Source organism: Falco peregrinus, chromosome 1, assembly GCF_023634155.1.
Source record: "Falco peregrinus isolate bFalPer1 chromosome 1, bFalPer1.pri, whole genome shotgun sequence".
Lineage (NCBI taxonomy): Eukaryota > Metazoa > Chordata > Aves > Falconiformes > Falconidae > Falco > Falco peregrinus.
In genome coordinates this window covers 50,679,416-50,942,711 of record NC_073721.1, presented here as the reverse complement: position 1 = coordinate 50,942,711, position 263,296 = coordinate 50,679,416, and the positions used below count along the sequence as shown (strand labels likewise).

The 263,296-nt window shown below is 45.1% G+C and overlaps 2 protein-coding genes across 10 annotated transcripts; one reads left to right on the top strand and one right to left on the bottom strand.

The window, feature by feature from the left end:
• Positions 1 to 8,842: 8,842 nt before the first annotated feature.
• Positions 8,843 to 59,168, top strand: TTLL11 (tubulin tyrosine ligase like 11). Of its 2 annotated transcripts, XM_055814113.1 has the most exons (9): positions 8,843 to 9,303; positions 16,130 to 16,226; positions 17,999 to 18,132; positions 25,613 to 26,188; positions 26,780 to 26,875; positions 27,420 to 27,538; positions 51,487 to 51,744; positions 54,153 to 54,259; positions 57,794 to 59,168. In XM_055814113.1, the coding sequence occupies exons 1-9, from the start codon at positions 8,947 to 8,949 to the stop codon at positions 58,081 to 58,083; spliced, it is 2,034 nt and encodes a 677-aa protein (XP_055670088.1). In that variant the 5' UTR covers positions 8,843 to 8,946; the 3' UTR covers positions 58,084 to 59,168. The 2 variants fall into 2 exon arrangements, with proteins under 2 accessions (XP_055670088.1, XP_055670094.1); XM_055814119.1 differs by lacking the exons at positions 8,843 to 9,303; positions 16,130 to 16,226; positions 17,999 to 18,132; ... (1 more) ...; positions 26,780 to 26,875; positions 27,420 to 27,538 and adding exons at positions 38,942 to 39,200; positions 39,633 to 39,732.
• A 16,485-nt stretch (positions 59,169 to 75,653) lies between these two features.
• Positions 75,654 to 242,969, bottom strand: DAB2IP (DAB2 interacting protein). 8 transcript variants are annotated; one of them, XM_055801316.1, is made up of 17 exons: positions 242,590 to 242,969; positions 219,943 to 220,046; positions 196,525 to 196,643; positions 123,277 to 123,430; positions 116,295 to 116,393; positions 113,515 to 114,069; positions 102,598 to 102,742; positions 100,146 to 100,290; positions 95,790 to 96,026; positions 94,065 to 94,266; positions 93,280 to 93,458; positions 90,802 to 91,675; positions 87,814 to 87,966; positions 83,916 to 84,118; positions 82,795 to 82,882; positions 81,138 to 81,208; positions 75,654 to 79,782 (listed from the first exon to the last, which is right to left on the bottom strand). In XM_055801316.1, exons 1-17 carry the CDS (start codon positions 242,729 to 242,731, stop codon positions 79,773 to 79,775), a joined length of 3,480 nt encoding a protein of 1,159 aa, XP_055657291.1. In that variant the 5' UTR covers positions 242,732 to 242,969; the 3' UTR covers positions 75,654 to 79,772. The 8 variants fall into 8 exon arrangements, with proteins under 8 accessions (XP_055657291.1, XP_055657283.1, XP_055657278.1 ...); XM_055801308.1 differs by having other exon boundaries at positions 75,654 to 81,208; positions 90,802 to 91,609; XM_055801303.1 differs by having other exon boundaries at positions 75,654 to 81,208; positions 242,590 to 242,968.
• Positions 242,970 to 263,296: the final 20,327 nt, after the last annotated feature.

Sequence of the window (263,296 nt, the reverse complement as noted above, 5' to 3'; positions counted from 1 at the left end):
TGAGGCACCGGCGGCGCCCGGCACAAGGCGGGGCCGGCCCGGCCTGGCGGTCCGTTTTCGCACGGAGGAGCGGTAACACCGTGTCGTGACCCCCGCGGGCACGGGACCGCCAGGCCCCTGCTCTGGCTGTGGCTGTGGCTGTGTGGCCAGGAGGCGTCCCCGGTGGCGTGGCCGGGCTCGCCAGCGGCAGCTCCCCGCGGCCCGGCTCCCCGGTGCGGTCGCGTCTGAACCGAGTGGCTTTTTTGGGCGGTGTAAGTGACGCCGTGTCACGGCAGCAGCGCCCTAGCCGTTTCCCTGTTAGAACTGCTAACAAGGCGGTGTGCACAGTGACCTGGGATCTCACTGCAGCTCCGGCGCGAGGGTGGTCCACAAAAACCATTGTGTCTGAGCAGCGTTAGCGTGATGTACAGCTCTGCTAGTCATTAGCCCGTGACCTCTGTCAGGAGCCTGTCACACAGCTGATGCCCACTGACCGACTCAGCACCCTGTCAGGGCTTTTGGCCCCCTGTGTGCTCAGGGTGTCCTTTTCTCCCAGGTGAGCCCCTGTGGACGCCACTCCGGGATGCCCGACGTGCCTGAGCGTGCCGATGTTCTCAGCAGGCACTGGCACGGGGAAGGGGTGAGGTACACGCACGGCTGCAATGGCAAGGCCCAGTGCTTGTCTTCCAACTGTTCGTACAGCCATGCTCTTTGCTGTTTACAGGAGTGATCAGAAATGTGAATTGTGTAGAATCCAAGGGGTAGAGGTTTATGTGTGCTCCAAGTGATCTCATCTGGGTTCCCTCCAATAATTTTTGAGTGATCAATTGTGATTTTTTGTGATACAGATAATTCCGCAGCTGGATTTTTGAACGTTGTTGGACAGGACCCTTTATGTGACTTTCACATCAGCAAGGCAAAATTTTGGCCACAGGTGGACAGTGCACAACTCCCTGTCTCCATCTCAGGAGCGTAATCGTCCTGAGTTTCTTGGCATCTCTGAGTACTTGTAAGTCAGTGGGAGATGGGCAAGAGCCAAAAATCCAGAAACATGTAATTAAGAGAGGGAGAAAAAATCCCAGAGAATTAATATTGGTTCACTGACTGCGACCCTACATGTTCAAGTATTTTGTGGTATTAGCAGCTCATTCTGGCACTTACGCTGGGATGGGTTCTGTGGTCAGCCTCCTGTCTTTGCCAAGTTTTTCTGTTTCCAGGCAGGCTTCCTTTTTTTTCTTCCAAGTTATAACTTTGCATTACCTTCCTATTTAAATATTCACATATTTATGCTAATCCCTCTTTTATACAGCGTAACTCAAAATGGGCTTTGTTTCAGGTATGTAAATCCACCTATTTGTTTCTGTCCAATATGCTGCTCTAGATACACATCTCACCTGCACATTCATCCGTTTAGTTCTTTGTTGGGGATCTTTTGTGTGGTCTTTATGCTGTTTTTTCGTGTGTACTTAGAACATTTCATGGCACCTTTTACCTTGTACGAATCTCTATTTAAAAAATATCTGTTGACCTGAATTAATAACCTAGATTTTGTGTGCAAATGTCCTTGGACTGATTGAGCAAGATTCAGGCTTCTGGTTCTCCTAAGCCCAAAGAGGAGGAGATGCCACCCAGTCAGCCTATGCTTGTGCTTCCTTTGATGCTAATGCCAGCAAAGCTCAACTAGTAAGGGAAAAAACCCTAACACAGCCACTACTGGTGAGTCTCTGCATCGATTCTGCAATACTGCATTTTAACTGAGGCATGCATGAACCTGTCATTGTGCTGGGCTGCTGACAATTTCTCCTCATTACCCTCCTGTTGCCACAAGAGCATTCCTATATAAGTGGGAGCATCTGGACTTCGCTTGGGATAGTTACATTTTTAAATCTGATAGAAAGAACAGGATGAAATAACAAGAATGGTCTCTTTATTTCTGTTCTGGTGCTCTCCAGTATCCCGCAGCTTATAAAATCCTTTGGGTAGGGGGCAAGAAACATCTCATGGGAACCCTGAGAAAAATAAGGCATCTGTGATTTAATAAAGCTTGCAGTGCCAGACTCTGTTAGATCACAATTGAATGGAGGTGTTTAATATTCCATGTTCATTAACTTCTGTGAACTTTTCATAGGGCTTAGCTCTTCTAAGGCTAATGGTTTGGATCTGTGTTTGAGAATTGAGTTTGAGGGCTGCTAAACTTAAAAAGCTGTTAACTTTCTAGGCTGTTTTTTGGGCAAATAAAATTCTTTGACTCCATTGAAGGTAAGAAAGCTATATGCCTTTTCTTCTGGATAATAAAACTGCGCAAATATGTGGAATTAAACAGTTACACAGTGCATCGTCATGGATTTAGTATAAACAAACCCCTACTAGCATTACTCCTTCTTGACGTGAACAGTTAGCCAAACTTCATAGTGGGTGTTTGCATCAGATGGAGGTACTGAGCTAGTTATTCCTTTGATGTGCAAAGCACATAGAAAGTCCCATTTCTCTGAACACAGTAGGAGTGAAGCACCAAAGACAGCTTCTTGGCTCAGAGCTTCAAGTGTTTTTGCAGAGAACAGGTTTGTATCAGCTTTCTTTTTCAGGCAGAGGCAGCAAGATTTCTTTCCTTCCCTTTCTGTCACAGGGATGCACATTTCTGTCTGCACTGACATTTACTCTGCATGTAAATCCCTCTTCCTATATAGCTTCGGTTTTTGAAGGGACCTCAAATGTGGTGTACATCAGGTAGTGGGTATTACGTGCAGGGTGTTCTTTAATTGTTTTGTCAGTTGTTTGCAGGGAAGGTATAGCTGTTGCTCCTGCCTGATCCTGTCAGGTGTCTTCCAAACCAACTTTCACAACTCAAGAGTCACAGAGGCAATGCACGCTTCTCAAAGGAGAACTGGTCTTGATGCTAAGAATTTTTCCTCCCTTTTGCTAACCATTTTAAGCACTTATTTCTGCACAGCAGAGCTGCAAAGATTTTAAATGATAAAGATGCGACGTATCAAAAACAACCAGACAGACATCCAGTAATGGCAGACAAAACCTCCGTTACAGGAAATCACTTCCAAATCATACTTGTAAGATCTGAGAGGTCTGTGCATGTTTACTGTCTTAGCAGATCTGGTTTTGTTGTGCAACTTTATCAACAATATTAATACTAATTTGTGCTGGTGCAATTTTTAGGGTGAAGTTTCCAGTGTACTATCATGCCAGCAGTACCACTGCAGTGTGCCAGTGGACATCCCTTTGAGATTTAGCGGCTGAATTCACTTGCCATTCTTCAGGAGATGTGCATTTTCTTGAAAGCAGAACATTTCTGTATACATTTAATAAAGTGGCAGAATGAAGCAAAGTATGCCTAATTCATAGTTACTCAGAAACAGCAGTTACTCCTGTAAAGTTTCAACAGTTAAGACCAAAGAGACTTAACTGACTTACTGATGGCTTTATAGGACAGAGGGATGAATACAGGTGAATCATATAGGGTATGCATCAAAGCAATAAATCCTTTCTCTAATTTCAATGACTTTGAATTTTATCTCAGTTATATAGAATAGTTGTTTAAGAGTTTGGGAGGTTTTTTTAATGCATGATACTAACAACCAGCTTCTGTCCCCTCCTCCTACAGAACTGGATGAGCTGATGTGGAGGAAGGGGAGGACAGCATGTTAGTGGAGGCAGAAAATTGTATATTGCAGTTGGATTTCCAGAATTTCAGACATATTCTGCTTCCCTTACAATTGCTTTCTTCACTCAGGGAAGCAAAATTAAACAGTATTACTACAAAGCAAAATGTTGCCTTTTCTTGATATCTTAAGACAGTCAGTGTTATGACACTGACTTAGTGGGGAACAGTGTGTCAGGAGTTTTCCACAACTTCATGAAACTGTCATACAAAGTTGCTGTAAGGTCAGAAGGTTATGTGTGTGTCTGTGTCCCCGTTCTAGCAAGCTGTGCTCTCCCCTAGTGAAAAAAAGATCTGGTAGCAAAGGGAGGTAAAGATTTATATTCCCCACTATGTAACTGCCCAACCTTCGTTTAAATGATCTTGAGCCTCTATTTAACAGAAAAAATGGGGAGAAATCAGAAGCCCTAAACATTGCCAAATCTGAACTTTTCTGTGTAGGTAAACTATCAAAATACAGATGGATAAAGTAGTTCAGAAATGTGTTTTGACCTGCAGTTCCTCTTGTTTGCTTCACATCAGGTAACTATCACTCAAGATCATGAGGTGATAAACTAATATCTTAGTTTAACCAGGTAAGCCTGGGGGCATCAAGCATGTCCTATAAATGCTGCTGTATGATGACATACAGAGGCAAGAATAGATAAATTAGGTACTGTTCACGGAAATTGTGTGATGTTGCTCTCTGTTGTATTGAGGATTTGACGAAAACAGAAAACTCCCAAGCAAAAGCTTTAAGTGAGTCTCTGAAGCTGCCACATGACGTGAACTCGGACGTGCCATGTGGAACTGTCATTGTTTCAGACCCCTCAGCCTCATATGTGTCCTCTGAAAGTACAGGGTCTGCTTGGTTGGATGATTAGACTGTTGCTTAAGAAGAAATGGAAGCTTCATGTCTTGAAGGCTCAGCTTAGCATTGTGGCCAGGCAATCTGCCCATTAGAATTGCAAGCCTCTTTCATGCATGGCCAGTTCCAAAGTTCTGTGCAGCAGGATTTAGGAATGAAAAATGTCATCTACAATTATGCATATTTTCATCATCTTCTATCATGCAAATCCCCTCACCCCAAGTGTGCAGCAAATGTTTTGTTTGCATATGTAGGTCAACTACAAATCTTCAGTGGTCTAACATAAACATTGGAAGCATAGGTTGATGTATACCGATTTAAACCCAGTCTGAAGCATACCACCACCACTGACATTTTCCAAGTGCAGTCTCTTTACTAGATATGTTTTCTTCTGATTTTTCATTTTATAAAGCATTGCTTGCTTATTGATTTGTGAAGGTACAACTGACAGAAGATGCTATCATTGAAAAGGAATTATTAACTTCAGACATGGATGGATAGTTCTTAATGAGTAACTTTTTTTTTATTATAATAGCTTCAGGAATGAGTTCTTTCTCAAAATGGTACATTAAAGTATTTCAGGAAATAATTGTTATTTTGCCATGCTACTTAGTGTTTTCCTTGTCTTGGCTATCTTTAAAAAAGAAAAATATAGAAAAGAATACATTTGTTGTCTTTATGATGCTAGGTAAAAGAAAATTTGATGCAGACTCAGTAACCAAAAAGCTTACTAGAAGAAATTAAATTTATTATTTAAGAAAAATGTTACTTATTTAACCCATCAGCTTGATGTGTTTGCACATCTAACTCATGGATTCTGTATACCACAAGTTGGCAGTACAGTTCACCTCAGTATGAGTTACTTGGATCAGCACGGTATCATGATGTGAAACTCTCACTGTTCAGTTCACTGTCTGGGAAAGTGTAATTCTTAGAATTAGGTTTTCAGTGAGAATATCCCTGCAAATACATGCAGAGCACCTGTTAGCACAGTTCAGGGAAACAAGCTGATCTCTGGAGTGATACGCCGTATGTTATGCATCAGTGGTCTGCATCTGTAAAATTGCTTTATTAACAGACTGATCCTTGGATCTGACAGTTACCTAGGCACATCATGGGAAGGTGTGTATTTGCACACACAAACGTCAGGTTAACCATGTCATGGTATAAGGACCCAGTAACTTACAATTTAGGATAAATGAGAGTGAACTTGTTGGCTTAAGAGATGTACATATCTGTATAAATACGGTACCATCAAACAGTATCCTTCCCCATTCCCATAAAATTAGACTAGCAACTCTGTTATGTTTGATATCCTGATTTTAACTGATGAAAGTACAGGGGCATTACATTAGCAGTCAGATCAGGGCTCTTACAAGGCCAAAATACTGCGGTTGAAATTGAAACATCTCTTGAAGGTATGTGATACTGTACCGGTAAATGTACATGTATAACAATACTCTTCCAAATTCCCTCCTGTGTAAGAAAACACACTTTGTTCTGTCCTGCCTACAAATACCATCACCACTGTGACCCTGGAAGATGATTCAGAAAAAAAAATTAATCGATATTTTTCCCAGCACTTAACAGATGTACAGTTCTCCTAGATAGAATACACATTCTTTTGCACTTAATGTCACAAGATAGTAACAATTTGATCTTATCAACAATTCCCTCTGAGCAAGGGTCTGGGGAAATAAGCTTGTGTTTGAGAACACACAGTAACTTTACATTTGCCCTCTTCACAGGGGACAGATGATCTGAAGTTTTGTATTTCTCTCCTGCTGCTAGATCCAGTTTGCAGTATTCAGTGGGATACACTCTCCTTCTGCATTACCTTGCTACCTTATTACTACTCAACCTATACTTTACTTCTCTACCTTGCAGTACCTGAACACCATGCACAGCCTGACTTCATGCTGAACACTACAGACCATCTCTGTTTATCTCAACATGAAATGAAGGTTTTATCCTTACAATACAGTATAAACCAGGTATCTGATATATTAGTTTCTCTGGTAGAGAAACAACTAGTATATTATTAGCCTGTAAGAAATGTGGATATATCATAATTAGATATAAAAATATTTTCCCTTTGCAATCATTTTGTTTGGTATTTCCCGTGCTCCAAAGCCTGTTAGTGCCATGGCCCATCTTAACTATTTCATTACTTCAGCACTGCTGACAACAGATCGTACTTGCTGGAATTACAGACCCGTCTGAGATCCTGCTGGCACAGGGGAATGCTCCCAAGTTTTTAATAAAAGAATTGTCACAGCTATACCAAAAAAAAAAAAAAAAAAGGTACATCACTTAATAGCTTAATAAATCACTTAATAAAAACCACCAAGAGCAAACTACATGACCTCAGCTTTCCTGGTCACTTCACATTGTAAGACACAGCACTGTAATTAATTAATTAATTAATTTTGTTTCTTCATTGTCCACAAAAGTATATGGCAGAAGATAGGGGATGCACTGAAAAAATATTTGTAGTGTTAGGATTGCAGGTGAAGCTCTAGTTTGCTGTTGAAATAAGACAGTATCTTGGTGATTAAACTTTCTTCTTCCTAAACAACTGCTGACTTCCGGAAAAGGGTCCACACGTGTGGGACCACAGTTACGGGCACATTGTGTCTCATGTCTTGGTTTCTATAAAACACCAGGGAGCATGTGAGGTGAGAATGAAAGATTAATCCAGATGTTCCTGAAACCTGATCTAGCAGGGTGAAAGATACATTCGTATCTCCTCCTGGTCTGAGGAGTTCCACAGTCTGGCACTTAATCTTGATGTAACCTTTTAATTTTAACATGCAGCTAACTGGAAGTCCCAAATGTTGCTGCATTCATTTAAATTTTGCTTTCATTCCAATGTTTTCTTCCGATGTCCCGTTTCAGTCCTGCTCTACGCCAGGCGCACGACCCTAGTGACAGCTCCTTCACACAGAATTCTGATTATCCCTGCCTTCCCCCGCCCCTTCCCCCGCCCCTTCCCCCGCCCCTTCCCCCGCCCCTTCCCCCGCCCCTCCCCCCGCCCCTCCCCCCGCCCCTTCCCCCGCCCCTTCCCCCGCCCCTTCCCCCGCCCGCCCGGCCGCATTTCCCAGGGCGCAGCGCCACCGCGCTGCCGCCGCTTCCCCACCCCGCTCCGCGGGCCTGCCCTGCAGGTAGCGCCCCCTCGCTCACATGTGCGCCAATTTTAACTGATACCGATGCGAGAAAATACAGTGAGAAACCTAAAACTCTACCGGCAGGAGCTGCACAGATAACAGGAACCATCACCAGGCACGCAGGGGACTCACTGCCTGGAGAGAAGGTCTGGGGCTTGGCCCGCTCAGCACTTCAGAAGGGACAGTTAGTACAGATGTTGGTGAGCTCCACAAGAACGTAAATCAGTACCCTTCTGACAAGGACGTGCTAATTGCTAAAAGAAAAACTACTGAAGTGATAAGACTCAAGGACACTAGGATAAAATAATTGTGGTAGTGTGAGATCATGTCCTACTCAAATGGCCCCCCCGAAGAGAGTGAATCCCCTGCTCTGGGAGCATGCCCAGTTAATTAATGAACTGTACCTTTAAATTGAAGGAAAAAAGTAACCAGTAATTAGTAGGTGTAGACTTTGGGCAGAACTAACCAACTTCACTGTATAAATACGTACTGTGAGTACAACTCGGTGTGCAAGATAGGAGCCATCCCCCTTGCACCTGGCACCGCAACAAACATGTCTGCTTTTTAACTTATTGAGTTTAATTCCACACATCAATACTGGGAGGGATTCAGCTATCTGCATTGTAAAGCAGTTTTTGTATTTTCTTGCTGTGCGTTTGACTCACTGCGCGCCCATTCCCCGCGGCTTTTGATTATAAATAATTCAATAAAATACAGAAACCAATCAAAGCATACAGCAGACACCAGTCCAGGGCACTAAGCCGGTCATGACTGGACGAGGGTGAGGAAACTCAAGCGACGCCGGTCCGAAGCAGAGCAGCAAGGTTTTGTCCCGGCTTAACGGCGGCAGGACCCCCACCTCACAGGAAAATCACCCCGCCACACGAAAAAAAATGGATTTAATTTCTAAACCGCGCGGGCAGGGGCAGCGGTAGCGAAGTCAGCGGCCCTCAGGCGCGGCAAGAGCCGCACGCCCGCCCCTAGGCGGACACCGCCACCCCCGGCGGCGACTTCCCGCCCAGCGCCGCCCGCTTCCAAGATGGCCGCCGCGCCCCACCCCGAGCCTGTTCCGAAATGGCCTCCCCGGAAGTAGGCCGGCGGCCCTGCCCGCTCCCAAAATGGCCGAGGCGGCCGCAGCGCGTCATTACCGGCGGGGCGGAGCGAGGCGTGTCACCGCCTCACGGCGATTGGCCCCTCGCGCGGCCCGTCCGCCAGCTCCGCTCTCATGGCAACGGGCGGGGAGCGGGGGTGGCGGTCGGGCCGAGGCAGCGCGCCGCGGGATGGAGCCGGCCGGGGCCCCGCCGCAGGGCTGCGGCCCTGCCCGGGAGGCGGAGGAGCCCCCGGGGTCCCCGGCCCTCCCCCCTGAGGAGCTGCAGGGCGACCAGCCAGCCAGGCAGTCCCCGGGGGAAGAGGCGCTGCCCGCCGCGGCCGGCCGGGAGCGGGGCTGCCGAGGGGCCGGCCCGCAGGGCCCGCCGGGGCGGGCGGCGCGGGGCAGGGGGCGGCGGGCGCCGGGCCGGCGCGGCGGGGAGGAAGGGGTCCGGGCCGCCCGGCGGCCCCGCGTCACGGTGGACAGCTCCAAGGCCAAGACCTCGCTGGAGGCGCTGAAGATCAGCCTGCGGCAGCTGCGCTGGAGGGAGGTGAGCGTCCGCCCGGCCCGCGGGAGGCTGCCGGGGCCGCCCTCCCCTTCCCCGCCTGCCCCTGGCTGCGGCAGGGCCCCGGCCCTGCCCTCCGCTCCGCCCGCGGCGCTGCCGCCGGGGCAGCCCACCCCCCGGTGCCGTGGGCTCTGCCGCGGCCAGGCGCCTCTGCTCCTCCTCCGCCTCCCCGGCCGGGCAGGAGCAGGCTGCTGGGGCCCGGCTGGTGTCACCCCGGCCCGGGGCTTCTCTAATTCACTGTCACCTCTGGAGGCTGATGTGATTCATGATCAAGATTGCCATCGCCAGTTATGCAAGCCAAAATGGGGGTAGTCGGATGTTACGGTTTAAAGCTTGAACTGATCATTGGAAAGGGCTAGAAAGAAACCTGCCCCTCTGCATAAATGTTTGGCGTGTTGTGTCCCTTTCCGTTTCTTTCCTTTCACCCTTCCCGCACAATGCGCGTACAGAAATCAGGCTCGTGAGCGTGGAGGGAAAGGTATAACCTGCCAGATCAGCTGGCTAATCCGTGGCAAAGACTCCGCATCGCGGATTATCCTGGAGACGTGTCAAAGAGCACTGCATATGAATGAAATATTAAACCTCCTAATAACGCATACATAACAGGCTTTAGCCTTCTAAATTATTGTATGTAGAGAAGACAGGCTTTTTTTCCCCCCCCCTACAGCTTGAGTCATGTGTTCTTTTTGTGATGTGTGGATTCAGCGTCTGCCTGTCAGTGGCGAGCTGGGGTGATGACAGTACAGGAGCTGGCACAAAACTGATGCTTTTGAACTCCTTATTTAAAACTCTGAAGAGATTTCTAATGTATATCTTACTATAGATGCTAAATCATACTCAAATTGTAAAGATTTTATTTCCATAATAACTTTATAAATGGCTTTATAGAAGTTGAGATGGCTTGTAGGAGCCTTTTGAGGAGCTACTGTAAGAAAAAGGGTACTTGTAATCCATTTAGAAGAGGGAAGCTGGAGGGGACATAAACTGGAAGGATAAAACCTGAGGATGAGTTGTTTCTTCGTGTGCAGAACTAGGGTGCAGCTGCGTCATCTGGGCACCTGCTCCACTTAACAAAGCTGCCTCTGGGATGCCTGCTCACAAGATACAAATATTTCTGTGTACCTGAGGCTTTTTTAATGAAATTAAATGTCTTGGGGTAGACAGTCTGTGTTGTGCCTAACCTCAGAGTTAAATGCCACAAATTTATTTTCTGGAGGGTTGAGTGGCAGTAAATATTACCTAAGTTTATTTGTAATGTCCTAAATACTAGTACCACAAAGACATAGATGCTTCTCGCCAGGTAGAGTAATGCTTTCTCATTCTCTGTTTTCGTAAAATTTTATTTCAAGATTTTTGTTACTTAAATCCAGTGGGAGAATATAAAAATCTCGTTGCACAAATGCTCCAGTTCTCAACTCCTGGTCTTAGAGCAAAGTAGTAAGGAGACAGCGGAGGCGTGACATTAAAACCTGTTACGCTTACCTCTTTTAGCCCTCAGTGTACCTGTGGAGTGTCTGTCAGCAGCCTTGCTCCATGTTCTGCTCTGTGGCATACAGAGCAAGGGGGACTTCACACATAATTTCTTCTTACTTATTGTCAAGTTTTACGTTCAGAGTGCCTGGTACCATTCCAGTGAGTGTTTCTGAATTACTGATTTAAGTTAGCCTCACAAGTTATGTTGGTAATGAGCCATACTTAGTGGTTAATTTTGTCTTTTCTGTTTCCTGAGGTTTTACTGTTTTGCATATCTGTCTTGCACTTGGTATTCTGTCCTACAAATTGATTTGTTTCATGTGCTCTTGTTCCTCTTTTGAGTATCTGCACTGTATTAACCAGCATTCTCCTTCCTGCTCTGCGTCCCCCAACAGCAATTGCTTTTACTTCATCTTTTTTAGTTTACTGTCTCCCTCAATATCCCGTCTCCTCCATCCATTAGCTTGGTCAATATTTTTTCATTTAGTCTGTTGCTTCCTCTTCTGGCCACTTCATACTCTTAATAAAGAGACCTAATAAGGAATTTTGCAATGCTAGACTGTACCATCTAGGTGGCCAGCAATTCATTCCCTGTAAACAAGTCACTGTAATGTATTGCTGTATATTTTTCAGCTTATAAATAGGTTAATAAGTATGAACGTGATATTTCTCAAGGAAGTGTTTTGTTTTTTTCTTTATTTCCCTCCTACCTACCCACCCCGCCCCAAAGGTGGGAAGAGTAATGAAAGGGGAACTGATATTAGCTATGATTCTTAACCAGTAGTTTTTATATTGTGGAAAGTGTGAGGGTAAAAGTCTTCTAGGATGGGAGCAAGGCAGACTGTTGACTTCAGGCTAGCAGACTTTGAGTAGACACAGGGAATCAGTAGGCAAAATCTCATCTAGATTTGAAGAGGAAAATAACATTAAGAAGAGAAATCAAAGGAAAACTCTTTTATTCAAGTTACATATAATTTTGAAAGCTCTCCCTTTCAAATGTTTAGAAAAATAGCACTGAAGTATTTGTTCAAACAGCTATCGTTGGTGCCGGAGAGCCTTGGAAATAGTTGCACTGTTCCAGCAGTACCAGCAGAGGGGACACATGATGTCTCTTGCAGGATCCATAAAAATAATTTGAAAAAAATCTTAAAGTGGTAATGAGATGCACATATTGTTAATACTGATGTTTCAGGGACTGGTATTGTACTTGTCATCCCTTGTATAATACTTTTCAAGGTGATTGTGTCTTGGGGTTTGATGTAGTATATTTGATCCTCCTTCTGCCTCACTGTTTTTTTCCCCATTGCTGCTTTTGCTTTGTTTCTGTTTTTCTCTGTGTTTGCTGCTGGTTGTGTTGGCTTGAACGTTTTGTGGGGCAGGAGACATTATGCTAGGCTTTTTAAAGCGAGCTCCTTTTTATTGATAACTTTTTCTGTCTAATGGATACCATCATTACAGTGTCATACAGGCTTTTGGTTGGTGGGGGGGTTTTTTTGGGTTTTTGTTTGTTTGTTTGTTTTAAGTTGTATGTTCTGGAATCTCCTTGCAGTAGTTACGCTGACTTGCTGGAAGAGCTTTGTTTGAGTAATAGTATGTTCCCTGATAATTTGTAGAAGTATGACATAACACACCATGTGAGTACAGAATTGTCCACATGGTAGTAGTTCATTTTAGTAAACTAACATATGGTAAATGCCATTACAAGACACAAAAAAAAAAAAACAAACCAAAAAAATCCCAATACTCTAAACATGGCTAATATTGATCAACAGTTTGTTCTATGGCACTGATACATGAGGAAGAGGTGAAAGTCTGAGAGAGCATGATTTGACTGTTGAGATTCTGTTATCAAAAGCAAAACACAGTAAAAAAAGTTGGGTTTTTTTCCAGCTGTAGGAATTTTGAGTAAATTAAATTATCAACCATGATAGTTTTGCCTGGGCAACGTGCAGGGGAGGACCTTTTAAAAAGCATTGCAGAATTTTAATGTGCATGCCAGTGAAGCAATTACTCCCATCACTAGATTGGACTATCTGATTTGGTGTGTCAGATTCTTTAAATGAACATGATATGCCAAATGAAATAATAGGCACAAATTGAGCTTGCATCCTGAGTTTATTCATCACTTAATGAATTATTTCTTCGGCTAGCTTTCAATTACTAGGAAAATGGAAGAAGCAGATGTCTTGGGCATCAAATATCCCAGCGTTAAGCGTTTCATTTGTCTCGCTGTTCAGTAGCTGCATGGAAGTGTAGAAATAGTTTGAAATTTTATGCTGGGAAAACCTGACTAGAAGACAAGTCATTTAACTTGTCATTAAACATGATGGAACAGACTGATGTGACCCATGAGACAATTTAAATTATTGGCTTCTAATCAAAAGGTAGAAATGACCTGTCAGACAAATCTGACTGTGATTAATTGTGTCAAAGTTGTGGAAACAATTCTGTTCTCATTGTGGCTCCTTGTTTATTTGTTCTGACAAGTGTCGCTCAAATCTAGATGAAAAAGATTTAAAATAAATTGTTTGAAGAGTTAGTGAATTGATTGCAACCTGCAAGTTGTTTGCAGTGACTGATCCGAGGACCAGGCTGAGTTTTTCTGTACAGGATGGGCCTGCTGTAGCAAGGATGGCCCCATGTTTATGGCCTCCATTCCCCGTGGCTGCGAGCATCTTGGCTTTGGCACAGGTTAGTGCAGATCTGGGGTTATTGCAGCTGACACAAGGTAGCTGAAGACAGAAGTTGTTACGAGAACAGCAGGCTGCTTCAATTGTCCAGCTTTCTCCTTTTAGTTAGTCCCCTGCAGCAGGAGCTGGGGAGGTGGCAGAAAGGCCTCTTTTATCACCATTAAGATTAATCTATATCTGCCTGGCGCTGCCAGAGGGAGCCAAAAAATCGAACTTGTTTGTTCCTTTCCAAACACTATTCTTATGTAAAAGTATATTGCAGATGGTAAAGAATCCTTCCCAGCTCATTCAGGAGGTGCATTTGATCCCGTTGTTGGATAAATCCAAATAATCTTGATTTGTCAGGAGCAGGGAAGTAGCTATGCTATCTTAGTCGGTGATGCAGGGGTGCAGTGCTTCCATTTTCCAGTCCAGAGCTGCTCACTTTTCATCTGTTGTGAAATGATTTCTGCACAGTGTTTGTAAAGTGCTTTGATATCCTCTGTAGATGAAAGGTGTTATATAAATGCAAATTTCATTCCTTTCATTTCAGTTTCATTTAATAAATAAATAAATTGTTCAGGTTTTAGTGGGGAGGGCACTCTGAGACCTAATGCTGCATCTGTATTCTGGATGTACCTGTGGAGAGAGGTTAAGGCCACTGATTGTCTTTCAGAGCCTAACAGAATTAATTTTCACTTGTACAGAAACAGATTTTGCAGGCTGAATAATAATGAAATAAGTGAAGAATCCACTGGCTCTGTTAAATTGGGTATCTCATCCCTATGAGTAAGGAAACAGAGGAAGGATGCATTGCTCAATTAGCATTTTAAATTAATTTTTCAAGGCTATTTACTGAGGAAACTGAAATTTTAATTAGAGTAGCAAATAAAGTAATTCACTCAAAAGCTTTATGAGACTTTTCTGTCATATTGAAAAAAATCCAATGCTTAAAGAAATGTTTTAAAGCAAGAAAATTTACATTTCGAGTAAAGAACAAGTGGTTTCTGCAAAATACTGTGGTTCTTTCAATAAGTGAATAGTATGGAAGTTGCTGTGTAATGAGGGTGGTAGATATTTAATACAAATGTGTCCTAAAAATGCTGTGGTCAGAAATACAGCATATTTATTTGAAAAAGATGTAGCCTAATAATAGAAGAGATTCCTGTGTATATATTCTGTGTGGTATTTAAATGGTATCTACATGGAGTTGCAGATATAATGGGGGTTTTGATTGCTAAATGGGACTGTGTCTAAGAGAACAAGTGTGAAAAAGAAGAGTATCCTTTTTTACACACACACACAAAAATATTTATTATAACATGGATTACAAATGTTTGGGTTTTAACTTAGTAATTTTTTTTTTTTTTTAATCTTTGGATACTGCTAATTCATGGGGCTTTTGGTCTTATTGCTGGTAGCTTCTTGGTTTTTCAAACCCACTTTACCACTACTAGAACCTGCTGCTATCAGTAATTGGCAGTGCTGTTTCAGAGCTCTTCAGACTGCTTAAAAAAAGGTTGATCTTTTTGCTAATAGAAAAAAAAACCTATACAGTTTTCCAATTATGGTGAAACCTTGTGTGAATGGGAGAAGAGGCTGGAATACTTAACACTGTTGAAATAATTGCATTCGTTATTAATAGCTTAAATATATATGCTCAACAAATGATTAATTGAATTGCGAGGTTTTCTGTTAATTGCAGGCTATTAGTACCAGAAAGGAATTAATACTGTATAAACTAATACATATAACTGAATATGCATAAATGAATAATACAGTTATTTCACTTAAATATCTTGCTTTGAATATCCATTTTAAATTTATTGCAGCTTAGACACCAATGTAAATCAGCTTGCTCAGAAAGTGCTTTGCAGTTACAACCTACTATTAATTTACAATGATGTTACTAACTATATGTATTTCCTGAAATGAGTTACTAGCAGAAATGTTTCGTGCTGATGGGAAACTGGGAGCACATGGAGATGCCACGTGGTTGGGGGTGAAGGGCCACCACGGGTATGGGTGCAATCTGGGAGAAGTCTGTGGGTTACCAAGCTGCAGAGAGGGAGTGTAAATATAGGGCATAGGACTTTGCATTAAATGGTGATCTTTTTAAGACTAGGAGTCGATTTAGTAACTGCCAGTAATGACAATTCCTCCATGACTCTAGTGGTTTTTTTTTTTTCCCGTGATGGTTGATTTTCATCCCTGAAACGGGGGAGAAAAAAAACCCAACCCAATGCAAAACACTGTCACACTTTGTTTACTTCCCAGCTGTAACACTTGCTATTGCTGTGCCTTCATGTGCCGGAATTAAGTGCTGCTTAATGAAATTTTATTCCCTGTAATAGTATTTTAAATGACAAATGAGTCATGCCTTAATTGTGGTTGATAACAAGCTTAGAGTTTCTCAGTACAGATCATGTCTCTCAGTTATTTGTTTTTAGTTTTAGAAACCTTTCCTGGTTTGTTAACATCTTGAGCTTTAGAGTCTTGAACTGATCAAAATATTCTTAGTTTTGCAACCAAAATATAGAGCATATTTTCTTTTGACAGTCAGAAGACTGTTCCTGAATGGTTTATGCTTAACATGAGCATTTAGAAAAGTAAGGAATGAATGGGTATTGCCAGATTGCTTCAAAACTTGTCTCTTGTCTCTTTTCCAGTTTCCTTTTGGCAGACGCTTGCCGTGCGATATCTATTGGCATGGGGTATCATTTCATGATAATAATATATTCTCAGGTCAAGTCAACAAGTTTCCAGGTATGTTACTTCTGTTTAGAGTTTAAACAACTGCTTTAAAAACATGATGATTTTAACTGTTTCTGTGTTTTACTGTTTTTTAATGTGAATTATCTGCCTAATCAGCTGCTAGCATTTTTAGCATATTACTGTTTCTGGTAGGTGGCTTCTGCTTAGGGGGTAAGAATATCAGAATGGGTGTCTTGAACAGTATCTGAAATGAAATTTGTTTCGGAGAGAAAGTGGTTTTGGTGAAGAAAATGCTTCGTATGTATGACTTAAGGAAAAATAAAGAGTGTTAGGCTACAATTTAAGTGACGTATGCAATTCTTGTTGGTCATCTAGCACTGATAACAGCGCTGTATCTTTGGATTTGGTTTTGATTCAAAGTGGCAAGAGTCTGTTTTGTTTCGTACTCTGGCCTATCTCAGGGAGAAGCTTGAAGCAGAGTTCCTCAAATGGATTTTTTTAATATTGAAGAGTTCACGTCAGTCCTCATCTTATGATGACTCTTCTACTTTTTTAAGCTCCCTTTTTTCTCATTTAATCCCTGTTGAGATCTCTCTAAATAAGACCTAAGAGCTTAGGTATTGACTTACCAAAGCCCTTTACTTCAGTTTTATTGCTGCTGTTAGTATGCTGTGAGAAGAACCCTCAGATATTGAACTTTATGCTTTGTTTACCCTGACTTTCTCCTGTCTGGAGGAAATTCACGTTCAGGTATTGGATGGTGTAGTTTTCTGGTGGTTTAAATCTGTGCCAGGTGAACATGGTAAGCAAGTGGCCCGCGTGGTAGTCAAAAACAGAGTCCTTCAGAACTAGACCTGGCTTCCAGGAACATCGTGCTAACTTGATGCTGGGTTTTACTATATTTTTTCTTTTCCAAAAGAGATCTGGATGCTTTTCTTAGTCACTTGTGAGAGGATTCAAAGAATCTGAAAGGGTTGGTCTGCAAGAAGACTTAAAACTTTTCCATAAAAATAGCTTTTTAATCTCATTCCCAATGGAAACAAGACTCAGCAATTGTGTGTGTGTTGCCCATTATGTCCTCCTTGTACCTTTGGAATCTTCTGGCCAAAATCAACCACACTCAATAAAGATCTGCAGTCTCAGACTGCTGTGTTCCCGTAGGTTTTGTGGAAACTTGCTGACCTTGTAGGGAAGAAGCCCACAGATGATGTTCTCACTGAGAAAGAAGCTGCAGCATGAACCTTGTAAGCTGTAATATCTGAAAGCGTACAAACAACTCAACAGTAACTCTGACTGCCTCAGCCCTTGCGAAAAACTTCTGCCAGAGCTCACACAGATCTGCGTGTGGCTTGGTCCAGGCATGAGATTCAAAGCTGCAGGAAAGCAGCTAAGTTTGTCTGCTCACAAAATAACTTATTCTTTCTGATGTAGTTACTTAAATGAATGCAAAGTAAACATGAAGTGGTTGATTATATTTAAAGGAAATTTTTATCTGTCCTGGAATGATAGCAGGCTAGGGCAATAATTTTGGATTACGGTAAAGGCAGTAGTCACTATTTGATGAAAGCTTTCCCTCTATTATTCTGAGCTGTATTTTTCCTAATTATTTTTTTAATATGATACAGTAATACATACAATATGAAATAGGGCAGGAGAATGCTACAAATACTTTGTCAGATCTTAAAAATTTTGAAAGGTTTTCAGCTTTATTGAAAGCAAAGTGCCTTACTAGTAGGGTGAGCAATAATATCACAATTTACTTCTAGGATGAACTACAGTGCAGGTTTTTCATGACTTCTAGACACTCTCTATTCTTTTCCTAGGCATGACAGAGATGGTACGAAAAATTACACTGAGTCGGGCAGTGCGAACAATGCAAGATCTGTTTCCTCTTGAATATAATTTCTATCCTCGATCCTGGATTCTGCCAGAAGAATTTCCCCTCTTTGTGGCTGAGGTAGATTACTTTTACTCTCAGAACAGTATAACTTGTTGGATATTGTTGCCATTTGTTAGTTATTTGTTGTTATTTGTTGTTAGTTCTTAGTCTTTCATACCTACCAGATTATTTAAAATCACACTTGGGTGCTTTAGATTACATGTTTTTCAATTTGCCTGAGATCAGACATAGTCTGGATGAACTGCTTTTGTTTGTTATGTTCTAGAGTAAACTTAAAAGCAATAATGCTTCTCTGCAATGCCAGGAGAGATGTCTGAAAATTAAACATGGTAGAATCATAAGCCCTTTCCTTCCATATTCCACTGAGTTTAAAAGGGCTGAGGAGGTTCCAGTACAGTGTGTGCAGCGTGGTACTTCACCATGTTCACTCTCACTGAAGTCTTTTTAGTCCGTTTGGCCTGTTCTATCCAAATCCTTCAAAAGAGCATTTTGGACTGTGCATCATTAGGTATACTCGCATCTCCCTGAATAATTGTTTGTTTGAATCTCTTGTCAGACTGTTGCTTTGTTTAAATATTCAGAATGTAATAAAATGCCATTCTTTTTCAGCTTTATTTTTTTCCAAAAAAGTGATGCTGTGTGTTGGCGTTTGGTTCTGTTATTACAAATATATTTTTTTTTAAATATTGTATGTATTTGTTTTAACCCTGTCTGACTCGCCCAGTGCCTTTTTGTATTCTCCAGTATCCTCTGCTTGGAAAAGTGAGAGAAAAAGGTATGGACTTTAATAGACTTCTATATTGTGTGTCACTTTTTAGATAATTGCCATATCCACAATCCAATTAAATTCATGAACATCTTCTAATATATACTCTTCAAGTGCCCTGGGTCACTGCCATGGCACTGCTAGTTAACAGCAAAAATGAATAAAATCCCAACAGTACTTTAGCCTTATTGCTTTAGATGTAAGACCAATTTGTAAAAGGAGTATAAGTTATCCGATCAATTTAGCAGTGACAGGTAGATAAGTGAAAATAACTTGGAAGTGAACTTTCAAAATGGTGCACTGGGGCCCCAGCAATGACTGTTTTGGGAATTGTGCCTGTCTTGGTTACAAGGCACTGAACTGAGAGCGCGTAGCCGTGTGGTCCGTACAGCAGGTTAAACGCACGGACCCGCACGCTGTCAGCAGGTGGCACTGCAAATAAATACTTTTCTCTGGTTGAGCAGTTACTGGAGTGAAAATGATTCGGTTTTTGTTCCAAGAATAACAGATGTCCGGTAGCATGCTCCTAGGAGTTTCCTTTGCATATGTTCTTCCATCTGTGTTTGAGAAAAGCATAGTTCTTGTTATCAAACATTATATTTTATGTTGTAAGAGTTTATGTTCTACTTAACACAAGTTTGTAATGTAACCCCTCCAAAACAAGAAAAAATACAAAACAAAAAATTCCAAATCCGCTGTGAACTATAAATGGTTCAGAACACTTTCATTTGCAGTTTCATGAGCTCTCAGTAGGGCCTCTCCAGTCTTTCCTGTTATTTGTTTATATATGGTTTTGTTTGCTTTAGAACCAAGGTATCCTAATGCTGCTAAAAATGCCAGTGCTCAGAGACTGAATTTTCAGGTTATTAATAAATGAGTACAATACAGCGTTGGCAGTGCCTGCATGTTAGACATACCTGTATAGGACCGGGCATATACTTGAATATGAGTGCCATCTGTACATTTACCTGAGCAAAAGATGACCATCGTTTTAACCATCTCTCTCTGGCACTTCTGGAATTAAAGCTGTATTGTCATGGGCTGCAGCTACTAAGCACGTAGCTCTAGATCTGTCATGCTGAAACTCATGTTGCTGCACCTCTACTGGTACTAGTATTCAAGTCCTTTAGGGCACAGTTAACTACCACAAGTCAGATTCTGTGTCTGTGTAGGTATAGGTTAGACATGAGAAGATGGTGCTGTTTGTAGTGTAAGATTTTGTCACACAGAGCTGGACTAAGAAGTGAACACCTAAGAGGTTTTATTTGTGATAGAAATGACTACTGAAAGAAGAAACTCCTTGAGAATTTAAATCTCATGGCTACCTGCTGAAGCACTGTAACGTTTCAAAACACTTTTCTCAAGTATCCTTATTTTGCCTCACTTCTGTAGACATGATCAAGAACTTTTGTCATACCTTTGTATCAATAACTACATCAAATGCTGTCAGCTTTTCCCAGTTTCCCCTATACCTAAATCCAGGTAGAAGACACTACAGCTAATCCAATGTTAATCTTCTGTCCTTTAAAAGCCAGTAATTGATGAGAAAGCTGCACTCTTGAATTTGTTGTGGATGAGCTTCATATTGGGAAATACCAACAAAATGGTAGTTCCCTTAGTGTCATTTGTATTGAAATGAAACAGTGATAGGTATTTCTAACAAAGGCTTAAAAGTTCATTTTACTAAGTAAATAATACTTAACTATTTTCAGTATTCACCTTTGGGGTTTTTTTTATCTCCTAAACCATTTTGTATTAACATGTCACTGTAACAGATGATAAATTGCAGACAAGCAAATTTCTCAGGTGCTACAGTAATCACCCCTTCACTAACAGAGAAGAATCTGTTGGAATCTATGTGCTAAGAATTTATTTCTAATAGAAAATTCCAATTTCTGAAAAGTAACTAGCTTGGGATTCAAACCAGGACCTTGATTGTTCTCATACTGCCTTCTTTGTGTCATCTGTGAGGATGATGAATAGGCCTAGTATGATTAATTTTTAATAAGAATCTAATTTGGACAGTCTAATTTTCAGCGCAGCATTTTTTTTGTGGTTTAATCAGGTTTTTAGCTTTTGGATACCTCTTAGGCATAGACATGAATGTTCTAGTCTTTGTGCTGTCAAATCTTATAGCCCATAAAATGTAACACTCAATTCATTCAGCCTGTGCTCCCTCATGAAGGGCAAACCTGTAAATGGATCAGATTTTCCTACCCTTAGACGTCGTACTCTCCTCTTGCTGTTGACTGTAAACAGTTAACATGTTTTTAAAGATAACTTCTTTCTGTCAAGCGAAGTACACAGAAATATCTCATTTTGTGTGAACTAATTTTCCTACATGACTGAATTGTCTGAGTCTGGACAAGCCTCCTCATAATGAGAATGTGAAAGAATATAGTTGAGGGGATTGTGGAGAATTTGAAGACTGCTGTCAGGAATTTCCTTGAAGATCAAGAAACCATCTGTTTTCTTCAAGACAGTCAATCTGCTGCAAAACAAACTGGCTCAGGATTACTATTCCCCCGTTCCCCACCCTCCTGTCTTCATCTGTCATGTGTAAGTTTTGATGGACTAGAAGGCCTGAATAATATCCAGGCCTTCTAGTCCATCAAAAAAAGGACTAGAAAATGATGGAGAATATAACTTCCTTTGCAGCTAAATGGAAGGAGTTAACTATGAGATCTATGAGACCAATGATTGTTAAAATGCAGTACTTCAAAAGCAGGTTGCTGTTGCTTCTTTAACAATAGTCCTTGGAAGGCGTTATCTTTTTTGAAAAAGTGCTGCTGTAGCAGAGCAGAAGGAGCCCGAGGCATGAACGACAGAAATGGGAATGGGAGGCAGGTGATGCCCTGGCTGGTGTCATAGAGGGTCTTTGTTACTTTCTGCACTAGTAGACCATGATGGGCACTTCGTATGCACAACTAGAGTCATAGCAGGATATGTTTGGTCATGGAGGTTTGATAACTAAGTGCCTTTCTGGGATGCTGACTTTAGCAATGGTGAACCAGAGAAGCTCCTTTAGTATGCAGAGTAATGTCATGTCAGGGGAAGATTATTCTTTAGCGATAAAAAGACTAGGGCATAAATCCTGATTTTCCTTCTTTGCATATGTAGGCCTGCTGATCTACTTGGACCTATTTATGCATGTGCTGTTTATGTAAGCCTGATCTCTGTTGTGGCATTTTATCCCTCAAGGTGACCTCTTTGTAAGAAGGATCTTTCATTGAGTTAGTATGACATTTGTCTGTGAGAGAAATCCTGGTCTCAATAATTACTCTTGAATTTCTGCTGTAGTTAGAAGGAAGGCTTTTAGCGGTGTGGTTCTCAATGAGCTACATAACTGGATGGGATGGAGCCAGAAGTCCTTCAGGCCTTGGGAACATCGCCGCTAGCAGAGCTGTGCCTTACATGCGGGTCAGCAGCCTGATGTAGGCACAGGGGTGCTCTCTAGAAGTCACGATGATCTGACCGGTGCTCAGCCTGCTCCAGTGTGCTCATTTTTTCTCTTTCATTCTGCAGTGCCAGGGGTGATGGTGGCAATTGATTGGTTTTTCTTTGTTAGCTTGTGTCCTGAGGCTTCTTAAAGTCAATCTCTGGTTGTTGCTGGTGAGCCGCAGGGCTGCGTAAAACCAGATCACAGACTTCGTTTAGCATGTGTCTGGCTGAATGGAGAGAATAGCAGCTGCAGGTCTGGTGCGGTACAACGTGTATGCAAGAAAAGTATGATCTGTACTGTGACATCCCTCTGTTTTGACAAGAGATTTTAAGTGCTTTACTCTTCTGAATCCCCTCAGTAGCTGATAAAGGTGTTAGCCTACATTCTGTGTTTTCTTTAGCTGCATTCTCTGTTAGGAGTCCCTGTGCCAGTGCCGTTAGGAATTTCATGAGCTACAGTCATGGTTATATTCTTTCCTTTCTACATGTTGTAAAACATGCCATATTTTATGAATTTTAAAAAATTATTCTAAGATAACTCTAAATCCTTCCTGACTTTCTTTCTTAATTTCACTACTTATAATTGGGGCAGCCAAATCTCTGCAGTTCTTATTTTTGCTATATAAGTAGTAAATAAACTAAAATTTATTTAGGCAGGAGGAGATATGCATGTACATGAAAGATATTCAGCAGATGTGTCAGGCCCTTATGGTGACCTAGTTACTGTCTTCCTGGTTTTTTTGTGTCCTCAAATAAAATGCATTGAAGCTTGCAAACTTAAGGTTTGCTTCTTGGGAATGTGAGTTTTGTAGACAATTTAGATTGTGTAATTGCTCTTTTATCTGATGTAAAAAGATTCCTTAATATATTTGGTTTGGGTGGTGGGGGTTTTTTTTGAGAGAGTTTTGAGTGATTATATGCAGTTTACAAAAGTGCACATTTGAATCCAGTGATTAGTTCTTGGTGCCATGTTTAATTCTGACTCACTGTATCCAGTTGGGAATGACATTAGTCTCCAAACATTCCCTGCTAAATGAATGTGTCAGTTTAACATGTTCAAAGGCCAAAACAACCTTATTACGATAATCATGTTTTGGACTACCAACTATTAACAGGCTGTTACAGGTGTGTTTGTTTAATTTTCTCACAGATAAAATAACTGATTCTTTTGGAAAGAAAAATGGGCATTTCTTTTTTTTTTTTTTTTTATAATTCTTTATGTACCTCCTATTAGTTTGTTAAAACCAAAATCTCCAAAGATGTTTATCGTTGCTTCCAAGAAGCTAGTTTCTATAAAAGGCTGTTGTCTCTTACAGTGCCAAGCCCTGTTTATGCTCCAGAAATCAAGCTGCTGATGTTGGTGTGTAGAAACAATGGTGGGATTGAGCAAAAAGTTCAGATTCAATTGCCTTTTGAATTTGAGACATTTGGATCTAGATCAGAGTTTTAGAACTTTCTTCCTTTTTATTCTTCTCACTTTCTGAGTGAGGATGCAGACACCTCTCTCTAGTATTATAATTCCCTATAATTTACTTTTGTGTTTCATCTTACTAAGGCCACATCTAGGATTCTGTAGGACAGCTACATACTTCCCCATCACTGTTACAATTTCTGTTTGTGGTAAACCACTTCCCTTGCATGCCCCAAGAATTAAGGGCACGATGTGGAAAAAAACCTCAAGGTATGGCTATAATGGCTTATAATGTACTCGGGGATATCTACAAAGCAGTGAGAGAACTGGATACACAAGTATCGAGGCTCATGCTGCTGTAAACAATGCAGAAATAGGTCATACAGTCCTCCAGTGACAGTCTTACAAAGTATTAAATTTGCTGTAACAAACAGAGATCTTTCGTGGCAAGGCACTATAAACAATGGATAGAAACTGATACTGAAAGGTACTGGTTTGCTAATTGTTCCTCTTTCCCCTGCCCCTCTCTTGCTCTTTCTGTGTCTTGATGATCTTTATACATATCCTCACAGTGTATTAGGTGTGAAAATGTTTTACCTGCTAGTTCCTTTCTAGTGGGGGCCATCTCCCACCATCCCGTGCATAGTAAGTTCAATTGTCAGTATGTGTCTTTGGAAAAAACGTTTTCCAGAATTATTCTATTGATCTAATTTGTTAGCAGTAAAGAGTATTTGATACAACTTTTTAAGAAATCTGCAAACATTTCTCTGTAAAAGAGGTGAAATGTATCTTGTCTAGTGGCTTTTCTAAGCGTTTTGCATATTAAAATGCATTATGCTGTGTAGATGCTGGTGCTGGCTGTTCGTGAGCTCGTACGCTAGAGTGCACCGTATTTCATGCTGAACCAGCACAGCAGTGGTGAACATCTGAACACATGCACTGTCTTGAGGAAATGACAGGCCAGGTGTGGAGTGCTTTGTAGATTCATCCAAAAGTTTAGATTTGGTACTAGACACCTCATGTTCTCTGCCGATTTTCTTGCCTTTCTTGATTTTACACTAGGTACATCTAAAGAAAGTATTTGAATTGTCATGAACAGATCTTCCTTAAACAAATCAAAGCCACTGAGAAGAGTTACTGAAATCGTGATCAAATTTTCTTTCTTGTATTGGATAGAGAAGTTGTAATTGCATGTCAGGCTTGAAGGGAATTCTGGTATAATTTAGAAAACCCTTCATTTTGGAAAACTGGTAGGTAACAACTTCAGCATAAACACTGTGCTTTGCTTAGTAAATTAGTGGTATTTGCTTAATATCTATACATGTTCTAAGTTTTTGTACATTTGGTTCAACATTCCCTAGTTTTACTAACACTGGGTATCTGATTGTGAAAAATACTCAGTGGTGGAAAAAGGTATTATCAGTGCCAGATTTTTACTTTATCTTTTCTTCTTCCCATACTGTTCTGTCTGCATTCATATCTCAATAAATAAGGTGCCTTTCCTTGGGTTAATGATTATCTTTGTCATTTTAGTCATTCAAAATGCAGCATGAAAGTTTAACTTTGCGGTTTCATATATATTGTTGACTAATGAAATGGAGCTCATGAGATATACAGCATTTCATTTTGTAAATTGGTACATAACATTGAAAAGAAGAACTTGAAATTGTTTATACAATGGTTTGTTAAATAAAATGACCTTTTGCCTGCACTAGTAATTCCCTACTCATGCTTTTTTGTTGTCTTTGTGCTTTTCGGCACTGTTTATCTTTTACCTTTTTTGCACAGTGTTTACTACTATAGTGATCATGTTATTTTTATGTATTTTTGTTAATGAATGCAGTTCGTTGATTTTCACAGTATCAGCTAGTCTTCTCCCCTCCATTTAGTGTCTTTCAGTGTAGTTCTTTTCCTTCTAGGTCCGTATGATGAAAGACAGCGATCCATCCTGGAAGCCCACTTTTATTGTAAAACCTGATGGAGGGTGCCAGGGGGATGGTATCTACCTCATTAAAGACCCAAGTGACATCAGACTGACGGGAAGCATCCAGAGCCGGCCAGCTGTGGTCCAGGAATATATTTGCAAACCACTGCTTGTTGACAAACTGAAATTTGATATTCGACTTTATGTCTTACTGAAATCTTTAGAACCCTTAGAGATTTATATAGCCAAAGATGGACTTTCTAGATTTTGTACAGAGCCCTATCAAGAACCCAGTCTAAAAAATTTGCACCAGGTTTTCATGCACTTAACCAATTATTCACTAAATATCCATAGTGGTAATTTCATCCATTCTGATAATGTGAACACTGGCAGCAAGAGGACTTTTTCAAGCATTCTGTGCAGACTGTCTTCCAGAGGAGCTGATGTCAAAAAGCTGTGGTCAGATATAATATCACTGGTGATTAAAACCATTATTGCACTGACACCAGAACTGAAGGTTTACTATCAGTCTGACATACCAGCAGGAAAGCCTGGGCCAACTTGCTTCCAGGTAGGCTGGAATTTCTGCCAGAAATGCAGTTATTTCTATGCGTGGGTTAATTTTCTGAGTGTTCAATTAATTTTCTAAAAGCTTTCTCTAGTTATGTTGCTGAACACTGGTTGGGTATAGTGCACAGACTGAATAGCATTGTGTGAGATAAGGGCTTAGGTTCTCCTCACGCAAGTTTTGCCCTACAAATCTCAGTCTCCTGACCTAACAGCCATAAGCATATACGGGGAATTTTCAATGGGTATCAGTCATTAGTAGCAGTATTCGTTCCATCTTCTGGGTGTTGTAACTATGAAGCTTTGCAGCTTCCTAATGCAGCTATGATGATGGCAGTTTTAAGAGCCACTTGTCATAGGTGCTAAGATTCCACGTTGACAGATGCAGCATTTAGAGATAGGGATGGTGTGAAATTAGCCATCAGTATTGAAGACAAACAGTTTCAGTAATTACTCAACAATATAGCGTGTTGCTCAGTTATTTCTCTTTTGTCCCTCAAATGTTTCTTCCTCCTGAATGTTGATGTATGGATGACCATTGCGTTCTCTAGGACACAGAGTAGAACTGCAGTAACACATTGCTTGTTTTGCACAGATTTTAGGGTTTGACATTCTCCTAATGAAAAACTTGAAGCCCATGTTACTAGAAGTAAATGCAAACCCCAGCATGAGAATAGAACATGAGCAGGAGGTAAGACCTCTCAACACGATAGTGATACTGGAATAAAATTGTTTAGGTTTCGTTTTCTGGTCCTTTTCCTTGTTTGAAAGATGAATGCTGTCTGATAATATGAAACCTCCATGGTTCTCTGTAATTTTCTGCTTTGAAATCGTTGCTAATCTTATAAAGTGGAAATATGATTTATTGGAATTGTGAAAGCTCTCCATCATCTTTGTCATAAATACATTTATTCATCATCCCCTGCAGTTGAGTTAATTGTGTTTGGGGGTTTGCTAATATTTTTTTTTTCATGTTTGTATATATAATATAAAGATAACATTGGCAACAATCTTTTTTTTTTTTTTTTAATATTTCAATTTACTAGAGAAACTTGCCAAAAATCGCTGTAATACCTCAACATTTTCAGTTTTGTATTTGTGTATCCTTTAGGAAGTATTTTGTAATCTATCATCGTGTATCTAAAACACGTATGACATGGATGAAGTTTGTGCAAATGTGGAATAAATAATCCTTAGTTCTATACTGAGTAATTGTATCCCTTTGTAATTTAAAGCTTTCTCCTGGAGTATTTGAAAATGTCCCAAGCCCTGTTGATGAAGAAGTGAAAGTGGCTGTTATCAGAGACACTCTTCGTCTAGTGGACCCTCAGAAAAAAAAGAGAAAAGATACCCAGTAAGTGTGTTCACTGTCTGTTTTTTGCATCAGTGCCTTGCAAAGTGTAAAGTATTTTTTTCCTGTTACGTTGGTTTATCCAGGACAATGAGTTCCCAACTGTCTGTGTAACTCCTTTTGCATCTACAAGTGTTAACTGTTTCAGAAAAGCTTTTAGGATATTTATTGGTGGCATGGCACAAAAAGAGTACCTGGATTTGTAAATCTGCCAGAGGAAGGTCAGGGAAAAAAACCCCATTTTATTGTACGTTCTGTTTAGTAGCAGCAAGTCCCCCAAGTGTGGTATTCTCACAGCTCGGCACTGAGAGTTTCACATGCTGCTTTCCTACAGGGTTGGTGGAAGTGTGGAGGGAGCCATGCAAGTGCTCTAGCTCAAGGAATTGAAGGAGTCCACAAACTGACAGTAAATTAGGCTTTTTCAGTTCCCCTGGAACATCCTACCTTTGATTCAGAACTGGTACAAACAATTTAGTAGCCCAGATTTATTTATTTGTACTTTTACTTGAGGACTTTTTTATTTTTAATTCAGAACAGTCATGAGATGTAATTTGTGTGTTAATCTGCTTGAAAGACACAAATTACTCTGCATGAATTGCCCCATTGGAGCTGAAAAGTATGAATACTGTATTTAGAAATTGCTTCCTTGATCTGTGATAATAAACATAGTTAAATCTATGAAATCTAGAAATGAGAGGAACTGCCTGAAGCAGCTTGCACAGAAATGCTTGTTGCAGGCAGGCTGAGAGAAATAGTATCTTCTTTTTTGATGAAAGACCTTGTTTTAAGCAGTTCCTTGGAGACATGAAAGGGAGATTTTTTTTTTTTTATTTATTTATTTTCCCTGTCCCTAGAAAGTCTTGCTCATAGGCTTGCCTCCATACTAGAATATCTATCTTGTTCTTCTCTTGGCACTTAGTGGCAACCTTAAATACGTTATTCATGTTCTATAATGATCTCAAGTACAGATCTGCTGTCCGTTTGTAGACAGTCCCATGAACAAGACATGACTGATAATATTTACAAGTTCCGTATTATTCAATATTATTATAAGATCAGACTTTTTTCAGAGGCAGTGGCACACATAAAGGTTGCTGTGGCCAGTATACAGAACATTTTTCAAAGCAATCTATACTGCGTGTTGCCTGTACTTAACCTTCACCCTTAAGATTACTTCAGTGCATGGAGCTGAAAAAAGATAATTTTTTAACCTGTAATTATGTAACTAGTCATGTCTTTTTTTTTTTTTTCTGTGTGCTGAAGTTATGTCAGGCATTCATTAACTACATATTAGATATGGAAAAAAGGCAAATGGTGATTACACATAAATTCTTGGAGAATGCCAGTATGTGGAATGCTCATTCAACTGAGGATTCTTCTCTGGTACATTTTGAGTACTAAATAATTTATAACAGGATTAGTTGGTGGTGAGATAAACTATTGGCTCTTTACAGCAGGAATTCTTGCTGTGATGCAGCTTTTTTTCCAGGATAATCTGGTTAACAGAGCATCTTTCTGATGAGTATCTACATTTCTTCACCATAAGTCAATCCTGTTTCTTGCTGCAAAGAGCACTATTCTGATAACTTTTTGTGTGGATATACGGGAACTCTTGTGTGACAAGTGCCTGCCTGTTCAGCTGAGATTAACCCCTTCTACTTCCAGGTACTTTTTATTGAACTGGGGATGTTGCATGGAACTTCTTGAGGGAGACATGATATTACTGTCAGCTTCAAGTAAAGGACCTCATTGTGATCACCTATGGAGATTTACACCAAAGCAAAAGCATTTGAGGGAGGAACTGAGCACCAGTTGCTTTTGCCACCCCTTTCCCTAGCAAAGGTTTTGCAATGCTTTCACCTTGTGTCCTGGCTCTCGCTCATTTCAGTGCGTTTCAACCAGTTCTAACATGTGCTCCTGTGTTCCTTCTCCAAACACTCCTACCAGTAACCACAGAGAAATGGCATCATTCCTGTTTGCAGGACAAAGATTATCACTAAATAATTGACTGGAGATAGAAAACTGACAGTTTACCTATCCATTGTTACACTTTTGCTAGTCTAATTGTGCTTGGCGGCAGGGCAAGCAAAATTTGGCCTATTAATGTAAAAAAACCCGAAACAACTGGAAGAGTTCCTATTCTGACAGCTAACCAGCAGCAAACATTGCAGACTCTAGTTTTGATGTTAATGAAGTAATGGACACAAAGTTTTGATGATATATATAACGCTGAGTTTGAACACACAGGGGGAATGCTGAGAAGTCTGAGCAGCATCTCGGGTAAATATTCTGCTATGGAGATGGATTTGATTTCCCTCTATCTCCCAGATTAAAATAAATGAAGCATATAAACAAAAGTGAGTTTTAGAAGTCATCCTGAAGTACTTCATTATCAGGAAAGATAAATAGTTCAGAGATTTTTTTTTTTAGTTTATTTTTTTCTCATCTTTATGGAGTTTTGATTTTTTTTCTCCTTCATGTGACATAATGCTGAAATAAAAGTTGAATAAGATCAGTTTATTGTGCCATACATATCTCTTAATTTTTCCAAGACAATTCCAGTCCTTACATGCACCGATCACTAGTAATTATCTTGCCACTGCCAATAAGTAGTCATTGAAACTCTGCAGTGACACAAGTCCAAGTGAACGTACTTAAATATACTTAATGGCTGTTGTTCCACAGTATAATGATCTTTTCTTGGTTTTCAGAATTTGTCCTGGCCATTTACATACTGAGGTGTGTAGTTAATAATTTGTGCACATAACATGTTTAAACAGAAACTTCAAATTCATGCAAAGGTTTATTTTTTTTAATAGAGGAAATACCTTGTTTTGTAGAGATGAGGGAAGCCTGTGTTATTCTGTGGTGCAAAAAACATAGGGAATTAAAACAGAATAAAAAGTGACACAGCCACATATGAGGCTTTTGGGAAGGATGAGCAGGGTGGGTACTGCACAGCACCGGCTTTGCCCCGCTGGACAAATCCTGTATACCTCGGATGTACACAGAAGACCTATTCTGGATGTCAGGATCCTGATAGCGGTAGGTATCCCTATAAAGGTTAACGTCCTGCTTTGCTGCATTAATTTAATTGTTGCTTCCAAATCCTCTGCCTTAGTGCAATTGTAGCCAAAGTCAGATGACAGCAGTTTCCAAATAACTATTAATAGAGAGATTTAGAGCCCTGTACTGCTTTGCAGGCTGGAGATGTATGTCAATGGGTCAGAGCCTCCCAAGAGGAGAATCTGAAAGTGACTCTGCTGGTTACTTTGTTAGACTGTTTTCAAGCCATTCTGTAACCCAGAGGGTGAGTGGTGTCTGGCTTTGCCTGATCAAGTACAGTCTCGGTAGCCCTTTCTGAAATTAAAGGCGGCAGCTAATCAAGTAAATGTTGTGTGTTTTTGTTTACTTTTTTTTTTTAAAATCAGCTAAAGTGCACTGTTATAAAAAGAGGGTTTCTGATTTATGTAGAACCTTTTTTGCCCTGGCTTTGGTTCCTAGACTAGTCCTATTTTCTGTAGGCATCCTTAATTTGGAACTCATTTCGCATATCATTGAGAAATTAAAACATTTAATGAAATAAAATGTAAGTTACTAACTCTTTGCTTCTGTTTGTGTGGCAGTACTGTTTCGTGGATTTTAAGGCTTCAGTAGATCATTGCAATTATCCAGGCATGATGACATGCTGGAACAAACACAATTATTCGTGGCTGAATTGTTTTCCTGGAAAGATGGGATTTTAAACTCCTCTGTCAATCTGTTAAATATTATCAAAGTTTACTTTCTTCTAGCGTTACTACAGAGTGAATTCAGGGGGGTAGTGATGGCCAGTAATCTTAATCTCTGTTCTGAACATCTGTTACTGCTAATTCTGGAATTATTGTGGTGGTTTTTCCATCTAACATTCTTTCAGCCACGGTAGCTCTTTTGACTTGAATTTGTGATCTAGTGAAGACCTTCACTACCAATTTAACCAGCTGGTCACTGTGTCATCAGGAGGTAGCGTTCCTCCTTGAGTGAGAAATATAATGTTAAAAAAGAAAAAGAGGGGGAATGGATGTAGTTTCTTTTTAAGATATTCAAAGCATTGTGTATAATAGGGGTGGTGCGTGTCCCTTCATAGGATGACGGTGTGCATTTTTATCCAAGCCTGTAATTGCCAAATTTTCTAACCATGTTGCCTACACCTGACTTGAAGAGCGATGTACTTGTCACGTAGTAGTAATATAGGATAAGGGGCTGAACTGTGCTTAATAATGTTTCTACAAAGAAACTTGTATAAAGCTTGTATAGTGTTAAATTTGCTCTGGATTTACTTCTTGCGGCAGAGGGTACTGTTCACAGCCTGCTGAAGGTGGGACAAGACTTCAGCTAAAGGAAATTTGTACTATTAAGTGAATGGTCTAATAACACCGAACAGCATTTAAAGTAAATCAACGTTACTTGTGTAAACAGCAGTGTTTAATTAAGATAATCACTGATGCAAATCATTGTTGATGTTATGCCTCCAACAGATGATGTGTTTTACAAGGCTTCACAAACTTTTTTTTTTGCCTAGTTTTGAATCCTTATAGTAGGAAAAGGTTTTAGTTTCAGTGTTTGTTTAGTTATTAGCAATTTATTCTTCTTAAAATTGCATTAGATTTGAGGAGCAAAAGAGTCTCAGTCTTGTGTGCAAATACTATATTATTCACTGGATCTATAATCTATAACTAGATGTTAGATTTAAACTATTTGACTGGTGGTGTAATTGCAAGCTGTGAGTATCGTTTGGAGTGGGTCTGTTCTAAATGTCATGGGAAGATCATTTATATCATCTCATCAATGCTAATGGCCTGCTTTCCTGTCCTGTCAAAAATATGTGTTCTAGTTTACTAATGCTTATTATTGCTGGATTAATTAGCAACTTCTTTATATTTTTGTTGCTGTTTTTTATTCTTTATCCCAGTATGTCCTCTTGCATTTACATGCCTAGTTTCTTACATACTTCAAGACAGAAAATCAGCATTTTGTTCTTTTGACAAAGAAAGCATAGTAGTGTGACATGCTTGTCATTAGAAATATGAGTTGCTCATGGAATAAAATCTGCTTTTGACTTGCTGAAGATGGTGAAGGTGCAGCCTCCTAAGTAATGTAATTACTTTTATTCAGCACTGAAATAGCCATTGACAGAAGAAAGAATTGAAATGCTTTGGAAATGAAATGTAATTTAATCTGTGGCTGTTACAAAACCAATCAATTCATTGTGCCCACAAAAATGAGTGCTTTTGTTTTATTACCTCGTATGGTATTGCTGTTGCATTCCTGGTTTTCCTTTTCTTGGGTGATACTCTCTGTACATGCCACTTCTTTGTGTTAGAAATTGAAAAATAGTGTTTGTCTATTTGAGTTCAGTCTTGAAACTTAGTTGTGATGTTCTGAGTATTTTTTTGTTCTTTCTAAAATATGTCAGGTACAGATCTCTGGATTCTCTAGCAAATGTCTCATTGCTCTAGCAAATGTCAAATATGATTAACTAATTTTCTGAGCAGGAAGAACCCCAATGTGGTATCTCTCAAATTTTTGCAAGATCAGCATGCAAACACTGGCTAATGTCACTCTCTTCAGAGAGCACCCTGTAAATATTAATGTATGTCAGTTTGACTTTTTATCTCTAAGTGTTATGTAGTTAGCAAGAAATTCTGCACAGAACAAGATAGGTAACTTTTTCTACTGTGCGAATTACACATCTTTCTCACTTTAAGATTTCTTTCTCTGATGCAGGGTAAAATTAATAGTTTCTAAGTGGAGAATGTGATCTGTATTAAATGAAAATGTGAATTAATTTCTGGATATTCTACTTATGTATTTTCTGCCTTAAATGTAACTTACGTTGAAGTGGCAACTTCTTCAGGAGATGTCTCCTGCTGTGCTAGCAACCCATGTGTCTAACTGTGCCTACTAACCTGCAAGAGGAATGTGGGTCTTTACTTAAACAGGCTTTTCAGTAATGCTTCTCTTTTGTACGTTTCAAAGACATTTTCCAAATCGTAATGCTATTTTGAATTTCTTGATATTGAGGAGCAATTTTGTACTTCCTTAAAGAAGGAAAACCAAGTCAGGGAATCAGCTGTGGAGCTGTATTCCATTTATTTTCCAGGTATTTCTTATTCATTTTGGTAACCTCCCCTGATGGTTGTCATGTTTAATGGACATATGAAAATATACTGTGCAAAGATGTCGAGAGTATGATTATCCTAGATTTTGATGATGATAAAGTCATACTTGCCATTGATTACTGTGTTTATCTCGCTGTATTTATGCTAAGCTTATGATTGTGTGATGGAGTGGTTTAAGAGGGTCAGAAACTCAGTGTGCAAACATATGGAAATACTGAATGGGAGAATACTGGCATTGCAGCTATCCCTGATCAGGAAATAATGACTGTTCCTTGGTCTTGTTCTATCTTAGTTTCTGCTTCTGTGAGTAAGTGTGTTATGTTCCACAAGAATTAATAACTCAGGGTTGTCAGCGCCTTTTGTGTAATATATGGTGAGTTTAGCACTTATAAAAATAAGCACCTAATACACCTAGCTATGGTAGTATCACTATTCTGGTTTCCGTTTGCTAATTGACTTGATGAGCTGACTGCTAGAGCTTTAGGCTGATTCCTGTATCCCTTTGTGATCACTTGGAAGTCTGGTCAGGTTTTCAGCTATTCAAATGCTTCTCAGGCACCACCTCTTCATTCCAAGCCTTATTTCTGCCCGAGAGTGTATGAACTCATATGTGTGGCTTTCTTGAGATTGATCTTTCTACTGTGATTCACTTTGGAGGCTGACACAATTTTTTTCTCCATCAGTCAAAATGACCCAACATTCATATTGAGGATCATTCTGCCAAAGCCCTTTGAAAGTACATTGAATTAGACCCTTTCTCTTTCCTAGAGGGCTTTTTGGTTTATTCCTTCATCAGGCAATCTGCCAGCTTCAGTATCAATTCTTGTCTGTTACGTTAGCCCATGCGGCTTTTGATGAGTTAGACATGTGAGGGAGACTTTAAATGTGATGTTTGTCAATGTTACTTCAGTTTAGATTACTGAAACATTAACTTTGTTTTTCTGTAGTTGGAGAGTATTTATTTCTACTGCTATTTCTCACTCTGCTCAAGAAGAACTAGCCTCAACTACTCTGGGTTTTGTAAAGCAAATGTTACAGGTGCCTTGGTCTTTGCTCTCTGTTCTTGCTTTTCCAATTGTTTAGCTGCTTCATCCTTAAGAGCTTTTAACCTTTCTCCTGTCGATTATGGCAGATTGTGTTGGAAATTCTGCAGACTACAATGTGAGACATCCCCCCACAAAGGGAAGGGAAGGAGCTGGTAATGTTTGATTCACAGAATAGTTCTCCATTGGTTTTAAGAGCCACTTAGAGGAAAGTGCCACAAGAGTGTTTACTACAACAGAAAATACAATACTGAGTGCAGAACAGGGGCAAATAATTTGAATGTGCTGTGGCAGCAGTCCTCACATAGAAGAGAAAATAAAATCTGCTGATAGAAATAAGGTCAGATCTTTTAGTTTGTAAGTGGCTCTATTTCACATGTAATCTGAAATGTTTTAATTGACTAAAAATGTGTAAATGCATGAGCAATAATAACTTTTCTTCAAAAATGGCTAAACCCATATCCCTAGCATAGATACAGTAGGAATTCAGTAATTCACATAGATGTTTTTCTCTATCAAACCATTAGAGGAAAAGTTAAGTCTTGTGGAAATAACTCTGGCATAGGGCATAAAAGATGCAGTTTCCATTTCCAATTCAGCCAGTTTACTCAGTGACCTTTAGACAAACCATTTTCCTTCTGCTACCATTTTCATTGTGTGAAAAGAGGATGGTGCCTTGCTTCTCCCATGCATTGCCAGTCTTTCTGAATTAATAATGTTCAGGATATGACCTATTATTATGCTTTGTAGTATACGAGGCCAGTTTATGTATTGTTACGTAACAATATTACAGAAGAGCTTCGGTTTTCTTCTCTGGAAGACTCTAGGTCTGATTCTATACTTTTCAGTAAATACCCCTGGTGGTTACTAAGGTTTCCAAAGCATTCTTCACCTCTTGCCAGCCTGATTGTCATTAGTGATCTCTTCATCTTTTACTTTCACCCATACAGACTGCATAGAGTGCATTTTCTATGCAGTATCATAACTTGGTGCATGGTGTGCTATTTGAATATTCAGGATATTAGGATTTTGAAAAGAGGTTTTCTCAATGTCATTCTTTCATGATGTTATTTTCATCTTCTCATTTTTACAGTCCTTTGTAATAAAATGGAGAATTTCTAGAATATCATTGGAATGCACACAAACCAGCACTAAACCCCATGCTTGACAACAGATTAATTTATGATTGTTCCCATTTTAACCTTCACCACTGAAGAAACTGCTGTTAGTCTAGGTTTGCAGGTTGGTCTGCCTTTGCTCATATATTGTAATCTAAGCACTAACGTCTTGAATGTAAAGACTGTATTTTAACTTCCACATAAAGAGTGAATTCGGTCTTAGTTTGAATGTCTTGAAATGACCCCATATTGAGGGACAGCTGGAAGTGCTTAGAATGTACTAAGCAAACAAGATGATGACAGGCCCAGTTCCTTTAAAAATTTTAAGGGACAAGAACTGATATGGGTTGCATAATTTTGAAAGGCTTCATTTTCAGCACTGTGAAATTAATTGGTCCAAAACCATAGCATGCTTTTGCAGTAATTGGTGTGCTGCAGTGCCCCTAGCTCCAGTGTGAAGTCTGGTTTTATGTTATCAAATGGCGAATGGAGACGGGTTTGTCCAATTAGACTTGAATCAGAGTGGTATGAGATGCAGCTAATCTAATTACATTTTTATTGACATCGCTTTTCTTTCTTTTTGCTCTCTAAAATTTCTAGTGAGCAGCAGAGGAAGGACTGGAAATCAGCTGAGGAATGTGACCTGTCAAGAGTGTTTCCATAAAATCTGAACTTTCCAAACATTCTAATATATCATAATGAGCTATAGCAATTACATCTTACTCACACAGTATTACATTTTAAGTTGATCATTAAGAAGCCTTTGCGCTTTTTTTTTTCCTTATGATGATTCTTAAATGAAAAGAAAACACTGAGAAAAGGAAGGTTTTATCAGAATATGTCACTTTCCTCTAGTCTTTGTACTGCAGCCACAGAATTTGCTGTGATCTTCAAGGTTTGCCCTAAAAGAAGGGAGGTCAGGCATAAAGTTAGGTGGCTGCTTTGTCTCCTTCCAAATGGCATAAAAATGAACGTGGAGCAGTGGGTCTAAATATGTTTTTGAATTTAGTTATTTGATTAGAGATTATAAGTGAGTCTGAATGGTAATAGAGTCTGGCTTAAGGCACGCTCTGTTTTGCATCCCTCGTAACCTGCAGTTAATGGCTGGGGCAAGAGGAGTCCCATGGACTTCACTGAGCCAGAATAAAAAGCCCAACAGCAAGGCGGCTGCTCAAGCCTTGTTCCGTAACTGACAGCATACGTGTTGGAGCTCCTTTGGTGTGAGCTCCTGCTTTGACTGAATTCTGATGAAGTAAGCTTCTCTTGTATTGTTTTGTTCTGTTGTGGTGGGATTTTCTTTGTTTGGTTGGGTTTTTTTTTTTTAAACATAAACTCGGCAATACTTCAAAGCATCCCTGGGAGCTTTGTTGCGCACAGATGTTTGCTGTATCCAGCCATTGCTGCTGGCAAACTTCTGCTTAAAGCAGTGAAAATTAAGATTAAGCATGGTCAGAAATTTGCTCAGGTTACATTGGATAAGATATAAAACAAACAGGAATTTTGATCTAACTCATCAAGTGCTTAAGTGTACACTTAAGTGTTTTGTAGAGTTAGCTCTCTGTACCTTTGAGAGAGTGAAATTACTGTACTTGTTGAGGTTGCTCACCTTTTTCTTTTACCTCAGAGATAAACTGGCTTGCAGAAATAACGTGGTAGAGAAGTCAGTGTTTTTAAGTGTTTTTTCCACTGTTCAGGGCTTCTCATGTGTAGCCTTCAGAGCTGACATCTCTTCAGCCTGAGGTTAGTGTTTTTCTGTTGAACAAGAGCTTAATTTCCAACTAATTTTCGGTACTTGGCTCAGGTTGTTTTGGGCTTCTCTGCCTCAGTGATCTAGGCATCCATCCAGCTCTGAAAGTGCAATACATTTTGTCAGAGAGTGTTAATCCATACTCACTCTTTAAGTTGAAAAACTGTCATGTAGTAAAAGCTAAACAAATATATTTGTGTATAGTGAATCCACTGATTAGAGTACCAGGGCAGAGGAGGACACGGTTTAGTGTGCTGTCTAACTGGAAAACAGGCTGTTCGGAAATGCTTTGCGTGAAGAAGTAACTTTCTGATTATAAAATTGATTTAATTGAAGTTAATTTGTTCTTCATGTAGGGAAAGAAAGTTTATTCTGTCTTCTCTTCTACAGTTGCAGTCTCCTTCCTTCCTGTGCTAGACTGCCTTAGTCGCAGCCTGTCTAGTGCAAAGAGGAGGAAAATGAGCAGTTGTTTCCTTTGTTAAGGAAACTACTTAATTTTTTTCAAGTATGTTTTTAAGAGAATACTACATCTTCTTTGGATTTGCTATAATTTCCTCTTTAGTTTTCAATACAGGAAAGCTCTTATGGTTTGAAGTTAAAACCGCTTTTTTTTTCTTCTTTGTGTTAAAAGTACGGTGCTGAGACAACATCTGTGTGCCTTCTCTGGCCAAGTGGGTTCACTGAATTTGCATGTTCATACAGGCAAGGTGATCAGTTGTTAGGCTTGAGTGCAGATTGTTTTTTTCCTGATGCTTCAATATGTTAATAATTTGAGCTGATTTTTTGCTATCAGCAAAATTTTCACCTCTGCTTACCCTGCAGCTTGCTAACATACTCTGGGGTTTGGGTGGTATCTTGACTTACTGCAGGAGCCCTGATCCAGCTGCACCCCTCGGTATAGAGCTTTTTCATGGCTTTTGTGTAAGGCACAGTTTCCATTACTAACCTGCAGTTAAACACTTCTTGAATAAAATTGGTTTTCAGAATATTAGCTTAATTGGCTTGTCTAAAATGAAGGATAAATGTTTATTTAATTTGACATTTTTTCCTTTTTACCTTTTGCAATGTATGTTTGTGCCGTACAGAAGCAACTCTGCTTTTAAATTATTTCTTCCGGTTGGTCTATAAGGTCAACTCCAGTAACTTCTAATTTTATGTATTCTTTCTGATAAATTACTTCCCAACAGATAGTTTTCAAGAAATAAGCGCACAAGTGTTTACTGTAAATTATAGTGTAATATAGTGTGTATTTGGGTGTGTAAGTCTGTTACCCATAAATGTATTTGTATATAGTATAAAAATGTCTTACTTCTTACCTGTCTCCTTGCCATCTTCACAATATATATGTTTGTGTAGCTAAAACTATGACCAACTGTGATAGTTTTGATTGCATGAAATCCGTGGGGTGAGCCTTGAATACTTTTACTTGGTTTCCAGTTATATCTTTTAAGTTCTTCATGCAACTGCTGAGTTGCAATATGTACTTTATGTTCCCTCCAGAAGAGCACGGCCCATGAACAAACGGATTTAAAAAAACAAGATTTCATGCAACCTAGAAGATGTTATAACAAATCGATCAGCCAAGGGCATGCTAAGGTACATCACCTTACCAATAAAAGAAACAAGTAATTTCTGTGGAGTAGGGCTCCTGGGCCACGTAACAGTCAGTGTTTTATTAAGGTAACAGTAAAATGGAATAAATGAATGCATACACATGGATTATAACCCTGAACACCAGTGGAAAGTTCTTACGTGCAAATACCTCCTAAGAATTATTTATTTGCAATGTATGTGGATGTTGAGGTTAAGAATGGGAGGACTCATAGCAAATAGTTGTCAGTCTTGGTGCAGTAATGAATTATAGAGCGGATTTAATGATCTAATTACTGCATGTCATTATAAGAAATAACACAGTTCATTTATGTATTTTTCACTTGGTGCAAACTGTTAATTCTCTGTACTGTAACACAGAAGCCCAAGTTTGGTACTGTTAGTTTGAACAAAAACCACTCCATTTTTTTTTGACAGACTGAAGTAACTGATAGTACTTCTCATTGACTGCAAAGTGTGTCTCGGCTGGCAGGTTTCGCTAATTTGGATGCATGGTTTGGAGAGAGCGCTTGAAAAGGTCAGCTCAATTCTAACATAAATTGGAATTTTAATGGAAGTAAATTTTTTCTGTATGATTTTTAGGTATTTCTAAATATTAAAAATGCGACAGTATTTTTTGAATGAGGTTGTTACATTCTTTTCAGTTTGAAGAGTTTATTTTGAAAAAGCCCCCTTGCTTTTACAAGGTTTTGAGTAAACCTGTTAAGATGCTTGGAGGGAGATAAAGGATCCTGTTTTTTATTGCAAATTTAATTTTGCTGGTTTTCACATGCAGTCATTAGGTTTTTTTTTTTCAACTGAAGTTGCTGATACCTTAATTGCTTTAGAATAAAATAAAGAACTTCTAGGTTTTTCTTCACCCAAATAACCTCTGAAGTGGAATATCAAATGTGATGTAGGGTCTTTTTCCTTCCCAAGAAAATACCAAAACCAGAGGGATTACAGACTCTGTACAAGTATGTTCTGTAAAAGGCAAGGTGCATGGTAATCCTTGGAGAATAACCAGATGGAGAAGCAAAATCAACCTCAGGGATCACAGAAGTAGAAGGCAGGGAGACCTGAATAAGATAGAGATTCCCTGAGCTAAAACTTGAGAGAATAGGAAAATGTGAGACTTCCCTGTTCAGTAGACATTTATGTGTGGATGCTCAGCTTGAAATTGTTCCTTATGTTGCGTGGCTAGAAGGTGCTGGAGTTCAAATGCAGGGTCCTAATTTGCGAAAGCAAACTTCACTGCGCTCTGTTGGGACGTGCTTAAGTACGTTCACTGTTCCATGCTTTGTATGTTGGTTGGTATGGTGCTTCATTACACGTGTGTTCACTGTTCTACATCTGGAGCCTTGCTTTAAGTGAGCATCGTGTCTGTGCTGCCTTTTCCCCAGTCGCCAGGGCATCATCTGTGCCAGGATGGTCCCAGTCGGTGGCTGTGCAACCAGTATGTCAGAGACCAGAGCCATGAAATGGGTCCAGCTTGTACTGCTAAATATGTTCAAAGTGTTAAACTTCTTTACTGGAGAGAAAATTTTATAATTTATACTAAAAATGAAATTGATATGTAAACAATAAGATTTTTGAGGGTATTTTTACTATAACAAGGGGGTTTTAGGCCTGGGGAGATGATAGCAATTCATGTCAGGCATTCTTACACCTGATACAGTATTGGAGTTTAAATACTACTGCACTCCTTGAACATGTTTCCAGTGTTACTGGTTAACGTGTAGCTGCTGGTTGTTCCAGGGAGACTTTATTTGGGCAGGTGTGGGTGCTATCTTATCCCTGTTCAGAAAGTTTTACGTTAAACACTCAGACCCGCAGGGTGGTCCTCCCTCTGTTCTGTGGCGCTTTGAACTTCTTTAGACTTTTCCAGTGACAGTATTGATGACCTGCTCTGTAATACTGTCTGGCAGCTGCTTTCCTGTCTGGAAAAGCACCATGTTAAAATAACATGGATACACATAGCAGCTGGAAATAAAAATTTTCTTGTTTGTTTGCTTTTTTCCCTTCTGCAGGAATTCTGTGATTTGTTGAGACAAAGTTGAAAATGATCTTTTTCTGGCAAGATGTTTGCTTTTCAAGACTTCCCCCCCCACCCCGTTATAACTATAGGGTAAATACAAGCATTTATTTTGCTAGCATTTGGTCTTGAATAGACATGAGTAAGAAGTGAAGGAAGGAGGTTATTTCTCTGATTTTTTTGCAGGAGCTTTATTCTCATTAGCTTCAGGCCATCAGAAAGTTACGTGTTCTCAGCCACTGCACATAATGAGTATGAATATTAGATCATAACTGTATATGAGAACTGTTTGCTTATTCCCCTGTTTATGCTCACATAATAATGGCAAAACAGGTTTTTAAGGGACAGCAAGATTAAGTGCTTGGGTTTTTGACTTGACTTAAGTGCAGGCACTGAGCAGAAAAATAACATTTTCCCTCTTACAGATATCCTTCAGGTGTCAGTTCTGCAGGATCCTGGTTTTATTACATCAATCACAAGCAGCTTAAGGCTTCCAAAAACATAGTCACAGACAGATGTTGAGCCTGTCTGGGGATTAGAAATATCCTCTTCCATTAAGTATAAATTAACTTAATCACCAGGTATGAAAGATAAGCAGCATAAACATCATTCCCCGAAGCTTTCATTAAAATTCTATTTAAAACTAGGCTCGTACTTTCTATGACTTGATCCCCCTTCAAAGAGATTATATCTGCTGTAAATTTTTACAGTGACAGAGTGACAGAAATTAATGTATTGGGGGCAGTGATGTTCTCTATAATTTAACTTCTGCTGCTAGTCATCTTTTAGCAAGAGAGATGATTGGCTTATTTTTAAGTAATAATTGGTCTCCAGTCTCTGAAAAAATGAGAAAGCAATAAAACTGCCTAGCACCCAGTTGCCAGAAAATGAAAGCATAAAGCCATATTACTTAACAGCAGTGTAATCATCAGTGGTGTTATTTTGTGTATGTAGAATTCACCTGCTTTAATAGGAGGATTACTGCTGATAAAATGCAATTGCACTTCTGCTTTCTACTCTATTGGATGACAGGGTAAAGCTCCTTTTCTATCCTAACATAATCATGACTGCTTTCTAAGAATGATTTTCCACATGGGGAGAAATACCATGGGGTTTAGTTTTTTTTCTACTCTACTGTAAGACACTTGGTGGTCTAATTTAATGTTGGTTTCAATATATTACCAGGCTTTACAACAGGTTTGCCTTTGCAGTATCCTGTATTACTATTTTTAAGGCAGTTTTCTAATGGAACAAAGGAAGCTCTAGAGAAATAATGAGGCACGTAAGTACCTTTAAAAGCAAATAGTGAACACAAATAAATCTACTAGGAATAATAAAAGCTACCTCCACAAAAAATAAAGAATTTGGGACTATATTTAATGATCTTTGTTCTATAATAATTTTTTGCTACAGTGGAACAAACTCTTTCAATGCAGGCTTTGCATTGCTTATCCATTATTTCATTTTACTAATGCCGTATTTTCTGCAGCATTCAAATAGATAATATAGGTAATAGCATAAGCAGTCATGCTTCTGTTATGTTAAAAATAATAAATCTTTAGCTAATGCAGACTAATTTTACCATTATTCTTAAAAAGAGAAAGTTGGAAATAAAGAATCTCAATTAATAATTAGGAAATAGCTTTTTTCCTGGCACATTGCACCTGAGACCCCTCAAATGCATTTCTTCACTTTAATGGTTTAAACTATGTATTAGAGGGTGCTGTAGAAATAAAAACAGAGCTCAAGTGCAACCATTACATACAGCTGGATGTTCAGCTCAGGTGTGCAGGATCTGCGCTGTATCTCTAAAGGACGTCTCCTCTCCCTGGTGTACTGCTGTACTGATTCCAGTCATCACTGAATAAGGTGGAGTTTAACAAAACTAGATTTAATCACAGTATCACTGGTGAACACTTAGAGCATTGGATATCAGGTTTGAAACTGTTTATTGGATTGAGCTTTACTTTAAAATACAAGGGAATTAACACAGCCTTTCTGACTTTTGATTTATGTAATAGGCTTGTTGAAAACCTAAACACTTCATTTCATACATGTGTCTCCTTAAAACACCCTAAAATTAAGCACTTTCTGATCCGGAAGATACTAAGATCACAAATGCCTATATTGTCTAGAAGGATACATTTTTCAGAGGATAGTGGAACAAATCCTCGCTTATTAATGAGGGCGGGTAAGATCCGTTCCAGACTTCTGGGCTTCTCGGGTTTCTGTGAACCGGTGGTTTCTCTGTCTGGGTTCATCTTCTGAAATCCTTCCACAGCCCTGTTGTCAAGGGAGGGATGTAAATATCTTGTTCCCCATGCTCTGGTACTTTATGGATGGCCACAACTGTGTTAGCTGTTGCCCATATTGTGATTTTTTTCAATGGAATCTGAAAGCTTATTTACATTACAGGATATTTGAAGCTATTTCTGTAGCGTTCTCCACATAAGAGTGGACAACAGCTTCTTGAATGCTTTCATCTAGGAGTGAACAGACACGGCCGCATTTGTATAGGCTAAAAGTGGGAAGCTGGGCACGGTTTGCCTCTGCACCGTCTCCTGTTTCAGAAATTCCTCTGATCGATGCATGATTCAGACAGGAAAGACTCTGTACAACTCCTTTGAAAGGGAAGTATTAATCCTTGAATAATACTTGTCGATAACTGCAGTAAGCGTAGCGTTGCTTGCGTGGCTATTGGACATGTTTCCCGATACAAACTGCATTTCTTCCTAGACAAAATGTGTAGGACAGGACGTTAGCTTGTCTTGGGTTTCAAGTTTGAAGTGAAGGCTTAGTCTTTCCTGCATATGATATGAAAATGTCAGTGATATTCTCACTCATCGCTTTGTGCCCTTGACGTGGAGCAAGTCGGGACCACCACTAGGTTTCTACGTCTTGGAAAGACTCATTAGCAATGTGTTCAGGTGGCAAACTTTCGCAATCTTCCATTTTCTTTCAAAAGCTACTCAATCTTTAATGAGATGTGCTTATTTTTATAATAAGTCCACCTAATCTCAAGAGGCAGCGAGCCATCCTTCTCAGGGGACGGATGTCTGTGGAGCTTGAGTATGGCACATGGTGAGCAAATAACACTCATGGGACAGAAAATGGGAAGTCTGCAGCGAGCAGATGCTGTGTGTGAGAGGTGCTGCGGTTGTTGATGACTGACTGCAGGGACTTCGATTTAACTTTTTCAAGAATCTGCTAAATTATTTTGGTTTCGTTAAGCAAATGGCAAAGCTATGGAGTATATTTTTTAATTTAACCTTGGGTTCACCTAAAATGTGTTGGCCAACTCTCAGAAAAAAAACTTGGTATGCTCCTTTTCTTCCCCCCTTCCAGAATGAATGCAATGTTGGGCCTTGAAGGTGCAGGCAAAGTTAGACATGGTCATGTTCTCAATAAGGTTAAAATCTAAGTGAGGTGATTTAACAGCTTTATTTCTCTGAGATAAGGATTCTTTTTTCTGAGAGAGATATGGAAATTCTGATTGTTTTCAGCACTTTCTGCTTCCAGGAGACAGGACAGCTGCTGCATTTTCAAATTGTTTTTTGTATGATGTGAAGTTAGTTGTCTGCCAACAACGTGGTGATTATCAATCCTTATTCTTAATGTGATTGATTCAGCTCTTTGAAATATGGACTCTTTATTGTGGTTGCTTTGACTGCCTCAAAGCATTCTTGGAAGTGTTGAATAAACTATACGTAAGAGCAATAATGTTTCTAGCAGAATTTCAAAAATCTCTTACTCTGTGGGGTTTAATATTCTTTTGTTTTTGTGCAACTTTATTATTATTTTGAAAGGAGGAAATGCTACTGCTATTGATGTTTTTTACTTTGCCAGGGGGTGAAGAGGAGATGAATATTCAGTTTCTTCAAATGAAACTCACAAGTGGCTGGTATAAAACAAAAGATGCTGATTATTCACACAACATGCAGTTCAACTATGAAACTTCTTGCTATCGTGTACTGCAAGTACTGGAAGTCTCTGTTAATAAAATTAACTGGATTACTTCATAAAAGTAATGAATGGTTGATAATGCAGAGACACTGCTCTGGCTTTGGCTTAGTTTCCTAAACAATTTATTTCTGAGAATGAGCACAGAAACATACTTCATACCTACACAAGCCAGTAACAAACACCAATTTCTTGGGAGGTCCATATACTGTGGTGATAAATGGGTGGATAGATAGATTAGTCATGCAAAATACTCTCTGCTTTTAACTATGTTAACATAGTCCTTGCTTTGAGAATAGAGGCTCAGCTGAGGGAATAATTATAGCTTCAGAATTCAGAACCTAATATTTTCTTTTATTAGGTAAGCAGTTGTCAGCTGATACCAGAATTGCTTAATATATACTTCTAGCAATGCCCTAAATGTTAAATGTATCAAGTGAGCATTCTTAGAAATATTAATACTGCAGTTCTTACCCTGTTTTACACTGAACTTGACAGCTAAATTTTATATACAAGTATACAAAATGCTGCAAATTTTGAAGCCTTTAATTAGTAGTTGCAAATTTGTTTGTCCCTTAGCAACTTGTATTTGCATAAAGATTAAGGCCGGTCAGAATGAAAGGGATAAAACATAGATGGAGGAAACATTAATAAATTAGTAATCATGTATAAAAGATAAGTAGTCTTAGATGTCATTTCCATAAGCTTTATTAAAATTGAAATTCTTTTTTTAAAGATGCAGTTAATATTTTCTGCACAGTTGATAATTTCTAAAGAGAGATCTGTCATGAGCTGCGGAATTAGAGAAATTAATGTATTGAGGTCAGACATTAGTATGTAAATTAAGCTTTGCTTTTATTCTGTATGGCAACAGAAGCATTACCTTATATTTGACCTTTCATTCATTTAGCCTGACTCAGCTGTGTCAGTCAACACAATTAATTCAAAGGAGCAGCTTTAAAGTGTGGGGCTCAGCTTGCTTCTCCTCCCCTCGCCTGTTGGAAATCCTGTGAGAAAGGAGCTAATGGAGGGAGCCTGCGCAAATTCGCTTTCTGGACATTTGTTTAGCATTTTGGAGTTTCTCGTCCCTTCCCCACAACTCCCCTGTGGCACTTGTCCATAGACATTTTTTCAAGGTTTTCAGGGAGACTAGGGCCAAGGGTGAGAACCCTGGGTGTTGTACCCAGACTCCCAAGGTGAAGCCCTGAAAGAGACAGCGTATGTAAGAATTTCTTGGAAGGCACATTCTGGAGTAAGAAAGAACTGGATGATAAGTATGTGTAGGAGTTTTCAGCAACACTTTGAATCTGGCAGGTAACACTACAAAAATGTGTACTTCTGTATTTTCCAATTGACCGATGAGTTAATGGTAGGAATGGAGGTGAAAATCACTCTTACATTTTCATTATTGCTGGGCTTTGGGCTGTGTTGCGGCTGTGTGTAGCTGTACTGCCAGTGCTTATACCGATCTTTGATTGCATGACCCTTGGGGAGTTATGCATCCGCCTCACCCTTATGGTGTGGTGATGGCAGATGGCAGCGAAACACAAAAGAAAATGTAATGGTGCATTGCAAGTGAGTAGCATTTATCTAGTGCTAGGGCAAAAAACTGGTTGTGCACTCTTTCCTTGTAAAGATGTGCAGATCACAGTAAAACTCTGTTTTTATAGATAGAGAGCCTGGCTGTAATACCCAGCTAGGCAGTTGTTCTTAATTGCTCGTGGTGAGCCCACACTGGGATTGGGTGCATACAAGTGTGTTGAATAGATCTACAGAAAATAAACTCGTGTTGAAGTAGTGTCTGTGGAGAATTACACTCTGAATAGAGTCAGCATAAATACCTGCAGTTAAGGTGAGCGTGCAGAGTAGGCAAGTCTATGTATCAGTTCAGTTTTACAGATCTGCACAAGCTCTTGTGCAGGTTTGGTTTGGAGAGTCTGAGGTTTTAATAAAAGTGCAAAATATAACTTTCACTTTAATCCAAATTATATGATCAAATTAATTAAGCTGTAAGCATTAGGAAAGGAAACCTTGAGGGAGGGGGGGAAGATAAAGAACGAAAACAAATCATTACACTTCATAAAAGCAGTAACCTGTAAAAGCAAATATTCTCTTTTTTTACTTAATGGAAGTACAAGATTTGTCAATAAAGATTAGAATTAAGTTTACTTGTTCTGATTTAAATATTTTGTAGACTTTTCCCAATGTGTAAGTGGAAAGGAATGAGAGATGCAGTAGGATACAAAAAAGCTGGGTTTATTTTTAAAATACTTTTCTAATAAGAAATACGGTTTTAAGACCTAGTTCAGTTAGTTTGAAATGAGATGCTGGTTTTGAGGTTTTTATCCATGACCTCAAAGGCAGCTGTAGGCTTTTCTCCCTAGAAAGGAGGGGAAGAAGGAAGTTCTAAGTGGTAGTGTAGAGCCTCTGCTTTATTACATTCAGATTTTTTTTTTTTTTAACCATAATACAGGGTGGTGTCTATAAACACGATTTTCTATGACCCTAATACAACCCAAACATAGTTTAATAATTTGACATATGTCCATTCCCCCTTAAGCAGGCAGAGTGTCTTCTGTGACTCCCAGCAGTAACGTGTCCAGAGTATTTCTTTACAATTATGGGTTGGGTGTTCTCTTCATGACCATTTCACATTTCTTTTGAGGGTAGGGGTTGAAAAGCAGAAGGCTGGAAAAAACCTCTTTTAAACTACTGTACTTCCTCAGAAGTTCCAGGGACTTTTACTTCTGCAGGAAAGAGGATTTGTGAAGGAAGCCCAGGTCTGCAGCTGAAGGGTACGCTGAGAGATGCTGCTCCACAGGTCAGACCTGTCTCAGGAGTGTGGAGCAGATGGACAACGCTCCAGCGTCCCTTCTGTGGCTGGGCAGCACAGGCACCGAAAGCACTGGCGCTGTAATGAATTTCTCTGAAGCCGATCCCTTTTAACAGTCTCTTCAATGTTTTCTGTGAAAAATGAAATCTAATGAAATCTCCTCAGCTCTGCTTGCATCTTTTAAAGTAAAGCTTTATACTTTTTTTAACTGAGAATGTTACTGATGAATGAGTAATGTGCAGTTGAAAAAACTCTTGAATTTAGAATGATAAAGGGTTCAGGGCTTCCAGGCGTCATTAACACAAGAGTTGTGTTTCAAACAACACAACCTTCTCTCCTACTGAGTACAAGTTTTCACATTTGGTCAAGGTCTAGTTCAACTGGCTGAAAATTTGAATTTCTAAATTCACGAGCAGACCTTTTAAGAACAAAAATAGAAGCCTGTGCGCTTATTGTTCTTTGGCTGTACTCACTCTTTTGGCAACCCGAGGGTACTTGGTGGCAGTGAAACCACCATCCAAACTAATAATTTATTACTTTAAGCTTTACTTAACTAATGGCAAAAATAACATTATTTTTCTACTTTGCTATTTACAGCAGAGGAACATTATCAACGCACTACCTAAGATTTGTATTTATTTTTTAAAGACTTTTTAGAATATTTTATCTGAAAAATGATCACATTTATTTATAGATATTCAACATCAGTGAAGTTAAGTGTGGGTACAAAAGAAGTACTGTTATTTTCAAGTTTTGTAACAATAGTCTTAAAAAAGCAGATGCTTTGTGAATCGCAGTGTGACAGTCCCATCCAAGCAGCCAGGGCTTGGCAGTTTGGAGGACTTAAACACCAAAGACACTGAACACAAATGCTTTGTACAAAGAACTGTTGCAACACTGTGAACGTTCAAAGTTCATCTCTGTAAACTTGGAGCTGGCATGTGGTGGTTACAGTTTGGGCAGGGGCTGCAGTGGGTGGTGAGCTGCTGCCGTTTGCAGGTAACATTGGGAGGTATGAATGAGTTCAGAGCCCAGATTCAAGCAGGGTTGAAAACTTGGCCCCAAAAATGTCTTTCAGAAATTAGATTTTGCAATTTGGTTCATAGTACTGAAAACTTTTTTTGCTGTTCTTGCCTTCCCCCCCCCCCCCCCCCCCCCCCAAGGGCTCTTTGTCTTACTGTTGCCATACATTTATTTTCAACATAGCTCTTGCTAGGAGGTAAAGGTATAACTTCAAAGTATTCCATACTAAAAGGGGACACAGTGTGGCAATGGATTAATGTCTTTTAGGGAAATTTCGTAGAAAAGAGAGCCTACAAATCCCATGGGGATACTTTTTACGGATGATTGGCTGCAGGATGGCTGCAAGAGGGGTAAGGAAATCTGCCTTTTGCTAAGTCAGAAGGTACAGATTTACTGTGGATTTGACCCAACTTTTACAGTGCTGTGGGTGGATAATAACTATGTTGATTTTTGTCCTCTGCTGGAACAGAACTTTCAGAAGGATACTAAATCTGCTCAGGAACACGAAAGATCAACGTAGTAAAAACACTAATTTTTTTAGTACCTAGTGTGAATTATACTTACTCTTCATAATGGGTACTTAGGAAAATCACTGGAAAGAAAATGAAAACCTGCATGTGCTTAGTGTGTGCCAAATAATTACCGTCAGCTATTGGACTTTCTGAACTTATGAGAACAGCAATCCTTAATTTTATCTAGATCTGTCAAATGCAGAGAAAAAGTAAACATGTCATGCTGAATAAACATGTAACATTTATTTCAGAACACCATTATCTTGATCGGCTTTATTTAGGGAATTTGGCAACAATGAAGATGAAATAATGTATTTTGACAGTATGCACAGAGGATTTGAAGAAAAAATAATGGGATTGCTCAGAAGTTTGCCTTGTGAATAGTGCCAGTATGCATTTGTGTGAACCTTGTTGCTTCTGTATGTATTGTTAGAGTTCCTTCTTTGCTGATGTTCCTTACTGTATTTCTTGTACCTTACTTGTCAGGGAAGGTGAAGGCTTCTAATCATTATTGGAAAATAAGTTTAGTCTTAGATTATTACAGTCTCTCAGCATTTCCCATTAAGTATTCCATGAAATTCCATGCAAGTTATCTTTTTTCTACATACCTAATTTTGTTTGATGCTAATGGTAACTGCATGTTGGTACTATCTGATGGTTCCTTTGGTATGCGGAGGAAGTTGGCCTGTTATCTTTTGTGAGGTTGTAAAGATTTATTGAAAAGACTATGGATATTTTACAGCATCACAAGGAATCTACATTGGGGAGCACTGTTTCTGTGTTATGGGAGGGGAAAGTTGAGATGTATGGCTTTTAATGTTTAGCTGTTTGGATTAAAAAGAAATATCTGCCATTCTAGGAAAAAAAATAACTCAGTAGGGCCTGATTCTTTGAGAACCTGTTGTTACCTGAGCTGTTTTAAGTGATCTAAGGAGCATTACGGGTTAGGACAAGGAAAAGTAAGAAGGGAAGTGGGGGGGGAAAAATATTGTTCCAGATCAGGGATGCAGAAAGGAGTAACACAATCTGATGTCCATCCCGGCTTTCTGTGATGAAAGAGAAACTAAAATGTCTTTATCAATGAATGCACTATATTTTTTTTAAGCATTGTAAGGGTATCAGGGAGGTGTACCTTGTTGTCAGTGTTTCACTTTTGGAATGTTTTAGGTGAAATAAATTTAAAGGAATAGGACTTTCAGAAAATGCTGAGGAGTCATGTGGAAAATGTCTTAAACTGTCATAATTTTGAAGTTCTAAGATCACCTATCCAAAAAATATTCATTTATATAATTCGGTAGCTGGATTGATAGCCAGCTCCCTGAATTTCTGAACACTGGTAATGTTTTCCATCTGTTTCTATAGCTTGGGCAGTGCTATAGAATCTGTGGCAATTTAATACCTGTGTAGAAAACTGCTGACCCTTCCTAGGAGACAATAGCCAAAGGTCCATGTAAAAGGAGCCATGCAGGGCCAGGGTGACTGTGTGGTGGTGTGCTGAGCAGGCACCTGCTCTTACCTTGTTGAAGGAGTAACCGAAGATTTGGACAAAGGAGAAGTTTAGTATAAAAGACAAAATCTCAAAACTTACAGAAAAATAGTATGATGGTGCCCAGCTCCCAGTCCTTTCAAGGGGAGTGATGAGTTAACAGTAGTTCTCACAATTAACCTGGTAATGATGGGGCATCTCTGTCAATCATATTTATAGGTGTGACTTTTAGCATCAGAGAATGGTCTGCTTGTTATCCTTTTAACTCCTATAACGTGATTTCTGCCCTAGGGAACCTTAGTATTTGTTCTTGATTTTTTTTTTATTATTGTAAAGATCACATAAAATAATGTTTTATAATTTAAAACAACCACAAAACCTCAGAATATTGACTCTTGTAAGAATAAAGTTAATGTGAGATACCATTGTTCTATGTGCCACAGGTGTCAGACTTTGGAGCATGTCTCAGAAGCAAATGAAGAGCTGTTAGATGCTGGAGCAGCAGAGAGACCTGAATCCGATGCCCCCAGGAGTCCAGAGCCTGGCCTCCCCTCCCTTTGCCTCAAGCAAGTGTTCCCCAAGTACGCAAAGCAGTTTAACTATCTGCGGCTTGTGGACAGAGTGGCTGCGTTGTTTATCCGATTTCTTGGTGTAAAAGGGACGACAAAGTTGGGGCCGACAGGTTTCCGAACGTTTATAAGGTTAGTAAACTGAAGGTTTCTTTAGAAATTGCTTAAAGCATCATCAAAGTGTTAGAAGCTCCTGGTCCTTGGGCTAGCACTGCTGTCCCTGAGCTTATCTTAAGTTTTGTTGAATAAAAGCAGGTCCTAACAGTGGTACGCTTTTAGCTTATAGGTTTAGTAGTGCCTTCCAAAAAAACTTTTCCCCATAAGTTCCATCAGACCATTTTTATAAAAAAAGGTGTATTTTTGTCATTCCAAGCTCCCAAAACACCTGACCTCTGTGAAACTGTGTCTGGTAGGATCCTAGGGTTCTTTATTCCGCAGCAGAACAGCGATGCTTTGGGAGATACTATTTGCAGTCAACATGTCATGCTCCTAGTAAATTGTAGGAATAGTACTGTGAGAAAGTGACAGCTGAAATTGGGTCACTTCATCTGATTCTGTTGGCTGTGGGGACACAGCCATCTGCCCCAGGCCACAGGAAAGGATTTCCAAATGCCAGTTGCTGATGCACTGTGCACTAAGGATTTGCATTGTGAAATTGCAACTTGCAATGGCAAGGAACTCAATTTATTTTTTCACATACTTTTTATTTGTGAGGGGTTGTTTTTTTCATTGTTTTTTATGGATATATCTGTTCTAGTCATGGTACCAATATCTCATTTTCTGTCTTTCGTTGACAATGACAAAAGAAATAAGCAGCAGCAGATGTATTCTTAAAATACAGATCCTGTTTCTATGCAGATGCATTTTGCATTCAGGAATGAATATAAACAATTTGACTTATACAAATGACAATATATAGAAAATGACTGAAGACATCTGCTCTATCCACAGACCAGTACAGGATTGTTTCCAGTTCTGTATTTTCTATTGTTTAGTCCAGCCTGTATTTGGCACTTGACAGAGGAACACAGAATAAATGCCAGCGTTTTCTTTTAAGAATATTAAAATAAATTGCCATATCCCAATTAAATGGTGTTTGCAGTTTCTTAATGCATGTTAAATTAAACTTTTAAATACAGTCTTCTCCCCTTCCCCCTGCCCCCAGAGGATCTATACCAACTCTATGGCCCTTCTCTGAAATGCTGTCACTACTACTCATTTCAGAAATAAGGCCATGTTTTTAAGACATGAGCTGTATCACTTTTCAAGAATAAGATGGTACACAAGTGTGATTGTGTGTGTGTGTGCATGTGTGTGTCGGCAAGTGGTCGCAGAGACTATCCACTCAAATTTTGGCTACTCAAAATCTGTTCCCCTTTGATAATTTCTTCATTCTAAAACAAGAACTAAAAGGGAAATACCGAATGTGTCTCTAGTCCTTGCTTGGATGCTGCCAAAGATTTTTTTGGGATCTAGGCTAGACCTTAACTCTGTTTTAAGGGACCTCTGCTTAGACTACTGAAAATTAAGATTCTTTTCAACTATCCAGGTAGGGTATTTTTGTTGGGGTTTTATCTCCACCCCCCCACCCCCCCCCCCCCCCTCTTTTTTTTGTTTTCTTTCTTTTCTGGCTACAAATTTTGGCCAGCTCTTTGGCATGTGCACTGGTTCTAGCCAGGCTGCCAGACATCTGGAAATTCTGGACAGATGGCTAATTCTCATACACAGATCAACACTACACTGCAGGCTCAGACCACACAAGTGTCAGATTTCCTACATGTGCTTATCACCAGATGCCTGAGATACATCCCGAGATGCTGCTCTTTTCCATGCAGTGTTCAGTAACGTACAGGGTAAATCTGTTAGGCCTTCAGGCATGAAGAAGTAATTCTGTGTCTGAAAGCTTTCCTCCAACCTTTTTCAAACAGGATCAGTCAGTCAAACAAAAAAGTAGTTCTCTGTGCAAACTCATGTGGATAGTCTGTGCAGATTTGTGTTGGCTTTCACAATGTACCGTTAGAGTACAGCCTAGGAGAAGCTGTGTGTAACAGTCAAGTCATTTTTAATTGAAATATTTAGGGTTTTTTTTCTTCTTTTTCTTTTTTTTTCTGTTTTGTCACAAAATCAAAATAAACCAGTTAATCTGTAATCTCATCTGCTGCCTTTTTGTGTCTGGAGATCAATGTGACTTTGCATGTGCAGTTTGTATTTGGGTGCATGCCTCTATGCCACCAGTGTGATCTGGACAGGCAGCAGTGCTAGGTACATACAAGTTCTGCATGTGATTTTTTTTTTTTTTTTTTTTTTTTCCAGGCATGCAGGGCCTGTACCATTTCAGATACGTGCGCTTTATGAACTCCGGTTTGTTTGCTCTCTGCTGTATATGCGTTATTAGCCTAAGCATGTTACAGTGGGTGTGTACATATGACATTGCTAAACTTTTCTCCCAGTGTTCTCTCAGTTGCCCTTGCAGAATTTTCCCTAACTTGGAAGTTCAGATGTAATCAGAATTTCTTCTTCATTTTGTCTGTTTTTAACAGAAACTGCAAACTGAGCAACAGCAATTTTTCAATGGCTTCTGTAGATATCTTATATATTGATATCACAAGAAGGTGGAACAGCATGGGAATCGACCACAAAGAATCAGGTAACACTGTTTTGTAGTTCAAGACTATGGAAGCCAGGGGAGGTGGGGTTGGCCATTTTGGTAGCTGAAGCACACCTCAAATGTTCAATTAAAAAAAATGGGAACAAGGCATGTACATCTGAAGCATGTACATGTACAACAAATTCTTCTGTTTAGTTCTGTGGCAGTTTCCCTTTATCTACAGAACTGATAACTCTTAGTTTTCAGTTTATTTATTGGAACAAGTCTTCCTCAAACCCATTTTTATGCTTACAATTTTGCATTTGGAAGACTTGTTGCTATTTGCAGAGAAGCATTTAAAACTATTCCCACTGGAACCTTCAACTTAATGCAGTATTAAGAAATTACGCCCATATTAGAGTAGCTTATGTGGTTTAGCAAAACCCAACCATACCAAAAGCTGTGCAGGAGCTAGAAATAAATATGCTTAACTTCTCTTTGATTTGTGTTCCCCGGCAAGATTACTTTGGGGACAAACAAAACTACCTGTATTACTTTTCATTTCCCAGAGAGTTGTGTCATCCCCACCCCACCACCCAACAGTATGCTTCTTTTTTTCATGTTTGTTGTCTTTGTGATGGGTGAAGAAAGGACAATTGGGTTTTTTCACAAACTTCCACAGTGCTATTTAAATAGGTTCTTACTAAGGACGAGTTGCAACAAGCACCCCTTGCTGTAAATTGATTTTTCATACAGGAGCTAGGTCGAACAGCCAACCTAACCTTCAGTAGTGAATTACCTCCCCATCTGCTTGGTCACATTTTTAGATCTGAGACAGTAATCTATCAAATGGCAGAGTGCAGGGATTGTTTTCTTATTATATTGATGGCCTCAATACACCATTTAATATATAACTTAATTTCTAAAATTGCTGTTACATTTCTATATGAAATTGAGTCCATAAATTTGGCAACTTTTCCATAGCTTTTGCAAAACATTGGATAATTTCAATTGCACTAGTATTCCCATCTAAAAAAAAGAAATAGAATGTTCCTGATGACATTTTTTGGAGCCATTTATAGCAGGGAAACAGCAGCTGCAGTATTCTGAAAGGTTTTATGCCACTGTGCCTTGTGGCCATCAAGTATTGTTAAGGTTCCCCTTAAATCAGTGTGGGATGAAGAAATCCACCTCAGTGCTGCTGGTGTAAACTAGCATGCAGGTCACAGAGCTGCAGGCTGGCATTTGCCCAGAAATTGGTTCAAAATATGTTTTTATATAGAAGCTGAACATGGACATCAATGTATGTACTCCTGCATTTTTTTTTAAATGCTATAATAGCAGAAGAATCAAAAGTAGTCTCCAAGTTGAGACTGACTTTTCTATTGTTATCCCACCCCCCTAAAATATATCTGCAGTTCCCTCCTGCATAGATATCAACAATCAGTGATACACATAATTTGTGAGAGTATGATCAGGTATCATAGCAGTAGAATTGTTTTGAATATTTGATTGTGCTTCAGAAATGTTAATGAAGCTTGTATTTGTATGAAACAGGTAAGTAAGTATTATTTTGTCTTGCTTGAACTTAGGTATCCTATAATATCCTGTAGAGTCTGTGTGTACGAAGTGAGATAAGGTAAGGCAAAAGGAGAACAAGTAAAATAGACTTTTCACATGGCTGATAAAAAGAATAAATCCAGACCTAAGATTAAAAGGGAGAAAATGAATGTATAGTGTAGAAGAGATAGTATGGTTTATTATGCATGACCTCCTGTACTACTTTAGGGTCACCTTAGTTTCACAGGTATGTAAAATTTGAGTATTTGCATATACCCTTTCAGTGTGGGTGTCAAGTCATTTATGTGGTTAGCTGATAGAATTTGACTAGCAAAAATAATAGAAACGCAAGTGAATCTTCAGGCTTTCAGAAATCAAGCAACTTGTTGACAGTCTCAATGAATGAGGTGTTTCCTAGGTGTTGAAACACAAAATGTCCAATGATTTCTCTTGGCTTTGTGTTTTGCCCACTCCAGCCGTAACCAATACGGTAACTATTGCTGCTGTTGTAAACCAGCAGCTTCTAACTTTTTTGATTGTATGTTTCGCCACAGTGTCACTTATGGAGGAGAAAGTGTGTATGTTACCAAAGGTGCTTTCTTTGCCTGCAGCTCACCGTGACTGATAAAATAATTTACTGAGCTGGCAGCTGCTGCTTTCAGATAACTCAACGATTCCTTTGCAAGTTATTTTACAGCCAAGATTGTGAGCGACCCCAGCTGCAGCCTTCGTTGAGAGAAATTATACTTCAGAATCTAATTGTAATATTTTGAAAAGATGTTTTTCCTGTAGCATCAATAAGCCCACATTAAGTTAAAAACCCCAAACCTTTCAGTATCTCCTCCTAAAAGAATTTTAAGTGTATGTTTAAACTGGGAGAGCCAGTTAAAAGCACAAAGCAGCTATAACGGTTCCTTGTTGCTGGCATTCTGCAAAACCAATTGTGATCTGCCTTCTTAATTAAGAATTAAAGTAGGTATTACTTCAAGTTTTAAATACAATAATTAGTGTTAATATGCAGCCCTTCTTTCCATTGGCTGTGGTAATGTATCACTAGTGAGATGTGCTCAGACAACACCCTGAAGAGCTTGTACTGCAGCATGTGGCTTCTGCAGGGGACTTTTGTTGGTGAGGGAGCAGAGGGGGAGTTTTATTATAGCAGAGAAATTTTTTGGCACTGCACTGCTTTCCCTTCGTACACACTTCAGCTGTTTGTTTTTTCATTCAGTTGAAACAAAACTACTGTTGTAGAGTTACTGGGGATGGCTGGGAAAAAAGCCTCTTCACCTTCAAAAGGAAGGCTAAGGATTTGGACCTGGTATGGTCTTTGCAGGAGAGAAGATCAAATAAACTCACTTTTGTGATAAGGTGATACTTGGTAATGGGGTTATCTTTATAGTGCTACAGACTGAAATGACATACTATTTCAGTATTTCTACACTTGAACTTTTGTTTTAGGTCCATCTAAATAAACCAGTTCAGTTGCTGATTATAAACTTGTTTTTCTCTCCAAGGTAGATTGTTTTTCTTGAAGCTCAATATGTTACTGTGCACCTGATTTGGTTTCAGTTTAATATTTGAGGCAGCAGAAATCAAGGCTGATATTACATCAGTTTAATTGTACAATATCTTAAAATTGGTTGTTGCTGTACCGGTTTGCCTCTGGATGCCAGGCTGCTGGTCAGGCTGCTGTCTGCAAGGCCAGAAATAGCCTTGGTGATGGAGAGTATCGCCTGTCTGTAACCGGGCTGGGGCTTACCCTGTACTAAAACACTAAGTGACCTCATGTGTGTTACACACAAATAAAACCTCTTTTGGTCTTTGAAGAACAATTTCTTTTCTAAGTGAGCACTCTAGGTGGCTGCTGTTTAAGTTAAAAGATGTTAACTAAACATGATTTTATGTGTCCACACCCAGCACATACACATTTGGCCTTGCTGCCAAAAGAAACCAGATAGTGTTACGTCTAAAGAATGTAGTTTGCTAGAAAACGCTGTGCTATGGATCTCTTATAAAAGAGCCTTTTGCTTGCAGGAATGTGTTTGCAAGCCTTTGTCGAAGCTTTCTTCTGTCTGGCTCAGAAAAAATACAAGTCCCTCCCACTACACGAGCAAGTGGCGTCGCTGATCGATTTTTGTGAGTATCAGCTGGCTGCCCTGGATGAAAAGCGCCTGGTTTGTGGCTGGGGGATTGTGGAGCGCCGAAGTGCAGTAGTTCCTTGTCAGACAGATGGACTTCACCTTGCACCAGCTGCACATGCACCCCTCTTGAATCGCACGGCTGCGGCTAGTAAATTTGCAGATTGTAAAAATCATCGCTATTAATGGTGCTGATTCACCAGGACAGAATTGAGAATGAATCCCCGGGTACGTACGTATATTGCAGGAGGAAAGACAGACTCCTGAATTCCCTCAGCTGATAGTTGCAATTATTTATTTCAGCTTTTTTTAATTATTAACACTCTTCAAAAAGTCTACTGCAAGCTCCCATTCTCAAATAATGATCCTGGTGATGGCTATTTATTTACTCCTCTGTTGGACCTACAGCACACCTCAGGTGACAAATTCTGCTTTTATCCCGAGTGTATAGAGAATGACTGTGAAGATAAGGACCAAAATACAGTGGGATGATAACCAGCATCATGGGATTGGTTGTACTGGTGGAGAGTAATGCTCATATCAAAGGAATTACGCTGCTTTGTATGCACTAGATGTATCATGGAAATCTAGTAAGGAGCTGCAGCCTCCAATACCAGTTGTGGACTTCGGAAAACTAACCTGGAATTACGTTTGTGGTCAGACTTCAGGCTTTGACCCTCTTCTTTCAGTGGCTCGGACTGCACATGTTGGAATCAATACGGAGTTGGTCATTTTCTATGTACTTAAAATTTTTTTAAAGTCAGTCTTGAAACACAGTGAAATCATATTTTGGCTTCTACTTCTTTGTACAAGTCTTTGCCATGACAAGAACTGTTAATTTTTTAAAGAAACTAAAGATGTTTATCCTTTTGCTTCCACAGAACCAATAAGCTCACACTTATTCACAGAAAAAAATTACTTCATTAAGTTAAATTTGGTGAACTAAGCGGTGGTTTTGTCTTCAGGTACTAAGCACTGCTTCTGTAAAAAGTTTTACGGTGTAAAGGCCTAAGACATTATTGAAATTCCAGTGAAACCAATCCTGCCACTGGCTTTAGGCTAAACTAATTGTATTCTAGGCTTGCTTGTTTTTTGCCTTTTGTGTGTCTCTTATCCTATTTGGACTTGCAGTAACATCTAGAGTAGATTTTATTGTATTTTTTGTCTTTGCACATATTCTTAATTTTTTCCCTTAAATAACAGTATAACTTTGTACAAATGAGATCTGTATTATTTAACAGGGTATTTTGTCAAGAATGCCGGGCTGTACCGCTGGAGTTGTACTGAGCAGTCTTATTTTTCAAGAAATGAACCATGACTTCCATAATCACATTCTTTGTGTGTGTGTGTGGGGGGGGGGGGGGGGGGGGGGCGCAGCTAATCAGGACATGAGACTGGCTGAAAGGACAGGAATAACTTGGAACTTCAGGGCTGTTCAGTCAAATTCTTTTTGGTCTCATATTATTATAATAATGTGTGTCTACATCAGAGTTTGATTTTCCTCCTCTGTTCTATTCTTTAATGTAAATGAATCTGCTTATGTTCTAGTGTTCTTCATACTGTCAAAAATTTGCGAAGGAGTAAGATGGCACAGCATCTGGGTATTTAGTTTTGGATTGAAGAACATTACTGGAGCTCGATGTCAAAATGTTCCAATGGCTGGTGTATCGGAAAGGTGACCTTACAGGAATGATGCTGTCAGTGCAGAGGGGGCCCACCCATTTAATGCCGTGGACTAAATGCACACGTGGTATTGAGGGAGTTTTTACTTCAGGAGAAGTTTAGGGTTTCTTTCCTGATTTTAGTTTTAAGCAGCATGCGTTTTTCCTAAGTGGCAATCAGCAGCATGGCAATACGATGCAGAAGTCAAGCTGAGCCCACAAGAAACTACTACCTAGCATGTGTTAATAGCAGATCTGGCTGTCCCTTCTCTTCGTCTTTTTCTGCAACATCCATAGGAGTGGGAGTAGATGATCTTTTTTAGTTCAATGCCTAGACTGTTTGAAATTTTACATATTGTACATAGGACAACAATTGTAGACTAATGCCACTGCCCTCAGCCTTGTTTAAGTTTCATAAAGGTTATTGCAGTATGAAGATAAAATGCCAAACTCCAAGGTCTGGCATCTGTCAGAACAAATGAAGCCGAAAGTCTTCCCCCCCCCCCCCCCCCCCCCCCCCCTCACACTTTCATTGTAATATATTTGAAGACATTCACAAGTTGAAAAATGGTTACTTCTTGTTTTGTGACATCTGACATTTGTCTTGCGATTGGCAGTGTGTTACTAGAAAATAGCTTACAGTTTCTCTCATGTTGTGATTGATGTCCTGTAAAGACAGAGTTATAGGAGTCGGATTTGAAATGCTACAGCTGCAAATGCCTTTCCTTACAGCTTTCAAGTAGTACAATCTATGGCCCAAAATATCCAAGTTTTGCTGTTGTGTAAGTTACCCTGATATCAGTGGAATAAATTAACTATTGTATATAATGAACACTGGTAAGATCTCTCTATATTTTGGAGATCTTTATATTCTCTGGATCTATTACAGATTTTTATAGCCTGTGCATATGCAGTCTGATGCAGTATGCCCTATTTATTTCGCACTTCAAATATGAAGGGTCCCTTGTAGAATAGTGCAAATATTCAATTTTCTGCCTCTAGTAATCCAGTGTTCATGTATTTATGTAATTAGAAAATTGAATGCCATACTGTTCTCAGGGGGAGAGCGGGGATAAAACACGAGTGTACTTTAGAGACTTAATGGCGAACTCACATTTCTCTTCTCTCCCATCTAATGCAATTTCCTCTGAATGTTATTTAGCATCCAAGGCAATTTCACATAGCCCTTAAGTTACCAGTCTGTGCACACGCAAAAAAATGACCAGGCACTTTATTCAGAACAAAAATGCTAATGCACTGATAATCTGTTCATCCTGTGAGGTAGCTTTCTAGCAAAAGAAACAATACATGAAAGGTAGTAGTTGATAGTTGGTTTTTTAATAGTGCTTTTCTATATATTCTTTTTAGAGAATAACACAGCACTCCCTGTTCCATTTATGACATAGTATATGAAGATTGCATAGCGGTGAAATATTTCGCATTATCAGACGCACTGGGTCTGGTATTCCTAACCGGGTGTAAGTCATCCAAGGAAGATTTGAGGCAAGCGAGCCCGGAGTTTCAATCCGGACATCCCCATTCCCTGCAGGCTTGTATTTAGCCTGAACGTGCCCAAACTCACTTGGTGGCTCCTTGTTTGATTTTGAGTTCTTCCTCTGCATAAAGCTGTTGTAGGCTGTCACCTGAAGTTTGTCTTCTGCCTGTCTGGATTGGGCTCGTGGCACTCAATTGCCCTCTGCCCAAATGCCCAACTCACGTAATTACAGCCTTATATTTTGGGAACATTTAAGGTACACCATAGCAGACTGCTTCACTTGCCATCCCCTTGTAGCTGCTTTCTTTTAAAACACAGCTGGAGGGGGGAGGTACTCAGCTAATTACACAGTTAATGTTCAGCTGAGAGACCCAAGTCCACCTGCTTCTGTATTGGTGGTCTCAGCTGGAGCTCCCACCCCCGTCCAGGTGACTCCTGTTTACTGGCTTTATCATCAGTCTCACATTCAGCTGGTCATCAGGAGGTCAGAGCATCCTTTCTGGAGATGGGTGACGGCAGTTTAGAAACCCTTGTGATGAGGAAGGATCTCCTCCTCCTCCTCCTCCTGCCTGAGGCCCACGCAGTTCACTGAACAGGGTAGGTGTATGTCTGCGTGCTCTGGGTGCTCAAGCCGGAAGGGGCTGAAGCCTCTGTGGTGATTCTGGGGGTTGACAAGGATGTTGCAACTGCACCACTGGATGTGGGAGCCCTTGAGGGCTGCGCCATGGTTGTAGGAAGAGCTGGCACAGGAGGAGCAGCAGCCAGTTGCATGGTGCCTCAGCTCTGCACTTGCTTGCTATGGCATGAATGACTTTCACAGTCACCGTCACAGCTCCTTGTTTCTAGCCAGCACTGTGTCTGACCTTATTCTGATCTCCGTCTGATGAACGGTGACAATCTGCTTCTAAATATTACCCTGTTCCCTCTAATTTGTTTTCTTTTCCATCATGCTTTGCTGTGTTTCCACCTAATTCCACACTTTTGCTCCTTAGCTTGCCTAATAAACTGACATGGTCGGCTTGGCCAAATCCATTAGTTCAGCTTTCTGTGTTGCTGTACGACCGCTTCTGGAAGCTGTGTGCCTCCACCTTAAAGGTGAATCTATCCTGCGTCGTCCCTTTGAGGTGTCACCGTGCGTCAGCCTTTGCTGAGTCGGTGCATCAATTCAATCGTTTCAGTGTTGGTGGTTGCAGGACGAGTCTCCGCAGCTTTATGGGGTGGGTGCTGGCCCCCGGGCCTGCTAGCCCCTCTCCTCACGGGCCTGCGGATGCTGTGACTCCCACCGCAGGCTGCCTTTCATTTCCACAGCAGAAATATGTGATAAATGGCTATATGGACAGGCCCAGCCCTAGCAGGGAAATCATGTACGTCCCTGCCCGGCTTGGCTGCGGGGGAGCAGGGCCCCTGTGCCCACCGTGCTTCCAGAACCTTCCCTGAGCAGGCTGGGTGATGCAGGGGGGAGCAATGGCCGTGAGGGATGCGGTGCCAGCGGGGCCTGGCCCTCAGCGCTGGGCTCCAGGATGGTCACGGTGGAGGCCTGGGCCAAGTGGATCGTTTCCATACCCGTTACCGCCGCTGACTGTCGGCACATGGGAAGCAGATGGCAGGGACTGCCCGGGCTCAACATCGTCAGCGGCTCTGAGTGTGCTGAGGTGCTGCACAGTTCATTAGTTTGAAATGGGGAGATGAGGTTGAAATAATTGGCACATCTGTTGTGGGTTGTGCTTTTCTCCAGCTTCGATCCCCGCCATCGGCAGAGGCTGAGCCGAGCGGGGCTGGGAGCAGTGGATCTGATCCAGGGCAAATTCTTAGGGCACTTGGAGTCAGGGCCTGGCCAATATCGCTCAATCGCTATTAAATGGACCCAAATTCAGTAGTGACGTATGAATATCATTAGGAAGTACATCAGTACGGAGTCCTGGAGATAACGCCGAGGCCTGATGTGGAGGTGAAAGTGCTGGGTGCCGGTTGCTCCCCTGGCAGCTGGCACGGGCAGGGGGCTGCGGGGGCCCTGGGGATCACGGTGAGCTGAAGGAGCCAGCGATCTTCAGTGGAACACAAACACACCTTTAGAAAAGTGATTTTTAAAAAAAAAATTTTTCTTCCTCCCCTCTGCTCACCTGTTGCCCTCTGGGTTTTAATCAAAGAACTACTTCGTTTCTTTTCCTTGAAACTGGTGTTCTTGGAGCTTTTAACTTCGGCGTTTTTACCTTTGTTTTCCCTTTTATCTTTGTGCTTTTTCCTCCCTTATTGTCCTGATGGAGGGGAGCACTGAACTCTCTCACCTCCCCTCTGCTGATCCTGGGGTTGTTTTTTGTATTATTAAGAAGTTGGATCGTTGAACTCTGTGGTTCTCCTTGATGTTGTCAGTTTTGGGGAGGGCTGCTTTGCAGGGAGGCTTTGTCTGAAGAACTGGGAGCTCCCAACTCCCCGGCCGGGGAATCTGGTAGTTCAGCTCATCCTGCACCCGTGTCTCCGCTGGCTGCGCCGTGTTCCCCCTCCTTGGTAGCACGCTGTGTGCCCAGGTACCTCATGCTGCGTGTGGCTGCGGAGCAGGGCTGGAAGCCAGCCCCGACTTCGCACTACTTGATGCTGTTACCTGCAGCTTTTTGGTATGTGAGTGAATCTGCCAGCGTCTGCCGCTGTCCAAAGTTGTTGTGGCTGTTCTGATTTCTGCAGCAAACACGGGCCTCGGTATGGGTACCTTTGTATTATCTGTGGTTACAAAATTACTGTAAAAATCTTTCAATAGCAAAGGCAGCAATTAAAACAATGGCATCAAGTGCTGCATTTTAATAGCTTATATTTTTTTAGGAATAGCTGCTTTCTCTGCACTTGTGGCCATGATTATTTGCAGCACACTGCCATCCCTCCAGCAGCTTCCTTGTGTCCTGTCTTGCCAGCTTGCTGTCAGAAACAAGCCTTGTGCCCATCCCTCTGCCTTGCTCACCCGCAGCCTCGTGCCAGCCTGTTCTCCCAGCACATGTGCCAGTTTGCTGCCAGGAACAAGCTGCAGGTGAGCTGGCCAGGCCAGGAGACTCCACAGGTACTCTCCTGTGAGCTCAGCTCACGGGCGTTGGCTTTATCTTCTCTTTGTATTGGTGTTTCTGTCTTGGATCTGGTGGGACTGAGATGGCCCTTTGTATGGACTGGGATCGTTAACTGTGCAGTGCTCTGGACACTATCTCCCAGCTGTGCTGCCAGGCAAGGACTCGACTCCTCCCTATCCCTGACAAAAAGAAAGTGTGTGCCTACCCATTGACAGGCACTGGTCCCAGCAGCTTAGCCTGATGCTCCATCATGCTTTGCTGTTGTGCTAGTCACTTACTGATTTAACTATTGTGCAATACGAGATAGCTTTGTGCACAGTGGTAAACTTGTCCCGGCTCTGTTCAGGGCCAAGCTGCAGCAGCTCCAGGTACCAGGCTGTTCCTCCCAAAGATGCTGCAGTGTGCTTCTTGCTGCCCACTTGAGCAAGAACAGACTGCTCCAAGCACAAGCTGAGCTCTTGCTTTTCTTGGGTAATGACTCTGTTTATATAGCTGTCGCCTCCTTTTGGAGATGCTGACTGGCATGACTGCTAATGCGCCTCTGCCTGCAAGTGCACACAGATTCTGTAGCAAGCACTCGAGTGTGTTCAGTGATTAGAAGCCTGTCCAAAAAAATGTGACTGCTGTCACCACCTGTCTTTGTGTCTGTGTCGAGCAGTTCTGCAGCTCAATTACTGGTTTTGTTACCTGTGTCTGCTTCCAAACTTGTTTTTGTGTGTGGGAGATACTTACTCCCTTTTTCTTTTGGTGCGTAGTTTCGGGAGGAGGAATGAAAGCACTATTCTGAGTCAGATGACTTAGCAGCAGAGGCTTCCAGCAGCAGCAGACCATGGGTGTGCAGAGATGTAGGATACCCCAGCATTAGCCAGGTAGATGAACACAGCTGAGACACTTAGCCATGATTTGCTGTGGCTTTGGCTAGAGCTCTGTTCTGCAGCCATCTTTTCTCCCTGAGGTGACTATAGTAATCTAGAAGTTAAGGTATTATCTACAGGTGCTGTCATGCTAAGAGGCTGCTTTTGCTGATACCCTTTCCTGCCAGCAGGCTGTTCAGATCTGTCTGGGTGACACTAAGAGCTGCCTGTAAGGAGATGATTCTAGCAAGAAAAGACGTGGTCCCCAGGTCTAGGCTACATGGTGTGTTCTAGATAGTGCTGGTCAAATGCCCGAGGAGCTGCTTAACCATTTCTGGTGGCAGCAAGGTTGGGAACCTGAGCTCCCAGCTCCTCTTCTTGGCTCTGGGAGGGAGTCTGGTTTCTGCTCCGTGGCACAGGTTTGTTGACCTTTCATTGCAAGGTACAAAGTACACTGGAGGCCAAACCAGTGTGCAAAGGAGCCGGCTCATTCCTGCCTCTGCTGTGCTACCTCGTGAAGCACGGCACTGGGGAAACGGGACTGCTGCTGGCAGGGGTGAGCGCTGGTTGTGCACGCCTGGCACTGAGATGGGTGTACCTGGACAGCAGTGGCACACTTTAGTCTTTGGATACCACCATCATTGGCCGCTGCAGCTCGCTCCATGCATACTCCCTGCTTATGTTGTCTTGAAAGTGACAGTACGTGCTGGCGTGCGAGAGGCAAGGGGATGGCATCAGCTATTTCATTGCTTCAGGGTTCTCCAGGGGAAAAAAGCATCCTGAGGCTAACGTGCGTATGAGACGCTGCGAATCCGAACTGTTTGCAAAGAGGAAATGAGCTTGTTCAGAGCCTCAGACAGTTTCTGGCTTTCATGTTATTGGGGGGGGGCGTGTGTGTGTTGATCCCACTCACAGAAACACGCAGTGTTAGGTTTGCCCAGCTCTAAGCAGAGGAGAGAGATGTTTACTGTTCACTCATCTGATCTAGCTGTATCTCCATCTTCAGCCCACTGCTGAGATTTCTTTGTGTCATAAGTATCTCTCCCATCAGGAGCCTCATTTTTCTGTCGGTCCTTGCTGGAGCAGTGACGTTAATTCTGTGCCACAGGCACGTGGAGTAGTTGTCCTCCCCTCTGCCCACCAGTTGCACTCCCAAGAATGCAGATGCTGCACAGGAGCTATCAGAGCCTCTTGGCCCCATAAATCCTGTGCTGGTGTTTGCCCAGCACCGTTACATTTCAAGGAATTTAATTAACTTTATTTATTGCCATCTATTTTTTCTCCGTAACAAATCTGTCCAATCTTGTGTCTGCTCTTGAATTATAAGGGAGAAGGAACTGTGATCAGCTTTGACAAAATTCTTTGATGAACATGCTATCATTTGGTTATCTACAATGTCAGCTATGTGCCATCTCTCTTAATAGAGAATTGCTTTTATTTTCAAGAATGAGCTTGTTGAACACTCAGCCCTGAATTAAGGTGTTTTGTTCAGGCTTTGGAAGCCTGTAAGGGGAAATGCTGGAAAGCAGGTTTGCTGTGAGTGCCAGAGCAGTATTCCCTCCCACAGCTCCAGAACGTGGGAGGCTTCCAACCCAGCACTTGTCTTCGTATCGTCCTCCTCACTCTGCTGGGGCCCTGCAGCTTCCCAGGACCAGGAAATGTACTGTCTGTTAGATGCTGTCAACCGCTGTATTTAAGTCAGACTATCATTTCCCTTGTTCACAAAAATGTGAAAATTGGCATCAGCGTGCGGTGTTAAGGGGGGCACTATGGAGCACTGCCACTCTGCTTAAAAACAGCTTGTCCGTCCCGTCAGCAGCCTGCCTGCTCTTGGTTCAGCAGCTCGTGATGGAGACAGTCGTGTTCTTCACTGCCAGAGCTGTGCACTCTTCGGGGGACATGGTTAATCCCTGGATCATAGGAGGTTACAACAAAATGACCCTGCTCTTAGTCCAAATAAGTAACACTGACTGCAACCGAGACCTTACGAAATAACCTCTAGAGCTGGTTCCTGCTCTACACTGAGCTTCTGACTAACATCTGGGAGGGGGGACAAGCTTGAGGTTTTTATTTTAACAACAGAGGGCTATGAATAGCTGTAGTGTAAGGAAAAAAAACCTCCTGTGGGAAATTTCTGGTTTATGATGACATTGTTTGTTTTTTTCAACCAAAGACCCACAAGTCCAAGCACTAATAATCTGTTTTTCAGCATCTCTAAGACAAAATCTTAGCAAATGGAGCCAAAAGTGTGTTTTGACTCAATATTCACATGGGAAGCTGAAATCTGGGTGGGTTTTGTTAGTGATTGGCATTTTGTTAGATAGTCTAAACTCCCTTTTTTTTCCTGAAGACATTTCGTTTAACCTCCTAACAGGTACCCTCTGAGAGCTGGAGGCAAGGGCTGCAGGCCACATGCAGCAGTGCTTGTGTGGACAGGGTGCCCTGGGCAGCAGAGGCTGGCAGGGGGCCTGGGCTGTCCGCAGGCGGCGGCTGTAGACCAGGCTGCCTGTCTTGCTGGCTGTTAGAGGATGGTTTCCCTGTGCGCCTGTGCGCTGGGATGCTGCTCCCCAGGCCATGTGGTTTGTGTAGGCAGTGCTGCTCCAGGACTTGCCCCACAGCTCCTGGAGGACCTGGCTGGCCATGGAGGGGACACAGTTTCAGAGGGTCATGTTTTAGCAACTCTTGTGCAGTGTAGAAGGCAGCAGACAGCACATCTCTGCCTTGGTGAGGGTTATGAAGCTTTCTCTGTGGAGAGAGCAATTATTGCTGTGCCTGGAACGGGACCGATTCAGTTCCTTTGTGTGCTGCAGAGGTCCTGAGTAGATGAGAGATGGCATTTGGGCTCCTAAATACTGCTGAAAGCTCAGAAGTTAGGTGTCTACATCTGCCCAGCTAAGCTCAACTGCCCTCTGGTTGTTCCCCCATAAGGTGAAATTGATAAAAGTATTTATTTTTGTCTGACTGCATCAATGCTGCCTGTGAGCATCCTCCTACTTGCTTGGTTTGTTCAGGCAGGATGAGGTCCCAAGCCTCCTGCTAACCCTGCCCGAACTGCATACAGCCAAGCTCGTGCTGTTCTCAGATTATTTCTGCCTTCTTTACCTTCACTTCACCTTAAGCACACCAAGAAAAAAAAAAAATAAATCAGCACTACCCAGATAAATCCATCTGGTCTCTGTCTCAGCCTCATTTAACCTCCCGTTGAAGAGACTGTATCACATGGTATTCAGCTGAAACCCATTACCTTGCATGCCCAAGCATATCATATTGAATTACCTTCACCCATAGGCCCAGAATGTTTGCTAATAGCTAATGGCATTTTTTAAGTTTGAGGTGATTTATTTGAACGTGCTTCTATTTGGTAGTGCAGCAGGGGTCGTGCGTCGGTGTCTCAAGCAGAGCCCAGTGAGGGAATGCCAACGGGCTCTGCGGGAGGGTCAGAGAAGCTGAAGGCAGGCTGGCTTCGCACCTCCCATGCAAGGGAGTATCGAGTGCTGACTTTTCCCAGTATTCCCATTGCTCACCACTGGCCCAGACAAAGCAAGCATTAGTAACTGGGAGTGGGGTGCTTCTGGCCAGGCATAGCAGAGATCTGGGAGGACACAGCGCTCTGTGCACCCATCAGCCTGTTGTCACCATCCTCTGGGTGCCGGGGAGTGCGTGGTATGCCCATGTGCTTGGAAAATTTCCTGGGAAAGAAGCAATGCGCCAGACTGCCCCCGCACACTGTTCCCTGCCCTCTGCCTTAACTGGCTCTGTGGGAGATAATTATTTTTTGCAGTTCTGATGGCAGAAGCAAGTTAACTTGTGTCATTGCTGATTTTTGACAATTTACTGCAGGTGTAGGGTAGAACTGGTATGAAATTGCTGTAAAGGGCAGAATGAAAAGCCTATAATGGTGATGTGGTGCAATTTTCACTCTTCTTCCTCTGCCTCATCAGTGGAAGTATAAAAGCCCTTTTGCAGGTCAGGGTCAGCTGTGCTAACAAGCCGGCAGCCAGCCCTGGATGTAATCAGAGTCCAGGGTGTGAGCAGCTGTGCTGGGGACACCAGCCACAAGGATCTGAACTACCGAGAAGTTATGACAGCAGTTCAGGAACGGTAGCTCAGGCTTTTGATAACTGGATGGTTTCTTTCATGCTGCAGAAGCCCCTTCCAGCGTGACACCCAGCCAGGTGAGTGCACTCGGGCTGCTGCAGGCCAGCGTGCAAATAGCCCAAGGACAAAGCACAGGGCCAGGTGCTGCCGGCGGAATGGGGGCTGTGGCTCTGTAAACCTCCAGGCTGACTTCATATCAGCTCAGAGAGGTTTCTGTTAAAAATCAATCCATCAGCCCCTCGCTGAACTGTTTGATCCTTGTGAGGTTGGTCTGGTAGTGGCTAAGCTGCCAGCAGCACTGTGTATGTGTGCAAATACGCTGCCCGTCACTCGCTGTGCAGCGGGATGAGGAATGGTCATCTTTGTGCCCCTCCAGCTCCCTGAGGCCAAGAGCAGTATGGCAGGGGATGCGCTGCAGGTGGGTGCTGTCTGCCTGCCCGCGGAGCTGACGGCTCCTAGGGACCCCAGTGGAGAGTGGGAATGCGAGTTACGGGCACAAACCCAGCTCCCTGACTTGTAGTTTGCAGAGTCTTGAACCTCATGTTTGTCTTCTCGTTAGCCCAGGTCCCCCCAGCACAGCGCTCTCCTTGCTTGGGGGTGAGGGAGGTCCATGGCTTCCAGGAGGAAAAAAAGTGAGTGTAATAAATCAAAGTCAATCAGCTTGGGACCTCTGTTATTCAGGTTTTATTCCTTGAAGATGTGGCACAAAAATCAAATGGTCGAGGTTATTCAGTTATCACACGTACCACCAGTGGGGAAATCTGATAATGTAAAGGGCCTGCATCAGTATTATTTGTGTGAAGAGGAGCTGTGCTGCTGTCAGGTGGGAAGCGGCAGAAATCCTATAGGTGTTCAAGTCCTTCTCTCTCTTCTCCTCACCTCCTTTTTTAATAACTGAATAGCCTAATCTGATGTCTAAGATCAATAATAGCGCAGGGCACATAATGACAAACTGGAAAATGTTTTTGCCTGGGTGAAGGGAGTGCATTGCGAAACAGCCTGTGAGCAGCTTTCACCCTGGTACAGCCAGGCAGAGGTGGCACGGTAAGTGAAGCAGCGTGCAGCTGGCTCCTGCTGCACACACCTTCCTCCCCCAGTGCTGTTTATCTGCTCTTTCTCTGTTAACATTCTTAGCTGGTATTTCAGGGTAGTGTCTGGGAGCTGGCTGCGTGCTTCAGCAGCCTGCGTGCTCCTCCCGTGCTGCAGAGCTGGGGTGCTGCCCTCCGTGCGAGGTGCCGGCAGGAGGAGCTGGCCTGGAGCCCGCAGCCTTCGCCTCCCAGCCCTGAGGCAGGGTTGTTCACGTTGAAGACACGTGTTGTCCCTTCCAGCGCTCAGGGTGCTCTGACCCCTTGACATGCAAGGAGAGGTGAACCGGGCTGTGAGAGCTCTGCAGGGTCGAGGTGGACCTGGGGAAGGAAGCGCTGCCTGCGCGCGGGGGCTTTGCTGCTGGCCGTCTGTTCAGGTTGTGAGTTCTGAAGTGTAGCCCTGACTTCCAGCACAGGGGTGGTCCCTGCGGCCAGCATGGCTCTTAGGCGCTCAGTGCTGGTTATCTGCATGTTATAGTGTGGGGTGGAGCCTCTCTGTGTGTCATCCATGCTGGGGGCAACGTTCATTAACATTTGTTGTCTTCGACTGCTCAGCACGCCATGCCATGCAGCACGTGTGCATGGTGCGGCTGCAGCGGCTGCACCTTTGGGCTGACGGTAGCTGCTCCCTGGCACTTGTGTTGGCACATCTGCCAGCAGCTGAGAAGTGGGCTCCTTGGGTGGAGATTTCAGCAGCGGCAGCAAAGGCAGAGGGGGCACGCGCTTGAAGTAGCTGCAGGAAGCTGGCAGCACCAAACATGGACTCTGCAATATTTATCTGCCCAGTGCCAGGCTGCGGCCTGCCAGCGTAGGGGAGAGGAGGAGGATTAGGGAATGTTATGCATAACATTTCACACTTCTTTGCAAAGTAACGTTAATTACACCTACTACAAACTAATCTGCTGTCTGTTCTGTGCCCTGTCCCCTCCCTTCCCCAGGTACCCAAAGGGCCATGGAAGTCACTACAAGCATCCCTTGCCCCAGCAGCTGAGCGCAGCCACCTCTGAAAGGAGGAGAGCACCTGCTCTGCAGCAGGCAGCCGTGCTGAGGGAGTCCTGCTTGGCATGTCTGGGTTGAGCTGATCACGTACACTGAACCAAAGGAGAGAGATGCCCCATGCAGAAACCTTGTGCGAGTCCTCAGGCTGTGCAGGTGAGGCTGGAAGGTTAAAAGCAAGGCGAGTTTGTTGCTGGGAAGGACTGTAGCCTGTGTCCCCTGAGCGCTGCAATTGGCCACCCCGGGGGGGCTGGTTGTGATCCTCCCTGGCAGGTCCGTGTCTGCGCGGTGCTGGGCTAGTGCTTGCTGCAGTGGGCTCAGGTCAGAGCATCTGACCATCTCCATCCCGGCTTAGGCTGCAGGCCAGCAGTACTGGTCCTTTCTGTGGGATGTGGAAGAGTGTGGGCAGTCGATAGACGTGGATAAAATAAAGTTGTGAACAGCAGCAGGAGCTGAAATAGCAACATCGATAGCAGTTTCCAGATAATGATCTAATTAGCACAAACAACAAGTTTCCACTAATGACTCTTGTTCTTCCAGCCCCTTCCTTTCTGCTCCCCTGTCATTATTGACTTCTCTGGCAGGGAGCGGCTGTGCTCCCCCTGTCTCTAGGGCCAAGGCTTCAGAGGTTTATTTACTGGCTGGCTTTGAATTACTTCTCCAGAGGATGTTTGCTCTGGAGCTTGGGCTGATGTGCGTGGGATGGCTGTGCGTGGAAGGGGGAGGGAGGAAAATCAGCTGTTTGGCTTTTTTAGCTTGCTAGAGGCCTTAGGAAAGTTGTGCTCCTATTGCATGTCCCCAACTGTAAAAATAAGGATGCTGACGCTCACCCCCTGTGGTGGAGGGTGGGAGCTGACTGCTCATGAAGGGCTTGGAAAGCCGGGAGTGAGAGGTGCTTGACAGGGGCAAAGATTAGAGGTTCCTGTCAGGGAAGCAGAAACACGCCGTTTCAGTCCTTGCCCTCCCTAGCTATAAGCCTCATCTCTGCACCTCCCTGCCTCTCCCCCACTGAAATGGAAAGGTTCTTTGGTGCCATTAAGGGCCCAGCTTGACATGTGTTGACTTAATGCTGTCACTTCCTCCGTCACTGGTGGCCACTGTGCTGGCTTTTGCTTTGTCCTCAGTTGCGTGGTGGGCAGGACCCTCGCATCTGCCTGTTTCAAAGGTGCTGGAAGCCTGTGGCTTCCCTGGGTTTGAGGTTCTCCGCAGGTGGTGGCTGAGGGTATCTGTTCCTCATCTGATCTGAACAATGGCTGCTCATTCCCCGGGATGTGTGAGGTGCAGCTGGTCCCGGTCCCTCAGGAGTGCTGGCATCCTGAGAAGTGAGACTGGCGATGAAAAGCTGTGCTACAGTCTCAGGGCAAACACACTGGGTTGGGGATGAAGTGGAAACTCGTTTAGAGCTTGTTGCGGGTGGCTGGCTCTGGAGAAAGGCAGAGCTGGGGTGCTGCATGGCGGGGGCACTCCTGGGAATGCCCACACTCACCCGTGGCTTGCGGCAGCCTGGTGTGTCAGTATTAGCCCAACTTGCTGAAGTTGAAAATGGAATTAGCTTTTTCCATGGCTGTTTGTGTTTCAGTAACTTCTCAGCAGGGGTTCTGAACCTGCGCTAGTGAGATCTGAGATCAAGTTAGGATTTTTTTCTTTTGTCTTAATCCCAGGAACAGGGTGTCCCCCAGGCCCAGCCATCCATTCGCATGCAGGGAGCACCCGTCCCTGTCGCGGTGGTGGCACAACTGGGGCTGGTGAGTGAGCGGGTCTCTGGGGGAAAAAACCCACCACACTCACTCTCTCACACTCTTACAGTCCCACTCCTGAAGTATTTAACTTGTTTCTGTTCTCTGAAGGTCTTTCAAATCAGCTTTAGCCTGGCACCAAGTAACTTTGCAGTGATGCTCTGCTCTGTGTGACATCCCACTCCTACCTGCCCTGCAAATGAGGACTGGAGTCTACTCCGGTCCATAAAATCACCCATCCCAAGTGTTTGATAACCAGGAATCTATCTGTAAGGCTAGCTTAAAAATCATGACACTTAACAGTTATTTTGGATGGTTATTTTTAAGTTTGTCCTCTGCTTGTTAAGGTTTCAGGGTGTCGCTGCCAGACTTTGCCCTGCATCTGGCAAGGGCTGGGACTCCCAGCACAGGGTCAGGAGAGCTGCTGGATTCATCCCTTATTTCATGCACGCATTTTATAGAGTTCTACTCTTTCTTTGGCCAGTGAGTTTTTCCTAGGATGGCCTTGCTCAGGTGCTGCAGTGTTTGCAAAGGCCAGCCAGCCTGCACACTGGTGGGGGGGCTCAGTGTCATGTGTCCAGTTGTGGCATCTCACAGCTGCCAGTTGCTGCTGCGGCAGTCAGCTTCGCAGGGGCGAGGGAGCGGGACCACAGCTGCACCATCTCAGCCTTGTCTGGGCAAAGGCTCTGCTGCTTACTGGGTTGTGATGGAGAAAATGCTGATTGGCACCATGCGCAGCCCACAGTCTAGTGACTCTTACTTACTAAGCTTGAAACAAGCCCTGTAAGGGTGCAGTTACTAGAATGTCATTACTGCTGATGAGTCTTGGGCTAAAAGGACTCTCCAGATTAAAAAAAAAACCTCAAGCAAACACATCCGTGGTCCCCAGCCTCCCAGCCCCATTTTCCTGTTGTTGTTCTGGCTGCTGCTCTGCAATTCCGAGTCTCACTTCTCCCAGCCTTGCCCTGCTGCGGAGCGGCGCCGCTGCCTGAGCCTGCTGGGAGCGGCTGCAGCCGGGCGCCGGAGCCTCAGATGCTGGAAGCTGTCAAGTGCACAGAGATGTTCTGGGTATTTTCAGCTGAGAGTTTAGCTCTGCTCTGATGAAGCCCTAACAGCCTGCTAAAGAGGTTTTATTCAAATCAAGGTGTTCTTGACTTACCCTTCCTAGCAGCAGCTTCTGATACGCCTTATGTTTCCTGGGCTGGTTCTTTCTGCCTCTCTCAACCTTCAAAATCAACAAGGTTAAACTTGCAGGCACGAGAGCTCCCCAGCCCAGTCTGGTAACACCAAGGAGCAGAGATGGGTGGTGGAGCACGCACGACCTTCCCCAGCAGGCAGTGGGCACAGCACGTGGTGTAGGCAGTGGTGTTGCCACCGTGCCCAGTGGCAGGAGCTGGCCGAGGCTCTGGTGATCTGCAGCAAGGGCCAGTGGTTCAAACCTCCCTCGAAACACGGGTTCGGTGCCCGGGTGTGTCATGAAGAGGGGTCAGGCACTAGCGCTCAGGTAGTGCCTGGAGGATGCTTGGGGCTCTTGTAGCCATGGTGGGAAGCGCAGCAGAACGGCTGCTACCTGGGCCCTGGGGAGCCGCTGGAAGAGCAGCAGCCTGGGGACCTTCACCTTGAGGCAGGGCAGGGTGGGGTGTGAGAGCAGAACGGGCTGTGTTTGTGTTCTTGTAATGGCAGCGCTGCCTTGTGGGGCTCCTGCCCAAAAGGACCGACGCAGGTAAATGCAGGTGGTTGTGTCAGGTGCTTCAGGGTGGCCAGGAAGGGTCTGAGGGGGCAGATTTTAGCCTGGGTGGGTTTTGCCTTCCCTTGGGCAGCTGCCGGCTCCTGGCAGGACAGCAGCAGAGGGTTCTCCTGTCTGGCTTCCTGCTGGAAGCCAGCAGAGCCCAGTGACCAGCCTGGGTCCGGAGCCGCCGCCAAGCTGCTGCCTAAGCATGGGAACAGCCACAGGCGCTCTCCATATCCTGAGTCATTTTGATGCAGCCAGCCTGTCTTCTCCCTCTCCCGGAGGAGCTAATTATGGTGATGTTAATGAGGCGGAGGTGCTGATGCTGCCCAGGGTTTTAATGACTTTCCTCCAAGTTTTCTGCTACTTTTTCTGCAGTTAGAGGATGGGTGGTTGGGGACCAGTGGGGCACAGGCAGTGGCACGGCCTGGTGCAGCCCCAGCACTGCCATAGGTGGGTCGGTGTGCCCAGGCCTGCGCTGGAGAAGGCTTTCCGGGGGTGGCAGGAACAGTCTGGTGCCACAATTGCCAGCCTGCCCTCCCTGCCAGCAGTCACCAGGGTGGTGGTTTCCCTGGTGCTGAGCGAGCCCAGCCACAGTCCTCTGCCGGCCCTTGCTCCGGGGCTGCCTCAGCGCATGTGTCCCTGTTCTGCACCTTTGGTGCCAGGCAAAGCCGGGCTCTGTCGCTCGGCACGCTGGCTGGTGTCGGAGATGGAGTAGCTGTGAGCATCTCCTGCTGCCTCCTACAGCGCTGTCTCTGCTGTCACTGCTGCTGCTGCTGCAGATGCCCACATCAGGGATGGGCTCCTGGCCAAGCCTCGGGACCTGTGGGCTCCTGGAGCTGCTTGTCCCCTTAGTGCCCTGCCCCCCGCAGCTGTGCTTGATGGAAGGTGGTGGTCAGCCAGGCCCAGCTGAAATGTGACTGCAAGTAGCGTTTCAGGTGATCTGTCTGGGGAGACAGGTAAGACAAATATTTGTGCGTGCGTGTGGTCAGTGTGTGCCAGGCTGTTCTAAAAACTGGAAATGACTGAGTAGAGGTGCTGGAGCACTTACGTAAAATATCTAAATAAATCTTTAATATTTCTAATTGCAAATGTACATAAATTGCACGGCCACGTCATTTCTTTGAACACCAACAACTTTCTCTGTACATTATTACATAGTTTAAAAGGAGCTGAAGGAGATTCAGCAAACACTTCCACTTTGCTTTTTTGTTTTTAAACATACTTACAAAAAAAAGATTTTTCTTTATAAGAGGATATAAAACATAGCGACTGCTTATCAGGAACAAGTATCAGCCTAAGCAGATATACAGAGAGAGGTATATCTTAAGACACAGTGATGTATGATAAAGGAATATGTGAACATGGAGACTGCACTCTGGGGGACCGGTAGCTGATGCAGAACCACACGGCATTTACAGCAGTGTCACAGCTCAGGTGGTCTGGGAAAGTCAATGCTGAACGTGACACCCTTTTCCAAAAGGTGGTTGTTTCTGAATGTTGTGTGACACCCTCACAATTGGATTTAGTTTGTAAAGCCAATGAGCTGTGTGTTAGCCTGCTGCTGTTGTCCCCCCTCTCCCACCGCGTGTAGTTTTCCCAAGGGAAAAGGAAAAGGCAAGAGTTACCTGCGCGGGGGTGGAGCAGGGCACATGCCACATGTCTAAGCCTTGTGGCTGAGAAGTCCTTGATGAGTCAGGGGCCCACCTGGAGATGGGCAGTGTCCCTTCCCATGGCCAGTTAAGGGATCTCCTGGTGGCCACAGAGCCATACGCTGACCCCAGTACTGGCCAGGCTGGAGGCCTGGATTGCTTTGAATGCAAACCTTGGGGGGAAGGCTGACCCCGACAGCCACTGCGGGTGGGAAGGACGGAGTGCTGCATGGGAGCCCTCCCACCCACCCCAGGGACAGTGTCACAGCTGTTCCCTTCAGACTTTCTGCTCTCCAGGCAAAGGTACGTGCTACGGACGGGGCAGTGACCTTGGTGGAGCTACTGGACGCTGCTGGCCACAGGCGCTGCTGCCAGCAAGGGCTGCTCCCCTGCCCTGGGATCGCTGGGGGAAATGAGCCTCTTGCAGATCACATCTATGAGCCACAGCTTGTGGCTGTCCTGGCTGAATGTGTCAGTGAATTTTCCATCTCCCGTGACCAAAAGTTCTCTCCTTGTTCATCACAGAACAGGCCTCAGTTAAGTTTTCTATTGCATCTGGGTATGGACATTAGTAACAGGGAAAAGCCTATGAGCGCTCTAAACTTTGGAAATGATTGAGTACTTGCCGATTGCTTCCCTAGGAGAGCCCGTGATGCCTCGCTTAGGTCCAAGAAGTCCCTTCACCCTTTAGGAATATTTGTAGTAGCAGAACTTGCGTCCTGCACCCTGCAGCAACTTAAGGGGCTGGCTCCTAGGCCAGAGGATTCAGCGTGTTCTCACAGTGCAATCAGTGCTTTACAACTGCAAAAGCAGAAAACAAAACCAACCAGACTCAAATGACGATGCAGAGTGACGCAGGACTCTTTGGATGGTGGTAGGATTTGCTTAAACTGGTGCAAAAGGGGCTCGTGACTATACTGTAGTATTAGTTGGCATGGGGAAGGACTTAGGTCCCTCTGGTCTTTTGGCACTGAAGCCATAATCCCTGTCCAAAATGATGGTGTTTACAGTTCGCAGAGACCTTGGGATACTATTCAGTCTGTTTCATCCCCCTTTACACAAAGCTTTGCTCATTTTTCAGAAGCATTCACTACAGTTTAACAAAACCCCAAATCAAAACTCTTAAAACAGAATCCTTGAGGTGGGCCAACTCCAAATCTGGATCCCTGGTGTCTCTCCCTTTCCCTTCCCTCAGATCCCCACGGGAGGCAGTTGCAATCATAACCTCTGTCTGGATCCAGATTTGCTAGCTTGAGTCCACCTCTCCAAAACAGCAGTGAGATACAGCCAAATCCTGACCGAATAAGCAGCACCAGAAGTAAGTTACTATATACAACTGTTAGTGAGATAGATACGTTACAGTAAACACTGAAAACATTTACAAAAAAATATTAAGACTTGTATTAAGATAAAAATCTGAGTGTGGGTTTTTGTTTTGTTTTGTTACACTTTGACCAGTTTGCACAAGAACAGCCTCTTACTGTAGAAAGCACAAGAACGAAAAAGAAAATGGAGCTGCTCACAAAACATTACGGATAGTGGTTGCTTTGCTCTGGTGCTGCAAGCACCTCTGGGGATTGCCTCTGGTATTGCTACGCCAGGTACCAGGCCCGAGGCCACATCGGTAACCCGGCCGCGCGGGGCTCGGGCGCGCTCGCACGCTCTTGCTGGCTCCCTCGCGCTCACGCACGCACGCGCACAGGCGTGCACATGCACACACACACACGCACACACACATATACATGTACAGTTCATAAATAACAGAAACACAAACTGAAGCAACAGAACTGAACTGAGCCTGGAGCTTAAAACCTACCCTCGGACCTTCTTAGGGGAGGGTGACGTTTTGGTCCAGTTGTTGACAGTTGCAGGGGAAGGAAACGGGCCAAAAATGGGGCAGGGGGGTGGGGGTGGAATCTGTACTGTAACGAGACTTTGTCCTGATTTGAATTTCTTTTTATACTGGCTCAGGAAACTAAGCAACAACTCCAGAAGGCGTTGGCACTGGAACTTCTGAAGATTTTTTTCTTTTAAATAACTCGCTGTGGAAGGATTTAAGCGTTTCTGCAATTTCAGCAGAACAATGTGTGTTCAGTAATTTGCACGTCTGAGGTTAACCAGGAGTTTCTGACAGATCAGGGTGAGGGGGAGCAGTGCCTTGGCTTGTGGTTGAGAAGATTAAGATATGCTGTGCTTAGCTTCAGTACTAAACAATTGTTTTGTGGGTGTCTCTTTTTTCCCAGCGCTACGGAAGAGCACTGACTGCACCCAGAATTAATCCCGTGTACGAATGGAAACATGCTGCTGGTGGGACGCCTGCCCCCGCGCCCTGCTAGCGTTTCCATTCCTCTGTGTTAAGTCTCTCATGAAAAACTTCCCGTCTCTCGCAACACAAATATTTTGGAACTCAAAAACAATCAGCTCTAGACATACATCTCAGGGCAACAGCGGTTTAAAATAGTCTTTTTGCAGGGTTCTTAGAATGTGTTTGACTCTGAGACAATGGCAGATGTACGTGTACGTACCCAACGCTTCACAGTACCCTGTATATTCCTAACCTGTCTGGGTCTTTCTCCAGTTGTAAACCATGTCAGTTTTGTGAGGTTCTTCAAAGCCATCTGTGCTAGTCTCCAAAATTCAAAAGGTGACTGTACTTGTCATAAATATTTAGTTATTACTTTTCTCTGAGGAGCTCCGCTTGGGGTCTGCTGTGACTGCACCACTCTGCAGGTGTTGGCGGGGTGTGGAGACCTCAGTGCAACACGTTCGCTCCTCCAAGGACCGAGCCGCACCGGGCTTGGCCCAGGGCTTCCAGGGAACAGAAAAACGGTTAGGAAAAAAAGCATCTTTAATTTTGAGAACAATTGCGTGTGGAAGAATGCTGTTAATGAGCTTTATGGCTGTGGGGCAGCATGGCAATGCAGAGCTTACTGGCAGTGTCCTGCTCAGGCAGCCTGGGTAGTGTGAGGCTGGAGACGGTACCTAAGCTGTGCAGAGCTCAGGGAACATCCTAGTCCCTTTGACTGTACATTTACACATGGCAGGAGGAGCTAGGACAGGCGTTGAGCAGTGTATTAAACTTTAGTGGGAGGAATAGGCAGATGTCCTGTACACTGTACACTGTCATCCGTGTCTCAGAGAAATCTCTCTGGCTCTTGGTACGAGTGACCTGCTCTGAGAGTGGGAGTCATGAAGTACTAACTTAAAAAAAAACACAAACCAACAAACACACCGTGGCGGCAGGTCAGTGGCACAATCCCCCGTTAAGGAGGTGACCCCTCCGCTGAGCACAACGTGTCTGAATGTGCCGAATCTGCGTGTTTCAGCAGTTAGGAAAGTCTAATCCTGGCTTATGCCTGCACAGTGCTCCTGACAAGGGGGCTTTCGGTGGTGGCTGCTGTTCTTGTTGGTTACTCCCTTATGACCATGTTTTACATTCTTCAAGCCGGTTAATTTCCATGCAGTGCTCATTCCCAATTTAAAGAGGACAGTATTCCAGAAAATGGGATCTTTTTTTTTCTAATGCATACTGTGAAAGAAAAGAGATACAATTACCGATCTTCATGGTTCTTCAGGGCTTTTTCTTGTTTCTTTGTCTGTTTTTCTCCCCAGAAATAGTAAAAATCTCTGCACAGAGCATTCCATCCCCATAACGAACCCTCTGTCAAGCAAGAAGCTGGCCATTTCACGTAGCCCCTCGCTCCCCCTCTACCACAGCGGGCACCAGGAAATCCAGCCCCTGCACCTCATTCACAGCTCGGGAACCAAGCTCAGGCAACACTGACTTTATTTTGTGGCTGGAAGTGTGTGTGTGTGGGCCAGCGCCCCGGGGTTATTGCTTACAAAGACTCTTCCCCAATACTTGTGAGAGAGCAGAAGCTGTAGAGAGAAATCAAGTTGCCATTCACCAGGTGCCAGCTCCACCCTCCACCTGCGTGCCAGAGCCCTGGGCTTGCTGGGCTCCCCGGGCTGTCCCGGGCCCCGGAGCCCCACCAGTGCCTGCCGTGCCGTGCCGTGCCCTCCGCTGCCCCGCCACCGTGGCTCCCCACGCAGCACCCTTCTGGCACAGCACCCTTCTGGCACGGCACCCCTCTGGCTGCCACCACGCACAGTGTGCCCTGACCTTCCAGCTGCACTGCACTCCCTATATGGGCGGAGTTAATTAAACACTAATTAGCTGCGTAAATGCCCTGTGGACAGTCGCCCGCTGTAAAAGTCAGTGGCCTCACAAAAGCCACAGGAGGAAAGATGGCTGGGCTCAGCTCGGGCTTTGCTTTGGGAGAGGGCTGTGCTCCATGGGGAGTCACAGGAGGAGCGGGCCAAGCTCTGCTGCCATCCCTCGTACGGCTACATCCAGCAGCACACTTTAACTGGGCTTACTGGGCCACTGCCTGCTGCAGGCTCTGCCCAGCTCCCTTTATTTCGCTTACTGCAATGACAAGGACATTATTCCTTGCTGGGAGGGGTGAGGCGTATCCTTTGGGCAGTTTAGAAGGAAAAGGTTACTTTTGTTTAAACATTAAACACTGACTTAAATCCAACAGTGACAGCGATTCTCAAATATATGTTATTTCCTTATGCCACTCATCTCACACTCGATCTTTCCGTCCCCTCAATGTGCTGGCATTAGCATCTCCCACAGAGGCTCAGTCCAGCGCGCCGTCCGCAGTAAGGAGCTGGTTTCTCTGGGGGGAGAGAGCAGCCGTTCTTTGAAGCCGCGGCTCACACCTGCTGCTGCACGGTCTCTCTGGCCAGGCCTCCTCTCCTGCGGCAGCACCCTCCACGGGTTAACAATTACTGCTGTTTCTGAATTCTCCATTCTCTGTAATCTGCAATTTAGTTGGGTTTGTGGGGGAGATCCCATTACGTGTCTGCATGCTGTACCTCTCTTTCAGCTGAGTAAGGGCACTCATTAACCGTGCGTTGGCAGCATCCAAGGAAGCAATGCGTTTCTCCTGCGAAACAAACGGGCAGAGGGGGACAGTCAGTGCAAAGGCATGGAGACCTGTCTGCCTGTGACGCCAGGGCTTGTCCTGAGACAGCGACCCAGAGGCCTCCTGGACCAGGACCTTTCTCTCTGGCATGCTTAGGGGTGGGGTTTGTAAGTGCTACACAGCGTTTTTTGAAATCTGCTGCTATTAGCAGGCCACCAGCGTACTTTGCCTGTGCAATGTGAGGAAAATTCATTTTAGCATCCTGAAGAAAATGGAGATAACATAGTTCCTCTAATTAATTCTTCAGTTATACTGAAATTCATTGTACTGTTTGCTCTAACTGCAGCTAGAAAGATGGTAAGATTCCTTTTCTAAACCCATTTCTCCCAAGATAGTTATTCCTGTTAGCATTTAATTGATTTTGTTATTGTAAATTAATAGTTAAATGACATGTGGCCTCCCAAGATGGCTTTGATGGCAACTCTCACTGATTACAGAATCCTAAGGATGGAAGCAAGGGCTTCCGTGCTGCAGCCTGATTCTGCCACTCCTGCTCTTTCTGACACTGAACAAGTCATCCTCCTGCCTGCCATGAGCAGAAGGGAACAGAACAAACTCAGAGTGACCCAGCAGCTTGTGTGTAACTTTGAAGGTCCACGTCTGAACACATCCAACACTATTGTACAGTCTGGGATGACAAAAAGAGAACAATGCAGACTGCGCAGGGCTCACGGTAAAAGCCTCACGTGTAACGCAGGAGGCAGCAGGAGACAGGGCAGCCCGTTGAGAGCCGCTGGTGGGCTGCGCTCTGCACCCCTGTCCCTGCGAGGCTCTGCCATAGCGCAGAAGGGAACATGATTTACTAGCTTTGAACAAATTACAGAAAAACAGTGATTCTTTTTACAAAGTTACTACCGTCTCATCTCCTTTTTAATTAGCTATACAGTAAATTAGTCATGAGTAGTGACTCACAAGTGATTAATAGGGTTGTTAAGAGCAAGCCTATCACCTAGCCATGACCTGCAGGAAGGCCTAGCTGCTGAGCCAGTCTCCGCCTGGACAAATTAGAAGATTATGGGTCAGATTCTTTTCCAAGCATAGCGTTTTCCACCCATCATCTGATGCTCCTCTGCCATTGCAATCTACAGCAATAACTGAGCTTCCCACTGCTGCAAGCCACAACCTAAAGGCTGAAAAAACACGCTGGCTTTGCTCCGGCCAGGCTGTGTCTTCCTTGTATCCAGGTCCTGCAAGCATGACTGGAACATAAAGCACGAAGCAAAGCTCTGGGGACCTCAGACCGAGCCAATAAGGGTATGATCCTTCCACAAATGTGGGCACGATCCTTCCACAAACTGCCACTCCCCACATCCTCTGCGTCGCCTGCCAAGCTCCAAGGATGGAAACAGCTGTACAAACGCGGCTGCTGTGACAATAAATCACATCCTGCTGAAGACTGACTGGCTCTGTCACTGACTGCAGTTTGGTGCTGACTCACCCACGCGCACATCTCACCACCCTTGAGCTGGCACCGCTGCATGTCAGGGAGGCTGCGTGTTGTAGACTCACCCTGAAAGGGGCTGCAGCCCTTGGTGTCGGGGACTCACCTGTGCATCGATAATCTTCTGCTTGGAATCCACGGCAGCCTGCATTTCTGCATGGTCCTTCTTTAACTCCTCCTCAACTGACATCAGCCTAGGAGCCGAACAGACAAGAAAAAAAATTACGTTTGTTGGGCTCTGCTAAGCCCAGCTATTAGTCTCATATACGTCTAAATCAGCCACCCAGAGTGAATGATACAGATCATGTCCTCGTTTAGTCCTTGACACTAAGGAAGCAAAGGGGTGATGTACAGCTTTGAAGCACATAGGAAGACATGTGAAATACTGGAGAAGTGAGTTTACAGATGGACAGATGGAACTGGCCTCACCTAGCAGCCCCCATCACCCACACCAGCTCACACCATCTCCTCTGAAATTGCAGTGCTGAGGCACACACTGCGGTGCTCCCAGGACCCGCAGCTGTGTATGCCAGCACAAAGGAGACAGCCACTGGCACTACCTCTTATACACAAACCAATAATTTAGAACCAGTCTTTTTTCTGGCTCTTACTCTTCTCTAAAGATCTCCGTAGCAGGCTGTCCCAAAGCTTAAATGATACAGAACAGTGAAGGCTGACCCGTTTATGAGGGCTGACTAAAAAGCACTAAGTTGGCTTGGCGCAGACAAAGCTGAGACTAGCTGCACTGCAACAGTCTGTGTCCCCAACAAATGTAAACACTACATCCCACTGAGCAGGAGAAAGGGATTTATAGCTAGGAGTAATGGGATGGTGAGGAGAGCTTTAGCTAAACATCAGGAAAATAACATTTTGATTGTTCCATCTACTGCTCATCTGAACAGAGGAGCAAGCCTGCCAGATCCTCCAAGAACCGGGGCTGGCTGCCAGCTCTCCCCTCCTGAGGTTTTGCCTTTGTGAATCAGGAAAATGTCAGGATTTTCCTTGTCCCAGGTAACACTGATGGTGGGACCCAAAGAGTCAGGGCTTGAAATCCACCCCAGGGGCTGTAACCCAGAAGGGCAGGAAGTGGATAAATGCTGGAAAATCCACATGGGAAACCTGCCTGCACCTCCAAAGAAACCTGATTCTCCGGAGCAGGGGTCAGCTCTAACGCCAGCCAGGCTGCCTGCCTTCCTGTCATCTCCAGCATTCCCATCTCCTCTGTACCTGCTGATGATGCCCTTCATCTGGATCTCCTTATCCTCCTGCTGTCTCCGGAGCCGCTCCTCGCTCTCCTCCAGCCTGGCCTGGTACTCCAGCATCAACTTCTGCGTTGTCTCCTCCTGGCATTTGAAGCGAGTCTCATACTCCTCCAGCTTCTTGTTGGAGATGCGAAGCTTGTCCTGCAGCACCACTAGGTCCTGCTGGTACTACAGCACGCAAGGACAGACACAGGAGGAGAAAACACATGTGGCATGTTACCTAGTAGGGTTTTGCCCTTGCCAGGGTTTCCCCATAACCTGATTATACCCCTCTCCTTGCACCAGACTAGCTGCAAACCCGTATCAGATAACCCTGCTTGCCGACACCTCCTCTTCAGTCTTCTCCGCACTGCGCTAGGAGCGATGCTGCGTTCCACTGTCGGGCAGGTCACTGGCAGGTTCAGAGAATGGGTTGTTAGCAGAGTCTGGCAATTCACACGGGCAATGCAGGTTAGAGCGAGTGCATGGCAAATGCGCCTGGCATCTTCCTCACACTAAGCGCAGGGCTAAACACAGGCAGGAGAAGCTGCACTGGTGGGATTTTGGGTTTACACGTGAGCTCTTCAGTCTACAACATGGAACATGGGTGCTTTGGGCATGCTGGAAGCCAAGCATGGACTGTCAGTGCTGCCTGCCTCCTGCCAGGCTCTACAGCAGCCACAGATGTCAGGCGCTGCCATCCCGCACAAAGTGGTCACCCTCCGTCAAGGCAAGGGCAACCGGCCGGCAGGAGTGGGGGCAGGCAGCACTACCGCCTTTGGGGGCCCAGCAATTTAGACAATGCAATCAGATGTCAAAAAAGGGTTCGGTCTGAGAAGAGCTGCTGTGAAGCCAAGACCCCACAGTTGGTTCATTCAGATCAAGCTAAAAAGCAGCAGTAGCAGCAGCATCACATAAAGCAATTCAAAAATTAAGAGCTTGCTTAAAACTGGGTTCAGCTATTGCAGAAGCACAGCATTCGGGACAACTTGCTTTGCTAAAGGAAAAATCCAGCGTGTACATGTACAAACACCACCACCCCCACCACTACCCTCCCCCGGTCCTTTAATTTCAAAAAAATATCTTTGGAAATAGCCTTTTAAAAGCAATCTCAACTGGAATAACTTCAGAATAATTAACATGCAGCCGATAATTTGACAAGCTGCTTCTAAAGAGTTAGATATGGGAAAAAAGACTCACGTGAGTCATGAAGTCTATTACAAAGCCACGAATGTTATTCATGAACTGACAGAAACATGCTTAACTGCCTTGGCTTGGCTAGCTGCAGATTCCCCTTCAGCCACCGCCATCTGTATACGCACTCGAACGAAGGACCTGGTTGTGTCCAGTGTTGCTCTGAGTCCTGCTGGGCAGCCTGACTGGCAGCTCAGTCTCGGTGAGCAGGGAAGGCAGCCAGGCTGCTGCCTGTGTACCCGTCACCTGGACCCCAGCCCACGTAAACCCACCTTGCTTCCCTAATATCACTCCAACTGACTGCTGACAGCAAAAGTAACTGTTAATTCCCAAGGACTGAAAATTTATGATGCCGATGGTCTTTCCTGAGTTGCCAAAGTATTTGAGCCACGGCTGGCAGACGGGCAGGACCTGCAAAATCCTTCTGCCTGGGCAGGGACAGGCACAACAGATCATGCTGTTTTTCCTTTAGCAAAGCCTTTACTGCGGCACTGAAACGACACAGTTTGCACATGTAACCTGGAGCAATGAGGGAACACAAACGCCCACACAGTTGCACAGGAGCACTGAAGTCAGACAGAAGGCAGCTGCTTGAACAGGAAAGATTAAATACCTACCCTAGCCTTAAAATAGGAGCAGCGTAAGTGAGCTCAAATGATAGCAGGAGAGGCCTCAGAGACCGAAGGAGTCGCTCCTGTCTCTAGAACACTTGTCTCATTCTCGGTTACCATTCACCTCTTACAGGAATGGGGAGAGAGATCATGCTAATGGTGATCTTTAATGTCAGTGACTGATGCGACAGCAAAGTAACGGAAGATGCTGCATGGGCATGAGACAGCAGGCTCCTGGAGGGGGGCTCCCTCTGAGCTTGGGACAGGGACTGCTTTGCTGCTGCCCAGGTTTGTAACCCCACCACGGTCTACCCCGAGCGGGGCCGGTGCTGGCGAGTCCCTCCCCACACAGGACGGGGGGCCTGGCACATCCCGGGAGCAGCGGCCTCGCAGGCTGCCGCAGGAATGGAGCAGCCCTGAGTGCCCACCTGGTAAAAGCTGAGCCCGTTTCACAGGAAAGGGTGCCAGGAAGGGGACTAGTGACAACACTTGGCACGCACCGTGTCCACACCGGCGGGCCATCTGCCTGCCTGCAGGAGCTGGCAGGTGTGAGCTGCAGAAGGCCAGCGCACGTTTCTCAGTGTGGTCCTTCGGCATTTCACCTCACCCCAGTTCCACTGCGAGAGCAGAGCTTGCCGCTGTCTCTCTGCTGCAGACCCCAGTGAGCACCGAACCCTTTCACAAGCCCCAGTGCGTGATGTGCCAGCCTGATGCTGCCTTCTCTTCCATTTGCTGCCTACTGCTGCCTCTGCTTAGGCGGTAGCCAAGATTTCTGTACCTCTGCAAAGCCTGCTAAACGTGTGCACTTTTCTGTGCAAGCTGCTATCTGATCAGTACACGTCTGTGTATTTACAGGAATACCCAAGGAGCTGAAAACCGGTAAGAAATGGGCTGAACGCTCACAAAACTCTGCCACGCTCTTCCTGGGGCAGCCGGGAGCTGTTGCCTTGTACCTCCCAGTCCCTACGATACCTGCCTTTGGCATGTCACTTGAATTTAACAGGTGACAGTCCCACAGTGGTACAGCACAAGCAAGGTGAGAACAGGAAGACTATTGTAACAAAACCAGAAACATGTCTGTGCTGGAAAAACAGAAAGGAGGTTGAGGGAAGCTGATGCCTGCAGTTCTGTGGGACCGGGTGGTAACGTGCGGCTAGTGTGACAGAAGAGAAGCACACTGAGGAAACATCCCAAATGTGCCCATTTGTGTGCAGCGGTCCTGGCAGAGCCAGGCTGCTGAGAAAGCACCTTGCAGCAACAGTGATCAGCAAAGATGGGATCTTCTCAGCTCATGACTGCTGGATCCTTATTTCTAACCCTCCTTCACCCCTGGCCAGGTCTACTCTGTTTCCTCCCTCTTCTCCCGCCCCGGGCTCACCCAGAAAGGAGGATGCCAGCAGCCCCCCCTCTGCTTCGCCAGCAGCACAGACCCTCTCCGGGGGCATGGGCTCAGACTGAGTGTTCTGGAACTGACCTACTGACAGAGCCCCAGGCTGGTCAGGCCCCAATCTGTGTGACAAGCCATAAGCCTGAGCAGTGTCACTACCCCAGCAAAGTCACTCCAGGCCCAGTGCTGTCTCCGAGACCTGAATCTGGACTTAATTTTTAGGTCTGTTTACATCCTTTTAACGTGGAAGCTCCTTCTTGCTACATGTCCCTGCTGTGAGGCACAAGGCTGCCTGTAAATAAGACGAGAGTAAGCTCTCATCTCTTTCACAAGTGTGCTTAATTCACTTTTTAAGCTTTCTTCCCGTGCAGCTGGGGGGAGTAGGAATGGGGGAAGTAACAGGCACTGGCTGGCTTCAGAGTCTGTTGCAGAGCAGCACCAGCACTTGGATTCCTGGCTGCTGTTTTTCTTACTTGCTTTCATCAGAGGGTAATTCCAGTCACTGAGTGTGTGAAAACCTCCCAAACCTTCCCCAGCAGTGCCCTGTGAGGCTGAGCAGCAACCTGATGCCCATCTTTCCTGGGCAGGGATGTGCCACACAGCCCACCTTGTCCCCAGGGGGCTCAGATGAACGACATTCAAGGAAATCCTCTCTCTATTTAGAAACTTGTTTCAATCCAATCAGGTTTTACCTTTTCTGCTTGGCTGAGCTCGTCCTTATTCCTGAGCTTATCCCTGTGCTTGGAATCTGGGTCAATGCTTTCATCTTCTAAAAACTGCATGTTCATATTCAAAAGCCAAGCAGCAGTGCGGTCCAGGGCATTGGGATTCACAGGAGAAGGGGCCTACAATGAAACATACAACCATAACAAAAGAAAAACCTGTAACAGAAATGGTCATGAAGCTGGAGAGAGAGAGAATTTCCTTCCAAGCAAGCCCTCTCCCATGCTGCTCAAACAGCAACAAACAAGTCAGACTACCAGAGCAGTTGGGGATGCAGAACAACTGTTCTGCACCTGCACATTATTTTAGGTCAAACAGCCTCTGAGAGGCCAAATTCTTCCCTGTGCCACCCCCAGAGAAGAGACGTACAATGGCGCACTGCAGCAGGGTCCGGCTGAAAGGAACAGGCCAGTGTTCTGGACAGGTCCTGTCACCTCAGGACACGAGCTGGGAAGGTGCCGAGCTGCAGGCAGGGTGGCTTGACATGGTATATTCCCTTTGCAAGCAGAGATTTCACTCAGCTCTCCAGCCTCTTTTCCTGAGCCGCCTTTCTGCTTGCTGTGGAGCTTTCGTACAGCTAAAATCAGATCTGCAAACTGAAATGCTACCTTCGGACATGCAGATGCCTTCTTGGAAAAGAAAGGTTTCTTCTTGGTTGAGGATGCTAGAGAGGTCTAAACGCTCCACGTCTTAGCAGTTCATGCCCATGTTTGTTCACGTAGCTGTGGGAGCTCGAGGAGCACCGTTCCACGGTCAGTGAGCTAGAGCCACGGCTGCTGCTTTTCAGCCCTAGCCTGGGCAGGGACTGGAAATGGCACTGCCTGAATATTTTCCAACCACATTACAAGGTCAAGGAAGTGAATCTCCAGCTATTTCCCCTCCATCCTGGCTCATTATAAACGGCAGTAAACAGTTCCCTGGATGAACCCAAGGCTTCTGCATGCCTTGGTCAAGGGAATTCAAGTTAACAAGTCAGAAATGTCAGCCTTTCTCCTTCATTCAAACTCTGGACAGTTGAGGAACCCAGTGATCGGTAAGCAGCAAAACGGGAGTTCTGTACTCAGGAGTGGGGACTGGTTTAATCACCTCGCTGGGGTTGGGGGGCTTTCCCATGCCATCTTCCAGTCTGGTCTTCTACTTCCAGAATTTAAGTTTCAGACTTGGCTCACGAACATCACTTGCTATAAATTCTTACCCAGGTTGTGGCTTTCTGCTTTTTCTTGCAACTCCAGCTCGGGCACTGCACCTGTGGTGGCTGCTCCAAAGAGTTCCTTTCAGCGGCATAAAGGCCACTGGTAAAGGATGTCAATGAACAGAGATCAGCCTGCTGTGCACGGGTTCTTCTGCCTCTTCCCTCCTTCTCTGAAGAAGTAAAAAAGGACATCTGACTTGGCCTGGGACAGTTTGAAAGTCAGTTCAGCAGATGAACTTGATGAAGTAGAGCAAGCGCTTCTGGCTGGTAGGAATGAGGTTTGTGGACGTCTACTAGAACTGCTGCCAAATGGGATTTTGTTGTTCTCAAGCAGCATTTTAATACCACCAACTATGAGCAAGCAGTTTCATTATGGTTTAAAGATGCTGTTAATATCCAAATAAAATGCGCAGATTAAGGGTAGGAGAGGCATTCTGAGGACTTCAGGTCCTGAGAGAAACTTTGAGAGCACAACAGGGGTGGGTGGAGGAAATATCTGCACACACAGCTTGGCCAGGGCTTTCCGAAGGTCACCTGGAGTTCACTGTTGTCTTTCTGGAAGAAACTCTGCTACCAAACAGGCTGCTGCTGCTTGCAGAGCTCTGTGCCCTCTGTTCCTAATGAGTATCGATCCACATTATACAAATGCTGCTACATGGCATGCTTGCTAATGTCAGCGCTTAGGAATCAATACCCTGTGCCCAGAACAGCTCCAGATGGGGCTGATAAAACAGCCTTCTACGGGCAGCCCCGACAAAGGCCTCCACAGCTGCCTTGTAAAGGAAAGGCAGTTACACCAACTCTGCTGCTCTTTCAACACGGTACTGCTGAAAAGGTGCCTTAATGCTGTCTCTGAGCTGAGATGCAGCGAGCTCTTGCCAGTTGTCTGCTCTCTCTGGGTTTGCATTACTTTTAGAACTCTTCCTTTAGGGACCGAGAGGCCCTACTGCGTTAATTTTCTATAGGGTTAGTTCTGAAATGTAGGATGAATGAATGAGCACTAGAAAAAAAATTCATCCATGCCAAGAAAACCAGAAGGCCCTGGGTCTGTGACCTACTGCTTTCAATTTTAGCACCACGTAGTGCTAGTGCACAGAACAGTGACATTTATTTCTGTGCAGACCAGCATGGGGTCCGGGACCTGAATCAGCGCAGAGCTCTGCACGGCAGGAGCTTCCCTCGGCAGGGAGCATGCGCCTTCCTTCCCCACCTCCCCAGACGCGCTGACGGGAGGCTCCCACAGAGCAGAGACACAGAAGGTTCCCAGAGCGCTGTGGCTCTGCTGGGACAGGAGCAGCAGCAGCGGAACTCAGTTAGGAGAGAAGACCAGGGCCTGCTCCAAGTCTGGGAGATGGCGCGGGGTTGACTATGGTATGGGATGAGCCTGGGCATGGAGGCAAAGCAGTGACAAGATGGTAGTGCAGGACAGAGGCATGGCTGCCATGGCCCTCGTGTCTCTGCCACCTACCGCCTCGCGGCAGTCACATACCAATGTGCCACGCAACGGAGGGACACGGAGAACAGCCACTGATCTGTGTCCCTGTCCCTGGAGCACCTCCGTCTCAGGCCAAGCTGGGTGCAAGAGCCAAGGCACTGTCCCCACACTCAGTGCCACCATGGTGGGGGCGCTGATGCAGTAACTCAGAGCCGCAGTGACATACCCGCGCATTACAGCAATCCCCGCTGGCCCATTTCTTCTCCAAGGCCACAGGCTGACCCTGCCCGGCCCTTCAACACCCGGAGCTCGTACAGCGCCTGAACTCACCTGTTTGTGCATCGTGCGCTGCTTCATCTCGGGGCTGTCGCCCTTGGAGGAGGAGGACTGCTGCCGGAGGCGGGCGCCGCTGCCAGGCCAGTCGGGCGAGGAGGACATCATGCTGCCGCTGGAGGGTCGCTGGTACTGAACCGTGTTCAGCAGGGAGGGTGGCGTCCGGCCGCGGGTGACCGGCGGGGGCGGCGGGGGCGGCTGGTCTATCCGCCTCTGCGGTCCCGCGCTGTTCTGCCGCGGCATGGTGGGCTGGCCGCCCTTCTCCGTCAGCGAGAGCTGCCGGCGGGCCAGCTCCCCTGTCCGGCGGGTGAAGTCCTCGCTGGCGGCGGGGGCGGCGAAGCCGTGCTTGTTGGCCGTCAGCTCCTCGCTGTTGCTGTGGGAGCTGAGCGAGCTGTGGCACTCGGAGCCGGAGTCGCCCAGGCCGCGGGGGGAGAGCGGCAGCCCGGCGGCCATCTGGTAGACGGGGTTCTGGAAGGAGAGGGGTGCCAGGAGCTGGGGCCGGCCAGGTGCGCTCTCGCCGCTCGGCGTGGTGGGGGTCTGGCCCACCCGGCGCACGGTGGCCATGCCCGTCACGCTGTTCTGCTGAGTCCGTGCGGTCCACACGCCCTGCAACTGCCCAAGGGACGACTGACTGTCATTGAGGGAGTCAGACGTGCCAGACGCGTTGGCCCCACTGTCCAAGAGCCGATTATCCTGCAAGTCCACCATGGACAAACTCTTGCTGCCATTAGACATCTGCACGTCGGGCTCATTGGCCTCTGAGTAACTGGAGCTTCGGGCAGGTGAGGGCTGGGCCCCAGCAGACCTTGTGACAAAAAACAAGTCCTTGTTTTCAGGGGTTGGAGATGGTAACCGTGTGAAATCTATCAGACTGCGGGGAAGTCAGTGCGTAAGGAAGAGGAAAGGAAAACAAAACAAAAAAGAAGAGTTGTGAATGCTGCACCGGAGCAGGAAAACGAAATCACTCAGCAGAAATCAGCATGGCGCAGCGGTGCGGGACGGGGACGGAACCCAGCTCCTGCGAGCGCAACAGCAGGGCTCCCCGGCCAGGCCTGCCCGTGGGGAGGGACGGTGCGAGGGGAGCAGGGCAGGCAGGGGCGCGGGGGAGCTCTGGGCCAGCCCCGCGGCAGCAGGCAGGTGTAGGCAGGTGAGTGAGGGGTGTGCGTGTGTGGGTGGGAGCGCTGCACTGCGCAGCAGGCGTCACAGACCAGCTCTCGGGGGCTCTGCTCCCAGCTGGATCTGTTCGTGTCACCCTTTCTGCTTCCAACTGGCTGCACCCACGCCGCTCTCCGTCCCCTGCTCTGCACCTGGGCAGTAAAGCTCCTGGGGGCACGCTGGCCAATACTGGTACAGCATGGAAGACCACGGGGGCCTGATCCACGCTCGGCCTCCAAGGGTCAGAGCGAGAGCTCTAACAGCAAGGCTAAAGCCCAGCAGCTGAAGGTTATCCACTCAGTCCTCCCGCTGTAACATACATTCATGCAATATTGATTTCTTGGGGACAGGAAGAAAGAGCTTTGCAGTAGCTTAATGTGAATACACTGCTGATCAAAGAAGGTGCATTGTAAGCAAGTATTTGGGTGAAAGCATATTGTCAGAGATCCTCCATAGCATTAGATTTAAATAACTGCACCTCATGCTGGGAAGCATTAGAGACGAAAGCTCTGATTAGAGCAAGTCCAGCACCACTGCTGCCTTTCATTCCTAATTAAACTTAAATATTATCTAGTTCCCACTTGCAAACTATTTTACTACCACAGTCCTTTAATTTGTGTGGGCTCCCTTTAATTTTCCACAAACAGAAGCATTACAGGTCTGCAGCAGAGTCATCTCCCCCATGAATGAAACTCCGTACATAATTAGACAAAAAGTATGTTAGGTGGCTGTGAATCACTGCTCATCATCAAAAATATCCAGTATTATAAAAACTGGACAGAATAGACTGGAATTCGTTGTTAGGCCTCTACAGCTTGGCAACTGTTAAAGAAATGTCCAGATTTGGAACTCAGTGCATTCAGCACATACCTTATGTCTTACAAGGATGAGTATGGCTGATCCCGTACATTTTTCATATTCAAGAGACCTAATCAACATAATGGCAATGCCCATCACTTTGAGGTCAGCACAAACAAGCCCTCAGGTCCTCTAAGGATGAACATTTTGCTTCTGCAGCCACATCCCAACAGCTGAGACCAGAACTGCCAGGTTCTGGACTTCCCAGACCACATCCCCAGTTTTGGCTCTCAGGGGACCCAGGATGGAGCCATGTGCCTGCGCCACTGCCCACTGCTTTGTTTAGATTCAGAGGTGAACTACACCCGGTATTAGCTCTGTGATCAGAAAGCCTAGTTGCCGAGTCAGGCAACTCCACACCATGCCCTGTCCTGCCTGTCCCTGCAGATGCCCAGGTTTTGGCAGCAGATGAACAATCAGTATTCCCCTGGTCTGTGGCCAGGCCACCTTTCATGCTCTTACCCAGATAAGTCATTCTCTATCACCATTTTCTGCAGCCCCGCAGAGATGCTGTTGCCAGCATTAGGCGTGGATGCGGTGTGATCGGCTGTGACCGAGACCTGCACGCAGGCTGGGTTACTGAGTGCCGAGTTGACATCCCTCAGGATCCGAGGCAGAGGCCCAAGCTTTGTTGCAGTGCCCTGGGCAGAAAAGAGAGCAGAATTACTACCATCATCCTGTATTTCTTCTAGAGAATGGTGGGCTTTGCCAGTTGCCAGACATCTCTTCAGTGAATCACATTAACAACTTTAATTTTCTCCGTCATTTACCCCCACTGCTGAGGCTATGGGATGTCCCAGAACATGTGGCGTTAGGAACCATTTGTTGCTGTGAGGCAGAGGAAGCAAGCATGATTAACAAAGTTCAGATACAGAAGACAGCTAAAGCCAAGCCTGGTCCAGGTCTCTTGCCAAAAATCCTCTTAATTAAAAAGAGACCTTTTGATTCTGCTGGGACAGACAAAATCCTGGTGTTCAGCAGCTCTGCCTTCTCATCCCACCTGCCCCTCCATCCTCACACCCCAAAAGTAAACAGCAGAGGAGGGGAAGAACTATACTCACCTGCCTTGAGAGGATGTAAAGAACGAGCTACTTCTGCAGCATGTGCAAAGGCTGGGGAAGCGCTAAGTGTTAGTAACATCTGTGCTGTGCACAGACACAGCTAATGGCTCGCTACCTGCCGCCACGGGGAGGTGTGTGGTGTGGTACACATGGCCAGCACTGGCCTGCCCCTGCCCCCCCGGATACCTGCTCCAGCTGAGAGATGACTTCCCAGAGCAGCGAGTGCAAAGTGGACAGTTCCCGGCCCAAGTCAATGTAGCCTTCAAAGCCAGCCGTGTTTGAGATGGTTTCAGGATTGGAAATCTCCAGTAGAAATCTCTGCATGTTAGTCCATTCATGTTCCAGGAACTGATTCATAAAGGACATGTATTCTTCTTTGCTGCCAAACCTATCGAGACAGCAATACAGATTTCAGCTAAATCCTGTAAACAGAGGTGCAGTCAACAGAACGGGTAGGTACGCAGGCAGGTAAGAGTGCCAGAACACTGGCATCTGAACCCTTCAAAGCCTTTGGGATCCCCGGGTTGATAGCAGACACCTGGTACACCTCACTGATCATGGAACCGAAATTAACTCCACTATAATCCAGTTAAGTCCTCGTCAGCATGGGATCTCTGCAGTGGAAATGAAGGTGAAAGCTAGAGAAATTGCCGTTCTTGGTAACGGAGTGTATCTCACTGCTGGGTCAGGGCACAGCCTCCAGAAACAGGACCTGTCACTGGAGATACAGAAATCATAGCACCCAGTACCATGGGCTGACTGAAGCCCAGTGACTGATGGCGGCAGGACGGCTGCACTCTCCGCGGGCACTGCGGCTAACCCAGCGCCACCAGCCGCTGCTGCCCCGGCAAAACCGCTGCGGGGGTCACCCTGGGGAGCCGCTCCTGCAGCTGGGCCAGCCTGTTTGACCCCTCGGGCTCCCTGCAGCCTCCTCCTGCCCTCTGAGCGCTCTACCCAGTGTTGCTCCCAGTTAGATATCTTATTTAGAGCACAGCAGGGAGGGCCTCACGGTTCGGCTGTACCAGCGGTGGCTGCAGGGCAGCTCAGCTTGATCGCTTTGGCTTGACCAAGGTCAGCTTAGTTAAAGAGTCTTTCCTGCGAAGCATCGAGAATCTGAAAACCCTTTAGCTAGGGATTGGCCAGGAATATGGAGAATTTCTGTCATCTAGTGTAACACACTTGTATGTCTCCCGTCTGTGTCTGCGTGCATGTACGCACATTCCTGGCGGCGGGCGTGTGTACTAAGCTAGTTTCCAAATCTAAGAAGCTTTAGACAGAAACTGTCCATTCATGTTTCGGAAAGCTCATCATTTTGTTATCAGAGCTCAGGATAAGTAGCTCAGAGCTGCAGCCAGTAGAAAGATTTTCAAAAATCTCTCGCTTTGTTTCCAGCAAACCAACGGGCTTAGTTAGAAATTGATAGTGTCCCCGTTCTCTTTTCATACCTTCCCAGCTCAGACTGCATTTTAATAGCAGGGAAGGTCCCAGAGCTCACAAGAGGGAAAAGACCAGCCCTGGAGCTACGCACCCCATGGCTGCTGTCTTAGTCCTGGTCCTGCTGGCACCCCTGAGGGGGGCAGGCAGTGCGCTGTGCCAGGGTGTCACAGGACAAAGCACCTGGCTGTGCCAGGGTGTCCCTGCTGCCACCCTGCCTGCCTGACCGTGTGGTCAGAACAGCCTGTTTTCCTGCTCATAAAACACGTCCTGTTTTGGAAACTTAAAACGACTGCCCTGACCCAAGAGCGAGGGAATGGGTCCCCAAGAGACGCGGGGGAAAAAGCCAACAGGAAACAAACAGCCCCTTTCCATCGAGAAAAGGAGAGGCCAGTGTGGGACTCCTGATGCCGGAGCCATGGCTCTGCCCACGCACCCGCAGCTTCCTTCCCCCTCCCGGCCCTGCCCCTGGCTTACTTGGCAAAGTTGGCGAGGTTCTGGGTGACCTTGGCAATGAGGGTCAAAGTGCGTGCTGTGCGGTCATCTGGGTACTCCTGCAGGAGGCTGAAGAGGGATGGGGACATGATGGCCGGACAGAGGAACCGGAGGAACAGAGAGGCACTGATCAGTCGCTCACTGATGTCTGGGCGGCCTCGGCTGCTGCATTCTTGTCTCCAGGAGGCAAAAACTTCTTTGAGCTCCCTTGGGAAGACACTGAAACAACATGCGGGGGTGGGGTGGGGGGCGGTGGGGGGCAAGTTCAAGGCCAGCGTGTTTACACTGCCACACGGCAGTAACTAAGCATGGTACGCATCAGCTGTGGGCTGCGACACCCAGACCTGGACAGCGGTACAGCCCTCTCACCCTGTGCATCCACGGCAGCACCGCTTTCTACACCTGCCACAGGCTTGTACTTTTTTTTCCTGCAGAAGATCCATTAGGAGACTGAAATGGCACAGGAAAAAGCAAAGCTGCTCCGTGAAGTTGTAAGAGAAGCAGCTTTCATCAGACTGATGATCCGTGTTGTGCTGGGTGCCAACACCCCAGACAACCAGGGGGACAGGGGTACCACACAAATTGTGCAAAGCAGCTCATCACAAGTCAGTCAGCTGCGTCACGGGGCACTTGGGAATGGGGGAAAGCTCAGCCACCAAGGAGAGTGTCTCCTGAAGAAACAGCATCGTGGGACCCCCTGGCAGAAACCCCAGCAGCAGCGGGATCACGGGCACAGCTGGTGCTTGGAGGAAGGGTTGTGCAAAGTGTAATACTCCTGTTCAAGCACCTGGAACAAATCCCACTGTGGCTAGTACAAGCGTGGAGCCCCACTGGAGTTACTCCAGCCCTGTAACTGCACAGCCCTCAGCCTGGCTTTCCTGGATACCAGAATTCCCACGGGTCCAGCAGACGCTCGCTGCAGCAGCCCTTATCACTGGAGAACTTGCTGCCTGTTTCTGCTCCTCCCCAGCTCCCTGCTCCCACCTTATCCTGTTCCCAGCATGTGTTGTTTGTTCAGCTGGATCCTCCCACCCACGGGAGCAGGCTGGCAATGGGTCCCACCACTGGGTCCTCGGTCTCCCTCTCCCCACCCGCTCCGGAGGCTGCCCTGGCCAGCAACCACCCTCTGTTTTAAAACCAGAGCTGTTTACCGACAGAGCTGGATGGTACAAAAGCAGACTGAAGAGAGGTCAGACTCTGTTTCAGGCCATAAATTCCCTTAACAAACTAAAATTCTAAAAATTTCAGAGGACAGTTTCCCAGTTTTGCTGCAGGGACTATCTGGGAGAAGCCAAGCAGCATCAGCTGGCTTCTGGCTACCCCCCCTCTGGGACTGACTGCCCTGCAGGTTAACCTCCCGCAGCCCGTGGGGAAGAGAAAAACCATGGGAGCTGCACGGCCAGAGACACCGTCCACTTTCCAGCAGCAGCAAGAACCAGGTGTGAGGCTCCAAAACGGAGGAGCACCGAGAGCGAAGCAGCCACCCATGGATGCTGTCCCTGCGGCAACACTGTCCAGCTTCTGGGAAAACCCAAGGGCATCCCTCCTGCTGCTAGCCCCCCATCCTCTGCCTCCCAGGGCTACGGAGACTCGCTTTTATCAAGCCCAACTGACTGCTCCTCGCCACAGCTGCAGAGTTCAGGGCCTGTGGAGCTTGTGGTCCGTCAGTGTGGCATGTATCCTGCAGCCAAAGAGCTGTGGCCTCCAGCTCCATGGCCGCTCTGAGCCAGCAGGCAGAGCCCTCACCCTTCACTTCATTAACCTGCCAGCTGCAGACCATGCTGCCCGGCCACATGCCCCTGCGTACAGAGCCCCAGGTCGCTGTGCTCCAGGTTTTCAGGTTCCTCTCTGACCTTCTGACATGGGCAGTGATGCTCCATGGAAGCGCTTGGCAAATGCTGCCATCACGTCCAGCTTCTGCTCCGTGTTGGCTTCATGCTTGCACACACACGAGCTTTTACCCTGTGCTTCACAAATAACATTAGCCAACGCCTATGGTTGGATAAATTTGCCTCTGTCTTTGGCTTGATCCACACAATTGGACAAAGCCCTTTTACTTCATGGTATTTGCCCAGAAACAGGAGAATCCTTTAAGCAATTTAAGGCTTGAATGATCAGGACAGGTTGTACAGTTACTGGAAAGTAAACGCTTGAAAATGTATGCACCGGCTGCATGCAGCCCGCGAGTACTGCTCACTATCACAGGCTGGGAGACCATAAAAGTTTAATTGTGTAACAGCGGATGGAATCCAGTTAGCCAGCTTTATGTGACAAACGGGCCCGTAATTCATTACCCAACTTTCCAGTAACGAGATTCCACATGCTGAAATTCTGCTTACACTGAAACTTTCCAGATGTCCAAATTATGTCATAATTATAACAATTTTCAGTTATTGTAAACCTCTTTCCTCTCTCTGACTCTCTCCAGCAGATGAGCATGCACACTCTGGCACTCTATTTAAAGCAAGATTGTTAGCTGTCAGGGTACCTTGGCCAATCCCGAACACTCATCAGTGCAATTAATCCTCAAGAACCACTGAGCACAAAGGAATCGAGGGGAAACCGCTCAGAGCAGCGGCTCAGCTGCTCCAGCCTTCCTTGGGAAGGCAGGACTGAAGGAACAAATTTCCCGTGCATTCCTGACTTTCCTTAGGTCACTTTTCGAGCCTATTTTTAGACTGACCTTTTAGTGCTGCTTTGGGTATTTTTAGGAAGACATTAATTCAAACAATTATAATCCAGTGATGACTAAAAGCAGGGAATCCCTCCTGGGAGAGCAGGTAAATGCCATTCCTGAGTCAGAGTTATTAATTAGCCCAGGATAAGGTACAGGATACCTGTAAAGAAATCTGCCCTTTGCTTATTTGTGGTAAAGGAAGTCTTGAGTGAGCCTCTTGCTGCTTGCTCTCTCCCTGAGCAGTCAGGAAAAGCAATTCCCTTCCTGGGCTTGCAGGAAGGCATACTCAATATCCTGGGAAATACATATAATGAGTTGCAGACCTCAAAACAACAGCTGGGATAGGAGAGAAAATGAGAAATCCTTATTATCAAAGACTGACTTCCTCCAAGATTATCCTTAGCTGATGTTTTGCAACAAGACTGTTGCTACTAAATATATTAATAAAAACTAACCCCAGATTTTAAAGCAGGGAGACTGCAAATCCAGCAGCGAGACAAAAATGCTCATTCTCTCGTACAATCAGGAGAAGAGTCTCTGGGTAGATTAGCAAGAAGCAGAAAGAAGATATTTTTATTTCTCCAAAAAGAGAGTCACAAGCCCATTCTTTTTCCTCTTTCAGGTCATCTTTGCAGGCAGCATCTGTGACAGTCCCAGGGCCTCCTGGCTCCCAGTCCCAGGGCTGAGCAGCCCCTAATGCCGTGAGCACCGACACGCTTGACAGCCACCTCCACAACATAAGACTGCCTTACTCCATCGATAATTTTGCACATTCGGACCTGTCCCAACTAGCTGCAGGAACCTTTACCCTGAGAACAAACAACTCCAAAATGCCTCAAACTGCATACCAGGCCTTTGGCCAAGGAGGCAACGGGCTCCCCATCTCCGCCTCAGCAAGCACCCCAGGCTGGGGGAGAGTGGGGTTAACCCAGGGGAATGCAGGATGCTGAGCCAAACAGCAAGGCAGGAGTAACAGCAGCATCCTCCCCGGCTCCAGCACTCTTCAACAAGAGAACATCTGCCCAGACAAAAGCTCCCTGTGCCAGTGCAGCTTCCTTGCAGGCAGGAGGAGGGCCACAGAGCCTGCCTGCTGCTGGGAGGGTTCTGAAGCTTCCCCTGCTGCTCAGGGGTGGCAGGCAGAGTCTGTCCTCTGAGCCAGACTGAAGGGTTACAGGGGTAGGAGACCCAGGACACGCATTTCTGACCTTTATTTGACTTTCATGTACAGTTGGCAACAAGTCCCTCTCTGAACCGGTCATACTGGCAGAAGCATTTTGCGTTCTTGGTCTCTGCTCCCCTGTCCCCGTGTCTGCGTGCCAGTGACCCCCCAGCACCCACTGACAACAAGGGTGACGGAGGGTCAGTGAGGCTGCCGCACCCCCAGAGCAGATACTCCAAGCTCTGCCTGAACAGGAGCTGCCGTCTCAGCCCCTGGCCATCATCACCCTTGCTCCTGGGCCACCAAGACTCCCTCATGCACTGCAGGAGGCGGGCAGGGCCCTGCAGCTCTCCCTCCAAAGCCCTCACCAGCTGCCCATCAGCACAGCTAAGGGACGGTAGGGACAGCCTGCAGGACTGCTGCCACCCTCGTCCCCTGCAGCCACGCTGCCCCTGCGCTAGCTGGGGGCATGCGGAGGGGACGCCACTCGCGGGATACCAACCAGTAGGAGTTGATGATTTTGCAGAAGGCCAGCTCGCAGCACATTTTCAGATTGCTCTGATGTTCAGGAAGGTCCGAAGACGAACACTTACTGGGATCCACCTCACAATTTTCATCTGATTCGTACAGTGCCTTGATAAATTCCCCTGTAAAACAGACAGTTGGTGATGGGGTTTGCTGACCCAAGATACGCAGCCTTCAGGCAGTTCTGTTCGTAACCCCCAGTGCCCGAGCAGTCACCCTGTGCCCCATCACACTGCTGAACAGAAGCTGGGTGCGAGAGCGGCGCCCCAGCCAGCTCACAGGATCTCCGAGTGGACCCAGGAGCAGCCAGCGCTGCCTTGGGAGCTCACAACACAACCCAGCACCCGCTGCAGAAAGGCACCCCCACTCCCAGCGAGCACATTCCACCCCTCTCCCCCAGCTGGAAGCTCTGCCTCTGTGGCCATGGGCTATTGCATCAGAACTCTGTTGCCAAAACACCCGCTTCCTCAGCCTGCCCCGACCCCCCCTTACACCAGTTCCAGAGACGCTCCCTCGGGCTAATCCAGTAGGAAGTATGCTGTAATTATCTGTAGGATGGCCTGCTACTGCAGACTGTGCCCTGGCACTGACAAGCCAGTGTGATTCACAGGAGAAATAGGTAATTAAAGGAAAGAAACAATTTACTTGGTTTATTTTGAGCTGAGCATCACACAAAATTAAATTAAAATATTTCTCTGAGTTTCCCTGCACTCCTGTTTGCTGCCTGGCTGCTCCTCACTCTCGTGCAGATGCACACGGTGGGCCTGCTTCGCTGGCTCCCTGCCCTCATGCCAGCTTCCACCCTGGGGTACCCAGCACGGACCCCTGCCGCCCAGCCTGAGGGCGCTTCCCACCGCTTCTGCAGGTCTCCAGCTGGGGATGGCAGCTGCCCATCCCAGTCCGCACCCAGCAGTGGCTGGGGAGCCCGGGCTCGGGGGAAAGGGGGTTAAGAGGCACTGTTTAGCTAGGCACCCGCAGGGCTGGGTGACACTCTGGGAGAAAGGTTTGCTTTGGTCTTCTGCTAATTCCAGCTGGTTTGCACACCTCCTGATTCCTGACCATCTTGGATTTTCCCATCCTCCTGTTTTTTTGCCCACTCTAGCCTGCATTCCTCCCCTATTGCCAAAACAGATTTTAATTACATACTGGAGAGCCTCTCCAATGTATTTTCAGCTCTGCCAGGGAGCTCTGGAGCCTCTCTGCTTGCCTGCAGGTGATGCCTGCTGTTATTATCTGGCCCTATTACTTGCTTATGCTTCATGGTTTAAAGGAAAGCGCTATGCTGTATTGTGTTACCTTGTGACACACAGATGAATCATTTCACCGATAAAAGGTCTACACAGAATCAGTGCCCCGAATAGCGAGCATGAACCGCAGGCTCCTCCTGTACTAGATGGAGCTGGTTTGGCAGCATTTACATTGAGCCCTGAAAGGGGCATATTTCAAAATTCTCTGCCTTCATTAATCTCCTGGCTTTTTAGAAATTTTATGAGGTAATCTACTTACAGACTTGCCTTCAACCAGAAAGCATTACAAGGCAGAAATAAATAATATTCCTTTTCCTATTCTTGTGGGCTATCTGTTGGTCTGACTGAATTTGCTCAATGATCTCTGCTTCCTCAGTGTTGTCATTATTATTACCTTAATAAAGTATTTACGCTTCTTTGCTCCTTGTGAAAATTACACAAATCCCGTAGTAGGAACCCAACATACTGAAAAATTAACACCTCAATAGAAAGTCTGCTCATCCTACTGCTAGGATGTGGATCCAATCTAGCTGCCTTCAGCTGAGGTTCAGACATAAACGCTTCAAAGGCAGCCTCTCCCCGTCCTTGTGCTGTGCTGGCTGCACACAGCAACACAGCAATTCCTTCCTGACCTGCCCAGAAGCAGAAGCTCTAATTATTTTCATTTGCATCAAGAGAAGTATTTTTGGAGCCATAAACATAGGCCGCACTTAAAAAAAAAAACACCAGGAGGGTTCCCAGCATGATCTGGGAGGCAACTCTCATCACTACAACTTGGGAGATTTCATGTGACTTGCTAGCGCTGCGAGGAGCCGGGGGAGCATCTCTGGCAGGGGTGTGCAATCAGGGGAAGGATTCAATCAGCCACTGTGACGCCGCCAGTGCCGAGACAGAAGACTTGGTAGGCAGCACAATGCCTTCAAATATCAATTTGTTATCTCCTCTGAAAGCAGATTAAAGTGCTAACTCAGCGGTGACCTTCACCTTGGAGCAGGGAGCTGCCTGCAGCGCCCATGGCTGTGTCCTGGGCATGGACCCTGCTGCCAGAGAAACCCTCCGGCAGGTCAACGCTGGTGCCTCTGACGGTCATCAGGGCTCAGCTGATGGTCTCCACCATGCAGAGCACCCTGCAGCTTAGAGGAGAACCGTTCTGGGCAAGACTTGCCAACGCTCTGTACGTACCTAAGGCATCTTGCAAGTATTTCTGCCCCACCAGCTTCAGGTACTCTTCGATTGCTTTGGTGGCCAGTGTATTCTCCCTGAAAATGAGATGCTCATTCTCACCACAGCGATCAACTTCAGACATCATCAGGTCAGTCAAGAAATCCTGGAAAGCAAAGCCCATGGTGGGTCACCACGCACTGACAGACGCTTCGTTCAGCAGCGCAGGCAGCCTCCCCTTCTCCAGGGAGGTCTCACCTTCGTAAGACACATGAGGAGCGGAGGTGCTGCGGGTGATCCTGCCTGTGTACACTGCGCTACTACCAGCCCGACCTGCCTCCTGGTTCTCCAACCTCACAGAGACAAGAGGCAAAATACATCTCTGGAGAGTCACAACTTCTGCAACCCAAAAAAAGGCTCATTCCAGACCTGCACGACACGTGTCTCTCCATCAGTGCCAGTTTTTGGCTGGGGCTTGTACCAGCCTCACATTTTATGGGTGAAACATTTTCTTTACTGTTAAATGTGGCTGCATTCAGCATCTAACTGCACCGGTTGCAGAACAGGGGCACAACTAGATGTCACAAGCTGTGCCCCACACTTAATGGCTGAGAATCGAGCCTGTAATATCCATCAAGATGCTCAAATGTCCTATTTCCTCAGTATTCATGGAAATAAAACAGTGCTGATACAGCACACATTTTTGGGCACATTTTTGGTCTGATGTGCACACAAGCAAATACCACGCAATTTTATAATCTTCCATGCTGCAGAGCAACGGACGGGGTGAGCAGGAGCAGACCGCATGCTGACAGCTGCCCTGTGCATCAGTCGGGGCTACTGAATTGCAAATTCTAAAAGAAAACCAGCACTTCAGGCCAAGCTCCGTGCCTGCTTCTGCAAGAGCGTTAACTGATCTGAGAGGGTCACGTAGCCCCCCGCGCATTCTGCTGAAAATCCACTGCGTGGTGTAATATTCAGTGTGCTGTAGCTAGCGTTAATGCAGGAGAAATATCATGCAGTTTTTAATGCTAATACATATTCAGCTTCTGTTCTCTGCACCGCTAATGGGAAAAGCAGCCCTGGGCCCCTGCCCAGCTGCCCCCTGCGCTGGGTGCTGGAACCGCCGACCTCCCCCTCAGCCCCACTCACCTGGGTGGCAGAGGGGGGCCGCTGGCACCGCGTAAATCACGCCCATTAAACCTCTCACTGGTTTCCCCATGCAGAAGACAGAGGAATGTTGACACACAAATTCGCTTCTGCAACCAAGGGCACCTTTTCTTAAACTGCCTTCCTCTAAAACAAAATAATCTACTCAGTAATAACCTTTCACTAAGAAATTCTCCTTCATTTGTCATGACCGTACCAGATGTAACCCGTTCCCGGCAGGGGCAGCAGGAGCAACCCAGAGCTGCCGTGCAGAGCTCAGCTCCTGTCCTTGCCACCCCCGAGCCAGATGCAGCTCCCAGACCCCCCAGGCACTGTGCCCATCTCCCAGCCCGCTCCAACCCAGGCTCCAGAGCGGGGATGCTCAGCTCCCATTCCCTGCCAGCGGCTGGCCTGGAGACTTGCAAGAGAGGTGCTTAGCTCCATTCCATTTTTCATATGGATGTCTCTGCCTTGAGAATTTAATCAAGGTTCAACAAACAGCTCCATCTGAACCCAACGGACCCAAATCATTTAATCCGCAGGCCCTTCATTACTGTGCTGCCATCCCAGACAAAGGGAAATCCAGGCAGCAGGCAGGTACATCTCCCATCTGAGTAGAGGGAGGAGGGGAGGAAGGCTGACATCTCTGCAGCACCCAATGGCCTGATCCCCCCCCACCTTCCCACAAGACTGTGACTGGGACCAACACACTGTTGTGACCATCCCAGAACATCCTCCAAAAAAGCCAGAGGAAGAGCTCTGGAAAAAAAGAAGTCACTTCCATTATTTCTTTAGCCAGAAGATCCCCTTTCCTCAGATCCTGCTACGTCTGCAACGCTTCGGCAGCTACAGAGGCAAAAATCCCTCCTGGAAGCAAAGCACACGCCTCCCCCCACTATTTTCTCTCATTTTGCTCCTTTTATCAGCCAAGCTGGAATGCAACTTTAAACCCCTGCTCAAATCCCGTTAGCCGCTATCTGGGTAACTCTATCACCTTTATCTTCCTGGGTCTCTCCCGGGGTACGTTTCAATTCCAAGCCACAGCTCAGGCTGACACAAGGTGCTGATTCTTAATTAGCAGCCACTGACCTTGGCTTTGCTTGATTCTCTTTCCTGTCACTTTCCCAACATACTAATTATCTTAGGAACACTGAGTTTTACAGCTTCTCTTAGCCAAGTGTTTGCTTTTCCCCCCTCTCGTCGGCCAAGCACTGGCTGCTGTGGGATGTGGGGCCAAGCTGCAACGCACAAGCCAACTGTGAGCCAGGGCTGCTGAGCAGTGGAAACCCAGGGGCCAAGTTTTAGCCAACGATAATGTGAATTTTGATTATTTTAGCTGCCCTACAGAATTCACTAAAATTTAAAATGAGGCAAAATTCCACTGTGGGACTCAACACAAAGCCATAAAAGATCCCCCTGAAACCTCTGCTCTGGTTGTTATCCCCTACGGAGCACCAGCAGCCTGACAGCTGAGAAAATGACCCCTTGCCTCCCAAGTGGAAAGGAAAGCTGCTGAAATCCCAAAGAGCTCCATTACAGCGCAAGACCCAAAGCTGGGGCGTAACGTGGCAGAATCCGCCCTTGTAACTGGCCAGGGGATACCCAGCAGCATCCCCCAGGCTGGGGCTCCTCGCTGTCCCCAGCTGGTCCCCAGTCTCCCTCGGCTGCAGGAGGCATCTTGCTGGGCTTGCACGTACCAGCCCCAGGATGCGTCAGGGATGAAAATACCCACAGCCAGTGTCCTTGAGCGAGCTGCTCTGCAGAGACCGCTCTCGGCAGCCCAGCGGGGCTCTGCCAGCCGCGGGAAAGGAGCTTTTTCCATGGGTCAGTTCCCATGACATCCTGCGATTTCTGTCCCAGGGCCATCTTCCAGATCTTGCCTTCCCTCCACACAAAAAAGCCACATCAGCTCTCAATCACACGTCTGGTATCTCTGCCTTAAGTACGCCAGCAGCCAGCACTCGGAAGACACAAATGGAATGCAAATACTTGTCGAATCCCTCCGGGGGCCTCACTCACCCACATACAAGGCTCTGAATAAAATGCAATAACTAAAGCCAATAATACTCCCTGTTTCTGAGCAGCAGAGATCAGCAGGGGGTTGTTTTCAGTTAAGGCCCCTGGCAATGGAAGAAAATAAGATGCTTTATTTCATTACATTGGAGTCGAAAGGGGACGGAAAAGGTCTACAGTAAAAATTAAGGGCTGTGCCAGCACTCTTCAGGCTTGCTCCCGTGTTTCTTTTAAGGGTATTTGCTTCAGCCTGGACACAGCTGAACCTGTGCAACTCCACAGTCACTGCACATATGCTGATAAAGAAGAGCAACTCATAAATAAATAAAATCGGAGCATGACAGCACAAGGCTGCACTGGTTTCCAGCACTTCTCAAATAAACCAAGCATGAGCCCCCAGCAGCATGTGCTGTTCCGAGGCAGCTCCCCCAGCCCTCTGGAAACACACGCAGCAGCTTTGCTGCCGGAGCAGCAGCCGGGTGCCGGCAGCAGGCAGGCAGGCACAGTCCTCAGCACCACCTCACGGCTCAAACGCCACCACAAAGGGCTTCCAGCGCTCCAGCCTCCCCTCTGCCTGGAATGCCCACGCTGCGCTGCCGCTCATCCCCCTGCACCCCCAGCCACAGCATCCCCTGGCCGCTGTCCCGGGAGCCGGCAGCTCACCGGCTGTATCACCCCAGCACCCACCCTGCCAGCGCAGGGCAGCCGGCTGCGCTGGCCGGAGCCTGGGTTTGCTCCATGTGCCTCGCTCTGTCCCTCAAATGCCTCTGCCCTGATTTCCTTGTAGTGTACCCTAAAACACTTCCATTTCCCCTGGGTCTTCAGATGCTGAGCTTCACATGCTGCTTCCCCTGCCCCACCTGAGTGAATTCATCCTCCTGTCTCAAACCACAACCAAACAGCATCTTCTTGTGGGTGAGGAAATGCCTCCTAAACCCCGTCTCACCCCTCACACGCTGCAGTTCAGGACGTCTGACTAAGTCATTTTGCAGCAGAGCTGCTCCACGCTGCCATGGAGAATCCCCCAAACCTTTTCCTGGGAAAGCTGGAAGAAGAATACGGAAAGAGGGGTGATGCTCTGGAGAGAAGCACGCTGCAGCCCCGTGCCGCTCTGTGTGAGGTCCCCGCAGGTGGCCCTCTGAAGCTGCTGCCCTGTGTCAGCCAGCATCCACATCAGCGCCGGCCCAGGGCCCAGCTGCCCTGGGGGTGGGCTGCATTGGGAAAGGCTCATTGAAAAGTGAAGTCCACCAAGGGGAAAACCAGCGTCTGCTCAAGAAAACTACCCTTCACCGCCCACGTCAATAGGGCCAAGGAAGCGGACTAATTGCCTTGCTCAAACACAAAAAATGGGGAAAAAAAGCTTCCCAGGGGGCAAAGCCAGAGCACAGAAGACAGCTAATTCAGTCACACGTCCGATCAAGAGCTGACAGCCCTGCCTGCCCAGCACCAGCACCCTTCAGCTCCGCACACCCTGCCGGGCTGGGGGCGCCGAGCACCCCGCAGTGCTTGCAAGCCAGTGCTTGCACTTGCCAGTGTCAGGAAAGCCCACCCCGCTCTGGTGAGGGGTCTGTCCACATCAAGTATCCCAGCCCCAAAAGGGCTCAAGGTGCCAGCCCCTGTGCCCTGGGGGTGCCGCGGGCAATGCCTGCCCACTCCAGCTCCTGAGCCCAGGAGGCAGAAAGATGGAGCCAGGCAGGTGCCTGGCATGGCTGCGGTGAGAGCAGGAGTGTGCCCGAAGCAAAGGAAGCCAACAAGCCACACGAGTCTTGCAGGATGCATCCTATCTGCACCCAGGAAGGATTCTGACCCTTGCCATCCTGGGGAGGGTCCCCCAGTCCCAGCCTCTCAGGGATGTGTCCGCAGCCAGAGCACGTGGGGTGTCACAGAGCTGAACAGACCTGCAGCCCCCCCACATCCTGCTGTGGGTCACGCACCCCTCTGGGATGCAGCTGGTTGTTCCCAATATCGTAACTGACTGATGGGCAGATTGACTTTGAAATAATAAGGTTCTCCACATCACAAGCTTGATTAATAGGATTGACTTAACCTTAAGAGGATTGAATTGATAAAGGTAATAAGATTACTGCTTATTTCAAAGACTAGCCCAGAGTCCAGCTGGGCTTTTATGCGAGGGTGAAAAACACCAGGGGTTTGTAGGGCTGTAGGTTACAGGTGGACGAGCATCAGGACACGCCTACGTGTCAGTGATGTAGTGGTAGAGAAACGTGGTGCTCAGCGGTGCTGAGCTGTGCAAGGAGAGCGGTGGAGGGGCAGCGACTGGGTCCTGGGCAGATGGTGTGAAACCAAGGACCACAGCCTCCAGTCCTCAGCTCTTCACCGCCACACAGATCCTCTGAGGATCTGTGCTGGAACTTCTCTGCTGGGAAATCTAGTGATGTTCCCTCCTTTCACTCACCCTGGATGCTTCTGGCATTTTTAAGGAGGTTAAGCAGCAATGTGAGGGTTAACGCACAGGAACCTGCATCCATCACCTTGATCACAGTAGGAAGAAAACCTGAAGGGTTTAACAGTAACACACTGAGCCACCACTACCTCCCGGCGAGGGGCCAGATCCCATACAGGAGGTTTAGAAACCGCATGACCCCCGACAGCCAGAACACTGATCTCACAGCTGCTACTCACTGGCTTTCTCTGTCCTTTCAACCAACTTGACTGTTGTGTTCAGGGAGAGAGGGAAAAATGGTGGGGGTACTCATAAAACTGATTAAAAGCCTTATTAGCTCAACTATGGCTGCTATAAAATATGATCAGAGAGATAAACTCTTTGTGGGGGAAATTATATGGCTGCTGCCAGTCTTGTCTACGGCTGAACGTGTGCAGCATCCTTGCCTCCCTGTCCGTGCAGCCTTTCCAGAGCAGGTAAGGGAGCAGCACTCCCCCAAGGGACTGACCAAGCCCTGCTGCCACCAGCCTCCAAGCCCAGCCGTGCCACTCATCGCCCGGTGCCCTCCCGGAGCTGGGCAGCCACTTTCCGGCAGCCCTGCAGGATTATTTGCAGGACCTGCACTGAAACCGGCGCTGTCAGCAGGGTGCTGAGCGAGCACCCCGCACCACTGAGGAAGGGAACGCGGGCAGCTTCCAGGAGGCTCGCACAGGGGGACAAACATCTGCTCAGCTGAAGCAAATCCTTGCAGCATAAACAAACAAGGACACATGTTTATTCTTCACTCCACTCACAACACGATAAACATTTATTTCAAGTGAGCAGCTGGTTAGTTAGAGCTTCGCCTAACGCTGGGTTTGATCTATCAACCATGTGGACAACAGAGTTTTTCTAATATATTTATGGTCATGAGCTGAGCTCCAAAATCTAGAAGACAGCCCTAAAACAAACCTAAGCATGGGAAATATTTTGGAAGCATCGCAAGTCACAGTTGTTCTCGCTTTGGGAAGGCTGCAGCCTGCCTGTCTGTAACCACATCACACAGGCCACATCAAGCCGTGCTAATGGCAGGGCTGAGCACTCCCAGGAACACCAAGCATGGCAACAGAAATACTTCAAATTATGACTTTGTGTCTTTCGTCTGGGGGTTGCAAAACACACAAAACCAGGCATCTCTCCGCACCCTTACAGGTAACATTTTATCAGTGCTCTCACCAGGAAGATGGAAGCGTGTAGCAAGCCAAGGACAGATGCTGAGAGCCGTATCTCCACGCTTAGCGACAGACCTACGTCCCTCTTACAGCACCACGATGCCTCTTCCAGCCCCTACTTGCCATAAAAAGAGACAGGGAACAACCGCATGCAACTGATTTAGTGCTGGATCTTGGTCAGACTTTCCAGTAGGCTGGGGCAGCTTCCTCAGCCAGACCATCTGCACTCTCAACTTTATCAAAATGCTTTCCCCCTCCTCTCCACCTATTTGTCTTGGCAGCCGGTCAGGGGTTTCCAGGTGTGCCCTGGCGCACACCAAACCCTTGCCCAGAGCTGCAGGGGTGAAGCTTTTCCCTTTCCCAAACAGAGATCAAAGGAAGCATGGACTTCTGACTCCAGAGAGGACTCTCTGCTTTCATTCTCCACCTTTTAATCTACTGGGACGCAGCTATGAAGCCCTGGAAGCAGCAGGTATTAGGGGAGAAAATTCAGCTGCAGCCCTTGTGCCCCGCTTCTGCCGGCAGCCCCAGATGCTCTGCCTCGGCGGCACGAGGGACTCGGGCAGTGCCTCTGGGTTTTAGCACCTTCAGGTCACGACACCTGGCTGGTGGGGGACAACTCAACATCGGCAAGGAGCAAAGTGGGGCGTCTGTGGGTAAGGATCGCCCCTCTGCCATCGGCAGGGCTGCGCGGGGACGCTGGTGGCCGGAGGCCGGGCTGTGGCTGGCACGTGGCATCATCCGCGCAGCTCCTGCACAGCAGCTCCTGCAGCGTGGCTCTGGGTGGACACATGTACCCAATCGGCCATGCCTCATTAAGGGATTACACCATATTTACAGCAAATCGCTACAGGAAAACAGGGCCTGAAACAGTGCAAGAGCAATTAGCTGCTAACGAGTCTTCACAGATAATCTACTGGACACTTGTTTCTCAGTTCAACTGTAATTGCTGCTTTAGCATCAGCTACAGCAGCCAAGATCCACAAAACCCCCTTTATCAGCACAATAAATTAGTGGTTGCCGATTGCCACGTCTGCTCTCATCAGCGCAGGGAGAGCTCTGAAGAGGCCCTTGGAAAGGCTCTTGGCAGGGCACCAGGACGGGAACCCACCTCCAGCCTGGGCAAGCTTCAGGGGGTCACAGGAGGACAGAGGGCTGGAGCAGGGGGCCGCTGCCCTCCTCCCCCCACCGAAGCTGGGACCCTGCCCCGCCGTCACCACCGCAAGCCCCATCCCGTGGCACCCCGGCTGCCCCAGCACCCTGCCCGCTCATGGGGCTCCAGGCCCACCGGGCGCTGCTCTCCTCCTCCCAGGCTCTGAAGCCCCCGCAGACCCTGCCGTGCCCTACCTCGGGCCCTGGGTTTCACCTCTGAACGCGCAGGCGCTCAGTGGGGGCGAGCCTGGGCTGGGGGAACCGCGCGTGCCCCCCACGCAGAGCCAGACAAGCCTGCAGGCACGCGCCTGCCCAGCGTACGCCAGCACGGGCAGGGCAGCCTTACCCACAACGGGACGATGGAACCCAGCGCTTCTCCTGCAGACTGGCTGGGAAGCAAGTCAGAGGCCCTTGTTTCTGTGTTGAAACGCCATGGAGCAGCTCAGGGCCCTGCCGAGGGGCGGGCCAGGCAACACCTGGAGAGGGAGAGCATGCTGCGGCATGGCAAGCGGACTTCTTCATGTGCTTGGACTCATCCTGTCTGGTCCTCCTCCCTGGAACAGGCTGAAAGGAACTGCCCGATGGAGGGCAGGGACCGCAACACCAGCACAGCCCCCCCCTGCAGACCAGGCACCAGCCTGCTGGGCTTCTGTGCCCCCTCGCTGCGTCATGGTGCTGAGCCACAAGGCAGCTTTCCTGAGCAGTGGCAGGGTGCACCCACATCACACAACTAGGTGGGAGGGGGTGTTTTCCTCTCCCACTCATTGGTTTTTTACCTTACTGCTGCTTTTCCCTTTCCTTGCTTGTCCAAGTCCTCTATAAAGGATGCACCACCTGGTTCCCATGCTCCAGTAACTCCTGTTGCTCTGACAGCTCCCTACGCCCTGTGCTAATGCTGATGGCAGATGACAGGCAGGGAGAGCAGAAGCTCCATTTTAGGGGGAAATTCATCAAGTCTGTTTACTGTTTGCCGTGTCCCCTGTGTAGAGCCTGTGGGATCTGAAGCGCTGATGCAGACACATGTCTAGAAACACACTTGCTCTCTTTGGAGCCTCTCCAGCATCAAACAGAAGAAGCAAAGGGCATGAGCAGCGGCAACAGCTCTCAGCCATGCCCACACATGATCTGCGGTGACTGAGACTGGGGTGACACTCGAAGCCTTTTGCACCAGCACCACGTAAGCCACAGACAGGGTCTCTCACAGCAATGTTATTCCAAGAGCCCTAGCACTAGCGCTGCCAGAGCCGCAGCAAAGGACAGCACAGCCCCCAGGGAGAAGCAGCAGGCAGGACTGTGCCCAGAAACCACGCACTGATGGCACCGCAGCCCCGGCACAAGGAGGGAGGAAGGGGACACCTACAATGCTCTCCTTGTGTAACCACAGAGTGTTATTTCACACGCCGTGAATCACAAGCTATTTCTGTCGCCTCTGAGGGCGCTGCAGCCAAGGGGACCTGGGCTGCGGTCCTTGCCCGCACTCCTGGGGTCTGACGCGGCTGCTGGGATCAGGAAGGCTTTAACTGCACTATTTTCTCTGCCTCTGCAATAGCAGCCCCATGGCCTCGCAATCCTCTCAGTGAGCTTTGCCTGCTTTGAACTAGATCAGGAGGCCAAGCCACTTCTCTGTCCAACAGATGGTAACTAAATCTAATCCACGAACCCTGCCATGGTCCCAGGCAGCAGTGGCAGCTGCAGAGGATGCAGAGCCTTGTGACTCCCCCTCAGGTGAGGAGCTCACATCTCCTCAGCACTGCAAAAGCTTTGGAAATCTTGCTCTTCCCTAGCTCCCCCCCCTGCAGAGTTCAGGGAAACGTTAACAGAGGAAAGAGCTGATGTCTGAACTCCTGCAGTCCTGACACGGCACTGCCTGCTGTGATGGTGCTGTGCCACCTGGGGATGAAATGTGCTGAAAGAGCGCAGATTTCAATTAGCTATTAGGAAGAAATTCTGTACTTTAAGGGTGACCAGGCGCTGGCACAGGTGCCCAGAGCAGCTGTGGATGCCCCATCCTTGGCAGTGCTCAAGGCCAGGCTGGACGGGGCTTTGAGCAACCGGGGCTGGTGGAAGGGGTCCCTGCCTAGCTGGAACTAGATCTTTGAGGTCCCTTCCAACCTAACCCATTCCATGAACCTATGATTCCATGCTTGGCAGCTGATGGGTCATGCGACTCCATGCCCCATGCACCTCAGTGCCTGCCTGTGCTCTCCAGTAAGGCTTTCAGTTCTGCTTTGTGAGGACAAATCATAACCAGGAGTAAATCCCACCCTCTGCCGCCTCCTGGCCTGCTTCTTCTCCAGACCTGGCATGGGATTCCCAACCATGAAGGATGTTCAGACAAAGCAGTCCACAAAGACTGAACTCCCACCATGTGCAAGCTGGTTGGCATGAACCCCACAAGTGCCGCCCTGGGAGCACCCCAGGACCCCGGGGCTTCCCATGCTGCTGCCCCCCTCCCCCCCCCCCCTTCCAAAAGCATCAGAACAGACCCTGAAGGCCAAGAGCTGATTCAGGGACATGCATGCCTGCAGGCAGACTTTGCTCTGAAATTCTCCAGAGGCAGGTCACTCCCGTTCAGCACCGCCGTGCCGGGTGCTCAGCGCAGCAGCACGGTGACAGGCAGGGGAACCTGCTGGGATCCTGCAGGAATACCCAGCGCACGCAGGCTGCTTTGCTTAAGCCCGCACTGCTTATATTTCAGCCTTGAAAACTGTCGCCTTGCTTACTTTCACATTTGTGCCTGTTCATAAAGTAAGAGCCTGGCCCCTGAGCCTCCAGAAGGAGAGAAAAAAACCCACCCGGTTAGTATCTTGTGGTCCCACCGACCTCTTCGCTAATTAAGCAATTCACAGCACACATGCTGCCAACTTGTTTGTAATTAAAAGCAAAATTAGAGTGTATTAATGATGGCTAGGCCTGCAGCCCAACTGATGTGGTGATTTCCAAAATCCAGCAGAGGAGTCTGCTCCCGATGGTCTCTGGTGGGACGGTACCGATGGCGAAGGGTCTTACCTTGGCCTTGCCTGTGCTCTGCAGGATGTGCACCAGCGCAGATGCCATCTCCTCTTTGTTCTTCACGCTCAGCGAGGGCTCCAGCACCGAGCACAGCACCATGTAGTTGTTAGTGATGTACTCGGCAAACTCTTTGTACATCTCCATGGGAAGAATGCTCATACTCTGGTAGCGTGACTTGATGCGGATCATGGGCCCCGGGGACTTGCCCTTACCGGGGTTGGGGCTGACCACTGGGTACCATTTCTCTACAAACTGCCGGCCCGTGACAGAGCTGACGGGGATGTTCACCTGTCCAATGAAATTGGTCTTGTCCTTCTTTTTCTTCTTGTCAGTCTCTTTGTATAAGTGCACCGTAATGTTTTTGAGCGATGGGAGGTTATTAAATTCAAAGTGCTCCCCCCAAAAGACATTATCAGTTTTCAATTTACAGGTAGTTCGTGCATAAAGAACGTCATCCAGGCATAATTCACACAAGTATTTTTTCTTAGCTGGCAGGTCCTTGGCTTCAATAATCCATAACTTTAACATATTCTCTACCCTTCTGCTGTTGTCCTGAAAAAAAGATGCAAAGAACAAAGGTCAATAAAAAACTCACAAAGCCAAGCACAACAAAACTGGAGATATGAGTTAATTATTTCAGATGTGCTAAATGAGCAGAGGCTTAATTACATTTTATTTTAAGGAAATACTGGCTCTCAGGAATTTGCATAATAACACTACCTATGCTAATTTTCCAAGTATCACCGTGCTCTCCATGTCTGTTGGTGCCAATTAATATAAGGAACAAGGAAGATAAAACCCCTCCAAATCATAAACGTACCATTTCCCATTCGCTGCCAAGAGGGGCTCAGAAGAAACCAAAGAACCTCACTGATCATTAATGACTTTTGCAAAACAGAAGCTACGTTACAGGCATCTCACAATCCCCTCCTTTTTCAGTACAGCTGCTTTACAGCAGCATTGAAGCACATTGTTTTTACTGTAATAAAGCAACTATAAAGGGTTCTGAACACACACCCAGGGATCACCTCATCCATGGCCGGAATGCAACCACCTCTGGCAGGGAAAGAGGGATTTACAAAACCTCACAGTATTTTAGGGCAGAAGTCCAGAGCACCCAACCAAAACATTGAGAGGAATTACAGGTGACAGAATGAGTCCCACAGGAGAATCATTACAATTCAGAAATAGAAATTTGGCCTGGATATCTTTTAAAACAACAATGGAGGAAAGGATACTGTGGATCTTTTAAGAGCTCCCCAGTGATGCTGACCTCATCCTGGAAGAACATCCAGGGGCATTTGTTGCAGGAGTGACTTGAAAGATAAAGCACTTGCAGCTGAACTGCTGCTAGAGATTCTGCAGTAACCTGGTTTGTTTGGAACCCCGTCACTGAAACAGCAACCACCGTTTATTCTGCTCTGCCTCGGAGTCTGGGCAGGAACATTTCTGCTGCAAGTCCACAATGGGGTACTGTAGGTGCAGGAAGTACACACAGGAACTATACAAGAACACTGAATTCCTGACAGAAATATCAAGTCAGATACTGAGAGTTTATTGTCTATGAGCTCAAACAAAGATGGAAAGTTAGCCATCAGTTAATGGCATGTTTTGAGATGAGGGCACACTTCCAAATAAATTTCCACTGAACACTGTATCTACAACCCACAGAGATGCGCCTGGCCCCAGCTTACATTCCTGGGACGTTCTCCCAGTAAGTCTGACCGTGCAAACCTCGCACAGCTCTTTCGGATCATCACTACCAGGCTGCTGCACTCAGATAGCACTGGAGTCACTGAACTCCACGTACAAGAACAGGCTGCTAGAGGCAGAAGTCCACCTCTCCCCTCTGCTGCTCCCATTCTGATACTGAAGGAAATCTTTTACGCTGACATTTGGCACGCGCTGGGGACAATGAATCCCAGCATAGAGGGCTCCTTCAGCAGCCCACCAGGCCTGGCCCGAACTCGTATACACAGTTATGTGGCTCTGACGCCAAGAATGAATTCACAGGATACCATTATTTGTGTCTTCTCTGATCAGCAGAAAAAGACTTGTTGATTGAGCTCATCAGTTGCAAAATCCTGCAGCTGATTAGTCCTGATCAATCTTTGTTACTAACTCCAGTGCAGAGAGGGAGAAGCAGCTGCAGATTTTATTTTAGGATGTACTTAGCCTTACGCTGGCCATAAAACTGCATACTGGGTGTCCCTGTGTTCTAGTGAGGAGAAGGATTTGTCTCTGTAGATCCCAGAGGGGGGGCTCTGCCACCTCAACTGACCAGAGACGCGAAAGCGACGTTCTACGCTATGTTCCACGCTTGCCTCGAAAGAACTGGCTGCAATGGTCATCTGAGTTTCTCCATCACCAAAGCTGACGCTGCAAGTACTACCAGTTGGAAAGGGTGATGTGTGAACTCTTTAGACTTGTAACTTTGCTGGCGGCTACCTGACATCTGTCCCAGAGCTTTTGGGAGGTGGCAAGTCCTACCTAAGTGGCAAGTATCAGCAGCAGCAGAGCAAGGCTGAAGACTCTTCAGGTCTGATCAATTCTTAGCAACAGCTGAAGCAGCATGTGCTGACAAAAGAGGGGAAGAAATAATTGGCACTTGCCTGTAAATATAATTGCGGAAGAAAGCAATATGGAAAAAGGCTGACCCACAGTTACACTTACTCACTAAAATGACAATACGTCCCCTGCTGCTACTATGCACTGGGCTATAAAATGTAATAACGAGGAACTGAACTATAACAGAGGCAATTCCTCAAAGCCACTACCTTATTTGGGTGCACGGCACGCCGCAGGTTTTCCATCCATTTATCTCGCTCTGCTGCAGAACGACACGAGAAGCACTTACTTCCTGATGAAGTCGTCACCTACAGGGAAAGGAACAGGATTATGTCTTGACCAGCACAGTGCAGATTGTGATTTGGGGGGAAGAGGGGGAGTTAGGAAAGATGCTAGTGGATTTTTATTTTATTTTTAAGTAAACAGCTTTACCCAAGCATGAAGCAACAGCCCCTAAGGCTAGCAGAAAAACAGGACAACTCTGTATGTCACAGAAATAATCATGGAAGCAAATTCCAATTACTTCTCCTCTTCCACACCAGAAAACACCAGATAATGGCCCCCATGCCATGTGACACTTTAAACCACCAAGTTCCACAACTGAGAGAGTGCAAATCCTTAGATGAACTGAAGATAAATTGCAGCCACTTGGCACTCCTCCAGATTCAGCCCAAAGCCTGCGATAGCGACAACCCATTCCTTGTTTTCAGCCGAACACCAGGCCTGGAAAGGCTGCGTTCCCACCTTCCGGCTTTGTGTTCTGTTGGTTCTGAAGATGATGCTTGAAGAACATGGGGACAGGTACAGACCCCCGCCCCAGCTCCCAGCAGCAGCACGAGCAGTAGCTCACAACGCAGCCAGAGGCACCCCCACGCTCACCGCACCTAGTGCCCCGCTGAGGAGAACCATGCCGGGGCTCCCGGCCTGGAGGCGGCCACTGAGGTGCTGCTGAGCCCTCCTCCCCTCTCACGCTTCCAGGATTGCTCCAAGGGACCTTCCTGCACCATCTATGTCACCTCCTCTAGCCACTGGGATTTCACAGCCGGGTTTTGAACAAGCATGCTCGCAGCAATGACATTTCCAGTGGCGCAAATGCCCCTTGTTCCTTTATCACATCCCTGCTGCCCCATGGAATCTCAGCCCTGTGGGGAGCCCACCGAGGCAAGCCCTGCCCAGCAGCCCCAGGCTGGAGGCACCATGCACGCCTTGCCACCCCACTGCACCACACATGCCTTGCCACCAGCTCCTGAGTCATGGTCTAAAAGGCCAACAGCTCTCTGCACCTTCTCACATGCAGGTGTTCCTCACGCCGCTGTCTCCCCCAGGGCTCCTGGCAAGCTGACAGCCCATGACTGTGGCACCAGAACGCTGCCCTGCCCGTGGAGCCCTCCACAGCTGCTCTGCCCTCCTTTGCATTTGCTGCTGTTGGTAATATTTGTTATGTACGTCTCTGCTTGAAGGCCAAATGAACCTGGCTAGAACTTTAAATAACTCCCCTCTGAGCCAGTCTCAAGCTGCAGAATTATTTCCGAGTACTTTATCATCGCACAGTGTATGTGTTTACACACTACACACTGGGTTATCTGCTTCTGGGAGACACAATCTCCTTTAATTTCATGTATCTCCCAGAAGCCTAACCTGTTTTTACAGCAGAGCTGGCACTTGCCAAGATTTGTCATTAGCTAACTTCAATGATGAGCTGAGCACATACCTCCCTTTGAACACAGACTTCTAGCCAGGACAAAATGAGAAGAGGCCTAACCTGTCTTTACAGAGCGAATGCAAGAAGTCTTCCACCCCTTGGCGTTGCAGAAGCTGTCTCCTTCAGCCAGACACTCTTCCCTGTCCTTACATGCTTTTATCCTCTGTCCTGTAAAACCATATATCCTTCTGAGCACAAGTTATCTTCTGTTTCCAAGAAAAGAACACTCCATATTAGCAGGCACACAAATATGATCCTTTCACACTTCAGTGTATTTCCAGCTTCTTCAAAGCTTCTCATTACAAATCTGGCCTGCTTCATCTCCTGCTTGCTGCTGCTGCAGAGGCTGATGTGAGCCACCGCTTCTGAACCTTCCCCAACGGCCGCCTGCTGACACAAGAGGTGTATCACTCGCAGGGCTCTGTCCACAGCACTCAGCCATATGCCCTGCCCTGCCCTGCCAGAGGGTTTGGCAGTTTTGCATCTTGATCCTTTTCTCAGTCAGAGCTCCTGCAACGGCATTCAAGCCGAGCATAGCCACGCACCTGACCGCTAACAACACCTGAAGAGAAGCCACGCATGGCTACATTACTGCTGACATGGTGCTGTACCATCTTAACAGTGAATTACAAACACAAAGATCCCAGAAGTACCTCTTAGCTGCAGTTTTTAAGAACAGAACTTCCAGTGAAGTAACACAGAAGATGCACAGCACATGAGCATCGCTCCAGACAGCTCCCTGGTTGCTCGATCGATGTGAATTTCTAAGGCTTCAAAACTGCTCTTCAGACAAGAACCTAACAATCCAGAGCCCAAGCCTTGTCTTATTTGGCTCATCTAATTCAGCTCCGAAAGATTCAAAATCAACCATGTTCAAGTCCAAAACATCAAAGTCCTGTCGCTCCTGGTACAGTTCCGCTGCCCTGCAGGTGTCACAGCTGGGTTTCTTCACCCCACAGCTGGAAAAACCCTCCCACTGACATTCTGACTAAGGTCAACAAAATTCAGTCCCCACCAAATGCTGAGAAATCAGTTAATATAGGTGGAATAGGTCAAACACATCTTTCAGTAACTATACCATGAGTCCATCGCCCCCAAGTCCATTTCTCACCTAGCTTTTTGTTTAGCTCTTTTGTTCCGATGGCAGTTTGGCGTACAAATGTATTCGAAACCAAATTTGGTAGGAAACTCGGAAGCTCTCCCATAAAAGAGAATTATGACAACTTTGATTGCTGTTTAAAGATGCTCTCTTAAAGGCAAGTTCTCCTCGGTGACGCACATGGATCCCACAGCTACCTAGAGGGTTTGTATTCAAATAAATAAGCATGCAATTTAGCTGTCCTTCTATTGAATCTGTTAATTAAATGTCAGGTTTTTACCAGCTATCTGTTAGGTTGACTATCTAATATATTTTCTTGCCACAATTCAGTCAACATACTATCATTGAGTTATCATGGTAAAATTTATGATTCAATTCCAAAACAATTACTGATTAACTAATCACTCAAAACCTAAAAACTGTCACACTTAAGTGAGAGAAGGGGGAAAGCCTCGTGATATGATCTGATGGGAGTTGGAGGTTGCACCTACCATGTGTGACCAAAAAAGTAATTTTCCCCAGATCTGCAGTAACATCCCAGCTTTGAGCTCTGTCCTAAACATCATATGGCATTAATGATCTTCATGAGATATTAATTATCTTTATAAGGAGAGTATTCTGGTCTCATCAAGATTTTGGATATGCTAGAATACTACTAATGTGCAGAGTAAACTCAATTAATAAAACTCATTAATTTCTAAAATGTTACTTATTCATATTCATTACCCACAGTCCTTGGATGGGTGATCTCTAAAGCCAGATAAAATCTTGTCATTTTAGGAATGTCTTAGGTACAGCACGGGTTCCTCAAGGTGCACATGAAGGAATCCCTCTGGAGCAACAACAGGAGACAGTAACTGAGTTACTGAGGCTGTTTCACTCAGAGTGTTCCCAAGATTTTTAGGAGGGAGGGTGATGCTCGAGCGGGTCCGTACAGCTCGAGCGCAGGAGGGCACGCGGGGCAGCCCTGCACACGCGGGGCTGCGCAGGGCCAGGCGAGGAACAGCGAGCATTTGCACAGCTGGACTAAATTTAGTGGAGTTAAATTTAGCTCCACTACATTCTCCCTCACTCAGGCAAGGCCAGGATGAGGCAACACTGTTCCAGTTGTACTGGAGCAACTACAGCTTTTCTTTCTCCCGCTCCGCATCCCCCAGCTACGTCCCACAACAGCCGGGACACGAGCTGTGCCGCAGGATGAGACTTTGGTCCGCCAAGGCAGTGACACAGCCCTGCGGCCCCAGCTCCCCAGCCCGGCCCAAGCCACCAGGACCCCATAAATAGCAGAGCCAGGAATAGGCTCTGGGAGCCAGGACTCCGAGTCTCCTTCACTGGACTTGGATGCCCGCTGTATATTTAGCACACGCAGAGCACGCAGCAGCACTAGATGATTATGCTGACTGGGAAGTCTTATAAGGAGAAAGAAGATGATGTTGAGTAACTTTTTTAAAAAAAATCAATGAAGAAAACAAGTAAACACCCACTGCCAAGTACTTGGCAAGTCAGAAAAATGCAAGTTTCATAGAACTAAATGAGCAGAAAAAGCAAAACGCAGCATCTGAAGAAGCGCTGCATTAGCACTGGCTCGCCCTGCCCCGGCAGAGCCCCGCTGACGGAGCAGAGCAGAGCGCTCGGCTTCAGCACGTCTCAATGCAGGGCGGTCGGGCTACAGCAGAGCCACGCTTGCACTGCACCTTCGCACAGCCAGCTGCCTCCAAAGGAGCCACTTGGTTTTTTTCCACTGCAGATGGCTTTGGCACCTCTCGCTTTTGTCTCCGTTCGGGTGCGCTGCCAATTCCCTCTCTGAACCTGCCCTCTTCAGTGCAACCCCATCCACAGCCACGGCACATCTCGCCACCTCGCTCCCCGAGCCATGCGGCTGCTGCTGCAGCTCGGCGGACATGTGGCACGCCATGCCTCGTGCAAGCGAGACAGGCACCAGCCAGCGGGTGATGGCTGCAGCTGCCCAGGCACTGCCCACCGCCCCACCACCCACCACAGGGAGGTGGGTCAGAGCAGCGTGAGGCTGGCATTGCCCAGCTGCAGCAACCCTTCGCTTCTCAACGGGAGGCAGCGATGTGGCTGCTCCTGACAGAGCCCCCTGGACAGACCCACAGGAGCCTCGAAGTGCACGGACAAGGCACCATCACCGCCAGGCAGCACCTTCCCAGTCTGCTGTGCAGGACCCCCCCCTCACCGCCGTGACTCTGGCAGGCCCTTGGCACCTGACATTTCTTGGTCCCGGCTCCTTCTGCAGGACATCAGCTGAGCTTCTCCCCTTCAGTGTTCCCAGACGCAAGCAGCGTGACACCTCCTGGCCATCAAGCTCCAGTTTTCCCTCCAACCTCCTGCAGACTTCAAGCAGAGCTTTCCCAGTGCCAGATCACAGAAACCACCACCAGTTTTACGGCTCTTTGCTGGGTTTGCACTAAAGGGCGGCAGCAGGCTTTGCCGAGGCTCACCTGTACCTCCAGCCAAAGCAGCGCTGAGGGACCCAGGATCAGAGGCCATAGACAGGACCCTCAGGACACAACGACAACCCAAGGCAACACTCAAGCACTGAGGAGGAGAAGATGCTTGTGTGGTTCTGCCGCTCAGCTTTCCCTACTGCCTGACGTGGAGAAGCATGTGATGAAGATGTCTGTGCCAGCGCAGGTGGGGGTCTGGGGGGCCCGCAGCAGCCACCCAGCCCAGCCCAGCCCACGCTGCTCCCCTGCCCGGGAGTGAAGCACAGCCCAGGCTCATCCCTCCGGCCCTGTGCAGCCCAATGCAACGCTAATCCTTTGCTTCCGATCAGTTGTACCGAGACGCACGGTGGATTGTGGCCGCTGCCTGCTACCCACCAGGGATCCTGGGAGATCTGCAAACTCATTTCAGTGCTGACCTCACTCGGAATTTGAAAGCAGCTCTCTGGAGACGCAAGACCAACGCATTAACACAATATGCCATTTAGCTCTCACCTCAGTCCTTCCCGCTGGAGCTTGCTGATGAGTAACCATCAGTTACAAATCAATGTCCCTTTTGTTTTCTGGCATTCTGCCTTTCCTCTGCAGGATTTGCAGAACAGCAATTAACATGTTCTTTTTTTCTGTATGACTCTTCTTTATCCAACTCACTTAAAAAGAAAATTTTCTTCCTCCTTACAAGTGCATGACTTGTGTAATTTCCCTCTCAGTCAACTTTCTACAAGTACTGTTCACATCCCTTCCCTCTGCTCTTGTGCACTGAGCAGAATTGGTAAACAAGTCTTATATTATGGATGTCACATCTATTTTCCATCTAGCTTCATTTTATCTTTCTTGAGTGGAATGTAATAGAGGCCATATAATTTACAAAACTGTTCTCCTCCTGACCTGCCGCACTTGCTCAATTCTACAGAGAATGAACAGCACTGGAAAATTTATATCTCAGCCCACTTCAGAGTTTATGTTTGGAGCTATTTTTTGTAAGACCGTTTTTGTGTTACTTGCTTGTATTTTAAGAAATGGATCTTTTAACTGATTTCTTTCAAAGTGTGCCGATTTCAGTAAAGAAAAAAAATCTTCACCTCTCCAGCCTGACTCCTCTTGGACGCTGACAAAGCCATTTTCACCTGGTGCTGCCCATCCAAGGAAAGCCTGCAGTCCCACAATGCCCTACAGTACAATCCAAGCATGGGTATACCATTTACCTGCTCTTCTACGCCCAAGTACAAACAGGTTACCCTCTCTTCACAGAAACACAAGTATCGACCACACCGCTACTGTAAGAACACCGCTTCCCAGTTCTATATCCAGCCACTGCCATAAGCAGTAATACTTTGCCATCCATGTCGCAGGACAAATGATTCCCAAGACACGCTACATCGAATTATCTGACTACAGACTGGTTTGTATGTGTCCTACTACCTCCCGCTAGTACAGACCTAACCACACGTTATAACAGGTGTTAAAAAAACCCTGAAATAACTCACAGATTTTTTTATTTACCCAAACAAGCGAAGCTTCAGTTTCCTAGACAAAGTCGTCAGCGCTCCCACTGACCACAGGAGGCTAATGTCTTTGTGAGCAATGAGTAGGGATTAGCACTTTCTAGTATCTGGATGAACACAAACTACAAACCTACGCTCTGCTAACACACAGCCTTAAGTAGTTCAGCACCTGCGCCAGCAGTGAGCTCTGCTGCAACAACAGTTAGCAGGCAAAGAGCTCATTGCTCCGATTTTGTGGATATGATCCTCCTTGGAAAGATGGGAATAATTTTCTGCCTGTAAAATGGTCTCTGCGTAGCAATTCAGAGCAGAAACACTTTGTAACAGCAAGAGCCCACGAGAGAAGCCCACACCTGGCTCCCCACTCAGCCCCATCATGTGGCAGCAGCGGCCCCGGGGAGGGACGGAGGGGCTCCTTACCTCAAAGCAATAGTCTTGTCCCAGGATGCTGCTGTGGACGGGCTTGATGACCACTTCTTCCTCCATACTGAGATCCAGAGCTTCAACAGCACTACTGGGACTGAGCAAAGACTCGTGGGAGCGTGATTCTTTCAGCCTCGGCATTAGATGGGATCTAGAGGAAAAATATAGCAGTTATCAGTGGATGCTTTTCTGCGCAGATAAATTATTTAGTCCACCTGTTAGCAACAACTGCAGAATAGTCCTGGGTATTTTTTTGCCACGAGATAACCAAGGGCTCAGAATAGCAGGGACTGCTACATTGTCCCATTTATAATTTGGTGAGCAGGTTCTGTTACAGGCTGTATCTTCAGTAATAAATGTTTTTTCTACGTGATTAGCAGTTTGTAGGCTGTGGGTCCCTGCACAGCTGGGTGTGTCTGCAAACGGCCACGATACCTGCTGCCAGAGAGCTTCCAGCTGTGCTGCACCAGGAGGGGATCAGGGAGGCCGGCTGGCCCCAGCACGAACCTCATTAGTGCTCATTAGTACAGCACCCGGTGCTGAGCTCTGTAGGTGCTTAGCACCAATGGCAGCAGAGGACTGGGTTTGCATGCACACAGGAGATCCCAGCAGCATCCTACTTCATCTCACGCTGTTTTGCAGCACCCTCTCCTACCGACCCAGTCCCTGCTGAAGGATGTTACCTGCAAATGGGGAGGAATTAACGGCAGATCCTTCTAAAACCCCAGACCTGTGCTCGCTCACTGTGTACAGAGTGTTCCTGGGGAGCAGCTGGCACCACCAGGGCAGAACACATCCCTCCGCCCTCCTCTCCCCACCAAACTGCACACATCTGTACCACGGACGCAGCCAGAGTCTGGATCCTCTGTAACCAACAACCCCGGGGCTCGTGTGCTCTCTCCAATTGTTACACACGTCCCCAGGATGGGGACAGTGTGGAAAATAAGGCCATGATAGCCCTATCGATTGATCTAAATGCTCCGGAGTCCCACTGGCAGCATTTAGCAGCAGGGAGCCCACAGACAGCAAGCAGCACACCATTTTTGAGACAGCTGATACAATCAATGGTGCTGTAACTCTTAAAGCAAAACCAGAGAGCTCAAGGGGGGGGAAAAAAAAAAAAAAAAAAAAAAAAAAAGAAACCTAGCTAGGTACTCCCAGGGAAAACACAGCAAAACCATGAAGTGGCCAGGGAAAAAAATACCTTGAGAGCAAAGGGAGCAGCTGCCTTCTCTATAGCCTGCACCATGTAAAATGTTCCAGCTCACAAAAGCTCTGATCCCGGTAACTCTTGACCTTTAAAACCTCTGGCAAGCGCTTTAGGGTCTTCAAAAAGACCACATGTCCCTCTCTCTACAAAGAATACAACGCCTTCTCCAAAGGCATGGAAAGACAGAAATAAGGGGAGTTTGAGATATTCTCATCGTGGTCTTTTATAAGCGAAACAATGACCCCAGTATACTCTCAGATTGCTGCTTCTGCCATGTGTTGAGTTTTGTCATTCTCTACAACAAAACTGACCAAAACACAAGAGAAACTGCAGTAGTGCGTGCAGAATTCATAGCTCCCAGTGAATCACACACCAAGCCGCAGCCAGAAACCAGCCAAAGGAGATTCTAAGACAGCTGCAGCAGATAGACAGGTGCTTCCCCAGGTCTGCCATTAAGATTCCTGCCATGGATGAACCCCCAGGTGACAACAGACCAGCCCGCAGCTGGGTTCTCCAGCTGAGCATGCTAAATGGACTGCTCTGAAAGCTGCAGGCCACCCCTCCTGCCCGCAGCACCGCAGGGTAACCAGCCTGGGGACAGACTGCCCAGGGGGTTGGTGGCAGCGGTCCCCAGGCACCCCTGCACCTACTGAGGCTGGCAGCCAGGACCAGCCGTGGCGGCACCTGTGCAGGGGTCTGCAGAAAACCAGGCTGTGACACCACAGTCCTTTCTCAGGGGACAACCACCAGCCCCCAGATGTTAAAAGCCCTGGGTGAGGACAGCCCTGTGCCGGATCAGAAGCGGTGGCTTTGAAGCAAAAGGCTCTCCATCCCATTAGCGATTCTCTAAAACTGCCCACTCACCCCATATCTCTTATGGTGAATAAATTGATCTTTAGGAACTGAGCACAGTCATTTCCCAGTACTTTGTGGCAATTTTACACTATTTTCACAGAAAAGGGTCCATACCCTTTTGCTCTGAATGATACTGTAAATTAACTGTAATACAGGCAGACAGATCAAGTTCCCTTTGGATGCTGAGTGCAGAACTAATATCCAGCAGCTCAAGACCTGACAACACAGCCTGCTCACCGAGCCCCAGTAAGTCCAGAATCAAGGCATTTATGGTAGATCTTATTTCCATATTTTACAGATGAAAACAGAAAAGGTAAGTAACCAACCTGAGACTCACACTCTCGTGTGGACAAATACAAATATTGATGATCTGAACCCCTAGCTCAGGAACTACATGCTGTAATGCACACATGTGCATCGCCGAGCTGGACTGCACCATGCTGGCCTAAGAATTTTTGTTAAAATTAAAACAAGTCTATTTTTCATTTAAAATTACTGCAGCTGCAAGGCCACGGGTGGGAGTACAGATGTGCAATACTAAGAATTACCAAGGGGGAGTTTCTCAGGACATATTATGTTCTCACCAGATTCAGCAAATGCTTATTTATATCCCTCCATACTCTGCCGTATGCCTCTGGGAATCCTAAAATTAACGGGACTTTTCTTAGGGAGGAGGCTATTTGTCAGGTTTGTCAGGTTCTTGCTGCGGCAGGACCTGCTCCCACGATGCTTTTTACTCCTGAACGGCCGCTCGGATCCAACCCAGGTCAGTAACAGCAATATTTTTCACCAGCTGCTGCACCGTACAGAGGGAGCACTGCCGGTCTCCAACCAGCCCTAAAAGGCCCAGCATCTGTCTGTGTATCAATAGCTAAGTGCGGAGATGTCATTAATTAGAGACTCTCGTTTGGAATCTCACCAGAAGGGATGAGAGATCTGTCTGCCGGAGGAGCCCCGGCAGAGCAGGATGAGCACCATGCAGAGCCTACTCCTAGGGCAACTGGCCCCATCCTCTGCCCAGCACCCCCGAACTGGCCCTGACGGCACTGAACCCGCGGCAGTCTGGCACGGCCCAGGGGCGCCTGCAGAGCCCCAGAGGCAAGGAAGGGCTATACACAACCAGTCTTCGAAGGGCACATGGCCCTTGCGTTGTAACAGCCTGTTCCAGAGCAGAGATCATTTCTCATGTCCTCTGGTAAGTAACGTGACATTTGTAGCAGGAGCCTACTTACTGGAAGATGTTTGCAAGTCCCTGTCACAGCACCCACCGAATTCCCTTTGCATTAACAGTAAGAAAATGGTCCTTCCAAGGCCATAAGCTGCTTCCCTGGCTCACAGGGTGAGGGTGCTCTGCTTACTGGAAAGGCTGATCAGCGTTCCCGGTTTGGGCAGGGAGAACACAAGCGCCCCACCTGCATGTCACAGCGAAGCCCTCGGTGCCAGAGCATCTCCATCTGCACTGCCATATGGACAGGGAGGGCTTCGTCCAAAGACAATTTACTGGGTGAAGCCTGGCAAGTGCTAAAAAAACCCCCAACAAATCCACTTGCTGATAAAGAAGTGCAGAAATATTAAGATGGCTGGACCCAGCCTGCAATGCGGCATCGGGCACTGGTGCGGCTGTGCTGACGTGTGCCCCAGCTGCTGGGGGGCTCGTCTGGGTTCCTTCCAGCTCTGCCCGAGGTTCACCATCCGCAGCCAGGGTCTCTTCCCAGGGAGGCAGGCATGTTTCCACCAGAAGACAACCTGATGGCCCCAAAACAGTGTAACGAAGACGGATACTCTGCAGCTCTGCCTGCTTGCACCCAGCGTGGGCAGAGCGCAGCATCTGTGGCAAGAGAGACACCAGAGTCCTTGTAAACTATTGCTCTTCCTCAGCCATCCAACATCCTAACAGGCAAAGTCACCTGGAACATCGTTTGCTTACTGTGTACATACACTTCCAAGATGACAGGTACTTTGTTCAAATTCATCCCTCCACCATCGCTTTTCAAAATGCTGCCTGTGGGGCCATCCAACCTCTTGCTGTAATAACTCGCTGTGTATTCCAGGTCCCATCCCAGCTTACATAAGCTGATCAAATTCAGTTCCTACACCTTTGTCTTAGTATGATGGGAACGGCCAGCTGCCCAGAGACATCTCACAGCAGGAAACCCTCTTTCCAAACAGCACATTCAGTTCTTTTTGCCATGGGCCTTATTTTAATCCCTTTCTACTTGCCTGAAGTTCAGCTGAAATGAAGAGGGGGGGTTGGTGGGAATCTCATAAAAGACCACATTAGTTCTAAAGAGAAATAACATTACTGCTACTGGCACTGACCTGGAGAGTCCTACAGAGAGACAGGCAGTCTCTGGTTATTAAAGGAAGAGGTTTACTGCCCAAGAGCAACAAGAGAGGACTGTTGTTCTAAATAATGAAAGTCATAAAACATTACCATGCGAAGGGATGCAATCCCCCCCTGCCTGCTTCCTCCACAGCCAGCCAGAATTAGGGATGCCGGGTACTACCAGCCTGTGACAGCACACCTCATCTAACCAGCACCTTGTGGACTGCAGCAAAGACTTTGTGGACACAGAGGAACAAGCGTGGGTAGCAATCCACTCTGTCCTCACCAAACTTCAGGGCTGGATGCTGAGCAATGGAGGCAGCAACCGTACCATGCACGCAGCAGCTCCACAGAATGACCGGAGGGACTGCCTGGGAGTCCAGGCTCGATGTTCTTTCAGGAACAAAGATACTCTGCCGAGGCTACAACGAGGGAAAAAATGTAGGGCCTGTCTACACAGAATTATTCTGGAATAGGTCTTGTGTGTTTAAACTCACACGCTTTTATTCCAGAATTGCTTTTTTGTGAAGACAAGCCCTCAAAGGGGCAACCCCGTTGTTTCTCATTTCAGAACCTCACCTGTCTGAAACCACCCAGCTGCTGCTGCTTCTGTGGTTTTATGCTAAAAGTTTTCCTGATGTTTCTGAGAGACAGAAACAAACAGGGAACCTGGCTGGGTAGCTGCAGAGTGATGGAGCAGATGCAAAATGCAACACTGGGGAAACAATTAACAATGGGGAAAAAATTAAAGAGCCTTTCTTAAATCTCCTACTGTTCTACTCTGAAGGCACAAGCAGACTGGGGAATGTTGAAAGAAGTCCAGGCACTAAGCCGAAGCTGTCCCATTAATACCAGCCGCTGAGTCAGCCTTTGCAACGAACGCCTCCCCACTGTCAGAGGGATCTGATCTCCTAAATTACAGGTTTGACTCTGCGACAAGGCTCCTGGTCAGGAAACATTCCCTGCATACAGCTTTTCAAGGGTTGACAGTTCTTTTCTCTGACCAGCTGGGAAAAGGGTCTTTAGGGCAATCCCTACCCTCTCAGCAGCACATGTCCGCTGCAGGGGGTCCTGCACGCACAAACACAGCGGAACAGACCGTGAGATCTACATGCAGCATAGACAGAATTTAAATCTGTCTCCAGCCTGGGGATTAGGTTTTGTTATGACTGAGAACAAAGTGGACAACTCCACCAAATTGATTTGCAACATCAGATGGGAGAAGGATTTTAGCAGTCACAGATGGGAGTAAATCACACGCCATCCTCTGCCAGCTTCACCAGGGGCCGGGCAGCTCTGCTGCACACAGCCAGTCCCACCGGAGGCTCGGAGCCGCGCTGCTGCTGGTTACAAACTGGGACTGCGCTCCCTGCAGGGCCCAAACTGGTGCGATGGCTGCATTTCTTCCCGCAGTAGATGCAAACCAGGCTCTCCTATGCAGCAGCTCTCCCTCAAGCCCTCTCCTTGCTCATCAGCAGTGCCTGCCTGGCCCCCCTGCCTGCTGCTGACTTCCCGCTAACCTCCTGACCACCGCTGGGAGTTCTCATCCATTCCTCCCCAATGCCTCATCCTGCTTCAACTTAACAAATAAATAAGAAAGCGATGTTATGGGAATAACCAAGAACAACAGCACAAAGGAACTTGCATGCTTCCAGAAAACGACAGAATGTTTTTCTTCCCGTAGGACAGGACACATGGGTGAGGTCTCAGCCTGCAGCATATCCTTCTCCCGTGTTCTGCTAGCCTGAACTTTCTCCTGCCGTTTTCCGAACACCAGCCCCGGCAATGCTGGTGGGCAGAAGTGGAGGTGGATGCTCTTTGGGCAACAGGGCGCTGGGAAACACCAGCTAGCGCACTCACGCCGCCTCATGTTACCCTCACTAATGCAACACCTTTGCTGAGCAACACAAAGGACATATAATTAAACTTATTAATGTCCGCCCTTGTTTTTAGACTGTTCTCAGTTTTAACTGGCAGCAGAATTAATTACATTCAAAAGGACTCTGTCAGCTCATAGCAGATTCCAAACGTTGTTTTTGCCAGAGCAAACCTGAAGGATGGTTTTAACCTGCGACATGCACCTGAGTGCAGGTGTTTGTTTAACAACGCGCCACTGCAAAGTTTGTCAGTGACAACCTGAAAGTCCAGAACAGTACAACCAGCAAGGACGCCGACTGCATCTGTAATGCGCAGGATGGGAGAAACTGCAAAAGCAAGCAACATGCATCAAGAGCAAGAAGCAAAAGATGATCAGAAATGTACTTGAGTCTCAATAACCAAAGATACCGTTAAGAAGCAAAGGGACTTCTCCCTCTTTCCCAGCAGCAATACAGCACCACCATCTTGCTTTTAACAGAAATCAACGCTTACGTAAAAAAAAAATTACCTTTTGGTATCACAATGGCCTAAACAAGCATAAACCGTGCCTCATCTGCGGGCACCTGATGCTCATGGCAACCGCACATCCACCGCTCCAACCTGGTGCCCAAACCGCTGCGCAGCCCTGAGGACCAGCCCTTCCCACAGCACCAGCCTCCAGAGCCGGCAGGGACCACCGAACCCCCAAAACCAGCCGGGGAACCTCCAAGGAGGCAGGGGCAAAGCCAGGAGGTACGGCTGCTGGGAGCACTGCCCCAGAGACCCCCAGACGCCACCACCCCAGGCAGGGACTGCGGGTCACGGGGCGCTCCCAGATCTGAGACCAACAAGTTTCCATGGTAGGAAAAGGCTGCGGATAAAGGTTTTCATTTTTATCACTGAAATGTTGCTTAACCTAAGTCTGGAGGCACAATCTGGACAAGACGGGCAATGCCAGGCGAGATCTCTCCTCCTGGATTAACCACAAGGGAACCGAAGCCGCCAGCCCCATCTCCGGAGCCCGGCCAGGGCGGCTGCCTCAGGCAGCTACGGTTTTTTTTAGAAATAATGATTTATGAACGATTATTTAATAAATAATGATGAAAACAAATTCCTAACGCACAGAATCACGGACGGAGCGCTCCTAAAAGCAGCCGTGGCCGGGGGCAAGCGGCGGGCTGGGCTCACCCCGCGGCCGCCAGCAGCCGCAGCGGCTCCGCTCCCGGCCCCGCTCCGCTCCCGGCCCCGCTGCGGGGCTGCCCCGGCCCGCCGCCCGCCGCCGCTGTGACAACCAGCCCCGCCCGAGGCAGGGCCGCTTCCCCGCCGGGCAACGTGCGGGTCCGGCCCCGGATGGCGCCCGCAGCCCCCGCCGAGCTCCGGGGCCCCGAGTTTGCTCTGGACGCGCAGGAACCACGGCCGTGCCCGGGGCTAGGCGGCGGAGAGCGCCGGCCCCCGCACGCGTGTACACGGGCACCCGGGCACGCAGGGAGGCACGTACCCAGGCAGACACTCACCCGCAGGGCCCGGCTCCCGCCGCGCCGCCGCCGCGCCGCCCCGCTCCGGCTCGGCCATGCCGCGCTGCCGCCGCCCGCGGGCGGGACCCCCAGCGCCACCGCCCCCAGCCCCAACGCCCCGGGCCGGCCCCGCCGCCGCCCCGCCCCCCTCGGGCCGCCGCGCCGCGGCCGGGGCCGCCGGATTGGCTGCGCTGTAGCTGGGCAGAGCGCCCCGGGCCGCCGCCCCCGCCCGCCGCCCCGCAGCAGCCGCACGCAGCCGGGGCTCGGCTCGGGGCGGGGACGGTTCTGCCCTGCGCGCCGCCGGGACCCGCCTCGCCCCCGCGGCCGACCTGCCGCTGCCCCTGCGGCCGAGCCCGCCCGCCCGTTCGCCGCTTTCATTTTGCTGTGATAAAACCCGGGGGAAGAAAACCCCGTTCTGCAGGAGCCTTTATTTTGGCGAGCCCCGCACTAGGGCACCGCGCCCCCCGCCGGGGCTGGCGGAACCGGCGAGGGCAGGAGGCAGGCGGTACCGCCGGCGGGCCGCCCGCTCGGCACGTCTCCCGCCCTGCTCCGGCGAGCCGAGCCACTGACCTCCGCCACCGCGCGGGCCGCCGCGGGGGGCAGCGCCGGCAGCAGCAGCCGGCGTGAGCCATGGTGCGCAGCCCGGCTCCGCACGGCGCTCCCGCAGCCCAGCTCCGCACCGCAGCCCGGCTCCGCACCGCAGCCCGGCTCCGCACCGCGCTCCCGCAGCCCAGCTCCGCACCGCGCTCCCGCAGCCCGGCTCCGCACCGCGCACCGCAGCCCAGCGGCGCAGGCAGCCGACGGGGCTCGGGCGGACGCCGCGCTCCGGGCCCGGCCACCCGCACTCCCGGCGCGGCCCGGGGCGCTGCAGGCTCCGCCGGAGCCGGGCAGCCGGGGCGGCGGGGAAGGGCCCGCAGCACGGTCCAGCCGCCCTGCCGGCACCGTCCTCACCCAGCCCCGCCAGGCCGCGGCTGTCACCCTGGCGTGTTCAAATGCCTCCATTACTCGTCAGAAACCCAGCAGGGCTGGCCAGTAAATGACAAACCACGCACGGCACCGTCCCCTGCCTGTTACTGACGGCTGCTGCCTTCCCACTTCCCAAGGGCCACCGTCCGTGTCCGCACCAAAGCACATCTCCGGTCCTGCAGGGCTGCTCAGGATCGGCGGAGAAAGCAGGCACGGGAGGGGAAAACGGGAAGGCAGCAAATATCCCTGACTGGAAAGGGTACTGGGGGCTTCCCCGCGCCAGAAGGGAAGGAAGCTGGGCTCAGAGCGGGACACTGCCCGAGGCAGGAGTCTCGCCTCCTCCAGAGACCTGCAAACCAGGTTCCCAGCTGAACCGTCCCTTCAGCCAGCACCACCGTGCGCAGTGCTGAGACGAGTCAAAATTCTTAAGTTCTCTGCCCAGTTTGACACTAACTCCTGCACATCCCACTTCTGTGCCTCCTCAGCCAGAGAGGTGGGCATGATCCTCTCTCACCTCCAAAGGATGCAGAAAATGTGAAAGACTGGCAGCATTATGGCTGGGTGCAAATAACAAGGAGCACTGTGTGTCACCATGGAGTCCTTTTTGTCCTTCCAGGGTAAACTGGTCCCCACCGCACCCTGGGGACAACAGCATCAGCTCACCAGCCACGCTGGCAGCAGGACACCCCAGTCTCCACATTTCCCACCTCACCTCCTTAGCGGAGCACATGCAGACCCTTTCCCCTTGCAGTCTGCAAGCAGGGCTCTGGGTTTAGCACGTTTTGCCTCATTTTTGCCTCCCCCTGTTTCCCCCGCCAGCGGTTTGAAGTTTTCTCACCCTTTGCTGGCAGATGCCATGCAGAGAGACAAGCTTGCTGTCCTTGATCTGCTTTTCAGGGCTTCTATAAAGTAGGGCACCAGCACCAACCCAGCATCAGGTTTTTGATACATTGCTGGAGTAGCCAAAAATAATAACAGGCAGCTTCAGTCAATCTTTTCGTTCTCAAATCTGCAGCAGCAGCACAGGGGTCCTTTGTGCGGCAGAGCAAAAATATGGTGCACGCCAGACTGAAATCCTGGTCAGCAATCCACGGCCACTGCTGCCCGAGAGCTGGGCCCACCAGCAGCTCCCAAGCAGCACACCCGGGTCCTCGACGGGGAACCCTGGCCTTGCAGGGTCCCCTTTCCCACAGCCATCAGTGCTTTGCTCTCTGTATTTCCTTTAGCACCTTATCTCCCTTCCTGCGGTGCAATGCTAAGGTCAAGTTATAGTTTTACCAGCCCTTTTATCTTTCTGGCAAGACAGGAAAATGCAGAACTTGAACTTTGGAACAAGCCCTCACACTCGCAGTGGGTGGAGAGCGGAGCAGACTGAAGGCAGCAGTAGAGGAGAGAATCCACGTTCTCTCTGCAGCCCAGCGCTGGAATATTTTCTGTTGCACGTTCAGACACATTATTAGGACAATCTGGAAGGAAGTACGGAACCCAACAAGCATGTGCTTTTGGCCTGCGCTCCAGCAGGAAGCCAGATACGCTGGAGCTCTGGCAGCTCCAGCTGACGTAAGGACCCAGCACAGCTCCACTGCGGCTACCAGGCGACAAGGAAGAAGACCAGTAACACCGAGCAAAAGAGCTCTCTTTGCTGGGAACTGCCCAGCTGAATTTTCCCTGTCCCAGACCTGAAATTCCAGATGGTCGGTCTGTGCAGGACTGGCACGCAAGCCAGGCATCAGGAGATGAAGTAACATATGAACCTGGAGCCCCAGGTGCTCTGTGGTACCATCCTGCTGCACATTCATTCTGCACGCTATGGCCTCCACAAACGACAAATGTGCTTCCTGAGGGTCTCGTGCTGCCATGCCCCTGCCCCGGTGGGCTGCCCTGGCGATCATGCTGGACTCGGGGTGGTGTCTAAAACACGCAGACTTCTTGGGGCTGCAGGTCTGTAATGCAGAGGTCACTCACTCCCTCGCCCTCCCCACAGCCTCCTGGCTGAATACCCCTGTGTGCTCAGGAGGTGCAGAAGCTACTGCAGACCAGGGCCTGGGGGGCTGCTCCTTCCCCCTCCCCAGGGAGGTCCGGGCAGTGAAGAAACCACACTCTGTGACTCTGTTTAAATACTGCTGCAGTGAGCATTACTACCACCAAAAAGAAGCCTGTACATCAGCCTCAGCTCATTTTATTCCAAGCCAGGGTTTATCCCAGCTTCCTCAAAGCAAGCTTGCACCTCACTCCTCATCTGCACAAGGTGGTGTTTCCCTGAAGACTCTTGTTCTCCCCGCAGGTGGATCTGTTCAGAGGGTGATACGCAGGTGTACAACATGGTTAGAGCTATTACTGTCATTGCCAACGCCGGCATCCTCCCCGGGGCACGGTATGTGACCCTACCCCTTCTTCACGTCTGCACCTCCTCTTAGGGCACCCAGCACCCACCCCCCTGCTGACTGCTTAAGAAATGGCACTTGCGAAAGGAGAGCCACCGCGCTTCATCAGAGGTCAGGTCGAACGGTACCTTCAGTGGGTTATTAGAGTAAGTTTTCCATTCACAGTTAGGCTCAGTGATTATTATTTGTGTTATTTGTAGTCCTCTCTTCCTGGGTCACTGTCTCTCCTTTGGCCCCAGCCAGGCCAGGCTTACTCTGCTTTCTCGGCGGGACAGGGAGGATGGTCAGACACGGCTTCGCCTCCAGCCCTCTGGGCAGTGACTTTCCAAACTCCTGCTGCGTTTGCCTTTCCGAGCTGGTACGCCCAGGTATCTCTCACTCTGTATTGACTGTGAAGCCAGCACCTTATGACCACACTATCACTGGGAAAAAGGTAATTCCCTGATAATCTTGAAGAGTTAGCAGTGGAAGGGACTGCGATTATCCAGGTTTATTCCAAATTTACATTTAAAATCAAATACCTGTTGACGTTGTAAAACCCACTTATTTTAGAAAGTTCAAACAACCCCGTATTTCAGCGTAATTAACATTAAAAGACCTGTAATTGCACAACTGGCTGGCTGTTACCGGGTTGCTGCTTGAGCACTGGGGTGGGCATGGTCACTGTTGTGGGGCTCTTTGGAAAAAATTCTTCAGTGCATGTACCACAACCTATGGCACCGTCAAACAACGTACAGATTTCACCGCAGACACCCTTAACTTGACTGTCAGAACCCCCAGTGTTCCTTCCTCAGACTGCATATTCACACAGCAGCCTCTGAGCGCTCGAGAACTACGGAACTCAACAGCCTGTAACCTTGGCTGTGTTTATTTTGTCCTTCAGTCCCATTTCAGCCAAAAGGTAATCTGAAGCTGAAGGGCACAAAATTTACCCAGGTCTTGTGGACTACAGGAACAATGGCCAGATTAAATGAAAAGATTATTTAAAGAGTGCTTCACCCACTTCATTAAAACGTGCCCAACGTTCACAAAAGCTGAGCTGCAGCAATGTAGCAGAATTGACATCTAGCACTTCTGAAAAATCAGGCACCGTATCAAATAGTATTTACACTGAAAGAATATTTAACCTCTGACTAATGCTGCCTTTTACGCCATATTTCATAGTGGCTAGACAGTGGATCTGGACCAGCCAATTTCTCTTTCTGCCTGTAATTAGCTTCACTTTTCTGCTCTTCTGAACAAGCCTTAGACTTTCCTCTAGGAATGTAATCCCAATCAACAGGAATCCTGTTTTTACTGAGATGCCACTCATCTTTTCTGGAGGTTTTATTCAAAATGTAACACTGTTATTAGCAGCAGATTTTTATAAACCTTTTTGTGAGGTCCCATTCCTGCAAACATTCAATATCATTTTGTGCTATTAGTCTCGCTTCAGAGACACTACTTAACATTCAACAACAATTGGAGCCAAGAAGCATTTGCAGGAGTCAAGTTTTGAATTTCAAATCTAAACTACACAGGGTTACTGATGGCGTATGACTTTGAGCCTGACAAACACAAATACATGTTTTAGCACCTAAACTACTTTTTTTTTTCATTTGTCCTTCTGTCTAATAGTATTGGCATATATAAGAGCTTCAGTTTAATAGGTAATAGCTGACTTCAGAGACTGAATAATATTCTTAAACAAAATGATGTTCTTAAAAAATATCCAATCAATGAAGTTTATAATCAGAATAAAGTTAGGAAAATGTTATTTTGCTGCTGCTGAACTCTTCCTTAACAAAAAAGAAGAAGAAGAAGAAGAAGAAGAAGAAGAGAAGCTCAAAGCATTTTAAAGTTTGTACTGATTGTGTGTATTTTATCCAGCGATGGCACCAGGATATAAAGCTAATTTCTTCCAATTGCTATCTGCCTTCTAGCCAGATAGATTTTAGTGTCTTTTAGGGATATAAAGTACATCCTTCTCATGGGAACCTTCTTTTCAGATGGAATGAGAGATTCACACTGATGAAGTTGGTGATTTTTCCATGGCTTTCAGAGCTGTAACTGTAGGCAACCCATCCCTGGGAGCACACACACCAGCCCTTGCTCTCCTCTGCCTCTGGCATGTTACAGGAGACGGAAGCCCTTGGAAGACAGAGTATTTTTGCACTCTTGTACGCAGCATCTGAGCGTATGCTGGCAAGGGAGAGGGAAATCAGAAAGCACTAAGGAATGCTGAAGGCAGACCCATGCCTGGGGGTGCACACTGCCAGCCCATTAGTGCTGTCCCTGGGCTTGTCTTGCAGGCACAGATGCTGGAGGTACCTTACAAGCCCCCCTCTCCTGACAGCCTGGGGCTTTCCCTTCTGGGGTGCTCTCCACAGGCAGCTACCAACAGAAATCAGTAATACTGACACAGGAACCACAGCACCTCCACAAACAGCCTCATCCATACTAAAAGCATGCCCAAATCCCCAAGTAGTAAGACATGTCTGTCTGCAGAATCCGTGCAGCCATGCCTGACAGAACGGGACCTCAGGAAAAGCCATCGGCACTGGAAAGCTCGCAAATACTGACTGCAGTCCCCCATAGAATAGAATCACAGGATCATAGAATCATTTAGGTTGGAAAAGACCTCTAAGATCATCAAGCTCAGCCGTCAACCCCACACTGCCAAGCCCACCGCCCTAAGCGCCGCATCTGCACGTTTTTTAAACACCTCCAGGGCTGGTGACTCCACCACCTCCCTGGGCAGCCTGTTCCAGTGCTTGACAGCTCTTTCAGTGAAGAAATTGTTCCTAATATCCAACCTAAACCTCCCCTGGCACAACTTGAGGCCGTTTCCTCTTGTCCTGTCGCTTGTTACTTGGGAGCAGACACCGACCCCCCTCGCCTGCAGCCCCTCTCAGGCAGCTGGAGGGAGCGAGAAGGTCCCCCCTGAGCCTCCTGGTCTCCAGGCTGAACCCCCAGTGCCCTCAGCCACTCCCCATCAGATTTGTTCTCCAGCCCCTTCCCCAGCTCTGTTGCCCCTCTCTGGACACGCTCCAGCACCTCCATGTCTGTCTTGTAGTGGGGGGCCCAAAACTGGACAGGTAGGAAAAGCAAAGATATTTCTAAAGATCACCTCACTGGTTTTCACTGGTCTGTCCATCTCTCCTTTCTGACTCACGCTGACAGCCCATTTCCAGGAATGACCTGTTTCTCCCCGAGCCGCATGCAGTGCAGCTCTGCACTGAGCCCGGGTCAGCCCCAGTGACCCTGCTGGGACCCCCGACCCTCTCTCACCAGGCTGGCTCTACCATTCCAGCCTCCCTGACCAGGAATTCAACTGCACTACTGGGGTGCACCACATCCGTACTCCAGCTCTTTTTCTAAAGTGCAGGTATCATTACTGCATACTCCATGCAATGCCAGGGGGCAGCTACTTCCACAGCTGATGTAAAAATTGTTATTAATACTTACAAACTGTGAAAAACTCTTAAAAAGTCCAAATCCTGGCACTGCCCTAAATTAAATTACAGCCACAGCCTGCTAGGGGTACGTGGATAAGCACGGAGCCAAGCTTGCATGCAGTCCTTATCCACAACCCACACCTGCTGCTCCCTTCTGAACGTTCAACTAATGAACACAGCGTACAGCCCAGAGGATTTAAGATATGGAAAAGGTCAGAGTGAAAACTCAGGAGTGAAGAACAGATTGAAGGGGGTTCATAAATGACAGCCCCATTTTAAACCTAAAATTAATTTTTTCAATAAATTAGGGCAAGTGAGCTTTCCTCCAACTCAGACAATGCAGCTCTCCCTGGATAGAGACTGGTGGTGGGAGGAGAGGGCACGTGCACTCAGGAATCAATGCTAATACCCTAAGAAATTAATCTCTGAAAATTACTTCAATGGAATATAAATGATTTCATATAAATCTCTGAATAGCAAGAGCTGATAAAATCTCACAGTGATACCAAGAGTAAGTACAGACTGGAAAAAAAAAAGCTTCCGTCTTTTTTACACAGGGTTGGTGTGGTCACTGCCTTTTTGTGCCTTGGTTTCCCAGCTGTGGGCACAGGCTGTTGCATTGGTACATCTGTGAAAGCTGCTGAGAGCTAGTTACGGTTACACAGGGCTGAGGATAGGATGTGGCTTCCCGAAGATGAAAACACAGGCTATTCTACTTTAAATAAGCATCACAGTTTGTGATTTCAAAATGTAGTCAGGATAGCACTCTCCAGGGAAGGGAGGGACAGGCTCTTATCAAAGCCAGGGGCAGAGTATTGTGCTCTGAACCCGTTCATGAATGCCAATGTGTTTGTACAGGGTGTTCCTTTTGGTACCTGCAGGACAAAGCTGGCCATGGTGGCAACAAAGCTTTGCAAATCTACATCAGACCTCAAAAGTACAAAGCCTCTCACCCTGGCTGAATAATGTATTAATTAAAAGAAGACAACAAGTAGCACTTCAGCTTTGCTGCTGACCATTCACTCAGGGAGCCGCGGACCTACAGCCCCCCCTTCGCTCTGCCTGAGCCGTGCCAGTGGGTGCCCCCCCATGGCAACATGCCAGGAGATCCTGGGGAGGGGGACAGGGCAGGCTGCCAGCCTGGGGGACACGGGGCTGGAGCTGGGGCTGTAAGTGCAGTACAGTCCCAGGCTGCGTTCCGTGACACACTGGCTCCAACTGACTCGCCAGCCTAGAGAGCAACCAGGGCTGCAAGGACCTCACACCCCACCGGCCCTGCCAGGGGTGAAAGCTCAACTCCTCTAAATTTGGCCTCAGACCCATTTAGAGTTGTCTGTGATAGCGGAAGATAACAACCCCCTAATGCTGTTACCAACATACGAGCTTCAAACAGAGGTCAACCGGTATTTGTTTTCCTAACAATTGATTACTCATTTCTCTCAGAGAGATGAAATCAGACCCAGTAAATCATTCTGACCAGGAACACTTTATACCATCTTCTGGACAGGACACAGAGATTCCTGAACAAGCTCTGTGAGCTGCCTGGTCTGGTGCACGAGTATCTCCATCCTCACCTTCGACACAAGGGAACCGGAGGGGAACTTGACCAAAACCTTCCTGTTGCAGGAAGGGAATGAAGGCAGGAACAGGGGCAGGGCTGAGCCCTGATGCAGAAACACTTTCCTTTTGTAACCAAGTTATTTTTAATCAATCTAGTTAGAGAGATGCAAAGCACTGACACAGATGCACTGGAATTGGTTTGATCCTTGCCTAAACGGGATTAACTTGCCTCAGTTTTTAGCCAAATTAAACCCCAGCTCATCTTCATTGCAAAAATGTCTGTATTTTACACTGATAGTTGTGTTGTGCAGAATTTTTATAGAGAGAGAATCTGGAAGGGTTTTCCTTTGCAGTAGGTCTTTGGGGTAACCACACAGCTCCCCACAACCTGGCTTGGCCTCATTTACCTCCTCTGAGGTAGAAGCGTGCCTCTCTCATCTGCAATTTTACTTGCTTCTTAAAGTGTAAACCTACATTGTAGGCCATTAGCCTGTACCGATCACAAGATGAGTTAACACTATTTAGACACACTACACCAAGAGCCTGAGTTGATGTAAATAGATTACAGTTGCATGGACACATATTTTTCTGCAGATCAAGCCTGGGTTCCGCTCCTAACACACGGTCGTGACTCTTGCCTTTTCCACTCACTGTCACTGGCTTTGCTTTGTGGTTCCCCAACTCTGAAGGGTCAAATCTGCATAGCAGAAAACAAAAATTCTTATTTCACTTTCTTCTGAGAAAATTCAAAACGTTTGGATCTGGAAAGGCAGGATTCAGATTTACCTTGTCATTTAATATCTCAAAAACTGATTTCCAAAAATATTTTTTCTTTCTCTGCTGGAATACAAAACTGTCCCTCACGAGGGAAGAGCAGCACCCCCCTCTGTCCCGCTGCCCATCCTCTGAACTCCCACTATCCCAGTGCCACTAAACCACTTTTTCTTATCCTGACAGATGCTAAGCTTAGGTCAAATCCCTGGGAATACAGTGTATGTTCTCATTAACAAAATTGCAATCTGCCCCTGAGCTGATGAGGCTGCCCTGGATTTACACCATCACAGCTAAAACCGGACTCTGTTTTGGAGGGGCACATGGCTGATGGCTGGCAAAGGGTACTGTGCCTTCTCTGATGGGAAATAAGATGAGGCAAAGCAAAGGGGCAGAGTATGACGGGCACAGGGTCCCCACCCCAGCCAGGGTGACATCTCTGGCATGCTGGGGAAGTTTAACCAGCTCAGGGTGGCGATGGTGCTGGACTCCCATCAGCTGGCTGTTAGTGGAGTGATTTACTCTAGTAACACAAGCTGTAAATCGGTAAATCAGAACCTGCTCCACCTGGGGAGACAGCTGACAGATTTGTAGGTTTAACTGACTATAAAGATCAGCCTACATCACTGAACACGGCCGTGCTGGCCCGGGAGCTGAGCTGCTCATGGCAGAGGCTGCCACCAAAGCTGCAGCATCGGCCCCAGCATGGAGCGGCCGGCAGCTCCCCTCGCCTGGCACTGACCATGCCCCACCGTCAGACACAGCACCCACCCAATAGATCCCAGAAAGCTTCTCCAAAGCTGACAATAAGGACTGAACGGTGCTAGGGCAGGGTTAAGCCAGAGCAGCCCAAAGGCTGAACTCTGGGGTCCAGCTCTGCAAATTCCTTCCCAACACCCACTGCCTTCACTCTGCCCTGTTCCCAGGTCTCTGCCACCTCCTGCCCTCATTCCCCACACCTCCCCTCCTGCCCAAGACTCGGTCAGATGGAAGCACAGGTAGAGGGCTTAAAAGAAAAGCTGCTAGAAACCCAGCACTGCTCACAAGAAGGTGGGACCTGGAGCATCCCCAGCGTGGGGAAGGGCAGAGGCAGGCAGGCTCCCACCGGGTACTGGAGCCTGTCCTTAGCTCCCAGATGCCGCAGCCAGCACCAGAGCAAGGGAGCCATGGAGAACAGCGGGTGGTGCGCCCGGGTGGGCACCGAGCGGGCAGTGCCTGGGCACCCCCCAGGCCAGCACCAGCGGGCAAGCGTGACTCACCTCCCTCCAGCGGCAGGAGCCAGCTGGCTGGCTGTGCTGCCTCTGCTCCCTGCCAGCCTCGCCAGCCAGAGGCTGGATGTCTTTATATGCCATTTCAGTGGATCAAAACTGAAAGCAGCAAGTTAGTTCCCAAACGAGCAACAGCCCTGTAAACACCGTGAAGCAAAGTCCAGCCCAGCCCAACCAGACCCAACCGCTTTCCACTCGCCATCACAAACAGGAGCTGCAAGGCACTGCAGATACCAGTCCTGCACAAGCGGCATTAAAACCTAAAATGGCTTCATAAAACAACTGCAGCTGTTTAAAAAGTACTGGCTGTGTGGCCCTAGACTGCCCCGTTTCTCCTTTGCAGGGCAGGACCCAGCTGTAGCCACCTCCAACAGCCCTGTCACAGGGCTGGCGGCACCACAGGATTCATCCAGGGGGCACGCAGGCACAGCCAAATGCTGGTGATTCAGCTGAAGCTCCCAAACCAGTTCAGGTGAAACAGGAGCTCTTTTCAGCCAGAGCTATGCCACCTGCCCACCCAGGAGCTCAGTCACTGCCCCCCAGGTGGGCACCCCCTCCCCAGGCTGCTGGCCAGGGTGGCAGGGGCCACATGGGGCTGCAAGGAGGAACGGCCTTGGGGGCCCTCCTACAGCATCACTTCTCCAGTGCTCCCCAAACGCAGCAGCTGGGCATCTCAGTCCAGTGCTCCCCAAACGCAGCAGCTGGGCATCTCAGTCCATACTGGCTCCAAACTGTGAGGCAAAAAACTCCATTTCCCATGACCAGCCCCCTCCCGAGTATTACTGCTCACTGCCTGGCTTGTATTTGTGGCTCCCTGACTTCATCTTCCAGCCCAGTTCAATTGCTGCCAGCCTCTGAAACCCAGGCACACACACAGACAGACACACACACACAGACACACACACAGACACACACCGACACTCACACACTCTCTCTCTCGCTCGCTGGAGGGGATCACGTGGAGCGTGATTCACTCCAGGCCCTGGCTGGAAGGCTGTGCGCATGCCTGCAGTGCCAGGGCTGTCTTTCCATTAGGAAATCATCAGCTTGTCAACAGGAATTACACAAACGGACCCTGGCTGTTGATGAGTAACTGAGCACATTCTGTGACTAAGTCACTCCATAACCTCCAGTCATACCTCATTTACAGATGCACGGACAACAATTCACATTGCTGCGCTCATTCGGCATCAAGGGGGTGGGACAGGGCCAGTACTGATACAACACAGACTTCTGAGAAATCAAAATAATTGCCAAGTGAGAAAAATGTTCCACGACTTCACTTCTTCTTTGGACACTTGAGAAAAGCACAACTGATGAGGATGTGGTTGGCTGATTACGGGGGGCAATGCAAAGGGAGCACAAGGCAATCTTCCCCTGGCGCAGAGGGAAGGGTTGAATGCTCTGCGATCTCCAACCCACACGCTTCTGCAAAACCAGCTGCACCTGCAGCTGTGTGCAGCATCTAGACAACTTCGGAAAAGCTGCCAAGCACCTTCTCTCTGAGGTGCCCCAAACGCACACATCCGTGTTTACAAATGATGGGATAACTGACACTTTTTGTTTAAGGTTTGTTGGAATTTTTTTTGTTTGGTTTTGGTTTTTTATAAAGAGATTATTGTTGGTGGAAAGTGTTACCCCAGTCCCTGGGCAATAGATGGTTTCAGGCTGGGCTGGCAGCAGCAGCACATGCTTCCCACGGGGGTTCGCTGGCAGCAGGCTTCAGTCCTGCTCAGACAGGTTCACTTCCGCAAGACAGAGCCGAGGCCTGACCCGGCGCTTGTGTCTGCCCACCCCAACCTGGCTGATCCCAAGGGATGCCGCTGCCAGGGCAAACACCGATTTTTGGGTCCCACAGCAGAGGGTTACATTCAAGCCCTCCCAGGTGAAGAAGGATGCAGCCTTTTGAGCTGGCAGTCCCTTGGACAAAGCACATTTTCCCAAGCAGATACGCTCCTGCCGATGTTGAATTAATGACAGTCTTTAGCAAAGCTGCTTGGAAAGATGAATCATCTCACTCCCCTTCTGTTTTTATTTTAATAACAACCAATGTAATTGTCTTGAAAAAAGGAAAACAGAACTGGAAGGAAGCTTGGGGACGAAACCCAAATGCTTGCTCCAATGGCTGCCCGTGACATAATGTCAGACAGTGCCTAACCCCGAGCGCCTGCCTGCTCAGACAGAGAGCTCCAAGGATGCAGCAAAGGGCACCTAAGTCTGAATGCTGTTGTTTGGAAGAAGGCAAAAAACCCCACCTGCATTAGGCTGATGTGCAATTACTGAGTACGGTCTTGGTCTACCTTTGACACATGGCTTCTCTTATATTATCCCTTATACACTTTATTACTGCATATGCTTTAAGAAACAAAAAAGCTTTTAAATGCCTTTGCCTGTAGACATGTGAAAGCAACTTCTTCATAAATCCAATGAGATCCCAAGTGGAGCCAGAAAGCCACTTGAGTTGTGCACCATAAAGACTTCCATGATGTAAATTAGTAAGTCCCTCTGAGGGTTGGGAAGTGTGCCACGTGCAGCATTTCTGAGTCCGTAACTCTTTTATCTAAGTTGTTTTTTCCCTTTATCCTTGTCTTACTCCATGACAGTTTTGAGATCTTTGGCATCGTAACTGCAGCCTGGCTTGTCAAGCTAAACCAGCAGAGACTTCATGTGTACGTGAGAAATGAGAGTAGGGACAAAAATAGTTATTAACTCTGCTTTCAGAATACTAAACAAGCAAAATGGCTGCGTTCCAGTAAAGGAACCATTTCTGATCCACATCTGTTTAACACTGTCCAGTGTGGCTGGCTGCAGTAGAGTTACTACTCAGGGCTGGATGGAAGGGCTTTTCTCCTCCGCAGAAGTTCTCATACCCCAACAATGCTGTATTTGGGCCATGACCACAACAGCAGGTAGCATGGGGCAACAGGAGCCAACGTTAAATAGGAAAAGTTGGCGCTGAGGACTGTCCCCTGTCCGCGCCCCAGCAAGGGGAGGTGGCTGGACCAGTGCCACGCTGCTCCTGGAGCACATCAGTGGGTTCAGCTCCTGCTGAAAGCACTCCAGGCGCCGAGACTGCTCCCTGGTGCAGACTCAAGCACAGTTAAGTGGGGACAGCTGGGAGAGTTGCCTTCCAAGCACATGCCTAATCCACCCCGAGACACTGATGTGGACCCTCTCAGTGACCTCCGCCTTCCAAGCACAAGTGGGAGCAACATCCATCCCTTGGCATCCCCGTGAGGAGACTCTCATGCTTCCAAACACTGATGCTGCCTTGCTCTAAATCAGATCCAGACAAACTGTTTCTTGGAGACCATCGCAGCTTGCTGTGAACACTGAAACAAGTTTGGAAACACTGGGAACACTGGACTCCATTAAAAAGAGGCGATCCATGCCAAGGCTGGGAAAACAAGAATGTGACCTAGCGGGACCGTCTTGGCTTGCAAATGGCTCATGGACAAAGCTTGCTCTTTCTCCCTCGCTTTTCACTATTGCCAAGCACTGCCTCGTTCCCTTTACTCTGGCAAGTGTCTTAGGTAAAATGTACAAGAATTTATCCCCATGCCAGTGAATTTTCGAGGAGAAAATGGAAAACGGTGCTGGAAGACAGGCCAAAGTTCAGCAAGGCGCCCAAGCAAAACCCTGCACACACGCACAGCAGAGGATGGACCAAACCAGCACCAAACTGCTACTGGGCAGCAGAACACCTGGGCCCAGTGCTGCAGGATGCTGTAATACTTGTGCCACACTTTGAAGAAATTTTAATTATAAATAGGAATAATAGGCATGGCCCAGATACTCACCCACTGCACAGTATTTTCTTCACACTTTGAAATAAACCTACTAAAACCAGAGATGTTCAACGACCATTGTAAGAACACTGAAAACTCCAGCTAATTTGGCAATTACTACAAAATACTTTCAGGCAGTTTTTAAAGGCATTAGTAAGATAAAATGAAGAAAATAAATACTGCTTTTAAAAGGTATGTTAAACATTCACCTTATCATCCAGTCACTTTATTTTAATGAGGTTTGTTTTACTTCTGGTATTTGCTTTGTCACACAGTGTAAGTCTCTGAGTATTTCTGTGTAAGATAAATGGTTTTGCTTGAGCAGGTGGGGGTGAGGGGGCTGCGAGGGGACACTGGTGGACACCAGCCAGGGGCACACTGGTAAATGCAGTTGCCACTTACGCCCTGTATCACTGTGGGCAAGCAAAGCCTCTGCTTTCATCACACAAAGGCTCTGAGTGCTGTAGATCAGACACGTTAGAGAGAGCCACATGCCGATCCCACAAGTAGGAACACAGCTACAAGATTTTTATTTATAGTGATATTAAATATGCAACAATCATTCCCCAATATCACTGTAATAAACATCACTGCTCCATCTGATGTGAAATCAGCAAGCATGCTTCTCACATTCACAGAGAGAGACAAAATGCTAAATTATTTATGCTTTGAATATGAACAAATATAGAGAAATACGTTAATTCGGTACAATGCGTCAGAGCAAATTCAGGGCAGATTATTGTACATCCTTCAATCAAAACATACTCTCTCATTACTCTAAACAATTGTTTCTCCTCCAAAAAGTGGGTTAAAGAATTCTAATTAAGGGATCAGCAGAATCATTTCTGACAAGTTTTTTTAGATCTGACTACACATGTAAAACCTCCACCCCTCTAAATCCTTCAGTGTTTATTGGGATACAGCACCAGTGCTGCGCAGAGCACACCAACCGCAGCAATCAAATTAGGAAAGTAGTGGTTGAATGACTTTCCAGGACATGAGCAGATTCAATTGGTTGGTAAGAGCAAAAATATTCCCAACTATGTTCTACAAAACTCCTTCTAAAAACAATTCTATTGTGGTCACCAAATACCAAAGCAGCAGAGGAAAAGAAGAAATTGAGCCATTCTGGCTCATATTTGCACTTCTCCTTATCACCAGTCGTACCGTAACAGACTTTTCAAAGCCAGTGGCTGTCCATCTCAGCAGAGTGCTCTGTACTACTGCCATGGGCATCGCCCTACATGTGTCAGTCACAAGTCACCGAGCTGTCACACAGCCATAAAACACCATGTCCGCACCACACCTGTCTCCTGTGCACAGGCACGAGCTGCGGGACAGGAAGAGGCTGTTGGCGCAGGCAGTGTCACCACGCTGTCAGGGGAGGACCGGCATTTCCGAGCACTGTCACTCAGCCGGTGACCCGGGCGGTGGCACACAAGGGGAGCACCGGCCCTGGCTTCTGGCACAGGTCTCCAGCCCCAGGGGGTTTCGGCGGTGCCAGGGAGCCCTGCCAGCGCAGGGTGCCACGCTCTCCCACCAGACATTCCTGTTTCGAACCACACTGCCTCCTGGTCTAAGCACACCATTGCAAGGACAACCAAAAATTTTAAATCCAGCATTTCCATTGTACCTGCACAGGTTTCTTTATGCTTTATTCAACACTTCCCTGCCCATATAGAAGGTGGTAAATACCAGAATGTTAATGAACTTGTATTACAAGAATTATAGCTATTAACCAAGGAGGGATGTGAAGTTGCAGGGCTGTTGTGCAAGCCTGCACACTGGAGAGCCACGGAACCAGCCACGGTCTCATCCTCACTCCCAGCCCCTGCTGTCCAAAGCAGAGGAAAAGTTCACTGAACTTGGGGTCCTGTACGGCAGTGCTGTGCCTCAGCCCTGCCACTGAAGGATTTAAAACATCCCAGAAAGCTCAGCCATTAAATGAATGAATGAAAGATACCCCAGAGCTCCACAGAAACCTTCCTCATTTCCATATAAATACAGAATCACTATTACACCTTCCACACTGCCCCCAGACCTGGGCCAGCATTAGCCAAGTGTTTGCCATGCTCCGCTGCCATTTCAAGCTTGGCAGGAACGAAAATCCACAGGGAAAGAGGTGCAATTGCAAGAGGTATGACAAGAATTCAGGGACAGGAATGCCTTCAGAGACTGATTTTTCAGCAGCCAGATCAAGCCTTCTACTATCCATGTGTGTGTGCATGTGATAGGGAAGGGGATGAGAGGAGAAAGAAGGGATGAGAGCTGTCCTTCAATTTCTCAACAGTTTCTTAACTTAAATCCTTCATTCTGAGCATAAGCATTAAATCAGGCTCAAGGAAGGAAAAACTTAATTAATCAGAGGTAACTAAGTTCAAAGTGCGCCTGGGGTCAGTTTTATTACTGTCCTTCACTTTGAGGTACAGGGTTTATGGATAATCCCTGTCTGCTGCAGAATGACAACTATGTGGTGCCCAGTATTTTCCGGCAGTAACTAAATCTGGAGGTCTCCTTTCTTTGCACTCATCTTTTTAAAGCTTAATATTGTCACTGAAATATAACTGAGGGTCATATATAGCACAAGGGTTTAAAAAACCATGCACAGACCGGTGAGCCCAGGTACAAGCTCCACGCCGTACCCCGCAGACTCCTCTAACTAAGGCTTTTGCACGTGTGGTTTATGCCGATCCAGTGAAATGCAGAATCACTGGTGATAAGCAAGGGCTGCACGGTACCCCACTGACGCGACATGCCAAGGAAGCCCACTGTCATCCGCTTATTGAAGATCTCCACATCCATAAATCTACTGTTCAATCCAGGGAACCGAATCACTGTAACAAAAGCTTTATTATCTATGCGGGCAGAATCACTCAAAAATTTAACCAATACCAACAGCCATCAATTATCTGATTAAATACCAGCAATAATACCATTGAAAGCAGAAACAGGTTTTTGCAGACTACCTGGCTTGGCAGACACACCCTGCAAAGCTGACCAGATGCTCTGCACCAGCCTGCAGACCCCCACACTCCGATACCTTCCACCTGAGCTGACAGTGATACTGAGCACCAGGCACTTCTCTGCCACACAGACGAAGCAGCCACAGCTTCTGAGTTTGGAGAGAGATGCACAGGGGCTTTCTGTGCCTAGCAGCATGTTCCCTGCTCAAGGATGGACTCGGGGAAGGAGGGCTCTCCCACCACACACGCCACAGAGGAACTTGCTTCTGCTCCACAAACCCAGGTGCCACACTGGTGTTTGCCCTTGTTCCCAGCCAGCCACCAGTGGGACAGGGTAGTTACTTCTTCAGCCCTGGAGGTGTTTGGCTATGGATCACCCACGCAGATTTGCAGGGTGCTTTGACTGGGCTGAATGCTGGGGGCAGCTGCCAAGCTGGGACAGTGCCCACCTCTGCCCCATGGGGTTGACCTGAGTCTCAATTCAGAGGGGGTGGAGGGATATGCCACCTCCCAGGCCATATTCGGCTTGATGCTGGAGCACTGTGACACCCAGCTTGTTCAGTCTACCAGAAAAAGACTAAGGGCCATGAGGACTACACGTACTTCAGAGTAAGTACATGAGAAAGAGAAGAGCTATTGAAGCACAGGGCAGCACTGGTGAGACAAGTGGATAAAAACTGGCTGTGAATAGATCCAGACTTGAAAATCAGAAGAGGGCTTTTAGCCACGAGAGAAGTGAAATTTGACATTAGCCTTCCAGAAGGAGGGAGAGTGGGGGAGAAAACCTCAGTGATGTTAAGACAGAGAAGATACGTTTATGAACAATGTTCTAAAACATGGTCGTCAGTAACAGAACGGGTCTGGATCTGCCGAATGAAGAAGTCCCTTCTGGTCATATGCAAAATGGCCCGGCTGGTCTAATGATTTCCTAGGAGAAGTCTCCTTGGCATGCACAGAGATGTATAGACAGTTCTTGGATACCCTTCCTGAAGGCCTGGTGAAGAAGGACAAGTTGAGACAGAGGCATCCTGCAAAATCGCTGCTCCCAGCTGTTGCAGCAGCCCTTGCATGAGGCGTCCAAATTAGCGTGCTCTGGGAGGCTGCAGCCATGTAGCCGGAGGCTTGATCCGCTCCCACCAGTCCCACAGAGTTGGAGAGGAGCATCGATACTGGACAGAAAGAGCCCCACTCCCGGCAGCCCCACAGCTGTCCGCTGACCCCGCTCAGCACCCAACGGCACAGTGCAGGACGGCGGCATGGCAGGAGTCGGCTGGTCCCCGGCTGGGAACAGGCAAGTGCCGGGGGCTCCCCACAGCACCCTGCACTGGGACCCCTGCCACAGCCCCGCCAGCAGCATCCTTCCGGGAAACATTTGTTGGACCTGGGATGGTGAGTTCTACCCCATGCCTAAATAGTAAAGCCAGCATTTAGTTCCTTCATCTCCACACAAAGTATCTCATTTCAATTTAATTTCACAGTTGTAATGGATTTTTCAAAAATATTCAAGAACATATTTACTTTCCAACATCTTATTTCCTTTCACATTTGAAAAAACTTTCTATCTAATCCCCCAAGTCATCCTACAGTCTGAATAATTTCAGGTTTTTAATCAATAGCTGTCAGACTTGTCAAATTACTTTAGGGACCACAAAGCAATTTTTAAACATTCATAAACCCTCGTAGAACAGTTAAGTGCACTGAATTTTAAAAGAAAGAGGAACTGAATAACACTGATCAAATAGGATTATATTCTGGCAAATTATAAATTAGTTTTTTATGAATCATCTCACAGCTACTTACCTAGTGTCAGGCTTCCACTGCTGTAGGAAGAAGTGACTGTTCACCTCCAGAGAAATAAGCCTTTTCTCTTTTGCTCCTGAGCCCCCTAAGCAGGAGCAGGGTGTAACACTTTTTTTTTTTAAAAAAAAAAATCCTTTTTAAAAGCAACGTTATCTAGCTAGCTACCTCAGGGTTCTCTCCATCATCCTGCTGCCTATGGCCAAGCTGCTGCTCCAAAGCTGTACAAATGCATCTTGACTCCTGGCATCATTCCCAACCCCGTCTTTGCTTCCCAGTGTGCTTCTGGCATGTGAATCTGTCTGACACATCAGTCTAGAAATGAGGGTCGCCAAAAGTTCTCAATTCATTGGACATCTGTACCCAAACCACAGCTTGAACCCTTTATGGGGATGATTTTCCACGTTGCACTAAGTCAAACTATTAGATGAATGTGGGAGCCTGTGCTGCTGGTGCCTGTTCTGTGCTTGTTCTAGGAATAAAAAGAAATCGAGAACATCTGAAGTCAAACGTGTTTATCCAGAAATGACTTTATACACAGCAGTCCCACTTCATCATCACAGTGTCTTTCTTCAATTTGAGGGATGTGGCCTGCTCGAGGGGGAGGGGGTTAAAGGGAGCTTCATAGCTACACCAGGAATGTTGGAAGTCTTCCAGGAAAAAGTACAGCTCAGATCAAAGACGGGCTGAAGGATGATCAGAAGAAAGGAACTGGCCACATGCAGACTAACCAGTCTGAACCCTCTGCCCTCTTCCTTCCCGCTGAACTTACTCTGCCACTGTCTCAGCACCACCCTCAGCATACCTGTGCTTCTCCTGTTCCCCTGTGAGGTTGCCTCCCCCTGCGGCAGCCCCCCCCGCACCGTTAGCAGAGCTGGGGGGGCACCAGCACGGAGCCTCAGGGGCCATGATGCCACACTGCAGAAGGAGCTGAACCCCGTCTGTGGCACTGGATGCACCATGACACTGGAGAAATCCCTGTTCCTTGGCTATTGAAGGCAGGATGGGGCAGGACAGTGTGTTTTCCCAAGGAAGAGCAGCTGACAGGAGGAATTACTGCTCAGGTAGGGGCACGGCAGCCAGGCAGGGCTGGCAAAGCTATGCGAGGCGCATCCTGCCTCTGCGCGGCAGGGTGCTGGGCGATGCAGGAGTGCTGGGGACACACACTGCTGCAGCTTCCCATCCAGTACAGACACAGCCATGAGCCAGGGCACAGGCCTCCAAAGTCCTTCTTTGGAATGATATATCTTATCCTCTGCCTTGTTTAGTACTGTTTGTCTCCATGCCCTTTGCCGGAGCTGCGGCACGCACAGATTTGCGCATGCAGTCAGCACGGTCAGTTCTGCAAGTTACCCTGCCTACCCTGCAGACCGCTACTGAGTGAGGTATTAAATACATTCCCTGGCTATCTGCGGCTGCTGCAGACGTCCTTTGCCCGCGATGTGCAATTTTATCTGTAAAGCCTCTAAATACCAAACGACGACTAATTTTAACCTTTACACTGGTTTCTGGTTTCCCAAAGGACTCTGGCTGTTGCCATCTTAATCAGCGCAGCACTGACAGCCAGAGGAGAGCCCCACCTTACACAGTCCTGTGGCTGTGTGCTGACAACCCACAGCTGCTGTACGCTTGCCCAGGCTCAAATGCCCCTGAGCAGGATATCCAGCAAATGGATTTTGATATCCAGCTGACCTAGTTTTGACAATGGTTCGATGTCTAAACCATCACTCTGGAAGCTGAACCTGTCCTGGCTTTGGGAAGCCTTGTTCCTAGAGCCCAGGTGGCCAACATCTGCCCCAAGTGCTGCCTCAGCCTTCAGCTGGGGTCTGGAAGTAATTAACACAAAGAGCTCAGAGCAGGAGATGGGAAAGCAGAGTGTATGAACTGCTAGCTAGTCCAATTCACAAGGAAATGTGGGATTGTCCGATGAATTCACAGAGTTGCTTTTTTTGAAGAACAAATAGAAGATGCAAAAATCTTTCTCAGTGAGAAGATTTCAGCAAGTTTAAATGTTTTTAAGACTTACTTTGTTTTTCTTAGTGAGGTACTTAGTAGGTTTTTTCAGCTAGACATCACAGACATCAAAAGTCTATTATTCTCATTCTGCTTTCACCATATTTAGCTTATTGTTGTTTGCCCAGTGAACTAGAAAACCAAACATACTTACGGACACTGTGCTAACATACAGAAGCAATTATACGTATTGTACATTCTAGGCCAGAACAATATAGTCTCAAGCTCTAAATAAACAGTCAAGGACATAACAGGGCACTGAGCAGATCAGTTCAGCAAAAATGATGGAGATAACTCTTCCTTTCAACTTGAATAATTAACCCCCTGAATTACACTTGATAAGGATTCAAACATTTCATTACTTTGCATTAGTAATAATAATAAAATCAGAGTGGTTTTTGTCATGAGATACCCTGCCCAGGGATTTGTTAAAGAACATTTAATTACAGGGCTATTTCATTAAATGTAAAAATTAAACTAAAGACAAGAGGCTGTGATTGTAGAAAAAAAAAGAAATAGTGAAAAAGAGGCACTTACAGGCCAGCAAAGGAGGTAAATACCCTCAAAGAAGCACTGAAGAGCAATTTCTCCTCATATTCAGAGGACAAAACCCGACTGGGACGCCAGCGGCATGGTGCCAGCAGACGTGGCGCAGGCAGCACTGCCGCACCAGCCCGGGACCTGTGTGGGCTGGGAAGGGCTGGCCAGCACCCTGGGCACCCGCGGGCCATCGTGGCCACAGCCCCTGCGCTCCCAGCTCACCCTTGGCACGGCCATCCCAAGGCCACGCTGGTGCCCACGAGCTGTGCCGTGCCATGCCGTGCTGTGCTGTGCCGTGCCATGCCGTTCCAGCAGTCAGGAGCTCAGCCCTCTCCACCCTGCAGCTACAACCAACGTGACGTTTAAAAGCTCAGACTTCAAGGGGCTGGGGGTATCTCAGGAAAGCTGGGCGCAGCTTAGTGGGTCTGAATAAACCAGTGTACTTGAAATGAGCAAAAGTTCCTCATCGTTTTGCGTTTTTCTTTCACCTTTCACCTCTGGAGAGTTTCTCACACCAACAGCTGTCTTTTAGGTATGGATCTGCTCAGCGCGTAGCAGCGACGGGCTGGGACTGCTGTGCATGCTTGGCTGTAATTCAAGTAACTAATTAATAAATAACATTAGTTACCATGGGGGCACTGCTAATACAAAAACTACTCAACTTAAAAATCATGAGACAGAGCAGCCTGGGTTCAGGCAGCTGCCGGCATCAGGTTGTGCTTTTCCTCCAGTAAGAGACGCATGGACTGGTCGTGCTGACAAAACCAGAGAGAAGCTGACTGAACAAAACACTATCAAGCAGGCAAGGGGGAAAAAGCTCATCAAATGGAGCTGAAACAACTACTTTGAACATGAATTTTATGTTGTCTATAGTGTCCTTGCTCAGCTGGGTGCATCTCCTTCCCTAGCAGGATAAGCCAGGGGCAGCTGGGGCAGGAGCACCCCAGGACCCGGGGGTCCCAGCTCCCCCCAGTCTGCCTGCCAGCACACTGCCCGCAGGCACAGGAAGGGTTGGGAGAGAGTTCAACTGTTTGTTTTTCTGTATTCGTAGAAGCATTTCAGAAACTCCATCCGTGCCTGAGGGAGCTGTTCCATGGTCTGAACGGACTGGGAGCAGGGAATAACTCAGGAATCAGCCAGGGTGGTTCCGCTCCCACACGCAGAGGAGAGGGAGCAGATCAGATCCTACCTCACTTCAGTCCCAAGGTGGGTGGAAAAGAAAAAATATCAAACCAAAAAGTTTAGATCTGTATGGATGCATTGGGTTTCTCTTAACCCAGGCTGTACCTTTTCTTTCCAGAACGTCTCCCTCACACCTGCCAATGCATTTTTTTTTCCTGTTTAAAATAGTTGGTGCCGCTTCCAATTGTGTTTGCATTACTTCCAAAAGTGATAGTTTGTCTAATATGAAAAATAAAATCCATTCCGAATGAATGTTAACATTAATAATGGCCCCAAAATCATTTGCTGTCACACTGGCATAGTGTTATTGCTAAATATACCCAACAGCCATTTAATCTCTACCTGCCAGCTCAAGCTGCCTCTCGGAGCCCAGCTGTGGGACTGGGACTAAATGGACTCCCCACCCAGCTGGGCTTCTGCGAACACTGGTGTTAATGGACAGAAACACCCTCTGCTTTCAAATCTGTAAGTGCTTTTCACAGCTGAGTAACTCCAGTCACCATCAGCCAGGCTTACAGCTGTATCAGTAAATAAGACAGAAAAAACAGCCGTTTGCCTCCTAAAAGTTATCTGCTTGTCATCATCTTTAAAAGGATGCTCTGAATAGAGATCAACACATAAAGAGCACGAATACATAAAAATTGAGACACACTTTTTTAAACTCTGCTGAAATGCTCAATGCTGCAGGAAGCTTTCTAGGCAGAAAAGTGGAGAAAATGCCATATAAAGTGTAAAAATATGTGGACAGTCCTGCTGCAGAGCATGTTCTGGCACAGCACTTCCCAGAAACGTGAACATGGGGACGGGTCTTGGACATCAAAGACCACACAAGTTATCCTGTATTGCAGTTCATTCCTCTCATTAAAATAATAAATCTGGTTCAGGAATACAGTTCCATATAAATACCACGAGATGTGGCCTTAATACACTCAGCTTTATAATTAACAGCGACTTTAGTGTCTATGAAGGCTAAGAGGTCTCTGGGGCTCTTGATAAGGGAATAAGTCTATTTAAGGCCCAGATTTATGGTGTATTACAGCTGTGTATCTAGCAGGGTCTCAGGGCTCCAGCAGTTTGGTTGGAAAGTGTGTGAAGGGATCCCGTCAGAGGGCAGAGGGCACGCACGATGCTCGTGTGATCGGTGAGGCTGCCAGGGCAGGGCAGAGACCGCAGCATCATTTCCACCCAGCTACTGACTAAGCAGGAGGAAGAAGCAGAGATGGAAAATACCCTGAGGTTATAAGATGGTATTTAAAAAAAGAAGTTCCATTGAGAAACTACTGCTGGGATTTGATCTGCTGCCATTCCCATTGGCATTGCTGGGAAATCTCTTTATAAATAAAATATATTTTAAAGTAAAATGTCTTGCTTCTAGGTTTTCTGGTGCAACCTAGTGAAGAACACTGCATAGTATCTTTGTATAAAATAAAGCTCGATTATCTAATAGGCCTTGGATCTGTGTTGCACTCATAGCAACAGACACTGGTGCCCCAAGCAACAGGATCTGCACAAATATGTGAAATGAACAAAGCCACAGAGACCCACCGCCTCAAACTCAACCGCCACAGCCATCCCGTCACTCAGCTTTTGCCATCTGTGAAACAAGAGTAGAGTCTATAGCTGCCACCTTGAAGAGCTGTTAGGAGGACTTACACGAGAATAATTAGAAAATATTATATATGCGTTAGATGTTACTTTTCCAAGAGCATTTTCCTGTAAGCTGCTGGGAGGCCTGACTCACTTCAGGGCCTTTGGCAGGATGCTTCACTGTCCTTTTGTTTACGTTTCTAGCCCAGTATCCCACAACAAGCTTCTCATCTATCCCACGCGGTGCCCTGCCTCCAGCAGCAGCTAACAGCTAATGTTTCAAAGGCAGGCAATCTTGTTAACAGAGGGAAAATATAGTTCCTGACCCTTGAAGGCAGGCAGGCAGAGCCCTGAAACTTTTGATTTATTCTTCCTGCTGATGTTGGTTGCTTAGCTACAAATATTCTCAATGCTCATAAAAGGCTCTCCCTTACTCCTCCTTACTGCTACGTTTTAAGTCCAGCCACAGTTTATTTTTCTTGAAACCTAGGTGATGAAATTTCATGTTGATGTTACATCTAAGACGTAGAATGCCCCGCTCCCTCTCCAGCACTTGGTTAATTGCCATTAGCATTAACAGGAGCAGAGGGGGCTCCATTCCATGCAGAGGAGTCACCCTTCCAACACCGAAGATGGGCAACAGCGCCCAGCTATGAGGTAAGAGCACTCATAAAAAAGACAGCAGAAAGGAAAAAATAAAGAAGAACCAAGCCTGATGAACCAAACTGAACCTGGAGCTAAACCAGCCCTGCTGGCAGCTTGTTCCATGGACCCATCGGTGCCTCAAAGTCGGACGGGTGTGTGATGCAGTGCTCAGCACCTACTGACAGGTGATGCGCGTAGCCGGAGGGTGAGGGTAGAATGGGCCGGCTGGGATCAGCTGGTGCAAGTCTGCCAGGCCAAGGGCAAACACCAAACACATGACAGTGTCCCCTACAGATCTCCCTCTCCCCAGCCTCTCTGCATGTGTCGCATGTGGCTGCAGCCTTACAGCTCTGCCGCTCCCTCCTCTGCAGGGTTTCTTGTGGGGTTGCTGTCATGGGGAAGCGTCCGTTAAACCTGAACTCCGGCCACCCTCTCCATCTCCCACCCCTGCACTGCATTTATGCAAGGGACAGGAAGAGGCCACCAACAGGTGACATGAGTCAATAGGAAAGAATGGTCTGGTCTCAGTCAGGGATAAATAGAATTACTGCAAAAACAATAACCTCGCAGAGCTACCTGTAGGAAAACAAAGCAGGCGGGTCTGGGTAGGAACACTGGGACAATCGCTAGCACCAGCTGTGGGACAGGGCAGGCAACAGAATTCAGAGGTGGGTTTTTTCCTGTCTGCTAAATTAAGAGAACAATGAGCAAAACCTCTTTGGTAGGAACGGGAAGCAGCTTCACAGGAACATGCAGCCCCAGCGCCCTGCCGTGCTCAGGAGCAGTGTGACGGGGCTGGGGGGCTGCAGGCAGGAATGGCGGGCTCTCCCATGCCACAAGTCAATCACAGAAAACACACATCCCCTGCTCCGGCTTCTCCACATTGACTGGGAAGATGTATGCTGCTGTGGGTTCACATTTGAAAAATGCTTCGAGATCCCTCACTAAACGCTTCTAACAGAGATGTCAGAATTATATCAAGTGTTAATAAAGTTGTTATGCTTCTGCTACATAATGACTCTGTATTTTAGAAGTCATGCATATACATACAGCTGCCTTTGTGTACAGACAAATGAACACAATTTCCTACAGAAGGCCAGGGAATGCTATCTGGAGCTCAGGGAAGAGAATGTCAGCTGACTCAGAAACACCACCAGTTTTTATCGGCCACGTGCAGGAGCTAAGACCCATTCTCAGCTTTGCTGTGGCTCAGCCCCTTTAAAGCACCTGGGAGTGCTTTAAAACCATTGCTGAGACATGCTGTGGCTGCTGTATAAACGTGGAAAGGAAGAAACAGAGCTTGAGGCAAAGTCCTTTTGATCCCCACGAGGCTCTTGCTGAAGCCCAAAGAGAAGCTCCTCTGCAGTTTGTTCTTTAAGCCTCCAGCAGACCAGCAGTACCCAGCTCCTCCCAGCCCAAACTGGAAGGCAGACCACTGTCATCCCAAACTTGCTGGATAGGAAGGCATGGGCAAGTGCAGGGAACTGTCAGTGCTGTCACATTCTGATGACTGAAAGCTGGAGCAACTTGAACCGTAAAAAGCAGCTTTTGGGCTAACAGTGCTTCATGTCTGGTGAGCAGGTAACAGAGACAGAAGGGCTGGGTGTCAAGGGTCTCCTTATCAAACTCGCTTTTTAACTAACAACCTTGCAGCGATGCCAAGAGAGAACCAGAAAGCTCCCAGTCAGCACTGCACCGCAATCAGTGATTAATTTGTTGCACAATGCTTTGCTTGCTGTACATGACAGAGCTCATAAATTCTCATTTTTATTGATGTAGTCCTGGCCAAGGGGGCATGCTGGAAAAGGCTGGCTTGTGCCACAGGTGGCCTGGGCAACTACCTGGGATGGTCAGGGATGCACAAGCAGCCTGAACCATTGACGCCATCTGACTCGAGATAACTCCAATTTGCCAAGGACACAGGCTCAGTATCCAACTACGTCCACGCGCACCGAGGCACAGCATGCGTACGGACTCACAGACAGACAGAGGTGTCCGTGTTCCCTCGGCGCAGCAGTTCTCTCCCAGCAGCTGACTGCAAGCTGCGGCACTGCAAAAGGGCTGCCAGGGCATTAGTGGGAGCACTCTTCATTCAGCCTTGTCACCTCACTCCTGAAAGAAACTAGAATTTCAGCAACAACACCCTCAGGACCTCTGCACCGCCAAGTCTGGGGCACTCTACATAAAGAAACAGGGACCCTTGTTAGTACAGTTAAATACCTGCTCTGTACTTTGGCTGGGAGAGCCCTGGTCCCACACAGGAGGCATCTCTGACGGCTCTCTTGGCATGGTCTGTGCCATTGAACGCCCTCAGTGCTACTCATGCCCAGGACCACAAGCCCCACCAAGGACCACAGGCTCATCAGGCACTGACTACCCTCCTCACCATTTTATATGTTCTCTTCAGATCACTTTTCCCTAGATGCTGAGCACCTTTCCCAGACCCCAGGGAGAGATTTTGCTAAACTGGACAGCTGCCCATTCTCTGAGTTGCAGGGAGGGAAAGAGTGATCTAAGAGCAAATGGCGCTAACAAGGGGACTGGAAGGTGTGAAATGCACTGTTGGGACAATAAGCATTGGGAAATGTCCTACACTGTGATGGTCAATCCTGCAGGGCAGTGATCGTCCCCTGTACTTGACCCTGGTGAGGCCACACCTCGAACACTGTCCAGTTTTGGCCCCCTCACTACAAGACAGACATGGAGGTGCTGGAGCGTGTCCAGAGATGGGCAACAGAGCTGGGGAAGGGGCTGGAGAACAAATCTGATGGGGAGTGGCTGAGGGCACTGGGGGTTCAGCCTGGAGACCAGGAGGCTCAGGGGGGACCTTCTCGCTCCCTCCAGCTGCCTGAGAGGGGCTGCAGGCGAGGGGGATCGGTCTCTGCTCCCAAGTAACAAGCGACAGGACAAGAGGAAACGGCCTCAAGTTGTGCCAGGGGAGGTTTAGGTTGGATATTAGGAACAATTTCTTCACTGAAAGAGCTGTCAAGCACTGGAACAGGCTGCCCAGGGAGGTGGTGGAGTCACCAGCCCTGGAGGTATTTAAAAAACGTGCAGATGTGGCGCTTAGGGACGTGGTTTAGCGGTGGGCTTGGCAGTGCAGGGTTGACGGTTGGACTCAAATGATCTTAAAGGTCCTTTCCAACCTAAATGGTCCCGTGGTTTTATTCCATGAGTGTCTGTGCTGGAGCCTTCTGCTCTCTCCTGTGGGACAGCACCAGCACGCACACCATGTTGTGCAACCCTTTCGAGAATGTTCCTGTCCAGTACATCAGTCAATCACCTTTCAGGATATGACAAACTGCTTAAGGGCTTTGTTAAAGCCTTTTAATCATTTTATCAGTCTAATTCTTGTTTTTATTGTCTTTGCTGAAAATCTACTGGCTGCAGCCCAGTCTGCATCCTGCTCTTTACTGGGAAATGGAGCGTGTGGGACTCTCCCATCACAGCAGGGCAGGGGCTGCCACCTCTCACTGCAACAGTCACAGAAAAACACAAAGCATCTCCAGTGCCACCAGCAAGGTCCTACCCAGCCTGCTGACACCCACTGCCCCACTCACAGAACAGCCCCCAGCGGGGGCCTGTTACCCCTTCCCATTGATGGCTGCTGGTACTACCGCAGCAGAAGGGAGAATATGAGGAAAAAGAAATAGCGTCTGTTTAAAGAAAACCAGAAAATTCTTACATGGTGAAGTGGTGGAAGAAGGAACCAGTGCTGGGGGAAGGAAGACCCTCTTGGAACAAATGGATAAGCCTGTATATGCGAACATAGTCACTGACTGGAGTAACTGGCAGCTTAGGCCCAGCATTTAACACAACTCTAGCAGGCATCAGTGTTCAACAAGTCATAAAAACTGGGTCTTGAGCACCTAAAATTGGGACTGAACAAATCAGTGCCTTTATGTTTTGCTATCCCAGGTGATACAACTCCAAATTCTTTGAAAAGCTCTTCTCAATGCAAATGACAATTCTATCTTCTATTATTAAATCTGTCATCAAATTGCCAGTCTCTGAAACGGTGAAAGCCAAAGAGAAGCAAAAAGGGAGGTGTTTCTGTACAATACCCAGTGGAGCTGAGGGAGCTTTTTAAATAAGAAAAGGTGTTATTCCTGTCACCTTCAGCAGAAGGAAACTTAGAATTACTGAGTGGTTTCTCATCCCACTCACTATCTTCCCAGCTTCCCAAATATGCACCCTAGGGCCACTAAAGACTGGCAAGTTGCTGTGATAAACCACCAGCCAGGCACAGGGCTGCAGCTCAGACTGGGAACGAATGGAGCACCATGCAATGGGGTTCACTGGGGAAAACAGTGGCGTCTCCTGTTGAACTGAGGCTCCCCTCTGTCTACAGCGCTGCTTTTCCACCCGCTCTGTTCACATCTCCTTCTTCTAATATTGTCACTAACGAGGCCACAGGAGGCGGCTTTGCCTCACAAGAGTCTCTTACTTTTACAAACCCCATGGCAGCCCTCTTCTCCAGGGCACTGCAGTCATGCCCACGGACACCTCCCACTAATTGCTGTGTAGTGGGAAGAAGGATGGTGCCAGGAACCCAGGCACCACGTTGCAGAGTCACGCAGCGCAAACATGCTGCAAGGCCATGTGTTCTGCCAGCTGGGAGTCTCCAAAGATCATCCAGACCCAACCCTGCTTCATCTGTGCTGCTTAAAGGAAAATGATCAAAATGATGCTTAGGAATCTAAAGGAAGCAAGAAGTCACATCAGTTTACCTCTGAACATTAACCTGATTATTAATTACCAATTGCTACATCAAGCTATGATTTAATGAAAACAAATATAGACGCAGCCTTGACCTTTTCTCCATTACTGCACACTGCTTTCCTTATGCCCTTCCTACACACCATGATCCCTGACACTGCCTGGGGCAGGTGCTCTGTGCCACTGCTGGGGCACCTCATCGGCTGTCTCCAGCTCACAAGTATGAATGAGGCTCGTCTTAATACAAGAATTCATGGCTTTCATTATATTCAGGTGTTCCTAGTTGTACATATCATTATAAATATGCTTCGTTTTCAAACTGTGATTATTATTTGCTGCATTTATTGAATGGTGAATGTCTAAGGGATTCTGCCGCTGTTTAAGACACTGCAAGCAATACCGGTCACCCTCCTGCTTCTGGGGAAAAGAGACGGGAGGGAGGAAGTGTGTCTGAAGCCTAACAAGGACGCAAGAGTTTGCCAGACTTTAATTTGAAATACTTTCTTTCTTTTCAACAATATCCTTTTCCGCTGGGCTCTGAAAAGAGCAGAGCTGGACAATTGTACGGGAAGCTGGGAGAGACTAACAATAGAGGAGGAGTGGAGAGGGGAGTGAAACCAGCCTATCTGCTTTTACTCAAAATGAAACGTGAAAAGAAACAAATTGCATAAAGGATGACTAACATGACTAACAAAGACAGCTTTAAAAATCGTTTCAGGGTTAGTCTTTTCAGGTTCACAGCAGGGACATCAAGAAAGGACATTCAGTTTCCTACATTACATAAGTTTTAGTACATCTCCCTTTAAAGTTAGCTCTGCTGTACTCTTACCACGTACACAGCCGCCTACACACACCCGGGACCGCTTGCAAACACACCCTACCCCAGCCCGTGGCCAATTCTTTTTTTTACAATCATACAGATCTTTTACAATTGCTTTGAAAAATCTATTAATTCTGTATGTAGCGCCGTGGCCACTCCACACACACCGCTGCCCGAGGATGCAAGGGAGTTGCCTGCCCATACACCATGCTCCCAAATTACCAGATTCCTTTTGCAAAGAGTATCAGGGCCCAGAGTAACCACCTTTCAAGCAAACCCTTTTACCGTTTGATTCCCGCATCTGCCTTTCTCTCCCCACGAACGTCTAGAAAAAGCACTGAATGCTCCTTTTCTTGGTGGATGATTGAATACAGAGGTTGGCAAGAGGCGCAGCTGCCTCGACCCCCACAGGCTGATTTCACAGGAAACAGCACAAACATCTGCACCATTGAACCGACTGACAGACCTCGGGAGATCTCTGTTCAGAGCAATCCAGCATTTGAAAATCCAACACATTGCAAGATGCTGCAGCCCCAGCAGTCCCTACCAGCTGAAACAACGTGCTGGAAAGTCTCTTTTCTCCATATCTGCTCCCTGGCCCTTTTTACAATGCAGTATATGAAATCAAAAGATTTTAAACGTCCAGGTTTTCAAACCTGGATCATCCACGTCCAGAGCAAGCTCACAAAGGTGCAGGAAACACGTTGGCATTGCAGCTCCATTGTAATTTGGCAAATCCTAGCGAAGCACTGAGAAGAAAGGTAAGTGGAAAACTACCAGGCACTTACCCAAGCCTCCACGGGACAGAAAAATAAGATCAGGATAGAAAAACAATTTTGAGGTCCCCAGGAAAGTCAGCTCCTCCGAGGGCAGTGCGAGCCCATCTCCTGCGCTGCCCTCCCTTGGCCGGCTGGTCGCCTCTGCTTGGCTTGGGTGATGGAGCTGGCGCTTACACTGCTCGCAGGCTCCCGGACCGCCAGACTTCCTCCGCAGCTGATAGTGGGGTTATTAAAGTAAACCGACTATTGCCCTTTGTGAAGGGAGGTGGGGGGCAGGGAAGCTCAGCCCCTTCCCTTCCTTTGTAATTCAAACCCTTCCTGGAGGCTCGCTGCTGTGGAGGAGAGGCATCTGCTCCCAGCCCCTTCCCTGCTGCCTGGGAGCTCACACAGGTGCTGGCTGCCATCCAGCTACAGAAACTGCACTGCACTCCAAGTTTACATGACAAAGCAGCTCGTTCCTAATTAAACTTCATCTAGCATTTTTCTTTCTCATCCATAATTAGCGCACTACAGCAAACATACAGGTAAGAAGCGAGTTGCCCATACACACAGGCTCCTCTCTCTGCGCCGCCGATTAATTTTAAGATTTCTACTTCATTTATTCAGTAACAGGCTCCCATTGCTTCCAGAACGTCACGGATTCACCATCCCTATCGGGGACACTGAGCCAGCTGACAATGCCGAAGACTGGACACTGCTGGGCAAATGCTGGTCCCACTAGAGGAGTGCATGTTCCCAAACCCTCCCCGGGACACGCGGCTCTTGAAGCCCGTCACGGCAATGTCAGCAGACGTTCATAGGCAGCTGCATCAGGACCGGGCAGCTCTGATCTTTATTGCTTCCTGAAAGCAGTTAATTTTTAAAGCTGAAACTACAAATGCTGTCAGTTTAGCTTGCAGCCTCCTTCTATTGGTATTTACAATTCACATTTTAAATTGTAGAAAAACGTCCGGGTGTACAGGAATATGTCCACAATCCAGGCGTATAGGAATTAATATACATTCTCCTCAAATCCTCTTGAAACCCAAACTTTCATTATTAGCCCTACCCAATGTGATAATAAACTCTAGCCCCTGACAGCCACATATGTATCTCATCTCCACTGTATTTCAATATTACAATACTCCACCAGTGACCTAGTAAGCAGCCTCAGTCCAACAGATTTTATTTCACCCTGTCAATGAGAAAATTCTGGCACGTTACAGAAATAAAAGAAAAAAAAACCCACCCTGAATAATTTGTTCCAAGTTCCCACAACTCTCTGTGCCTTCCCCCTTTCCCAAAACACATCCTCCTTGAGGCAGTGGTTTTTGCTCATCTTTGACAGCAAATGTTTAGATTTGCTGCTCTGGTGATGACCACAAACAGTGAGGATGGTCAGAATATCTATTTCAGCTGTTTGTACCATTCCCTGAGTTAATGTGAAAGGGAACAGAACACATCTGCCAGGAACCAGGGCTCACTGTGCTTCAGGAAAGCACTGAGCAAGGGACCTGCTACTTTTTCTGGGCGTGTTTGTATCGAGAGAAGTAAACAGAAGGGCGAACTGCATGGATGTTTTCTATTACATCTCTGTTCGGTGTCCCAACCTTATGCTAACAGCTTGCCTGCGACTTGTGAATAATCATAACATGTATTTCACTATCACTCCAATGCAAACAAGCATCTTTCTAATCTCCCAAGAGCAATTTGCACAGCTGGCTCTCAGGATGCGCAGGGATGCACTCCTTTCAGTCTGGATCACTTTTCACCTGAACTCGGTTGTTCTTGCACCAGAAATCATGCTACCCAAAACTGAGGGATAAGAATGAAACAGTTTTTGCAGTACCCATGATGAAGCATGTGTTTGGTGTCTGCAGGCCAAATCCCACTTTCACTGAAGTCCAGTAGCTATGTTCTTACTGATTCAGTAAGAGCAGGGTTCGAGTATGAAGCAGCCCTCGCAGGCTCACTGCAAGCCTCCCATTCCCTGGGATCCCTTCCTTGCTCACACCAATTCTGGTTTGGCTGTGCTATCAAACCATCAGACAGGCACGTCAGTACTCAACTTATGGCCTTAGGGTACTACTAGTAGGTAAATATTAAATGACACAATTAAAACATGGACAATCTAAGATAAGGCTGGTAAAAAAGAACAGCTAAGCAAGCAAACAAAAGCCCACCCAAATATGTGTGTCTGTATTGTTATAAGACACAAGGAGATTGCTTTTCTTTTATATTAACACTGTTTCGAACTAATTCCACTCATTTATTCTCTATATACATGGGGATATTAAAATAAGAACTGACCCAGCAACAAATATTCCCTATTTTAGGAATTATTCCCAGCTGCCAGTAACACAGAAGGTCCATGAGAGCCTGGGAGAATGTATCCATATGCACGCTTATCTCTTCATTTCAGACCATTCATCATTCCTTGCCTGGAAGCAACAGTTAATTTACAATAACTCAATGTCAAGATGGCAGTTTAAAAACCTCTTGAGGATTGCCCTAGGAGAAGATTTTGTCCCAGCTCTCTGTAGCCACTGTAGATTCAGCTGAGCCTCTTTTGAAGTCACTTAGCTTCAGAGCATGATAGAAATAAAGAAAGAGAGAAGACCTGCTAGGCTGTAGCACATCCAAAACCAAGGAAGGATCATCTCTCCATCACGTTCTTTTGGGATTTCAGTAGTCACAGAAATCAGAGACGAAGGAAGAAGAACCTGCATGCAATGCAGATTATTTGCTACGGTTTATTGTTTTGTCCAGACACAGACTGAAGCAACGATGACTCTTGCATGGCATGGGAAACACTTCCAGCTTAGAGTGGAGGAGAAGGCACCCCTGGGCTAACATCAACAGGCTGGACCTTTCTGAAAAGGCCATGTCACAACCAGACCTGCCCCCAGACCTTCCAAAGAGCAATCCAGATAAAATCCACAGGAAGGTCCCTCTGAGCAGAGCTCGCTATGGACTGAGTCTCAATATCCCGTTCTCCCCTTATCTCTCTCTTGTATTTGTTTGGACTCAGCTTTACCTTTTCATTTGAAGGACTTTGCTTACCACATTTTACTAGCATTGATGGCCCTTGCCTTTTATCAAGGACAATCTGCATCTAATATTTTGGAAAGCAATTATTTAAAAGTCTTCAGGTAGTGCCGCATACAATGGATGACATGCCATCTATGTAAATTGGAAGGTGTCTAAAGAGGGTGTTTACAAGCAGAACACTGCCTGCTCGAAGTCTGCCTCGGCTGCAGATAACAAGGCTGAGACAATGACAGATTTCCTTCCCCTCGCAGCCAAGAGCAGTTCCCTCTGATTGGCTTCACCGTGTTTATCCAGGATGCTGGTAGAGAGCAGGCACCAAATATGCAATTAATTGGCAGTTTGCAAGAGCATATTGCCTAAAGATAAACAGAGTGGGTGATCGTGTCGTATGTAAAATGGCTGAGTGCTGCAGTTGTAGTGTTGACCCAGTTTAAAAACAAAAAAAAAAGTGGTTTTTTTTGTTCTCTTGGAAAATAATTGTATTCAAAAGAATACTTTTTTGCAACCTCCCTCTGGCCTTTGAATATTTTGTGTACGTAAGCCATTCCACGTTCTTCCTTAATCTGGAAGTACTTAGTAAATTAAGAATTTGCTGAAAACTTTTACTGCTGACATCAGTGGAGCATTTCACCAATTTCACTGTGCAGGAGCAGACAAGTACATTGCGACACGGTGTTAGTGGCCTTTCCTCTTCACAGCGGGTGTTTTGCAAGCCAGAAGAGACAAGACCACTGGACATGAGTCTAACTGGCCATCAGGTGACATGAAAAGGAACAAAACTCGCCAGGACAGACACAGGCGAGTGAAGGAGATCAGGTCTAGAAGACCCAGAGAGGAGAAATGGTTATCCAGGGACAACTTGGAGCAGGGGCAGGGGAATGACCAAAGCTTGGGAAATGGAGAGTGCTGTCAGCGGAAGGGACAGGCCACAGTCTCTAAATATAGGCACTGTCAGACAAAAAGGCCCAAAGATGACATAAAACCCAGAGTCAGGTAAGGAAATAAAGGAAATTATAAGGGAGAAGATTGAATGCTACCTAGGAGCTCAGGATACACACTGTGGAAAATTTGTTGAGGCTGGAAAGGGCAGGGGAAAGGCAGCTTGGATGTGATGCTAGACAAGTTGGGTGGCTTGAGAGGTTTCAGAAGGGGTACCTATGACATGATCAGAGCAGCAGCACAAACTTGTGGATCAAATGCAAGACACAAATGCTAAACAGAAAAGGTCTCTCTTTTAGGAGAAAGCATACATTAGAAGACGAGTCCCTGCTGCAGACTTTCAGACTCAGTGTTCTGCAGGGCAAGAGAAGCCCACGCAGCTACCACGCAGAGCAGTCACAGGCAATGAAAATCAATGACCTCACAGGACAAAGGGTACACGTCTCTCTCCTTTTTTTACATTTAGTGCTATAAAACTGAAGACTCAAGCATGTGACAAACCTCTTGCTTCATTTTACTGAGACTACGCTGACATTACCAGCACTGTTCAGACTGAGCAAGAAAACAAGTCATGACCTGGCAACTTTTTTGCAAGGGACAATGCACAGAGATTGTATCTGGCCTGACCAACATGACAATTTCAAAAATGCCTTTACAGGAATTACTGATCCCATGGAGAGATTTTTACGGCATGCTTTGACTTGCTGTTTTGCTTGATACTTTCACTTTGCCCTCAGCCTGGGCTGTGAACTGAGAGCAAACAGCTTCATGTGCACTTCGCACTCCACAAACTATGTTCTTCCTTCTAAGGTGATTCCAGACGAATTCTTCATGCAGGGCTCAGTCCAACTTCCCTCTGAATTCTCCTGAAGGCCAGGCCTTCACCATGTGCCATGGAGCTCAGTGTTCCAGAAGCATGGCAAAAATCCAGCAGCGTTTAAAAAGATCTTTTCCTTTTAGATCAAAGTTTCTGGGTTTGGGTATCTAAAATTAGCTAGCAGAATAAGTGACATTTTATTCAGAGATGCAGAACATCCACTGATTTTAATGGATTCAGCATTCCAGAAAAGTAGGCCATTATTTATGTACCTACATAAGCATTTGCAAGCCTAACTTGAAGGAGCCAAGTTTGTAAACGATGACCTTATGTTTCAAAAATCATGAGACAACTCTGCACGCATCAGTCTGTTATTCCCTTTATTTCTGTCAGCAAGTCCCATTTGAGAGGCAGATTTAAGCTGTAAAATGTGCCTTTAAAGTTTCTCGCAATAAGGTCTCCTCTATTTAGCAGAACACTTAGGCACAGGCTTAATGCCTTCCCGAAGAGAAGCACTTCAGCGAATCAAGGCTAATGGCTTGCTCATACCCCTTCACTTGTGACGGGGAATGAAACCATGCCCCCCCCCCCCCCCCCGAAAATTCCTGCTCCTGATGGGAATGGCTCAGCAGCCTTGAAGACTTTTTCTGCCTCATCACTTTACCCTAGGAACATACTTTAACATCGTACAGAACCGTACAGGGTTCTCCGCAGCACAGCAAGCCAGACGACATGGGAAAACTGCCTCCCGTCCTGCAGCCCGTGGGGGGCAGCCCCCCGGGGTGGAGGTGGAGGCAGGGAAGGAAGGGCAGCCAGGAGCAGCGAGGCACTGAGCCAGAGGTGTCCTGGTGAGGGCAGCTGTCAAGCGACGAGGCAGGATCCTCTTGCTAATGCACACCAGAGGAACTCCTCAACCTGCTATTTATCTTGCAACTTATCTATTTTAATCTCGTGCAACTGAATGACTATCAACGGACTGCCATTTGGCTGCTTAAGGAAATAGCTGTATAATTTAGCTCTGATTGTTTAAAGCACTTGGCAGGAAACAATAGATAAAAACTGACAGGACTTTCACAGTTAACAATACAAACTAATGAAGTGAAATACTGCTCAGAAAAATATTGTGATGGGTATCCACAGATTCAAATGAAGGAAAAGAAGCGGCGGGGTAGATTCTGCACTGCAGTCCCTCAGTCTTGACTTTTCTTCAAAGTCATCAGGTCTTCCTTCTCTCTCTGCTCTTCTGGCACACTGGTTTGGTTACACAGCACCGTATGCAAGTTTGTAAAATCACACTAGTTTAAGAAGTTCCCAGAGAGGAACCACAAATGAGCTTAGCTCAGATCTCCCACACTTTCACATTCCCTCAGCTCTCACCAGCACCAGTTCCCCTGTGGAGTGACACAGACCACTGAGGGGAAGCAATGGGGGAAACCCTGAGCTCGGACAAATGCACCAGCAGCACCGAGCCTCCAGCGTGAGCATTTGCATGCAGGTGTGTCACAGCGACGTGCCACACAAACCCGGCATGAAGCCAGCAGAGGCGTGGGGGACTCTGACTGTCCAGCTCACTCCTAAAGGCAATTGCTGGATATTGAACTTTTGTAGAAAGAGTTACTGCCGCTGCAGCCGGCTACAGGCACTTTTTATTTTCCTTTATCTTACAAACTGCAGCTCAGAGTCTGAATTATTCAAAGCAGACTCCACTGACAGCTTCTGGAAGCAGAGGGGCATACAGACACACAGATGGTGGCTGTAGTGTTTTCCCCTGCGCAGGGCGTATCCCAATTCCCAAGTGTGTTTAACTGGACAATTAGTGCAATTTGTTAAGCGGGCAGAAGGCAGTGAGGTGGAGCGCACCGTGCTGTGCACACAGAGGGTGTTGGTACAGAGCTCCACTCATCTTTGTGTTGTCAGAACAGAGGATGCTGCAGACAGGCAGCAGCCAGCCAGCCCTGGCCAGTACAGTTTACATGATATACTGGTTTGATTATCTGTGGTCTCACCCACTGGCTCAGTTAAAATGACATTGGCGGCCCCGAAGAAACTAATGATCAAAAGCACTACTGGGGAGGATTTCCCTGTTGTGTATCTTAGTAGGCATGGTATGATTGTCTGGGTGTGCTGCAAGAAGGTTCTGTGCACAGAAGCAGGATCAATAACTTGCTGATATATACAGCTGACTGCGATACAGTCCTTGGTAATGCCTAACAGACAGCAATATTCCTGGCTGTCTGGCCACCCTCCATGCTATCAGCCTCCTTTCTGCCTTGACCACAACGAGGAGAGATGTAAGGGTGCAGCTTTCCCCAAAAAATCATGTGCAAACAGAGCATCTGGACTTTGAGGGAAGTCAAACACTATTAAACACTAATTAAACACTAATTCTGTTTCCATGGTGAAGGACTGCAAAGTTTCACTTACCCTAGGAAGAATGGGAAGTTTTCATTTTCTGGCCCCAGGTAAAAGTGTAAGGAAAATTACATCTGGTTGGGATTGGAGATAATTTACTTGTAGAAAACCAAAAAAAAAAAAAAAAAAAAAGTAGGCAAGAAAGTGGTGCAGATATAGCAGAGTACTGCTTGAGTAAACCCCGTGTAATGCACCCTGGCCAAATTTTGTTATTACCTGTCCAACTTTTTCATGTAACTCAATAAAGAACACCCTGACCTACGGTGGGGAATGCGCTCCAGCAGCTCTGAGGAAACAAACAGGCAAATCCCTTGAAAGGCATGAGAATGAGAATGAGAATTGTGCCTGTGCGGAGAGCTAGCATAAGCCCCGTGCAGGGCTCAAAGCCCACTTAAACCCACTGCTGACTCCTTCATCCCATCCCCTACTCCCACCGGGCAGACTCACCAGATCTGTGACTACACACGAGCCCTCTGCACTGGAGGGAATTTATCTGCTCTAAAAAACCTAGAGAGGGAACATTTTTAAAAGCATCTGTATCTGCTCCTAGCAGTCCTTTCCAGCATCAAGGCACTGCATTCCTCAATACGGCAAGCTGAAGCTGTTCAAGTGAATGTGAGACTCCATGCCAGACTCCGTATTTCTAATGGGAGCTGACACTGCCAGCACTGAAAATCAGATGGGATGAAGTCCTCAGACAAGGAGACTAATTAAAAAACATAACTGGCACTGGCAAATAGCTTAAAAGATTTTAAAACCCAAAACCTAAACCCATCCTCATCCAAAAAATAGAACACACAAAAAAAATATTTATTTCTATACGAGTCAGTTAATTTAAAAAGAAGGAAATACCCTAAAGCTCACATGGATCTTTCACATGCATCCGCATACCTGAAAGTCAAGGCACTATTTTCAAATTCTGCTTGAAAATTTGAAGTTTACAGATGTTTCTGAAGTCATTAAACTAGAACTTCACAGGAAAAGGCAAATGGAGGCAAGTGGATCGGATCAAACACCATTTTCTAAATGGTAAGAGGCAAGAGCCCTGCTGCCTGGAGCACTGGCAGCCATGGGAAGGATACCATGAACTCCTTCTTTGAAGCAGCTGCCCCTCTCCCCTGCCCAGGCTGCTGCACCCCAGGCACAACAGGCTCCGGAGCTGTGTCCTCACTCCCTAGCTCCAGCCTCCAAAGAAGTGTCTCACCTCTGCCGCAGGGGCAGGTGCGGCTGGCGGCTGCACAGCCTGGCCCCACAGGAGGACCCCAATACTTCAGCACTGGCTGCATTGTATGAATGTTCTCACCAGGGGACGTCACCAGTATTGTCTTTCAGCGTATCGTTCTATCTGGGTTAAATATAACTTATGTAACATTCACAGAAGAAAACTATTCTTTATGTGAGAAAATGCATCGCAGCCTTTTAGTTTGACACTTGTTACCATACCACTGCAAAGACGAAAGAGACAATAATAATAGTAACCAAAAGTTTAAAAATATCTCTATGCATATTTCACTATGCCATAGAGATTAGGATGCTTACCTCTAAGACTGGGTGAAAAAAGGTCCTAAAACCCTGGTTTTGCTACTTTAATTGATAATATAGGAGGCTTTTTCTGTCTATACCTATCCAATGAACTCATTTAAAGACATTTTCCAACTTTTTCCTTACACAAAAAGGGGAAAAATAGAAGGAAGGAGAGAAATAGAACCATGGCTTTTGACTAGTGAAAACTCAAAGCATGTCAAAGCTACAAAATAGAATTTTATGAAGATGAGGGATGCTGGTAGCATTGACGTGAATCAGGGTATGTTCTGGAAAGCTGAGGAGCTGCTACAGCAGGTACATCACACACAGCCTCTCCAGCCCACCTCCTACCTGCCTGTATGAACTCCAGCATCCACATGCAATCCCTTCCAGTCTCAGCCGGCGCTGCCCCGTCACCCGTTCAGAGCACTGGCACGCTGCGGCTGTGCTAGCGATACTGTCCTGTTACTCCAGCCAAGACTAATATTGCAGGAGAGCAAGTCTCTGAAACAAAGTGTTTGAAGACTGCAAACAACCTGGATGTTCAGTCTGGCACATCACAGCTTGTGGCAGTCCACAAAGACCTCCATGTCTATTGTGACTATGATTAATCTCTCGGATACATCCCCAAAAGCAAAGTTTCAAAGGCCCCTGGCTGCATTCAAGCCATGACAGTCCTCCTGGGTCACTGGGGTATTAATGCTTCAAACCTGACACTCCTGAAGTCAATGACAAAACTGCCATTGACTTGAAGGGTAGAGGAACAGACTGCGAGAGGCACGGACGTAGCTTCAGTTTTCTGGCTGAATTGCGCTGTCAGCTGCTTTGCTGTCATGAAGGGGGACCGTCCATCACCCGGGGAATACCACAGGCTGTTTACTGGGAAGGAGCTCAGCAGCTGGGAGGGATCAGGGGCACTTGAGTTTCTACACTGATGCGCAGAAGCAGTAGTAACTGGCTGTGAGTGGGTACAAAAGGAAGGTGTCAGTAGATGTCTGCTCTGAGCAGACCTGTGCTGCCTTTTGTGTCAGCCCATCGCCTTCACCAGTCTGCTAAACACTCAGGATGCACAAAGAGAGGGTTGAGAGCAGCCCTGTGGCATGAAGGTGACTGCAATGAGGCGAAGGCACTTTGCCATGTCAGGCAGTGGAGTCAGACTCTGTGGTGGATGCTAGAGAGTGGCTGGTAAGAGTTAAGCTGGAGGCCCCAGCTAGGAGGACAGGCAGCCACAGTCAGTGTTAACCTTCTCTCAGCGTTGCAGGCTAAGAGGAAGGCCAAGGGATGTATGAGACCAAGCTCTACTGTCATCTCCACAGGGAGATCAGAAATGCCTGCTTTTTTGTTGTTGTTGTTCCTAATTTAATCCCTGTCAAGTCGCCTTCTTTTCTCTTTTTTTTCTTTAAAGTTCATAAAAAAATATTCCCGTATGACAAGGAAGACCAAAACTACACAGAGTTAACCCCAGAGCCTGTCCAATGAATGTATTATCTTCCCAGTAACTTAGTATAAGCGCAGTTTTACTGCAGTCATTGTAACAGTATCTGTCACTACTGTGTCCTCTGGATGTCATTAATAAATAATAAATGAAACCACTCAGAAAGAGGCAGAAAAAACATATCTGGGATTTTCTGGAGCACACTGAGAGGCCAGTAGCAGTGACAGGCATGAAAGGGAAAGTCTAATGGGACGAGCTCTGGGGAACACCAGCTTTGCAGTGTCACGGAGACAGGTGGAAAACCAGACGAACACGCCAGCACAGGCAAGGTCTGCTGGCTCCCCTCGGGTGGGCAAAACAGGCAGCAAAGCACGGGCAGTGGCACCGGGCACCCCGACAGAATGGAAATAAAAGCGCTGCGTTCCAACGACAGCACCAACATTTGCCAGAGGAGGCCAATATATTTTTGCTGTCAGCTCTTGGGAGGTTTCTTTTAACACGGTTTAATTGGGTTTTAGCACTGGTGAAAGCCCCGGAGAGAGATAACTTGTGCTTAGTCACAGAAGAGTTATGAGCACTGACAATGGTAACGTCCCTCTTCGCAGTCACACAAACCGATTCCCTCCTCCCCCGCTGCAGCCTGGCCAGATCCAGCAGTCAGTCCCCCCTTTGCTTTTTCTCTTTTGTTAGCACACAGTGTCGCCCACCCCCAAAGCTCCACTTCTCTCACACTGTTAATAACGGGTGAGACGGGCGGGTGGTGGCACCAGCCGGCAGCACGGAAAAGCTGTTGGTCCTGAAGAAACTGCCTGGAGCTACCCGTCCTCCTTCCTCCCTCACGGGCATTCGCCACCTGGCCTGACCAGGCAAGTCTCATTCTCTCCCCTCCACATCTCTAAGGGCCACGGCATGTCCTGTAGCTCTCCACCACGCTAATTCAAACCAACTTGCCATAAGTGTGGGGCTCGGAGGGCAGGTTTTGCCCACCACCCTACCTGCACTGCTCTTGAGTCAGCTTATGCCACCCTGAGCTATAGGGAAGCCCTGCATCCCTGGTAACTTCGCCGACATCTTAAGGTGTAAAAAAATAACAGGCACTCAGGCGTTTTGCTCCTAATCCCTGCTCTTTCTCAGCTGCTTTATACTCACCCTGACTCTCAATCAGGAAGAAGGAAAGAATGAAAATAAACCATGATAAACTATTCTCAAAACAGACGCGTTAATATTAACTAGTAAACAAAAAAAATCCAACCCCAAAATACAGGCAAGTCAAACACACCCTGTTGATTGGAGAAAAATGATTCATCATCCTTTACCAAGTCAGTACTTTTCCCTTGTGTGCCAAGCCAGCTGGAGCACAGTGAGGGAAAGTGAATTGCTTGTCCTTTCCTGAACGCTTCTAAAACTATGGAAGATCCAAACCCATCATCCCAAACATGGCTTCAGCCATTTCTCCGCCTCTGCCACCCTGCCTCTCTCACAGAACCTCAGTCTGTCAGAGCTTGCTGTGCCCATTGTCTGTCTTCTAGAAAGTGTTAGCCTTGAGAAATGTGCAGCCCCACATGCAGCAACAAAAGGGTTATTTTTGTCCCCACACATATATTGTCAATGAATTTCTGTAGTTTACTGTAGCCTGAGATGGGATTTCAAAGTGTGTCAGATCTTTCCAAGATCCTGTTCCTGTTCCCGCTCCCCACCCTTTGCTCTTCAGAGTGATCCTTTTGGGGAGGCTGAAACTTAAATCTATTTCCTTGCCAAAGAGTTTTCCTTTTCACCACCTACACTTCCACTTGTGCTCCTGCGCGGCCCCTGGAGCGCACTGCTGCTGGCGCTCATTCCTGCTGAGCAAAAGTACCTTGTTTGGTTGGGACTGAGAGCAGAAGAAATCTGCTTCACATCAGGTTTTTTTCTGAGTTTGGTTTGCGGGAAGGGTATTACTTCTTAGAGGATGAGTCTGTTTATTGGCTGGGGATATTTCTAGTGCATTTATTTTTTGTTGTCATGAATTTGGATTAGAGGCATCTCCTTCCTCTTGACAGTTGCTGGCAGCATGCTGTAAAAATATGATTAATTAAAGTGTGACTATGAATCCACTCAGAGGCTTAGACTTTTCCTGCTATAACAATAAATAGAGAAAGGGCCATTTAACAAAGTTCAGACCTTGAAGCAGATTTCAAAGTACACTGCAGTTTAGCTCAGCATGACTAGCAGGTTCAACCTTCAACATTAAAAAGCTATGAGCCCTTGGAGAGAAGAGACTTCTGCTTCTGGTCCAATCCCAAATATAGAAATAAATAAATAAGAGATAAATAAGCAAACCATGCTCAAAAAGGACTTCAGCAGCACCGCAGAAAGACACTGGTCACCTGAGGGGCTCCTTCTTACCTACGTGACATTTTTACCTTTGTAGACAGTTCAACCACTGAATACATGCAGCCCTGTTGCACTGAGATTTAGATTAAAACAACATATTCTGGCTCTTGCTTTGCGAGAAGCCACTGGAAATCCTGGAAGACCTTCAAAAATGAGCAGTATAGTACTTGAAAAAGAGACACAACTTTACTAAATTGAGAAATTTGAATTTCCTAACATGGACTTAAAAGGTACTACTGAATCTTTAATGACTGCAATATAGAGATGGCTCAATCTGAGAAGGGCTGAAGGTCTCCTTTTGAAGAAGTCGAACTTAAAAAAAAAATAAATAAATGTCTGCTACATTCCAAGGTCACAAAGGGTTTCATGAAACTCTGTATCCCTCCCGACTCTGACTTCCTCAATGATAGTCACTTGTTAATCCAGAGCACCTACTTGAAACTGAACATAATTAGCTGGGGAAAGGGAAAACATGCCAGACTAAAAAAGTACCTCTATAACAAAAGGTTGCAAGGAGCAACGCGCTGCAGATACAGATGGAAAATGGGCTATTTATTTATTTCAAGAGCACAGAATTCTTATTCATTAAATGTTACTTTTAAGCTTGACATTTTTTAAAGCTGTTTGGTATTCTACAGCCTTCTGACTGACGGATAGCTTGGAGGAAAGGATCAAGAATGGGAAGCACAGGCTTTGTTATGTAGCGGTATCTGTGGTGTCAGTTACTAGCCCACTTTTCCAGGCTGGTTCTCATACTATTTATTTCCCATGTCCAGTATAATCTTCAGTCCCCGCAGTCAGTTCCTCTCTCTGCACCACATTTCGGATCACCACCGAGGTACTCCACTAGCGAACAATTTTCTCTGGAGAGCCTTAATGAATAGAGTAAACCTCTAGAATGTTGAATATCGTAGGAAGCAACCCGCTAGACGAAATGCCCCATTTTAACATGTTCAGGCCATGACGAGTCCCTGGCATGCACAATGCTCACAGGTTTTAAAAATAGCAACTGAGTTGTATGACAGAGCCCAGTGCTGGTGGCAAAGCTGCTGCCCCAGCCCTAGAGGCCGGCAACCCACCGCGATGCACACACACTGCCTCAACCTGTGTTCTTGTTGAGCCAACAAGCAAATGTAGTATGAAAGAAATAGCCATTTGCTTCTTAAAAAAAAAAAAAATAAAACAGTAATTCTCTTGTTGTTAGGCAAGAACACAGGCTATAGTAAAGCACCCAGACAGCTAAACTGTTAAGGAAGGCCACATTTAGATGATGCAAGACTAGGAATGTAAATGTAAAATTAAACATTTTTAGTTTGGGTGAGGGTAACAAAAAATATAAACTTTGAGAAGGCAGTAATTATTAGGAATTATAAATCTGCTTCTGATTTATGTGATTTCTATTGACGTTTTCTTTCTAATTCAGTTTTTATTAATTTTATTGCATGCAGATGAAATCTAGATAAGAGCATTGTGATGTGCTGAAGGCTTAATCCAACAGAGCCCCCCTAATATGCAATTTAAGGATCTCAGGTTCATTAATAATCCTAGGAGCATCTTGTTTAATCTAGTTTATTTGCATGGGACTGAGTACATCTGAGCGAGACCAGGCGCGGCAGACATTGCTTCCCTTTAGATACCCTCTGGTGTGTCTGCTGGGCACCCCGTGGGGGTGGAACTCCTTTCAAATGCGTTCTCCATCCTCTGTCCATTGACTGGGCAGAGGAAGACTGGGCAATCCTAGAAAGGTCTGTTTGCCAGAGATTCCAGCATGATTTGTCCTCTCTGCAGGCATTTTTATAAGAAAATAAAATTAATACCCAAACACTAGCCTTCTCATGAATCCATCGATTCACCTACTGGCAGTTTCAATAATAAATTAGGTCAATATGAATTACTGTGTGTGCAAACAGATATCAAATCACAATATGCTATGATCAGATGGGTTTTTCCTAGAAAAACAGTATTTATCCATATTTAGTAGAGAAGGTGCATCTGCTCATCCAGAACCCAAAAGAGGTAAGTCTCCCAACAAGGCTTGGACACTGTAACTGTTTCATGGACTAAATCCTGAAAAGAATAAAGAATTGTTTTTACTCTGGAAAACAAATAATTTAGGGTTCTGTTCCACCCCAGTTCTGTTCTCTATCCAACTGCTTCCTCCTCAATAGATCCAACTGTAAGAAAGCCTAAAACTTCCACAAACTTTGTAGCTTTCAATGTATAGGCATGAGTCGTTATTTTGTGGCCATGACCCACCTTTCATTTTGTCCATGAAAGACAACATCTGAGGCTTATACAAGAAAACCCGAAGGAAAAACCGAAGACCACCACACCTAGGAACATTTGCTAGAAAACGAAACACTGCACCCAAGCTAGGACGTTCCAACAATATGCACCAATACACCCTCCCGCTCTTCCCCCCAGACCTCCCTTTCCCCATAAATCTCCCTGTTTTCAGCCCCTGAATAGGATCCTCAGGTGCTAATGGAAAGCAGAAGAGACCTGTTGGGTGGTTGACTCCTCCAGCACATCCTCCAGGACCGTGTCAGTAACTGGAGAGCTTTCACTACTTCTTCAGGCAGCCCGCTCCAGAATGACATGTTGGCATATGCAGGTAATTTCCTGATGCCTGGATGCCTGCATCTGCCCACCTCGTCCCATGTTTATCTGTCAATTATCCACCCTAAATTCTTTCACCTCCCCACTGTTGACACCCTTTAAATACATGGTTATGAAATTCATCCTCTGTTGTCTCTCAACTGACCTAGGTAACAGAACTGGCTGTGCTCCACGCTCCGTTCAGCTTCTCAAGAACTTATTCAGACAGGGATGTCTCCCAAACTCAGTGTGATCCTGTTGAGGGGCTATGTTTGGATCACACATCAGGGCCTCGTCAGACGCCAGCATAATGAGCATGCATCACGGTTCTATTCTACTTTGCTGCCTTCGATATAGCTTGTTAACCATTCCCAAAAATGAGTATATTTTAATTACTGTTTTCTGAGAATTGGGATTATTTTCCTTCTAAATGTTTTCGTCTGATTATCTCCAGGATGAAATTCATTTGGTTAATTACCATCCTTTTAATTTGTTTAAGACTACGTCTCTGCTTCCTGTGCTGTAACACCTCCCTTCTAGCTCTGCCTGCATTTATTCAGTGTCTGACAGACTCCCATTTCGGGGAACAAACAGAAGATTTCCATAAAAACACACACTGAATAGAGCCTCGCAGGCAAAGCCTGCGATCTCACCTAAAATCCAACATAAGAGAGAAACATCATTCAAATGTACGCATTTATTGCTGATGTTTAGTAGCAAAAGTCCCGATCCTGTGCGCATTTGGGTTTCAGCTGCGCAGCCCCCCGGGCTGTTGCGTGGCAGCACCGGAGGGTGGCAAGCCCCCAGCCATGGGCAGGGATGGGGGGGCTTTCCTGACATCCACAGACTCGCCAGGACTCACAGCTTGTGCCTGAATATTCAAAACCCTCCCTGGCAGTGAGACAGGGTTCACTGCAGAACCAGTCCCCAGTGCCACCACACCTGAGAGGCACGCACAGGATTCACACGAGGCTGCCCCAACGGGAACCTCCGCTGGTCTGGTCTCCCATGCTCTCGCCCTCCCCTCTCTGGGCATCCAACACCATTGGGGCCTCCCACGCTCTTGCCCCCCACCCTTCTGAGCCACCCCTCGCCCCCCCACCCCCTGAGCCTCCCATATCCCCTCAGCCTCCAATTCCACTTCCAACCTCTACACGTAGTCCAAGCTATCCTCCTGTCAGACACAATCTTTTATAACATCTCATTCATTTGCCAAAACCCAGCAGTTTTGTACCTAATGCCTGGCTTATTCTATCATCATCTTATTACTACCCCAAAACAGAGGTAGGCAAATTCCAATTTCATTATCAAGATTTCAGTTCCAGTCAACGACGCACATACTGGAAGAAGCCCAACGTAATTTTATTAGTTTTCTAAACTCTCCTAATAATAAAAAAAAAATCTTCCATGGATAATGCAAATAAGACCAATGGAGGCATTCTTAAGCCAATGGAAAAGCCTCACCAAAAGGAAAGGTCACACCATCTAATTAAATTACATACATACACTTGAACTGCAGTAACACTGGAGAGCACCCAATAATTGGGTGAAAAACAGAGAGCTGTACACGTTTACTGCTACATGTGTAACAGGGACTGTCCTACCTGTGGGTGGACACGTACCTTGCTCTCACTGTTACCTTAGCCAGGACAATTCCTGTTTTAGTTTACAGGAAATTTGTACAGCGGCTCAGGACGCTCTCCCAGGGCTGCCCCTCGAGCCCGTACCTGTTCCCCAGCGCAGCCCCTGCGGCACCCCAGCCTCAGCTGCACCCACATTTCTTTTCTGTGCCAACATATTTCTGTCTTATTCAGAAAGCTGTTTGTCCCTTAATAGGACACATTTTCCAACTAGCTTTGTTGTTCTGCAGATTACGGGCTATAAAGAATTAATGGCTGAATATAAATCAATTTAGTTCACTGAGAGAGTATGTGTTTTATGTAGTAGAGGTTTTCAAAGAAAAGTAATTAGTTGATTTGGCATTTTAATCTTCAGAAAAATAAAGAAGCTATTTTTCTGCTAAGAGGATGTGTTTGAACACATAAACATATGCCGTATTTTCTGAAACTATATTAAGAAATATCATGTATTGGCTAGATGTGGCATAGCTGATACTTATTTCTATTGTCTTAAGACGATTATTTGTGGTAAATATTTCACCACAGAGGCTGCGTTTTACTTTCCAAAGCGCCTGACTCCAGGCTTTGGGAAAACCAGTCAGGTGCATTTCTCTCCCGGGCAGGGTGTTTCACTGCTGTAGGAGATGACACAAAGGAGATCAAGGTCACCCGTTCAGACCTGACCTCGGCTGCAAGCAGGGTGGCGGGTGCATCCAGCAGCTGCTGCACAGCCTGAGGGAACCCAGGTGTAGGGTCTGGGGTCTGCTTTTAGCTATGTGGTGCTCACCCACAGCAGCGCCGCGGCCATCTCGGCTCAGCAGCAGGGCTGAGGGCTGCGGGTGAGGCTGGGCACCAGGGGTGCACCCTGGCAGCACCCCTGGCCAGCCGCCTCCACGGCTGAACGAGGGACTGGCCATCTAACCACGTTCATACAGCAGCCCGTATGGACCAGGGAAACAAAAATATTTCTCTGCTGTCTGTGGCTGAGGAACAGACACTGTCGTTATACACTCGAGAGCCTGAACGAGCTCAGACAGACCATGCGGGATGATTCAGAGTGACTGACCCACCTCCTGGGGACTACTGCGTAAGATGCCACTGCTTTGCATTTGTTTTCCTCCCTAGCTGCAGCGTGAATATCTGAAGCTGAAAGGCTGTTTTGTGCTTTGTGAGAAAGTCTGTCCCATTGGTGAGTCTCATTTGCCCTCTCTATGTCCATGTCATGCAAAAAAAAGAAATTCCACCTTACTCTATTTGTTGAATTTCACACATTAACACCCTGGGTGTGTTTAGCACAGGCAAACCAAAGCTAGCTTGCAACACACTTGAGTTTGCTTTCCTACTGCTCCCTACTAACGACTCATTAAACAGCAGCACAGCAATTAGAAAATCGATATTCCATTCAGACACGAATGTTTCGTCTAAAGCATTACTTAAGGAACGTCTCTTGCAGCCTCATCTTTGCTTGGACAAAGGATAAGTCAGAGAGGACGCTCTGCCGTTAGGTTATCTGATTGATTTAAGATGATTTCTCTTAAGGCCCACACGGTATTTGCAGAATGTTTCAGGCTGGGTATAGCCAGTGAGGATATGACATTCTACTAATAAGCACCTCTGTGCCAGGGAGTGTGCATATAAATACAGTTGCAGAGAAATGCAAGCTTGCTTTATTGTTTAATATCATACCACCCACCTGAATAAAACAGAGTCTGACACATGTCATAAGGAATTACTCTAAGAATGCAAGGCCCTAAGGCATTGAAGCCCCATTTGTATTCCAGTTGTATTAACGAAAAATAAAATAAATAAGTAACAATCACGTCTTCTTTGCTATGAAAGGATTTTCCAGCCATTCAAGCGCTTACTACATTGCTGTTACAAGCTCCCTTACTGGAAGTGCAAGGGCAGCAAAGGCAAAGAAAAGCAGAGACAAAGCAAACAGCAGAAATCACAATGGAGAAATTATTCTGATTTGCTGCATTTGAGTTTGTGCTGGAAGACTACAGCACTCGCCCAGTGCAGCCTCGCACGCTCCCGCCCCAGTCCCCGGTCGGAGGCAGTGCAGCAGCCACACCGTCTTCCCCGAATTCTATAATTAGTATCAGTGATTATTCAAGCAGGATTCAAAACACTGCCCATCTGCAGAGTCCGGAGTGGGCGCAGTCTGGTTTATTTTCATGTTATTTAAAATAAGAGCTGTAATTGCCAATTGTTGTGGAAAACCACTCCCATGAATGCAGACAAGCAAGGATGGTAAAAGACTGTGGACTCAGGGAAAGTCACCACCTTTCAGAATCGTTAAGAGTGGCAACAGCAAAAAATCCCTAAGCTCAGGGGAAACCCAGCCACATTCCTTCCCACCTTCTCCAGAAAACTGAAAATCAGATGTATGTGTTACTAAATTAAGTAGCAGGAATTCCTTTCGCAGGGAATGCTAGCGATGAAAGCTGTACAACGCAGAGTTCCCTAATCCATCCTACAGACTAATTCCCCGGTTTGTTTGCAAGCGTATGTACGTGTTGTGTAAGCCATAATTATGCAATCTCACAATTTACCATTGAGCAGATTCTCAGCTTGCTAGAGCTCAGCAACAGACAGCAGCTTATGACCACAACAAAAAGGCTAGATTTCTCTGCAAACTTATTGACATGGAATAATGTGACCTCTGGTACCACGGAAAAAGGCAGGGCAAAGAGGTCCAGGAAAAGGGGCTACCACCGACAACAATTCCTCGCAATGTACTTGGTTCTCTTTTTAGTTAATGTAAAATAAAGCTGACCATGGGAGGGACATGCAGAACCTTTAAAACAGGTCTGTAACAAGGTCACTATGAATCGGATGCCACGACACAGAAAAACTGGAGCTCTGTGACCTCAGAAGCAGCACAACAAGCAGAGCTAGATGCTTGACTGAGGTAAAACATTTTCCAGTGTACTTCTTCATACAAATGCTAGATAAAATCATTGGACAAAACAGCCCACCCTGCATAATCTTAACAAACTGCTGAATTTTACTTTGGGTTTTGGTTTGGTTTTTTTGCCAGGTGATTAGCCACTCAAAAATTCTGCAACAAAAAAATTTGAAGACTTCTAAGTAGAATTTTCAGGTGAGACAAAATGAGCATAATTTTTAACGCTTACAAATAGTTGTAAACAATGGTCAGATTACAGGAATAGCTGCAATGCTAATTCCCAATATTTATTGAAGTTTGAGTTTACTAATCACTGTTTCAAAGAGTTGGCCTGCCCTGATCTCCACAGAGGTATACAATGGGTTTTGAAGATCTATTTATGTTTAACTAGATTATAAGGAAGAACACAGCTGGGAGGAGTCAATTTCTCCAATATATTGTACTGCCACCAAACTGTTATTCTTTATGTACAAAATAGCAATAGCACAAATCATATTTAATCCTGCATTCTTTATGCACTGACATTTATAGAAAGAAAGAAAGAAAAAAAAAAAAAAAGAGGAAGCATCCAGAAAAACTACTCAGAGCTGAATAATGCTTTTTCAGCTTATTGGTGACAAAGGTCTGTGGTTTTAATGCATCACGTAGGAGAAAATAAAAATGCCAGAGATACAGGTGATACAGCACTCATTCTGTTCTGAAAATACTGACATGTCACTCTAGCCCATAACTTACTGCAGTCAGGAGAAAGAATGCCACATGCTGATTTGGAACAAAGTAGGATAATGGGCTGGGTGAAACCAGGGACTGTGGAATTATCTTAAATGTTGAAGGGAATCCGATACTTCTAAAACCTTCAGGCTTATGATTAGGTTGGTGGAATTATTTAGGTGAAGTCCTGTTTTACATTTTAATTTCAAATACATTTAAAAAAAAATCTAAACTTGAGTTTCAGAACACCAAGGCCAGGACAGTTAGCCCAGGAAATTATTGATGAATCTTCATACCATGGGTATTGGTGTAGGACTAAAGCAATTAGGAGTTACCATTTGATTGCCTGAAACCAGCCTGGTGACCCAAGTCCGGTTCTCAGCAGCAGGTGTCTAATCCCCAAAGAGCCACCAACCCAAGGCAGAGCAGTTCTTAGCCTCCCTGGGGCACGCGTAGACTGAAGGAGCAGTGGGGGACAAAGCAGCCTGAGTGCCGTTTGCAGAGGTCTCTGTGGCAGGGGTTCAAGGCATGTTGTTGGGGAGGCGTAGGAAAAGCTGCCATCACCACATATGCTATACCTGTTGTGAGGGTAGAGAGAGGAGATCCCCAAGCTGTCAGTCAGAGCTAAATTCATACAGAGGATTTTTCTTCATTTCTAAAAGTTGTTATTGGAAAATGTCACTATTCATTGCCAAGAGTTCCCGTGATGCAGTAACTCTCATTACACCTAAGCCCTCTCAGCACAAAATAGCCACACACTGATAACCTGAATATATTTGCTGCAGCTGCTGTTCCATAGACTGCACTCTTGTACAGTCAGGTTATTTTACATGCTTATTAGCCCCATTATTTTATAACTCATTCCTCTGTGTAATGCTGACTCTAGATCACTTCATTTTAACAAAAGGATACGTTCCTCTGAGACAGAAAGGGAACGTGGAGTAAAGGCAGCAGGTTGTGTTGTACCTGGGCTGAGGAAGCGCCTGGTGGCACAGGAGCCCTGGAGTCTCTGTTCCCATGGGAGCCCTGGAGCCTCTGTGCTTGCTGCTGCTGCTCTTCCTGCTCTGGAGGGTCCCCTCAGAGAGCTCTGCCCTTTGTGGGTGCTCCCAGGGGAGCAGAGGTAAGAACAAAGTGGGAGGGAGACAGCCTGCACCCTCGTGGGCGCTGACCAGAGCACTGTGCCCAGCGCATCGCCCGCCTGCTGGAGATGTGGGGTTTGCTTGGGCCATGCCAGTCAGCATGTCTGGAACGCCAGAGCCATGGCACCCTCCACAGACTCACAGCCACGGCACTAAGGTCCCTGACGCTCTCGCTTTCAGCCATCTGCACCATTGACACTAACGGCCTGACCCCCCTGGAGAGAGAAAAGGTGCCAGCACTTCAAGTCTTTGTGCTGCGGCACCGGTTGCTTGCACCAGGCGTCCTATCACTGCGCGTTCAGTACCGCTACCTGCTGAATAGTCTTCCAGCAGCTGGCCAGCCCCTGTTTTCCCCCCTCCTCCTCCTCCTCCAGCCTGGAATTTCTCTTAAGGCCTCAAAAGTGCAGGATCTGGATTCCACCAAACCAACATCTCCATGCCTCTCATGTTTCAGTCTTTCTCAGCTGCAGTTCCCGGCTCCCCTAAGACACCTGTCTTACACATGCACAGAACATATAAGCCAGTGCTTTCAAGAAAAGCAGGTGTAGAAAAGGCATTTCTTCCAGCGGCGTACTAATGTACCTGTGCAACACATTCATTAAGGAAAGCCTCAAGAAGTGAAATAAACCATGGACAGTCTAAGAGGAGTCTCTTTAGCTGGAAAAGCCACGAGGAGACGACATGACAAATGTCCCCTTAGCAAACAAATTATCAGGAAATAATGCACGATAAAATAAGAAATAAACCGTCTGTTTCTATTTACTGTCTCTTACTAAAATGGCCAAGGAACAGATAATAAAGATGAAAGATAACTAAAAATAGCTTAAAAAATGTCAGTGATATAAATTATGTATTATACATCACACTGTGTCTGTGGAACTCATTGATACAAGATGTAATTGAGAACAAAAACTTCATATGACTAAACAGGACTGTTATTTTTTTAAGGCAATGAAACTTTTTATAACATTCAGAAGAGATAACCAAGCTCCCCAGTCAGGGAATAAGCCAACCGCAAGCAGGCACCAGGCACTGGGCTCCTTAGGCCATCACTCTGACGTGCTCTTGTCATTCTGTTTTCTCACTCCCCTGCTATCAAAACGTTTGCTCTAACTGAGGGGTACGTGGAGCTCTGCCTCTTGTGTGAGAGGCTGGAACTAAGGCTAATGAAGTGAGTGACAGCCTCAACAGGAGTGACTTTATCTAAGGAGGACAAGATACCCCGCCTTGGTTTATAAAAAGAGAGAGCTTTAGATATAAAGGCATCAAGTAAGAAAACTTCTTTCAAGTGCATGTCAGAACAGGTATAAGAGGGCCACGATAATGAAAAAAAAGACAAATAATTCTTTGCTTTTTTCTTGCAGGTTTCACTCAAGGACCTGGAATTGCTTTTTGAATGCATATCACGGAAGCTGCCAACAGTCTTGGGAAGCAGCAGCGTTACACAAAGATCATAAGCCACATTTAAGAGATGCGAGTTAAAAAGAAAAAATGCAATGCAGAAGTCAGATGATGATTTTTCCTAAGTTACATGTATTGTTAGAACACGTTAAAACAGAATCAAAATTATTACCCATCTTAGGGCACAAATGTCTGTGTAAATGAAGCAAGGAGTAACCAGTTAAAGGGAGAAGGACTGAGGAGATTAATAGTAGCTAGATTTACTTCCCTAGATGGCTCATAGAGCTTACAATAGAATAGGGATGCAAGAAAGCAATTAAAGAACTAACTTAAATAAATCTCTGAGCTGAAGGTTTGCCAGCATATACCTCTGGATTCTTCTGCAGTGCAACTGGGCCCCTTCCTCTAGGGACTTTCTAACAACCTTGCAGACATCAGGATAATTATTGCAAAGTGTGACCCAGACTGCGGTTACTGGTATAATCAAGAAAATCCCTTGAGGTTTCAACGTTAGACAGTCTCACCAGCGAAGCAAACTTCCAACTGTTGGCTACCATTTTTGTAATGACTAAACTGAAAATTACATTCTCTGTGACTGGGCGATGCACCAGTGGGTTGAGGTTTAACTGTCTGCTGCAGGACTGCTTACCTGCCAGGCTTCGGTATCCGTTATGGATCTGCCACAACGGTAATCCCCAGGGAAGACTCCTGGCAAGGAGCACACTCAGGGTGTTAGAAAGGGGAGAAGATAGGTAATGGACAGAGAGAGAGACAACATCTAAGTGCTCATATCATAAGGGTAGGATATGGTTGGTGAAGTGCTCCTGCTTTGGCAGACTGGGCACTGCGGTTCCCTTGCAACATTTTCTAAGCAAAACTTATTCCCCTAACGTTTCAACTCCTCAGGTTGACTGAGTGTTTCATCTCTTTGGGAAGGTTAAAGACTTAAGTGGATTTGCTAGTTTCTGGTGCACTGGGAACTTCCACTGCTGGGATAGAAGTCCTTGCTTGGTTCTAGCATGCAATCTTCAATTTAAGCAAACAGGGAGTAAGGAAAGAAATTAAATACTAATTGCAATCCAAATTGCTCCATCTTCTATCCACCCCCTGCCAACCCTTCTCCCTGCTCCCTAATCCATAAGGTCTGAGTGATGATCAGTGAATAATTAATTCTGGGTGAGCTGGAGAGGTTTCATGCAGAGAGCCTCTGCAGCTGCAATATCCATTTCAGGGAACGCATGGCCAGCATTTGGTGTTCCCCATTGGAACCCAGCACCCACCAAAGCACTCCCACGCATGCAACCTGGTGTCCCTCCACTAATTACACTTTGTTGGTCAAACCCTTGATGCTCACCGGCACAGATGCACAAACAACACATACTTCCACGTTACTTAGAGCGTTAGTAAAAGGTATAGTGAAAATGCCACAATATAGGGTAATCAGGAAAAATGCCATGTCAGTGATTAAAACTATTAACCTGTAGCATTAAAGCTACAGCTAAAACATTTCTGCATCTATCAAAAAAATGCTGCAATGTGTTCTTTAAACCATGCAAACCTGATCTTCTGAAAGCACAGAAGTTAAAATAAAAGAGAGATCGTAAATAGCCTTGGTCTCCTCCACTGATCCAGAATGTGAACGTGTAGGAGGAGTGATACACTGCAAATGTCTCTTCCCTTTACAATAATCCTAAACTGACCCTCTTGATCCAAATACCACCAAATTCAAGCATCCGGCAACTTGAATTCAAATTATCTTCTTACTGTTTTTTAGCAAATGCCAGGACTAAAATTGTTCATATGTCACAAGGTAGCAAAAAATGTCTCCAATGCATCTCCATTTCACCCTGCGCTGGTTGCAGAATTGGTCTTTCTGTGCCTGGAGGGAAATCCAGCCCGCAGCGCGATGGCTGATCAGGTAGCGCAGTACGGGAGGCATGTCACCCCACGTCAGGGAAGTGTCACATCCCAGCTCAAGAGCCTGCCCTGCAGCCTGGAGTCACATTCCAACAGGACAAGGCTTGGCCATTGTTAGTGCCCAGGAGGATTATGCCCAGGCAAAGGATAAACAACAGATTCCAAGCTGAACTAATAGCAGCCCTCAGCTTTTAATTTCAATTCTCAGAAGCAATGCATTTTTTTAAAAAATGTTGTTCTCACACACACACAAAAATAATATAAAAATCCTTCTCTCTTTCTCTCTCTGCATATATACATATCATTTAAAGTGTTACTATATAGCTACACACACATCCATAATAGAACAAATCTCCACACACAGCAAGGACAGCAAAATATTAATTATTCAAGGTACATACAACAGAGTTATGTAAATCATTTGGTAACTACCGTAGGACTGCTTTGCAGAGGGACTCCTATGGGGAAGAAGCACTGAATGGTTCAAGCAGGGGATGTGTGCAATCTCTCATGTACCAGCAACAGAGCATGGGGGCTATTGTACAGGGCCAACATAATCCCAGAGACATTTGTAAATGTGAGTAAAGGGGACAGTCTGTTGTAATACCTATGGCTTTATAATTACTAATACATTTACATCGTTTTGTCAATGAATGTCACCCTCCTGCACACTATCAATCACGTACAATGCATGCCACATCCCTTTCTCATATAATTACTTATGTAACACACATGGATTAAACCTAAATTCTTATTTCTGGCCTTAATTCAAATCAGTTAAGTATTTTTAAACAAATTATATTTTAATTCCAGCTAAAAATACACTGGTTTAATTCAATTAAAATCAGCTCTTGCTTCTTTTCATCGCACCTGACCTGAATTTTGCTGAAGAGAATCTGAGACATTCTGTAGTTGCACTGAAAATTTAAATTATAAACACTGCCAACCAGATAAACAAGATCATAGTATCAGTATCATAAGAAGATATCCATATGCGAACAATCTACTCTAAATCTCCCTAATAATCACTTAGGAAGAAACTCCATATAATAAGGTATTATTAAAGAGTATGGTAAGGAGGAAGGACAGAGGAGCATATATTCCCTCAGTCTGTTTTTTTCTTCCCTCCCAGCTGATGGATCAACTTGACATAGTTATTTTATATTCACAAGTCTTGAACATCATTATATCCAGTGCTCTGTACAACTGACTGCCAGCAATGAGCTCAGTGCACACGCTGCCTCCAGCTACAATCAACGGATTTCTGCGCACGACCACTGCAATAGGAAAGTGGATAACAAGATATACACGTCAAACGTTGGCATCTTCCAGCTCTCCAAACAAAGGCTTGAAAACCTTGCCCACCTCAGTTGTTACACATTCACTTACAACTCTTTGTCCCTCACGCAGATTTTTCAATCAAGGTTTTGCAGAGTTTCAATAAAGAACAGAGCAAAACTTGGTTTTCAACGTTTCCTTTTTTCCAGGAGAGAAAGACACTTATTGGTAACACTAATTGCCAGCAGGAATGACAGAGTAGAGGACAGAACAATTTGATCCATCATGCAAGGTACCTCTCCTATGAGATGGGAAATTCCATTCTGAAAGATGGGAAACTGAGGCAGATGCCAGGTGGGTATCCCTCCCCCATGCCTACACAGTACTAGGGCAGAAACTGAGAGTGCAGTTTGACATGATACCTCATTAAACACAACTGCACGCTGCCAATGAAGGGAAAAGTCCTTTTTCTGCCATCTTCCCATCGCTCTGCAGTTACATGAGTTGGTTCGGTGCCCTAACCAAACAGAAGGACACCCCCCTAAATAATAATTTTCCATTTAGTCAGCTTGCTGACCTTCCTAAGATGGTGTGATGACTGGATCTGCTGCAAGGGGAGCACATGGCCAGGAGGCAGAGGGCGGGGGAAAGCAAGACTGTTCCTCTGAGCTGAAAAGTAATGTTTTCATTGTGTGCCAGAATGTTTAAGCCTGGGCTAGAAGTATCTTAGTTTTTATTGTAAACAAATAATAATTAAAAAAGCAAACAGAAGAGCGTAGAACTAACAGAAAACATCTTCTCGTACAAAAGCTGTAGTGATGTCATTTTCTTTCTCTTTTTTTTTTTTTTTTAGTTTATTGACATGAAGAGTAATGCTAATGTAATTGCACTCAAATTCATGCACATGAAAATCTCACCAGGGCAAAGTCAGAATAAATGGTCTGTTTGGAAACTAAATGTTAATGCAATGGAGTAGCAGTATCTGTCTTCAATCTGAAGAATATCCAAACACCATCAGCCACAATGCAACTTAACTGTCCCCCTCGCTCAAGAGTCTTTGCTTAAAGGGTACAGAACAGAACCCTCTGCTTGTAACCCTGAGGTGTATACTGACGCACCACAACATCACGTCTGCCAGGCAATAGCCAAACGAGTCAATAATATGTATTCAGACTGTGAGAACAGTAAAATGAAAGCAAGCATCCTCCTATCCATTAATCAACCTGATCTTCCGCTGCAGGAACAATGCCTTCCGATTGTCGGCATTTACCAAACATTCTTCAAATGCTAACCATCTGCAGCTGTAATACAATGCTTTGATTACAAACGTCAAAAAGATAGAGCATAAAATTAACTTCTCCTTATTTAGTAGGTTTAGAGAAATGTGGCTTCACGCTACACTAATTCAGTGCCCTCAGTATGAAAACTCCCCATTATGATGTCTCGTCAAATTAGAGCCAACGATAGAACGATGTCATCTCTATCCTCACACAACACTATATTTTGTAATTAAGCAGGACAGTGAAACAATGGCCTTGCTTATAGAGAAAAGGTCAGGAATGCAAAACATATTTTTGCAAGCTAATTGTAAGATGCATGAAGCCAATTATACTAGTAGCGCTGCATATGCCTAAGCAGGAAGGATTTTATAATTTTGCTACGACTCCAAGTTGAGCCAGAGCACAAGCTGTACCCCGTGGGGCACTGTGCTGTTTGTTTGGGCTGTTAGGAACCCAGGAAGCAGAGAAACGTGAAGGCGGCTATTAAAATAATTCTAGTCTCTTAGCCCTTCCCTTGACATTTTACTATGGCTTGAAAAATTTTTAGGCATTAATATAGTCTTTTATGGAACGATATCAGACACAACCTCCCTGTTCAATTTGGAAGTTAGTTTGAATATGTAGGATAAGCGGAAACATTTATGTGTTTCTTTGAGAATGTCAAATACGTTTACCTCAGGTAGCCTCAGATACAAATCACAGATCCACATGCATATGCAAAAGCCAATTTAACAGGAGGAATAGTTGAGACCTTGCTGTTGCCTTGGGAGAAGCTGAAAGCCACCACATTGTTTTCGGTCCATCTCTGCTCCTCTTGGGCTTATTAAATGGATTTAGCCACAAGGAGCAGCATATTTCACTGAACGGGGCTTTATAACAAATATTTCTGTGCTCACGGACTGGTGCAATTGATCTGCAACCTTCCAGATTTACCTGTTCTACCTCCCTGAATCACTAAAATGCAGTGCAAGAACACTGACCACGGAAGGGCTTGAGCTTTGCCAAGCCTCCGCCGTCACTGCCGGGGCTGCCGTGCTCAGGAGGACTGAAACCACCAATTCCACACCTCGTTTTAAACACACTCACAGTCTAACTGCCCCATCGCCAGCCACAAACTGCAGCACCAGACTGACTCTAAAGGGGAATAAACGCCACTCTTCACACAATGGAAACCCGAACCACCTGTGTAAGGGAACTGTACATTACGTTTACAAATCGGAATATTAGCCTTTCTTCCATAGAAAGGATTATTTTGTTTGTTTCAATGCCTCCCCCAAAAACCCTCCAAAATCCCTTCTTTCCATTAAAAGCATTATTCTTTTAAAAATATCTGAATCCCAGTTTCTAAACTTCCTAATACCAAGAGAAGATGAGGAATGTGACGGTTTCTGGGGAGAACTGGCAATTTCCTCCTGCATCTCCCCTTCAAAGCAGTTATCTCTGATTTTGCTCTAGCCTCCTAACACAGCCATTAATTAGAGATCAGTAATTAACTTTCTGGTTCAAGAAATATTTTGCAAAGGAACCCCATTAAAAGGTTGATTTGCATATTCCAGGACAAAGTAGCCTTGATATAAATGCAGGTACTATAAAAGGCCAGTCTTGATCCTGAGACTGTCCTTTAACCTTTAAGCTACCTGTGACTGCCCCCGGACCCGGGAGGGGGGCAGTGGGAACAGACGTTCCCCACTACACAAGAAAGCAGACATTGTTACCTGCTGGATGCTCCCGGTCCTGACTTGGCAAGATGTTTTATTTTGCATTTCAGCTATTGTTGACAGTGCCAAATGGTTTCCCCATACAAACTCAGCAGTGTTTCCTCAAAATATTGTCATTATCATGAAAACCAGAGGCCCCTGCACTGTACTTAACATGCTGTTAGTGTCACCCTTTGCTCTGCACCTACTATTATGAGTCTTCCTACTTAGAGGGCTTCACTGGCTAGTGCCATTTCAGTAAGGAGCCAGAAGAGAAAGCAAGCTCTCCAGCACTTGTTCACACAGATTTGAAAGCCCTTCATGCGTCCTGGGGTCTGCCAGTGTCCTAATTCTGCAGGATGAGTCATTAATCTTTCCAAAGGTAACAGTGACTTCTTCATCCTTTGTAATGCAGCACCCACCATATTCTCATCAAACTTAACCGATTCCATCATGCCTAAAAATATTTGGCATATCAAGTTTGTTTGGAATAAACAAATGATAATTAGATCTAAAAAGAATTCACAAACTAGGCTTACTGTAAGAGTACAGACATTTGTAAGTTATTGATGCTCTCCTATTGCACCAAAATAAGCTTTGTGAATATTTGAAAACCCATACAGTAGACTGCACCAGGAATTCAATGCACTGCAGTATATGATTTGTATACTTCCTCTCCCCTCCGTGGGTTATAAGCAACATTTTTTGATGGGATAAAATAAAAAAAAAAGGAGATTAAAGAGGAAGTAGCAGTAGTGCAAGTTGTTGCTGTTATTAATGCACGGCTGTACCCCTTCCAAGGCTGAGGCTCATTTAACAATCAACCATATGCTCAGACTTTTGTAGTGCCAAGAAAAAAGCTTAAATAGAATGTTATCTTCTGGAATTATGAAAAAAACCCTTGCAAAATAATCACAAGTGCTAGTAATTGAGAGTCCCTTAGCATTAAATAAATTCTAGATGCATTGAGAAAAAAAGAGCCCCTAGGAATGGTCAACTCAGGGATTAGATACAGGTACAGCGTTACACAGAGTACCCATTTTCCACCAAATCAAGACAGTTGGAAGGTATTTGTCCCACAAAGTGATAGCGTGTCTCAGTGCTAGTGTAAAATCATGGCAGCCTTTGCCAGTTTCAGAGGAGATGAGACCAATTTCATGTATTTAGATCTTTTTAAAAAACAACTAATGCTCATATAAGCCTACTTTCTAAATTCCTGACAAACTCTCAGATTTTATTTTTAAAAGATTACTGTAACAAAGCAACAGCAGTGACTGAAAAGGTCACTACAACAAGAAAACAATCAGAAATGCACTGACAACAGCAATTAACAACTGCAGCAGAACAACCTTCTCTCAGTTCTCTGGCTCTACTCCCTGTACCCAAAGCCCAACTCAGAAACTTTCTCCATCATCAATTTTGCAGGAGAAATGTGGGTCCAATTAAGAAAAGTCCATCTGCCAAATGCTTGATTTGTGGCTGATTTCAGGGAGGCCGCTACAAAGACAAACATTCAGTACTCTGTGATAAAAAACTTTGTTAGCTGCGGTAATAAATCAGGATGCAGGAGACATTGTTAGCAAAAAGCCACTTTAACGGAAACCCTGTTTAGCTCTAACAAGCAATGTGACCAGCCAACAAATTGAAAGGAGCACTCGTTCCACAATCCTCCATTAAACCTCACATTTATATAAACTGATTGTTCCAGATTAATGCACCTCCTATACAGAATACTAGTTACACTTGGTTTGATTTTGCTTCTCTTACTCACAATCAATAATTGTATTACTGTTACTAACAGGACTCCTAGAAAAAAATCTGTGAGCAAAAGACTGGCAAAATGTGGACAACTACATCAATGTGAACCCCACAGTAATGCACTGAAGTTAGTGCAAACCCCTTCTCCCACCTTTTTTCAAACAAAAGGTCTCTCCTCAGTCACCGTAAAATCCAATACCATGAGAAACAACCATGTTTTTCCTACAAACATAAGCTCTGCTTGACTATAATCAGTGTATTTTTCTAACACACCACTTTGAGCAATTCCTCAGATGTTCCCTATAGAGAAAAAATGGTTGCCCAAGGTTTTGCTAAACCAGAATTCTCCAAGTTTTCATAGCTGCTCCGAACACAGATGCACAGGCCATGGCAGTGCTGCAAACAGCTGCCTGGCAATGGACGTGGGACCTCGGTGGATGGCACGTCAACACGACAAAGAACCCCCCCATGTTTCAGGGCTGTCAGCTCCTCCCCAGGACGCAATAACCACGCTTTATAAGAGCAGCTCTGCAAGACTCCACGGGCAACCTGGCTGTTCTCTTTGTGCCAGTGCAAGGTATGGAAACCAGGCTCCACCGACAGAAAATTAACAGGGCGATTCTGAACTGATGCCACTGAGACGTTCTGTGACTTTTCCAGTGTTTAATATTATTTCATTGTTTTCCTTTGCTATAAAACTCACACTGTACAAATGTCTCGCTATTGTAGGAGGTCAAAATTTTCCATTTTAAAGGTACATGATAAATTTAAATGCATGCATTAATCAAACACAGGATAAAATGCATAGATATATTTGTTTATATCCTCTTCTCTGCTCTACACACACACCACATCCACCTAGTTAGCTGTCTGTACATGTATGTGCACATTTCATAGATTCTTACACATCTGCCGTACACAGCAGGATAAATGCTAGCAAGAAAAGGAAAAATAAAGAAAATAAGAGGCATGACACACTACCAATTTAGATACACGGAAGCCAAGTAACAGAGTCATTTCTGATCTACTATAGCTCAATATTTCAACCTAAAGTGCTTTGACTGCATTTATTCCACTATTCATTTTTACTACGGCATCTCCCACAGAAATTCTACAAAGCTCCAGAACAGAACGCTGTTATAATGGTTACTTCAATGAGCAAAGGAGCGGTTCGCGAACAATCAGCTTGGATACAAGATGGAGTCAAGAATCAAATATTTAAAAGGCAAATATTCCAATACCAGATGCTTCTTTGAAACAATCCTTGGATTTCAGGAAAGGCAAGGAAGCACACCAGAAAATGCACAAGAGTGAGCTAAAAGACTCAAGTCCTTTCGTGCACAGAAGTGAGTGCATTGTGCATTCTAGAAGACGTGGATGGGCATGTTCAGGAAGCTAAAATTCTCTTCCGTAACCAAAACCTTGATGCATGACTGAGAAGCCAGCTGCTGCTTTTCTTTCACCTCTCTGAGAGCAACAGTACCTAGGGCCAAGATCTTCTGCAGAAGGACACTTGCTTACATCGTAGATCTGACACTACTATGAAAGCTAGGGGACTAAAAGCTTGCTGTCAAAAGCTACCTAGAGCCACACAGTTTCCTCCAGACCAGGGCAGGTCTATGTATCATATATGAAGTGTATTTACACCTGCCTAATGGAAGCCTTTCGTTTTCAGTTTCTAGTCATATACATAAGCAAATCCTTGGGTTTTATTCAAGGCTGTCGATTGCGACTTCCCCTTTAAGCTCTACACTGAAAATGCACTACACCCATTCACTGAATCTCTTTAAAGAAAAGTTGCAGTAAATCTGGCTGTATCTGAAAGGACACTGCCCAGCAAGCTTCATAGCTCTTGTGCTGGGAGGGCAGGGAAATTACAAGGCTTAATTTAGGAAAATGACTTTGGCTGTAGGGCTGGCTGAAACAGTTAATTCCCACATCCTGTACTGCCAATTCACAGAAAGAATCAAAACTCATCTAGGTAGAAAGAAAAGACTGTCTAATTTGCCTGTTCTTTGAGTGAAACAGCAGCAGTGTAGGCAGATTCCCGGCTGCCGGCTACACTCACTTGTCTTCCATATGGAATACAGTGCCCTACTTCGAGCATTTGTGAAAACTGCAGCACAGGAATCAAATCAACTCTGTCTTTCCAGATAGTAACCCCTGAAATATTACTCTGCACTGACCAGCACAATCCTTTCACTTGCAGAATCCAGAAGGTAAAAGCTTAGGAGGCTGTAATAGGTCAGGTAAGGAACAATCCAGATTGACAATTGTCATTTGCACGTTTCAAAAATTCACGGCTGCTCCAACGAGTAAGTATAGCTAAAACAAAGTAAAAGTTGTCATTGCTTTTAAAAGTGAAGCATTTACTCAATGGATTCTAAAGTACCATCCTGATTTTTTAAAATGCCGCTGCTACAAAATGGTTACATCAGTGTACGTCCAATTTGGCATAATCTTCAGACACACTTTTCTTGGCACTTCACCACTTCTATGTCATTCCCCAAAATGATTCACATAAGGCTGAAAGATCTGCTTTTTGGAAGCAACCCACTAGTTTGTTTCTGGGGTTGGTAATGGAGTCCGTCTTACCCAACCATGACCTTGATATGCATGTAAATTTACACATAAATTTACCTAGAATGTGTGCCTGTCTCATGCACGCACTGACTTAAACCTACATATGCATAAATTCATACAAATTCACTAAAGAGCTACTATACTTTCTAACTGAGCTGAAGAATAAAACCAAGGCTTCATTTCTCCTTATTTTGCTTGCAATTTGCTCCAGTACCGGCCATCCCATGCCAAATGCTCCACCTGATCCATCTGCACATTCCCTGCACCGCATCCCTCTTGGACTGAAAGATCTTGTCATGGCTCAGACAGAAAAAGCAGCTTCGGCCACATGCCGAGAATCCATCTCAGTATAATGACGGCAGCCAACGGCTATGCTGAAGATGTATGTGTGTGGAAGGGGGAGAGAGGGATTTGGGGAGATTATGCTTGTTATTGTTCCATGTTATTGTTCATACAGTATGTAACCCAGTAATGTTCAATGTAGTCCAGTGCATGAGCATCCCTTCCCTCCCTCCCTCACCTGCATCAGTCGGCTTCGGCTGCTGCATCTCTGTGCTATTTATATGCTGGTGCATCAACTTAGGATTTTTGGGGGAAAAGAAAGCAGAGCAGTCTGGCTTCTCTGTACACGTTATTTACCCTAAAAAGGGAGGGCTTGCACTGTACGCTTGCCAACAGATCAAAATTACCCCTCTCGCAATTAAGCAAGTCTACTTCTATCACAGATGTGGCCCTTGCTTTGAATAAGATAAGCTTAAGATACTAGCTAGACCCGGAAAAACCGATCTCCTCCTCCTCTCTCACACAGCCTCCTACCCACCCTCCGAGAAATGTCCCCTTACCTTTCATTGTCCACACTCCTGAAGCCAGGTAAAATGTGGCGGAAGCTGCTGTTCCTGTCGAGCTTGGGTTGGCTCTTTGTCCTTTTGATGGAGCCTTTAAGTCGGCGGCTGAGGAACCCCTGTGGGGTGAGACAAGAATACTAAATTACAAGGAAAAAGGCAGGAAGAGAGCGAGCCCTGAGCCTACTCTATGGCACCGGGTGCAGCCGGGCGGATTGTTCTCCCGGCTGCCCTGGTGCTCCTCGCGCCAGCCCCGCTCCCAGCCCACAGCCAACATCTGCTCCCAGCGCTCGCCGAGGCCGGGGCGCTGCGTCGGCGCGAGACTCCCCGAAGCCTCCGTTACCCTGGAAACCATCAGCTCACATAAAAATACTGTCTGAAAGACAAGACTAGCACATCGCAACTCCTGACGGAAGGAGAGGCTGCGATGCGGGGCTCTGGCTGGCCGGACTGGCAGCCCCCTCTCGCAGGCGGGGGCACAGGATGCCCCCCACCACAGCGACCAGCCGACAGGCGAGAACTCAATTACCTGATCGAACCCCCCCCAATTTCCAGCCATGGCTGGCAGGACTGGACTCAGGTGGTTTAGCTACATGCAAAAATACCCTATGAAGCACGCACACAGGCAGCATATGGACTCGGCAGTATATGCACTACCTTTACAGAAGAAAGAGACCCTCGCGCAGAACATACAGTGCCTTCTCCCTGTGCCTCCTCCCTCATGGAACATAAGTCATGGCTCCTGTAGTGCTCCACAGCAAAGCCAGCACTAAACGTTTTAATAGCAAAGCTTCTAATGTGTTATTTGCTTATTGTTAGGAGTTAATGTTCTACATAATCTGAACATTACATTTAATCTCTTCGCTAAATAAGGCAATAAAAGTATAATACTACCGTGGTGTCCAGCATTTGCAGCGTATGAGAATAGTCTTAGTGGGTCAAGCCCGTTAGCTGGAGAAAGCGGGGTAGCGTCTTAAAAAGAAACCCAGATTTTGGGGTGAAGCCTAAAGAAGTGTACCTTTTATGCACCGTCATACCAAAGAAATAGATTAGCTAGATATAAACAAGTCGGCAAATCCCTGCACAAACTGACGTTCTGCACATGCTGCTTCCCTTGCCCATTCCCAGGAAAGGGAGTAAGGCATCCACTGGATCAAGCACACATTTTGATACACGTAAGGAAAGCAATGTGAGAAGAGTGGGTGCCTTTACACTGGTTACCGTGCCAGCAACCCAGACATCGCACAGCGCACTCCTCCACTCCAGGCAGGAGGCTCAGCAGTGTCTCCAGTCAACCTTAAGGAATGGATATAGGTCACGTAGCCTTTAGCAGGTGCCTTTTATAAATTAATACCCTTTTTATGTCTTGCAGGAAGATAATCACAGTCTAACTTGTATCTAGCCTGTCATTTGTTCATGCTATTTAAACACTCCTTCCCCACCTAGGATATTCATGGGTCACCTTATGTCTTTCTCAGGTTGCAAAATTTCCTCAGGCGGTCTGTGCGGCTCTTGTTATGGAAGTGAGTTTCCTGTTTATAAGTGCATCAAGAATTCAAAACATCTAGATAACCAAAGGTGTTTCACATTTATTAAGTGCCACTATGTACAAACGAGGTATGTAATATGCATTCGTGTGAATTGAGTATTTCTCCAGGAGCTATTAGCATGACTGAAATAGCATGATGTATATAACACAAGCCCATCACGTTATACACTTTTCCATCTTGCACAAAGCCAACGCATAAGATAACAAAGGCCTTTTCAAAAGCATTTTATCTGTGAGAAATACCTTCAGAGAATTTTTATAGTATGGAGAAACATGACTGTGAAACAGCAGATTTGAGGATTTGCATTGACTAGAACATTGCCAAGGTATTTCCCTTGGTACTCAGACCTTAGTCAGCCTCATACTCATGATACCAACATAGTATCAGCCTCATAGTTGTGATATCAACATGACATCAGCCTCATACTTGTGATATCAACACGCTATCAGCCTCACACTCACGATATCAACTTCATGCTCTAGCTCTTCTGGCTAGATCAGGCTCCTGGTTGCCCGCTATGCAGACTAGCCAATATTTGCTGAGAAGGAAAAGATCAAAAATATGCAACTGGCCAGTCATGCAATATTTCCCTAAATGCCACTGGTGAGCAGGTTTTGCCCAGAAGCATGAAACTGGACTTCCTTCATCACTGCCAGCCTAGCCACAAGTATGTCATCATATTATCAAGCCACTTCTTTAAATCCAGTAATAGCTTTGAACTCCAGACAGGGAACTGATAAGGAAAAAACCCAAATACTTTCTGTGGCAAACAACCACAGCTTGCTTTCACTACTTTCCATTTCACACATCAACAACGGTTAGATGATTCGTGCGGAATTTGGAAATCAGAATTTAGGGTTGCAGTAAGACATTACTTCCCTTCTGCTTCCCATTGTTTTTACATTCATTGCGACCAGAAGGAGATCACACTGTGCCATTTTCAGTTTTCATTGCTAGCTTCCTTGGGAGAGTGATATGTCAGAGATTTTAATGCTGATAAATTATGCTGCTATAGCAATACTTTGCACCTCCATGGTGCATGCCAGAGATCAGAAAGTCTAATGTGTGAATTACTACTACCTTCTGTAATTTTTAGATGGGGTAAGAAATAAAGAGAGAGGACTTGGTCTCCACAAATACAAGAGAGAGAGAATCCGACCTGGGGTGTGACCGCCATGCTTTCCTGGTGAGATCATAAGAACATCACCTATTTCTTCTTCATTTATGACTTTAAACAACACTGATTCTGATCTCCAGACAAATGAGGTTAATCCTACCCTATGAACATTGCCTACTCCTCTAGCCTAGCTGCATTCTTGTGAGTTCCACTAATTAAAGCATTGCACTTTATACTACATGTTCTTTATATGCTTTTAAGTTTATATTGAGAGCTGTCTAGGGCAGAATTGTGTCTTCCTATGTGTGGGCAGCATTTACCACCAGTAAAAATATCTTAGAAAAGATTAAACTACTAACTTAGGAAGGTTTCATTCAGAAGAAGTTAATAGACTGTACAAAACAACAATAAATAGAAATCTGCAGAGCCCAAGAATCCCTTCAGAATTTGCCACAGCAGAAAACCATGAGATGCCACAACCTGCGGCGCTGAGGGTCCTTGCTTGAGCCTGAACTCAGTACAGCACAGAGCAGCCAGTCCGCACAGGGCAGGGGTGCTCCTGGTGCGGTTAGCCGGGATGGAGCATGGCTGCATTCCATGCACAACATAATGTTCTTTTACTGTGCCGCATTGCGAGGTGTAGACATGTGAGCTCCTTCAGAACGAGTGCAAAATTTGCACAAAAGAGAATAACACTTCTGTTTCATTTAGTACAGAACTTTTCAAGTTCTCCTGGAATACAATGAAGCAAAACTTAGGCTAATATTAACTTCCTTTTAGGCAGCAGACAAACCAAATCATAAAATACCCTTTAAAATATAAGCAGAGGTACTAACTACGTAAGTTAATCCCTTGCACAGCCTAACTTCTGAGCAAGAGGAGATATTTTAGGGTCTTTAGAGTAGAGACAACCATTCTGACAAAGAATACAGTACCACGCAAACCTGCACAGCTGTATGGAAATCTGCCATCCATCAAAGCCCACAGAGGAGTGCTGCACAGAACTCAACTAGCCTAGCAAGAGAAAGACATACAGAGCTCACACTGTGCAGTGATTTAGCTTTTTTAAGTGCAAAGGCCTCGCTTCCCTTGTTTTGTTTCTGCAGTTTTGACTCTGACATCCTCAAGTCTGGAATACAATTGCTCTAATCGGAAGAGCTGACTGAAGTTATAATAAGACACAAAGAACGACGACAGAAAAAAACAAAACAAATCCTTTTGAGAAATGGCTTAATCACAACCACCTCTACTTAAGCTAAAACAGGACAGGCACAATTCAAAACAGGACAATTAAGTCTGCTGTGGTTTGGACTCTGTCCTCTTACATATTTGGACAAACCCAAAATCTGATGCCATCATCTTGCTGCAGATGGAGGATGGTGGGACTCTCATCTTAATTTCTCCTGCTTATCAACGTTGATATTTCAAATTACTCTAGAACCTGGGAATAATCTCATATTAAATTGTAATATTGGAATATTTTAAATTTTATTACTTGTAAAGTAATGTGCAAACGCATCCAAACCATATATGCCTTTGAGATGCAGGAACTGCGTACTTCCACACACCCTGGGCCAACAATAAGAAAATTGGAAAGAAGAGAGAAAAAGGGAGGGGTGCAAAACTAAGTAGAGTGTTAAAGACAGCAAAATCTTGAGCTCGTGCTTTATTAACCATAAAGTAATGATGCACGTCTCATATCTGGAACTGACTCCCACACCATTAATGTTCATTCGCAGTGAAACCACATGATAAAGTTTTAAAGGTAAAAAGTCAGCACCATGGAAACACAATATATGTAAAATTTAAAAATCATATATCAATAAATCAGGCTGGATACATCACGAGCAGCTTTCTTTGAAAGACTCCTGGCAGCTCTCCGTATTTTCTAAGCACAATGAGCAAGGAAAACAGGGAGAAGGCTGGCCAAACACACGTGGGGCAAAGTGTGAGGGGCTGAACCACGGCCCTGGGATGGGGCTGGTCTCACGGGAACGCTGAGAAAGCAGACAGAAGCCCTGGTTTATGCTCTTATCCAAAGACCACACAGAATAAATGCTATAAAGGCATATCACAGGAACTTGTGAACAGATTGGGGTTATTTTTATAGTTCTTCCATGTCTTTTTGTTTCAGTTCAAGCAAATCTCAATGACAACGAGGACTTGAAAGGACATCAGAAATTTTTTCACTACTCATGATGAAACTGCCATAAATATTTGCCACGAACACAAAGGCATAATGCTGTATTTCATACTGGGTGTCCATTTTTTCTAGTGTATCAGGGATAAGCTTATAGGTATAAAACTGGGAGTAAACCCTTTCTGCCAGATCTGTCCTTATTCTGGGCTTTAGAATCTTCATTTATTTTTTTATATTAAACTTCTTTAATTCTGGAATCAGTGTTCTTTTTTGCTTTTGCACAGCATCTATGGTGCTCTTCCACAGCACATGGAAATACCCTTTCACTGAGGCTCCACTGAATAGCTAATTAATATTTGTATTTGTGAACCCAGTAGAGCCTTGCTAATGCTAAGCACCTTATTATAGCCATAAATGTATGAGTTTACCCAGTTCTACAATTACCGATGTTAGCCTTAGCTTTCAAGTAAAATACAAACCTTTTTTGGACAGCATTTGATACTGTTTGTTACAGGTAAAGACACCTGAGTGTGCATCGCTAATATTCTCTCCATAGAACATGACTGTATTAAGCTACAATAAGAAGTACACAGACAAAAAAAAAAACACTGAGGGTGAGTTTAGGCATCAGATGTGTCTCTTGGGAGCCGAAGAACAGAAGTAATCCACCAAGTGGTCTCCTGGCATCGATACAAGATAGAAAGGGAATTTCACACATAGCACTGACCTTTATGGATCAAATATTTTTTATTTGTTCAGTGTATAGAGGCATGGGCCTGTAAGTATATGTATCCTTTCAAACACTTCATATATAATTTATTACTGTCAGCTCTTTTGATTTGAACTTGCCTGTTGTAAGTTGTTTTCCTATCATCCTGGTCTCCTCCTGTCAGATGTGATAAAGGGCTCTGTTCACGAGGTAACCGAAGAGACAGCCCCTGTGGAGTGCCCTTCCCAAACAGTGTGTTTCTAGCACACGCAGTGCTTCCATAGGATCAAGTTTTGAACTTGGGCATATGATAGGCAAGAGAATGGCAGCCAGAGCATCATTTGAAGTTGAAGACATGCCCAAACTTATGAGAATCCTTGCCGAGTTAACCTTAGGAAATTACATTCTTGCAAGTTTATCAACCAACAAACAAAAATTCTGTAGACATGACAAAAACTAGCTTACTCCAGTTGGTAAGACTTGCCTAATATGCAAGCTCAGGGAAAGGGCAAAGGAGAGCAATAGCCTACACAATTCCACAGAGCCCAAGAGATGTGAACTTACAAGGAAAATCAAACCAGTTTATCTCTGGACCTAGAAATGCACACACAGACTAAGATAGTATTACTCCTCCTGTTTAGAGGAGGCTGAACACGTGACTTTTTTCAAGTGGGTGAAAAGTCCCTCGGTTTCTCAATTTTATTTCATCAATCTCAGGACCCTTCCCAGTCATCCTGTGAGCACCTAAAGAAACATGCAGATGAGATGAAGTAAGAAACTCTTATTACATCTTGGAATAAGAGCAAGTAACATACATCCATGAACCACCAACTTGATCTGAATGATGTTGCCTTAAAACATTATTCTATACGGGTAAGGAAAGCCCCTCTGCAACACAAGTATCTTGGAATTCGGATAAACCCCAAAATAATGAAAATGTATCTGCAGAAACATTGCGTGTCCAGTGATAGATGGCAATAAAAGCTCAAATCCTACTGCTCCACACGCTGTGGTCTGACTTTTGCTCCAGCATCCAGAGTCGGAGAATAAACACAGTGATACAGTGCTTAAGTGTACGAGAGGGTACGTCTGTGAGCCAGGCCATAAAGCAGTCCCGGAATGTGAGAAACAGCTCATGTTGGTAAGTGCTGCTTAGCAACACTGCCCTTCTATGGCAAAAGATTAATCAAATTTGCAGTGTCATTGGAAACACTCAGTTCAGTCCATTTGAAAAATCAGATGAAGACGCACTGAAGTCCCACTGGTCACTAAAGGGACAGTGGAGGTCTGTCTAGGTCATGAAAACTGGAATTATGTCAAATGAGAGGCACTGAGGGTTAATTACGAATATGGCAAATCTAATACATGTACGTATCAGCAAATCACAGATAGAAGCAGCAATAGCTTCAGCACATAACAGCTCATCCTTTTTCCACTTCTGGCCAATAAAGGATTGCTGCTTACGCTCTATTTTTATAAAGATTTCACCTATCTTGTTGAAAATGTCTTGGTCACAGGGTCTTCTCCCGCTGTCCTGGAGAAAGAACTGCATAGACTGGCAGCTCTCAGTGCCGTGTAGCTCTCGAGACATTTCTCCTGATACTCCGCTAAATGTTTCTTTGCAAAATTTCACTCTGTTCCTTTTCTGCCTTTTTCTACCAGGGAAAGACTCCTCTCCCAGCCTCTGAAATACTCACCCACAGCCAGCATACACCCTTAATCCCTGACCAAGACAACACTCAAAAACTTCAGGCAAGCCAAGTCTAATGGCAAGGTAGCAGGAAACTCGGGAAGTCTCGGTCTGCCCTCTCCAATTAGCACTGACAACTTGTAACATGCACATAGAACAGGTGGGATGTTAATAAACTCCAAATGAAGGAATGCAACTGTCAGGAAGAACCTAGAAAACAACTGCAATTCAACAGGCATTGTCATTCAGGGATCACCTGATTCTTCAATTTGGATTCTTTTATTCTCCTGTTAAAACAAAACCACACTACTCTGGATTATTTGTTCACAGTTCTGTAATTATCATACTGTCAACATTTCATACCCGAATAAGACAGATAAATATTCCTTAGGAAGGTAGGAGAAGGGTAATTGAGCAATCAAGGATGAATGATGCAGAAACAGAGATACAGGTAGAATGCAAGTAACCTTGAAGAACAAAGACAGTTACCAACCCAAAGAGAGCAGTGACTAGCAAAAATCTGTCTAGGTGAAGCCAAGCAAGGATGCCACCCGGGAAAGAATTTCAGTGGGGTGAAACAGTTTGCTTATTTAGCTGGCACAATGGAGTCAGCCATCCCAGGGGATAAACTGTTCATATACAAAACTTTGTCTTTAGTGAGAACAATCCTGAGAGAAGCAGAGCTCCTCCCCGGCAGTGCTGGGCGGTGCCAGCTTCACAAAGGTGAACAGAAGTTAGACCAGGTAACATCTTGCAGGAGCTGTTCTTCAGCTCCTGGAACCAAGCTTTCCATGGCCATCCCAGGACCCTGCTTCTCCTTGAAATGCAGGAAAAGAGACTCTCAGCTTTGCTTTCCTTTGCTCTCCCTCTCTCCTTAGAGAACTGTGCTCAAATTAGGTTCTTGAGCATCTTTAGTCCCCTAGAACAAAGCTGTCACTGCTGAACAGAAGTCAAAACCAAGTGCTGGCAACTGCCATGGCAGGTTGTAATTGCAGCAGAGGAAAAACTATGTCCTGACCTCAGGACTAAGCAAAGTGCCTTCTGATAGCCCCTGAAGGTCCCAGCAGTGTCTAAATGAAAAAAAGGATTCACCCTGTACATGAAGCCTGCTTTCTAATGCAATTATGGCAGTCATTTGGAAAGCAAACACAATGCATCACATTATTCATATTCTGGGACTTGTTATTACAAAGAGTAAAATCGAGTAACGTAAAAAGACAGAAAGCCAAGTAAGGTTTTAAGAAGCAAACTAATCCAGCCAAAGTAAGGCTCATTAAGGAAGGTTTGAGGGAACATCCCAATATCTATGACTTCTAGGAGAGAGTCATTCTTACTACTGTTTACGAAAAGAGAAAAGGCAGTTAACCCTAATGGTTTGGGTTTGGGAGCTTTGGAGATTGAGTTTCATGCAGCCAGGAAGGAGAGGGGAATACCAAAACCATTTAACAATATGCCAGGGGTTGTTCAGACTCCTAATATGGGGAAGCCCAGGATCCTTTTGGTGGAGATGAACTGTCCCTCCCCAAAGTATCACTATCAGCGCATGCTAACTTCCCCAGTTTAGGCATAAAGAGTGATTATTTTTTTTCCCCTAAAACCTCAAAAGGTTGGATGATTATTATGATTTGTTTTACTGCAGGTAATTGCCTGCATATTAAACCAACTGAATCTTGACTCTGGAAAGCCAGTCAGGATGGCTGTCACATATATAACACACTCTATTCAAGTAATTTCCAAGACAGTATTTCAATGGCTTCTTTCTAATGTACACTCTTGTTCATGCAGTTCAGATCACGGACCTCTGAAAGCAAGCCTGCAGGCAGCATGCATCTGTAAAACCTTACATGTGAGCCTACATGTGCTGTGCTAATACCTTGTTTGCATTTAAAAAATGCCCATTCTTACTTGTGGAATGACAGGTATGCCTGCAATTATTCCAGGGACAGCTTCTCACAAAGCACAGCTACTACAGACCTGGCATCCATTGTGTTGCTAGGGAAAACACCCAGGTTTTCAGCAAACACCCAAGGCAAGATAGAAGGCCATAGGTAGAAAAGCAACACCTAGACTCCTAAGAAATCCCACAATAATTTTCAATGCATTTTTTAAAAAAAACTATCCACAATGGATTAGGCTCATGAGAGTTTAAGTGACTTCAAACAAAAACTCCAAATCCAGGAGATACACAGCTAAACCATTATCCAACACTTTGAAAACATATCCTATGAGTTCAGAGGCTTCAATTGTTTATGATACAGTTTTAAGTATTTCACTTTCAATAAATGTTAGAAGTTTCACATTTACAGTCTCCCACGCACTGTACACACAGGAGATTTATTTTACAATGGAGAGCAACAGATTCCAATCAGGCAAATATTTTTGAAACCTCAGATATGGAGAGAATGAGTGCCTTTTAGATTAAAAGGGATAATCCCCAGATGACAGAAAATTATTCACACTCCTATAAATTTAAACTTTCATAATACTTTTTTAGCATAATAATGACTTAAACACTCAATATCAGCTGTGAATCATTACATTCATCCTGCTTTTAAAATGTAGTTGTGATTTAACTGAAGATAAAACAAAGAATTTATAGGACATGGTAGCAATGTGTATTTGGATGCTTGGCGATCCCATTTAGGCATGAAAAACAACCGAACTCTGCAAAGATTGATGGTTTCTATCACTCAGAGTTTTTGTAGAAGGATCCAAGGGAAAACACCTGCAGGTTCTTAAGACTTCAAGCTGGCGCACAAAGTAACGCCATGTAACCATGTCAAGGATCCTGCTTGCTGGGGTAAGTAACTTAGTGCAAGGCACGTGGCCATAGACATCCTTGTCCTTTGGTGCTTTTGCCATGGTCTAAGAAGCCCAGGAGCTTTCAAGAGCTGCACTTTGGAACTGTTATTGTGGGGTGGATCTTCAGTCCAGTGGGTGAATGACCATTGGGCTCAGTACATTTATACCAGCTACATAACCTGTGTATGAATAGCCCGGATAAACCAATCTGCCCTTTCATTTCAGGAAAAAAAAAAGCATCTTTTCATACAAAGCAGGTTAACTTAATTCTTTTGCAATATCAGAAATGAGAATATGACTTTTAAAAGACAGTCCACAGGAAGATCCATGCTTCATCAAGCGTGCTGTCTGAGGAGGGGAGAAACGAGGGAGTGCAGGTAGGGGTGGGATACTAGGTAGGAAATACTGTCAAAATAGATTCTTTTGGCAGGTCACAGAGGAAACGAGTTTGAAGGTAGAGATGTCTAAGTGATTTGCTACACTGACTACACAGCAGACAAGCCGCAAAGCCAGGATTACCTCTGAAGAATGCTTCATTCCAATGCCAGGACTCTAGCCATTCAAATACATCGCCTCCTGTTAAAACAGGTATCAAAGCTCACCAGGATGAGCAATAAACACAGAGGGGAGATGCGAAAACCATCTCCATAAATCTGTTTACATTAATGTTCTCTTTTAAAGTCTGCGTTTGCTATACGATACAGAGTAAACTGTTTCATGAGTGTGTTTTATATGTGCTTTCCCTACTTTGATTTATGGCCTTGGAGCAGCGTGCGGATGTCACATTGTACCTAGTCATCAGGCATCTTCCTACTCACTTCCATCTGAAATCTTCAGAGCAGAGCAAATACTGGAAGAGATAACCCCATTTTCCACAATATTGATGACCATCTCTTAAGTCTACAGAAAGGTATCAACATCAAGTTGCTGCATTTTCATTGACAAATCTCATGCGCTTTTAGTAACACATTTTCTACAAAACCAGCTGCTAGGCCAATAAATTTAAAAAGCAGTTGGTAGATGATATGTTTAGAATAAAAAATTATTATTATCCTTTGAATATAGGGATTCATTGCGTAATTTTGCAGTAAAAGTTACTCATTCAAATATGAAACTCATGTTTCAGGCAGATGCTCTTGTCTCCAAAGACTTCCACCACATTTCTGAAGCTTAAATTGGAACATCTGTATTCAGCAATAATTACAGCTGCAATCAAACAAAAATGTTAACTTTTGTAAAGGTACGGTGAATACCTACTATAATTCAGATAATACATCAGTCTTTCATTTTTCCCTATCTACCTTTCTAGACAACTTAATTTCCAGACATTGTGAAAATACTTAAGATGAAGCTCATTTGTCCTAACCTCAAAATTTATGAAAATGAGTATTTCAGATTCACCTTCTGCTTACAGCTTTGAAAAAAAGGGAGAAAAATTACAATGAAGTGATAAATATAACACACATATGATGCTTACAGGAGTATACCAGCCTTGCTTTCAGGGAGTTTTTCTGTCCTTCATGACACACACATCAGGCCATTTTTTGATTAAGAAAGCTTAGTAACAGGCTGTAACAGGCAATAATCCTTCAGTTGAGGTAGAAAGAATCTTTCTACTTGAAATTGTGCCACACAAAAATCGAGAATTTTAGGTGGTTTTATAAATCTGTGAAATAGCTTTCAAACTCTCAAAGTCCCCTCCTAATTAAATAGAAACTGGAGGCTAGAAATACGCACACTTCCATCCAGATACTGGAAGTGAGGTCTCTACCTGCCCCCTGATGCAAAATAAAAATGAAAAGCACCCAACAGTTTTTTCTTCTCAGATGAAATCACAAATATTCAATCATCGATTTAAACTGCAATGAAAACCAATGCAAGACTACTCCCCGCTATTTCCCCCAACCTTTACTCCTTTCCTTTTCCCCCTAAGCTTGTACCTTGTGTCTGATCTTTGGGTTAAGGCGGCAAAGAATGTAATGTGAAGTGGCAATAAACTACACAGCTGATAGTTATGTTTCCTAGGACACTGAAACTGAACCTTTGCCAAAGATAAAAACCAAAAAGAATATCTTTCAAGAACTGAAGGCAAAAATTAAGTTCATTGCTGTTTTATCCCTCAAAATAATAAGACAGACATTGCAAGTGGCAGATCCTATTTTTGGGTCTTAGCAGTGATTATTTCTTGCCTAATTATTAGCAGTGGATTTACTATCTTTAAAGCAGAATTTTGTCACCCAGCAGGAAATTTCAATTCTATCAGGCAGATTTAAGTCTCATTCATTTATTCCTTAACTGTTTTTGACTCACTTGCTAATTGCCAAGGAAGGCTTCATTCAAAGTAGGTCTGAAGCCAGGAGGCAGGCACGGCCTGGTTGCTGCCCCTCGGTTACAGTTGGCTGCCACATCAGTGGTGCCACTTCCCGAGCGCCTTGTTTCCAGTGAAGGCACCTTCCTCTACCTCCCAATATTAGCAAAACCGAATTACTACTTTTAAATCTTAAAAATATCTAGATTTGTCAGGGAGGTAAAAAACACCAAACAAGGTACGTGGATGCCCTTTTGACCCTGTTCTTCTGAAAAGTGATCACACTGCTCAGAAGCTAAAGGGTGTAGGGATATGGGGGAGCGTTACTTGGACATGATGAGTTCCCATCTTGTTCCATACCACATCCCTATCTCCCAAGTATTTCTAAAGACATGGTCATCTCTACTGTCGGTATTAAAGTAGATCATCAACTGCTACGAAAACTAATCCTAGATTCCACTCACTCCTGCAACATCTGCATAAAACAGATGAGCACAGATGTGGGTTCCACCTTTCCTTACACTAGCTGCACACCTTGGAGCAGCGGGCTGCAGAGGTCACACTGGCTGTGGCAAGGAGGCAGCTATGGTGCAGCCCCTCAGGACTGCCAGCTGCTCTCCGAACATGACATGAGTCAACACAGCTCTGCACGTCATAGCCTAGAACGCGCTCAGGCAAATCTCCCCCCAGTTGCAAAGAAGGCATGGGAACTTGATCATTTACTATAATCAGGCCAGACTGTCGCACCATGGGAAATATGTGGATATGATCTTGCAAGTGGCAGGAACGAAGGGAAGAGACAAGGGCAGGCAGAGGCAGGTTGTACTGATCACTGCGAATCCTGTTCTGCAGAACAGCATACATAACTACATGGAAAGGTTTAGGAAATAAAGACATGATTAGTTCTGGAGCTAATTTCCTTGGTGCTTTGAAGAATGTTGCAGGTGAGATATGATCCACTGTAATTATGGAGGAAGATAAAGACAGGAAAGTTGCTGGCAGAGTGCCAGGCCCACGAATAGCTGAATACTTCAGGAAAGGCATTATAGCTTGTAGCACCTCTCTCTCAAATTACCCTTCATGTCTGAGCTGTGACTATCACTGTTCACTAGGGGGGGGAAAAAAAAAAAAAAAAAAAAAAAAGGAGTGTGGGGAGGGCAAATACAGTCTATTGCTTATCAGAGTGCAGTGCTGAAGTGACAGTATGGAGGAGAAAGTTAACCTTGCTTCCATGGTAACTGAAGTTTGAAAAAAGTCTATAGAAATCAATGCCATCTTAACATGTACATTAACATACAGACCCACAGTAATAAAAAAGTTATTCAACTGCAAGTATCATGAGACCCTGTAATCATCATGAGACCATCCTAATCAGACCTGCCGTTTCAAGGAGCTGCACTTGGTTTGGAACAACAGTGTCACCACCTGGAGAAACGCTCTCACATTAGGCAGCACTGGTTTGGGATTTGGAAGGCAAGAAGAAACCTCCAAAACAACTTCCAAATGATCTAACTTAGCATCCCCATTCAACAGAAAGTGCCATAAGCTCTTCAGTGCCTGATACAGCTCAGTCAGATGCTTCCACAGGGGTGAACACCACAGACAAGATCACTTCCAACAGGGATGGAGCATCTGTTACATGATTTCCTGCCACAGCACCCTAAGTTCTTACCAGATTGTGCAGGTGACAGGTGAACCACCTATCACAATGAAAGTCCAAGAAATTACAGCTCAAAATACGGAAAGTTATGGCTATTAAAGAGAAGTGTTTAAGTGAGAAAAAAGTCTGACCCAGAAACTAAGTGAAAACTGGGAATAAATTTATTGATAACAATTCAGTGTTAACTGTGGCAATGACACACATTTTTATTAATTCCACTGCAATCAATTTAAAATCTAAGTTAATACCGAATATCTGAGCTAAAGCAATACAAATTCCCAAATGGAAGAAGTTCAGAGATGAAGGTCTGATTAAATGGACACTCATGTTCTACTGGAGCTCTCTCAGAGATTCAAATAATACCTTACACTATTTGTTTTCTGAAAGCACAACATCAGTGCTATTGAACGTGGGAGAATGGAATGTGTTTATTATCCTGCCCTTTATATCTGCAGTACAATTCTTTATCTATGACCCAGAAACAAATCAAGGGGACACCGTCAAGTTGTATATTTTAAAGGTCATCTTTTCTCTCTGCTATCAACATTCTGAGATTTTTTCAGTGCACAGAGGTTTAAACAAATTAAAGCTTTTGTTTGTTTACTTTCTGCCTTTCATTCATTTCACAGAAATGAAACTAGTCAGATTCATTTGTCTCCCTACAGCCCATTAATTAGTACAGGGTGTTTGCATTTGGACTTCTTGGGAAGAGTTTGAAATACTACCAAATTTTTTCTTGTAGTAGTTTTGAAATGAGCAAGAAGTAGCCATTTCTGTTCAAGTCATCCTTTGGAAATGCAAGACTAAAGAAATTATATGAATCCAGGCATTTGCTGAAAAATCCAGCAAGACTTTGAGATTGTCTGCTGGGGGGGGGGGGGGGGGGGGGGGGAGGGAGGGGATTCAAACAACTGCAACAGATAAAAATACAACAGGGCACCTCTGCCTATAGTAAATTGTGAAATTGCCACAAAAAATGCCAAACAAACATGTTTTAGAGATTAAAAGCCAGTCATATGGACAGTTTTAATGATTTTCACCATTTTAAATGATGCCTTGAGTTTATTTTGTTCCTTATAAGATGACCAGCAGCACTGCTATGCAGTCCCAGCACTTTTACACATATTATGAAAGATGGGGAAAGTCATATAATCTTTCCACGCCTTAGTTTCCCCATTTATTTTAAGGCATTATGATAAATTGCAAGCCCACAGTGACTTCAAGCTTGAGCTCTTTCAGATTGGCAGAACAGTTTAACAGCCTCAGATGAAAGGTGCTACAGAAGTGCCAAGTACTATCACTATAATTATCATTCAATATACACTGATCAAAAGAATGAAATGTGAATTAGCATTTCCTATTAGCCCTACTTACAGCCTAAATACTAAATATTTCTCCCATGGGCTCTCTCCATGAAAACATATAGGAACTGTTGGTATTTCTCACATGGTGACAACACTGCTTCTACAGGAGTGGAGGAATGAAGTGATCTAAAGAGAAGAATCAGAAAATCATGAGAACAAGACAGGTTTCTCCCACAAAAGCTTGCTCAGGCTTTCCAGGAAAGGGAGCTTGGAGCTGCTTTCTCACTCTTACTCCTTCTGTCTCCAGTCTCTTCCCTGGCACAAGGATGTGATCTTCTGTCACAAGTTTTGCTGCTGCTGGCCTCATTTGGACCCTGAACAGCTCTTCTCTGAAAGCCACAGAGTTTCACATACCACAGAGGAGTGGGTCCAGGTGTCCTCAAAGAATGAGAAACTGCAAACATTTGGCACAGCTAAATAAAATCAATGGAATTGTGCTAGTTTACACCCAGTGCTGAGCCAGACAACCTGCTGAAATGTTTTGTTTTCCCCTTTCTCACCTGGGAACTACACCGTATTTGACCTTATTTTCCCTAGCTCCCCTGTTAATCCACTGCCCAGGTCTAACATAGGAAGCAAAAATGTGAGTTTCTTCCCTGGTGCTGAATATGTTTCAGTGGTGGTTGGGGCACAGCAATTTAGTGATGCATGGTCATTTCCCTCTTGGTGGAAACTGCCATCACTGCAGATTAAATAAGAGGGTCTGACTGTGGGTTGTGTGGATCCTCACCCTTTAGGAGCTGACCAAGCTCTATTAATTCAAATAGCCTCTAACTGATGCTAATGACATCAGGTCATCTTCCATCCCCTCCTGACTGCCACATAGCAGAGCCAGCCTTGCTGCTGTCTGCACAGACCCTGCGGAACAGAGCTTTGCTGTCCAACCATGACAGTTTGATAGCAAGCAAAAGCACTTCAAAACCACGCTCCACCCCACAAAAATAGGATTAATAATATTTTTAAAGAAAAGTGGCCTCTGTGTGTGAATTACGCTGTTGATGAGCCCTTATGCCTCTTCCTTTCTGTGAAACTATCCTTTAGACTGCTGAAGGCTCTGAAAAAAAGAGACCTCCCTGAAACATACTCAGTTCAAAACCGAAAAAAAATCCATACCCTGCCTTGCTGAGTCCTTTTCAGTGAAGCAGGTCATAGCACCATGTCTTTTATCCTGTCACTCCTGTCTCCCGCTTGATGCACATAATAAATCCACAGTGGTTTGAACTGCAGCTCTGTGCTCAAATCTGACAATCCCACGTATCTTTAACCACGCTGTCTTCCAGTACTCCCCTAACTGGAAACTCTAAGTTTACTTAGAAGATTTTCAAGACTTTATTTAGTCTTTTTTTAAGACTTTTTAAAGGTCAGACTCAAATAGTTAAACATATTATATTTACAATCAGTTTCTTTTTCCAACTCCTGTTCTAGGCAGCACTGAGTCTGTGTAAAGATTCCCTTTTTTTAAAAAAAAAATATCTATGTTTCATGCCTTAACTAGAATTTATCCCATGTCTCATAAAGTACCTCCAAAAATCAAAGAGCAAAAATACCCAGAGAGTTATGTTAACAAGATTACTTGGAAAAATAAGACAGAGAGCTCTAGTTTTAATAACAAGCGATTGGAAATTTGAAAACTTTCTCTGGCAAAGAAAGCAAGAAAGCCAGGCATGCCTGACCCAGGAACAATGACTTGGGAGTCCAGAAAATCACTCACTCATCTTTACATGACAGCATGAAGTTTGAGAAGAATACATAACTCTCTTGAAACTGAAGGAGGATTTCAGAGAAGTAATTAGGAGTAGCTTAGCTCGTGGTTAACACTAGGACTGGGAATTAAAAATTAAGAATTTCAGCTCAGGACATATTTCCTGGCTTTGCTGCATGATCAAATTTAAGTTAGTTAACTTTTCCCTATCTCAGTTTTCCCAGTTATGAAATGAGGGTGTTGATACTAGCCACCTTTGTGGAAAGTCTGGAAATCTATCAACAAAAGATGCTCTAAGAGTACAAAGTCTGCATGCCGTTGTTGTACCTGACAAAAAAGAATCTGACATTCAGGTTAGCAGTCCTAATTTTTGCAAAACAGTACCAGTGAGACTAGAAATAACTGCAAATGCTCAAAACAACCTCATTTTTCTTCCAATCCCTAAAATGCTCCGAAACGGCAAAGCTTCCCAGCATGTCCTGTTCCAAAAACAGTGACTGAATTGACAGATACGTTCTCAAAGTAATTTACATATTTCTTGCTGCCACTAGCACTGGTTATCCAAATTCAGTTGCAGTTGACAGTTTAATGATAATAGCTTTATGTTTATATATCATCTGTGATAATGTTCGTATTCTCCTTAAATTCAGTCCCCATAAAAGGGGTACTTTAATGTATGCAGCCACAGACCAAAATGATAGTAATTTTCTCTTCTAGTTGGAATGGTTTAGTAAACAATTACATTTCAATTAAAGACGGGGTGATCATGCCGAGGGAAGCACCATTCAGCTCTTCACATAATATAGGAAGATAAACTCAAATAAAGTCAAACTATTTAAAATATAATTTACATGACTGCTTTTGAAAACAAAAATAAAATTTAGGAGGGAAAATGGACAATAGTGCATATTATGCACACGCAAAAAATTGGGGGGAAATCCTTCAATATCTTGTCCACAGCAGCTTGAACCAGGATCCCATTATTTAGGATTATGTTCAGTGAAGAGGAATGGTAGAAGAGTTACTCACTTTCATCTCTCTAGGAGTTTCCATTTACTGATATGCCATTTGTTTTTAATAATTCATTTATCATGGATTAAAAATAGGATAGATGGAGGAATGCCATAAGAGTAGCTTATAAGGCATCACTGTAAATTCAGCTGGGTCCAACACAAACAGGCAGAAAAACTGCTAGAAAACAAGTTAACATTACAAGCAGAAGAACAACTAAAACCTAAAAAGATTTTGTATTTCTTTGTGACTATAAATGCTTCATTATTAAAGGGCCTGAAAGGCAGAGCAATGACAAACGAACCACAAAGGACAGCTCCTCCTCCCAGACATCACACTCGAATACAAAACAATAGACAACAAGCAGACTATAAAGGAACATGAGAAAACGAGATGATACTCATCTTCATGACTGACAAGGAGCTGGTGAAGAGTGTGTTTATACCACTCGATTTCGCCTTAGAAGCTTCTCTGAGAATTGTTTCTCTTCCAATACAATTTACACAATTCCACAGATGGACAGCTGGATCACGTAACTTATAGCTGCAATGTGTTTTGGTTTTGGTTTGTTGGGGGTTTTTTGTGGCCAATACGGCTTCAACTAGAAGCAGCACAGAAGCATTTTCTGAGATCCTAGAAAGCAAATGATTGCTACTAGAATTGAGGATCAATAGCCTGGAGAAGAAAATACTAAACTGTATCTAGCATTTGAGGATAAGAGAGCATACAGAGGCTTCCTCAGACACAACTCAGTAAGGAAGGCAGAGAGACATTTTCAAACCATTTAGAAATATTCGGACTACACATGTCTCATTAATTCACTCTGTTTGGAAGGAAGCTCCTTGAACCGTCAGAGAGGTAGACTAACAGCAAGAAATCATTCTGCTTTCTTGATCCAATCATTTAGTCCAACTCTTTTGCACAAGTTCCTTGGCAATTTGGACTTCTGCTTGGCCTGGGAGATTTGCAGAGAGAAATCAATCAACCGGGCTCTAATAAAAGCAGTCGATAGATGGCAGTACTCTAATGGGCTGGGAGAGAAGGCATCACACAGCAGCCCCAGCCATCCCACCCTTGCTCATGACACCTGCAAGGTGGGCATTGCAAGAGGATTTCTCTAGTACCCAGCAGCGTTTCTCATCTTCTGGTCCCTGTGTTTGATAAAATACAGGACAAATTTCAAGGTTAACCCATCTCACACCTTCAGCTATTTGGATTCAATGCAGAGAGGCTAAATGCTTCTCTGTATTCTCCTAAAAGGTAAATGTCAATCAACAGCAAGGCTTTACTCATCTCCCCTTGAGCACGGAGGAGAGTCCAGCATTTGCCCTTGGTTACCTTCATGTCTACAGCCGGAGCGTTATCAGCTGCTGCCAATTCCCCATCCTCAGTGGAGACAGCACTGGGTCACTGCCTAAGAAGGCAACATTTTAACTGATGTCTCATGCCAAGTCAAGCCTTCTTTCTGTCTTTTTCCATCCTTAGACATTGACATTCCTTGAAGCACTTGTTAATTAGGTCTCTTAATTCAAGGCGCAGAATCCTGACAAATAGGAATCCTTCCAACAAGGCCATTTAACTCTAAAGATGTCTCCTGCAAACATGTATGAGAGGACATTCGATCTTTTCCACGACTTTTATCAGATATAATAAATTCATTAGGAGCAGAATTTTCCTGCTGTAAACCTTTTATATTATCCTGTATAAAACATGCACCAAACCTACTGTTTCTGGGCACTGATGCAGCAGCCAGAAAGGTTTCTTCTAGTCCACAGAAAGCACTACAGCTGGTGATGTGAAATACATTCCTAGTTTTCCAATCAGACTCAGACTAAAAACTGAATACTGAACTTGGTGCTTAGAGCAGGTTCAGAATCAGGGACCTCAGATGAGCAGTTACTTGGATTAGAGACTTGAATTAATTAGACAGCACCAGATCATACAAAGCTCTGATAGCACAGAAGTTAACTGAGTTTACATGGAAAATAATCATTTTACAACATGAGGTAACTAGGACTAGGGAAGATTTTTTTCATGTTTAAGAAGCTCTATTAAAAATTTCTTTTTGTGGCAGGAGTAAGAACAGTCAGTTTGCATATTAAGATGCATAAATCTTAAGACCTGATTTCCAAGGTTATATTTTATAACTCAAAAACTAGCATAAGATACTGTTTTCTGAAGCTACTACGTAATACCCAATTAACTGCAACTTGCCTGGCAAATTTCTGTATAGGAAAGGAGCACTTCCACCCTAGTTCGCTTTGGTTTTCAAATGAAAGAAAGAAACTGGGAGCACAACACTGTCAAAAGAGCTGAATTCAATGGCTCCTGAGCTTACTAGTCCCTTGGAGACTCAACAGCAGAAGGATGGAGATGTCAGGGAAGAACAATCAGCTGTAAAGTATGAAAAGCTTACAACATCAAAACCTACAGCAGCAGGCTCAAAAGTAATAATCCCATTACCACTAAACTAAAGCACTAATTACTATTCCCAGTGGCTGGAGTGGACTGACTGCTAATGTTCATCTGGTTAATGAAGGAAGGTGAGGGAGAATATATTTCTTAAGTCAGACATCTGCTGAAATCTGGGCAGCCATAGAAACTGTATGTAATGAAGCCATTCATATTAATGGCAATAACATTCGGCAGGCTGAGCAGGAACAGAAGTGAGATGATAGTGGATTGTAACTCAGAGAAGACAAATCCTGTGTATTACCCATGTGATGACCACCCTTATTTAATCCATACCGAATAACAGAGCCAAACAAAGCAAGCAACCACATCATGTGTAGGCTTTTTCACTACCAAGAGCTAACCTGCTTAAAGACAGGAATAACTTCTCTAAAAACACAAAGCAAGAGATAGGCCACTGGAAAAAGAATAAACAGCATTTTATTTTCACTGACTACAAGTGCACTAAGAAAAACACTCCCAAATCCTCTGTCTTGCAAAGAATCCAGATTTTCCCATCATTCTTTGCCTTTTTTCATCAACAAGTAGTACATTAAAGTTCAAAGATACTCATTTACTGAGATCGATCGATAGATTCTGATAAATGAAATGCACAAAGCAAAAGCATGCCTATTCAGTTACCTTTACTATGTTTCTGTCTGCCGTGCTCAGAGTTTTAAAGCATTTGTAACTGATAATCAATTCAGATAGAGGGTATATGGCTTGTGGAACAAGGGAGTTAAATAAAATTAGTTTCCCTCTTGGCATTGAAACAAGACGCACCTTGCTTAGCAAAAAGGTGACACCACAAGAAGAATCAGACCAAAAGACAATAATCCCTCTGTGTTTTGACACGGAGCTCTTAGGAGAGTAACTTTCATCATCTCCAGAAAAAGAAATCCAAACATGCCCTCACAGCAAATGCTTAAAGACATCTCATACTCTACCATTTTTCTGTTTCATTGTCTTCAGTATTTGCCACATGCTGTACACATTCCTTCAAACCAGAACTAATCTCCTGCCATCCACTCACTCTTTTCATCACTTCTTCCCATCTAGCAAACAAGACGGTACCAAAAAACATGCTCTCATATATTCAGCATGTGTTTGTGTATAATGGCTACAGAACATAGCCCCACAGAGAATGTTATGCATTCACAAACTTAGAATTTATAGAACTAAACTACTTGGACAAACTGCTATGACTGACTCATTCGTCAGGGCAAATGTTCTCAGGTGAACTGGGTGTGCTCAGATGTTTTTTAGATTGCACCATTGTCTTTCCTTTGAAATTCTGGTTCTGCCTACTTAGGTTTGTTATGAAGCCGCTGAGCCTGTAAAGTAGGTGTGGCCTGCTGAGAAAACCTGTACTGAGCAAAGCAGCTCAAAGACCTTTTGCTTCTTCTCTGAATAATCTGAATATCTGAGAGATACCTGTGTGCAAACCTATTATCCACATATAGCAGACATCATCTTGAAAATACAACCTTCTGATTGCCTTGGCTATCACTCATACTGGGTATATATATCTCCAGCTGTGTATACTTCATGCTTGTACTTATTTTTTTAAATCTCTAACTAAATTTCTCTCTATTACTGGAGGTTACCTTAAATGTCACTTGAAAGATCTTGGTAACTTCAGCTGATTACAAAGTCCCAGCCTCCCAAGACTCTCTTGCATTAACCATAAACATGTCCAGGCCGATGATACATTAGGGAAAAAAAAAAACCAACCAACCAGCTACTCTCAGCTGCATGTTTATTGCCCACTTTCAAAAAAATATTTATTTTGATCCCACCATTGTGCTTCTATGTGTCAGCTGAGTGTACTCCTAAATTAAATAATTACTTGGATTTGATATTGTTGTTAGATAAAACAGTCCTTCTGATTGAAACTACTGTGACCCACTGTAGAAGTCTAACTAATATCTGCAGGATGTTATAGAAGTGACTTTATCAGTGGGAAGACAGTGATAAATACCACTGTGCACATTGTAACTCAAGACACTTAACTCACTCTAGAACTGACCTCCCAGGCATGGCAGGGACTATCTTCTAAAGCTATGAGCCAGCCCAAACACCTGATCTTGTAGGAATGCAGAGAGGGTAGGGAGAGGGGAGTCCTGTGGTTGGGCTCATTATGCTTCCTCATGCTGCAGTGAAACTGTTGGCAGCTCCTCCATCATCTGCAGCATCACAGAGCTAGGGCTCAGCATGGACAGATCCCACTGGCTCTGACTTCTTTGGGTCTTTGGCTCCCTTCTGTAAAATGGACACAGTGGTGCCCTTCCGCATGCAGACCCCCTTTGTCCTGTTTCGTTTTGGTATCACTGTTACTCATGTTAGTGGTGCTGCTCTGTTCCACTCCCAAATGACTTCCTATTCTTTATGTACTGTGATCACAACAAAATAGTGATACTAGCAGAGCGTCTCAAAGCAAAACGATCGAAGAAATGGAAAACAGTGTGTGGCTCGCTCTAGGCTCCTGCTGGCAGAGGATACCAGGCTCTGGGGAATCACCAGCTTGGCAGGTTACCTGTTAGTTAATGACAGGTTCTTCTACAGGTTTTCTTTCTGTAGGAGGATGAGGAGGTACTGTACAATTGCAGACTAGTAAATACATCTATGAATATACTGCGCTGCCCTAGGATTCACAAAGGAAACATCACTAGGAAAGTCTCCCAAGTGAAAGAACTTATGCAAACCCACTCCAGATTCATACTCAACTCTTCTTGCTTCATCAAGAAATATTTTAGAATTGCTTGTTGCTAACAGTATCTAGCAACACTACATCTACTTAAAAATAAGTAATCAACTAGTTTCACCTAGGCCACCTCTCCTCTCAGGATGAGAAAGTTCTATTTCCATCTGGCAACCCCCTACAACAATCACTCAGATGGGGAGAGACACTTACCGTGACCCGGAAAGGCGTTGTGGCAGCAGGCTCCATGGTGGGGTTCTTCTCAGTGACCCCGCTGGGCATGCTGCGCCTCTGCCCACACCTCTCCGGGGGGGACTCTGTGGATGGTACAGAAAATAAAGGACAGTTACAAACAGAGAAGCACAGGAACAGTCCAGGAACATCAGCAGACCATGCAAAATATGGCTTCTTCCTTTGAGATGCCCTTACAAATGAGCCAAAACAACAACCCCACTGTATCTGCTCGCATTTCCCACAGCCGCCTAGAACAACGTTCAATCAGCAAGACTTTCACCTTCAACAATTAGCATTTTTTATACAACTGTAAGCTTCAGATAATGCCTGACAGGTTGGCATTATCGTTATTTCCAGTCTGCAGATAAGTAAACAGAAAATGTATCGAGCTGAGTGAGAATTATATGCAAAGTGCAGAAGCGTGCACTTGTGTACTTGATATTCCTAAGGGAAACTGCTAATAGGGTTACAGGCATTCGACGCTTAAGTTACCTCTCTAATTCCTCTAGCAACTTGCTTTGAAACTAGGAAAAAATTATTAAATGCTGCATTTGCTGAAGTCTAAAATGTGGATAGGAATACTTACCACCTTCCCTGCTGGTGAGGAAGGGAGGGGGCTGAAAAGGCTAAATTAACAAATACGCCTAACACTGAGAAGATTTAGAAAGATATTTGGTAAAGTCAGCAACAGCATTATGAGGTGGTGTTTCCTCGGTTCACAAACCCTCTTTCAAAGCATCATGAAACTCATAAAAATAGACCTATTTCCAAGCTGCTGTTCAATGACGCTCAGGCCTTGCAAGAAGCTTCCCTTCTCAAACCATTCGAGAGTCTATGCTAGCCAAGCATGTCCATCACCCAAAAGGCGGAGCTGCATCATCTCCATTCTTTTGATCAGGGAGTCTTGAAACTGGGCAGGGCTTGTAGTCATGATCAAGTAGGCATTTGGTGATAACTTCAAGAAAAAAAAAATAAATCACGTGTCTGGACTACACCGCTCTCAGGAGTGGGCATATGACCCGAGGGCTGAAGAATGCTCCTCCTGGAGCAGTGGTGTGGCCCTGCAGGAGGCAAGGAGGCTGCCTGCCTGAGGGGGACTGCACAACCTTCTGTATGAACCTACATGGGTCAGAGATCTGCGCGTAGCTTTGCAAGTTGAGAAAATACCTGTATATAGATCTCTTTATACAGACGCATGTTTATGAGCAGAGTTTAAGCCCATATAAAGTATGAGGAATGCAAAATAAAGGCCTGAGCAAACCTCTGAGTAATGCAGCTTCATTTTCAAACACCGGTTCCTTCGAAACTAAGCACGCGGGATTCTTTTGAGCCAAGTGCTTCTTTTCAGCTTGTCCCTGCCCTGCAGGAGCACTGACCACATCCAGCACTGGAAACCTACAATTTTCATTCACAGACAGAAGATTTTTGAGGACTGAAGGATCTTTACATTCAAAATGAGCACAAAACTGTTCAAAAATTCTAAAAATGGGTACAAAAATCAAACAAAAATCAGGTGGTATATAAATAACTTTGTAAGGTACAAGCCAGGGAAAGGCTTTTGCCATTTTATTTTGGTTTGGTTTTGGTTTTTTGCCACACACTAATACATATCAAAATACTGTCTGCTGCCATCAAATCACGGACTCCTGAACACAGAACTGTGCAAGGCCTGGAGAAGATGAATGAAGCTCATACTTATTCTCCCACGCACCAGAATCTTCTCTACCTTTTTATTTATCAACATCCATTGGGTTGGAGTATTGTTTACTGCATTTCTCCCTTTCTGTAGGCTTCTTTTCCACAAATAGTTTCTGTCCTCCATGTGACCTTATCAACAAACCCTTCTGATCTACAGAAAACCCTATAACTTTTGAAAGACAGCGTTTGGATATGTAACACTGAGTTATTTACTAAACAATATGGAATCCAAGCAAAGAAAAAGCGAATGAACAACAACTTCAAAGCGACACTGAAAAGCAGATTTTTCCACACAATTTTCTCCTTTCAAAAGTTATGAGCATAAAGATAAATGAAGAAGCAGAAGCTGAAACAGACATTGGAGGAACTCCTACTACATGATTCCATAGGCAACAGGCATGCCAACAAGTGTTACATCATTGCTAGGATCCTTGGTTGGGAAAGAGAGGTATTCTGAAGAATACCTGCCACAAAAGGAAATTCAATGGTAGACTCTGCTAGAGGGAGGCTTCAACAAATTAGTATGCAAATAAATCTAAAGATGGAACAACCTATACTTCAGAATGCCTCAGACAATGATGTTTTCATAACCAGTGAAACTTAGACATGGCTTGTTTGCCAGTTCTCGGCCTCTGCAATCTGCCATTTGCTGCCATCAAGCCTTGGCAAGGAGGGTTGTCCCCTTAGCAAGGTTCTCCCCTTGCCAAAGACTGCCATCACCCGGGATCTGTAAGAAACAACTAATACCTGCAATTCCACTCAACATTTCCTGAGATGTTTCTTAAACTACTCCAAAAGGAGAGGTTGTGAGATTCCACCCATGGACTGGGTGAAGTGCCTGTTCAGCAACATCTTCCTTGCAGATCCCGCTCATAATTCCTCACCAGCGGGCACGTAACCTGTATGAAAGCCAGACAGCCAAAATAAGCCAGTCCATTGCTTTCACAACTTCCAGCCAAGCCTTCTAGTGTCTTGGGCACTTTCTCCACAGAATGCCACACTTTGAATCCCAAAGAGGCAATCAAGCCCTTTGCTGTTAACTCCTTTCACACTAAGACTCCCACCCCATTCCTTTGAACAGTGGCCTTTTTTTTTTTTGGACTGTCGTAAACAAACTACTTGATTACAGCATTTTGAAAGTGAGTTCAAGATGACAAGACAGCTGAAGAAGCTGCTTTGCATTTTCTTAATGACCAGAAAAATAAACATTGTTTAAAGCATTTCTCATATATATGTCTGGAAATCAGGAACTATGGGATTATGTGAAAGGCAGCTGCAAGAAATTACTTTCCCCAGAGGCCCTCAGCACAGACACAGAGCTGTGCTCCCCAGCCCAACGCACCTCTTGCCTTCAGTACTTGCTGTTCCATAGAGGTATTACTGCACTTTTCATTTGCGCCACAGTGGTCTGTCAGACCAAAGGGCACAATTGTCTCACTTTCAGTAATCTGTCGATCTGCTTCCTCCTTCAGCCACATGGGTCAGACCTCTCCAGAGAAAGGGAGAGTGTGTTATGACCCAGGGCTGATTAGTATCTGGGACTGGTTGCACTGAAGTCACAAACTTCACTCTTAAATTCTTACTTCATTATTAAAACATATCCAAAGCACAGCCTCAAACACACCAGTTTGACCCAGACCAAAATACCAAGATGGGGCAGGACCTAAAGCCTCCTATTATTCTTAAGCTTATGGTTCATAAAGTGTTTGGAGTCATATCTCCATTTGAATTTAAGCACGGTGGGTTTCACTGCAGAGGGGAGGCTTTGCAGGTGAGACATATTACAAAAGTCTTTATAAGAAACCAGAAATAACTAGGAGGGGGGTTGGGTGTGGGGGAAGCTGTTTGTTTTAAAGGAAAGTGAAAATAGCTTACAGGTAAATTAGTAACTCCTAACTACCAGAAATGTACGGCAGAACAGTTTCACACAGTGAACAGTACGAACACATAAAGGTTTGACCTGCCCTTTTTGCTTCTTCAGGGTCAGAGGAAAATTCTTAGCCCAGGTTACCCTGCCTCGAGACTGGCATTAGCGATGTCTGCTGCAGCAAGCCCACAGCAACACCACAGCAGCCAGCCACCATATCAAAGGTTGCTGAAGGCAATAAAAACTCTCTGTAGCCACTAGAGGCTGGAAAAGAAATGTCTTAATTTACAGCAGAAGATATTTACGTTAGCCAGTGGAAAAAGTCTTCTCTTGACACGAACAGTTACACATCGGAATTGATCATCTGAAGAGATAAATGTACATTCAAGCCCATCTTAAACCTTTCTACAGCAGAGCTCTCCCTGTTCAGGCAAGGTTCAGGTACGACGAGCTTCCTTCTCTCCCCTCTCCTGGGGCAGATGGCTACCAGATGATGTCCTGAAATCCCTTCCAGCTCTATTTTCTGTGATTTCTGACAAATTTGGCCATTTGTGCATAAGACAAGCAAGCTACAAGAGATCAGATTCAGTATGTGAATTCAGCCTTTTCCACTCCATTTCTGGCTGGATAGACTCCATGGCAGTTCTGTTACAGCTCTCAAGAGTCCGCGGTCCTAGGCTGACCTCTGTTAAGACTCACAGTGTGACCCTTGGATGTTTTAATGCTTTTCATCAGATTCAGAATTGATAAAAACCTTGAAAATCCCATGGGAACACTGCAGAGTTTCATTAATGAATGTCTGCCATCCAGTTTGTATCCCAAGATAAAGGATTCCAGAATGAGGAACAGTATTACTGCAGGCAGCTAACCACGGAATGACATTTCCAGAAACACTTAGTATTATCAGATAACATCCTCACTAGACAGTGAATTTCTCTGTTAGCTTAACACTATACCCCAGCTCATAGAAATTCCAGGATTATAACTTCATTTGTCCATTTATTTGCTCACATCAGATTTGATATGAGGACTTAGACACACAGCATCTCAGGACGCTATTTGCTCTCCCAAAGTCCTCAACCTGTTATGAACTTAAAACCTCCAAATCTTTCTTTTATGACACAGAAGCCTGAAAATCACTTAAGTAACAGTCTATTAAATGAGGATTATAGTGCAGGCATACTGGATCTGAGAACAGATTCCTTGGGTGTAGTGAGGAAAGCCACATTACCCAGTAGCAGAGATGCCAGCTTGCACAGGTGCCCACAGAAAGAGATGGCTTTCTGATTCTCTGCCATTTCCACCAGCCCACAACGCAATACCCACATAAAGATGGGATATATACAGATGAGCAATAAGAAGTTGTCTGATTACTGTTGGACAGTTGAATCAGGCAGGGCCACCTAATTACATTACTGGTCTTTTAGAAGCTCTAAAAAAATCTCAAAATTGGACTGGAAAAGGTTTATAAATCACTCTAAGGAGGACTGCGGCCATTCTGACAAACTCCTCATCTAGTTTTCTCCTCATTTATGGCATTTTTCCTGTAGTTTTCTAAGTTTGCCAAAGGATAACCAGGCATTTCTACTCTTGCTCTTTTCCTTTCCCCCTGCATGCTGTAGAACCGTGCTCCTGTGGGCCCTCCCAACCTTTTTTCATGAACACGCACTAAATCTCCCCTGAAACAGCACTGTTCAGTGTCTGCCACAGACCAGCACTGTGCTGGGGCTCGTCCATGTTATACAATCACAGAAGCAAGAAGAAACAAACAAAAGTGCTTCCTGCTTTTCCAAATATTTACAGAAGGTTGTAACGTTTTGGGTTTTCCCCAGCACAGGATAAGATCTTCAAAGAGAAATCTCCTTGAAATTATCAACCCCCTGAAACCTCTCCCAGGTTATGACACATAGCTGGGTCCAAAATGCTGCTTGCTGTGTGTTGCACCAGGATGTTTTTTTAAGCTGCCAGGGTTGAAAGCATCCCGCTGAGTTCACTGCCAACAGGACACACAGCACTGTAAACATTGCACATTAATTTAGGACCTAGAGCTTATGAATATTTCTGAAACTGTTTCTGTACACTAATAAACACGTCTGAATTGTTTAACTAATTCAAGGCTCCTGAGTTGACAGAATAATAAATCCTTACTACACTCTTCCATGCCTGTTCTTCATGCTGCGGAACAGCTACAGAGCAGCGTAGCAAACCCCACCAGGGCTTCCAGGACATCAGCAGCAGAACAGACTGCGAGGAGCTCCTGGCACCCGAGCTCTTGTTTAACCCACTCAACAACACTGCTTTCTTTGCTGCAACTTCTCAGACACTGCTACAGAGTAGGTCATCGTGTGTGACAAACACACAAACAAATATTAATACTGTTTACTTTTCACTTAGCAAGTGACATGTTTTTACATTTGAATTACCTGCTCTTGTGAATCACAGCTAGTCCAAGAGAACATCAGGATTATGCTCTCACTAGTGGGAACGAAATACATTAACTCCTTCTGTTTGTTCATCTCACTTCACGCCTTCCCCCTCGCCTGCTCTCCTCTCACACACAATTCCAGGGATCAGCTAGTGGAAGAGACAGTATGAACAAAAGCAACAAGAACCAGCTGGAAGGAAGAACTAACAAGGAGGCACTTCCCAGCAAGTTGATTTTCTGATATGAAACTGTTCCAACTCCAAACAAGAAAGGGAGGTACAAATCTGAATGACCGTCAGAGAAGGTAGCAATGAGAAAAGGTCTCCCTCAACTCACCAAAAGGAAGCCGTGCTTGTCAGCAACACACATGCCATGGCACTCCGAACAAGCCAGGAATAAGAGAAGTAGAGATGATGACTTCATCAGAGGCAGCAAGAAAGAGAAGTATGACTGGAATGCCAGACAAGCCAGCAGCTCTGGGGAGACGCGACAGGAGGTCAGGTCCCTGCACCGTACCGCAGTGACGTGCTTTAAGGAAAGGAGACTTTAGAGGACAATAAACTTCACCAGATCATCTGGATGTCATGCAGAAACCCAAGAATTCATCAGAACCAAAAGCTGGTGGAAAAGATCCTGCCGGCAGCCCTCAGAGAGGTCAGGCTGGCTGCCGACCTTGGGCACTGATCCGCCAGCGAAGGTGTGCTCCTCCCGGTCCTGCCCCTTGGCTTCAGAACTTGACAGCGCCAGAGTGCCCCAGAGAGCTTACCGGGTGGAGTTTCTGTGAAACCAGAGGGAACAGGAATTACCGGTCTCTGGCTCGTACAATTACACTCTCTGAATTAATTTTATTGCTTAATGAATTTAGGTGTTATTCCTCTAATTTCTGCATTATCTAATAACTCCTTACTACAAACCCAACAGAGCAGAGAAGGAGACACATAGTGACAGAAGTGATTTAACATAGCTAACTAGCATTTATGAATTAAAAACAGTCCTTGGAGAGTAGATACTTGTCGCTGTGTCGCTGTGATTCCCAATACTCAAGAGAGGCTGCAGAAAAATCTACATTTCAGACAGCTTTAGGTGGCCACATGAGTCCGGAAGGAAAGATGGATCTTTAATCTGAATCCAAAGGGGTATTTAGAAACTGCTGTTAGAATAGTGGCACACTTAAAAAGTGGAATATTACCCTGGGAATAAACAACGACAGAAAATAATAAACACTAATTTGTGCCAACTTTTCTCTTCACGAGGCATGAATAACTCCGAATGGGAAGCAGAGACACAAAAATGTCTGATTTCCAGTGGACAAAGGTCAGTTAAGCAGCACTGGCAGGTTATGAATGCCCTTGCCAACACTCTCCTCCTGCTCTCGTCAGCTGAACAAGAAATACAGCTGCAAGGCCAGTTTTGTTGTTCAATTACCTGGAGAACTATTTATTGGAACATATCACCCTATGCCCTGCTGATCCCTCAGTGAATTCCAGTTGATCCCTTACAGCAATATTAAAACCATTATGCCACACAAAATTAATTAAAAGTCAAACCTTTATTAGGCAATAAAATTGACTTTTAAATAAAAATGGTCATGAAGCAAAAGTTTAGGGCAGGTAATGCTGCCCTCTGAAAAATCAGACTCATCTAAAAGCAAAGCTAATGAACACTCAGAGCGGGTATTCTCTAGACTAATGAAACCTTGCATCACCGCTATGTTTTAGGTTAGAATAAAATAATTTCTTTTTGCATCGTAGAATCTCTAACTTAAATATACTTACATAGAGCATAGCAATCCCGCTGGCTGTACCCACAACTCTTCTACAGCAGAATCGGTGATCACCCCCCACTCATCTAATGATATGAGCAAAAATAGTTTCACATTTTCTTATGCTCTCACTACCTTTTCAGACCACTAAGGACACTGTTTACAGAACTACAGCTTGTAAAAAAATCTCACTTAAGTAATCATTTACATACAAAACAAAAAAATAAACTGGGATCCTTACTTGCCTTTTGTGCTACACTCTGGCACAAAATATTAGAATTAAACAATTAAGAGGCTGGTTGTATGCCTATAGTGAATGGTATCCACGGTGACTACAGCAAACAGATCCAGCTTCTTACCATCACCTTTGTTTCTCTCACAGATGACAAAAACACTATATTCATTTTACCAGGGGGAATGCTCCCTCTGACTCAAGTGTGTCCTGCCTGAAAGCACAAAAAGGCACCTGAAGCACCACTCAGAGCCATAGAGTCCTCAGCAGCTACAAGAATGGTGGCCGGGACAGTTATGTGGACTGAAGAGCCTTATTAGAAATGACTCAAACAGAAAACAATTCAACTCACAGAAAACATCAGACCTCTCATTTTCCCATCAGCTAAAAATTATGAGCATCTTCTTTCAGAGTGGGACTAAGATCTTCTGGAAGAAGAGCTTTTCCTTTGTTAAATAATGATTTGAAGTGACACTGACCTTTGCCACAGCATGCCGTGCACTTTAATGGATCTCATATCATCTCTGTGTCAGGTTCCCAGATATCCTGTACTGTGCAGTATTTAATATTCCTCATACTGCTCCTGAGCAAGTACTATTAATGGCTCTTGCATCTAGTACTGAAAAAAGCCGTGCTATTTTTCTGTGTACTGGGGGTGTATCTTTTCCTATAGTTTCTCTAATATTAATGAATAAGAGAATTCTTTCCCCAGCAGCACGCCGAGGCGCTTTTTGATGCATGCAAGCAGGAAAGGGACTTGCTGCCATTTCCTCTTGTCTTGCCGTGGGCTTTGGCTGCCCAGCGTTGCAGCTTCTTCCCTCCCGGAAAGCTCTGTTAGGCCTTCCAACCTTCAAAGCTGGAACAAGCCGTGTTTCTACTCCCCCCCAGCCGTGGGGTAAGGGCAGCGCTGCTCTGTGCCGCGGAGATGCGGCTGCGGGATGCACTAGAGGGCGCTGCAGCCCCTCGCTGCCCAGCCCAGCCCAGCCCAGCCCGGGCTGCCTGCCAGAGACCTGCTCCTGCCACAGGCGGGGGGTTCTCTCCGGTGGGGTTTATCTGCTGGTTTACTTCTGTTCAGTATCGCTGAGAGTCAAGAGGCCTTCCCCTGATCTTCTGAACGTTCCTTCGCACCTTTCAGCGCTGCAGAGGGCCAGTCCTGCCCAGCCGGCCAGCTGAGTGCTTCGGGCACCACAGGTGCTGGCCCTGGCCACGTACCCTGTACCCTTCGGTCCCACAGCTCGGCTGTAGACACCTCGGGCAAATTCTGCCTGCAGCAGAACGGATGGAGAATGTATTCTTTACCTGAGGAAGCTGATGAGGCATATTTGTCAAGAAAAAACCCCAACCTCTCGGAGGGCAAAAAGGAAAAGAGAGAAGAAAATAGCACAAATGGGAAAAGAAAGCTTAAATAATTCTCAACATGAAAAGTCTGAAAATACACACACTAACTTCCCTGTACTACAAAACCAAAGAAACAGATCAAATCCACAAACGACAGATATAGCCACAGGTCCCCAGACCTGGTGACAAGAGAATATAAAGCATCCAGAAAATTACTGCCGCCCCCCCACCCCCCTTCTAAAAATAAATAGCAAATTATGCTGATTGAGCAGCCTGTATTACAAACTCCATTTTACTGCCTGGCATTTTTAAATTAGATATGTATTTATATATTTGGTATTTTTATTCTTTATTTATCAGTCTCTGAAATAAAATATGTATGATACTTATCTTTCTTTGGTATGATGTCTAGAGAACAAATTCATCTTTTGCTAACGGCGTATCATTAGGAGCTTTTTCTCCAGGGTAAAATTGAAATCAAGCACAGACTTAAAAAATACATCAGAAAAATCTGAAATTCTAGACTGGTTGGGGACTAGATCATGGAGACTACTAATACCCTGGCTAAACTGGCAAGGATGATAAAGTGAAGTGGAACATCAGCTTCCTCCTATGTGATGATAAAGACAAGCAACATGGAGTCTGGAGAACAAGAAGTCAGCTCTGGGGAGATTTAAATTAGGTTCATCCATCATGCTTAACATTTCTGCAAAGATTCAACGCTGTTCCCGTGCTGCTTTGTTGCAGCACTTTATCAGCATGGCTGCCGACTCACAGTGGCAATCCAAGGAGAAGAGAAACTTCTATATTCTCTGTAGCCTCTGTCACTATGGATGTAAACTATGCCACCTATATACACCAGCCGAGATAGAGCATGGAGCATATAACCTTCTTCCACTTGAGACTGCCGTGAGCCCCGGTGGGCTGAGGCACAGTCAGTGGCCAGCTGCCTCTGCGGACTGCTGGACCAGCACAAGGCGGCCATCAGCACGTGGTGGTGGAGCACCACAGACACCTGCCAGATGGTCTCACATGGCCTTTGGCTAACGTCACAGGGTCCCAGCAGCACAGCGGCTGGAGAATGGACTGTCCCTTGTGCAGCTAAGCCTCTCTTCGTGATTTCAGTACAGCTGACACAGGTCCTGCCAGGCCTCCCATTTCATTAAAACTCCTGGGATTGCAAGAGGGAGCTGCAAACCTCACAAGAACAGATTGCATTGCAGCACGTTGGCCCTCTTTGCTTCCAATTTCAGAGAGAACTAAAAAATATAGAGGCACATAGTGCCACAGTGGCAACTCCACTGGGATGGGAGCTACACATCCAGACCGCAGCCACATTTTTGTCTCCTTTTGGTGAAGTTTGTTTCATTGCTAAGGTGTTCTTATGTTTGGTTGGGGGCTTTCTTTATAGCTTGGACAGGTGAACTACAAACCGGTTCAGAACAGTTTACTATATGTGTGAAGCAGCAGCACGGTATAAATGAAAACTTTGTGCAGTTTAATTGCTAGGCCATTTTTTCAGTTGTGCGTTGTGGCTGTTGTAACAGGTCTGTACTGGCAAAATGCAAATTAAATAAATAAATACTTATTTTACAAGCATGATTCATCAGAGGTTTCATCTTCTACAGCAACGAAACAGATGTTCTATTGATGGCACTTCATTAGAGAGATAAATGGGGTCACATACATATCTCTATTCACATCCATCTGCATAATAGACCAAACATTAAGATTTGAAATTCACATAGTACATGCAGCTCTTATATCAGCCTGAAAAAGTCTTAATGCCCAGAGCCAATTAATCCAAGTTAGATTGCCTTAACATTGAAGGAACATTAATATTGTTCAAGAAAGCAGAAGGTTGGGATTTAACACTGGCTATTTAGGATAGTTTCATTGGAAACACTTCAAGAATAATACTGGATTTTAACTAACAGGCTAGCAGTAATTTTTGGTAGCTACTGGACAAAATACAGTATCCCTCCTGATAAAGCAACTCAAAATACAGCATTAAAAAGCAGCAGTGACAGAAAGGTCTGAAAACACTGCATGCACTAGATGGAAGATAATGCTTATAAAAAGTGTCACTTTCTCTGCTAACCTAATTATTTTTTAAAGGTGCTTACACAAATGTTCCGCATTTGCTTGTGTGTGGATGTGGGAGTGTGTGCACACGCATGTATGTCGGGATACAGTGAGTCTGCAACACACTGGCAACCAACCTATGTGCCTACAAAGCCAGAATATTGCTGAAGACGCATCCTGTCCTTACCACTGTTGCTCACACATCTTTCTTCTAGCTGTTCAGACTCTCTTAGCAACTGCTTTACATTCCACAATTAGAAATTGTAAATCCTAATTTATTGTGACTGATACTTTTTTTCTGCTTTCAGGGTGGGTGGGTATTCCTGCTTCTCTTACACATACATGCTCTGAAAACACACTTGCAGGTGTCAGCCTTGCAGGCTTACTTTTTAGTTTTCAAGCAAACATTGCCAGTGCCAATGAAAGAGACAGGAAAGAAAACATTCAAGAGCAGTCATGTTTTCTCCTTTCATATAAAAAATAGTGTGCCACAGATGGACATACAGAAACCACCATTCAAACTATTACATTCCTTTATGCAAATAACCTATAGCAATTGTGCTAGCTTTGTGATTGTGTTGCCATGCTTTTTAAACTATCCAATGTTTACCTACAAACAAAAACGTAGATGACAAAAAGGGAATCTATCAGGGCAATATTCACTGGTACATTTCCCATACTATTTTTTAAGCAGGAGGGAGTAGAAGGATGTCCTTACCTACACTAACACCGACACTTGCATTTTCTGTCCTAAAAAATATGCAGGGTGTATGTAGGGATTCCTTCCTCTGCTACTGAATGGCAGTCGCTCTGAGGAGCAATTCAGTAGCTGTACAGCAACACACTGCAACACTGCAGAACAATTTAGCACACGTGAACAACATTCATTCTTCCTGGGGAGATTAATGCACTCCACTCTCAGAAATTTTATTTTGGTATTCACCTAAAGTTCCACTGGTCATAGAAGTAAAGTTATGTAAATGAAGACCAAGTGTTCTCACTTTAAATATGCCAGCCAGATCAAAATCTGTTCCCATCTAAGGGTATAAAGGTAATAACTGTTAACCTTTGACTGCTAAAAATGTAAAGGGAAAATTTCACTTATAACTTGCTCGTTTGGTTACCATGGACACTGCTTAATCATGAAGGATGACTATTACTTGTTACTATAGGAACCAAGAAGCTTAAGAAGCATCCTGTAATTTAACTCCAGATGCCAAATTTTACAACAGTCCACCTATTACTACATTTGGATACTTCAGAACAAGCCCAGGCTTGATCTCTGACTCTACAAGAAATTCACTGATGCAGAGGCAATGTAAGAAATAAAAAATGTGAGCACGTAATGTACAAAAGAAACTTGCACTTCAAATAAATGGGTTTCTTCAAAAAGAAACATTAAGTGCTCAGCATCTGAGGATTCTTCTTTCAGTGTAAATGTTAATGAAGCAAAACTTTGGCTGTCTTTATTCTTGTCAGTGTTTCTCAAAGTCTATGCAGTTGTAGAGCATGTTTTTCCCAAAAATGAATGCTCCAATGCTCAACTTAAAATAAATTTCTGAAGCAATGCTGAGTAGCCAGTATTCATAAATGAACCTCCAAGAGCAGATCAGGACTCCCAAGCTGGCTTGCAAGAACAAACCTGCAATAAAAGCATGTGTCCCTCATGTAAGCAAGAAGCAACGGACAGGACAAACCTTCCAAATTCAGGCAACTGATGTGTTGCTCTAGACAGCCTTTTAGAATATTTCTGTCACAGCACTCTCCAAACTATCAAGCTACAACAAGGTCTTTTACCATCTCATACCAGCATGCTCTTCATACCAGTTCCTCTGCTGCTTTCTCCTCATCTTGCCTCACCCCAGGCTCTCTTCTCTCTGCTTCTTCCTCTCTCACCTTCTCTTCCTCAGCTGCTCTCTCTTCATTGGCTCCCAACCACTTAACTTAACCATCCACACCTGCACCTTATCTACATCGGCCAACCCACCGCCCCTGAAGCCAGCCCACAGCTGTATATTACCAATGCTAATTAACCAGCTTCATTCCTCTACATATTTCCACTTTCTTAAAAAAAAAAAAAAACCAACAAAACCCCCCCCAAAAAACTTGCCTAGTGTTACTCATCACCATAAAGCTTTACCTTCAGCACCATCAAATACATTTTGGTCAGAAGCTTTGTCTCCTGTAGGCCTAGGGAGATGAGGATTCCAGAAGTTACCTATGGCTGACACTGTTTCTTGACCATCACCAGCTGTATATTGGGTATGAATTCACAGTTTTCAAAAAGCCATCCATTTTTAAATTGGCTGATTTCCAAAGCAGCCTGAGGAAACTTAGTTTAAAAGCCTGACCCCAAGGCTGTATAAAACAGCGAAATGAGTAAGGAAGCTCTGGGTTTTATGTACCTTTTTTAATATGCGTATACACAAACACACAAGCAATTAATATCTAAATTTAAAATACTCTCTGGAGTGTTTGAAAGGAAAGAAAACAACCCTCAGCTAGTGTCTGAGTCAAAAAAAGCAAAACTGATAATGCCCATGTACGGAAAGTGACCCAGCTCATTCCCCGTCTCTGTTGAGAGCAGAGTAAATTAAAGGATTATAGAGTGCCTTCAGTGCAATAACTTAAGGGATTAGTGGCACACTAGAAGACCTTCAAGGGAAATATAGGTTTAAAAGCTTTAAAAGGCAGCTCTGTGTCTAAATTGTTTGGACTGCCACAGCTGTAAGGAGACAAACTTACTCTAATACATAAGTGGTCATGAAAAGTCTGCTGAAACCCCTCTAAGCATGTTTTTGGAAGAGATTCTCTTTTGGGCTCAGACCAGGGGTTTCAACCCCTTTCTCATTTGTTACCTATGGCTTTTAGATAAAACCTCACTCTGCATTACTTGGGAGCAACTCTGCTACTTATTTCCTTTCAGAGTAATCAGCCCCTCTTGGCAACACTGTTAGGGGAAAGTAAGGTTACTATCAGAAGGAAAGGACTTAAAACAGAGATAAAGCAAAAGATGAGCAAAGAGAGACAATAGTCACTCTTCAAATTGCCTGAAAGTTGTTGGTACAGTTTCCAAATTTCTGTCACAGCATTAAATGAGCTGTTGCTTGGATAGTAATTTCCTGAGTTACTCTTAAGCAGTATTGACATTTCTCACAATTGTATCATGACGGCTGCTATATTTAGTTACCTCTTAAAGATGCATCTGCTGGAACCGTGGGACGTTCAGGCATGGGACGGTGGTCATGATTTTAGAGAAAGAACATGAGAGTCAAAACTCCTGAGTTCTCTCCTTACCTTGGGGCAAATAAAAAAAATACAGAGCTACTGGAGTTTGTACCATGACTTTGTCACTGACCATCCATAGGATTTCCTGTAAGTTATCCTTGGACACCTCACTGGTTAAACAAGAATGCATCTACCTGAGACTTCTTTCAAGTCCACCAAGTATTTGCAGTTCTTAGAAACACACTAAAGAAAAGCAAACAACTATTATAAGGCAGTGTTGTGTTTATACATGAAGACACTCAGAAGATATTTACTGTTTTAGGTAGTGCCATAAAACACCATAATGGACATACAGCCCACCGTAATGGTATCAGCAGACATACACACCTTTCCACTTGCCCAATTTCATCAAGATTCTGGGTTCTTTAGTCAAATCTTCTTTCCAATCTGCTTATTTGACTTGCAAAACCCACTGTCCCTGCCTCAGCCCACATACACAGCTACAGCTGCTGACACTGAATCAAGGTGGCTGTATTGTCCTGCGTGAGCCTTCCCCTATGTTCCAAGTTACTCCCTACAGTTCTCCTGTCTTTCTTTTCCTTCTCTTCCTTCCCCTACCCCTTTTGTGTCTATCAAAACTCCATATCCAGCAAGCCTTAAATCACCTCCTGCAACGGTCCTCTTAAAATCTGACAGAAGTTACAACACATGAAAATCAAACAAGGAGTGAAATACAAAGCTCTCAAACCCGCAGGATATTGTCATTGGAAGGACAGGTGAAAAGTAAATAAACAGTAAGGTGTTACCTCAGCTTGTCACAAGCAAATGAAATGACTGGTTCCCCAAATCCTAAACATACTGTAGAAGCCACCCCATAGTTCATTAACATCACTTGTTGGGCACAATATTATGGTTTAACTGCACTGTAGCTCTGGATGCTAAATGGCAACAACGATCAGTGGTTACACACAGCGTGGCCGCTCAGTAAGACTGTGTCTTTGGAAATAGAGGCTGTTCCTTCCACTAGTGATGGCAGCAAGATGGGGTGGGATATTTGTAAGTCTTGCTTGCTGCATGTGGGTTTCTAGCTTACTAGCAAACACCAGAAGGGCCAGTGCTCCTTGGACATTCACTCTGGTGTTCCCCATGGCTCCTAATAGGAAGTTTTAAAACTTGATTCATTTTTAATCTAGTAGGAATTGACACATTTGTCACAGAAAATACTAAGTTTTGATGTTTCTGCATTTATGACGCACTTCTAAAGGAGGTGGTGTAGGTCAGTGTGGTATCACCAGCACTGTAAGAGCAAACGAAGGAGCTCAAGGCACTAATGCCACCATGCTCTTACTGAAGAGTAAATCTAACCTTTGCCCCCATAGACAATAAATTCACTCCAAATTTTTGTCTGTTAAAGGGATGCTTAGATTTCTCCATCCATTGTTTTAATACCAAAACAGTAATTCCTCCATCATGCACTACTTCCCAAGTTATTAAGTTTAGTATAGATTTTTATTAGACAATTAAGCATTGAATACGGCAAAGTCTCAGCTGGAGCACTACTGCTAAAAATAGCACAGCTGCCAGTGAATATTTCCTACAAACAGTACAGCTTAAACAATTTTGCAGATCTTTTCTATGGGCATCTGTCAGCCATGCTGTTAAAATTCCAATGAAAAACTGCAAGAGTTCTGCGGCAAAGTAGAAAATACCACAAAAGAGGCTTGAAAAACAAAGCAATAGTCATTAAAAGCTGCAAAGCAGGAAGGCCTCCTTTTCCTGACATTTAAAAGACACCACCCTTGGAAAAAAAAACCCTATCGCTAATGTTTATTACTGGACTCTTCACTTGTCTGCTTTCAGCCCTTAAATGAAAAAAATTGTTTATGCAATATTTTTAAAGAAAAATTACAGGTATTCCAAGGCAAGTTATTTGGGTTCTTCCACAAATCTTACATACAGGAGACAGGTGAAGTGTACACAGGCACCCCTTTGGCTATCCAGAATATAAGGCAAAATATAATATAATATAATATAATATAATATAATATAATATAATATAATATAATATAATATAATATAATATAATATAATATAATATAATATAATATAATATAATATAACATAACATAACATAATATAATATAATATAATATAATATAATATAATATATAATAGTACTATTGATTGGCTACTAAAGTGAATCACTTTAAACTTACAACTTAAAATCAAGTAAATTATAAATGAAGAACGGGAAGAGTGATTCCCAGTTTGAATTGCCCCTAGTGCTGCCCGCTGATGCTTGTGACTGGGAGGTGGCCAGGCAGGGCAGCCCGCAGGGACTCCCCAGGTACAGGGGCTGGGACTGGCCTCAGAGCCCAGATCAGCCAGGCAGGTTGGCCAGTCATATGTGATTATCTTTCTTCCCAGACTTGACTTCCTACTGACCACACCATCATCAACCCCTGGTACAGGAAGATGTGCTGAAAAGGCAAAATCACTCATCAAATTTTGTAGGATATGAGTCAGAGAACAACAGTAAAACTGGAACCTTTTACTCAGACTTCTGCCTGCCAATATAAATACATGCAACACATAGGCATACTTGTATTTGCAAGGGTAACACTGTATTTCTGACTTCTACGCACTGCTGTAAAATCAGTTTCTTTTAATAAAAAAACATATTCTTTTTTCATACACACCACTAAAAGCTGCTGGATGTTTGCCAGATAGAAATGGTCTCTCTCAACAGATTTATTACATAGCCATCTAGATGCAATCCAAAAGATCAGAACAGCAATCCAGTAACAGAAGTGAGAGTGAAAGAGCTGGTTTTGGTAACGCGTGCCCTTTATAGGCAGGTGCACAAATGGTTCTGCTGGTGGTGTTGTATTCATAATGACTATTCAATTTGTTAAAAACAGAGACCACAGAAAGAAAAATCCAGGCTCAGGGGCACATACTGGTCTGGCATGTCAGGAAAAATCCCAGAAGGCATCATTAAATGTAGGGAGTTCTGTTTGGACAGCACACGACAGATTACTTCTTTGCTTATTTATTCATTAATTGATTATGGCACTGTAATTCTGAGATAGATGAGTCTGGTCAATACTGATCTATCAGGAAAGGTTGGTTCTGCTATGATGCATGTATTCCAGTACCCAGGCCTTTACCATAGCTAGAACTTTCTAAGCTAAACTTCCTTTACAGTAAGTGCAGTCAAGAGACACATCGAAACACATGTGCTTTCAACAATCTGAAAGGCATGCAGCTAAGTGTAATTCAAAGAAAAGTTAATTGTGGGTCATAAAAAGAACAAAGTATTGTTTAAATATTTAATGTGAATTATTTACTTACAGAACCCTGAATCTTACTTAACAATAGAGTGGGAATTTTCAGTAAGAGCAAAATTTCTAATCAGAATGAGAGAGAGGTGCCTTCTTCCCACAACATCTGATACAGCTGTGTCCAGAGCACTGTCCCATGCTACAGGACAAAGTCCAGCAGAGGTGGAAAGGAAGATGTTCCACATGGCATTGCTTGTCTAACATCACTTTTTGTTAACATGCTGCACAATAGATTTTCAGCTAGGAAAGATTAGAGAGAAGTGTGTGAGAAATTTCTGTTAGCTTTAAATATAATAAAACCTCCTTTTTTGTTATGTCATTCTGTTACATGCTGGGACAATTTTCAAGTCTCTGCTTCCCTTCTCCCAAGTGAATGCCTTAACCTCTAAGGTATTGGCTATTTGGGTATAAGTTGATCTCTCTTTTATCACTTAAAAGCTTTTGATTCCATCAAACACAGAGAGAAAGACGACATTCCAGTCGTTTTCAAGAGATGTGTATCTGAATAGCCTGCTCTATTTCTGACCTTAGCCTCCAAGCTCTCAGTGTTTGGTGTACTAAAATACTGGGCTTTGCTGAAGATCAGTCAGTTTTCTGTTCACAGCAGCCATCAAAGGAAAAGAAGAAGAAAGCTCGTTTAATAAAAATCCTTTTTGTAGAACACCTTGAAAAGCATTTGTGATAAACAGAACTTAGAGCAAGACATTTATGTCCAAGGAGCTGACAGAGGCAGAAGTATCAGGAACACTAAGCCTTCAAGATCAGGAACTCAAAATGTTCTCAAACTTAGAGCTTTGATAACAATCGATTGCCTATGGAGTTTTAGAGAAGAAAGACCTGAAGCCAAAGCCACATTTGGCTCAGATATGAAACTGTGAATGGAGCACCTGTGAATAGTTTCTGTGAGCAAACTGAACGCCTGCCACTGACCCCTGTTCCTTCATTATACCCATAATTAAGTAGAAGCAGAGATACCATGAAGAAAGGCACAGACCAAAGTACTGCAGGCAGAAGCAGGTGTTGCTTTTACTAAGAATTTTCCTTCTACCCTCTCCGCCTCCCAAGCACCTTCCACTACATTAGATGGATCACCTGGTAGTAATTGTAATTACTGCCATGATTCCTCGTACAGTCACACACATCTCTGAGCTGAACAGATGGTCCAAAGAAGAGATGGGCTTTCTGCAGTTAGTTTTTTTAACTAACGTATACCTGCAGCATGTCCCAAATCTCTGTGGAAAGCTGAGCCAAGAGACTTCAGACATTATCATCATTCTAACAAAGATTAACAGCTGGGTGAAACCACTATCAAATAGCAATAATTTAAACACACTGGAGGCATGAGCACGTGAACCTCCTGACATCATGCCTTCCTCTTCTGGTCTGCTTTGCCCTCCCCATCAGCCCCATCAGTTTCACTGTTCTTCAGCTATTCCAGCCCTGGACCTCTCAGAGGGACAGACAGGCAAACATACTGAAACACGTGATGACTGTGTCAAAAGCACCAGGGTGAACAGAGAACTCTAGAACAGAGGATACCATCACATGAACCATCAAATAAGCTGGCTGTCATTGCAAACAGCTGAAAGTCCTATACATTTTTCTGCATGCTACAGCAGATTGTCTCCATCTGGAGTCCCAATAGAAAGCAGTCCCCTACTTTCCTTAGAGACTTGCATAGGAAATGCAAATTGCGTTCACTTTGTATCGAAAATGCACCACAGCAGAGCTTTCCTGAGGGAGTGGCTATCTCTTTCTTTGTACCTCAGGAAGCAAAACCAATTTTCCAAACTAGGTCTCAGCTGCAACAGCCCCTGCCTGTGACTGCGATGCAGCTGTGCAAACTGTAACCCCAGCCCGACTTGCACTGCAGGGCCGCGGGCGGCTGCGCTGCGCACTTACAGAAGGCCGGCAGGCAGCGTTCCTGCAGCAATGCTCATCAGAGGGGTGTGCATGGGTAGGTGGCATTGCCCCCTCACGGGGGTGAGAGTGGGAAGTGGCAGTATATAAATATATGCTTTTAAACACAACCTCTTCTTTATTCAAAGAGATTGACTGTTATAAACTGGAGTGGGCTGAAGGAGGTTCTTTGACTCACAGAAAACGCTGACAGCTTTTGGCAGGGGAAGCATACTGGCAGCAGATGGCAGCACCTGCAGCTCACGGGTGCTCCGGCATCAGCTCCACATCAGGGATTTATCGTCCAGGACTGATGCAGTACCAACAGTGAATGATTCCAGATGGGGAGAGGGGGTTGCGTGCCAGCAGAGATCTCCTCCTCCCTGGTAAGTGTCTAACAACTGCCTGATCCTCAGCAAGTTCCCAGTCCAAAAGCATGCTGATAATCTGCTGAAGAGACACACCTTGGAAAAGCTCAGCTTCCAGGTATCACTGCTCCTCCAGCTAGGGCCACAGGCTCTGTGAGGATCTTGGCAAAGGGTCTGGAGGCTGTAGAGAGCAAGAAGTTGCCAAGAGGATGTCCGGGAAACACACATGTATCAAAAGAAACCATTGCCAGTTCCTGTGAAATAACTCCAATACTCATGAATTTATGGTAACCTCCAGCTAAGGATATCTGATCTATTAGTATCTTAGCTAGAGAGAGCACAAAGCACTGCAGATGAGTATTTGAGAACCCTCAGCTCTTTCCTTCATGCAGACTTGCAGATTTTGGAACCTAACACTACATCAAATGTAAAAAAATATAGAACTTTATCCTGATTTCTGCATTCCTCAAAGTTCCCTCACCCCTACAGTCTCCTGTTCCTTAATCTTCCAGTGGGATCAAAACTGTCAAGGAAAATATTTCTTTTGCTGTGTTCTAGCACTTCCTTCGCTCTGTCCAGACTGGCAGCCAGGGCGCTGGAGCAGCAGGCAGCAGCTCCAGACTCTGGACCAAGCCTTACCACCAACCTACTGCATGACCGGCTGCACAACTGGCTTTCTGCATCTCTTACAAAAACATGTTGAAAAGAAAAGAGAAAATTCTGATCCAGATTTAGAAATCCTTTTAAGATCTACCGATAAGAAGAGCTCAACTAGGGCTTAGTATTATGATCCTCCTAGCAGGCAGAGCTCCTAGAGACAAAATGTGACAAACACAAAATACTCAGGGAGAGATCAACAGCAAGAAGATTTCAGTTGTTTCAAATCCAATTTCTTACAAACATGACAGCTGATTTCCATTTTCATCAAATCTGCCTGTATATTCCTTGTGTTCATGACAAATTATGCCATTAAGTTCATACTGGGTTACCTAAATGAATCTAACACACTTCTTTTGTCACAGTAACTAAAATGACAGTAAAATATTTCTGTTTTGAACAGTACACAAATAAAGGGGGAAAGGGAAGTGTTACACTCTTGTGAGTTTACAAACACTCCTCCCTGACAGGCAAAACAAAAAAAAATATCATGGAAACAAAACCACTGTCTGCTTAAGGAACTGATTTAACTTCCCATTGTTTTCTCAGTGATGATTCAAAATCCTTTAAAAAATACTGAATACCACGAAAAGAAGAAAGAGGACATTGCACTAAGCTAAATCTTGTAGTGTGAGTCTAAAATCTGCTTTGTAAATCAGAATTAACTCCATTCTCACTGGATACAAGCCTGGATTTGCACAAACACCTGATGCAGTGTTGCAGTTGTGCATTTTATTATGGCTTTTTATTCACAAAATAACAACAAAAAAAATCTTTTCAGTTAATGGCTTTGATTAAGCTCAAGACATTATAAATATGACTGGTTTGTCACACTAGAGGTCAAACAAAACCCTCTTCCTTCCTTTCTGAAAAGACGTTCAACAGCAAAATGACTCAAAGACTCTCGCTTCTTTGACTGCTTTAAAGATAGGCATAAGCATCAATAAACATTTATTTCACACTAGAAGAGAAAGCCAGAATAGCTTACTTTAAAAATGCAACTGGGTCAGTAGCTGCCTCAAGTAGAATAAATGGGCTGCATGAGTGAGTATGCCCTAAAGAAGCATTACTCTGTGGACCTAACTCCTGCTGATGAGGACAAATAGGCCCTTTTAGAGCAAGATTTTTAGAAGTGCAAAGTGATTTGGGAATACAACTCCCATAGGTTTCTGCAGTGCCTTGGGAGCGCAATCTTTAGCCTCTTTTGAAAATCCTACCCCTAAACTGTACTCAGCTTTGTAATTTCAAAACCCCTGGTGATACTTGGCTCGTGAAGAACAAGAAGTTCTAGCAATACATCTTTGCATATAGATATCATCCCTTAATCAAGCATTTTCAAACTGCTACAATCACCAATTAGCCCTCCAAACATCTCAAAAAAGTAGTTACCTTAATTATACAAATTGAAAAAAACTGAACCATGGATAACTGAAAAAACTGGGTTAGTTACAGTTACACAAGGTGTTAAAGCCACTGTAAGGAAAGCCCCCAAGCCTGACTCCCCCAGCCAAGCTCTTAGAATTAACCAGCTCTCCCTCCCCATGCATGACTGCAGCACTACACAAGCAACTGACCTTCTGCAAAGCTCCATACATGCTTCACAGGGAGCAGGTACACTTACAAATATTCAACTGGTCATTCTTATCCGCCATAACGAAGCTACCTGTAAGCAACAGCACCTGTCTTTGCACTGTCAATTAAAGAGAACTGTTGTTGCAATTACCCCTACTAAGCGGCCTGTTCCGGCTCCGGGATCTGCTTCGCTGTCTCTGAAGTCGTGACCTCCGGAGCAGTCGATAGTAGTAAGACGGTCTCCCAGAACTTTTCCTGCTGTTCATTGACATTTTTGTATCTATTTTACACATACACACATGCAGGCACAGGTTCACTCTCCCCTCTGGCACAGTAGCAGGAGTTCCAGCGTTTAATTAACTGGAGGTTGGTTCTTTGGAGTGGAAAGGGAGAGGGGGGAAGAGGAACTCTTCACTTTATACATTTAAAAAGAAAAACAACAAGAAGAAAACATAAGAAAGAGAGAGAGAGGAAAAAAAAGAACGCAGCACCAGAGTACATCTCAGCTGAGGGAGGACTTGCAGCAAGCAAGATAAACTGTACTAACAATTCCTGCCCCAAAAAAGATAAGCCTGCTGGAGTTGGAATAGGAAGCCAGAGTTGGCCTGGGCTCTTGAAACGTGAAGAATAGGCTGGAAGAAATCCTGGACTGGATCCTCTATGCCAGACAGCAACATCTGATCAAACTGTACTGGAAAAAAATCAACATCTTGCTGCCTGAAAGCGGCTGGGTAGCCTTAGGGTGCCAGCTAGTTTCTACCTGCCCCGGCCATCAGATCATTTCGGAGATGAAGTTTCAGGCGGCTCAGTCTGCAGCAGGAGGTATCCACGAAACACTGGGTTGGGGAAGGGTATAATGATTTCCTGGCCACGGGACACATGTTAATAATCATCATGGAGCAAAAGCCCCGGAAAATAAAGTGAAACTTGAGAGGGGGAAAACTTTAATTAGAAGTTGAATGAACAGAGCCCCAGACTCCCCTGGAGGCCCATTTCCTTTCAACATTCAAACTGAGTTATAGCGCATCCCACAAATTAGAGAAAGAGCCTATTTACCATTTGGGTTCTGATGGCAGTGAAGATTCCGCCTCCGGCTCATATTGCTCAATAAAATTACATTTCAATGGACAGAATTAACACTTTAAGCCACGGAGGAAAAGGAAAAGAAGGGAAAAGAATAAATAGACTAACCAGATGAAAAATTTCACTCCACATTTACGGTTTAAAAAGGTCAGAAGTGAACTGTCCAGAATCTCTCATCTAAGCTCCTTCCCTTCCTGGCACAGAAAATGCTCTGAAGGAAGAGCGATAGACAACATTACAGAAAACCAGAATGGTGGCCAAGAACTTAACGCGCTGCCACTTCTTCTCACAAGCTGGCAGATAGATAACAGAAGAACCTCATCAGAGTGGGATGAACTGCAAAATGCCTTTTGCACAATACTTCTCTGTATTGTGTTCTAGTTTTGTCATTTTTCCCAGACATTTGTGCAAATTTATCTTTGTGGTGCCTCGTGAAGCTGCAGAACTAGGCAGGCTTGGCTGAGGACAAGCTACGTTCCCCAGTTAGGAGGAGCTTCTTCAGAAGTTTGAAGGGTTCCCCAGATTATACTCTTGCACTTTCAGTAACAAGAGGAAGGGGAGTATCAGACTTCAGTACCCTCACCACGACAGAAGTCCCTACCACCAACCATCCACTTTTATTTTAGGATTTTATAAACTCGTGCAGTCAGTGAAAACAGCAGAATTCTACAAAACCTGTATTTTCTTCTTTACATATTGAGCGGTAAACCCGTGATGTTGATCAGCTGAGAAAGGCCCTTCCAGGAGGAAAAAAACAAGTCTCGATCTTCAGGGAAGTCCATGCCTGGTTTTGAGGCCAGACATAAGGAATTCAGCGCCAGCTTTTAGGCAGTGCAGGAATGAGCCAATCAAGGGGGCAACGGCAAGTTCAGGTCAAGGAGGCAGATCCCAGCTGGACAGCAGAGGCTCCTGGCTCTGGGAGGGGGATGCTGCACAGGGACATTCCTCTGCCGCTCCCACTCCAGCCACCAACTCTCACACCGCATCCCGGCAAAAAGCAAAAAGCTTCCGTTACTAAACATCTCCCCTATTCTTGTTATCCAAAATAATTTTTTTTTCATATTTCGGTCAATTATAAAAACAAGCAAAAAAAAAAAAAACACCCAAACAAAACAGGAACAACTGTAACCAGTTTCCAGATGCCCACAGACTCAGCCTGTGTGGTTAATTCAAGTCACAAATGTAGCTGAGAACATCTAGAAGACAGTGATGGGCAGGTCTGAAAATACTAAAAGTTAAAAAAGATTTGCTATCAACAAGAAGCCAAATATTCAGGTGGCTCTCTGCAATTTTGTGTCTTCATAACTGAGCTGGTACCTCTGAAGAGAATCTTTTATGATTATGCTTTTATACTAGAAATGTCTTTAAAGCAGCCCATCCAATTTATTTTCTGTTTTGACATTCCCAACAACAAAAAATGGCACTGATGGAAATGAAAGTTTAAACAAAACCATTTTAAAAGCTCACACAAATTCAGACAGTCCAAAAGGGGAAGGTTCACCTGTGTTGGTTTTGCTTAATTGGAGCCAGGTGACTCATCCTCAAACCACCTGGGATGCAGCAAAAGGCAGGCGCTGCTGATCTCCCAAACCTCTTCGAGCAGGTGGAAATGATCAGGAGACACAGGAAGACGGGCCTGCAGTCACCATGCATTCACCTGTGTTTATTTAAGCATCTGTTCCATGTTTAGGGATTTTTATTTTTAATCAAGCTAGTACCTTCAGAAACGTTCATATAGGTGACCATAAAACAGAGGAAGTCAATGAGGGACTATAAACTATCATGACAAGAGAAAGCAGCCGTACTGTAAGAGCATAAATGGCCACGAGTTTGTTCAAGTTTTGCCAGCTTGCCTCTGTCTCTCGCTTCAACGATGTTTTTGAAGGCTTTAAGTTCAGATGCTACATAGCAGCAGGCAACAAAATGAACGACCCATCTGGGAGGGAATGTGACTGGTCTGGACCTCTCCAATTAATCCAGCACTGCTTCCCACCCCACCCCCATCCCCCCCTTTTTTTTTTCTTTTTCTTTTTTCTTTTTGAAAGCCACATCCTGATACAAACGCTCTTTTGTGTACAGCAGAACCTATCACTTGCAAACGTTAGATATATTAACTGCTCTGGAGGAAAGCTGACAACATTAAAATCTCTATCTCTAAAATTACACATCACAGTCTGGCTGTTCCCTCCAAAAAGCAGAAGGATGAGTTCAGTCATGGGGCTCTGTTGAATCTCTCAGTAAGAGGAGCAAATGGAGCCAAACATAGCAGTGATTTTCGGGGTGTTAACTCCTCCTCCCCAACACTGAACACAAACCTAACCCATTAAATCAAGTATCTACCAAACTGTAACATCTCAGTCAAATATCCAGTTTGATACACTGTAGAGCTTTAGAGGAAAATTAGAGCATCCACCGCTGACCTGGCATCCCCTGTCATCTGCTTCCATTACCTTGCCATTAAACCTTCTTAAAAATGGATTTATTTCACTTCTTTACCAAAACTAACAGCATGTAAATAAATTTTAAATTAGCATTAAAATAAGTTCTGGGATGGAGAGCTACACAAACATTGGCTTGTTTGCTTTGACATCAAAAGGAGTAGGCTGTTGCCTGAGGCTTTGCTCAGCTGTAGCAGGGCTGCTGGGTCTGGGGAGGGACAGAAGCCATGCCTCCCCAATGGCTAACACTTGCCTTTTTTATCATTTGTTTATTGCTTTGTGCTGGGAGAATAATGACTGTACTTCAGAATGCACATTCCCAAGACAGCCCCTACCATTAAACCTCTTGCTTTCCCAAAGGGCTTTAGAGGGAAACAATCATTCCTCTTAACTCCTGATTTTACAGCAAGGAACTTGAATTCCTTATTCTGAAAGTGAAAGTTTCCGTGCTTTATCAGGGGGGCCCAGCCCAGCCCAGCCCCAAAAACTTTATTTATACAGGTATGAGGACTGATTTGTCCACACACATAATTAACAGCCTCTGGATTTAGGCTGCCTTTTGGAAGACAGCAGCTTTAGTAATTTCATTTCAGTTTCCCTTTTTTTTTCCCCACAAAGAACTGAATTGAGGCTTTCAAAAGTCAAAACATACAAATAAGAAAAGGTTTTGCCTTGGCCAGTAGAGAGAGGAGTGGTGGGTATCAGCTTAATTTCTAATTTGCATTAGGTCAATGAACTGCAGACAGATCATTGAGAAGTTGAAAAAAATCAGACTGCAACTCAGATTTTACTGTCACATGTGACTACACTACCTGTGAAGAATGATTATATTCCTTTCACAATCTGAGGCAGAAGGAATCAGGGAATAATCTCTACAAAATATCCGTTTTTTAAAACGTTAGAGAAATATAACAGCGTTCTTGTCAGTGATCCTAGACACTCTCAAGATGTGCCTGCTTGAATTTGCTTAGAAGTCCATTGTGGTCTTTGGTTCAGCATATTATGAAGCTGGAAGATTTCCAGGCTTATTGCCTCAAGGCTACCAGGGATACCTCAGCTCCTATGCAGAGCCAGAGAGGAAGGTCATTTCCTTTGTGTAAGGATAACTTAACTTTCAATTCAGCTGTACCCATACCAAAATCTCCAGTGACATATTTGTTTGAAGACCTAAAAAGTTTCATGCACACGATTAAAAGTAAACTGCTTCTTTTTAAGAGTTTAATGTAAAACAATGATTATTTCAAGCCTACACATTGGCAAATTAATTTCCTTACCACCTTAGGTGGAATGTAACAGCTTTTTGACAGCCTTGCAACAAAATGGTATGCAGATTCCAGATCAAAATGAGAAATAAACATTCGCATTAAATTAAGCAGAGAATTCATTGCTTTCCATTTATTGAACGGTGTCATGGCTACCAAGACACTATGGAATACTCTTGCTGTCTGTGTGGTGATGAAATCCAAATGTAAATGGAAAGTAGTCATTACACATATTCTAGACATTTAATCATATTAATGAGTAGAAAAAACAGTGCCATGTAAAAAAGGCAAGAGGAAAAATGTGTGTCTGAATAACTTAATATTAAATAAGCATTCAGGAGGTCTTACGGAAGTTAAATCAGTGCATGAATTCTTTTAGCATTAGTGTTCCAAACACACAGGACTATTACTATTGTTTACTGTCATTATGTTTATTATAGATTTACTGTGGTGGTGCCCAGAGATGCAGAAAAGATCAATGTTACATTGTTTTGGGATGTGCATACACCACCAACTAAGAGATGACTCTGTGTCCACAGTACTTATGATCTAACTAAACGCACACAGTATTGTACACATCACAGGCATAATAATCACCATGCCCATTTCATGAATGGAGCAGTAAAGCCCCGAGTGATTTACACAAGGTCACGTGGGAAGGCTGGGGCAGAGCTAGGCATTTACCCCAGATCCCTTAGTCCTTGCCCAAAGAATTAATAGAGCTTCCTTGCTCTCTCAAGACAATCCCCTTGTGATGAATAAGTATTAAGCATAATAGTATCTTTTTCCCGCTACAGTGTCTTTCATCCAACTCAGCACAGATGCCTTTGCAAATACTTGTTCAGCTTTTTAATGTACTTAAAACATACAAACTTCCTCTTTTCACTCGGGTAAAAAAGAAAAATCAAAGGAATGTGTCCAATGTTAAGCAGGAAAGTCAGTTATTTGCTTCTAATAAAATATGTTCTGATTTTAAGAACTAGTCATAACATATTATTAAAAAAGTGAATAAATGAGTGTGTCAACACACACAAAAGTGGAAGCTAGAGAAATAAACATAACGCCTAGGAATTCTACCTCTAATTCCCAACTAGTCCATCAACAAGCTGAGGTTTAGACCACATTTGATTTCTGCATACAGCAGGCAACTTCTTGACAGTGGGAACGCAATACGACATACCAGCTCCAAATCAGTGTGGAACAGGCAAACAGGAGGTTGACAAACATGTTATTCATTGTGCTGGAAGGACGCGTAGTGCTTTGTGAAAAACACATGAAGTGATTCACATAGGAAGGGCTGCTCAGTCCTGGGCAGGTTACAGTAACACCACCGAGAGTCAGCATGTCTGAGAACCCAATTGGAGACGTTTCCTGTGCCACGCAATGAACTCTGTCCTGCAAGGGAACAGGGAAGAAAGACACAGACTGACCTCAAAGTAGAACATGTTTCCTGACTACTTCCCAGTAGAACAATAGAGCTAAGGAACATAAACTTTTTCTAATCAGCTTTCAACTAGCTGGGGGAGACCAAAATAAAATCAGTTAACTTACTCTAAATTTATTGACATGTATTCCTAATGATAAAGAAAACTCAGATAACTTGGTTTATAACCTGGCTGGTAATGACACTAATAAAATTTAGAAAGTCAACATCTACCTTAAGATTTGTGCTATGATTTCCATAGGCCTAATGAAGTAATTAAGCGCATGGAGTCCAACACAGATTGAAGAAGAACCTTTTATCGGAATCAAACATACTGAGCCTCAAAACAGCCTACTGCTTTCAACAACCCAGGAGGAAAAAACCCTGAGAGTAAAGTCTCAATTGTATAGCAAAAATTCCCACACCAAAAAGAATAAATCTTGTACAAAACCCCACATCAAACAAAGCTCCTCATACATAAATGGGAACTGCACAACACTTCCTAGCACCATGCATCTTCCATGAGTAGCTGCTAGAAGGAAATATTTGTTTAAGCCTGATTATTCTTTACAAAAAGCCTTATTGCTGAAATAAAATGTTAACAATGATTCATTGAGTGATTAGCAGAGTAACTTCAGCTCTGGGTTTTCTCCCATTTCCTTCTCCAAGACTACTATGACCTCTGTAAGCTGACCCATGGGGCTTTCTGTGAACTCAAAACCAACTTGAATGTATTCATTGAAACCCTTTTACTCGTTGTCTGAGTACAGTTGAGCTAACACTGCTATTTACAAGGGTCACCTCGCCAGCCAGACTAAAACAAACACATTTCCTTTTTGCAGAAGGATCCTGCCATAAAGAATTCCCTCTGACTGACGACACTGCTGCTAGTTCTCACTCGTGTGACAGGAGCTATGCAACAGACACCAAACGGACCCTGTGCACTACTGCTCCAGGCTCAAGAGATTTTTGTCAACAGGAGAATGAAGAAAGTTGTCTGGATTGTGCAGAGATGATTCACTTCAGTCTTGTAATACAACTGTTTGGAATTTTATTTACAGTAATACACAATGGTGGGAATTTTTCCCCAGATTTGTGCTAATACTAACCATAACATTTACCACACACTGGTGCAATTTCTCTCCTTGTGCATTTTTTTATTATAAGTTATTTTTAAAATAGCCTTTTTGTTCAAATGAAATATTCAGAAAAAAACCCTGTTTTTTCAGGTTTTTTATCGTTTCATTAGTTCCTACTACTACTCTTCTCATGTAGCAAAAATGGGAAAATTGGCTTATTTACTGTTAAAAAAAATGAACTGAAAGATATTCAAGATCCTGCAAATCTCAAATTGAAAAATTTGAGGAGAAAAAATGAAGCATATTACAGAAACATCACAGCATAGGAAAGCTGTTGATTATTTTATTTAAAAAATAAAATGTCCTTATCTTGGTTTTTTTAACCACCTGTTTACAGCTCATCTGTCTTGCTTTTCAGAAGCATGTTTGCTCTGTGAGCTTCCTTCTCTCAAATTTTTCACTGTTGTGCAGGTGTGTAAGACTTTCTGTGAGTGATGAGGGCTCAGTATGTGTTCAATGGGTAAGATTAAAAAGGTGGTTGGAGGATAACTACCCAAAAATTCAATGTTTTCTAGGACAGCTTTGAAGTAAAACTTGTGGAAGACAGCAAGGCTCCCAGACAGTGTAAAGGTACTCCACACTTGCCAGAGATCAAACCAACCACAGCATCCCAGAGTCTGCACCTTCCAGATTTCCACTCTTTCTGAGGACACTTACCCATCCTACCCAGCTGCAGTATCTGTTATTATTTATGGTAAATAGCAGGGACATGCAACTTGTTTGTCACAGGAATCTTAGAACAGAACTGCAAAATAGCTCAGGTGGGAAGGGACCAAAAGATCACCTGGTCCAACCTTCTGTGGGAAAGGGAACCTAGATGATGAATTTTTATGATCAAAGAAGACTTAAACATTGCAATAGGTAATGCAGAAGACAAGCCATCAAAGAGAAGTATTGCCAGACAAGTCTTCAAGAAAGTAGGAGTTACCAGACTACTCTCTGCCATTGAGGAAGAAAGTACTGAAATTCAGAAATAGAGGGAAATCTAACATATAATGAACAGCTTGCACGTCGCACTCTGATATTCAGTTATTATTACTAGTTACCAATATTAATACAAATCACACGTTCACATGCTGCTCCCTACCTATGCAGACATGTATTAGATGCTCATCTTTACTTTCTTATCTGCAAATTTAAATTTAAACCTCATCATCTTTACGTCATTAATTTAATTATTAGATGTAATAATATATTATTGCAATAAACTATGTATTCTGCATTAACCTTGATCACATATAACAAAGTAAATTAAATTCTAAAAATATTTTTACTTTGTATTTCAGTAGCAAACTTGCTGTTGTGTTGCTGCAGGGAACAAGTTGATAAAGGTCTGGCACCACGGGCTTCCTATGCCAAATTTATTAGTTACTATTAGAAGTCTCAGCTATTTATTGTGTGTTCTAATATAATGGCTTTCCAATGTGGTGTACTAAAAGGTCAGAAAAAAAGATCAGCCTTTCTAAAAGCTGCTGCAGGGCATCACTATCCTTGCTTGCATGGAAGTCTAGTCTGTTTTAACTCAAGGTGAGGAGAAGAAAAGGGTTTTACAGGCATTAAGAGTAGCCCAGTAACTCACATTGTGCACAAACAACATGTACCTAATCTGAGGAATCCAGTTTGCTCCAAGGGAAACAGACACTTTTATGCTCACCCCCTGATATGCAGCTGGTTCCAAAGTGCAATATAAGGACACATGAGATTTACACAGCAATATGAATCAACACTTGGGGTGTTTAATCTCATGGTAACATTGCATTGAAAACAGCATCTATGTTGACAAATGAAATGAAAGATGAACTTGATTACACATGCTATGTAAAACTTACTTCCTGATTAATTAATAGATTAGACAGTTCCAATTCATGTTTAAATGCCTGATAATGATCTTACACTCATATAACAAATCACTGATTTATATGCACACAATCCAAACTTCATTTTTCATGTGACAGATTATTTTCTTTCTTTCCTTGCCACATAATTTGCAAACTACGCTACAAATATAGTTGCGTGTTTTACTTGCTTTTTGGCATCAAATTACTCTTCCAAGGAATATTTTGGCAAGTATGTTCTTCAGCCATCTTCCTTATCAGGCTCACGTGACAGTGCATCACAGAAAATATCACCTATTTTAAAAGAATACTCTGTTAACAAGTTTAAAAATGAAAATGCAGCTATTGTTTTTAAAGACCAGTATACACCAACTGGAAATCCTGCAATCAATTTTTAAATACCATTGTGAGGGTGGTTTATTTTAATTTATGTTCTTCCTTCTGGCACAACACCACAGTACTTGTCTCAGGGAAGTTATTGCCCAAGTTTAGCTCATTGCAAAAAGTGAAGACCCTTCTTAAAGTAACAGAAATATGAAAAAAAAAAATCTAAAAGCAATACCAGGGACAGGATGTTTTTAAGTGTGAGTGAAAACAACTAACATCTCCAGTCCCCAAGCTCGACCAAGTCACAATGTACCCTTGCAAATTATCACACCATAAGGTCTTTACCTCAATGACCTCACAAGCCCAGTGCAGAGAACTGGCTGGTATGATAAATGACACTCCAAATAAATATATTAGAAAACATCTAGCAAGGCACACAGTTATTCCTGCCAAATGATGACATAATACTCTTCTATTGCAGTATCAGTTCAAACAGAATTTTTTCTGCTTATCGTCCTAGTTATTCATACAGATCTTCCACTCTCAAGAGTAACTCTCTAGTCTATATATACCCATTCCACTAAGACACTCATTATATTTTTAGATGGAAAAAGCTACAGCAAAAACTCTTCCTACTGGATTTATATCCTTTATTCTTCTAATATACTCTCTTTTACTGCGTTAACAAGTCTAACCTTTTCCTTCGAGTACCTGCAAAGGGCTATGCAATGACAGCTTGTCTTCATGGTCCTAGTACATCCATGTGGCAGCAGTCTTAGATGATCTGGTTTGCAGGGTTTGTACAATTCATCAGACAAAATAAAAAGGCAGCAAAGCTTTCTGATGCCTGTTTGGTGTTTTATTTAAAATATCTGGGTGGTCTCAAAACAGTCTTCATAGAAGACACAAATAATAGCTCCTAATTGACAGAGCACATGTTTGCTCATGAACGGCAATGCAGGAATCACCATTCCATTTCCTTATTGTCTACCCTAAAGAACAGCTTTGTTCTTGACCTCTGTGCTGAACCTCACAACAGGTACTACTGAAGGAAACATGTAACTCTTTAAAAGGAGAGCTAACACCCAAAACAGAGCAAAGACCTGATCAATACTTGCGATTGTTCATTAAAGCACTCCACGTACATTCATTAGTTTTTCACTACAGAGAAGAAAATGCACACCAGCTACAACATTTCAAAACAAATTCTACACAGAATGAGAAGTTCAGTGTGACTTTGATAAGTAACATAGCTGAGTCTGTAATACCTTAACAATGATGGAAAATATATATATATATACACCACAGCAGAAAGAGACCAGTCAGACTGTCCACTGCAACACAGCCTCCCACCTAGCCCCTGCAGGATGCTGCTCCATAGCTGAAACTACACTACGTAGTCAGTCTTTGCTAATCTCAGTCTAACTCAAAACTCTACTTATCTTTTTTCTTTCTAAATCATCGCCAGGACAAGACTAGAATCTCTTTTGAAATGTAAAGGCTCTGTAATAAAATTTAGAAACAACATATGGTACAAATATCAAGCGTGAACATCTCTTCCCATCTTGTACGTTTTAAAGACTGTGCAAACAGCACTTTTCCCTCGTTTTGATCCTGCAGCCAAAATGAGTCATCTGTGAACAATTATGGCTCTGGCAGGGGTCTGACTGTTTGAGAATGAAAGGAAACACTTTATTATTGAAATGAACAGTATGCCAAGCCAAGAGGCGACTGCAGAGAAATGTTAAGAGTCCTTTGTCCTCCTTTAGCCAGCAAAATTGAAAGCAGTGGATGCAGCACTCTCCTCTCAGACTCCTGATAACACCTTATTTCAGTACAGGCAATCTAAAAGCATAAGGAAATGTGAGCTGTGGAGATGAGCAAGTATGTATATGGCAGGAAAGGAAACACAGAGTGCCTTAAAGCAGGAGGCCTGGCTTGAGAAAGTGTTGGTTATTCCTGGCTTAGTTCTCTGAGAGGACTTGTGAACATATTAAAGGAACATAGAATCAGAGGCCACGGAGCTGAAATCTGAAACTATTAAAGGACATTTGTTGGGACCTTGGTACTGGCTGAGTTTAGCGGGCTCTTCTGAGAGGGGATGAAAGGAATTCCCCTTGAGAAAAAAAAAAGCAACATAACAATTTAGTAGAGACACTGATCTTCCAAAGTGCAGCCCATTTTCAGCATTAATACTACTGTATCTGGTTTTGACACCTACTGTCAGGAGGGTATAGATAAGACCTCTCTGAATTTGTAAGGGCAACTTCCATGATGTAGGTGCTCACTAAGAGGTGGACAGGACAGGTAACTGGGTAGGTTATTGGTTTGAGGCACTTGGCAAATGATACAAGCAGGAGATGATTTTAAAATTGGACTACAAACTACATATGAGCAAGTAATTTCCAATGCATTCTTGTCTTTTCTTCCTTGAGCAGCTTGCAGAGGGAGGAGGAACAATATGTTAATCATCACCCAGAGCCTATAGACTATTTAAAGACTGTTAAGGTTGATAGAATGACAAGGGGGAGCAGTGCACACAGAATTGCTAATGGAAGGTGTAGGGCAGGAGATCAGGGAAGAATCTGGGAACCACACATTTTGTATTCTGAAATTCATTTCCATCCCCCAATGAAAAGAGCTGTTTGAGGAAGATATTCATATTCTGATAGCAGGACCTCTCAGGTCAGGACACTAGCTGAAAAATACCCCTTACTGTTCCTGAAACTCTGAGCTTTTGAAACCTCTAGAACAGATTATACCACCAATTACCACAGCTCAGGCAGCACTGATCCCCAAAACTAAGTAGTCTGGCAGCGCTGGTGCCTAGGCTAAGATAGCATGCTTTATGCCATGTTGAGAAAGCTGTTGAGCCTTTCTGTAATACTGTAAAACCAGTATTAGGGAATTCTTGCTAACCAAGGCTAAAATACAAAACCCCTATGATCCTAAGCAGAGTAGAGAACATTTACAGGCATTGTATTTGTCTTGACGGTTGAGACAGTAATCAGCCTTAGAAAAGGCCAGATTCTCCTTTCTTCAGGGGGTCTCACATAGATCAGGAGCCCCACACTTACTGTATTAGGCTAAATGCAGCAGGCTCTAAAACTCCTTAAACTCAGGGATTTCGAAGGGTCCTGTTTAGCTCATTATATGCACTTTTGCTCCTAACGGAATCCACTAGGGTCAGATGTACAGATTTCCTCCTGGTCTACATCTAAACAAGACAGTCTGGCAAACACTGACAAATCTGAAGTGGTAAAATACTTAGCAGCAATGCTGAAAACAGACATCAGGAATAGGAATTTCCCAAAATGCTCGTTCTTTGCAATGCCGTGAAGTAGCCTATGGTTACCTTTACACAGTATGTGGTAATACTACACGGAAGGCATCTTGTTACAGTCAGAGTCATCTGGAATCTAATCTTGGCAGCCAGTGGAGTGCTCTTTTGTTCAGGTCATGTCACTCATAAACTTCATACCATAACACACACAGCTGTGTACAAATCAACATAATTTGCCAACGTTGCCTATGCTTTACTTTGCATACAATAAGGCTACACCTCTTCAATTTGTCTCAAGTTTGCTGAACATTCCTAAGTAACAAATAAGCCCTCAGAGTCCATCAATACTTTGACTATTCCAACAGAAACTAGATAGTTTCACATTAAGTCATGTAAGACAAAAACAACTTCAATGGTCTCAGGCTGTGCTGAGCACACAGGACAAACATTTGTTTGCACACCAAGCACAGAGGAACACGGAAGAAGTGAGGAAGCCTCTTCAGCTGAGAATGCCAGGAACACTGAGTGCCATGTCAGCACTTTTAACTCTAATGGAATACTGTTATGTTCTGAAGACAGACCTGCATTCAAGCACGTCTTAGTGGGAAGTTTTCTCTGTCACATCATGTTCTTTCATAACAAGGTAACATCCCTGAGAAGTGTCTAACGTACAATCTTTAACCTGGTAAAAGCTGCCATTTCAGGTAAATTCCTTCATTACCACCGTGCCTCTATCCCGGCAAACGAACATTCTTATTTTCCTGGAAGAAGCTTTCCGCGGTGTTGCCGCAAATCTGAAGCCCCTGGTGCAGGCAGGGGAAAGCAGCGGCGCGGCTGCCCAAGGGCCGAGGCGGGGCAGAGTCCCGGCAGGGGCAGCGGCCGGGACTGTGGCAGGGGCAGGGGCCGGGGCCGGGGCAATGGCGGGGCAGAGGCCGGGCCGGGGCCGGGGCAATGGCGGGGCCGGGGCAGGGGCCGGGGCCGGGGCAATGGCGGGGCAGAGGCCGGGCAGGGGCAGGGCCCAGGGGCCGGGGCCGGGGCCGGGGCCGAGGCGGTGCGCACGGCTCTGCTGCCCCCCGCAGGCCGACCGGGGCCGCTCGGCTGCCCGGGCCGCGCTCTCCGCCGCGGGACACGGGGCTGCACCCGGAAACAAACCGCCCGCGCCGGGGACACAGGTCCCCGCAGCCCACGGTGACCAAACACGCGTGTGGTTACGTTTCCTCCAATGCCTGTTTTCCTTTCAACAAATCCTTTTTGCGCAGCTCAGAGAACTTTTTTCCTTGTTTTTTTCCACCCCAGACACTGAAACGCCGTGGCCAGTCCTCTCATACTTGTTATTTTAGCTGAATAAACTTTGCCTTTGGCATTAAAAGTAGACTAGGAAAATAAATACAAGGTCATACTCTGCAATTGCTTTGTACAGTCATTTTCAGGCACAGATACTAAAGGACATTAAAAAAAATTGCATCCATTTTATTTGGTTGGAAACCCCAGTGAAGTACCCGAGTGTGTTAAGTCACCCAAGGTCTCAACACTTCCAACTTAAAAAAAACCCCAAACCAAACAAGAAAAACCTTTGCTGTTTTGGAATAATATTTAAATGAGACATACGCAAGGCAAAGAAATAACTCAGGTGAGACACAGTATAGTTCAGCACTGAAGTCAGTGGCAAAACACCAGATTTAAATACGCGTAGGCCTTACTGTGACTCTTGCTAGTGATAAACCTGAGAGACAGGCAGGTTCATAACTCGTGGTGCTGTATCTGAGGTAAGATTGTCCAGACTTCACATAAAAAAGAAGTAAAACTGGGGGTTTTTTTTGGCTTGCACTGCATTTCCTATCTTGTTCATGAAAACAAGAGTCACTTACATAAGATGCTGAGCAGTCTGAGGTCAAATTAGCAAAACTCTTACGTGCTTAATTTCAATATGATTAAATGAAATTGAAACACTAGTGTTTTCATTAGTACCATCTGTAACAGCATGCAGTCCTAGGCATGCTCAAAATCTTTCCCCCAAATCAGCTCCTGGCCATAACAAAGGTTTTACAGCACTGCCTGGTAACTTTCCCAACCTCCTTTTTTCCATGCCATGCTAAAAAGTGTAAGTGGACTTAGTAATTGCTAATCCAGTTAATGTATTACTTCACTGCATACAACTGACTTAAACATGCCAGCAACAATCAATTCCAGAGTCCTAGATAGAACCCAATGTCTGAAACACCCCTCTGCTTTAGAAATACATTGGATGCAATTAATAACCCAGTATGAAACACCTCCTGTGCCCAGGGCAGGCCTGTGGCAAGGGGCAGCATGTGTGTGACTCTCGGCTGAGAGCAGAGGACCAGAGATCTGAGGTATGGTGCCCCAGCCTTTCCTGAGTCACAGCAGCACCTGGAGCAGACTTCAGGGTATCTCTTTTCCCTACTACAAAGGGACTGGAGAAGTATTCAAGCTCACCAAGTGTTAAGCGGCTTATTGCTGCAGTGTACTCTGAAAGCCCTGGTTTGAACAAGAATCAAGAAGGACTTGCTCAGTGTTTTGCAACCATGAGACGAAGCAGTTTCCATTCTCTAAGCTATCTCCCAAACCCACTCTGACCTTACGCCCATTCCCAGATAATTTTGCCCTTCTTCAGTGGAAGTGCCACTGAAGCTGAATCATACAGAGTGTGGTTTTTTGGCATAGCCTGCCTTATCTCAAACAATGTTGTCATTCACTCACCCTTGTGAAGTACACTGCCCCACAGGCCCAGCTTTACTCTCTGAATGCGCAAAGCACTTCCAAAATGAGGCAAAGATGACTAAGAAAATCTCACCAAGTTAACAGGAGAAAAGGAGGTGGTGGAAGCTGCTGGCTATCTGCCAAGTTTCTCCACTCCGTTTTTTCATTTTTAGTTTCTGCTCTTTGCTGGAAAGTTTCTACTTATGCTCTGGTTTCCATGGAAACTGCATTTCTTGCCCTTCTTCTCTAGCATTAAATTTTTTATTTGATTTCCCTTCTTCCCAAGACATGACTTTCTTTTCCTTTTGAAAAAAAAAAAAAAAAGAAAGAAAGAAAGAAATAATTAAGCGTTGTTTTCTCTTTGGTTGGAGATATTTTTAAAGGTGGTGTGAGAGACTTTCTTCTTAGTCTGATGGAGAATCTGTATATAATAGTGTCAGAGAGGTAATCTTCCAAGTAAGAATATCAGGGGATTCCCTTGCAGAAAACCCATTTACCATAACTATCTTACATGTAACAAGGTTACAGCATGTAAGCATTCCAGATACTGTTGAGCCCAACATTTCTTAAAAATTGGCTGGTTGTTTTTATGAGACCAGACCTGGCCATTTTCTCTAGGACTAAACATTCCATTATTTTAAAAGCATTACTTGTGATTCCTGAGCAGTCTCAGGAGAATACATAATAGTTTAATAATTGTAACTGCACTAGGAATGTGGTCTTCAGTTCCAAATTGTAAATATTTTCACTGACAATCTTCTCATTTGGCTGGGAGTGCTATTAGGGCAGGTGACAAGCTAAGGGACCCTTCCCCTATTAGTGGCTAATCATCTGAAGGCAGTGCCCTGCATATCCTCATGCAAAGTACACAGAGACAAAACCCTCAGAACTCACGGAGCTTAAGCTAATTAATTTGTCTTGCCCTTGCCATGTTGGGACTGAATTATCTGACAACCTGAATTAATGTAAGAAAAAATTCATCAGAACAGCAAATCTGGATTAAATCTAGTCATTTGTTCTTTTCCAAGCTTTAGGTTCATCATAAATAGAAATAGTGTACAAGCTGCAAAGCACTAAAATAATGCAGGTTTTCATCCTATTTCACTATGAAAGATTCTCTCCACATCTAAATTCTCCATCACATTCGGCCATAAACTGACCCTCCTGTACAGTTGTAGATTACAAGGTTTTTAGTCTTATCTCTGCCTGGTGGGATTTCACAGTAAATTCTTTCAGGACTGAATAATTAAAAGAAGCAAAAACATAGCATTTGGCTCACATGGCAACACAAACAAATCTGTCCATGGGTGCTATCTTGTTTGCAGCACATGTGCACAGATTTACATGTAGGATTGAGGCTTAGTGCTCTGTTTGTTTAGATTTTTCATTATTCAGTACCCCAAGCATAAAGTAAATTATATAAAGACAGAAATGGGAACAACTTTAAGAGTGAGCTGACCTTATGATCATCCTAAATCATTTTATTAGCCCCATTTTGCATGTTTTAGATTTTTACTACTCAGAAGAAATAAGGGAAATGGTAAGAAGTGAGGAGTCCAGTCTTCCATGCTTGGTTCATGCTTCCCTCCTCTTCTTGAACTCCCTCCTCCAATGAATATCTAGGTCAGGAATTCACAAGATCTTATAAAAATCTGGCAATGTTCAGTGTGTTTGGCAGCCAAGCTATTTTAATTGTCAGATATTAAATATATCTGCCAAGATCTGTGTTGTAAGATCCCTTACAACATACACTCTGCATAAACTCCCCATTGACTGCCTTAACTGTGGGCCAGATCCCCCAGTTCAAGTAGAAGTCAGGAGAAAAGTTTTACATATCCAAGTATGGCCTCCCCATTTTCTTCCCTTTGAGCTGGCAGAATTAGGGATTCAAAAAACTGCCTTAGGCATAGCCCCCTAAGTTGCAGCCATAACATGTCTTTTATGTGGCTATGGATGGGCTTCATGTCTCCACTGTTTCAATTCCCAGAATAGGGATTGATTTAGACAGACAGCAGCTTACTCAGCTGCTGTGCTGAGGCGAGAACATCCAGGCAGCCCCTTGCTCATCTTCGCTTGATTTAATGATTTGCTGGCCAGACTACAGAGAGCGTCTCAGTAATTCATTCACCAGTGTGGCATGATTTGTTGGTTGCTGTTCCTCATCTGTAATTGCAATGAGAAATGCTCATCAATCATTACAGCTTTCTAATATAATGTTTTGAGATACAGCAATGAAGAGGCTTCAACCTGGCATATCTTTTTGAAAACATTCTAATCTTGCAAATAAAGATCTGAAAGCTATCCAAATGACGAGCCTTAGAAAGGCTGAGAACCATGCACTGCATGCGCTTTCTGACCCTAAGGTGCATAACCACTCCCACAACAAAGAATGAATATTCCTCCACTTAGTGCAGGGGCAATTAGAGGCTACAAGTAAAATTTGCTGATCTTCATTGCTGTAGTCAGTAACACCAAACTCTCAAGTCACGGAATCAAAATATTTTTGTTGATGCTGCTGGTCTGATTAATTGGTTGGCATCACAGGATGCTCCATTCATCCCACTGCACTTCCCCATTAAATACCATCTTTCTCCTTTATTACTTTTCTCCCTATGTTAAAATACACATCATATCCAGCAAAGAAGCTTTCTAAGGATGGAAGTGCTAACTTCAGTGGCTCTAATTCCTGTTTTCATCTTACATGATCCAGAACTCTAATTTGACTAGAAAATGTCCTTTCACAATTTCTATATCTGAGCTATTTGATCACCATTATAAATGTTTCCTCACCTCTGTGAAGTGCAACCTGAAAATCATCATCAGTTTAGTCCCCAGTAGGACAACAGAATCCCTGTAGGTAAAAAGCAAGACTGAAAGGGGATTCCTGGGTAGCTGCACTCTGTATCTCTACGATACTTAGCACCCTCATTATTGCCTCAGCCAAATTTTAAAACTTTTTTCTAACTGTACTGTTAGCATCACACCTTCCCAATAATGTCCATATTTGAATTGTTCTCATTAATTTCCTGGAGTCTAATAGAACACAATCTTAACACGATTTATTGAGATGATTAAAATTCAGAAAACAAGCTTCTCCGTGCTCCATAAAGCACAGCAAATTTATTTGCTGCAGTCAGTAAAACTCTGCTGCCTAAAGCTGTGCAGTAACTCAGCAGAGCTTGAGCAGTAACTGCAGGACCCTTAAAGGTGCACATTTCAGATAATCAATTAGAGCTGTGTTTGCACCCTTGGGGGCCAGCTTCAGACACACCGCATGTTAAAGTGGCTTCTACACCTGTAGATGCAGAAAAAAAGATTCAGAAAATAAAAGCTTAGCAGTGGATTGTGAAGTTTATAGTTAGTCTATTGTGTTCAGCTGGCAAGACACCACCTAGTTCTACAGAAGACTGGTTACCAGGAAGGGCTTGTTGAAGTCAACATTGTAGCCTTCGATGTTCTTGTAGGGAAATCAAGGAAAACTGTAGCTTCTAAGGTTCACAAAGGAACAACCAACCAACAGGGCGCCAACATATTTAACAAACACAAAATACACAGTAGGGAAGCTTTGAGTTTTCAGATAAGACAATGTGACAAAGGGACAGGAGCACTATTCTACCCCTCCCAGTGGTCTGCGATGCGATGAAAGTGATTAAGGTGTCTCTAAGAGCTCCTGGGAAGCAACACTGGCAAGCTCAGCACAGCTCTTAGATCCACTCTACCTGGACTTCACTGTTCTGGGATTCCAGGATGGAAAATACACAAATGCAGTGCATGTTAACTGTTTCTGCTTGAGCAGTGGGCCAGCAGTGTCTTCTGCTACAATTTCTTGAATGCACCTTCAGGAAGCTACATTAAGGAGTATACAGGTTACACACCTGTCATTTCTACCAATTCTACCAATTATTCTACCAATAATTGTGACCAATTTTAAAGATGTACATTTATATACTCTAGTATCTTAAGTCTCATTAACCAAAACCAAGATAGAACAGATCTTTCATCCACCAAATAATAATAATTAAAAAAAAACCAAAATGACAAACCAGCTGGAATCACGACAAATCTGTAAGAAGGCTGCAAGCATTTGGATACAGCAGACTCAAGCCCTAATGCATGTATTTATTCAATGAAACCACTTGATTCAAGACAGCTCACAAAAAAAAGCTTGCATTTAGACTGCCTCAAAGAAGAGATGTCACACTACAGATTTTTCCAGTTAACTATGAGACAATCAGTTGTTTAAAGTTACCTGTCTTTGAAAGCTAATTATTAAGGAAATTTAGAATACAATTGGCCTGAATAACAATAAACTTGTATTACACATTCAGTAAGCACTACAGGCAGGTGATAAATTGCAAAAAAAAATGCTACATCAGGGTTTAACTTTCTTTGAGTCACCCTTTACTGCCCCAGCATTGTACAAAATAGCCCCTGCTTTCATTACTAATAAAACACAGAATTAATTACTCAAAATAAAAGAGGCCTTGAAAATGTGCCCAGACAGTGCACCATGCTGGCTTTTGGCTTTTTTCACCTATAAGGGAACCTCAAACCCATTTCTAGCTTTTTCCTTAAAGTCAGCTGCACCACATGCAGGTTTCTTCCAGGTCCCGTCTATTCAAAAGTGGGTGTTCATGACCTACAGACCACAGCAAACACTATAGTCATGATACTCCTACCAAAATACTTCAACTTATGGCCAACAGCACTATAGATTTAATTTCCCTGACTGCATTATGATGAAAAATAGAGGGTTTCAAGAGATTCAGTCAACCAATGGAAATATTTTAGAATGGGATCCAAATCTTTCAAATATGTAGTACTGGACTGAAATTCTCTAGGGACTTCTCGGCAGTTCTGCTCCAGCTTGAACAAGAAGAATCCTAGGCTTGTTATTATCAACAGATGGAAATTTTTGTCTCCCTGCTCTACAGTAAGAAGGATTCCGGCTTTTCCCTGAATCGCATCTTCATGGAACATGCAAGTTTTTGCACAGAGGATAGCTGTGCATGTTTTCATCTTGGCAGTTCTCCAGAAATTTGCTTCAAGACATAAAGAAATTGCACCAAATTTCTGGGAAATTTTAGATCATGTCACCCAACAAGCTGAGGCAGGGCTCTGACAGCAGGCTGCCTGCATTCTCGTTCCCTTTCAAAATAACCTTGTCATAAGCAGGACTAGGAACAAACCACAAAACTTCAGAGAAGTACAAACACATCTGACAAGGTTTACACCAATTCATGACCAGAGTAGTTAAAACCTCCTGGGCAAATATCCAGCCCTTTTGGCAGCACTGCATTAATGTGGAAAGAAAATATGGGAGAAAGAGGCAAATGCAACAAGCACA

What these genes read in the sequence shown, in the direction of transcription:
- TTLL11 (XM_055814113.1), top strand. Translation starts at nt 8,947, where the DNA reads ATGGAGCCGGCCGGGGCCCCGCCGCAGGGCTGCGGCCCTGCCCGGGAG. An exon ending in AAAAAGAGAAAAGATACCCA is followed by an intron (nt 27,539 to 51,486) that starts GTAAGTGTGTTC and finishes TATGTGCCACAG; the next exon opens with GTGTCAGACTTTGGAGCATG. An exon ending in AATCGACCACAAAGAATCAG is followed by an intron (nt 54,260 to 57,793) that starts GTAACACTGTTT and finishes TTTTGCTTGCAG; the next exon opens with GAATGTGTTTGCAAGCCTTT.
- DAB2IP (XM_055801303.1), bottom strand. Translation starts at nt 242,731, where the DNA reads ATGTGTAAAATAGATACAAAAATGTCAATGAACAGCAGGAAAAGTTCT. An exon ending in AGAGCACAGGCAAGGCCAAG is followed by an intron (nt 102,743 to 113,514) that starts GTAAGACCCTTC and finishes TTTGCTTTCCAG; the next exon opens with GATTTCTTGACTGACCTGAT. An exon ending in AACCTCGCCAACTTTGCCAA is followed by an intron (nt 94,267 to 95,789) that starts GTAAGCCAGGGG and finishes CTGTCTCGATAG; the next exon opens with GTTTGGCAGCAAAGAAGAAT.